Source organism: Anser brachyrhynchus (assembly GCF_964034855.1).
Source record: "Anser brachyrhynchus genome assembly, chromosome: 2".
NCBI classification, from domain to species: domain Eukaryota; kingdom Metazoa; phylum Chordata; class Aves; order Anseriformes; family Anatidae; genus Anser; species Anser brachyrhynchus.
The window spans coordinates 26,073,202-26,331,983 of record NC_137695.1 but is presented as its reverse complement, the minus strand read 5'-3'; the positions used below and the strand labels follow the sequence as shown (position 1 = coordinate 26,331,983).

At 39.9% G+C, this 258,782-nt stretch overlaps 4 protein-coding genes and 1 long non-coding RNA gene across 15 annotated transcripts; 2 read left to right on the top strand and 3 right to left on the bottom strand.

Annotated features, from left to right (window-relative positions):
• Positions 1 to 88,156: 88,156 nt before the first annotated feature.
• On the bottom strand, positions 88,157 to 107,618 carry LOC308188802. Its single transcript, XR_013945778.1, has 3 exons — positions 106,918 to 107,618; positions 90,590 to 90,733; positions 88,157 to 89,180 (listed from the first exon to the last, which is right to left on the bottom strand). It is a non-coding gene; the product is annotated as an uncharacterized lncRNA (long non-coding RNA).
• A 23,894-nt stretch (positions 107,619 to 131,512) lies between these two features.
• On the top strand, positions 131,513 to 137,866 carry BET1 (Bet1 golgi vesicular membrane trafficking protein). 2 transcript variants are annotated; one of them, XM_080579633.1, is made up of 4 exons: positions 131,513 to 132,091; positions 134,909 to 135,024; positions 135,995 to 136,051; positions 136,632 to 137,866. In XM_080579633.1, exons 1-4 carry the CDS (start codon positions 132,073 to 132,075, stop codon positions 136,641 to 136,643), a joined length of 204 nt encoding a protein of 67 aa, XP_080435759.1. In that variant the 5' UTR covers positions 131,513 to 132,072; the 3' UTR covers positions 136,644 to 137,866. The 2 variants fall into 2 exon arrangements, with proteins under 2 accessions (XP_080435759.1, XP_080435758.1); XM_080579632.1 differs by having other exon boundaries at positions 131,910 to 132,091; positions 136,610 to 137,866.
• A 1,179-nt stretch (positions 137,867 to 139,045) lies between these two features.
• LOC308189529 (putative acyl-CoA dehydrogenase 6) lies at positions 139,046 to 228,625 on the bottom strand. Of its 9 annotated transcripts, none has more exons than XR_013946427.1 (10): positions 228,308 to 228,625; positions 211,935 to 212,055; positions 174,471 to 174,600; positions 166,383 to 166,489; positions 160,260 to 160,427; positions 154,448 to 154,621; positions 147,544 to 147,705; positions 147,251 to 147,401; positions 145,700 to 145,900; positions 140,689 to 144,652 (listed from the first exon to the last, which is right to left on the bottom strand). XR_013946427.1 is itself a non-coding variant. In XM_080579624.1 (10 exons), the coding sequence occupies exons 3-10, from the start codon at positions 210,460 to 210,462 to the stop codon at positions 145,801 to 145,803; spliced, it is 1,017 nt and encodes a 338-aa protein (XP_080435750.1). In that variant the 5' UTR covers positions 210,463 to 210,508; positions 211,935 to 212,055; positions 220,475 to 221,504; the 3' UTR covers positions 140,689 to 145,800. The 9 variants fall into 9 exon arrangements, 8 of the variants coding, with proteins under 8 accessions (XP_080435747.1, XP_080435749.1, XP_080435750.1 ...); XM_080579624.1 differs by lacking the exon at positions 228,308 to 228,625 and adding exons at positions 210,438 to 210,508; positions 220,475 to 221,504 and having other exon boundaries at positions 140,689 to 145,900; XM_080579625.1 differs by lacking the exon at positions 228,308 to 228,625 and adding exons at positions 179,072 to 185,101; positions 220,475 to 221,504 and having other exon boundaries at positions 140,689 to 145,900.
• Positions 228,626 to 228,674: 49 nt separating this feature from the next.
• On the bottom strand, positions 228,675 to 231,842 carry LOC308189533 (guanine nucleotide-binding protein G(I)/G(S)/G(O) subunit gamma-11). The gene is made up of 3 exons (XM_080579634.1): positions 231,647 to 231,842; positions 231,393 to 231,496; positions 228,675 to 228,920 (listed from the first exon to the last, which is right to left on the bottom strand). The coding sequence occupies exons 2-3, from the start codon at positions 231,486 to 231,488 to the stop codon at positions 228,795 to 228,797; spliced, it is 222 nt and encodes a 73-aa protein (XP_080435760.1). The 5' UTR covers positions 231,489 to 231,496; positions 231,647 to 231,842; the 3' UTR covers positions 228,675 to 228,794.
• A 2,929-nt stretch (positions 231,843 to 234,771) lies between these two features.
• Positions 234,772 to 240,882, top strand: TFPI2 (tissue factor pathway inhibitor 2). 2 transcript variants are annotated; one of them, XM_080579631.1, is made up of 5 exons: positions 234,772 to 235,157; positions 235,250 to 235,429; positions 235,847 to 236,026; positions 237,293 to 237,466; positions 239,754 to 240,882. In XM_080579631.1, exons 1-5 carry the CDS (start codon positions 235,076 to 235,078, stop codon positions 239,852 to 239,854), a joined length of 717 nt encoding a protein of 238 aa, XP_080435757.1. In that variant the 5' UTR covers positions 234,772 to 235,075; the 3' UTR covers positions 239,855 to 240,882. The 2 variants fall into 2 exon arrangements, with proteins under 2 accessions (XP_080435757.1, XP_080435756.1); XM_080579630.1 differs by having other exon boundaries at positions 234,789 to 235,157; positions 239,751 to 240,882.
• The last annotated feature ends 17,900 nt before the right edge of the window (positions 240,883 to 258,782 follow it).

Sequence of the window (258,782 nt, the reverse complement as noted above, 5' to 3'; positions counted from 1 at the left end):
GAAAAGTCAGACAATGCTCTCCAGCTTGCTGGGTTAAGTGCCTCTATTTCTGTTTCTTTTTTTATTTTTCCCCTTTGGGGTTTAAAAAACATTCCAGAGGAATAAATCAAATATTGCTGAACACTGTGGGTCAGCCGAACCAGTTTTCAACAATTATGACTGACAAAATGAGACAGGTATTTTTGAGTGGTCTTTTTCAATGTCCTGCTGTGAAGAAAATGAAAGATATGGTTTTCAGCATGTTCACAAAGATTTGCATATTCACTGCTTTTCACCTAATATTTTTTAAAGCAAAGCAGAAACAATGCAGAATGTGTCAAGAATAAAAGAATTAGAGTTCAAAAGGTCTGAAGTTTCCATTGCTGATGAATGTAATCTTCACGCCTCTCGGAGACCATCCGGCAGCGACCGTGCCCATGCTCCTCTCTACGGCCGGGTGGGAGAGTGCTCAAGGAAGGGAAAATGAGGGTGGGAAACCGGAGCTGTGGGGCAGGGTTGAGGGAGTCAAGGCTTGCTTGCCACATAGCTCAACCCCACCCACACATCTGTAATGGGAACCCTTGGCCGGGGGACAGGCTTGTGTTGCTACCCTTCCCCTCCACTTCAGGGTACCGCCTTTCTCCTCCTGCTCTCTTCTTTGAGGTCAGAAATCTGGTCCCTCAAAGGGTCAGGCTTCTGCAGAGGGATGCAGGTTTGGGGAGAATAGGATTTCTAGGAATACAGTCAGTTTTACGGTTTGATCCCAGGCAGAAGGGCAGTAGGCTCTCTTGCCGTGTTTGGACGCTACTGATTATATCCACATTTTAAAATGTCAGTGGAACAAAAGGTTTTAGTATATTGTGCTAACTTGTCAGAATCCCAGAGCTATTTCATCTCACCTTGAAAGAAAAATAATAGAGGCAGAGGGCCTTAAGGAAATCTGGGGCTTGACTGTATCTTAGTTTGCAGATAAGAAATTCCTCAAAAGAACATCTAGAGGCAATAGAGGCAGGGAGGGAGGGGAGAAGGAAAACACTCCTTTCAGATCATACTCCCTGCAAGTATGATTAATGGGAATTCTGCTGCACAGCATTTCATCTGGATAATTTTTTTTTCTCTGAAATAAGAAGCCTTAGCATGATCACAGCAGTTTATGAAATACTTTTGATTTCACCAAATGGTTCAGCCTGGTAAAAAAAAAATAAAAAAAAATAAAGGAAGAAAGAGCTGGCTAAATATCTTAAAAAGTAGAAAGAAAATCATTCGGTAAATCCAAGTGAAACATATTTCAAACTTTACATCATAATTTCCCAATTTTAAAGGAATGTTAAAAATGATGAAAACCTTGATAAAACATTTTGTTTCATATCAATCTAAACATTTGTCCAAAATCACGAGGAATTGTATGCAGTACTTTTCATCTTACACATCTACACTTCCACACCATATTGCAAGATCTGTTCATGTGTTGATTCATTGCTAGAACGAATGCCTGGACATGTCCAACTGACCCACAGATGATGGGAAGGACTAAGACTGGAAGAAATCTCTGATTTACTCTGAAAGAGTCTCTGATCCATGGACCAGGACAGCAAGGTATAACTTTGATCCTGTAGAGGATGGAACAAACATTGCAAGGAACAGTTTTAAGCAATATTTATCTAAGGGTTAAAATCTGACATCAGTATTCAAAACTACTTCTTTTCTTAGCTTAGTAAAATTGAACTTTTCTGAACCTTCACCATGCCAGGACATGCTCCTGAACTGGAAAACTTACTCTGATTAATTGAGATCAAGAGACAGCTTTCATTCCAAGACAAAATGCTTGTTTTCCATAACCAGCTTTCTAACAGGATAGTATATTGTGGTAAACTTAAAAGTAGACATGATATGATATAGTCTTACTGCAGACAGTGCCAATGTCTCCACCATATGTATTTAACAAGCCACAAATTATGTTCTTTAATTGCAGTACAAAAATGGGTGACACCTTGTTAGTGACATGCGGGCTGAGGGAAAAACTTGAGAGTTCTTTTAGTAAAAGGGTGGGAAAATTTGCATTTTTTTTAAGGTATGTTGTAAGAAAAAAAAATAAAAAAAGGAAAAGTAGGGAAAAATAAAAGCACTTTAGTAAAATATTTTGCTTTGGAATAAACACTGAATTTATTTAGAGAGTAATATTCAACACATCAGAATTATTTATCTGATGAAGTATTTTCAATGAAGTTGCTTTCTTCTTAATACTACTTTATTTTCTGACATGGTTTCAAGTTTTGTTGTTGTTGACAATGGTAGACCAAGTGCTGTTGGTCTTGCTCTGCCGTGCCTCAGCCATATTATATGAACAAATGTGAGTGCGTTCTGTTCACTTAACATGACGCACATGCCCGTCCACTTCCAGCACTAGAATAGCTCTGGCTCCATGCTGTCCATCAGGTGAGAAGCAAACCAGTCCTCGATGCATCCAGGGTTAGCTAGAATGTGCTGACCAGCCCTTCTGGTGTAACTGCCTCTATGAGGGCATTAATTCTGGCCTCCCTTCTCCCTCCAGATGTTTTCCTGGTGTTTTGAGGAACCATCTCTCTGAGATGTCCGCTGCTCCATCAGATCTGGATAAGGTTAGTTATCAGTTATAACTTATTGGTGGTGGAGGGAGAGGTACAATCTGAAAAGAAAAGGAATTGCACAAGCTCATGATTCAATGAAAACAGGGTTACTATATGATGTGGGTTATGGATGACGGTAAGCACACTGCAGACATTGAGGTGCTCAGACACCTTGTCTTGGTGATCCCATGATCACTTCTGTCTGGTGTAAATCAGCACATCGCACAACAGGGAGATCTTCCTTCACCTTCTCCCCTCTGCCGGCACTACCATGCATGTGGCTCATGTGAACTAGACCACATTGCTGAGCAAGCTGAAAATCTGGTCTGCTGGGCTGACTGCCCAAGCCTCTCTAATTAGCCTGTTTGTTGCAAAAGAGCCATTTGCCCTTCAGCTGCCTTGCTGTGACAGACTAAATATCTCTGATTCTTTAGTAACGGCATGAGGAGCAGCTCTGGGCACTGGCTGACCTCAGAGTTCAGAGGCCTCATTCACATCAAAATGTTTTAACACTCTTTTAGAAAAATCTCTGAAGTCTGGGTGCAAGAGGAGGCAGAAATGTGTGTGAAGAGTTGTGAAGCTTTGCTAAGAGGATGGTTACAGCTCCCTCTGCCTACGTATAGTTTTGCTGCAATCGTGTCTCTTGGGCTGTGACGTGTCCCTGAAGGCAACTGCTGCAGCCCCTAATTATGGTCACCATGGATGAAATGAGGGCTTTTAATTAACAGGATAATAAATACATGAAAATCCGCGCTTCAGAACTGCTGGCCCTGTACTTTCCAAATCTGCAAACTCACAAAGGCCAGATTTGAAGCAACTGGGCTAGTAGGCATTTAGTAGCAGGGCTCTGAACCAGTGTCTCCATTATTCCTCTGAATGTCATCAGGAGTTTAATGGAACTGAAATCCTAACTGCTGTGCTTTAAAATATACCTCTTTCCTGCTAGCACAGCTGCCGTGTGGATGTATGTATTTTAAGCTGGCTTTTTAAAAACAAATGCAATGTTTTGTGGCTGTGACTGCTTGTGGCTTAATGTATCTTCAAAGGCAAACAGTTTGTGTCTCCTCAAGGAGAAAAGACTGTCACACATATAATGGCCTACATTAATGTTTGTTTTTCTGCTTTTTATCAGAAATGTGGTAGTTTTCTCCTTGCTTTTCATCACGTAAAATTATGATAATTGAGAATGCAGCACATGGTTTTCCTTTTATGAGTAATATTAACAAAAATAAAGTTCAAAGCATCAGTCTCACAGGTAATACACCAGTGAAAATGATAGGGAATTAAATAGGCAACCTCATTATGAGAGAAATCATAGGTATAATGCTATCTCCAGGCATGAATAATATAGTACAAATCACTGGAGTTATTCCAGATTTTAACTCATGTAATGAAGATCCAGATGTCATCCAGCAGCAAGGTAGAAACATATGGTTATATAGATTTAGAGTAATGAAAAATAAAGGTAACATTTTCATCATAAAAATATATAGCTTTCCTCTGTGACAAGTGAGACTACTTGGCAAAACAAGAATATTGCTGCACTTTAAGCTCTTTACTAATATATCACTAGTTATAATTGCTTGTTTAGTAAATAAATGAAAACTAATAAGTTAAATTATACAGCTTCAAATCTTGTTTAGTCTTTATATAAACATTATATAAATGAATGAAAAAGGTGTGGAAATGAGTAATGCAAAAAATACTATTTTTGTGGCAACACCACACTATTCATATTTAGTATGTTAAGAAAAATGAAGTCATTAGTAAGGTAGCTAACTAATGCATCATTTGCTGAAAAATCAAGAAATCCTACATGGGATTGTGTGTGAGAGACCAAGTGCCTTGCACTTTTATGGTTTCTTCATGCTGTAGTAACTGTGAAGTTAGCTTCTTTGGCTAAGGAAGGATTCAATGTGATTTAAAGAAATCACTGGGTGATATTCTGCCAGTTTCAGAGCTTTAATATCACAGGAAAAATACATTCATGAAAAAAAATGGACTGACTGAGCAACTCTAAAGCTGCAGCCATCATTGCAAGCCCTTTTACGTACCAGGTAGTTTGTGAAACTTAGAACAACCTCAAAGCTACTCTAATTTTATGTTCCTGGCAAATACAGTGGTTCCTATCTTTGATTCACTTTCTAGTCTTGCTGGAAGGATTGAAAGATTCCCCTTCCTTACATGCAGAGATATACAGAAAATGTGCATGCACAACTTTACTAGCTTTAATCCTATTGTACTCCTAACAATGAAGTGCTGCCGGAGACCATGTAGTTATCAGAAGCTCCACATGGTGTCTGTAGTGCAAAAGAAAAGAAGTCATATGAAATAAAAAAAATTTAAAAGACTATTTTGTTGGAAACCTGACTACACACTTGCAAAGTGGGAAAGGGGGAGGAAGCATAATTATTACGAGTAAAGAAAGTAACAAGAATATTTGCTGCTTTCTATTAAGTACATTAAAAGAAAGAGTCGGGATGAGAACTTAGTCATGGGAAGATGTGTCTGGGAAGGATCTCCAAGGGTCTTCTCGTTCTTCAGCTGTCTCCATGTCAATTTTGACAAGTGCTTAAGAAAAATGCATGAGTGACAAGAAAAGAAGGTGCAGAAATAAGATTTCACTGCCTCTTCAAGCAATCTCTTTACTAGCATTATAACTGATACCTTTTTTTTTTTCCCTGAACTCAGTCTTTCTTGCTCAATGTCCTGTCGCTATGGACTTAAGCACCCAGTTCTTCCCTTGCTCTTTTGCTATGCTCCTGTGAATTTTGTCCAGCTGGTCCACATCTTCCTAGAAGAAGAATGCCCTAGGCTGAACTCAAACCTTTGAAGAAGGCCTTAACATCGCTCAGGAGCGATGGAGCGACAGGAGGTTTGATTTGCATGCTTTGCTAGCTCTCATTGCACTTTTCATCTTTGGATAGTATTTGCATTTCCTTAGTATTTTTAACTTTTATTTAGCTTGCCACTCTTTAAAAATCTTCTTTCTCTTTTGTCCATGTAACTGCCAGATCTTTTTGTCCAGTCAATTTTTCTGGACTGAATGAAGTACCACATTCTTGTCCCTGCACCATGATTCATAAGACCATATCTCCAACTTTAAAGACTTCATAGAACTCTGAACTTCAGTGTGACTGGAGATTTTCTCAAGGCGGCAATGCCTTCAGATCCAGATCGCTAATAATTATATCGAGGATATTTGGATGTAGCAGAGACGTTTGCAGAACCTCAGTGCAGTCTTCCATTTTTATAGTTAATCACTTACAGTTACAGTAAAGTTAATCACTTACTCTCTGAGAATGGCTTTCTATTCCTATAGTTTAATCTAGGGTATATTTTCCTAGTGTGGCAGTAGATTGATTAATACTGACTGCAATTTGTCTCCTATTTTTTTTTTTCTAGATAGTTACAAATAGTTTGTTGGATAATGATGGGCGTTTTTTCAGGTTAACTGAAGTTAAGCTGTTGGGTTTCCAGTTCCCCAGTTCTTCCTTTATCATTTTTTAAAGACAAGCCTCTCATATGCTTCTGAATATTTCTTTTCTCCTTAAATAACTAAAAATAATTGTTTGCAGACTTGAGAATTATTATTCAACCCATTTAGGTATTGTGGGATTACGTCATCTGATTTAAATGCACAGCTCAGTTAAATACTCAAGGATGAGGTCTTTCTTTTCTGTGACATATTACTTATGCAACCTCACTTGCTGGCACTCTTTTTTTGTGATGTTATTTTAGTGAAAATCATTGCCTTGGTCTTCCCTTTAACTACGGATGTTCTTTTATTTTGGATGTTTTCTGTTAATTACATTCTATTCTTCCCCTTTCTGAGTACTTGTGCTATACCTCAGTATTCACCCTTGGTAGCTTGGCCTTTCATTTTACTTCTGTCTTATAGCTGAACTCCATGATGATTGTTAACAATTTTGGCACAATGATTTTATAATATACTTCCCGTACCCCCTCCACAACTGGATAGTCCTTACTATTAATTAATTAATTAATTAATATTCTTACTCCCTTTAATTTTTTCCTTTAGTGCTGTCAGAAGATGTTATCAAGAAATCCACCTGAGTTTATGGGTATCTGACCTTCTGAAATCTATAATTATAGGTTTTCTTCCATTTCTTTTATCCTAATGATCTTGACCTTTGTCAGTTAATGGCCATTGTTACCCTAGTTACTGACTGCTTTGAGGCATTTTCTGCTCTGATATGCAGAAGACCGTCTCCATCTACTGTATCAGATTATCACTTATATACTGCACAGGTTTGATTGACTGTCTGTACCCTGTGTCTAGTTGGTATCTGGGTATTTCAAATCTCCAGTAATGAGAAGATGCACACTATGGATGATTCTGTAAGAGTTCACAAAAATATTCATTCGTGTTTTCTTCCTCGTGTGTCCATCAGTGTTATGAAGCGTATTTTCCTCTGTAATTATTACTGAGAAGCTTTCAGCAGAACACACTGCCATCTAAATCAAAGCATTTATATGTATCCCTGACTTAAAAGACAAAGTCTCCTTCTTTTTTGCCTTCCCTCTCCCTTCTGAACAAGTATGCCCTTTTAGAATATTCATTCCCATAGGTTGCCCCACCAAGTCTCTATCATAACAGCTCTGTCAAGCCATGGCTATGAGTAAGAAAAGGCACAAAAGGCTAAGCTCAGATGAAAGCAGGAGTGGCTAAAACTGGCTGAGGTCAGCTACAAGATGTGTATCTGAATCCTAGATTAGACTTTGACTCAGAGTTTCTTTTGAGTCATGGTTTGGCATCCAAGCATCCTGTACATTGCTGGCATGTGTTGTTACTTTAACCATGTTTACACAATTCCAGCATTTAACAGCACACTTAGTATAACTGATCTTCAGGAAGAAATTTATTCCTCGTTTCCAAACACATTTGCATTTAATGAACAAATTATTTGCATGGACAGTTTGCACATTATTTAAGATCTTTTTGAGTCTATTTGAGGCATGCAATCACTTGAACAGTAAGTAGGGGATAAAAGGGAAGTGGAACCTGATCCTGTTGTCTTTAATTTCTGTAAATAACACACGTATCCTTTCTGATCTGTGCTAAGCAATGCAGAGCAAGGTCTGCAGATTTAGAGAAGGATTTTTAGTCCTTCCTGAATAATAATTAAATGATTACTTTTGCTAGTGAGCTGGTGGTTGAATGATTTTCTTGCTGATACTTTTAAGGTATATATTTTCTTCTCTATACCATTCTGTCTTTTGGGGGTTCCTCTCTGATACTCGGAACAAAAAGATTCAATATTTCTTTATCAAAACCTTGGTAAACATGGATTATTTAATCAACCACCCACATCGCACACACAGCGGAATGCTTGATTTTGGAGTGGCATGAGGATATTAATGAGGAGAATTATAACAAGAAAAGAAATCACTGAAGATAAAGCTTAATTGAAAAAAAAAAAAACCACCACAGTCAAGCTGTCAAGATTTTCCTGTCATATTCCAATTATCTTTACAGGAAAACTTTTAGCCTTTATCATATTTTTAAGAGTTGAAAGAAAAGGGAAGGCCAAGGTCCCAGCACCACGTCCAACACAGAAAATGACAACCCATCGTCTGACTGCAGATGTTGGTGGGGGCAGAAGCTCTGTGTTGTAACTCACTTCCAAACTCTGCAGGTCTTGCAGAAGCACAGCGGTCACCTGGAGTATGTGGAACTGCATGGAACTGCATGCTGAAAACAATGGTCGTAGTCTCCGTGGTGCCCTCTGGGAAGCGAAAAACACATTCAAATTGTTCAGTGCTAAAAATTTGTCTTCTCTTCCCATGACAAATTCCTATGGGCTACCAGCAGACTAGGTATTCGAGTGGTAACTGCTGCTGGGAATGGATTACCCTGGCAGCAGCAGGGGGCAAGGAGATTACTGTAATAGTTATGGCATGAAATGAGCAGGCACTGACTACTTTAAAGCTGCTTTCAAATACTTGTTTATGTCTGAACTGAGACTCCAGAAGACTGAAGGCTCTATTGAGCAGGCACTATTATTTTATGCAGTTAAAAACTGCACTATTATTTTATGCAGTTACACCCAGCAGGGTAGCGGGGCCATTGTCAAATACTGTATTGTTAGAGCACATTTATGAAATCAACCAATCAACCAGTCACAACTATCAGTTCATGGTAGATTGGTCACCTGAATGCCGGTGCTTCAAAGCAGGAACACAAGTATTTTGAACTAAAAAAATGCAGATCAACCTTCTGAGGCTGAAATGCTCAATCTCTGTTTGGATAAGGAGTCTGAAGTACCGAACAATGGGAGTTAAAAGCCTTGATTCCAGCAGCATCAAGATACTTAAGTATCTAATCAGTTATCCGGCTTGGAAATTTTGGTCTTGCACTCTGTTTCCCGAGGCAGAACATACAAAATATGTCTATTCATATTCTCATATAAATGACAGCAATAATAATAATAAAATACCACCACCACCACCAAAATATAGCACAGTGCTCATAAAAAGCAAATGCTGCTGGTTTACATCTCCTGATTTTTCAGTACATTATATGTATTCTAGTTTTTCTTTATGCCAATAGTATCTCAGAGGTTAACATTTCAGAACTGAATTAAACTGCTGTAAATTTTTCTGTCTGGTATATCCCACACTACATTAAGAATAATAACTTTTCCATAACCTCATGTTACTTCTACGCTGTTGAATTTAATGTGTTATACAACACTGCACGGTTGTAAAATGCTAGCAGAGGATTTTTATTTTTCATTCTATTAACATTTCTCTCCCATTTCTGCTTAGATGGTATCACTTTATTTTCTAAAGGCAAATGTACAGTGTTGGAGCTTTGGTTGGGATCATCTTCACGGGGCTTGGATGGGAAGAGGGCACACCCTGCTGGCAGCAGTCTTCCCAGCAGCATAAAGTAATGCTCTGAGGAGCAAAGTACTTTGAAAATTATTAATTAGAAGATTTGTTCAAAATTCCTTGCTCACTGGTGCCACTACAGTGAGTCAAAACGTGTTTATAACTAACCATTTGTTTTTTAAATTGGACTAACTTAGAGATACAAAGTATTTCACAATTTCAGATATTTAAAATGCCTGGCTAAAGTGCATGGCTTTGCTTATAACAGCAGATCTCTCTGGACTTGGGGAAATGCAATGCAGTCGGAGGAAATACTTCAATTATTGTTACAATGCTCAAAACCATCTCACTCAAGAAATTTAACTCTACTGTGACTGGGGTGTAACTCATGTATTTTTCTGAGACTTTTAACATTTAACTGCCTTCCTGAGCCTAGGATATTTTTATTTTTTTTTCAGAGCTTTAGTTTGCCCATATAGAAGGTGCTCTGTCTGAGTCACAATAAACTAAAAATAGGGCTACTGAAGACTTAAAAATGTCTCAGAATAAAGGTTGTCTCAATTAAAAAGCAGCTAAGAGGACTAGTACAGTAGTTTAAACTTTGTAAGACAAGTTAAAAAAAACTGCATGAGGATTTAAGGTAAGGCCAGTTAGCGGAGTGGTATCATTCATAACTCATAGCTGATTCAACTTGTTTCAGCTGCATATGCAGCATGGATTCACAATGTTTTCCAGTTCCTAATAAATCTTAACTATTTTCCCAGAGAATGCTTTCTCAGCCATATGCTTCAGATCACGCTTCATCTTTCTTCTGTCTGGCCTTGCACCCAGTTGCAGGTGCATTTCAAGGATGCTCTTCTGGAAGTACCAACCCCAGCCCTTACCTAACAAGGCATGTTTTGGTTCAAGGACCTCATGCCCCTCCAGCTCCTTGCCATTGTAATCCACGTGGCCCCTGGCAAACAGCTTTATTCCAGGATGCTCTAGGAGACATCTCAAGATGTCCATCACTTTTGTACTCAGCACTCAAATCCACAGGCATCAGGAATTTAGCTATGGGTGTCTGAAAACTGAATCTTCTGCCACCATTGGCTGTGCTTTCCTGTCACCTGTGATCTCAGTCCTGGAAAGGCTGCTCTCATTGCAAAAGGGCTTGTAACCATCATCTCAGGGGAGGGGGCAAGCTCCCTCTACAGCGCTGTTTGCCTGCACTCCCTCTTGGGTCTTTCCTTCCAGAATATAACTTTGCTCCCCAGAAACCTTTGTGGTGAATGAAAGCGGTGTGGAGGGGAGGAGGCTGGGACTGATCTACGGCCCATCTTTATGTTTTATGTTTCCTGAGCAATTCTGGTTCAGTTATTCTGGCCATGAGATGCCAACTTCTCCCTCAGGTTGAAGAGCTGCCTTCTCGGTGTGCATGTGTGTTTGTCGCTTACCTACAACAACCTTAATTGCTCATGTGAGATCTGGTTCATTAACTGCAAGATCCCACCCTGGAAGTGGATTTCAAACTCCATTCTCTCCTTAGTATTTTTTAGCTGGGATCTATCACCTGTAAAACCAGTTCAGATTTGCAAAAAAAAAACACCACTTAAATTATTCTAGCTACTGTGTCATACCTTTTAAACACTCATAGCTCTCAAGTTATTACTTTTCTTCAAACTTTCTGTATTTGCAGAGGAATTTATTGAGGAGAGTTGCAGAAGCTGCAATGACTGCCAGATAAAAAAAAAAAAAAAAAAAAAAAGCCCAAACCATGATAATTAATTGCTATATGTGATATTAAATGACAAAATATTTCTCTACTATGAAGCAAATATTCAAAAGAAAGCTTCATGTTTTGAAATTAAAACTGAGATTTTACTCTTGAATTTTTAGCCTTTCCTAATTTTTTATTTTATTATTTTTCCAGTCTTCTCAGTGAAGAAGCATGAGGACATTGTCAGACTCTAGGTTGTGCTACTGAATTTAAATTCTTCTGAAGTGTTCTTTTTTTTTTTTGCTTTAGCCTGTCTTGGGTCTCATCATTTGCTCTCACCCTAAAAATATAAGAGAATAAATTCTATTCATAAATCAAATGTTAACTTTTCCTCAAGTCATCTTCAAATTTGGACCTACATTCCAAGAAATTTCATAGTTGGTATGCAATATGCATTTGAATGAACCCTTTATGTTACATGATAGCAATTCTATTCTAACCCATTTATTTGTTTAAAGATGCATAGTTGTTCTTTGAAATACTTATGCTATTTTGGATTTTTTTTCTTTTCTATAATGATTTATCTCATAAATATCACTAACATATATGCTTTCTATTGGACAATTGCCATCAGTATTGATTTGAGATTTATTGACATTTTCCACAGAAATCGTTTTTTTCTCGACACAAATCTCAGACTGTGAGAAGCACAGAGGTGTCACTGGATTGATTCTGCGAGGTGTTGAGCACTTGATTTCAATGGGAGTTGCACGTCCTTACACCTCTGGAATGGGAGGGAGAGGGGAATAAAATTGCAGATTACTTTTATCTGGCACTAGCTGAAATGCATGAGAGATTTTAATATGAAAGAAGCAAATTATTCAGATTGAGAGAAGCTAGACAAGTTAATTGCATCCTTCAGCTTGTAGCATCCATGTAGGTCCCAATTAAGCAAACAACCTTCTTTTTGGAGGTTATGTTGTGAAGGTTGCTCTCACGTGATACTTTCAGTTGACTGCCTAAATAATTTGAAGCCTTTCATATGAGTGTTTGAAGCTCATCCCTTTTTCTACTGCAGATCTTCCCACTAACTACGAGGGCCACTGAAGTATCTGAGGTGACAGCAGGTTTCACAGTGACACTCAAACACAAATATTTAATAAGGCCTTAGGGCACCTAGCAAGAATCACAGCAGAACCAGGGACATGCTGTCTTTCCAGGGCACAACAAACCCATCTAGAAGAGACCCCACACAGTGAGTGTGCCTCACCTGTGCTTTCGCCTAGCCCTGCAAGGTGGCCTTGTAAAACTGCATCTTTTCCTGCCCATTTTCAGTTGTCACTTTCGTTTCCCAGCATATTTAAGTAAAAGTAATGTGCTAAGTCTTTTCACACTGGAACTCACCGTTACTTATTTTTTTGTTACAAATGTAGTGGAAGTTGGAAGAAGTGTACATTTATTCTGTTAACATGACATCTGGACAAATCTCCTGTGGATATTATATTCGATATTCCACACCAAACTGATTTTAAGTTTCTTGAACACTTAGGTAACCCCAAAATCACAAACAGTCTACATTATTTTTATTTAAAGCAAGATATATACAGAGCATTTTCTAGGATTTTTTTTAAGGAGTGATTCATTTGGTCTTCCCGTAGGACAAGACTAAAGCAAGGTACACTAACTATGCCTGTTACTGAGAAAATTATAGGGTTTGTTAAACTGAAAGATACAATGCAGGAACCATCAGTTCTTCCTTCTGATAAGCAATGAGCAAATAAGGGTGATATATTTAATAAAATGTTTTATGTAAGAAAGAATAAATTAATCGCTATGATCATAATGATTTAAGGCAATGACTTTTGTAACGAAATTTCCTTAACTACAGCTAAAGAATAGATAGGAGTCTTGCTGCCTTTTCCTCTCTTTTCAATTTTGCTGTTCGAAGAAGACCAATACTTCAATTTGAACTATACAGTAGGGTCTCCAACAACCTTCATCCCCAACTCAGCTGTGCTACCACCCTGAACATTTTGGATTTAATTTTTTTTCTTCTTCCAGATTTTGTATTGCTTCTTCACCTGTCTTTTGTCTTCAGTTGGAACAAGACTTTTAGGAGCTGTGAGCCCAAACATTTCACTGAACTCAGATCCTGGGAATGATCATCCTGATAAAGTGTTCTCAGAGGTCAGGACTGGAAGACTTTGTGATCCAAATGACAAGTTATGAGGCTTTGGAGTTGTCATTTGTGTCTCAAGTGAGCTGAGTGCATGGAACTTAGAGCAAAAGGAACACTCCAGCTCTCCAATCCCTGCTCCAGTTCTCCAATCCCTGTTTTTTCTCCAACCCCCTTATCTGCTAAATATGCCCCTGGATTTTTGTTTTAGATTTGTAAAGCCAGAGTTAAAAAATTACCTGAAGATAAGAGCTAAATTTTATTTCTCTCAGAAAAGGAACCTTCAAATGGTCTTCATTGCTGTTACTGAATTAACATTACACGAATGACCTTTTTAATAAAGGTGAAAGGTGACCAATCTAAGCTGGCAGAACAATCTCTTCAGAACAAAACAACCTCCTCAAACATCTATGATCTTATCCTTCATGGCTTTGACTTTTTCTGTAACACAGAGAATTTGCCCTCATTTGTAAAAAGCAAATGATCAAAATGTAACATTTGCAATTTGCCACTCAGAAGAAAATTGAAGAGAAAGGAAACCAAAAAGAGAAGAACCTAAAGCTGTGATGGACTCTCTGCGACTGCCTACACTGTTAAATGGGGTCCTTGGAGGTGCTAATCTGCAGCAGAGGTAATAGAGGTATAAGACCCTTTAGGGAGTACTTGTTAGTATGGGCTACATAGGAAGACAGTGACCAGCAAATTGAAGGAAGTGATTATTCCAGTCTCCGTAGCTGGTGGGGCTACCTCTCTGCCCACTTTTGGGTGCCATACAACTACCGGGAGGGAATTTACAAAGATACTGGAGCCAAATTCCACCAGGCAGTGTCAGATGCTATAGCAGGGTACAATGGTCACATACTGAGCTTGGGAGGTTCACGCTGGGTGTTAAGAAAACGTTTTCTTTGGGTAATGCAGGGTAGGAACAGGTTGCTCATGGAGGATATGGGATCTCCATCTTTGGGAGGTTTCATGTGTGGCTAGATTAAGCCACATCTGATCTTATCCTGTGTTGGCAATAGCCCTGCTTCAAGCAGATGTTTTGTCTGATCAATACTTCTATGATTTTATACGGACATTTCCACTTGTGGTGCCCTGCCATTACTGGAGCTAGTTGGAATGATTAGTGAATGCAGAATATTTGAAGTACATGCTTTCACAATCTGGTCTTTATTGTCAGGTTTTCACATCCAAAAATCTCAAATTTTAATTCCCAAATATATTTTCTACCAAAATTCTTTTTCTGCTTTGTTCTAAATTCAATGCAGAATAAAAGGTGTTTTTGGAAAGGTGATATGGAATGCAACCAACATCCTCTGGTTAATGTTCATCCTCTTGTCTTAGAAGAAGCTCTAGAATACTAGATTTCAGCCTCTGCTTGCTGTGTTATTGCTTGTGTTTTAGCTCCCCTTTTCTTTCCGTCATCTAACTTAGCCTTCAAGGTTCCTTTACTGTAAGTAAAAAACTACTGGTTTAAAAAACATGAAGCAAAGTTATGTTGCTATGTAGATGTTTGCTATAATGGTAATAGGTTATTATGCATTAAGATAATAGAATACTATACTCCATGAGAGGAAGACACATACAAAGCTTGACAAATGAAAAGTATGGTATATAAATATTTAAACACAGGTGTAAAACACACGAAATACTCAGAAACATCTGTTTCTGAAGAATTTTATCTATATACAGTGAGACACTGAACATGAAAGAAACATATTCTTGTAGATGCTATTTCAAAATGTACATCTTATGCACATTGATGTTATGGTCATGGTGGTGTAAAAGCAAAAAGTGAGAGAGGAAAAAGAAAGAAAAGAATTCAATAAACGTATCAATAACCAGTGTCTGGGCTGGCCTCAAAATTTTGAAGAATCTCTGAGGATTTGTGAGCACCTCAGATACTGAGAAACCTGGATTTTCTGAATTGCATATCTAAGGACTTGCAATGAAATGGCACACAGATGAATGAATTCAAAGACCTGGAACAGATGTAAAAAAGGTAGATGGGGGCAGAAAATGTTAATATAAATCTGCTCCAAGACAAGCAGTTCCTTACAGCCAAGATTGTCCATGGTTCCCCCATATTTTTATTTATTTCTTTAAAACTTATTCAGCTTCAGTAGTCACCAAGTCTAGCGATCTGTTTAAAAACTCAGTGTAGAAAGTAAGGCACAGTGGCAGTGTTGGGAGGCCTTACTGAAATCATTGAACCTAAAGGTTGCACTGTTCTGCAACACTGAATTTATCAGCTCCACCCAGAGTTTACTGGAGTAAAATCTTTATGAGCTGTTTGATACTAAACTTTTCCTTTCTTTCCCTAAGGGTATGTGTGCTCATATACATGAATACAGATGGGGTGTGGAGTAGGAGGTGGAGGGCAGAGTTGGAACCTGCACATATTTGTGGAACAGACAAGCCTGTTTTTATTTACTCTTCATGCTCCACTTTTCTGGAATGCAACATTAAGAATAAAACTATATGTTACCAGATCACTATTATAGCTTTTGGGCCGTCGCTGCATATGTGAACTGTGAGGGATATTGCTCTGTTTTTGAAAGGCAGTTTTTTCACAGCACAAGACACCTATTCCAGCACTCCCAACATTAACTTCATGAGAATTGTTCCTTTCCCAAGGGGTAAAACAAAACCACCCATAATGTTTTAGGTACAAAAAGGTGCAGATAATATTTATTATAATTATGCATTTGTGTGGATGGGCCTAACCACAAAGCTACTGACTTTCTTGGTGAACACAGTCAGGAACAAAGGTCTTCATGACCTTCACCACAGGGTATCTGGTTCCTTATCATGCCTATTTGCATGCCAGCTGAATTGACTTAGCTTGGGTGCACTGGGGCAACACCACTGGGAAATTACACTGAAGTCTCCAGAGTGTGGCACTCTCCCTGTTACCAAAGCTGTATTGCCTTCCCCATTCACTAATCTAGTTCTGTTCAGTAGGTCTGCAAAAAATGCGAAGGCCATAATTTATTGGTAAAAGTCACACAGCCAGCTTGATGTTGGGACTTAAATTCTTCAAGGCAAGGGCTCAGTCCCACGATGGACTGGTGACTCTGGCTGGGGCCATGCCTTTTACTGTGGTACAAACACTGAAAATCTATAATGTACAGCGCTGCCCAGATGGAGAAGCTAAGCACAAAACAGGTGCATTTTCACTTTCCAGCCAAATGAACTGTGTCAGAGAATCAAAACTGGATAGGAATCTTGTCTTTTTTCTTGAACTTTCAGAGGTCTCCATCATATACATAGCCAATGCTACTGCATAGCACCTATTCCCTGCTTCTAGCACTGCCATTTAAAAAATAGACAGCATTGTTTAAAATAATGATCAGCTTAGGTCCTCTTCCATACAACTGCACATGAAGCAAATAGCTGAATGGCAAATTGGCTTCTGTTCAAAAGTTTCCTAGCAACAAAACAGGTAATGCATAAAACAGCAAGTCAGGCTGCATACTGTCAGCAACTGAAATGATGAGTTATACACAAAAAAAAGCACTCTTTATATAAGAGATACTTGGTCTAAGACTGAATGGTGTCTGCAGGACTACTTTGTGAAAGTGAAGTCAGAAATACAAAAGGCTATGGGCCTCAGAACTTGTTATTGCATTGTTATCCGTTCTAGTCAATAGTTTGCAATTTTCAGATAAGAAAACAGGGAAAATTCAGACAAGGAGGGATAACAGCTGCTTGGTCCTTTGTTAATGAGTTTGTTATAAAGAGAGCCAGCCATATTTTTAATGGGGCTTAAAGTACCAATAGGTGTTATGAATATCTCCTTGAAGTCTAGTTAAATGCCATGCCAAAATAGTACCCTGAAGTCATGAGCACAATTAATGCTGTGTTGTTTTGACTCAAATATTGAAAAATGTAACTGTGCTTTGGAGCTGTGGTGATTTTTGTATTTTATATATATATATATATTAAGGTACTTTGGGAGAAGGTCTGTGCTGGTTTTTGTTTGAACCGCGTGGGCACAGTGAGCCCTGTAGGCCAGGCCGAGTGTACAATCCAATTTACTCAGCCTTAGCACCCTGGTAGTGAAGTTTTTGGGTGTTTTTCCTCTGCTGTAGCTGGCCCTCCACCCTGCTGTGTGTAGCTATGTGCCAGCACACCTGCCTGGCTGGCTGCCCACCCTGGCTCTCCCTTGCAGGCCTGGTGGCCGTGTCTGCAAGGCCATGCCCTGCATCTCCTCAGGGCTGGTTGCTGCCCCAAGCAGCTTGCTGTGCATTCAGCCTCTAGGTTGTAGATCAATTCACGGCTTATGGAGAGTGCCATGGGAAAACCAGGGTGCCTCTGCTGCGAAGCAAGAAAAGAATTCCTGTGTTTATTTATTACATTTTCTGACCATTTCCTGTAACTACTTCAGGGGACTTTGTGATTGACTTTCAATATTACACAATTGTTCCTACATTTCCTTGTTTCATGTGTGAGATTAATTTTATATTGAATTTTCTGGCTTATTATTCTGACTCTAAGCCTTAGAGCCATCACGTTTCATTTTATTAATCTCCATCCAGCACGGCTCACCATCCTCATGCCTGGCATCCCTAGCTTCATAGTGATTCCACCACAAAAATCCTGTTCCTTACACTTACATGTTTTGTTTCTGTCACATTTTGCTGTGCTTTGACAAAATAGCTGCAGTTCTTCGGAGACTCATCTTTCTTGAGGAGTTTTTGCTTTTAGCACTCTTCCCTGAAGTTGTTAGGATATGTTTTAAATAACTGGAGGAGGAGATGACTTTGCAAAATACTTTAACTGCAAGGGTAAAAAACAAAACCAAACAACAACAAAAAAAAACCACAGGAGTTTCAAGGAATCAGAAAAGCCTCTGTAGGCAGGGATGGGAGTTTGGGTTATTTATAAAGCCAAAGAGATATTGAGAGAAAGGAGGGCTTTTAGGAGCTTTGCCTTTTACCACTGACTTCTGTGTGCAAACAGCACGGCTGGGAGGGAGTGCAGCTCAGGCCTCGCTGCAGGAGGTTTGTCCCATCTGGGGGCCTGCCAGTGCTGTGACTTAATGCTGCAGCTGGGTCTCAAGCCACCAGGGAACAGCAGTGACTGAAGTTTTGGGATCTGGAACATGTGCCGGATATGCTCAGGAGTCTAAGAGAAACACGCTGCCAGTGGAGATTGAGGGAGTTTCTACCCGTTTGCTACATGGGGAGGGCAGGGGCACTAAGGCAACCATCTCACCTGAGTACCTCTCTCCTTGCTGATGAAGGCATTGCCTTGGCAAATGGAGTGGTGATAATGCTTAATTGCATACAACTAAATAACACCACCCACTATTTTTGGTTTGGCAAATGGAAATGACACCTTTTCAGGACCCTAAGCATGTGGATTCAATTGGTTTGGTAATCTCTGCTTTTATCACCTGTGTACATAAGCCAGGGGCAAGTAATCAAACACAGCAGCTTTTCCATGTTCGGTATGCTGAAGAAGATCAATCTGTAAGGGATAAAAAACCTGAAACTGGTGGAAGTATCAATATATCTAGTGCCATTTGAATGCACTAGGGTAGGTACTTTCTCTGACCTCCAGTGGCTGTTTAAGAAAGGTCTTGCACGGGTCCTGGGTCACACAGCCAGACACAGGTGGGTGTCTCAGCTCCCTCAGATGGCACCAGAGCCATCTTGGTGCAAGCACAAGTTCTGTACCGCACAGCTGTTGTGATGGAGCCATGGTCACTGCAACTACACACCCATCCCGTCTCATGCTTGGGAAGACAAGAGCCTGTAGCACCACATCTCCACAAGGTCTCTTGTCTCATGGTGAGGCTCCTCATTAAAATGGGACTCCCAGTTTTCCACCTGCAGCCCAGTTCTGCATGCTGCTCACCTGCTGATCACCTTTGGGTGATCAGACGGACTTCTCTCATGCCAGTATCATAGAAAATTAAGAGTTTTGCAGTGAGTTTACAAGTAGACAAATGCATTTGCTAACTTGCAATTTCAGATGGAGAGTTTGCAGGTGGAACTACCTTTAGGCTCAATAATTTTGTGAAATTGTGTTGTAAGGCACTAGAGACCTGGCTCCAAACATCAGCAAAAACGCCAAGGTTTCTAGGTGCAGCAGAAATAGTTCTGGCCAAACGAGGCATAGAAGAACAGTCAGAAAGGTAACTGTGTTCCAAAAAAATGGATAATGAAGCCACATCATCAAGGAAAAGCCCTTTAGCTGCTTTAAATGCTGTTAAATGCTGAGATGGCAATTCCTTACTGACAGAGACACTGATTTAAACAATGGATTTTGACTATGGAATCAAGAGTCAGCTGTATCCTAATGGCATTTTGTCCTTTATTCTTCAAATCAACTAGCATTCACACATGTGCCCTCAGGAGACAGCAAGCAATTTCAGACTTCTAAGTTTCTGCAGATTTTGCACACAGCTTTTTATTGCAGGGAAAGAGGGGTCAGGCTTTAAATAGTTCATACTGAAAATGTTAAATTGAATACACATGCAGCAGCTAATAGTACAGTTATTAGCTTTAGAAAGGCTCAGCTATCACGTTGGAGAATATGGGTCTTATGAATGGCTCTGATTCTCTACTAAATTTGTTTCTTTTAAATCAAGCCACCCTAAAATATTAACCAAATGGCAATAAAAAGGCAATAGTATTTTCAAAATTCAATCCTACATGTTCAACAAGAACAGTCACAATGAGGGGCTAGATACAAGGAGACAGAGCAAAATAAATAAGTGGGTACTGTGGATTTAGGGGAAAGGTGGGAAGGGCTAGGTCAGTCTGTGATCTTTAGGTGTTTGCTGCGGAACGGACTGAAATCTGACAGACCTATAAGCCTTTGCTCAGTGTTGCAACTACTACCACCAGTCCTCCTGTTATTACTTTCACCTCCTTCCTAGTCTGAAACCTTTCCAGACAGTGTCTGTCCTGCAGGTATTTGCAGTCCAGCTGCACAGTGTGCACTAACTATAGCTCCATGCTACAGCTCAGGGGGAAAACTAGCTTTTTATCTGTGTAGTTCACGCACACATTAAGTGTTACTGGGAAGTCACAGTTGCACCTTCCAGTGATGCTCTAACTAAGGTTAGAAAGAAATAAAGGAGTCTGGGAGACCATGGGTCATTATGATCACAGCTGAGGTGAAATGAAGTGGGTTGGTGGTGGGGGGACATCAAGTCAAGCCATTAAAAATTCAGGAAGGTTCTTTAATCCAAGTGCAGGGTGGCAATGGCCAGACATGTCAGTCACACTAAGGATAGGACCAGCCTTTGCACAGTAATGAGATTTTCATAAAGGATGACATTAAACACACCAAAGAAGACTTGAAATACAAGGACGCATAATGGCTGATAAAAAAGAGGGTTCCCCATTCAGCAATCTTTGAGATTTGTCATCCATCCTCAGCTGAAACAAAAAAGCAAAATCTCAAAGATATTCTTCAGATTAATGTTTTTCAGATATAAAAAAGGTTGAATAAAACTGGATTTAAGCAAAATGGTTTGTTTAAACAGATCAAAACATCTTGATTTAATTTAATTGGTTTTAAATAATAACTTATTACTAAAATTCAACAGTGCTGTGTAAACAAGTCATTCTCAAGTGAAAAAATAATCTTTTTCTGTTGAAAAGGGGTCAGTACATTGTATTCTGACATTTTCTCCATTCTTTTAGGTTGCAAGATTCTCGTGAATGGTTTAAGTTCCAGTAAACATACATTTTGCTAGGAAAAAAATCATAGTTGATAAATTGTTAGTCACATCAAGAGACAATTATGTAACCACCATATTAAAACATGACACATTATCGTTTTATGAAAGATATTAAAAGCCAGAGGCAAGCAGACGGTACCAGATTATAATGTAGGAATATTAGTATTAAAATGCAGTGTGGGACCCTTCTCAGCATATTGACGAAGAGCAACATATGCTAATCATATATTAGATCCATAAAGAAGGAGCGTGGACTTATGTTCAAGACTATATAAGCGGTGTGTTGCAAGACTCGCTATTATCTTAGAAGACATTTCATGGCTAATTCAATTTAAGCTGCAGTGCAGAGAGTTAGCAGGTGAAGAGAACTGATGAACTGGAAGGAGAGAATGTATGAAGTTAAATGCCACAGCTTCCTACCAACCTGGAGCCTGACAGGATCAGATTTAAGATTTTGAGAATTGACATCAAGGGTGCAAAGCTGTCAATAAAATGTCCATCTGGATATTGTATAATCTATAATGATGACATGTTTGAGGGCTCAGGAGTGAATCACTTCCGTTTGATAAGACACTAAGTAAGATGTTTGCTGTATACATGCCTTAATTTACTCTACTGGAAGCTACGTAATTGAAATGAGCACTGACTTTAAAGAAGTATGTATTTGCAGTAAAACTTATATGATTTCTAAATAAACATATAGCTGAAATAAAAGGCTTAGAACATACAGTACTGGAACAAGGAGTCCTTCACATATAAAATAGAGTGAGTTATAGTAGTTCAAGCTTCTTCTTCCATCTCTGCCAATTGCCTTCACTTTATTCTGGAAGGACCAAATCTACAATGTAATTCACTTGTGCCATTTCAGTACCTGGCAACTCTGAGAAAACTAAAAATAAGAACTCCATTTATTAAGATAAATTTGGTGCAAAGCTATCTAGAAAATCAATGTGCTTGATTTATAACTTTTTTGTTTGTTTGTCTGCAGTGCAGCATAGTGTGAGTAACAAGAGTCCATTCTCCTTTGCCTCTCTTTTTGTTATCTTCCCATCTTCCCACTCCTCACTGAAAAAGACGAAAGTGAAGTAGAAGGACAAAAGCCTATCTTTCTCCCTGCAATTTCAGAGGATTTCATATTTGACCTATTTTTTTTTTAATTAGTTGTTGTTGTTTGTTTATTTTTGTCTTGCCACTAAAAACACTGGATCCAAAACAAAATGCTGTACAAAGGTTCTGGGAAAATGTTTCCTGCTGTTTTCAGTTTGAAACGAAAGGTCCAGTTTTCTTCATTCATTCATAAACTTCCTCAATTTCTTCCAGTCTAAAAAAAAAAAAACAAAAACATAATTGACATTTTGTAAATGGTGCATTTAAGGTGGATGATATTTTTATTAAATACCCCCTTGAACATCATCTGTTTTCCAGTTCATGGAATACAGCTGTCTCTAAATGTGTACGTAAATGCCTTTTGCACTTACAGGAGCTATCATGTACATCAGGCAAAAAATAAATTTTTTCTTGCATTCTTCTCTGGGCGTTAGTGCCATGTATTCTCTCATGTTGAGGAGGCAGGAGGTTATAAGACTCAAAGAGAAGTTTCTCCTACTAGAAGTGAGTAGGCCAGCTTTCAAACAATGTTTTTACCAATTTCAGTATTTCATCATCTAGTTGAGTAACTTTGTGACATTAACAGTACAGGTATCTTTGCAGTTAATTTTGCACTTTAAAACAAATGGGTTTGCATTGTTTTCAGGAACTGATTATGACAACGATACCTACATAGCTGATTACAGCAGAAATCACTGCCATAGTCAAGTAACAGATGATCTCACCAGGACAGAACTTTATATGATCATATTATCTAATCTTTGGCCTCCAAAGTGATATATGTTCAAGGTGAAGTAAGTCAACAACAACAACAAAAGATCCCAAATGGTAGTATCAACCTGGGGAAGTGATTCCCTGAATTACTTCAAAGTTTAATAAAGCAAAATGATCTTTTGAAGTAAGCTTGATTTTTCTTTTGGGAATACCTCATTCTCTGTACTCTTTTAAAAACTGCCTTTGTCTTTTTTTTTTTTTCTTTTTCTTTTTTTTTTTTCTGATGTTCTTCTACACTGGCCTCTGTCTCTGCATCCCCTTGCTGTTGCCATGTAGTCTACCTGGACCAGCTGCTGGAAGCAGTTGAACCCATTTGGCAAATTCTAGCAGATGCAGAAGATTATTGACTCCAGGGGATGCATACAACATAAGTGACCTCCAGAGTCCATGAGATTTAAGAAGCTGTGTTTCCCTTTCAGAAATATGGTGCGTACAGCAGTTTTTAACAGGAAAGCAAAGTTTGATGCAAGGAAGAGCAATAACAGAGCAAAGGGACTGGCAGAGTTGCTGAGTCTTGCAAAATTAGGAAAACACATTTAGGATACAGATGGTAAATAAATGAAACTCCCCCAAGAGACAGAACTCCTGCAGGTTCATTGAAACTAAATCAATGCAGATTTATCTCACTAATTCTTATTAGTGGCTGGTTACAGACAGTATGATTGAACAGGAAAATGTTAATGGCAACAATGACTGACTTTACACTAAACATAATTGAAAGTTGTTGCTGCTTAGGGAACTGGTTCATGCACGTAAAACCAATACTAAAGACATATAGCATTTTCAAAACAGGTGCAATAATTTCTTCTGGTAGCCTTAAGTGAATGATTCTAATTCAAAGGACATTGCTTCCTTTTGATGATGGAAATGAAGGTAAGTATTCCTTGTCTACTGACTTAATTAAGTTTGCATCCTTATTTCCCTTTGGTTGATCTGAGTGTTCTTTAGTTAGCTTGTGTGTCCAGTAGACCTCAATCTTTTTTTTTTTCTTTTTTTTTTCAGAATCTTTTAAACGTGATGGTCAATTTCAACTAATTGTGACATCAGGATTAAATATAATCAGGTTCCTAAAGGTTTTGTGAAAATTGGTGGTGTTTACACTATGATAACCATGTGAGCTCACCAGGCTTAGGCTGTATTTAGCCTAGGGCTGGCCGGTCACCTTGCTGTGCACTGCTTAGTTAGGCAGTAATGCATCATTTGGGATCAGCAATAATAGATACACTGCTTTCTCAGTTCAATAGTGAATCACCATGAGGAATCTGAGGTACTGTGAGTGGTGTAGAGTGAGCAGGAAGGGGGGAAAGCAGGGGTTGCAGTGGTAAGAGTTTTTGCAAGGACATAGGACACATACACATAATTGACTTTTTTCTATTGTATCCATAGCACATGGAAAAACCTGCTCTGCTCTGGACATAATATTGCAAATGAATTTCAAAATGTAAAATAGCATATATAAGAAAAGTATGTCTGAATATCTGCAACACATGCATAACTCATTTTCCCAGTTGTTGTTTTGTCTTCTCTTATTGCCTTTTCCAAAGCCCATTCCAGTATAGATTAATGTCACTGAGTTAGGTTATCCAAAATAAAAGTGAAATGTGCTAGAAGTATAACAGTTGGCAACAAACAAGACCAAAAGATGTTGGATTTAGGGGCTTCTTGGTGACACAGCAAAGCTATACAGAAACTCTTATGGACACTTGACAGAAATCTCCTGTAATTTCAGAGATAATGCATTGTGTTAACTATTATCTATTTAAAAAGTGTATGATATCATGAGAATAGTAAACATTTACACAGAATTTCATGATGTGGTAAAATGAGGGAACTCAATTCTTCCTTTTTAATTTGGGCAATGGTTGATGCTAAAATCTGCAGAGCTGATTTTCAGCAGTTGAGCAAAGAGCATAGAAAGTACTGATGGTCATCAGCTCTCAAAGGCTTTTTCCTTGCACAGGTAGTTAGAAATCAGAACTAGAGCCCCAGGGTCACCCTTGGATTCAGGGAGTTTCCCTTTGTCCACAACCCCTTACATTCAAGGAGTGGGTCTGAAGTTCAATTTCAAGGTCTTTTCTCTTTTTTCAAGCTTGAAAAAGATGATAGCTAAATCTAGACCCATTGGAGCACTGCATGCTCCATGATCTAATTGCCTCACATCTAATTAGTTCCTTCTGAAACAACTGTTGTTTTAAAAATAGAGTGAATGGTGTGAACCAACTCCTTATTAATAGCTAGATGAATAAAACTGTATTAACAAATTAAGTCCACTGTGTGGTAGAGCTGTGGCTTATGTACTGTTGAGGTTTGTTTCCTTTTCTCATAAGATACAATTGATTACTTTTTAATTGCATGTCATGCTTTATTTTTGGAAAAAATATATATTTATTTATTTATTTATTTATTTATTTATTTATTTATTTTTCGGTGTTGGTCATATTCTTTTGGTCTACCAGCAGAGTGTGCTGACTCACAAGAACAGTATTGTTCAGATAAAGCTAGGGCTGAAAGGGAATTTGAAACAGAAAACAAACTTTGAGGTAGTAAAAAAAGGGGAAAAATAAGCCTGTTTTTAGGACAGCATATTTTTTCCTTTTATTATTATTATTATTATTTTTTACTTCTAATGGCCTTATATTTTTATGAATCAGTCAAAGGAACTAGATGATGCTTTAACTCACAGTCGATCATAGAATCATAGAGCATTTAGGTTGGAAAAGACCTTCAAGATCATCAAGTCCAACCATCAACCTGACCTACTAAATCCCATAACAAAACCATGTCCCCCATGTCCCTTAGTGCCACCTCCACACATCTCTTAAATATCTCGAGGGATGGGGACTCTACCACTTCCCTGGGCAACCCGTTCTAATGCTTGACCACGCTCTATATAAGTTCTTCCTAGTGTCCAATCTAAACCTCCCCTGGTGCAACTTGAGACCATTTCCATGCGTTCTGTCACTTGTCACCTGCGAAACGAGACTGACACCCTCCTTGCTGCAAACCTCCTTTCAGGTAATTGTAGAGAGTGATGAGGTGTCCCCTCAGTCTCCTCTTCTCCAGATTAAACAGCCCCAGTTCCTCATAATTCTTGTTTTCTAGTGCCTTCACCAATTTCACATCTCTTGTCTGCACACACTTGAGCAACTCAATGTTCTTTTAGCGAGGGGCCCAAAACTGATCATAGTATTCAAAGTGTAGTCTCGATGGTGCTGCGTACAAGGGGACAGTCACTTCCCTAGTCCTGCTGGTCACACTATTTCTAACGCAGGCCAAGATCTCATTGGCCGAAGGGCTTACTTTCAGCCAGCTGTCAACCAGGTCCAGTAAAGGGCGTGTGTGTGTGGGGGGTGTCCTTTACTGCCAAGAACATTTCCAGCCACTCTTCCCTAAGCCTTAACCGCTGCATAGGGTTATTATGACCCAAGTGCAGAACCCAGCAGTTTCAACCCTTGTTGAAACGTCATGTGATTGGACTTGGCCCATCAATCCACTCTACCCAGATCCCTCTGCAAAGCTTGCCTACCCTCAAGCATATTGACGATACTGCCTAACAGTATTGTCTGTAGATTTACTGAGGGTGTACTTGATCCCCTCATCCAGATCATTGATAAAGACATTAAACAGCCTGACCCCAGCGCTGAGCCCTGGGGAATGCCACTGGTGACTAGTTACTAACTGGATCGAATTCCATTCACCGTGACTCTTTGAGCGTTTGTATTGTCTTTTATAATGCAAGCCAATCACTACATCATCCTAACCTAGAAATCCATATATAAATGTTAAGACAAATGGAAAAGAAAGAAGACTTAGATATTTGCAACTCACTCCAGTTATTTCTCAGGTTTTGTTCTGTGGAAGTAGTTATTTCCAAAGACTCTGAATTTTTCTCCACAGCTGCTTGGGAATATCCTGTTTGCTCTTTACTCTATGACTTAATATATGATTACGATTCAAATGCAAACCATTGATGACTTTATAATTTAATACTAATTGAAATATATTACTTCCTGCTTTCAAATAATCACCTCTTGACTAAACATCACTGTAGATAAGTGTGGTAGCTTCAGGACTGTTTGGAGTGACGAAGACCTCTTCAGGGTTCTTTTACACTCTTTCTAACCAGTGCAGAACTGAATGCAGTGGCAACCTCAGGTCGTAAAAATATCTGTGTAGAAATAAGATCTGGCTTGCGCTGAAAGCTAAGGGGTTTCTTTTCTGCTTTGTTGTGGTTCCTGTAGCACATCTTAAAAATCTGAAACTATTTCATAAGTTTGGGGCTTTCTACATGTGTACATGGAAGCTTCATATTATTTTCTGGAAACAATAAATGAGAAGAACACCTGCAGACCATTGTGTTTCTGTGGAGCTCTTTTCTCTCAGCTTTGTTTCTATCAACCTGAGTACTGGAATTGTGTTGGTCTTAAGTTAAAAAGTGTGGGCTGTCTTCTCCAGTGAAGTAGCTTCAACATTACCCACAAATGCTTTCTCCTCTCCTGCTTCTAGGCAACAGCTGACTCAAGAAAAGTAAGCACAGTTACAGCCCACACAGTGCACACACCCACACACTGAATATGAGGAGCTTGCTTGAGGGCTTTCAAAACATGGAAAAGAAAGCTAAGTGACTTGAGAAAGAATTTGAATTGCATATTATCTGAGCTTATTGACTGACTCAAGTAATTTTCTCTTCCTAAAATTCTTAATACTTGCTGGGAATAATAAATTTTATAATACCAACCCAAGGCCAATTTTTAAACTTTTAGATATCTGAAGATACAGTTGAGGTATCAAAGATGTTTTTTGCAGGCATGTATGTACAATGGTCTCATTCAGGTTCCAGACTGTCATTGGAAAAGCAGCCCTAGACATCAGCCCTTGACATTATCCATCTCTTTATGTGAGCCAGACTTTATCCATGTAACCCAGCCTTTTCATATCATAAGTCACATTCACAATGCATGTTACTCAGGGAGCACAAGCTAGGTTTTAACTTCTAAAGCAGCTTGCACTTAACCTGACAGGCCTTAAATCTGAGTCTCCTTGCCTGATTTTATATTGACCTTAGGACAGGCATTGAGTGAATACAGCTTGTGCTCAGCTGCTTTATACAAACAGACTGCATTAATGTAAGAATTGGCTAACTGTTTTCTATTTGAAGATTGTTCCTGGTGCATTCTGGACTGCTTTTGCCATTAGCTTACCTGGGTCCTTTGCACATTTGTCATTGGCAACATCTATTCCTGAATCTCCTTGAAGTACCAGTGTACTCAGAAGTTGTTACATGACTACAGAAGTAGGTATGTGTGAATTAGCAACCAGATGTTCCCTTAAGGTTAAGCAAAGGGGAAAATGTTAAGGAATACTAAAAAGGGATTGTTTGCTAGTTGTAATTCCTTAGATGTAACTGGTGATATAATCAGAACAGCTGGTATTCTTCTCTACTCATTTGTCAGGTACATTGGATGATACATCAGCAATGGTTTTGCTAACAGCCTGAATTTCTTTGTTTGAAAGTTAAGAATTTGGGTCATACAAAAGCAAGTACAAATCCACATGGAACAAGTGGCTTGGATGTGTTCTAAATGTATGGTGGGCCATCCAGGTGTTAGGTAGGTTGAAACACCCTTCAGACATGCATCTTCATCTCCATGAAATAGAGATGGATACAGCTCAAGTATACTGACCAGATGCATAAAGTTGGGGGGGATGAGGGGAGGCTGAATCAAGGCAGAATCTAGGTGGTCTTACCTTCTACATGCAAAAGGATCACTAGCATATACTGCGCAGGGCTTAGCTATAGGGATATAATCATAACCAGGAGAGTCTACCTCAAACACCACCAAAACTGGAAGTATCATTCATACATTTCTGCATGACTTTGTCTAATTTTCAGGCTAAAGACAAAAGTAACAATCAGTTGCTTCTGGTAACAGCATCTTTAATGATATGTTATGCAGAGTTGAAAATATGGATTTTTATTGGAAATGTCACACACTGCAGAATCACAGAAACTGTCAGGACCCTGAGGGCACCAATAAGCCTTAATGACCTTGGCCAGCCTCAGCTGGGACATCCACACTTCCTGCCCACTGCTCCAGAAGCTCCTCTTAGTTGCAGCTGGTGCCCTTAGATTAGGTTATCTAGGAACCTGTTAATCCAAGTATTTTGTATTTCCAGTGAGGGAGATTTCACTGATTCCCTGAGCAATCTCGTCTAATGTTTAACTGTTCTTATGATGATTTTTTTTCGTTATTTCTCACCACCAAGAACACAAGAACAGTAATACCCAAACTCTGTAAATATCTCAGCAGTTGATATTTGCTTGTTAATAGGTGTTTTCCAGTGGGCACTGTTGAGTAATTTATTTGTGGAACCAGACAAACAAATGATGAAGTCCTGACCCATGTAGGATCAATCACCTCTATTTTCCCTCTCTGCAACTGGAACTTTCAATTCCTGCAGCAAAAGATCTTGGCTGGTTCAAGGGAAGGCTGCTGGGGAAGAAGCTATCAACAAATGTCCTATTACAATTCTGTAGGAAAATACTAAAGAAACTTGTATATAATACTAAAGAAAGGCCATTGCCACCACTGCCATGGCCTTTTCCTATCATGTGATGGAAGAGACATCAAACTACCCTTCAGTCTTCCCTTCCAGGTATCAGGTATATCCAAATTTTCTTGTATAACACTTGATTTTCAGTTCTGAGAACACATCTTAAAACATTGTTGTTGCTAAGGTGACTGGGAAGGAATTTATATGTGCCACTTGTTTTGCAACTGTTTTCTTCCTTTTTTTTCTGTTTTGTTTTGTCTTTTATTTATTTTTAAATGAGTACTAATATCACACAGAAAATCCATCTCCTCCAACAGCTGGACAGTTTTCGAGGCACACTGTGCTGATTTTACATGCTTAGATGGAAAGAGCTGTAATTAGACAGACCTTAACTTTTGGCATGTTTCCTGGCAAATGAGGGTGAAAGCATCCCACTATTATGGCCTGATTCAGAAGCTTTTGGGTAATGCAGCCAGACAGTGATCTAGTGGCATCTTCCTTGTCCACATCTCCATCTATATAACCAATCTTTATGGAGTGGCTTAGAAAAGAAAAGGGATTCATATGAGATTAACCTTGTTTGCTCTTATTTACAGAATTCTATTCATTTGTTTATTTATTGCCATAGTTCTTTAGAGCCACTTGGTAGTCAGACACACATTATTTAAAGACAAACACATCTTAACAATAATAATGCTAATAAGATCTGAATAGCTACTGTCACTGAGTATGAGATGACTGATGAGCCATTTTCTCTCTTCAGATCAAAAGATAATCAAATAAAGAAAGTAACCCAAATGCAGATCTTTTCTCTACTCAACCTGGAAATGAAACAAGTAGAAATACATAAAATGACAAGAATTCACCCACTACATTTTGAGTAATGTCCTGCAGGAAGAATCAGTTCAGTCTAGAGCTCTACATTGCTGCAACTTCTGCTTCAGAAAGTATAAAATACTATTTTCATTGGAATGGAAGTCAGTTTTAGAGTAGCAGAGTTTCTTCTTCTATTCAGGTTTGGAAACTAGTCCAAAAATTTGCAATGGACTCGGTGTTGGTGGAAAGGGGGAAAAAAAAAGTAAGAACATACAAAAAGACGAATGAGAGTAACTGCTATTCTCATGCTGACATGAAAATAGAGTGGAGGATAAACGGAGCCTAGAAAGAGGGCATGTAGACACCAACACTAAGTGGACAAGAATCTTCAGGAAATGTATTTTTGAAATGGAGTGTGAGAACAATGACTGGGAAACTTCACAGCTGATAATTGAATAAGAGGTCAGGTTCAAGATGGGAGGTCTTGGAAATAAGTGCAAGGACCCTTTATGTGGTAACACCATAAAACATAAGTTACTCTGAGGCTGCGACAGAGGTTATCTCCATGAGTGAGAGACTAGGCAAAGCAAGGAGCCTCCCACTGAGAAGCTAATTCTAGGCCAGGGCTGTATCAATATGAAGTGCTCTTCTTCACAAACCTTTGTGAGATTTAGCTAATTTATTCTTCTGAGGCTGTTAAAAAATGAATACTGATCCACTGTTTACCTGGAGAGCTGGGAAAGAGGCATAATTCTAAGAAATGTAAATTAATTTCTCCTTTGTCTACCTCCTTTCTCCCAAAGTGCTAGTTTTGTGCAAAATGTTGAGTAAGTCTGTTCATTTCAACCCATAGGGAAAAGCTCTGCTCAGCTCCTCCATTCAGTCCCTCCCATTTCTTTAACCTTCTCATTCTGCTGGGCCAGCTTCATTGTTCTGTTTTTTTTTCCATTTTTCTGTCCTAATAGTTTTGCTCTCTCCCTTAGCCCTACTTTCTTCTCTGCTTAGTGTTGCTGTTTCCAAGACTATTCAAACCTCACCCCATTTTCCTGTTATTGTTTCATATGTCCATAAAAAAAAAAATACAAAACAAAACAACAACAACAACAAAAAAAAATGCTTGTGCTTATCCAGAACTTGTACGAGACAAGATTTCTCCAAGCTTGCTCTAAACATTTGACAATATCAAAAGGATAATACCAAAAATTATCAGTATTTTAAAAGGGTAACTTAAATATTACCAGCCTTTTTACTCTTCTGGTTTGGTGGCCAAAAGATCTGTCAGGTCCATTCAGAAATCCCAAAGTGCAGCATCCTAGCTTGAAGGCTTGTGGCTTCTGTGGGAAAGAATCAGCGAACCCCAAATAGGAATGTTGACATCAGAGCCATAAATTCACAGCAGGAATGTGCATGGTCTGAACACTGGGCATGCCAGCCCTTGATGTCTTAAATCAGAACTTGCTAACAATGCACCGAGGGGAAGTTAGTGATGGTTCCTCTTCCAAAGCAAAAAGATGGTTGGGAGCATTTCCCTGAGAAAGTCACTCTATGAGGCTTCTACAGCATTTTTAACGAGTGAATCATTTATCTTTGGAAGTAACCTGATTCTCAGGTGGGAAAGATTAAAAATTATGTATTTCTCTTAGGGAAAAGAGGCTATCATAAGTCTGGCAGGCAGGCAAGCCATGTTTTCCCACAAGAAAAAGCCCCCAAAAATACCGCCTCAGCCAGCACCGGATGCCCTCACTTAAAATTCATTCTCTAAAGTGGTCAAATTGCTTTAAAGCAAAGTTTCTCAACAATTGATACAACATCATACAAACTTAAAGTGCATTTTTAACTTGGCCTGTAATTAATTTGACTGAATATATACATGCAGTGTTCAACAACATACACCCCCCCACCACCAATTTTCTTAATTTTCTTTCTTTTTTTTTTTTTTCTGGAGGAAAATAGTTTCTTGGAACACAAGAGTGAATTCTGATGGGTAGAGAATAGACAGTCCTGGGAAATAAGATTTATATCCTTAAATGGAGCATTAGCGCATTAAGAACAAAATGAGAATGATGCCTTGCTTTGATGAAGGCTTTTATGGCTTTTGTGGATAATCACTTTTCCTAGCCTTCCACCAACTCCCTTTCTTTGAAATCAAAACAGGACTAAAGCTTATTCTCTCTCAATTTCTCTGCTCAGTAAGCAGGAAAAACACAAGAAGCCATGTAGATTGCTGTTCTGGGATGTGAGCTTGCCAGCGTTCAGTTTAGCTGAGGAGTGAAACAGCCCACATGTGGAACACCATAGGTCTTTACTTTCTTTAATCATTATATAAGTATTAATTCTTCTAGAAGGCATGCCTAGCATCATCTGTGCCACAGCCTCACTAATCACATGATCTCTTTTTCTCCTCATTCTTTCTGCTCTGCTAAGAACTGGCAAACTCCTGAAAAAATGAGGGTGAGAACTGCACCACTGATATGCTAGAGTTAAAGATGAACAAGGCAGCCTTTTACCTTTTGCTAGCTTATGTCCTACAGTTGTACCTCAAGGCCATTAAGGAAGTGATGGCCCAGCTTTTCTGCATATGCAGTGTGCTAACACTAAACAGTAGTCCCTAGTTTGAGGAGTTTACAAACAAAATAGCAAGATACAGGAAATGCAATTATTAACTCTATTTTGCCTTAAGGAGCCCAAATGTCTCCAAAAAATGGCACCCAGATCATCTGTATCATATGCTGGAATCAGCTAAATCTACATCTCGCCATCTTCCAGCAGATGCAAAATACACACAAGACTGATTGTAAACCTACCGAAAATGCTACAGCCCTGCCCTGGTGGTGGTTGCCAGCTGTTCCAGCACAGCATGGGAGAACAAAGCTTTGTCAGCCAAATTTAAAAGAAATTAGATTTTTCTAAAATCAGGTATCTGGCATGAAGAAAAAAATATTGTAAATAACAAAGAAATGTGTCCACTATAAACACATTACACATCTGAAAAAAGTCATGGCTTGTATTTTTCTTTACACATCTTTCTGTTACATTATCACTTCAAGCTTTGAATGTTCCTAGTGGACTTCTTCCCATTACACAACCTGTCAAGTGTCCAAACTATAATTACTGATCAATAAAATGCACCTTCTGCATCATTTGTCTTCCTGTCTAAATGTCTCCTTGAATCCCCAGGCTTCATCCAGTTTACATGAGCTCTTGCATAACTTCATGAAACACCTTAAACATTTCATCCGTTGCTCTCTTGGTCCAAGAGTTTTTTTAGTTATTTTTTCAGTAATCAGTAAGGTTAAATTCTGACAGCTTGTTGTATTTGTTTGTTTGTATTTTATTTTCATTTTCTGTAAGTTAGACCTCATCAATTTATTGTAATGCAAATTGAAAAATAAACATATTTCTGCCTCCTTCATAGTAAATTTATTCCAGCTACTTCATAAAAATAAAGTCTCCTGATAGGAAGGTGCCAGAACTACCACAAGTATTAGCAGTGGAAAGACATGACCTTCAGATGGTAGACACATATTTTACAGTATTCTTTCAAATAAAAATACTGAAGGTTGAAAGGGAAACTGCAGTGCTCAGATCCCTAATAGAAAATAATTTGACCATTTCTAGACTTATTTTCAGTCCACTCCCAAACAGCTGTCCTGTCTGCTGTACTGCATCCTGTTAAATTTATATAGAAGACAGTAAACATCAATTTTACATTTGGAGTACATTGGGTATTAGCTGACCTTTAGATTAAATGGCAGCAGCAGCAATATTTAAGGTAACATTGGAGGCACGGTGTAAGTTTATTGGACTGGCGTACTGGGAGTCTTTCCCCTGGATGCCCCCATCAGCCTGGTGCAATCATATTTCGGCAGTCAGACAATAAAAGCCTTAGGTCTTAATTAAAGGGATACAGGTTTTATTTCCTTCAATCTTATAAACATAGACTTTAATGAACTCTCTTGGAGGAATGAACACGCTTCTGAGAACACTTTGACTTAACTGTGTAAGGGAGGATATTCTGAGCCACCACATTTTGGCCTTCTTAATGATGGGTGAGAAAGATGCAATAACTGTACTGGTGAGACCTACATTAACATAATAATTACACATCTGAAAAGGAGCAGCACATTCTCAGTAGTTGAGAACAGATCCTCCTAATGGACACTACTCTATTTGTTATTGGAAAACTCAGGAAAAATATGAATATTACTTGAGTTTAGATGGAGCTAACCACCTTTATTAATAACATTTCTTCATATTTCTCTACCTATTCTCAGCAACTATGAAAGGTGGCTGATGTTGAATAACACTGACTAATCTGAACATACAGGCTCAATCTCAAACTGTCACGTCTATACTACTGTATTCGCGATGGAAGAGCACAAGGGAAGTTTGAGGAGACTACAGTTTCTCAGCCGTGTTAAGAGACACTTGAGAGGATATATGATATAGGTCTGTTAACCATGTGTAGTGTGATGAATGTGACTATGGAACTGTTGTGGGTTTTTTTTGTCCATCACAATATATGAGTGATATGGCCTCAAAAGTAACTGCCAGGCATCAGGCTCAAAATGTAATCCTCTATTTATTTATTTATTGACTTTAAAGAAGATAAAAGCTGTGGATCACTTTATGAATTCCAGACAAACCCTGAGTTAAAAACTAGACATATTAATGGAGGGAAAATCTATTAAGGGCTATTAAGTAAAATGATACAATCTCTACTTTAGAGTCTGTAGATGCTAGGAGACTGTGTCAGTGAAGTCTCACTGCATGGCTGCTGTTTTGACTGCCTTTCCTGAACATCAAATTTGGCCACATTCCAAGTCTTTATTTCTTTCATCTGTTTTCATTCCCATACTGAAATATTGGTAAAGAATTAATTTTCCAAGAACAGGATTAAAGAAGTCATTATCGATTTCTTTAGCTTCATTATAATTTCTAATAAGAAATAAACTTCAAATAAGTTCATCAGTTACCTCTAGTGGATTTTTACAGTTAGTTTGTGAAATAATGCAGCTCTTAGACTGAAAAAAAAAAAAAAAAACAAAAAAAACCCACCCACAATCAATTATCATGTCAAAGGCAATGTTTTCTTTGTCAGCAAACTGTTATTTTTCAAAGATCTATGAAATTGTAACATGATGTTCAAGGAATATCAACATTATTAATTCCAAATGAAAATTCTTATGATTCCTATGAATAAAGAATGAGTGTTTGTTTATTGTAATTGTGCAGTTATCTCTTTATTAGTGTTAATATCTTGGCTTAGTTGAAGGATGTAACAATAAACAAATCATCTTTTTTTTTTCTTTTTCTTTTCTTTTTTTTTTTTCCCCTATAATTGTTCTCATTGATTACTTGCAATGTGAAATCACACTTTGTATTCTTATCTGTTATTCACAGCTTAAAGTCAGGTAGCAGAAGTCAGAAATCAACCTCTATTCTGTTATTTTCATTGTATACACAATGCAAAGGTCAAAACCTATTTTTTTGATTGAATGATTCAAGAGTGCAAATGTTATAAGCAGATGCAACCTTTGGCTTAAGAATAAAAGTAAAAGCCTTTTTTAACAAGTTGAGGTAATGTAGACTGAATTAATGTCTCTCTGAAGGGTGGGAGTTTTATTCTCAATTTATCCCAATATACTAATTTGGATTGAGTTGTACATTTATTCACCTTTAGCAGAATCTTACACTGTAATCACATCCAGTAATGGCTGGAATTTCTTGTTCAGAAAGCACCATCTAAAATGGATAAAGATAAAAGAACTGAACCTTTCATAGAAAGATCTGAATTCTCCAAGGACAGCTCGATTTAAGTCCTTTTGTCTTTAACGATGTTTTAGTGGCAGTAGGTTTTTTAACTGGCTTAGACTTTATACGAAAGCCATATCATTAACAACGTAAAAAATGCAAGCTATTATTCATTAGTAATATTTCTTCAAATACTATTCCTACAACAGTGCAGCAAGATGATATGGTGTTTCATTTGCTGAATGCCATATAATTATACTATACTTTAATCTCTTTGCAGACGTTACACATTTCTATAAATCACCTGTACATTAATTACATCACATTAATGTTCAGGAAAAAAACATTTTTGGGGAGCAGAAACTTTGGGGTTATCCATTCCTTGCCATCACTCTAAAGCCCTGTCTGAGCTCTACCACAAATTTGAATAGCATCTCTGTCTGTTAGCAGACATCACTCCGTTGTAGAAACCACTTCCTTCAGATCCCATGCAAAGAAAGTGCCTCTCACAGCTGCTGCATCCACTCTTCAGTCTCTAGTTTTGCTCTCCTTTCCTGTTGATTCAGGTACCACCATTATCTGATCCTTCTTGCTTTACTATTCTCAGTTTGGTGCCTCCTCTGTCAAGGGGTGAAATTTTTCTCAGTACCCGGGTATCAAATCTATATGTCTCTGGCATTCTTGGATGGAGGATTATGGATTGTCTAGTCACCAAGTTCGAACATTCCTTCCCTTCCTTAAATCTGATAGATTAAATCTGATAGATTAAATCTGATGTTTTTCCTGCACTGACTGCTCTTTTTTAATGATGCCAGCAAATGCTTGATCTATAGTTGACATTATGCTTAGAATGAGCATTTCATTTGCATTAAGCAGAGCAGAAAGTGACGTCTTTTTCCTTTAGCTTCACTAAGACAGCAAAGAAAATAGCTTCCCTATATCTCTCTCAAGGCATAACTGTGAAAAGACAAAATGCAGGCATTAATGATATCATTATGTAGAACAGAAACATGGAAACTACATTAGCCGATTTTCAACATCAAAGTCCACCTTCTAAGAGGAATGTTTTTTAATGCTGGATGAGCAAAGTTGTAGTTGGCAGATTAGGGTATATTGTGGTTAACTATAAAAAATATTCTTCCTCTTATTTTGCCAATATGAAAAGCTAACAAAAAGGAGATTAGTCTATGTAGCCTTTATTGTTCACCTTTACCATGGACTCTTTTTCTTTTTTTTTTTTTTTCATTCAATCATGCATGAATTTTACGGCTTCAGTGCCAAGTGGCAGAGTAAATGTTATAATTCAGAGGCATTGTTCTTTCCAAAAAGCTGATCATATTTGAATAGATGATTAATGGTGACCAATATACCATGTGTGCTATGTAGCACCTACACAGCTGTGCCATCAGAATTCCTCCCTAAACAGCAATGAGCCAGCAGCACTTGGTTTCTCAAAGCCAAAGCAAAATCACCAGAGCCCCATGTGCTTGAAGAACTCCAAGTGAGGACCTTGCAGTGTGGCTCACCACCCACAAGCTGGCCAATGACTAAAAGTCAGTCTTTTTCTTGTAGGTTTTAGCTACTTCCCAACAAAATATTTGTTGCCTTCCTATTACTTCTTGTGAAGGAAAAAAGTGCCAGAAGAGTGGCTGTGATAAATATCAGAGCATAATGTTGTTGCAGGTGCTGGGCATGTTCCCATTGCTCTCTGTGTGATTCAGATTGTAGGATGTATAACAAAGGCTGCAAGCCATACTTACATCTTCTGTGATTGATGGATATTGGTGGTGCATCGGTCTATGGAATAATTTAGAGCACTTTGAGAGTTTCAGAAAGATAGGATCATTGACTGTAAAGCCTTTTCTGTTCTATTTGACTGTTTCTTTCAGTATAGTGATACGGAGAGTTTGACTGATCTTTCCATACTTTAGGTGAAACAACATACCTTTAAAGCTCAAATAAGTTAAATTTAGATCTAAAGAACTAGCTTCTGCTCTCACATCTATGTAAAAACATGTAATGCTGACAGAGTCAGAAGTGCAACCCTGAGACCAAAAAAACAACAAAAAAGGCAAAACAGATGCTAAAACATGCTAAAGAAGAAAAGGGATAGCTAAAATACTACTGGGTATACTGGGTATGTTTGAAACAGTTGCCAGAAACCACTTATCATGTGTTATTGAAGTAAGTGGATAGGTTTGACACAGAGTAATACTGCTTTTGAATGTGATCCCTAATTTGGCCACAAAGAAAGAGAGGCTCCAAGTTTCACGTTCTGGTATAACCTCATTTCTTATTCTTGAAGATTTATGAATTGTGTCTGAGTTTTATTTAACTTCCTTGAATGCATGACTTACCCTAGGAATAAGTTTGTAATTAAATGATTAAAAGAAGAAAAAAGGACATATTTTGGATATGAAATAATCACTTACTCATGTGTAGGGATCTTACTTTTACAGATTTTTTTTTTTCCATGAGGTATAACATTCTCCAGCATAATTCTAACTTTTAGCTACTGATGAATTTATTAACAACCCCCCCTTGACCTTAAAGATGTTGGTATTTGTTGTTTTTCTAAAGAAAAAAAAAAAAAAAAAGAACAGTTTCTGTCAGTATAAGAGCAATATATTGTTTGCTATTTTATACAGAGTTTTTATAATACAGTTTGATTCAATTGAAGCAATATTGCTGTGGTTTTACTAGTGCCTCCAAAAGCTGAGACATTTCTTTAATGTTATACTGTTCAGAAACCTTAAGTATGTGACCTCTTTTCCAGTCTTCGTGGTAGTATGTTGCTTGATGACTGGAATTGTGTGAAAGTGAAAAAAGAATTTTGAAAGGTTTCATTTTACACATCTAGTAAAAAATGCACTGAGCATAATTTTGCCTTAATTGCAAGTAGATTTTATTCATAAAAGCAAGGTATGTATGCCACAATAGGAGTCCTGTGAAGAAACAATATCCATGGACATGCCTTATGTAGAAATCAGATATATCCTCATCATTCAGAAAACAAAGAGAGTGCCTATATTTTAGTGTCTGTAATTAGCAAGGAGCCTAGCTTAAAGTTGTGGCCAGGTTACAAAGGAGCTTGACTTTCAATGCAATGTGTTCTCCAAAATCATCAGGTTTCACAGTACAGGTTCTAAAAAATTAATTATGTCACTGGCATAATAGTAAAAGATCTATTTCTGCTGCTTCTGTTACTTCATGGTTGAAGTATGACTTTCCCTGAATGGCCATTAAAACTGAATAGCGCACATGAGAGCTGTTTAGTGATGTCATGCATGTCACATATGATGAGTAGGAGACATTGTAATAGGGGATGTGCTTCCCACAGTTTTCCCCCATCATCCTACACGCATACACAATGAGCCTTGTTAATTTCTGCTGCTTCTAATGCAAATGAGCTTTAATATAGTACTGTGTCCACGTGGGGCCAAGTCATTTAGTCTAAAGTAAGTGATATGAAACTTGTACAGTAATACCTAATCTGTGTAAAATCTATTTCAGAATGAAAATCTAAAGTCTGAAGTAAGGCTCTTCCTGAACCTTGTTCTGTTTTTCTGGAAAGTCACCATTTCCCTGAGATTCTTTAGAAATTTCATTGCTTTCATGGCTTTCAACTTAGTGACTTAGGCTGCACCTTTTTACTTGTTCTCAACAATAGATACTGGGGGTTTGGACTTTCCAAATCAGTCATTGCTTGGAGACTGGTTGAGCCTTGGTCTGCTTCTGGAAAGTGCTATATGTTTGCCTTTGCATTACTTGTTTTTGTTTGTCTATTTTCATTTGTTTTTCTTTTTCCTCCTTCCTTCACTTATTAAACTGTCCTTATCTTGACCCACAAGTTTTCTGAATTTTGCTCTTCCTGTTCTCTCCTCCATCCTGCAGTGGCTGGATGGGTGCTTAGCTGCAGGATGTCACAACTTCCTACCTCTTCGGACCTCAGAGGCCTCAAGTCCCAGTCCTGCCTGATACTTTTAACCCTTCCACAGTTTAGTAATATCTAAAAATTAAATTCTGTGAGCTGTTTACCAAGGAGAAAAAGGGGGAAAAAAGATACATGTAGCAACTCTATAGCTTACAAATAAGACTAAGTACATATTCTAGTGATATTTTCTTATTCTGAGTTAAGGAACAGCCATGTTTCCCCTAATATATATGCAGTCATAAGCAGTGCATATGTTTAAGAAATTTACCTGTCCACTCATCTGTGGATTCTTCACATCCTATGCACGCCAGCTAATGCTAATGTCCCTGGATAATTTTACAAGGTCCTGTATGAGGGATATGGGGGGTAATGGAAATGGTTGCCTAGAGACATATGGACCTTCAGCATCGACAAGGGTGACGGGAAGTGTCTGGGCAGCCTCTCCTTGTAGGGTGACAAAAACACATCCCGCATGTAGTGGTACTACTATGTGGGAGGGTTAAGTTGCTGTAGCTTCCTACCCCAGCATGAGTTTTTCTCTGACATTTTTACAAGGACAGCGTTTGTTGTTGGATCCTGGCAGGATGAGCTGCTCTGTCCTCGCTGCGTCAGTAATGGGAACATTACGTACCCCTGCAGAGAGAATTCCCTAGCTCTGCAGAGGGCACTGTCTCGTAGCCTCGAAACATTAGAAGCTGCCAGGTTTTAAAACTGGCATTTCCAATTCTCTAACAGGCAGTGAACTAACAAATTGGAGGAAAAAGTAAAACTAAAATAATAAAAAAAGACTAATAATAAAAACAAACAAATAAACAAAACACTACCAACATCACCAACAACAAAACCAAAACAAACGACACCACATTTCCTTTAGGAACCTGATAATATTATAACTATAGGTTTGTGTTTTAAAATTGTCTTCCAAAGCCTGGTGTATGAATCTGTTTTGGTGCCTAAGAGCCACTTTGCAGAGATATTGTGCACAGAGAAGTCCCAGTGAATGACTGAGTGTAATGATAGGAGCCTTGTCAATATGTGAAATAAATCATGTGCCAGCACTCTTCTTCTATCTGTATTAGTAAGCAGAATAAAGCAACCTAATATCCTTTCCTAGACTTAAAGACAAATGTCTTTTTTCAAGCAACCTTAACAATTTGGAAGAGATTGGCTATAAGGGTACTAAATATTTCAGAACCTAATTTACAACATATATAGTAAAAAAAATACATGGAGGCTGTAATTTGCAACATTTAAAAAGTAAATTGTGAATGTGTTAATCTCTTCTTATTTCCCTGGGCATGAAAGAGTAACGCAAGCTTGGTGTAGCTGTTAGTGCTCTTATTTTTGACTTTTCTTTGGTAAACAAACATCAGATTAGACTTACAAGCCCAAATGGCAGTAGATTCTCCAGTACACAGGCATGTCTTCCGTAGGTCTGTCCACAGTAAATTCTTCTTTTAAATTCACTTTCATTTTAAAATATGATGTGGTGATCCTTGTTATTAGCACATGTTCTGCTCAGTACAACTAAATATTGCGTATGGGCACCATTTTGCAAAGGATATTGTGAGTTATAAAGGATCAAAATATCAAATCAAATTTGTCATTACAATTGGTGTTGTGTCATTTCTCAGTCTGCATACCTGCTAATCTGCTGCATAATCTGCCTTGGTTTCTTGGTGAGTACCTAGCCAGACTTTTCTTTGGGATGAATTTGAGACATTAATTATTTTTTTCAGGATAAGATGACATAGTAATTTGATTTTTTATGGATTAGTGAAGGCTATCTCAATATAGCAAGTGAGCAACAGTACAAATAAAATGGCAAGCATTTATATTAGTGTACAAAGCCTATATACAAATTGACTGCAAATAGTTAATTGCCAACTAACCATAATAATATTTATAAATTTTCTGAAACAAATAACTGCTTTTAGCAAAGTGCATTAAGATGTAATTTGTTAAATATTTTGAATTCTGGAATCACTGTGCTTTAACAGCTACAATCAACCATTCAGTTAGTCATTCAGAATTTAATAATAAGCGTATAGTTATCCGTTAATTCAATTCAGTAGTACTCTATTGATCTAATTCAGATGTCTTGGGAGCTGTTCCCTGCTTTAGAAATGTCACGAAATATTAGCTAATTTGATCCTTAATCTGATACTTGCTAAATTTCTCCATAATGTAACTCTTTCATTGTTTACATTAGAAAAATAAAAAGGCAATGATAATGAGAAGGGCCAGTCAATTATAATAATGAAGTGAAATGGTCTTTTGCCTTCTGTCTTTCTCCTGCAATGCAGTGGAACAATGATAGTTCAGCATGCAGAAAAGCAGCAGGATTTCACTTGTGAACTCCAGATATATTAGGAGAAGCTTGTTAAATATCCTTCTTGCGTATCACAACTCAGGGTTTTTCTTACAAGAATCTTGCTTTAACATCATATTATCTTTCTAATCTCATACCTTTTTTTTTCCTTTTTCACTTTGAATTTTTACCTTAAGCCTAGTTTAAAAATGTCATGAACATGAACAGACTGTAACTACCACTGACCACTTTTAAGCTTCATCATTTTGCTGAACCGGTGCTTCACTCATGCAGTTATAGCCCAGTTTGTGAGGAGTGCTGTGATAAGTGTGAGTATTATCTAGGCTCATCTGGCATGCTGGTTACCTTGTAGGTCTGCAGAATGATAGCGGTGGAGAACTGGGGCATTTTGTCATAAATGTTCTGTTGTAAACCTGTTACTATTTATTGTTGTCTTTTTATTGCCCTCACATCACAACTTGTTTGTAGGTTTCCTCGTTATGACATCTTTCAGTAGTATCGTTTTATCCTCTGTGCCATGTATGTGCAGTCAGGTGTGAGTAAGTTTTTTCATGAGATCCTAATGTTTAAATAACTAGATCCAGCACCTAAAGTCTTGTTCCAGAAGCCCAATATCTTTCATTTAGTGCCTTTGGATTTAAATAATTTGGTAGTATCTGTTTTCTAATAACCACAACAAGGCATGTGTGTGAAGAAAAAAAATATATATATATATCAGGTAAAAAAAACCTGTTTATTTAAAGCCTATGTTGGAATGAAGAACTGGATAAAAATTGCAGGAAGCAGCCAACCTTACAAAACTACTTTTCTCCTGGTACTGCTAAAGTCATTTTGAATGCTGCATCTGTGCCTATAGGCTGGCCTCTTAATGCATTCAATTTTTAATTTTTATTCCTTTTAATAATCTTTTTTGTATACACCATTTTCTATGCCTGCCTGCTACATCATTCTGTGCAACAGTCCACTAGGAGGCATTAATCAAACACTTGATTTTGAAAGTGTTTTGCGGTACTGACGTCTTCTGAAACTCATATATGCCTCACAATTTGTCTGCATAACTTATCCAGGCTCTACAGCTAAAGGAAAGATCATCATAAATCACTTGGATATATGAAGTAAAGATAAGTTCTCTAAAGCAATCATTAATAAAAGTCTTTGCTGGCAGAACAGGATGAGAAATTAATGGGATTAGAATCACTGAATCACTCCACCATTTTCTTATTAAATGTCAGAACTGGGAAACTAGGATTTCTATTGTCTGGGTTTCATTCTTCCTTCTCATAACACAAGTGAAAAGAGGGCACTGTGTCTCCCTCCCTGCTCCCTCTGCCATATGATTATCAGCGATATCCCATAGCTCCAGAACATGGAGACATGAAACCTACAATAAGTAGCTTGTGGGACTTCTGATGATAGCAGGGACTAAACTTGTCACCAGATCTTAATAACATTCTGAAAGGAATATTTTACCCATAAAATGAATGCTTTCATGATTTTTCCACCTTTCTTCCTCATATATCTGTGTAATTTTAATGTGTTCCAGTGCATTGGGCAAACAAAAAAAAAAAAGAAAAAAAAAAAAAAAGGATGCAAGATCCCTGACCTCAGCAACCTGTGTGGAGATGGACCTTGAGCACAGACGTGCACAATGAGACCTTAGCTCCTTACTTACTCCGGAGTTCCTCTCACCCCCCCATCACCTCCCACACAGGTGAGCAGAGCAGGCAGGGACACTGACTTTTGGCAGATCTCTGGGCAGGCCTCAAACCTCTGGCAAAGGCTTTCCCCCTGTGCTCATCCTCTGGGCAGTCCAGCACTGAGCACAGTTGTGCCAGCTGAGCTCCTCACCAGCCCAGCCCACGCTCACCAGGGGTGGATGCAGCAGCACAAAAGGATTTGCCTGTACTGCTCCTTCCTCATCCACTTTGTCTCTGCTTTCTCATTGCTTCAAAGTGTCTCAGAGTCCAAGGCACAGTTTATTCAACTATTTGTTTGTCTAATAAATGCTACAAAGGTTTTGAAGTATTTAAGCTATTACCTAAGAAAGTGAACATGGGCTTTTCTGAGAAAGTGGGAATTAAATCACCTCATTCAGAATTTTAACAAGAGTTTACAGTAGTATTTTCACTTGATCTTTTCTATGTGCTTTGTATGGACCTTTTCTGCTTACTGTATTCAATGCATTGTAAAATGAAAAAGCTATTTACACATGAATTATGCTACTGATGGTATTCAAACCAAACACAAGACCATTATTGTTATCAAGAGACTGAATAAATCTTTGATCATTTCAGGTTGTTCAGCTGGAATTCAATATTGTAATGCTATTATGTAATAGCTTTAAAAGAAGGATAATGATTCTTTGTGCAAATGCATGAAAAAAAATTGTTTCAGGTCTGAACTGGAAATGTTATAGTAGATTACTCTGATGATGCTCAGAGTATTCCTGACTACTGAAAAAATTACTAGTACTAAAACAGGTGATGGTTTAAATATTGATAGTAAACCTCATCCCTAGAGAAAGAAAATTAGATATATTTTTATTTCACGTCAGAGGAAACGTCTGAGAAAAGTCTCTGAAGAAATCTAGAAAGTTAATTTAATAGCAACAAAGCGAAAGGAAGCAAAATAAACTGTAATTACAGAATTGTTTTTGGTCTCACTGACATTTAGAATATTAGCTAACAGAAGTATTGCATTTGACAGCAGTTTGGCTGTCCCCCAGTTCCTATCCCAAGGACAAGTACTGTCAGATGGGAGAGGTTGTGTGCATCTTTGTGGTCGGGTGTGTGCAGTGCTGTCTCGTGGGAAGGCTCAGTGACGACCACACTGGGAGACCTCCCCTGTTGTGACTGGAAAGTCCTACTCACATCTCACCAGAAAAATGCACACAGACATTCTACATTTACAATAAAAACCTCTGGGACAGAAAAAAAAAAAAAAAAAAAGAATAAATCTATGAATTTTGATAGCATGTATAAAAAATTGAGAGGACAAGGGAAGGCTTCATCTCTCAACTCTTTTGATTGACTTACTCAAAGCATAGATTTGGCCAGTAGCAACCACCAGCTACTGTCTCTCAGAAAGAGGGAAACAGCCAGTAAAAAGGCTGGGTATTATCTATCTGGGTATTTCCAACTCTATCGTATTTCCTACACTGTTCTATTCAGTTCCTATTCTATTTTCTGTTCCTAGTCTTGCCCCCAGGAGGACCACACAGTTATAAAAAATAAAGCGGTGTTGCAGAAATCACTACACTCATTTAGATGTCAATCTGATATTTCCATTTCAATCACAGGATAATGAGTTTTGTTTTCAGTCCCCGAGACAGGAGCCTTCAGTACCCCCACCTGGTTTCTACAGCAACTTGAGAAGCTTGCTGTGCTTCAAGGATGCTCATCTTCCAGCTCCCATGCTGGTGTTGGAATCACTACGAAGCACTGGCACAAGACAAAAGAGTTACATCATGGTGCAAATGTACTGCATCAAGGTCTGTGCTCAGTGTATGCTCCATTTAACTGTGGAAAACATGCTGCTTATAACCTGGCTTCAGGCATATGTTCTGTGATTTGGGACTCACTACTTTTAGGTGAAGTAGGAATAAAGGCAGACTTCACCTCTAAGTAACTGTACTGGTATGAAATGTAGCTGGTTAAGTTGGAAACAGAAAAAACTGCAAGAAACATGAGGCTATAACATTACTATAATTTGTGTTAACCCTATTTCAATTTCACTGCTGGTAATGGTTGTCACTCTGCTGTGTGAAAGAAAGCTTTGGACTGTGCCTTCTAAATGAGCTGAAACTCCATTCCAGGCACTGGAAAGCATTTTATGGTAATTCTTTGGACTGAATGAAGCTTTAGAATGGGTAGTTAATAAAGTGCCCTGTGGCAGTACCTGAAATAAATATCTTTATCTAATCTCCCAACAGTATTTTTTTTTAACTTCAGTTTTCTCTTTTATTTTGCCATCTACTTATTAAGGCTTTAGCTATCTGCCTTCCATAAAAGCACCTATTAAAGAAATTTTACTAATAATTGGCACTGTTTAATTCTGCAGTGTCTCAGTACTTAAGAACATTTTTTTTTTTCTATCAGGGACTCTGTCCTTCCTAAGATAGCCATTTGGCATTGGCAGAACAGACATAAATGCCTCTATTGCCTACCTAATAAGGACATTTCACCTAACCCAGGAATCTCTGGAGTTACAACTGAAATGGTTTATTACTGATTTCACTGGTAATTGGCTTTTAAGTCTGTACTACAGACTTTACTGAAATACAGTAATTCCTAGTTAGAAAGGTGCTTGCTACCAGTACTCGCTTGTGCTCTGGAGGTGTCATGTTCACCAGGCCTTCTGGATCACAATGGAGCAAAAATCTTTCCTTCTGTTGCTATTCCAAGGTTGAACATAAGTCAGAAATACAGCAATATGACATAGCATTGATTTTTTCTCTTCTCAACATCCATAGTTTATGAAATATGCAGAATTGTGCCAAAATACTGGAAGGTGAGACCATGAAAATCAGATTCTCCCAATAAAAGAAAAAACCTACAAAAAAAAAGCTTGTAGCAAAAAGCTCTGTATGGCCTAGCTCATTGAAAAGGACCTTTTTCTCTGTTGGGCAGCTGTCTATAGACCACTTACAAATCACCTGCTATTGTCTGTCCGTCTTAAAAAATCTTTAGCTTTCACTTCTGCTATGGTCACAAAAAGTTTCTGACAGAGGTCTCCAAAGAACCCATCTGGTGCTTCAGGCACAAAATCTCTCTTTAGGGTCATTTAGATCAGGACAAGCTTGTGTGCATTGATATTAAACATGTTAAGGGCAACAATAAGAAAATGATGGAAACTGCTTCCTTTTCTAAAGCATAAAGCTTTGTTTTTCATGTACTGTGATGAAACAGTTGGTTCAAACTGCATTTTCCTACAGGAAAAGAAGTAATTACTCAAGCCAACAATTTTTTTTTTTTTTTTTATATACAGTATGGTTATGATTTATCAAGGATTTGTACTTCTTTCTCTCCTGGAGCAGAGACGAGGCAACCATATCACTGAAATGAGCCAGGTGGTTTCTGCTTGACTAGTGATTTTATCTCCATGGCTAAATACCAAGGGACAAATACATCAGTTTTTCTTCAAGCAAACTGTGACTAATGCCAATAGAAGGTTTGCCAGATAAAGTGTCATAGGTTTTTGCTATATACACAGGCATACATGCCCACACACACGCACAGAAACTTCTGCATATAATTTGACTGAAAGCCCACTCTGACCAGAAAACTTGTTACTGATGTCACTGGCTTTTGTTCTTGGCTCTCCAGGAAACTTTATTTTATTTTATTTTGAATTTAATCACAATGAACTAAAAGACTTCAGTTAAGCATTTGATTTCATCCTTCATTAAGCAAAAAAAGTCAATAAGCTTACAGCTCCCTTTAAACACTGTACTCAGTATTTTCTATGAAATTCTGTAGGAAATTTAACACCCATAATGAGATACTTTGTAAGTAATCATTATCACTTATGAGGCCAAAACTCTAGAAAATAAAGTAGTTTTCAATTCATTTTAATCTCTGCTGCACTTTTCAATTTTATATAATTAATTTAACCCAGAATTGGTGAAAAGAGATGCTTCAACAACTTCTGAAAGTCAATAATGACAAAGCAGTCTCTCTGTTCAAACTGATAATATGTCAGGTAGTAAAAAATAGTGTTTTAAAGTGGGATAAAGCCAGCAGCTCATTTTGTGGATGGCTATTACCTTCTAACTATGATAGCCTTGACCTCAATTTTAACCTGCAACCTAAGGGATAGTCTCTTTAACACCATGCATGTTCCTGAACTGCTGTTATTACATGTCTTAAGGAGGGTGAACATTTTTGTCAATACTACTGCATAATGACCTTCTGACCTGCAGTCAGAACAGCTAAATCTTTTACAAATCTCCAGCTGCTAACAAGCATGTGTGCACAACAACCCTTGTTGGTGGTTGCTGATAGTAGCAGTGCTCTGGATATGCTATATTTCACAGAGAAGGCACTTTGCAGGCTCTTTTCAGTAGCAGCAGATAGATTTTACTTGTTTGTGCATTCTGATAACTCTTATTTTTTGCAGCCATGGTGTTAAACAAACTGCTTACACTAAGTACATTTGCACACTATCACCCTGATGTCCTTTCCACAGCCACTAGGGATAATCTACATTACTTCATTGGAGTAGCATGGCTTTGGCTATAGGAAAATAAATTTGACAGTGGCCCATTTACCAAATGATCCATGGCATTATTTACCATTCTATCCATCTGCAATATCTACGGACTTTCCCAGCAACAATGTCATAATGTCTTCCTGATCACTGAGAAAACCTGATTAGCATTTGACCAGGAACAAGGGCACAGTATTGCCTCCATAGCAGTAGCTCATCTGAAAGCTGCCTGCAGGCAGGAAACCATTGATGCAATTAGGAAAAAAGAATGGAAAATAAAGAGACTCCCCCAAACATACCTAGTGGTGCCAATAAGAAATTCAAATAAGAAAATATGGTGTCTGAAGAAACAAATCTTCATGATCCATACGTAGCTACACACACAGCTCAAAATGAAGACTGGTATGACTGACAATGCAGCTGCATAAAATGGCAATAATTGATGAAAATCAGCTTCACCAATGCTCTCTCAGAACCCCCTTAGCAATCTGCCGAAATGTTTCCTGCCACCTGTGCCTTTCTGGGTGTAGTGATCAATGCCATCAACTTCAGAACACAAAATAAATCAAACTCAGTAAGACAATTCCCTCATTCTTATGTGCTAATTTCTCCATGTTGGTGTGGTTAGATTAAATGAGGTGATCGTCCTCCTATCCAGGTGCTACAGCTCATGCCTTAGGGAGCAAGTGCTTTCATGTTCTTTGATTAAATTGAGTATACTGTGTGGAAACACAAGGATCTACCAGGGAGAGAATCCCACTGCAATGGTAGATCTTGAGTATTTCAGAAAACAGCTCAGGTCTGTCAGCTCAGATATTTCTGCTTTCCATTTTTTGGAGTAGACATACCTTTTGGAAGAGTTGCATTGCACAGATGCAGTAAGAGTACATAGTCTGAGCTTAGCACATGAAAGCTACTTTTGCTGTCATTCACTTGCATTTTATATACAAATAAATTTTAATTCAAATAACACCCAATTCTATTTTCCTCATCAGCTCTTGTTTTGGATCTCTTTTTTTGTCATTCACCATGGAAACAGCATACTTGAAAGAAGAATGATACCTTTGCAAGAGATGGTGGCATTTAAAGTTTGTGACATTGCAACCCTTTGCTTATAACACGATAGACATGCAAGGAAACAGATAGCAAAAGATGTATGATGACAAAAATAACAAACTTACAGAAAATTTGTCAGTGAATAATTACGCTGGAGTTTTTTTCTGGAAAAGCAGGATGTTTGAAATCAAGAATTACTACCATACTGTTCCATAAAGTTGTTTTATGATGGCAAGATACTAATGCTATGATCTTAAAATATTAGCTATTTATAACAGAACGAAGCCAATAATTGTATTTTTAGCTCACAACAGTTGAAATCAAAATAATTTTGGTTTAGCCTGAACTAAGTTTGAATATTTGGGTCTCTCAACATATAAAAATTTACCAAGAATTATCTCTATATTGTGAAATAAACCTTTCCTTTCCACCCCAAATAAAATATTATAATTTGAAGGACAGGAAAGGAGTGTAACTGGATTTGAAGTTTAGGCTCAGCAAACCTGCATACAAGGGATTGTAGGATGCAGTTATTGACAGCTGATTAATCTTTATTCTCAGGGACAGATTGTTTGCATTCCAGTGTCCCCATCTTCTAGATATTTCACACGTATTTGAGCTGAACTTCCCATAGACATTAACCCCCAAATGTTAAAGTTGGCTCTCTTGCAGAAATTTATGCAACATCCAACTGCAAGAACTTGGTTTCCCATTTGTGATATCTGTGGAAAAAAAATCATGTTGCTCTGTTCCTTTTATCTGGTCTTTTCCCAGTTAAAAGAGAGAGAAACTGGATTCAGGACCTCTGAATCAGTTTTCAAAACCAAAACCTGTTTGAGCTGAGCTGACATTGTGAGAAAAACAGGAGGGGAGGGGGAGGAGGGAATAAGAATGTTATCCATAGCAATAAGAATGTTATCCATAGCAACTGAAGGGAATATCTGATAATCTATTTTTTCCATAAAACTGGTTATTTTTGAAATGTATAGATCAATAGGAATGATGAGTGGCATGCTCAAAAGATCAGTCTTAATCAATCTTCCACCCAAGGATTTTATTTACAACAGAAGGGAAGGCAGATCCTCTGTAATAGATATGGCTGATTTTTCTGAATTGCTTAGATATTGATATTCCAGAAAACCATTAGTAAAATGCAATTATTTCTACACTAATATTTCTTTCTGATTTCTGGTCTTTAGTTAAATTATAAGAGCAGGTATGTTCTTTTCAGCATATGTTCTCAATCACTTGCAGAACATTTGCAGAATGTTCTCAGTCAATGGTTGGGAAAAAGCAGTTAAAGACAAGCATATATTTTGCAGCTTGCTGACAAAATGCATAAAAAGAATTTCTCTCTCAGACATGAAGCTTCTCAGAATTTCTGAAGCAATGAGCCACTTTAGCTACCATCTTGCCTATGAATCAAAGAAACTCCGCCTATCCCAGGCTGAATTCTGGCTGCCAGAGGGTGGTTCTATGGATGGTTATGTTACCTCTCAGGAGTGGATGGATGTTTAGTGCTCCATGAGACACTCTACCAGGTACAGTGGAAGGCCTGCAATGGCAATGTAAAAGAATAAGGTGATATTCACTCTGTGACACTCAGGAGTACTTTCCAGATCCAAGGTCCAGGGAGCACCAGCCTGCATCCCTGCAGAGCAAACTGCAGAGACATGTGCAGATTCCCCTCTGTCTTCCCCCAGACTTTGTCCTCCACTAGAAGGAAACCCATGTGGTTAGAAGTGGTCCTTCATGGTCTGCTCAGGTCATGGTCTAGATAACTGGGGACCATAACTGATAGCTGCATGGTGGAATGAGTCCACAAACTGATAAGACTGTAGAAACCTGCTCTAAAAATTTTAGACAGTTGGCAAACAAGTGCTTTGTTCTATATTTCATTTAGCCATTTCTAGACTTCCTCTGTGCTTGGTAGATATTATTTTTCAGAATGTTATTGTTACAGTACTGTTGCACCTCAGCTTGGAAGCAAGCAAGCAGAAATGCATCCAGCACAAAAGTAGGATCAATAGTACAGACCATAGTGTATTCCAGATCTAAGGTAAAGAATAGGTTAAGATAAGCAAGCCCTGATTCACAGAAACTGAGTGGGATGCCCAGAGTTTTGCTGCAGACACCAGACAAAAAAGGAAGTATTCTTAGCACATGTGGCTAAGAAGGACCTGGATTTCTGGGTGATTTTCATATCCTACGAGGCTGCCCCAAATTGCCTGTAATTTAAACAAAAAATAGGAGATTGAAAGTGAAATAATAGAACAGAAAAACAGTCAAGCAAGGAGAAAAGTCCAGGCTTACTGTTTTCATGGAACTACTATAAGTTTAAAAGCAACAACAGCAACAAAAAGAAAGAAGAAAAAAAAGTGGATGGGAGAGGAGGGCAGGCAAACATACCAACATACCAGTTGCTTAATATATTAGATTATCTTATCTACACATTATTGTACACAACACAGAAGACCAACAATGCTTTTGGAGCATCTGTGTCTTTTTGGCAATTATTACTGACTGTTAATAATTTGAAATTGGAATGCTTGTGTTAGAAATTATTATTTGTTATTACAATGACTGATGAACATTTATAAACTGTGAGTAACTGGATTATCTTTTATCCTTTGCTTCCTCCCCACAGTTGTCCAAAGCTGTAGCAATCAAAATGGAACAAGTTACCTTTAGAGAAACAGCTGGATTTCCACCCCCCAATGATAATTTTTATATTCTATTATAATCCAATAGATTGTAACACGTACGCAAATCATTTCTCATTCATAGCTGAATGGAGTTAGAGCCCAAGGCAACCTATCAATTAGCCTTGTCCTGTATTCATCATTTTTATTGAAATTAGTCCTCCAAAGATATTTTTATGTCACATTTTCAGTTACATGCCTATTGTCAAGGGAACAGCACAAAACACGTTTCCAAGTACAAAAAATTTATTTTGGAGGTGACCTAATCTGTAACTACTTGTCATTAGTCTACATGCTTTCATCTGCTTTTAATGTAATAAATTTCAGGAGCCACATTTTTATTACCATAGGGCCAAATGCCAGATTGCACTGTGCATAGTCAGAAATGAGAAACACGTACCCAGGGCACTCTATGCTTTTCAGAGCAAATCGCCTTTAAAAGTCACTTGACATAAAGTTGGTTAAACCATCCAAAATAAATAAAACTCAAGAGTTTATTATTTTTATATAATGTAGAGGCTTTACTATATTTAAATATCTCTTTATTTTTACATAGTTCGCTTCATTAGCCTTATGAACTATTTTCTATTGGGATCTACGCACAGTCATGGAGTAAGAACACTCAAAGTAAGTCAGAGCAACACTGGAGATCAATCAAGTATCTCTTCATGAAAATCTACTTCCTCTTGATACAGGAGTCTTTTATTTAAAAACAACAACCAAAACCTGCCTCAAAATTTAATTTCAGCAGCTTTTCCTTTCTTTGCTGCTTTATTTTAGGTTTGATTAAATGTTGTTACTTCTGTTGCAGCTTGTGGACAGGAAAGGTAGCAAAAGGAACAAATGGAAATCCTATGTGAAATGCTTGAAAAAATGGACAAGGTGCCTTGTTCCTTGGGAGTGTGTACAAGAGAGAGCAGAAGAGATATGCACACCATGTGTTGTCTATTTGTGGTTAAAATTTCATTTTTTTAATGTTATCACCTCAGCCCCTCGTTCCTTCCTCATATGAGCATTGTGGCTTCCCAGTATGCTCCAACTCCAACTCTTTGTGCCCTCTAATTAGTCTTCCCTTTTCAAGGAAAACCCTTCCAGGATTTTAGCAATAGTTTCAACACGTTTCAATGCTGTGGTGACATAACATTTGGGATGGCCCATTGCAGGATGCCACATTGGTAGTACCTTTGCAGCTCCAGAGACATTTGGTGTGGAGATCTGTGTAGAGTGTGGTCCCCAAACACCTGGAATTATCTCTTTTGCATAGAAACTGCTTGCCTGCTCTGTAGGAGTAATAGTGATGGTTGGCTTAACTCAACTTCTACCATAGGTCAAGCAGCCTGGAAGAGGGTTTGAAAGAAGTCATAGCAAGCCTTAAACAGATTAATCAGGTGTCACAGAATCACAGAATCACAGAATCGTCTAGATTGGAAGAGATCTCCAAGATCACCGAGTCCAACCTCTGACCTAACACTAACAAGTCCTCCACTAAACCATATCACTAAGCTCTACATCTAAACGTCTTTTAAAGACCTCCAGGGATAGTGACTCAACCACTTCCCTGGGCAGCCTATTCCAATGCCTAACAACCCTTTTGGTAAAGAAGTTTTTCCTAATATCCAAACTAAACCTCCCCTGGCGTAACTTTAGCCCATTCCCCCTCATCCTGTCACCAGGCACGTGGGAGAATAGACCAATCCCCACCTCGCTACAGCCTCCTTTAAGGTACCTATAGAGAGCGATAAGGTCGCCCCTGAGCCTCCTCTTCTCCAGGCTGAACAAGCCCAGCTCCCTCAGCCGTTCCTCATAAGACTTGTTCTCCAGACCCCTCACCAGCTTCGTTGCCCTTCTCTGGACTCTCTCGAGCACCTCCATGTCCTTCTTGTAGTGAGGGGCCCAAAACTGAACACAGTACTCGAGGTGCGGCCTCACCAGAGCCGAGTACAGGGGGACAATCACTTCCCTAGACCTGCTGGCCACACTGCTTCTTATACAAGCCAGGATGCTGTTGGCCTTCTTGGCCACCTGAGCACACTGCTGGCTCATATTCAGCCGACTATCAACCAATACTCCCAGGTCCTTCTCTGCCAGGCAGCTTTCCAACCACTCATCTCCCAGCCTGTAGCTCTGCTTGGGGTTGTTGCGCCCCAGGTGCAGGACCCGGCACTTGGCCTTGTTGAACTTCATACAGTTGACCTCAGCCCATCGGTCCAGCCTATCCAGATCCTCCTGCAGAGCCTTCCTACCCTCAAGCAGATCGACACATGCACCTAACTTGGTGTCATCTGCAAACTTAAAGAGGGTGCACTCGATCCCCTCATCCAGATACCTTTGTCCTACCCAAAACATATTTTAAATAAAAATAATAAGTTTTAAGGTACCATTTGCTACTTTTAATATCATTCAATATTTTTACTGAGCTCATTTTTCATAGATCATATTTCTGGCTCGTTGTGGTGAAGAAGAAAGTTACTTATGGGAGTGATTTTTTTGAGGTTGGAATAACAGCAAAATAGCTCAGTGAAAAAGTTAGAAAAACAGTGAGGGAGATAGACAAGGAAAATCTGATAAGAATGAAACCAGGATAAAAGATCACCATTCTAAAGTAGCTGCAGTTTGTAAATGGAAATATTGTCTCTCTAACTGGTACCCACAACAGGGAGAACAGAGTATGAACATCCTGTCACGGACCAACCAGAAAACTCTCAGGTCTGTATCTTGAAGGATAATTAGGTCAGAAGCCTCCATAGATTTTCCACTTATACACCCTAAAAATCTTTGTACCTAATTGGCTAGCAGGAAAGTTAAGCATGCTGAGGAGTCTGCAGGAAATGACTCTAGTATTTGATGAAATGGTAGACCAATGCTGGGATGTTGCTTTTCTGCAGCAAGCATATCAGGTCATTCAAAATAACCATATTTGCTTTGGCAACTATTTCCAAATATTTAAAAAATATCAATACTAACACCTTTATAAAATATATCAGTTGAATCTAAAAGTCATTGTTGCAGAACAGGCAAATAATATGAGCAATCATATAACAAATACAATGGATACAATCTTTTTTTTTTGAAATAAGGTTCTTTACAGATTTTTAAATAATTTTTTAAATGTAGGAGTAGTATGTATGAGATTTCTACTAAAAATGTTGTTTCTCATAGAGTTTCGCAAAGGTAGATTTGGAAATGCTTGTATGTATTTGGATTATGAAAAAAGCATAATGAATCTACAATGTTCATGGGTCTCCTGAATCTGTTGTATGGCATTGAAAAGGATAAAGTCTTAATATTGGAAACTATTTTATTTTCATTAATAATTCAGTACAACTCTCTAATAAATTACTATCCAAGTGTAAGATTTTAAATTAAAAATAAAATTAAAAAATCCTTCCAATGTGTTAGTCCTTTGTTTATTCCATGATACCCTTCTATCTATCTTTTCAACCATCTGTTTGGCCATATGAACAATTCAAACAATCTGGAAGGTACCAGTTTGCAGGCCTTTAAATGGCTTCTTGACATTGACTTGACATGGTTCATGACAGCATCCTTTCAGTCCCTCTTACTCTGGCATAAAATCAACTTAATTTCTGAAGGTAACACTGAACTCGATGGTAGCAACATGCATTCACAGCTCCTGTAAGCAGCAAAGACTGAGGGAATGGGACCATAGTATGTGACCGAAAAAGCACGTGGATGTGATGGATATCCAAGTCCACAGAGGTAGGCCCTGAGGAACATGGATCCCTCCCTTTCTGTCCTGAAATTCTTCCTCTCTCTGAGGAGAGTGGCTACAGATAACAGACACTGCATTGACTCTGTGACGTTTTGCTGAAATATTTGAGTTTGTTTTCAACTTTTCTGTACTCAACAAGGTAGGGCTTGTATTGTGCATTTTACAAAATATATATATATATATATTTAATTGGAATGAATTTTTAGATGATTGAAATGTTCTATGGGAGGACATGAATGCCTTGAAGTTTAGCTTGTCCTATCCTTTGGTCAGTCTGTTTTAAAATGGAGAACGCTTCCTCCTGGAGCTTTTATGTATTACTTCAAAGCCCTATATAAATGCACTTTTTTTAAGTACACTTTTAATAGGACTCTTTGCAGGGAGTGCATTTCCAGTCTGCCTAAACAATCCCACTCAGGTCTTCTGTTCCATATCCAAATCCCTTATCTGAAGCAATTTTACTTCTTGGTATTTTTTGTGCAGTGAAGGAAGGCTTCTTTGTCATCTACAGATCTCCTCCATCAGTACGCATATCTCTGTGGCCTCAGCCTCCTGCATCCATATGGCAGGTGCCTCCAAATGCTCCTTCCCAGGGACACTTGTGAATCAGGCCCCACCAGCTGAGCTCACAGCTGAGAGTTTTGGATCTGGCACGTCAGCATAACCCAACATAAAAATGTTCCCAGGAGGTTCCTCCCTGGCTCTAATCAACATGAGTGCTTTCAAAGAAATTCTTTGACAATATTCCAAAGTAGAAAGGTCATAGTACTCACCAGGAGGCTGTGTATCTGGAGAAGCTGAAAGAGAAAGTAACTCTAATCTTTAGATTTAATAGTGAAAAATACTAAGTGCCTAATGTTTCTCTCCTTCTTCCCTTTTTCCCCTTCCTTCCTTCCTTCCTTCCTTCCTTCCTTCCTTCCTTCCTTCCTTCCTTCCTTCCTTCCTTCCTTCCTTCCTTCCTTCCTTCCTTCCTTCCTTCCTTCCTTCCTTCCTTCCTTCCTTCCTTCCTTCCTTCCTTCTGTCTTTCTTTCTTTCGTTCATTCGTTCATTCGTTCTCTCTTTCTTTCTCTCTTTCTCTCTTTCTCTCTTTACATTTTCTCAACATTTTATTATTTGAGTATGATAAACAATGTGCTTCTGTGAAGACATGTATAAAGTTCCACTGAGACACAGAAACCTAGAATCATAGAATCATTAAGGTTGGAAAAGACCTCCGAGATCATCTAGTCCAACTGTCCCCCTGCCAACAATATTACCCAAATGTGTCTGACAGAAATGCTCCTAAAGTTCAAATGGACCTAAAATCTTTCCTATAAACAAAGGAATTAAATCCATGGAGGTAAGACCAACATGGAAAGATTGCAGCATGGAAAATGTGGGAGGAAAGATCTAATGTCAGGCTGTGCACCTTGTCAGAAAGGTAGATTCAGCAACAGAAGCTCTGTCTTTTGTAAATGGTCACATTACCTCAAAATATGTGTGAACTTGTTTTACTTCCAGCCCAGGAAGACATTTTATTCTGTATTGGAATGCTAAGAATTAGAGTTTCACCTGCAGCTCCTGGTTCATAAGTGCTGAGTAACAGATATTTAGAAGTTGCTTTTTATTCATACCTATAATTTGATTGTTTTGTTGGTGGCAAAGGAGGTTTATTATATGGAGCACAAGAGACACTTGTCTTCAGGCAGGATTATGTGAAGATGTGTGTCTTGGCAGAGACCCACACAGCAGAGGCAGCTAGCTGGCCTCACACAGCGTCCTTATCCAGAGAAGCTCCTTGAAGTGGGACATGTCTCTGCTGCAGCCCCTCACACAGCTCCAGCCAGGCACGTAACCAGAAGCTGTGAGAGGAAGTCATTTTAAAAGTCTTCATTTGGAATTTAGACTCATGAAGGAATCTTTAGAAATAGCTCTGAGGTTAGATTATCATTCAGTTTTAAGAGCTAAGCTACTTCATTTTCTTCCATTTTAGGATGCAGTTGACATTGATTTAAGTTGAAACATAACAAAATGGGTGGTGATGTTTTTAGAATGTATCAGTTGATTGTTCTAATGACTACTTAATGATTCAACTACATTTGATACTTTAATTGCAGGACCAAGACTAATTGGCTGATTTGATGGTCTAAAATGGATATTAAATCAGTCAACCTAAGATATTCAGCAGCTCCTGCAATATTGTTACCTGGAACTGTGGACTTTTTCGCATATTACTTATAAGAATTAAGATAAATCCCCTGTGGAATAGCCAACAATTCTCAACTCATAAAGGAGAAAATGATTTTTTATTTGTTTGTTATTTTTACTGCCAGTTCAGCTATTGATTCCTCCAGTGTCTATCTCATGTATACTGTTATCATTTTTCTGTCAAGAGGACTAGAGAGGCTCATTTAAAGTAGGAATGACAATTGCAATTAGCCTGCTGTTTGTATTGAGCAGAGAAGACCTTACCAAACCAGGAGAAGCTCTACACTGTTATTCCCTTTGCTGATCTGCTCCCTGCTCTCCTACATCCAAAAACTTCCACCAGCATTTCCACAGTTGTCCTGCCAATGGATTCTTTCTGCCTTTTAAAATACCTGTTCAAACAATGTTTTTGCCCTTTTTTGGTTTTGATTTAAATTATTGAACCATGTGGCCTGCTTGGCTTTCCTTGTATTCTTATTTTTTGCTTTTGATATGTTCTGTTATTTGCTGTTCACCTGGGAGATTTAACATACAAACAACAGCTTTCACTCATGACAACAGTAATGTTCCTACCAAAAGCATTAACATCTTCACTGATGAATCCATAGATTTTCTTTTGTATCGGAAAACCCTCCATGTGTTACTGTATTATTACTCCATGTACTATATCTCATAAACATTTCAAAACATTTTTTTTTCTAAGTGATATTCTTGTGATGAGATGAGCATTTTTTCCAATGTTAAGGTCAGGAAACTGAAAAATAGATTATCCAAGACCATTGTATCTGTGCTAGAGACTCAAAATATTTTCCCCTCACTTTCATATACCCAGAGGGCATCACCAACTCCTACTGATGATGAATTACATTTTAAAAGCAGTGGTTTCTATTTACACAGCCTGCATAAAACAAGAACAAAAACATTTAACTGAGCTAAGTCCCAAAATACTTCTGAGAGAAAGGAGTGGCTAGTTTACATGCATAGCAATGAATACGTGTCTACATTTACTTTCCATTTGGAGTAGAATTTTCCAAATGCTGCAACAAAAGCACATCTAATGGTCTTACTCCTTTTGCTTATTGATGCAGTTTACCTGAGAGACCTCTGCCTTTATAATAACTAATTAATCTCTGTAATATTCCCTGTATATTTTCAGTTACCTGCCTTGCAAAGGCAAATAGGCCTTTGCAAACTACCAGTTTTTAGAGCTTGTAAAACTTACACAACACTGATTTCAGCTTTAAAATCTTTGAACAAAATTCAAAACTGTCCTGAAAGCAGAGAGAAATATCAAAGCCTTGCTGTTCCTGGTTTTGTGCTCTAACTAGAGTTAAGGTCCTCACTTTTTTTCTGGCCTCCTGAAATTGTTCTTTACCAACCTTAAAACAAATCTACGGTAAAAAGCTCATCTTCAGGTTTTGCTAACTTTAAAATTCCAAGAAACCTCTGGCAACAGGCTTATACTGGAGGCATACTTATAGGGAACAGAAAGAAATGTCATGGTATGACAGAGCCAAAGAACAGGTCTTTCTTCTACTGATCTTTTTGTTTACCAGGCTCCTTAGACTCCCGCCTTCATAGGAACATAGGATATGGAAAAAAACAGACTGTTGTTTCCCCTGTGTGTATGTGGTGATAAATTCTGTCCCCTGTAATGATAACAGCAACAGAAGCTTTGTGGGATCCTGGAAAAATTTCAGCTTGGAGGTTGTGTAGGAAGCATGAATAATTGCATGGTCACCACATGGGCTTTCTCCTTCCAGGCAGTGACTGGGCCCTGTTTATTAATCTGTACTGCTGCAGTAACACGTTTCATTGGGTATCTACGGACTTGTAAGCTGTACCCATGAGTGCAATATTTTAAAGCTGCTGGAAGTATAAATGTCAGCCTTCCATTAGCACAGAAAGACCCGTTCACTTAGTACAAATGGCTACAACTGGCCCCAAGGCACAACAGAAATCAGGAAAATAATTTTTTTTAGTGTGTTTAGTGAAAGTTCACACAGATCAATGACATATTTTGTACTGTCCCCTGTTGTAGGTCCATGATACATTGCAAATGCTTAACCAAACATTTCTCAGGTTAATAATTTTTCAGGTTTTACTGTCGCTGCATTCAAATTTGCATCAGGCAATATTACAATATCAGTGTGACCTAGGGCAGGACACCTATACAAATACTTCCTGAGATGTACCTTTATCACTTTTATTTCATAGTTATGTAACGTATTTCCACAGCAGCTGAGATTTGCTCAACTGCCATGGGTCTGGACGGCTCTGCCCTGCTGAGGGGAATGAACATGCAGTTTCAGAGCACATTTCCACCTACCCAAGCCCTACACAATTCTCTTCTCTCCTCCTCAGGTATTTCCAGATTCCTGGAGTCTGGAGCTATTGAGAAATCTCCTTTGTGCTCTGTAAAACACAGAGGAGTGATAGTGACCCTTCTACATTAATTCTACATAAATTAATAAACAAAACAAAAAAACAAACAAACAAATGAGAAGGAAAGAAAGAAGGAAGGGAGGAAGGGAGGAAGGGAGGAAGGGAGGAAGGGAGGAAGGAAGGAAGGAAGGAAGAGAGAAAGAGAGAAAGAGAGAGAGAAAGAGAGAAAGAGAGAAAGAGAGAAAGAGAGAAAGAGAGAAAGAGAGAAAGAGAGAAAGATGTTGTTTACAAATTTTGTTCGTCAACTAAACGGTGATATGCCAACACTGCCAACAGTCCTTGGCAATTGGCATCCCCCACAAGGTTTTGGTTAGATAGCAAATATCCCTGCTATGAGCTAAGAAAAAAGTGCTCAGATAGAGAAAGCATGTTCTTTATCATCAAGCTGAAAAAGGGAAAGAATAATGAGCTGGGATGAATTAAGAGGAATTCTCTACTGTGTTTCTCTGAGTCAATCATGGAGTAAATTAAGAGAAAAAAATACTCAGAGTAATAGAAGAGACTATGTAGCCAAATATTCTTGAATACACTGTTTCTTGTATCCAAAGGATGAATGCTGACAGCAGACTATTTCCTATGATCCCTAAATGCTCAGGTACAAACCAACTTACAGGCTCTTTTGATAGAAGCCTCCCTTTCAGAGCTGTTTGTGTGAGAAGTAAAGTAAAATTTATATATCCAATTTCCTTCTTTTTTTTTTTTTTTTTGGCAGCAGAGAGCTCAGCCTGTGAACAGGTAAAAGACAAGAATAGCTAGGGCAAGAAGAACTCTTGTATCCCTCTTTGCTCCTTTATTTCTGATTAATAAGTTTCAAAGTGTACAAAATTCTCCCTAGGGAAAAGGTTTACATAGAAATAGGTTTTAAATTTTCCTGATGAAAAGTTAGGGAAAGCTCATATAATGACATTTAGCTACTTTTTTTTTTTTTATTTTATTTTTCTCAAAGATGAAATATTAATATGTAAATCTCTCTCTCTTCTTTAAATTCACAGCAAGGAAAGGAAATAGTATATTTATATATATATATGTATATTGCTTATTTCCAATTCAAATATGTTTACTAGGAGAACATTAGAATATTGAGGTATTCAGTTGGCAAAACAGCCCTTCTTATATCTATTGATTTAGTTCTCTAACATTTTCACTAATCTAGCAGAAAATAAATTGGTGAAGAAAATTGAATTGGGTGAATAAACTGAAACTCATTTACTTTACAGATTATATGCCTTAAAAGTTTATGCAGGCATGCATTTTAAATATGTGATTGATAAACTGCAGACAAAATGTTCTATATTTTCAGTAGTTTGATGTCATTATTAGTTCAAAATTAAGGCTAACAGAACTAAGGGGTCTGTTAATTCTGGAAACAAGTAGTATGCCACAGGAAACTTAGCGTTGGGATCAGTTTTTGTTTCTAAAGATCAAACCGGAGAATGATTTTATAATGATGAAAAGAGCCATATAAAATCCCTAAAAGTATATCTAGAGGAGTGAATGGAGGACTTGCATCGATTCCCAATAACAAAAATCTCTAGTGTGTCAAATCATGAAATGTTTCTCTTTTCTGTCAGGATGCTAAAATTCTGGGTATGAATACAGCTAGCTGTCGTAGAATCATAGAATGTTTTGCATCGAAAGAGACATTAAAGATCACCCAGTTCCAACCCCCTGCCATGGGCAGGGACACCTCCCACCAGACCAGGTTGCTCAAAGCCCCATCCAGCCTGGCCTTGAACACTGCCAGGGATGGGGCATCCACAGCTTCTCTGGGCAGCCTGTGCCAGTGCCTCACCACCCCCACAGTAAAGAATTGCTTCCTTATATCTAATCTAAATCTCTCTTCTTTTAGTTTAAAACCATCACCCCTTGTCCTATCACTGCACTCCCTGACAAAGAGTCCTTCCCCAGCTTTCCTGTAGGCCCCTTCAGGTACTGGAAAGCCGCTATAAGGTCTCCCCAGAGCCTTTTCTTCTCCAGGCTGAACAACCCCAACCCTTCTAATACTTCTAATGTGAAACCTTTATTTATTTATTTATTTATTTATTTATTTATTTTATTTTATTTTAATAGGTGCAATACCTTTGGTGCCTGTAAAGTTTAAGAGCAGTATAACATGTAGTGACAATTGAAATTTAGTAATATTTGCTTAATTCATATTTTCTGCTGTATACTTCTCAAACAAACAAAAATAACGTTTTTTTTTTGACCTGCTTTTAAGAAGTTATTTAATGATGCTGAATATTCATTTTGGTGCCAAAAGCAAAATGCAAGAAAAATCAGATTTTCATTAGGGTGAAGGTTAACTTGTTGTATTGAATACACATTTAATAAGCTTGTTTTCTTTCTGCTGTTCTTTAACAGCAACTAAGTCAAATATCAAAAGAAATGAAAATATGAGAGACAATACTTGTCTTTGGGAAGAACAGAGGAATGCTATCTGTCATGGAAAGAAGGAAAAATCTCTCCAAATATCAGTGCTGCAGAATGGAATTGTAGTGAAGATGAAAGAGAAACATTGGAGTCATCTTAATTGACACCAGGTGTTTCTGTCTTCATTCCCCATAGATGTCCCTTCTCCAAAAAGTTATTTTGAAGATAGCTTCTGTATTTCCATAGCATACTTGCGTCTAAGAATCTCTTATCACAAGCTCAACATAAAAGTCTGCAATCTTCTAAATTGGTTCAAGAGATTTGACATGAATTAACAAATAATACTACTTTTTTTCATGTGCTATAACCCCTCAGTGTAAAACTGTAAAACTTCTTCATTCACTTTAATTTATGTGGTGTCAGGTGTGATCATTCCTTCTATGTAACAGCAATATAAGACCAGTTCTGACTATTTTTTCATGAGTTACTTAAATACTAGGAAACAGAAATAGATACTGAAGAGCAATCAATTTGAAAACGCATTTCTGCATGCAGAAAATTAGTAAAAAATCGGACTGTTCCTGCCCCTATTGCTAATGTTTATAGAAATGAACAGGCTATGCCTGTATCACATGTAGAAATAGTGTCAATATTATTTTTAATAAGTAGGCTAACCAGAAGGTCAACGTTTAGCTTAATTAAAGCCAGTTAATTACAGGTATGTAGTTCTTCATTTGGTAGTATTTGAGCATTCAGGTGACCTCATCAAAACTCAGCTCATTCAATGACACCATAGTATTTCCTTCAATTTGGAGCCTTAGTAGAAGTTTGAAAAGGAAAATAATTACTCTCACATGATGGCTCTGTTTGGTCATCTGAATGTAGGCAACTACTTACTACTTTGAGGCATGGCAAGGAATCTGAGACATAAGCATAGGGCTGGCAGATAGGACAGAGGACATACAGGACACCTCCTGCAGCAGTTGCTGGAGGTCAGGTGCAAGCATTTCAAGCATCTCTAGATCCCGCTGTAGGTTTAAACAAGTGATTCCTAACCTTTCTCTTTCCTTTCCATTCTTTATCTCAAAGTCTGCCTACTGATGCCCAAGGAACATGTGAGACTGTGCTTGAGCTGGAACTGCTGAACTGCCCAGAACTGCTGAACTGCCAGACTGTCTCTACACGAATCCTTTGGCATTTGGGGGAAAAAAATATTTAAAAAAATGCTTTTGTAAAGAAGTTATTGATGGCCTCTGAAGATTGGGAAGAACTCACTGTTAGTCAGTTACTGCCTATAAACAGTACAAAGGCACTTCCAGACTCTGCAGATTGCACTAGCTCTGGCCAACCAGCAGGCTAAAAATGTTAGCCAGAGAACACAAAAGGAGCCAGAGCATCAGAAGCTGTTACTGACCAAAAAAATGAAGGATGTGGCAAAGAAGCAGAGGTACAGAAGAGGCAGATATGGGGAACACTGGGAATGACAGGAAGGGATATCCTGTGGGAAGAACCACAGCTATTTCGATGATATAGAAGGGACATAAGGCTTTTATCAGTTTTATGGTTTGTAGTGAAACTGTTTTTACAATGTCAGCAGTACAACATAATGCGAAATCTCTGTGCTATTCTGTTCTAGATATGACATGCTATTGTTCATGATCAGTAAGACTAAACTGTTGTGAATGAATGTTACACACATCAGGACAAATGACTCTAACCACTAGATACCCACTTGAGTACATCAAGAATAATTACACATTTTGGCATAAACATACTTATGGACACTCAGATAATGAATTAGTGCGGTAAGAGATTTGTGGATATTCACACATGTGGAGGCATTCACAAGAAGAGCTCAGTGGGCTAACTCCACCTGATTAGGAGGAATTTTTTTTAATTATTTTTTTTTCTGAACTGAAGGCTGGCACAACTGCCTTCATGAGTTTTAAACAAGGACAAGATGAATGTGAAAGACTCAGATAATCTCTTAGCTTATTTTTATAATACAGAAAAAAAATCTTCAGTGAAAGAAGATAAAGGAAAAATAGACAAAGGAACTCTACAACATGAAAGCACAAGAAAGAAACTAATAGTGGAAAAAACAGTTGGATAAACAATATTTATGGAGATAGGACTGTACCACAATCTGGCAAGGAAGCTGAATGAGATCAGTAAGAATCAGCTGAGAAATTAAAACATAAATTTGAAGAACATAGATAATAGCTGGAGGACTGAAGAACATGAAAGTGGATATTGTAAAGTATAAAAGAGATGGAGGAAGAATAATAATGAAAGGAATAGATATTGCAGAGAGCAGACTTCAGAAAATAATGGTAAAAGTGGATTAGCATTGTATATTACTTCTATAATAGACCATATTTAGAAAAAGTTATTACATAGATATAACATTTTTTTTGTGTGTGTAAAAATTAGTTTAGGGAAGTATTATTAAGAGAAGATCTCCTGGGAACATATGAGGTATTTGGTCCTAAATATAGGTAGATCCAGCTATAATGCTTATAGAAAAATAACTGCCACTGAAAAGTATTTCATTATAGGAAGCTCTAATCTTTCAGACACAACTGAAGAAAAAAGTTGTACGAATAATGCTAGGTTCTAGATATATCCTGGACATTACATTCAACAGATTTCATGTTCATACAATTACTGTGTCAATGTTCAGTGATAGTACTGTAAACTACATTTTACGAAGTGATGGAGATAATAAACAGTCATAGAACCACAGGAATATGATGGGAGCTGCCAAACATCAAGCTATACTAGATTTGTGAATAGAATTATAACAAGTAGCAAACAGGTTCTTTAGCAATCTAGATTAAAAAGGAATGGAGAAGTGAAGAAAAAGAGAAATTGCTCGGCGTGTAGAACAGTATAAGATATACAATGGTCTAAATATGAATCCAGAATAAGTGAATGCATTGCCTCAGTTTCAGAGAGCAGAAGGGCCAAGGGTGGGATGCAGGCTAGGACTAAGAAAGGGAATGAAAATTTACGGGATGGAAGAAAAAGTCCTGTAAGTGCATGTGCCTATGCCAGTGTGACTGGATGAACTCCAGCCTAGAATTTGGAAGACTACAGTGAAAATGCAGCTTTTGAAATAAAAATTTTACAGAAATCTATCAAGTCAGACCTCTAGCACGTATCCAGTGAAGAACAAATGCAATAGCTATTTTTAAGAAGGGAATAAAGAAACTTTATCTAGTTCCAATACCATACATTGCTTTAGAACACCATTTGAGAGCAAGACTAGTTGAAGACATGGAGTTAAGGTGAAAAAGCATTAAAATCCAAGATAATTACATCAGTGAAATAGTAACTTAGATTCTAAATTAAATTTGACATCTTCTCTTTCTGAGGGAAGTTTTTGATAAGGTGTTCAGATGGAGTGCCTGCTTGGGTAAGCTGGAGAAATTTAGATAGGCAGTAGTTCAAGAAATGGCAGATGGGAAGGAACTGGCTTTCTAGGGGCTTATAGATGGCAAAATTGACTGCATCAGAATCATGTTCCCCCCCCCCCCCAAAAAAAAAAATAAATTCATCCATCTCTATACTTAATGGTAGATTTCCTGCCAACTTAATGGGAGAAGAATTGAATTCTCCAGAGCATAATTGTATCTATTTATAGCTAGGATGATCACAGAATAATTGAGGTTGGAACAGACCTCTGGAGGTCATCTGTTCCAACCTCCCGTGTTCAAGCAGGGACACCTGGGGCCCTGAATAAAATTGATGAATTGAAAAAGACAAAATTCTGAGAGCAGTGATAGCAATAAACAATGACAAGTCATTTATTCAATATATTTTTCCTGTATTTCCTTTAGTTATATACACGCTTGGCATTTCTTTGTTCAGTTCAGCCTGGCAAATTTGCAGCAGAATACTATAACCGCATTAGCAAAACAAATTCTATTATAAAAATAATTGTATTGCAGATATGGGAGGTCTCAGGACTATCTGCTACAGATGTTCCTGTACTGGCCCTACCCACACACCCAGCTCCTTGAGAACCACTTAGACCCAGGTCTCAAAGCTAGCTGAACATGTTTGCACACAATTATAATTATCTACTAAATTAGGTCTTTCAGATGGACACAATCTAAGAATTGTATGGCCACAGGATATCTACACCATGACTTGCTCATGGAACAGTCCATGGCTGCCCATGCTTGTGCATGTGAATAGGCCCAGGACTGGTGACTGATCTCAGGTATATTCCTTTGGCTTCTGGGAAAGCCATTCTGAAAGCTGCAGGTGAGGAAGGCTGTCTTTAAACCGGGTGTGGGTGTTCAGTACTTCTTCCAATTAGCAGAGGAAGTAGCAAGAAAACTTGTTGTTAGTGGGAGACTTCACATTTCTGAAGTTGATGAGTGATGTCTAGATATATCACCTTCGCAAACAACCTTCTACCACCATTTTGTCAATTTTCTAGTTGAAAAGTCTGTGACTCATCACCAGAGCCACGTGACTATTTTCTCTGAGGTTGAATAATATTTCTTCTTCCCTCAACCTCCCAAGAACTTTCAAGACAGTGGCATATAGACAAATGAATATTCATGACTCCTTTAGGAAACATTTATGCAAATAGATATCCACTGGTACGAATGCATTTGAAAATGAGAACAAAGAGTTCTAAGTATGAAATCAAATTTGCATTTTGGTTGAATAAATAGGTGTGGAATATATATATATTTTTTGAGTATTCAATCAAATTTGGCAAAGTGGGACTAAGAAGAGCCCTGTCTCCTAAATACAATGTAGACAGAGATTTGCATACTCAGGTTTGTGTTTCACTGGTAGACCATAGCAAAGGTAAACAGTGAATTGTGAAATTATCATTTCATTGTAGTGATTTCAGTCAAAAAGCCTGAAAATGGTTCACATAGGTTTGTGAGGAAATTTGGAGGGAGAACATCTATCACACTTGGAATACCCTGGCAAGATGGAAACTGGAAAAGGGGAAATGTTGAGTGTTTCCAGAAAAAAAACTTCAGTGACCCCTTTGCAATTCCTGAGACCCAGAGACTGACTGAGGTTACACTATGCAGCTTCCTACCTGTCCTTAAAGGTGACCTCTGTTTTTTGTATAGAAGCTTTTATGGAAAGTCGTTAGACTTTCTCCTTTGGGCTTTTCATATCCAAGCTGCAGTGTAAAGCCCTGTGTCAGGGACACACATAACCCCATTGTCTGTGGCCCCTTGTCTACCTGGAAATGCATTGTGTTGGTGTTTTAGATTTAAAGTAGGAAATCAAATCTTTGGTAAACAGCAGGCACATAGACTATTCTAAGCTTCTTTCTTTTCCCTAGGCAGCTTCAGAATACAGGAAAGATTTATGCCAGTTGACCATGCTTTTATTATCTGAAAAAAGCAATAGTTAAATTGTGGTCTTCAATCCATAAAATGTCTTTGAGCCACATGCCTTAATAAATTCATTTCTTAAAAACTGTTTTAAAAGCACTCATTTTAAATATTCATGACTAATATTTAATGTTTAACTTTTGACTCTTCTGCTGTAAATACCACCCTAGAGTCTAGTCTCACTTGGAAATCACATTAATTTGACAGAGGGGGAGAAAATTACTGTGAAAATGTCAGATCTTCTAAAATGTGACAGAACTTAAGCAACACTTGGCATTTAATACCTAATAAATGTCAACAGAAGCATAGACTATTGTGGGAGTGTGTTAACACCATACTAGCCTAAGACTTACCCATTTTCTTTCAAGTGATGCAAAGGGACCATATTAGTTTCCTCTAATTCACTTACATCAAAATGTTTGCTTCAATATTATAGAACTGATATCATATCATGCTTTGTGAAATGCACCCTTCTCTTTATATCATATCTAGCAGGTTTTTGATCTCATGGTTGTGCCATCCTTCATGTCACTCTTTCACATTTTAGCAATCTAATCTATTTTATTAGAAAACTAGGATAATGACTATACATTTCTGCACTAGATATAAATAAAAATAAAAAAAAAAACACACCACACCTCAGTGATATATTCAGAAGGGTTGTTTTTCAGAAGCATGATTTCACTGAGGTTAGGGACGAAGGCTGCACTTCCCTATTAGTATCACCACACATAGCAAAAGTAGAATTCAGAATAATTCAGTATATTGTGACTGCACACACTCCTTTTAAAATAACATTGAATCGAATCTTTGTTTTACGTAGAGACTAAGTCACATATGGCAGCAGGGATGTTCAGACTCTCTATTCTGGAAGAAATATGTCTTTGAATGTGAGTTTTCAAATAGAAGTGGGTTAGGCAAGAGCTCTCATCTTGATACAAGATGCCAGGATATGAAAACATGTCTGTGCTGCAGAACAGACCGAGTGATCTAATTTTGAATGTGTTCATGGCAGAACCAGAAAGTACTCTTAAGACAAAGTCAGACATGATGCCATAAAAACAAGGCTAAAATTCTTTGAAGACCCAACACAGTATTTCTAGCTTCACTAGGCCATAAGAATGTGAGTTCTATACCAAACAGGCTTCTTACATTAAAGACTGACTTTTTTGAGGTGAATAGTTGGACACGTTCACAGACCCCTCCATGACTAGATGTAATCTACAATTGAAGGTGTTGAACAGTGTTGCTCAGATGAAAAGTAAAACCAACTCTCAATTAAAATCCTTTTTTTTTTTTTTCAGAGCCTTCCCAACCCAAGAGTCGTATTAGTGCCCCGGGTTCATACTAAAACAAAAGACATTTTGGAATCTAAAAGATCATAAATATGTCTATCTTCATATATATATATATATATATATTTTACATTGGTATAGGAACAGATTTGCTTCTTCAGTAAGAGCTGCACATGTTTGAGGCATTTGACAAATGAACAAATCCATTCCCATCCAGTTCATGTCTGTTATGTCTTGCAGATTTTTGGCTGATCTGATCTTTGCATGATGATATTTTGTGCTAGGTTACAGTTCAAAAAATAAGGGGACAGTACAAACTTCTTATCAGAAATAAGTACAGAAAGATAGTCCTAGTGATATTTTTTATACCTTTATTTTACTCTGGGCTGACATAATGAATCCTTTGCATGGTAAGAAGTGTTCAGGTGCTGTGGGAAACTGTAAAAGAATCTTTAAAGAGCTATAGGGCTATTCAAGTATCGTTTTATATTAGGAACTTGATCTTACTAGCATTATAAATGTCACATTTGTGAAATGATTGAATTTATTCATGTGAATGATACCTATTTAAAGATATCAGTATTTAGTTCTAAGTGATTTAAAGCATAGACAAGTAAACTAAAATAGAGTAATAAGCACTGCTACTGAGAAAGAAGTTTAAAGAAATTTATCTTAGAGCTCAGAAATGAACCATAAGGATGTGCAGGAAGAATGGGAATTTTGGCAGAAGGTTTGTTTGGTTGACCATGAAGTTTTGTAGGATGTAAAATACCAAAAGAGAGTATGTGAGAAATAGAAACAAGGACAGGCAAGAAAGGAGAAATATAAAAACACTGAATGTGCATTTAAGGATGAAATCAAGAAAGCCAAAGCCCACTGGAGCTAAAATTAATTAGAGTCATACAGAATAACAAGAAAGGAGACTATGAATTATACAAATATACAAGCTTCAAAAAGAATTTCAGAGAAAATATGGGTTTATGGATGAATGGTGAGACAACATACTGTGGACAACACTGAAAAGGCTGAAGTACTCAGTGTCTTTTTCACCTTTCCTTTTTCCCAGTGAAAGCCTACTTCCATGCATGTAGTGGCATGGCTTGGAAACAACACCCTACAACCTTCAGTAGAGTGTAGCAGGTCTGAGACACTTAAAAATGTTAGATTTGTTCAGATCCATAGGGTTGGGTAGAATATAACTACAGATGCTGAGGACATTAGCTGTTGTGACCGAAGGAGGTATCATCCATGAAAATTCATGGTGACTGAAGAAGGAAGAAGAAAGACAAGCATGACACCTTTGTCAATGTAGGCCAGTAAGCCTCACCTTGATCCCAGGAAAGAACATGGACTATGTCCTCTTTGAACAGTTTTCCAAACATTTGAAGGAGATATGAGGAGTCAACATCGGTTTATTATGGGAAAATTGCAGTTGACAGGCAAGATCACCTTTACAGTTAAATGACTGGCAAAGTGTGCTTACTTACCAGGGGCAGAATAGCCTCATACATCACAGGCCTGAAACAGACTGGCCAAGTATTAGCTCTTCCAAAAGAACCTGGGGTTGGAAGAGTGATGGCTGTATGGGCTAAACCGAATAAGAAGCAACAGTATGTCCAACATGTGAACAAGGCAAACTGCATCCTGATGTACAATAGATAAAAATATGCTTGCATACAAGATAGAGCATCCAGTTTTGTTCCCCAGTTTAAGAAGAAAATGAAGAAAATACACAGAAAATGAAGAGGGACCAGAAGAGTTTTACCGAGATGAATAGATGCTACAGTACTTGCTTTATGAGGAGACGTAGAGGAGGACGTCTTCATTTAACCTGGCAAAGTGGAGCTGAAGAGGTGAGCTAATAACTACCTACCACTGCCTGAAGGGCAGTTACAAAGATCAATGGAACCAAAATCTTCTCAATAGTGGTAGGTGGCATAGCAAGGGGCAGCAGACAAAAATTTTGGCTTGGGAGGTTCAGGCTGCCCATAGGGAAAAAAATTGTTGCTAAGGGGGTAGTGCAGCATCAAACCACCTTCTTCTGAGTAGTTCATCCTTGGAAGTTTTCTAGACTTAACTAGACAAAGCCACAGCTGACTCGATCTGGTTATCAAGTCTCCAAGTGAGAGGTCAGATTATAGGTCTCCAGAGGCCATTTATGTGATTCCACAGCCATCCTTTCTGTGATTCACACACCTTTTTCACTTTGAATAAATACTGCAATGATTCTTCTTGGATTTTTGCATTATTAAAGCCTTTACAGGCTAATCATTAATTATTGACCCTTCATTAAAATGAACTTACATGCATTGGAAGCATTGATGCATAGGCAGTTCATTAAATGTTGTTTTCAAGACCTTCTGTTTTCAAAATAAAGTAACTACAGCCAATTTACTTTCTTTGAACATTTCCTAAGGTCCAGAAAATTTTCAGAAGAATCTCGTCAGCCTTTGCCAGCCCTTTTTCCATTTCAGTGCCACCTGGAAAGAACCTGGGCTATTTTAATGCTGTTAATCTTTTTTAAGATCTTTCTTGCAAACTGGAACAGTTTCAAAAAACTACGTTTTTATAATCCAGAGTGACAGATTTTTATAATCAAAAGTCACAAAACATGTGTTTTAAAATAGATTCAAACAAATCATTGTTTACTAAATGTTGCAGTTTTAAGAACAGTAAATGCTGACTGATGTAGTGTGGTTAGATGGAATAAATTTACTGATAATCCAGCTTGTCAGTAAAACGTAAAAAGAAAGAGGTGGTCAAGCTGCATAGTATTGATTTTTTTTGGTGATCAGTTATAGACTGGCAAGTAGGATTTGGCATAGAGTTGTGTCCAATGAGACCTATTTGCCTCATAGTAATGCTATTACTTTAGTTTCATGCAAATCAAGTGCCACCAAAATGAGGTCTTAAATAATTAGGCACACCCTAAAGTGGTTTGTTCAAATGTAGTTGTTGATACACAGAGGCAAAGAAATAGAGTTATTTCCCGTTGGTGTTATTGATCTGTGGTGGTGTTTTCAGTGGCATTCCTCAAAACCAGAGTCATGTGGTGATCACCTCTGCTTTCAACATAGTTTGTTATTTCCTATACAACTTGTCATACTGCCAGTAAGTCCAGAAAGACAATATTGCTTTCTATGCTTACACAAATCGACAGCAGTCCTTTATTTCTCAGTAAGATGGCTCCTGAAGTTGCTCTTATTTGAAGTTCTTCCATGACAGCTGACAGCTTCCTCAGATTCTTCAGTTGAAATTCTACTGAAATTCTACTGTAATGAATGTGGATGATACCTGACAGTAAAAGCTGCTTTTTTTTTTTTCTTTCTTTCTTTTAATAAACTTGTCTAGAAATCAATTGCCTCACCTCATAGAGGGCTTGTGCAAATGTTTTCTTTGGATTTATTCTAGAAGGGCTAGCTCATTCCCCTGACTCCTGCCTTCAGCAGTGTAGGAAAGTCTATAAACCTTAAATCAAAATGCTGAGTGGAATTTCAGAAGTATCACTCTGAGGCACCAGAATCTTCTGCAACTACAGAAAACAGCTTGTATACCTTTTGCAGAAGCTGTTCTCAGTTTAGTGCCAGAGATTGTGTAGACTTAAGAAGCTGCAATCTTTACTATTGTACTTGGCTCTTATTTGGAAAACACTTTTGCTCTTATCCAGGAATAAAGACTTGATTGAATAAAAAAATATAAATGAGACCTGTCAGGTTGTCTGGTATCTGTTCTAGATGTCTAACTGTGTGGATATCTTCTTACAAATAAGTCGTTTCTTTTTCTATGCAAAAATCTTCCACAGATTCCTATCCAACAGATTTATTTTTCCCGTTCAAAACATAAGGCTTTTTTTTGCCTATGCCACTATAATCCTTGACCTATTTATCTTGACTTTTGCAGTCCCAGTGTTATGCTTTGGCATAAAACAGCTCCTTCTCATGTGAAAACTTTCAAGCTGTTACTGTGAAAATCAAAATGGTCACTTGAATTACATGGCTACATCTCCTGTTTTCTATTACCTTCATGGAGACTTAGTCCCATCTGGCCTGTCATCTCTTAGAAACTGAGTAAATCATCTCCTCCCTAAACCGCTTCTACTTTCACTTTGCCAAAAATTCTGAACTTAATTGTCCTGCCTTCCAAGTTTTACCACAAAATGCTTTGATCATTTTTCTGTGTTGTCTTTTAAGTATGGGAGGGCTCCTTAACAAAAGTTTGGGAGGACTCTTCATTTTTCACATTTAAATCTCCCTTTCAGCTTCTAACACAGTGCTTTAACATAACCGCAACAAACAAACAAAAAGAGAGGTTTTGCCCAAATTCTTCCTGCCTGCCTTTGGATACTTATTATTTAAATTAGTAGACTAGTCACACTGGGTTGTCTTTATCTGTCAAGAAACAGCCCATAGAAGAGAATTTGCTTTAATGTTGTCACAGGCAATAATAACATGAGCCTAGGGCAAGTGGGAATCTCACTTCAGTTCCTTGGTGATTCCAGACCTTAACAAGCAGCTGGCACATGGTGGCTACTCATAATATTGCCATGAGCATTCAGCTCCAGCTTGTTCTAACTCTTCTAACTCTGTCCTAACTCATCTTTCTGAATCACATTTGATGATTGTCCTTATTAAAACTGGGTCTTATTTGGGCTTGTCTTTGGAACTCTTCTGAGGAAGGGGCTGGGTGTTGCTCTTGAAGTTGTCTGAGTGCAGGAGATCTACAGAGTTTTGGCTCTGAGTGTACAACTTAAATGCCTTCTACTTTCTTGTTTGCAAATGTAATCCCTTTAAACACATTGAAACCTTCAAAAAGTCGTTTTTTCTTTTTTAATCTTGCATAACTCAGAAATGACTGACCCTTTGAAAGACAATGTTAAAAGGATTATTTTTTATTTATGGAAATATCTAATTTTTGCTCAAATATGGAAAGAAAAAGGAAATGAATATCTCCAAGTCTCCACTATGCTTTCAAGCTTCTATTAATTCCAGACCATTTATGCCCTGGATGTTTGGATGAGATCTTTGCCTGGAATTTATATTGACTCGACAGAAGAACAAGACTAAATTATTATTCCTGTTATTTTGATGCATTATATGGAGATGTGATTAAACGTTTCTTATGCTTCTGATTAGATATAGAAGGAAAGAGTGTGGATGTTGCCTCAAAGAGAGACATTAAATGTGTATTTGTATGTGATAATGTAAAAAAGTTATCATGCCTGGAATGAAAAAATGAATTTTATTGTCTGGGGAGGAGTCGAGATGAAAGAGGAAAATGCTATGGAAGCACCTGGAGTTACTACTATGTAAATGTGCAGTTCATCATCAAATATTTAGTACTCTATCGCTTTACTGGAAAAAACCTTTCTGATCAGTTTACTAAATCCTCATGCTCTACATTTATCCATTGTCTTTGTTTTTCAATTTGTTACTAACAGATTAATTCAAGGAACAAACGAAGAAAAGTCAGGGCCGAGTCTGGCTCTAGACCTCACTAGCTATTTTTATTGTTATTACTTCCCTGTGGTAACTTTTTCCCATTTTTCAGTCTTGTTGGATGAAATCTACTTGATGACTAAGTATCAAGATAACTTGAAGATCAAAACTGGAAATCAAGAAATCATTATACACTGGGAGTTTTTTCACAAATAGATGGTGTTGAATTTACCACTATGTCAAGGATTTTTTTTGTTATGGCCAAATGAATCAGGATTCTTCAAGTTCATAGTAAAATATTCCAGCAGATAATTGTTTCCCCCCTTAGTGAGACATTGAAGTATTTAATCAGACTCTGAAACTACAGTGGCATAGTAATAATACCTTCTCTCAGCAAGTTTTTGAGGTGTGCTGTACACACTGCATTGGAAATTTCTATACATGTGCGTACCTTTAGGTTCCTGAAGCACTTAGCAACCCAACCAATGGATGGGGGGTGGTGTAGATCAGTTCGTTCACTCAATGGCAATAAGAAACAGGGGCTTTCAGTCAATATTAATTGTGTATTCCACAGTCCTTTGATTTCTGATGTAGCCACTTGCTGCAGCTTTACAAACACTTGTGTTTTGGAGGGCATTTTCTAGCACTATTCCTATCTCTCTAAAAGTGTCTGAGCTTAGTCAGCCAAAAGGAAAGTCCAAAACTGATTAAATAATCTATTAGTTTTAAATCTACTTGTTTTTTCTCTAGAGGGCCAACAAGTTACATGCAGACAGCACTAACGGAGACATCAATTGCTCTGAGACCTCAGATTGTCAGTATTTTAATGTGGGGTAATAAGTTTTAAAGCTAGGCAAGTTACACAAACATCTTCAAATTCTACCAGTGTCTTTTTCTTGTTTTTCCTTTGTAATCTGGTATCTGAGTAAGGCCTCTTTCAGTGAGGCCTTTGCCTGTTTCTTCTGTCTGTTGTTTATAAGGTTGTTTCTGGTGAGATGCAGTACTTCAAGGGTGTGTTCTGTGTTGATGACCACTGCCTTCTGTTATGAGGGCAAGAACAAGGAAAAAGTATCTGAATGTGCATAAAAATCATGAGTACCCCATAAGCATAGCAGCCCTTATGCATCAGAGGAAAGCTGGGAAAGTGTCTTATCTGCTATAAGTTAAACTATGTCATGCAAGTAGTTTTTGTGAAGAGCTAAATTTCTGCAAGGGCAGTCATGGCCACTGTGTTGCTGTGGTAGGGTACCATTTTATTATGTATGTGTACTCCAGCACATGGCTTTGTGGAAAATAAATCTTAAAAATGCAGTCAACAACCTGTTCACCAGTCTTTAATTATAATGAAGTAGAACATGAAATAGATTTATGAAGTTAGACTAAAAAAGCCTGACAATGCACAGGCCAAAAATAATTGATTTATCAGACTGCATTCTTTCATCTGTACTGAGGGAAAGTCTCCAAGAAATACACTTTTTGAGAGATCTTCCCTGTTTCTGGCTGTGTCAGAAGAGCAACAGAAATGACCTTTCTGATGGCTTCTTCCCAGTCTCAAACTGTGCAGACAAAATCATTTAATGATGTCTACACTCGTAGTCCCCTTTGTAGCTGAAGGACTTCTACTGTTGTTTTTCACTCTTTGAACTCTGAAAAGAGAACATTGTTCAGAGTCATCTACTACATGTGATATGCACATATTTTTTTATCTAATCAATTTCCTGTATTTCTGAACATATAATGAACTTTTTATATCTTCTGGGTGAAGATGAAAATATTGCAGAAACATTTGAGCCTTGATATTGCATCCTGTCTTTACCCAAAGGAAACACAAATGGTAGGACCTCAAAAAAGATCATTTTAATTACTTTTGCTTTGTGGAGCCTGATTCATAAGTATGTAACATTGATGATCTTACTGCTATTATTTTAGACATCTTGCTTTCCCATTAAAAATATCTCTTCGCAGTTTGTTTCAGTTCATTTATTTTGTGGTGCTGGTAATGATGTTGATCAGACCCTGGAAGGGAGTGGGAGAATAACAGGTCCTACATCAGATGGTTACAGGGGAGAATACAGCTTCTGTCTACTGAGAAATCAGTCCCATTTCTAGGACAAAGGTGGCTTCACCTTAACCTTCTGTTCTGTTCTTCTCTTGAGCCCAATATAATTACTCTGAACATTTCCACAGCTTCCAGAACATTGAAAAGGCAATTGCCAATAACTAATGTTTGAACTCAATGAGTTTTGAACTACCTAAGTGCATGAAGTAAAAAGGTATAAATCTCAGAAGATTCAGTATTAACTTTGAATGTTTCCAAAGTTAAATCCATTAATTAATGTAATTTAAATTGAATTAGGAAGTTGTGCTGCAGCAGTACGATTTCCATCATTCCAAAAAAAATTTAGTGGGATTACTTGTTTTAATTAGATGTCACTCTATGACATGGTATTTATAGTAATAATGTTGTATGGCTAGGTTGAAAGAGCAGTCTGTCTATATGAAGGACAGGACTTTTTTATTCCTTTCAGAATGATCTCTTTCGAGAAAAGTTCCTTCCCCTTTTGATGTACTAAGTCTCACAGCCCCAGTAGACCTCTCTCTCCTTGTGTTTAGGTCCTCTAATGCACCAAAAAATCTTGCAATAGTCTTTTATTGCATCTTATTGATATAACACCTAATTCAAAAATGGTAATTATAGATGAATGAAAATGCATGAGCAATTTTAAACTGTGATTAGCAGCATTTATATGCCAGCAAAAATACAATATGCCAAAGCAAATGAAGCTTATCTGGCCTTTCCCCTTGCCTTGCAAGTCATCTATAAATTAATAACCACTAACTATTTTATGAAACAGTGTCAGTCTTCATGATGACTGGCTGTTGTTCAAAGAAGAGTGAGAGATGAGAGGATAAGAAGATTTTATAGGAATTACCTATGATAAAGCAAGCCCAGAAGGAGGGAAAGGTGAGACAAAACAATGAAAAACACCAGCTTTTATTTAATTGACAAAACTATCGTTTAGCTTATAGTACTAACAGAATTCAGCTAAGTAAAAATGAAAATCAATATAATAGTTAGAAATTTATCTTGTGAAAAGGGAACTGGCTAATATCAAACATGGTGGGTCTCCTTAACAGGATCACAGAATCCCAGAGGTCATCAAAAACTGATGTGGTTTTTAAAAGTCCCTGTGAAATTAAATTTAAATTTTTCTTCTCATCACTTTCCTTCCAGTAAACGTGGCAGCTTTGGGAGCTGTTATATCCTGTAAGTCTTATGGTTTTCTATTGCTAAGAGCTTTTTTAAATTACAGAGTTTATAAATCAAGGTGATGACTGAAGATATTTTGTCTAGAATAAACATTAGAAAGACTGTCCAGTTTTCATCAATGCATCAGCAAATCATTACTTACAAAGGGGAAACAAATCCTTCTGGCACTTGATAAAGATTTTGGGAGAGAAGTACTTATACGGCCACTACAATAATTATCTATGTAATGAAATGTTCTCCCTTCCATTATGATGACTTCTTTATCTTTCTATTCTCAGCCATTTAATCCTTTCATTCAATTTCATTCTAACAGGTCTTTAGTACACTTAAGCACATATCTGAGACTATTAGGAAACATTTCCAGTACAGTCACCATACTTTTAATGGAGAGCTGGAAAAGAGCAGTTTCTAGTTGAAAAGGGAATGCTTGACAACAGTTCTTTCATGTATAATGATTTGTTATGCTGAACTTAATCACTCCCTCAGAGTGTTATTATTTCACGTAGCTCTGTGGGAGAACTATAGCATGTGTTACAATTTTGAAAAGACTCTAGAGTTATATATTGCACGTTACTGCATGCTAGATTTTCCCAGCAATTTCAGCCAGCACAGTGTGTATGGAAATGTCAGCACACATACCGCCTACCTGAAATGATGCAGTGCTATTTTTGGTAGCGACTTTATAGTGATGTTTGTGTTGGCATGTAAGTTTATGTATAGGAACCATCTCTGATGATTCTAAATTACTTTCATTAACATTTGATTCATTTATGAAATCTACTGATTATTATGATGAAATATCCTGAAAATTCAGATAGATTTCTGACTCTTTAACAGATAACCCAGGTCTGCCTAGGTCAGATACATCTCCCCCTAACCTCAAGCCTCTGCTTCTGAACTAGACCCCTTGGAATCCTTTTAAAGCCAACACAGATTGAACCAGTGTGGTTGAAATTGTGTAAAATTTATGCTTCCAATAGGTACTGTGCCTATGGATCACACTTGGGACACACTGCTGCCATGTGACAGTTCTGGGCACAAAGCAGCAGTAACTGCTGCTGTGAAGAAGTAACAAATTCTGGTCATTCACAATTGTAAGAAGTGTCAAAGAAGGAACAAACTTTGAACTTACTAATATTCAAATGTTGAGTAACACATTTTGGCATTTATATCATCACTTTCCATGACACCTGCAACTGAAGGAACGTCAATAAAAAATAAACCCACCACCACCACCACAAAAAAACAAGCACTGGAAATATTAAAAATCACTGGAAAAAGGACTGCCAATTATTATTTTTTTAAATTTCTTTCTTTTCTTTTTTTCTTTACAGCAATTATCAGGCAGAGAAAGAGAAAAAACTGTTGCCATTCCAACAAGTATAACAAAAGAAATTAGCACCAGATGAGATGTTTAACTTAGAGTCTCTCATAGATTCAGTCAAAACTGAACAAACGAAACACTGGAAGGTTATCAAACACAGGCTGTGCACCTCATTCTTCACAGAGAACAAGTGTTTTACTGTTGCTTCCTTCATTTGGAGAAATATCAAGTATTGTACACACGTGTGTGTCCAAGTGATCAAGCATCAGCTTCTTTTAACACTGGCAGCCCTTAGCCAGTCTGTGTAGCCAGCTGAGCAGGCTGGATGGGTCATATTTTCCTGGTTTCAGAGGACTAGCACAGATCCATGCATCTGGTTGTACCATTTGCTGATTTTAATTACATTCTGTTTTCAGTGCAGTACTTCGCATATTTCATCTAGCTGTTTTCAGGCCATGTCTTGTCATGTGGATTTTGAGCCTGTTCTCCAAGACTTTCTCAGGGCTTAGCATCAGCTAAAATCATCGTAAAAAAATACTCTGCATTCTGTTATCCAATTTGCTGGTGAAAATATCAACCGGTTGTGATGCCTTTTTGGACCTTTGTGGAGCAACACATGAGATAGTCTTCCAGTCTGACATCAAACTCAACAGTGTTTGTTTTTTACAAACACATTTAAGCTCTTGATTTATCATCTTATTATCTTCTAAGTGCTCATAACTTGATTGTTTAACAATCCCATTTAATCAGATGACTAGCTGACAGAGAATATTTTGCTCTCAAAGGTTTTCAAGGTGGCACCTAATTATGCCAGCAGAGTGTTATCATAAGTACATCACTGTCTGCATGGATTGCAGGACAGGGGTCCCCCAAGTCATACTGGAACTGGACGGACATTAACCGAACAACAAGCTGCTCTGGAGGTGACCCCGATACAGACCAACAAGATGACATGGCAGTTCTGACCGCAGGACAGCTGCTGATGGCTCTGCTGGATGCCCTGCTGCAGCGTGCAGATATTCCCATTTTCTGGAAGCTAGTTCAGTGATCTCCAACTTCAGTTGTCGTGTACCTGAGAATCTGCCCCCCCAGAGCCCAGCCAAAGCACTGGCCCAAAGCCCTGACTGTGCAAAGAGGCCACACTGAGAAGCACACAAAAATCAGAAAATGGAAAATACAGTGGAATATACAGTGGAAATACATGAGCCAACCAGTGCAAGAGCAGACACAGTTGCTCCTCCTTAGTCTTTATGAACCCAGAAGAAAGTGTTTGCAGAATTCGTGACTTTGTTCATGATCTGTCCATCCTTAATTCAAACAACCAACGTGACAGAAATCTTGAATCCATTCCCAGACTTTTTTTCTCAGGGATGCACTCACAGTTCAGCACAGCTGTCAGCACACGGTACGCTATGCAGGCAGCCCAGTAAGGTGGCAACAGAGTTCTCTTGTGGTTAGGAAATTCACAGATCTCAGAGGAAGCAGGACAGATAACTGTGTTAACAGAAACATTTTCAAGATTTCCTTAGGTGGTGATAGGACTGACAGTTGCTGCTGTACCATCCCAAACACAAACAACTGAAACATTATCTTGGTTATCTGCTAAGGCCTGAAAATAGTGTCTCAGGTGCCGTGACACATTCCCCAGCAAGGTTAGCAAGATCATCCCCACGGCTGACTGATTTTTAACAGAAAATGTCAGTCTCAGAACACAGCTAACTTCTGCATCCCAGAGAAAGGTTATAAAAGACCTGTGTCTTTTCCCTACAGACAGTATTCTTACTAGTATTTTATTACAAGCCTTGCTAAAATAAGTTATGTATCTCATAGAGGATTTTCTTTTTTCTTTGTTGCTAAAGAACTTGTATAGCTTTGCAGGTATGCAACTGACAAGTAAAGTTCTAATCGCTTGTGTTTAGCATGTACATAGTAGATACACAAGGTTTCATTTCACACACTTATTTTGCTTGTATTTCTGAATATTATCTACAGAAGAAGTACAATTTCATAGGTTTTAGAAGAGAAACATGTTTTAAAGATATTTGTAAATAGTGTTTAAAACATCTTTTAAACGTTTTAAAAATATCTGTGAAGTATTGCAGACCTTCATGCTACTATGGCAATCTTGACAATGGATCTCATATGATCCTCTCTTGTCGTTAGATGGCACTGTAGAGCAATTCTCATTTACATTTTTAAGACTTCCTGCGCCTCAAAAGGGACCCTTCTGATTATCAAATCCGACTTCCCACATATTGTAGGGTATAAAAATACAACAAGGAGTTCCCGTCTCATTCCAAAACTGCTTCAATAAAAGCATATTTTAGATATAGGTTTTGAAGACAAGGAAAATTAAAACAAACATATAATATGGTAGTAGGTCCTTAATTTGCCTTTCTGATAATGTAAAAGAAGTTGGGGTGTCAGATTTTAATCTCTTTATTAAGTAATTCTGACCATTTGAACATATCTACACTGAAATTCCCAGTTAAATTGAGAGTAAGCAAAAGGATGAAGTTTCTTAGCAGAGCAGTAAACCAGACCAGCACAGAATTCAATGTTTCCTCTTGTGAAGTGTCTCCTTATGGCAGCATCAGTCTCAGAAAGAACCATTTGCCTTTTATGAATGCTGATGCTGTGATGCCCATACACTTCAATTCCACCTAAACCGCTTCGACTTTTGACTGACTTTATCATCTCCAGCCTGTTCTTTCTGCTAACAGCCTATTTTCTACTGGAAGCGTAGAAGGCTGCAGCACGTCAATTTTTAATTTAATTTCTCCAAGTGTGACTGTACACAATTTCCACTATTCGCAGTGGCATCAGGCAGTGACTTTGTGCTTTGCACTGAGAGCTCTGAGGCTTTATGCTGAAGGGTGGATGAAGTTGTATACATGCTTTTATTAGTTGGTGTTTAGACCCTGGACTGCATTACAAAGGGAGATGTGCTAAACCCTCTTCACTTCTGTGATTAATTCACATTTTTCTGTCTTTACTGTCATTCTTCAAACAGGCACTGCTTGTGGAGCCAGGTTAGGGACTGCTTATGGATGCAGTTGTAGTAGGAGATCTGAAGAGCTGGTTCTTTGCATGGCAGGTGGCGAGGCAGCAGGAGACCACAGACTCCAAAGATCAGTAGCAGCCAAAGCTACCTCCAGCCCCAGCCTCAGGCAAGAGCCATAGCCAGTTTTGGGTGCAGGGGCCTCAGAGATGCTTCAGAAAATAGCCTTCAGGTGGAAGGATGACTGAAAGACTCTTGGTGTGAGCAGAAAAACAGACTCTGCCTTGTCTGCCCCTCCTGTACACAAAAAAAGAGAGATTTGGTACATAGCTGTAAGTAAAAAAGATTAATCAATGAATTCATTATAAATCAATTCTTCCTAAATTGAAGTAAGATGCAAAAACAGTTAAAATAATTAGTTAATATTTTATGATATACATTAAAAAAAAAATCTGTTTCGAAGTGGAAAGAACAAGGTATTGCATTCTGGAATGGTAAAACCTAGAACATTTCAGGAGTATTTATTTTCTTTTCTTTTCAGCCAGAAATTAATTTAGTCAAAACTGACATGTTTCTAAACATAATTATAATTTTCATTTTGAAGTGCTTTATTAAGCCTCCCACACAGTCTTATTTTAACTTTAGAGCTTCTATGTTGGGTTAATCATCTTTTATGACCTTCTCATATATGAAGTGAAGAATGGCCTTGATTCTCCATCCAGAAGAGATGAGAGGGGTTCCCACCCCTGGAGATTAGCAAGTGAAATCAAAACACCTTGAGTTAGACTTTTCATTTCTTCCCATGCAATTTCCAGAGCCATGGTCTATTTCTGCATGAAGTCCCTGTGGGCATCTATGAGCTAAGCAAATACACACGCAGAGCTTGTTCATCATCAGTAATGAAGTAAAGGTCAATCTTTATATGAAGCCAGTGCTTGTGACTGTCAGAAAGAAAAAAGGCTTGTATCATTTAGCATCAGAAGTAAGGGGTAGCAAATAAACACGTATGCTAGGAAAAAACACACTTTCTTTTGCTTGAATTAAAAATTTAGAACTTGTGAGAGCTAGATCAAACTGACCATTTTGTCCTGCAAGAACTATATGGACCCAGAGGACAAAAATAATAGAAATTGATGTAGCAATTCTACATGCAATACCGTGAAATGAAGAACTTAAGATTTTTGTTTTAAGTGGGAGAAGCTCATTAGTTGGAAGCAGCAAATATAGATGAAGATCAGTTTATCACAAGATGATCAGCAGTTGTAAATTTGTTATGTTATGAAGAAAGCAAATGATATTAGGATGCATCAAGAGAGGGGTTTCTAGTTCTAGTTGAGCCAGAGAAATGATGACATACTATTTTAAAAGCAGAAGGATGGATGTGAAAAAAGGCAGAGGAAAATTTGAATATGGAAAACTAGAAGCTAACAAGGAAATCTGGTCTGCAAGTAATGTAGAGTTAAAACCACTATGTAAATACGAGTCATTCTGTTGAACACAATGGAGAATGGATGGGTCTCCAGACTCATAGATGTGGCCTGGAATGGAAAAAAATCAGCCTTGTGTTTTAACCAAAACCAGGTGTTTGCATTATTTTAATCCAAAGGACACTTAAGTCACAGTATTCTGATTGGACGCGTAGGTGGCTGGCTTAGTCTTTCTATTAACCTGATTCAAAAAGTTTATGAAAATGATGTCCTGGAATGCATCATAGTATTTATAATGGCTCCTGTTCTTTGTTTTAGTACCTGTATAGCAATACTAAAAAAAATAAAAGATCACTGAATTTTCCCAGTGTGTGGACTGGCCATTATGCCTACTTTTGCTGTTTTTACTTTACTACCTACTTTAACAGTGAAGTATGTACAATAACAGTAGGCAGGAAAACTTGATTTTTAAGAAAATGCTTCTAAAAATTGTGATTTTATTGAAGTCACATTCTACCTTATTTCTTCAACTACCTAGAAATTTCCTGTTTCTAAATCTAGAAATTTTGTGCTTTTTGTGTGGTTTTCATTTTGCTACTCATTGCTTTATTGGTAAACAGCTGCTATGCTGAAAGACAAAATTATTGGAAGTTTTATTTCCCTGAAGCAGAACAGAGCACAGTACATTCCTTTCAAGCAAAGTGTAATGCAATAAGCTAGGAAAGTGTAAAGAAATTCAAAATCATTATTCCATTTGTTATGCCCTACTTGCTCTCCACAAAGGTATAAATCACAAAGTCAGAAATCAGAAAAATCAGAAGACAGAAAGTTCATTATTTTACTCATACTATTTATTTGCTACTAGTATGACTAAAACTTTTAATTAATCGCTAGGTGACTAAGGCCATCATGGCTTTTATCTAAATAACTTGTGTTTCACTGTAAGTTTTAGCCAGTGATACTAAATAGCAATTGTGGCTTCATTTAGGAAAATTTCAGAGTGAACATCTCCCTAAGTTTCATTTCCCCTTTCTGCTATTTTTGCATGCACTCTATCACTTCTAAGCTGTTGGTATTTGCTTGTGAAAAATGATTTCTGTGGTACACACCTTTTTCTTTTATTTCTTGCTTCTTCCACAGCAGATCAATCTCTTCATTGCAGTGAATAATTTGTGCGCTGCAATGGTACTGTGAAACAGAGCCCACTGAATTCTGCCACGTTATGGCTTTAGCTATATAAACAGTAAGGGAAAAGGGGGTGCCTCCAGAGGCTGGAGATTTTTAAGTGTAAGTAAATGTTGAGTGTCAAAAGCAGACTAGAAACCAGGTAAGCAGGGCAAAGACTGACTGAATTAATTTAATGAACACCTAGGATAATAGGGAGTAAGCAGATAAGGTATAAGGATGGATGATGAGGAGAGGAAGAACAAAAGGAAATTATATCTCTTCATACATACCTTTAAGAAATGTGTTAGTCCTCTCTTAATGTTATCTTGCCTTATGTAGAACTACTGTAAAATTAGCAGGGGTGGATAAAGAAAAGGCCCCTACTTCATCACATGAGAGAGGATGTCCTACACGGGACAATCAACTTTAGGATATGTGATGTACAAATAGAAACTCTGAAGTAAAACTTGCTGCACTCTCAGCAAGCCAGTATGTTCTTATTCCTACAGGGTGTTAACATTTAGCCTTGAAATGTGTCTGAGCGGCTCATAGTTTAATTGATCTAATTTACACATTTAATTCTTTCAGAATTATTCATTTTAAATCTATGTCTCTAGGGCCGTCAGTCCAGCCTTTCCATTTAATGAATATACAATATTAATATAGCTGCAACTTTCTCTGCTCTCACGAGATTTAAATAGATTATATAAGTGTTTTTGTGTGAATTTCCTTTTATAAGCGGTTCTAAACCACCGCTCTGGAGATCTGGCTAAATAATACACAATAAGTCATTTAGTGCGCAATGTAATCCATGCATATGGGTAGAAGGCTGAAATTTTCTCAGGCATTCACTTACAAAAATAGTCATGCAGTAGTTCACATGAATGTATATATTTTTGGGCCTCTATCAGATATCCAAAATACCGCTTTGTGTCTAAGCTACAATCCATTCAAGCTTCCAGTTTTTTTCTGGATAAATGTCAGGTTTCTGGTATGAATGTTTATAGGTTTGAAGCTCATTTTCCTTGTATGTGCTCCAGCCAGATCTTGTGAGCAGATCTTGGTCAGCAGATCTTGGTCACCCTTTCAGTACAGGAAGCCGTAAAAGCTTGTTTTATTTTGTGTAAAACAATACTCAGATCTCGAATGTGAACAGGTCAATGTTTTGGTTGCTATAAGCTGTACTGCACCCCAAAGCTTTTATTTGTTTTTTTTTTTTTTTTTTATATTACTTTGTTTATTTATTTTAACAAACTAACCAAGAAATCTGTCCTGTTCTGGGTGGCTGTGACATGGGCTAACAGTAGTAACTTCTTCAGAGGCTGCAGGTCAGAAATGAGACAACTACACCAAATGTCAGCTGGAGACCTGGTTATTACAGGAAGATGTGAAGTTTTTTTTCTTCACACAGACTATAATACGGTTTTCCTTCCCCTGAGCAGTTCTTTCGCTTTTGCTGGACTTAGATCTTAAAAGGCTGTGACCCAGCAAGGGTACTGTGTGAAAAGGGAAATTTCAAGAAGAAATAACTGTTTGAAGTTCACCCACTTTACACTTAGATTTAGAGCCTAAGGGTCCCATAAAAAATGGGATCGGGAAAAAGCTATGAAATACAAAGGAGCTGTAATACCACAAAGAAACATAAATTAAGTCTCCATATCTGTTCTAAATTGAATCCATATGGTGACAAAGCTTGTTCACAATAGTAAAAAAAAAAAAAACAACAAAACAAAACAACAAAAAAAACCTTTAATATGACAAGAAGGGGAATTCTCAACTGCTGAATAAAGCATCCTGTTTATCAGCTGTCATCAGAGCCTCCTGAACAAAACACTAAGAAAACATTTTTGCTTGAGACTCAAAATCAGGAAGGATGTTTAAAAGCTACATTAGTGTGCCATTGGTATCAATGAAGAATGAGAAATGTATATTTATTATTTTTTTCTCTTTCTCCTCCCCAGTCACTCTGTCCACAATCACAATGTACACCTCTAAAATTCAGGTCCCTCTGAAGCGAAGGCTAGTACAGTGTCTGCCCAGGTTCTTGTTCAGCTGGTGTTGACAAACGAATGCCTTCCATAAACTGCTGGCAAAGCAGTAAGAGAAAGAATATGAAACTCTTGTCAGATGCTGCATTTCCAAATCAGCTGGATGTTTCAGTATTTCACTAAGACTAATTTGCCTGCATAGCATCATCCTCAGAAAAGCCTGAGGACATTCTTTGAGACTCAGCTCTGCAACATGCTGGGGGGTTTAAAAGTTAATTTCTAAAAATGCTGTCATACAGCATGCATCACGTGCCCTTGGTCCTCAGCCAGGATTTGTCAAAGTCTGAAGCAGGCAGAGCAGCACCACCACAGGTGTGTTCACCAGATTTACACAATAGACACGAGATCTGTCATCCTGATCACTTTTTAACTGTTGGAGATCATATCAGAGTTTTAAAAACAGCTTCCCTAAAGAGTTTTCTGGTTGGTTATGTAGTGTCTGCTGAAAAGAACTGTGAGCACATCATCTTTCATATGTTGCTGATTTTTCTGGAATGTCCATTTTCTGTTTGCAGCAAATGTATGTCTACATGTTGTGCTGAAACGTGAGGAGTACCCTAAATGAGCTTCAGTATTTCAAGTGTTGCTGTCAGTTTAGCAGTGTGTGTTATCTAAATATTGAGTGCAGAGCAGGCACCCCTATGCTGTTATGCCACACAGGTAATGCATAAGTACTAACAAAGCTATGTGAAACCTCAAATCATTTTATCTACAAAATATAGGCATTGCTTATATTTGTTTCTCTTTAGGGGTGACGAGGACCCACAGCTAACACTGTGCACTAAATAGAGGCAGGTAGTTATTTTTGTCATTCAGAATAATAACTATGTTACTTGCTGCAGTTCGGTAGAAGCCAAACTGGCTGCACACTCACTGCACTGTAATGAGAGTTGGCTGAAACAATGAAAGCTAAATAAGGTAGGAATACTAATCAATAATGTAAATGGGAACTGCGTTCAGCTATTTTGAAAGTAAAATTAATCAGAACTGTGAAAATTTTGGCGAAATTCTTCGTAACCAAATCTTTGATTATAAAAACAGAGTTCACTGACATTTACCTTAGGAAGGTTTCTCAGTTCTAAGATAAAGCTTGTAGTATGAGCCAGATACACACACCTAAAAATAGGCAGAATGAGGCATACTCTGGTTGGAAGAAGTGATTTGAATAGGGAACTATTCCACATGAACACACTGACCACTGGTGAGATGGACAGGCTTGCTCCAGTTCTTGCAATTTCTGAAAGATTTCGCTTGAAATCTAAGGAGAGGAGGGTCTGGTTTTATGCTTTAAATCTTTACGTGTTTCATTAAAAGGAATTACTTATTCAGACGATATGTATGAAATTTGATATTATATATTTTTTAAAATTCTCTGAGGTTTTTCTGCCATCAGAGGCTCAGAAATGTGCATGATTGTGTTGTACCATCAGAAAGTGCTTTCAGGATCACAGGTTCATTTCAGGAGATCAGATCAATACTGTTACATCCATCTTGTCTCTTGTCCTTATGCAAGTACGTGTCAAAAGGAAGCAAAGCATTTTTAATACCGGTTTTGATGTTATTTATACTGAAGTCTTTGCTGTTTGTCCTTGTACAGAAAGATGGGTATTACTCTTCTGTCCCTGTAGGGCAACCATAGCAGAGCTCCCAAATCCAAGCGCGTCACTCGCTGCTGGATAACCAGCCAGTCCCACTGATGTCTGCCAGCCAGTCCCCTCTGCTGTGCGGACAGCAGGCCTGGAACTATACGGCCTGCAGTCCCCAACAGAAAGGGCAAGGCATACATGGAAATGATATTTATTTTCAACTCAGACCTGAACATACACCATCTCCAAGAGCAACCTGTGATGCAGAAAGAAAAAGAATTAATTTTTTTCACTCAATATATCACACAAAATTGATTTCAAGGGAGCACTAAATCCTAGCTCCACGAGAGATACATACCAATATCGACTAACGTATAGCCATATATCTGTAAAAACCTAGCATTTATCTAGTCACTCAGCAAGGAACTCCTCCTATCACAGGAGGCTGTTACCCTTGGCAGCTCTGAGGACTGTATCAGCACTTCTGTAATAACATTTGCATTCGTTATGGAAGAAATGAACCGTTTATTCTCGAAAAGGAGAAATATGCTTTGGTACGTCCAGTGAAAATTGAAGTTACATAATCTGTTACAATGCAGAAGTGAGACTGCCTCCAGGCACCAGTGAAACATGACCGGTAAATATACAACAAACATGCTGATAAGGCTATCTGTCATGGTCATGTGTGCAGCAACTGAAGAAAGAATACAGATGGTATTCACTTCTGTTTTATTTTACTGTAGCCAGGTAAAAGAAATACACTTAATATTCTGTAACGTTTTACATAAACAGATGAATATTTCGCTTATGAATATTAGACTTATTATGTCAAATATATTTGCCAATTACAGTGAAATGGCCAGAAATATAATTCATAGAAATACATATTTATTTCAAGTTATTATTCAAAGCATTCAGATTCCCATCCATAATACAACTTTAATATTTCCTGAATATCTGAGGTTTTAGTATCCTCCTCAAAGTTTACTGAACTCAAGGAGATAGTTGTGATCTCCAGAAAAGATCTGTAGTGGATATAAAAGGTTACTGATGTTCATAAAACTACATACAGAACAAGGAAGAAAAATCTAATGCAGCAACTCTTTTTTTTTTTTTTCCCTTTTTTTTTTGGGGGGGGGGGGGGAAGAATTTTAGCTGGCACTAAAGTTACCCTGTAATATTTTTTCTTCTTGTTGTTGAAAGGAAAAAAAAAATTGTTTTTATCAAAGAATAAAGACTTTATGTGGAAAAGTAGATACCAGTTTTGACTATATTTTATAATTAGAGTACTCATCTTTGCATAACTAAATCAAGAGATTACAAGAAACTGAGTGGTGAGACAATCCCTCACCCCTCAATTTTAGGAAGATGGAGAAAATTATTGCTAGGGACACTGATTTGGCTTAGTGATACAATTAATTCACGTTTAAAGGAAAAATGGAAATAATATCATAGCAGGATGAAAGGATTTTATAATGTCTGGCTATCAGTTTTGATATCTGAGCAAAATACAACCCATAGAAAATAAGAGCTTGAAGAAATACTTAAAAACTTCAAACATTAACAATTTTTAATAACTGATTTCGTTTAGAAATCTTGTGTATTTGATAGTGACAAAGGTACACTGATATTGCCTTGCACTAATACTGTCTGGAGGTATCTCACCAGGAGAAATGACTGCTGGGCTGCTTTGATGTCTCTCTACACAGGTACATCTTCATTGTTTTGTCTCACCTCCTGCAACATGTTTTGGTTTGTTTCCTTCTGCCAATCTGAAGACCTCAGATTAAGCTGAGGAGAAATGGAGAGCTGGGAACAGAAACAGAATTATGCGTAACAGGAATTCCCTACTGAGAACTCAGGGCATAGCGTGCAGCCCTGCTACTTGCCTCACAGACAGCTTGTTAGATATAAAAGTGATAAAACTCATTTGAAGGATGGCTGTAGTCAACCATGCACATATATAACACAGTACAAAGAGCAACTGAAAACAAGCCAAAACCTGTGTTTGTAGGTAGGACCTTGACATGACATTTTAATAAATGAATTGTCTATGTATAAAAATAGACTTTCTTCAGGAATTTTAACTAAGAACCAAGGAAGCGTATCACTCTTCTCAATGTATTAAGTGAAGGGTCTAATTATTAGTTATGGACATTATATGAAACCCTTTTTGGTTCTTTTCACAATGACTGACAATCCATATTTCTCCCAACTTGTAATGGGTTTCTGAATTGTATATGCAGGCAATTTAAGCCACTGGGTGGCTCTTGAACCCCACCCACGTATTTCTAACATATGCTAACATAACATATGCTTCACTGTTTACTTTGTCTTACAATTCAAATCTTTGCAGTAAGTCTGCACACAGTTTCCCTGCCCAGCAAGCACTGACACATGCAATTTAAATTCTTAAAATATGTTCTGCTTTTGATTACAGCATACTTTAAACCCACTGTTATTGATAACCCAGCAACTGTATTCTTTAAAGATGAGGGGTTGGGTTACTAATTTGACAGTCAAGTATGGCACATCTTTCTCTTAGTTTATCCCTAAAAAGTCTCTTGAAACAATTTTTTAAACATCTGGCATCTGCACATCCTCTAATTTTTTTGACATAAGGTAACCAGAATGGCATTGTCTTCCCATCCTTACTTAATCCTTACAAGGATTTTCTTCTTCAAGCAACAATATTTAGCCCCACGGTAATCAAAACTATTATTTCTTCTATAATCCATATACATTCTTATGCTGCACTCATATCAGTATTTAAGAACTGTGGCACTTGAGGTCCTGCAGTACTTAAATCAGCCTGTATCAAATATTTGCCTTTTCATTATCTCCTCAAAGGGACAAGCATTCATTTTTCTTTTTTCTTCTCTGTTAATTATTCACATTTTCTTATTTTGATAGAGAAGGGAATGAGAAGTCTGTAGTGGTCCCAAGATGTCTGGGAACAACATTCAATCTTAAACCAGATCAATTCTGTTAGACATTTTTCCAGAAGATATGCTAGTATAGTGAGTTAATCCTGATTAAGTTCTACAGGTGAGGTTATACAGAAAATTGTAATGTTCTGCTGTGATCTTATAATATAACAAACTTTCAAAGTGACATACCAAGATTGCTGAACATATTTAACCCATCATGTATCTCACCATGTTATATTCCAAGTTTTCTTCACTGTCTCAACAAATGCTGAACACAATGAATATTTAAAACCAGTAAAAACTGTCCTCCTAAAAAAAAAAGTAGATGCAGTAGAAGTCCTTACCAGAAGAAGGTAATGACAAAGGAGTCATAAAAATACATTTTAAAAGGCACCACAGTAAAATAAAGCTGAATTAAATAATAATCAAAGCATGTCAAAGCTGCCTGACATGTCTCATGGGGAAAGAGAATGGCTCAGAGCTTAAACATTTCAGTCAAGAGCACAGAAGTACACTTCTAGAATGCCTTTGACTGTTGTCAGAGCCTTCATCCTTGGTCCAATGAGCCTCCTGACATCTGGTTGATATGCTCAGACTATGACCTGGGTACATGTCTCAGAAAGATGGCACTGCACTTTTTGTGTGTAGCTCATCAGCCTCACAGAAAATATCAGGGAATACAAACCAACCTGTCTTTATCCCTTATCACTCCTGTCCCAGCAGAGTGGGCTATTTTCTCATACGCTGTCCTCAAGAAACACAGCGATGGTCCTAGAATCACAGAATATCCTGAGTTGAAAGGGACCCACAAGAATCATGGAGTCCAACTCCTGGCTCCACACAGGACCACCCAAAAAACAAATGATATGTCTGAGAGCATTGTTCCTGGGGAACCTGTTTCAGTGCCTGGCCACCCTCTTGGTGAAGAACCTTTTCCTAACATCCAGCCTGACCCTACCCTGTCCCAGCTCCATGCTATTCCCTTGGGTCCTGTCACTGTCCCCAGAGAGCAGAGCTCAGCGCCTGCCCCTCCGCTCCCCTCGTGAGGGAGCTGCAGGCCGCCATGAGGCCTTCCCTCAGCCTGCTCTGCTCTGGTCTGAACAAACCCAGGGACCTCAGCTGCTCCTCATACATCTTGCCCTTCAGACCCTTCACCACCCTTGTAGCCCTCCTTTGGACACTCTCTAATAGTTATGTCTTTCATAGAATCATAAGGGTTGGAAAAGACTTCCAAGATCATCTGGTCCAACCATTACCCTACTACCAACGTCACCTGCTACACAATGTCCCTAAGTACCATGTCCAACCTTTCCTTGAACACCCCCAGGGACAGTGATGCCACCACCTCCCTGGGTAACCTGTTCCAATGCCTGACTGCTCTTTCTGAGAAGAAATGTCTCCTCATTTCCAAGCCAAACCTCCCCTGGTGCAACTGGAGGTCATTCCCTCTGGTCCTATCAGTAGTCACCTGTGAGAAGAGGCCGACCCCCAGCTCCTCACACCTTCCTTTCAGGCAGTTGCAGAGAGCAATAAGGTCTCCCCTGGGCCTCCTCTTCTCCAGACTAAACAACCCCAGTTCCCTCAGCTGCCCCTCACAGGACTTGTGCTCCAGGCCCGTCACCAGCTTCGTAGCCCTTCTCTGGACATGCTCCAGGGCCTCGATGTCCTTCTTGTAGTGAGGGGCCCAAAGCTGAACACAGTACTCAAGGTGTGGCCTCACCAGAGCAGAGTACAGGGGGACGATCACCTCCCTGGTCCTGCTGGTTACCAAAACTGCACACAGTACTCAAGGTGAGGCCGCACCAACACAGAGCAGATCAGGACAATCACTTCCCTTGACCAGCTCATAATGCTATGCTTGATGTATCCCAGGATATGCTTGGCTCTTTCGGCTGCCAGGGCACTCATATTCAATTTGTTTTCAACCAAAACCCCCAGATCACTTACCATAGATGCCCTCCATAGTCTTCTAGGACTTCTCATCAGACGGAGACAAGAGGATCAGCTATTTTAATGACTTATTAATTAAAGCTTTAACATAGACATGAGGACAGGTCTACCTGTTCTTGGTAACAAAATGAGGTTGAGAGTCATCTGTCTATACGCGAATGACCTGAATAGCCAACAGATATCAGGAAGCAGAGTGCAACCTCCTCACTTGAGTGGAAGGCTCAACTTCTCCCGTTTCACAGCAGAAGCCAGAAGAATGGTGTTGTAACATATCTCAGTTATGCCTGGCTCTCCCCCGATTATAAATTGAGTTTAAAAAAACTAGCTCAGTGTTCAAGCACTATATCTGAAGTTAAGCAGACAAATACAACTGCTATTTTCAGAGCTCAAGGAGCCTGATAATAGATCCTATGCTTAAGATCATACTGTTTGTTCAATCCCATATGCCTTTCCCTTCTCTTTAATTGTGTGCAGTTAGCATGATTTATTGAAAGGAGCTCGTCAGCTCTACCTGAGTTCTCATACCATGTTGTAAACTAACTTTCTGGGAGGCACCCAAACCACTCTGGTTACATTTCATGATAAAAAAATCAAACAAAATACAGGGTGGAAATTATGTCCTTAGCAGTTCAAACAGCAGGAAAGAAAAACAAACAAACAAAAAACAAAACAAAACAACAAAAACAACCAACAAAACAAACAAACAAAAAAAATGAATGGATCTAGTAGCTCAGATGTGTTAAAAACAGAATAGACAAGGAGGTACTTTTAGTGTAAGAAAGCATGAGTTTACAATTCTGCACATTGTAGAATTATGCTACACATATAGAAGAAATTATTAAAGATTCTACAACTTGATAAGGTAATATCTTCCAAACATCTAAGCTGAATATACTGATATCCAAAAAATTCCCTCCTGAACACTTGTCAGTGAATAAACTGCAATTTACTTTGTTATATTAAGTGTCTCTTCGCATAAGCTTCCATTTAAGATGACTGAGAATGTCATTCTAGCAATTTACTACTCATTCCTCTTACATATATTGCTATTTAACAGCCAATCATCTTTTTTTTAAGTTCATTTCACCTTTAACTTATCAGTCTAATCCTAATATATTACTGTAGCAATGCTGCAGTCATTACTGCAAAGTATATTTTAATAAGAAAACCTGTTCACTGAACATTCATTGTTAAAGGTAATTAGGTTACTTCTTGGATCAGTGGACACAAGACTGCATGATGATATACTTCACCAGATTTTTAAAATGATTTATACTATTAAGCATGCTTTGCACTTCTGATTCCTTTTGTTCACTGCTCCTAATTTCCACTGCAACTTCTTGAGCAGTTTTCAGAGTTTTGTGGAAACTTGAAAAAAAAAAAGTATGTTCTATATCCCTCGTGGTGGAGGACTTTTAATGTTCTGTGCCAGATAATGCCCAGAGGGGAAAGTTCTGCCAGTGTTTTCTTTTCCATACCTGGTTTATGTAGAATTGTGTTATGATTTCTTTTACAGTACAAACATTATGAAGAGGTTAAGAATTCCTTTGTTCATTCCAAGCTCACTCCATGCACCATACCATGATCCAGTTAATTTAACTGCTTAAAATTCAGCATATATTTAAGAATGATTGCTACATTCGGATGAGTTTTACTATTATCTCTATCATTCTGTATAGTAATTCCCACATTTGTAAAATATATATATATATTTATTTTTGGTGAATCTTTTCTCAGATGCAAGGCTGGAGAAGTGTTCTTATGATGGCATAAAAGCCTTTAAAGAAAATATCATGAGAAAGAGGATTCAGTCACAAATATTTTGTTTCCTAAGCTACAAAAAAATATAAAAAAATAAAAATATGTTGCCTGTTTTAAAGGTTGTTTGGGCATCTGCTCCTTACAGAAGTAGCATTAAAAATATATTTCCAAATATTGACTTCAGCTCAGCCATATACAGTACAATATACTCATGAGTCTACCTTATTATTTCAGCAGCAAATTATGCTTCCATAGCTAGTGTTAAAAGCATCAATTCTCAAAGTCATAATTCTTTATTATTCTGCATTTATTTAGAATTGATATCTATAAATAGAACTTATTGCTCTGGTTCCCTACAATTATTGGAGCTCCTCCCAGACACCTGCAAATAGTCAGCTATAGCTTTGGCTTGCTCTCAGTCTTACATAAAAATACGATGATTAGTATTTTTAAACTTAAGTGAGATTCCAATGTTGAAAAACATGAATATAGAGCATAGTTAATGCACGTCCAGGCTCAGTGGTTTTCAAATGCATGAACGTTCCTTGCTTCTAGTAGAAATTCATGGGTTTACAAGTTGCAATTAGTATTAATGTTATCAGTTACAGCAGAGTAGCACAATACATTCTGAGGTCAAAAAGAAAAAAGAATATGTTAGAGTTGACGTAAGGTCATGAGTGACTATTGAGGCCAAAGAAAGCTAAGATTATACAGTGTCTCTTTGGAGAAGATTCTTTATACTTGAGCACATTATGATTCCATACTCTTGGACTCTCAAGTTAAAAAAAGTTGTTTTTTTAGTCACCTATTAGCAAATTAAAAATCCCCTGTCCTACCGCAAATCCCAGTGGGAAAGAGTAAGTCATTTGTTAGTCCGTAGACAATTCAGTTCAAGAATCATTACTGACAAATCTTATCCATTTACTAAAAGAAGATTTCTAAGCACATCATAGAAGGGAGGTGGCCTTTTAAAAAAGAAAGTGCCATGGATTGTGTTCTCATCACAACAGAAAGTAATATCAGCTGATAGTTTTTGTTGCTGGCTATATCTCGTTTCCCACGAGATTTTGGAAAAGTTAAAGACATCGGTGATGCTTCCATCCCTCTGTATATGAGAGGAGAGGAGGAGGGTAGACTGGAATGGTCAAATCCACAGCAATGGTAGTAGACACAGTAATTTATTGGTAATGGTAGAACTCCACTTATGCTGAAGAGTGGAAAGAAAAGTGATAAATTGGACATTTCTAGAAAGTATTGCTTGGAAACTAACACTTACAGCACAAATGTGGAAATGAGAACACCTACATGCTCCGTGGAGGTGCTTACTACCATGCACGCCTCCCAAAGAATTTTCAAATAATAAGTGCTTCAATTAAATTAAACACCTGAATGCTGTAGAGAAAGACAGACAGGAAGAAACAGTGAATTGGTAGGCAAAACAGGAAAACCAGCAACCAGGCCAAAATATTAGCTGTATGGAGGGAAAGAAACATTTCTCCATTTTAACTTGTGTTGGGTTCCTGTTGCCAGGTTAGGGGGTCATGCAGTACTATGGAGAGATGGGGAACAAAACAACAGATATAATGCACATTTTAAACCAGGTTCTTCCAGACCAACCTTAAAACATAGGACCTCAGAATAGCCCTCTCTATTGATTTTGATTCTTTGGCTGCAGGCTTATGTAGCCTCTGGGGAAACACAGAGATTGCATTAAATATAATTAAATGAAACATAGCAGAGAAAGTACTGCAGCAAGGTCCTGATCCAGAACTATGATAAACTAATTAAGGTTGGAAACAATATTCATAATCTGATTATTACATTTTAAATTTGAAAGGGAAGACTGCATCATGGGGAAGGGAATGTAGCACCAATGCTGGATGCAGTCAGGTTCAAGGCAAACCCACCATATAGTCACATTACATCCAAACCTACCACCTGAGAGGCCATGGGATGTGCTGAATTGTCTTTGTTAACTCCATACGTAACATCCATATTTTCAATAAAAACACAAGGCAATATTTGACACAGTAGGCCAAGATCCAAGGGTTAGCTTTTGCAGGCAGCCTGAACACATTTAGATTAGGTATATGGAAGAAATTCTTTACTGTGAGGGTGTTGAGGCAGTAGAACAGGTTCCCCAGAGAAGCTGTGGATGCCCCATCCCTGGAAGTGTTCAAGGCCAGGCTGGATGGGGCTTTGAGCAGCCTGGTGTAGTGGAAGGTGTCCCTGCCCATGGTAGGAGGCTTGGAACTGGGTGATCTTTAAGGACCCTTCAAACCAAAACTATTCTGTGGTTCAATGATTTACAACCATGTTTTGTTTCAGTGTTGGAGGGGTGCTGTTGTTTGGGGATGGAGCATTCAATTCCCTGTGAGACCTGTCCAGTGGGTTCCACTCTTTGTCTGGCTGATTAGACTGGCATATGGTCTTAATTAACTACAAATTCATATTTTGCAAGCATACTCCAGAAGTTGGTCTGAAAACATGGATTTTCTAAGCAAAGTAAAAGACAATCTAATTAATTTTGCATGACCTGGTTCAAGGCTGAATCAGGTCCAGCTATTTATTCATTTTGAGTCACAGTCTCCTGTGTCAGTTACAATAAGAAATTGCTTTCTCTTACTCAGACTGACAATAGCAGGCAAAACTCTTCCAACACTCAACTGCCTGCAAGATTAGAGAAAGCCAGGATGATGGTGAGGTGTTTACTGTCTTGCTGGAGAACCAAAAGCAAAACTTCCATTCTAAGCTGTGCCCCAGCTGGTAAAAAAAAATAAAAAAAATTGAGCAGTGGGTAATTGCTGAGCACAACATTGCATCACATTTAACAGGAATTGTAGTCTTGCTCAGGTTTCACCACAGCACATTGGCATTTAATAAGAATTAGATAACAAATAGCTATTGTAGCAGCTAATATTCCAATTTTCATTGCAGAAAGATTTTTCTATGTTATTTGCCTAGTTTAACAAAGCTCTGATATTAAACAGATGATTAGAACTTAAAGCATCCTCTGCCAGCTACTGGAAAAGTCAAAACTTTACTATATAAAGACTAGACTAACACAGCTTGTGGTTCTATTAACAGAAAGGAAAAATCAGACACCACCTTCATTTTTCACTAGGAAGTAAATTGTTCTGTTCAGTTAAACTTTAAATAAATGCTGATGTCACAAGTCACACTTTGCAAAGGTCTAAGTGGGAGGTTTTGCTTGCAGTCAAGGTTATCAGTATCGGATTTTCAATTCAAATAAAAATGAGTACTCGATTTCATTTTTCTGGAGGAGAAAATACAAAAAAAAAATCAGAAAACCAGCACAACTATTTCTTGTTTATTTCATCACATAGCACAATTTTAGATGTTGAGGAAAACAAATAATCTAAATCAGGTGTAGGCAAATTTCTGAATTCAATTGTGTTCAAGTTACAATTTTATCAGTAGCAGATGTACCCCTGGCCAAAGTCAGCAGCTGTACAGGCACAATATTATGATCAGACAAATTCATACACATTATCTGCTCCTAATAGGCAATAGTAGGCCCAGCCACAAACAAATGCACAGGACTGATTTACTTGAAATATGGATGGGTGAAAGCTACTCTTCCAGCAGGGCAAAGCCAATAGCAAGAGGTATGTGGAGTAGTTTAGGTCATATTTTAGTCCCTTTCACCAGTTGTTACTTGTTTGTTTGGCATGTTTCAATTCAACCCAAACCCAGGCAAATAAAGCAGGAGTCTAATATTCAAGGTAATATTTCACTATTATTATAACAAACTTATTTTAAGGCAGTTTTATAGTTCAAGAAAAAATTCCAAATACTGAGTTTTTTGAAAGGCGTTGATGTAATATATCAAAAGTTTTTTTGTTTTCCATCAAAACAGTGGCAACAGCAGATAGTTTTAAGGTTATCTCTGCATACATAAAACCCATTTTTTCCCCTATGTGGTAAGCAATATCAACTTTTTATTGCGCTGCTTACTGGTAGAAGTCAGGAAAATGAAATATCCAAATCAAGCACAGGAATACTTCATTTCACTGACACACACACAAAAAACACACACACACACACAAGAAAGAAACACACACAAAGAAAGTGCTAATCTTTGGTATTTTAGTAGTATTAATATGGTGCATTAAAGCTAAGTATTTGAAAGAGAGAGAGGGATTTTAGTTTTCTATTAATTACTTTGTCTCAGGTATCCATCAATTTGCAAGCGAATAATTCAGACTGCAAACCCAAGGTTTCCAGTGTGCCTAGGTCACACTGGATGCAAAGCGGGCTGTTGAGCAGCAGGCAACAGCTTCCCTGGCTCCTTCTTCTACCTCCATATGTTTAAGTATATGGAAGAAATGTTCACATTCCAGCTGTGCACTGATTCTAGGCTTGCTCTAATGATTTAGGATTTGATCTTCAGTTGTTATAAACAAATGTTTTCCAGTGGAAGGTGACTTTCACTTGACAGCAATGAAACATTAACATAAAAGTTAAAAAAAAAATATATCAATAGAATTTTTTGTGCTATTAACTTCATTTTAGGCAGAATAGATTTCACTGGCAATACAGACAACACCGAGGAAACATGTTTAAAGTAAGTCACAGTAAAAATCAAGTGCAGTGTCTAAAATAAAGATAAGTTCAACTCACATATTTTTCTCCATTAAATCCATGTTATTCCATCTTCCTAGTTTGTTAGCTTTACAACCAAGAAATTCTTGGCATTGTAGAAAGGCCAGCATTTTTGTACTCCCTAGTGTTGCACAGAATCTGGCTGGGTACAGCAGAAGCAATATAGTTCAAAATAACACACTCATGCTTCCTAAGATTGAATTGTTTGGTACCTCTGTGGGAGCATAAGCATTAATTTCTCTGAATTTATTGTAAGCTGTCAGAAGTAGTATCTCAAGCACAAAAAAACACCTTTCACATAGCCTTAGTCCTTACGCAAATAACTGCTACTAAGATAATATGGTAGTTTTATTATCATTGCAAATGGACAAAAATTGCATTTCAGATTTCCGAGTATTTTTAGAATCATTTGGAAAATCAGGCAAAAGAAGAATCTGTCCCATGGAAGGCAGTTATCTTCAAGTTATTCTGCTTCAGAGCAAAAAGGAGATCCTTTTAGAATGCTCCTCCTCTCCCCCATACAAAGTGGCATCAAGCATTGCTCCACTTTAGTAGCCCAAAACAAACTTAGCCTAGATAGGGCAGAAATTGGGTCATTTACCTAGGAAATGTAAAAAGAACTCAAGTCACCAAGGCTCTTCAGATACAGAATTAAACCTGGATTTCCTATGTCATTGTGAACACCATGCTCTGGGTTGCTGTATAGGAAGTAGTTTCTCACTCAAGCCACATGGTAGCATCTTACATAAATGGAAAAGAACTCCAGTTTAACTGTTACTACACTCATTTTGAAACATGAGGTTAAGATATACCTACTTAAAATATAGCTGGCAATTACTTTTGCAGATATTACATAATTAATCACTCAATGTAGCAGTTCTTTCAGATAAATACTCCTAAAAACATTCCTGAAAATACAAATATATAACTGTTCCGATTAAGCATGTACAACATGCATACCACCATGAGGTTTCTCTGGATGGCTAAAATGATAGAAGTTGCCAAGTATTCTTTATTCTGAGGCTGTTCACTCTGCTGCTGGTACTGTGAAACGTCTGTGCAGATAAAACATTGCAAAAGAACCAGGTGAATGGACCTCGGTTACATTTCTCTTCAAATGGATGCTGGAAGGAAATAGTTCCTGTGGTGGGAGCAGCCTTACCCTCCTTGGAGAAGCATGTCTTGAAATACTCTAAGGGACTAGAGAGCCAGCCTCCAAGATTTCATTGTACTAATTAGTTTATCTTCACTTCCACCTTTCTTCAAACGATCCAGTGGGAAGAAGAAGCCAGAGCAATTTCATACAGCTAAGGCCATTTTTTTATACTTCATTGCATTGCAACACAGCTTGATGCACTAGCAACAAGCCACAGTCATCATTCAAGTTAAAGAGAATTTCTCTGTGAGAATGAAGAATCCCTTTTACACAGACTCATTTCCTTTAGTTCAGCTTCTACGGAAAAACTGAGGTGAGTGTGGAAACATTAATATGCCAGTATGAATTCTACCTAAAAGATCTCACATACATGCTTTCTGATAATGTCTTCCTAGAGATTATGCTGAACCACAGGAAGTATTGCGATAACATAGTGATACGTGACCAGAAGACACACTTGATTCAGAGTTTTCTCACAAAGTTTACAAGACTAGTGGCCTGCATTTTATTTTCTGCAAGAGATACGCTGTGTGGACTACCAGTTTTCAGAGAAATTGAATTAATTTGTATTATAATGCTAGAACTCTTCAAGCAAAATATATGTTGAAGTTTTCATTACCCAGAAACAACAGGCTCCAGCAGGCTGGTGAAGGGTATTTAATAAAGTATGCCTGGGAGGGTAATGCAGTTCTGAGTGCAGACAAGAGGTCCTTACAGACAGACCAGACTCCTCAGTGCTTTGTAGAACCTGTTCCTGTGATTCTTCCTTCTCCATTTTTGTCAATGCCTAATAACACTAGAAATTAACCTCTTTTAAAAACTACTACAGAAAGTATTAAAAATGGAAACTTCACTATCTGATTCATAAAACGCTATTGAAAAATCTAGTCTTTAAAGAATAGGCAAATCCAGTCAAATGGGCTAAAGCTGCAGAGGGGCACGCAGCACCCAAAGAAATAAGCTGAATTAACTTTCTCCCATGAGCTGAGAGAAGATGAAGAAAAAGGCCCTAGGCAGAGATTATACAAATGTCTTCCTACACAAGAAGCACTTAGGCATACAAGATGCATGATTTGCTAAATAAGAACAAGACATTACCCTCTATACTTAACTTCCACTCTACTCTGGTATGGCCTCACCTTGATCACTGTGTGCAATTTTGGACACCACAGTATAAGAAGGACATAAAACTATTAGAGAATGTCCAAAGGAGGGCTACAAAGATGTTGAAGGGGCTGGAAGGCAAGACATATGAGGAGCAGCTGAGGTCCTTGGATTTGTTCAGCCCAGAGCAGAGCAGGCTGAGGGGAGGCCTAATGGCGGCCTGCAGCTCCCTCACGAGGGGAGCGGAGGGGCAGGCGCTGAGCTCTGCTCTCTGGGGATAGCGACAGGACCTGCTTCATTGCTTCAAGTTTTCTTTATTTCACAGCTGCTAGAATCAACTTGAGAGTAATCTTTGGGAAAGTACAGTTCATATGAGATAGCTGTTGAAAACACAATCAACCCAACACTTCTGATCAAGGAATACATGTATTAAAAAATAGTAAGCAGAAATGGGAAAAAAAAAATCCTTCATCTAAATTTTGAGCAATGCACCTTTAGAAAGCTAGAAGATCCAGATGACTTGCAACTATCCATGCTTCAGAACTGAAGGGGAAGCATAGGAAAAAAACATGTTACATGACAACCCATGATGACAAGCAAAGAAGTCATTTTCCCAAGTAGGGAGTTATGTCCCCTGGAGGTAATAAGGAGTAGACAAGAACAGATGAAGCTCTAGCTCTAACATGGACCTATTGGAAGACCTGAATTAGGATTTATTGTTTGTTTCTTGATCTGTCCAATTTATATTCAGAAAGACACTATCTTTTGTGTCTGAAAAGCATGCCTTCAGACAAAATAGTGCTGTTATTTCCCCACTGCTTTGAGCTGGTAGGGCATCTGAAAGAAGGTCTGCGTGTTACTGAGCAGTCATTTCTGGCCCAGCACAAGTTTTCAGTAAGACGTACTGTTATGCAAGCTGGTTAAAAGATAATAGCTAGTATGAAAAAAGACAGCTTTAACTTAGATCCATTTGTCTGCTCGGTTCATTGCACAGTCAACATGAAGGTACATATTAGCACTAAAAAGAACAACAAGCTGAGAGCAGTCATGACTGCTTTGAAACAACAAGAGGGCAGAAACAGTAATGATAGCTTAAGTCATAAAGCTATGCTGAGAAGGCCATTTCATTTAAATAAAGGTAGACTGGACAAATTTAGAGAAGTAGATGGATGTTTAACAGAGATGCAGATGAACTATAGAGATTGGACACCAAATTTAAACAAGATTAGACTGGAAATAACGCATGACAAACAGTATCAAAAACACATGAAAATAACTTACAGACAAGAGGATTCTCCATTACTTACAGATATTAAATGCAAATGGGTTCACTTTCTCAGAGATGGGATCAAGTTCAAAAAAAGTCATAGACTTAACACATACATTGCTGAAGCATGTTCCAGAAACAACACCAGCCCAGGTCACCAGACCAGTCCCTGGCAGGGGAGCTAAGGGAGAGCTTTGCTTGTGAGGAGACATCAGCGCTCACCCTGAAAGGGTTGCGCATCCTACAATTACGTATAGCTTCCAGAACCTCACAGCGGAAAATCCTCCTTTCCCTCAAAGATAAAGATGTTCCTCTTCAGATTGGTTCTAGTGCAAGGAAAACATTCCTTTATACTGAGCAGGCTGTATATGCATCAGTATGCCACTGAAATTGATAACTAAAGATATTATTTATCTGATTCTGGCTGGACTGAATTGTAAATTACAAAGATAACCATCTTAATAGTAAAAGTCTTCATGGTGAGACTTTTCCATTTCCACAGATCCCAAAATATTATGAAAATTAACACCTTGCAGTAGGAAGTCTTACATTATTTTCACTTCACTACTTGTGAGAAGAAATTACAACAGAAGAAACAAAGTCTTTTGCATTTACAGTTAAAAGAAATACTAGTAAAGACTGACTGTGGAGACACAAAAAGTTGTCTTAATATGAGCACAGTAGGTTCATATATACCATTATTCCGTAAAATAAATAAATCATTCCAGTTATCAACTCCGCATGACAATACTGTCCGACACTGATGCACACATCAGCTTTGTAACTACAAAAATATGTTGAGGATGCTAAAACACAGTTAGTTCTCAGCAAAATAGACAAGTCTGCTGATCTAAATGCATTCTGACTTCAAGTAGTATGATTTGAGCATTAGCATATGTATATCATATCTTGATTTAAAAATAACATCTTTGTTGTTACTTCTATAGTAAAAAGACACATGGTCCTTCATACATGGAACATACTCTAACATGTTTAGAGATCTTTAAAAAATACCAATTTATTTCTAATTTTAAGTATTATTTTTCTAATGGAAAATGTATCCATCAAAGCTGATATATTTTGCAGAAAATCTTTGATTCCAGTAACATAAATTGAAGAAAAGTTTTTGAGATCGGATACATGAATTTTGACATTTCCAAAACCAAAAATTGAGCTCTTTTCCAAATAGTTATTTGATTATAAGTAATACTATAATTACAGCTATGTCAAAACAAGCTAGAAAGGTCAAGTGTTACAACATGTACATAACAGTTGTTTGAGCCCAACCCATTCTTTTCCTGTTTCTCTATTCTGCAAAGCCCTAAGCAACTCTGTTCCCCAAATGAAAAAGGCAATCATAAAGTTGTCCCTCTTCATGATCAAGTCTTTTCTGCTTTTTTGAACATCGCTATGGGAATATTTACCCTATGCAGATCTGTATTCAAGGACTTCTTATGAACAGGTCAGTGGTTCTTCTCCCCTAGAACATCCCTTCCTCAAACCTGGCTTCCAGTCAACATAAGATTTGCCACACGTCGGGCTTCTGCTAGCCCTGTTACCTTTGACTTGGTTCCTTTTGCATAACCAAATTAACCTGCTCATTATAATTGCTCCCTGCTTGAACAAGAGAGTGGAAGCTCTTGGTGCTGAGTCAGAATCTATGCATTTGCTATCTCACAGCTGACTGTCAGGGTAAGCACAGAGGAGAAGTTGAAGATGAGGAGAAAGGTCAAAGAAAAATCTCAGTCTACCAGGAACAGCAAACCACAGTGTTGTAAGACCATGTTTATTGCTGTGTCTCAGCTAGCGACAGAGGAAATCACTTTCCTCTTGAGTACTCCAGAATAATTCATCAGCTTCTTGCTTTGCTAATGGGTTTATCGATATTACATAAAGCTGAGTCAGCCTTGGTCCCACTGCTGATCTTGAGGATGAGTCATGCTTTTTTTTTTTTTTTTTTTAAAATCAGCAACAAAATTTTCTCTTACTAACTTTTCCTCAACACATGAAGACATTAACAACTCCCCTACTGGGCCCCAAACCACAGGGGATTCACAAGTAGTGTTGATCAGAGCAAAGGAAATTTGTTCTCTTCAACTTGTTTGCTGAAGAGTTTGAACACAGAACACCTCTGCATACTTGAAATTTAATGCTGTGTATATTTCTAAGATATCTTATTTTTTATTAATATTTACTCAAGAAAATTAAAGGAAGGCTCTGACCTAAGTAGTTAAAAAAAAAAAACACAAACATTTAGCAAGACTTTAGGAATAAAGACAGGTAACAGAATACTCCAAGTTAAGCCATATTAGCAAACTCTCAATTGAACTACTTCACCTTTACTGTCTTTGCTGAGATCTCTTGTTTAAATCAAATAATGCTCAAGAAATTTGGAAAAACATTTGTTTTGAGAGTTCCTCAACTTTCTGTCTTTAATACGGACAATTCACTTTATCTGATAAATAATTGTATTTATGTATTTATGTATTTATGTATTTATGTGTACTTAGTATTTCTGGGTTCAATTCTATTTTTCCCTATATCATTTTAAATGGGTCTGAACAAGTAATTCAAGCATTACGTACCTTCACTTACCGTATCCACAGAACACATACTAGATAATGCCAGTACTATTCCACTAACACACTACTCAGGCATGCAATAAACGTTCATCATGTTATAAAGTCATAAACCAACCCCGCACATCAGGGAACAATATAACTTTGTGAGTACTAAAAATGTGGGTACAGATTTTGTATCTTTGGTTACAGTGGTCTCTAAAGCCAAAACTGAGAGGAAATTGTAGTCAGCTGAATATAGTCCAGAACATATTATGAAATTTGGCAGCAACTCATTGGACCCATATTGTTTTCTACTAGTATTAATGGAAGCCGTACATCCAGGAAGAAAAAAAAAGAAAAAAAAAAGTCTGTATTCAGCTTCCCCCCCCAGCCCTGAAAATCCCCACCTAAAAACAGCTGTATCAGTGCTAGACACTAAGAAAAACTCTGCAGACTAACCACTTAACTTTGCATACATCCCTGTTGCAAAAGAAACACGATCACAGTATAGTCATCAGATAATCACAGCATAGCTACCTATGATACATCACTATTCAGAACTGTTGAGGAAACCCAACCAGAAGTTTGGCAATATAGCAAACTCCATACTTCCAGCATTACACAAAATGACTTATTACCAGTGCTTCTTCAAGCCTTGCACTTTTCCCCTGCAGAGATCCTATTCCAAGCAAACAAGGAACCATGTGGCTCTTTACATCTGTTTAATTTATTTGCTGCTAGCTCATAATGACTTGCTAATAGCCTCCATCTTGGAAGTGATTAGCACAATGATTAGAAAGTAAATAAACTCAGTAATAATAAACATGGACTATAATAAAGGAAAAGCACTGGCTACTTTATAGGTTCATAAAACACATACTCACCCACCCCACTCCAAGCTCCCAACAGCTAGAATATAGAATCATAGAATCATAGAATATCCCGAGTTGGAAGGGACCCATAAGGATCATCGAGTCCAACTCCTGGCACCACACAGGTCTACCCAAAATTTTAGACCATGTGACTAAGTGCACAGTCCAAACACTTCTTAAATTCAGACAGGCTCAGTGCAGTGACTACTTCCCTGGGGAGCCTGTTCCAGTGTGCGACCACCCTCTCAGTGAAGAACCTCTTCCTGATGTCTAGCCTAAACCTCCCCTGCCTCAGCTTGACACCATTCCCGCGGGTCCTATCACTGGTGACTAAAGAGAATAGATCGGCGCCTGCCCCTCCACTCCCGCTCACGAGGAAGCTGTAGACCGCCATGAGGTCTCCCCTCAGCCTCCTCTTTTCCAGGCTCAACAGGCCCAGTGACCTCAGCCGCTCCTCATACGTCTTCCCCTCTAAGCCATTCACCATCTTTGTAGCCCAGTATCTTACTGACTTGAAGAAAGAGGCTTTAATCTATCCTGGTTTGTTTACTAATGAAGGAGTGTGAAAGAGACACATGTCCTTGTCTCTGAAGAGGAGGTGAAAGAACAGCTAGTGCAAGGAACAGAAAAATCAGTTGCACCAGACTAATATGTGGTTGTATCTGAGCTTGGAGACTGCAACCCTCTTCAAACTTCCAGATCTAGAGGAACACTTTGGCTGCAGCCTAAAAGCCGTGTGTACATAAACTCCCCCAAGCCAGCCAATGTGCTTCCCATGACCTGCCAGGAAACAGCAATGTAGGCATGTAACCAAATTAAAGCCCAAACCTTCAGCCCAGTCCTTGACCTGAATAGTGAGTGAGGATCCGGGTCCTGGCATTTATACGTGATGGTTTACACGCAGCCAAAGTAAATAGTGTAGTCAGAGGTCACAGGGCTAGATTTTGAAAAGTCCTACATAAAGAAGAGATCTCAGAAAAGCAAATTTAAATAACATTCATGTCAAGAAAAGTAATTCTGATTGCTTTATTTATTCTTTATCTGTCGTGACTAGACAGATGAAAATCTATGATAGCAATTTTGCCTTTAAGGTCATTTTCTTTTTTCTTTTATTTCTTTTATTTTATTTATTTATTTATTTATTTATGTATGTATTTATGTATGTATTCATTTATCTTAACAGGCTCTGTACTAATTTTCCTCACAGAATGACTAACAGAAATATGACCCTTGTGCACCTTTTGTAGTTAACTCATTAGGTCAACTCTAAACACTAACCCCTTGTCAGCTTATTTCTATTGGTGATAAGGAGCAATTGACCTGGTCCCCAGATCTGGTCTCCAGATCTTGTCTCCAGGAAAAAGTCTGGATGAAGGCAGTGTGACTTAGCACACAACACGGGGAATATTTTGGAGCAACTTTAAAAGTCAGGTCACCAGAGACCACGTAATTCCTAAACAAAGCATCTTGTGGGGACCGAGTTCTATGGTGCACAGCATCTCCTAAGCCACAGTTGGGATCTCAAGCTGTCATCTCAGCTTGACTGGCTCCTAAAGCTTGAAGTATGCAGAAAAAATTCAACAATGCGCTCCACCCTTTTTCGCCCTAATGTCCAATCTGTGGTGGTTTGCAAAGGATTTTTTGCCCTGGCAGGAATACATTAAAGTAGTTTTGTGGCAATGCAATGTATTTTGGGAGGTTGTCTTGCCCTTGTATACATCTGCAACCTCCTCCCTTCATTGAGAGGAGACTTTATGAAGTTTGAAGCTACAAATCTCTTATGCAGAATATGAGCCCCACAAAGTAAAGGTAGCTGTTCATCTTGGAGGGGATACATTTGAATACAAAACTCATCTTTAGGACCGATGCAAGACATTAAGCTCTTTATGCTAATAGGAACATGAGTTTTTCCACCTGGAACACGATTCAAAAGAACAGTCAACCATTTCTTTAGCTTTGAAGATGCTGAAATGGACCCTGGCTTAAAAAGAACCAGTTCGCAGTCTGTCTCTAAAAACAGTAGCTTAGGGCTAAAATCTGAGTTTCCTTTCTGTTACATGAAGGTCCGAAGAGACTCATCCTTCCTTCTCAGTTGAGTTCGGTGCTGCCTAGTCTTAAGATTTTCAGTACTCAGTAGTGGACCTCAGACCCTCATATTTTGAGAGGGATTGCACTCCCCTTAAGTAATACAGGAATCCCGATTTTCTGTCTCAAGGGTGAATATTTTAATGGCTTCTCATTTGAATTACATGCAAGTATGTTTTTGTCCTTTAAAGATAAAAATCAGTTCCTATTTCCTCCTGGTGTTTCTGCAACAGTTAGATCTACAGGAGGATGTTTCTATAATAGCATCATCCATTTAGATACTGTCATCTGACAGAAAACAAAAGCACTGCCTAAATGGTCTTCCAATACCTTTTATTCTCTGTGTCTGAAACTTCAAGACATTTGATCTGAAAGTGAACATATACCATATATCCCTACAGTAGCCTAGTCAGCAGATATTTTTAACGTATAGCTACTGCTAATAGCCATGAAGAATGATTTTTGGTAGCTATTTTCCTTACTTGTTCTTCATAAATATTATACCTTCAGAGCTTCTCTTAACTAGAAATATAACCATTTATCATAGAAAAAAATGTCTGAGTCAGACTTGACTTAAAATTCATCAACTGCCAACAAATTTTTGGAAGGCTTTCAAAATCGTAATATATAAGCTGTCAAATTTGAAACAAATGATTTTTTTAGAAGGATGTGGGAAGAACTGCAAAATGGGTGCATTTGAACAAATTTGTGAAATATTAGTCTCCTCCAGTGTATGACAGAAATATGCATTAATTTTGCTGAGTATAATATTTCTGACTTTGTGAGAAGATATATTTTCCTTGATCCTTACTGGGAAAGTTTTTTCATTAAAACTTTGAAATTTGATAGTATACCTAGTAATCCTATATAGCTTTCTTGGTACCATTATATATACAATGCAGAGCATGTATATCAACAAAACCTGAGTTCTCAAGCATTTAGACATCCAAGACAGAAAACCCAATCTTTGGTCATACTCGTCCGTCTAGCTGTCAGGACAGAAAGTTATTGGTACATAACCCAAATTGCAATGAGGTCTATATATGAGGGTTTTATGTCTTATTTTATTTTTCATACCCAATTGGAAACCTCAAGACAAGATGGATATTTGCAAGTAACTGGGACACTGTAGTTTACTGATTGTCAGCTAAGCCATGGCAACCCTTTAGGAGTACAACTAAAGGAATGATGCTGGAGAAGGTAACCCTGCCCTTATTCCCCTAACTTTGTCCCAACTCTGGTATTTTGGTAAGCTATTGGCTATACCAACAGACTTCCCTTTCTCTGGTTTGGGTGTATGAGACAGCAGCTAAGGAGACATTCTTAGGGTTGCAGTTTGGGATTTGAAGACTTAATGCTGCCTAAAGTCCTCTTTCTGAGATACACTTTTTTTTTTTTTCTTCCTGAAATTCTGCTAATCAACCATTAAGTTTTTTATTTTCCACCTGCAAACTAGAGATATCAATGTCATTTGTTTTACTCTCTCACTGTGTATGAGAACGTGAAGGACTGCAAGATGATTCAGACACACTGCAACAGGGCCTGTGCAAGCACTTAGAGGAACTGATTCACCCCATAGCAGCTCCAACCTTACAAGTGTCTGAAGACTTGGACACTCTTTATGTTTGATATATAAGCAATCCTGTGTGTCTCCAGACAAATTAATTGCCCTTGTGTGTGGAAGACTGACACTAAGAAGCATAATGCAGCGGTTCTGGTGAGAGAGACTTGCAGCTTGGACCTTACACAGAAACAAGCAACAAACCACCTATGTGTTTTGAATCTATTGGACAGACACTGAATGGACATTTAAAAGCCAGACAAAGGAAATGAACACAGAAACCCAATCTAGCTGACTTTAATAATGCATCTGTTCATATCTCTGATATGTACAATATATTAAATGTTCACAGACAAAATCTTTGCTTTTTGAGCAAGTAGCAGTAAAAAAAATCCGTATTCAGCAAAGACAGAAAGATTAGCTTTTACTTTTGTCTGTCTAAGCTACTTCTTCCATCTAGGTTTCTACTTGCTTTCTCTGTAGGTTTGCAGCACTTTGTAGTTCTACACCTTCTTAACTGTCTACTTTGGATTTGTCTCCATAGGCAAATGTACCTTCTTTGAGGTGTTCATCTTCATAGACATAATTATTATTGCCTTGCTCTTATGCAATACTGCTCTCAAAAAGGTTGTTTTATAGTTTTTGTTAATTCTCTCTTAATTATTTATAAAACCACAGCAGAATATGAACAACAGAACCTAATCACTTATGCAACTGCAAGTTTGATTTTTCTCCTCTCTTTAAATTGGATTGGAGAATTAAATTACATCCCTTAGTTTGTTGTGAGTGACCCAACAATATGAGAAATACTTTCAAATTGCTGCACATACAGCCACGTGTATGCCAGCTTACATACTGCTGAATGTGTAGGGCACAGGTGCACGTATATAACCAGTCTTATTAAGAAATGTGCACAGGAATTACTCCCAGAGCCTTGTTGTTGCACTCCCATTGCTGATGATGGGTCTAGCACTGCTATGGTGAACTTCCTATATGTCAGACTGTAGTGCTTAGCTAACAATTTCTAATTGTGCATGATGGTACAGGGGGACACAGCGTTACAGTTGTGCAAATTCAAAGACCTGCATGCACATAGCTCACTGTGAATGTATTCCTTACTGAGTGTGATTAAATGCTCAGTGCCAACACAGCTGCAGGATACTTTAGTTCATCCCTTGATCCTTGGTGTGGCATCAGAGCTGACAGTTTCTTTAATAGGAAACACATGAAAAAAAAATGATTGTTAGTTTTCAGCATGTTTTTTACTAACACCTCCACTGACTACATGGACCTCTGTAGTTAGCAAATGGGAATTGAACAATTGTTTATGTGAGGTATAAAAAGACACATCCCTACAAGGATACTATATCTGTTGTATGAAAGGTCTAAATTTGTCAATTGAAAGAAAAGGTGCTCTAATTTTGTGCTATATGACAAATGAACAATGTAAGAGTCTGATTTGCTCTAATAATGTGCCTTTATTCAGTGATAAACACAGCAGATATAGTTTAATAAAAGCATACATTAGAATTGCCTATATTTGTTAGCACTGTATGTTAAGGATTATTCATTTACTCACTGCAAAGAAATCTGCTGTCTTAAAATCAGTGTTGTTTCATGACGTTATAAGAATTTGCTGCTGAATAAGTTTTTAATTTACAGATTTGTCTGGTGTAATAGATGGGTGCAAGCTTGTTATTTGTCACCATATTGACTTATTAATATATACTCAGTACTAAGAAAGCTGCTTGGTATTTCAGATTAAACTTTTTGTAAAAGGCAGGGAAAGCATCCAGCAGAAACCAGGTGATAAGTGGAGTGTTTGAACTGAAGCAGTGAATGCTGTCAGCAAACTGTTGTGTGTTTAATAAAGAGGCTAGACGGGAAATATAATTTGAAAACTCATAAAAAAGCTATAACTGCTTATGAAACTGTCCCCAACAGATTTCTCCCAGTGACACAAATGAAACGCAATAGGAGGCAAATATTAAACTTAAGACGTAACTGGACCATTCCAGTATGTTCAGGAAAATACTAACCTCAACCCAGACTCGCAGGTAAACCCTCTGGATGTATAGCTGTGTAATCATTATCGTGTATTTCACAGCTCTGAAGTAGTCAAAATTGTCTTGTGGGCCTCTCAAAAATGCCCACTCTGCTTTCGGATCTTTTCAAGAAACAATAAGAGTCATGAGGTAGTCGATACACAGTGTTCATCCTTGGGGACATTCAAAAGCCGTCTGGATGTGGTCCTGGGCAGCCTGCTCCAGGTGGCCCTGCCTGAGTAGAGTTGGATCAAACGACCTCCAGAGGTCTATGTTTCTCGCAATTCTGTGAATAATTTTTACAAGGAATTTAAAAGTTCAAGCTGAAGTGATTCACTTTTATCATCTCCACAAAACAATCTATTTTTTTTTCAGATTCATAGAAACAAATGCAAAGTGAATTAAATGGTCGGTGCATTGAATTTACAAGGTAGCACGTATAGCAGTAGGATTTCATTAGGCCCCTAACTTCTATTTACATTGTCAAATAAAGGCATCTTATTCTGCTTTTCAAGTCTCAATTAACTTACCCCATGTTGTGGAATAGCTTTCAGCACTGATTGTCCTTTCTGCCAATAGTTGTACCTCATCTAGTTTGCATGGCTATAGTTTCAGTTTCCAATCTGCTATTTGCCACATCTACTTAAGGCCTACCAATGTCTAGAACTTTCTCCCAGAAACTGAATGTAGACCATGACCTAAAACATAGTTGGCATGTCCCTTACTACACAATGATTTCACTGTATTTCTCCTTCAGTAAATTCATTTTTTTCTGGTCAGTCATTGCTATGAAGCATGAAGCACAGACTGAAATGTTACATTTTATGTTGTCTCAGTTCTGTCATGATTGTGGCTTGTGTACCACCTGAAATTTTTAAAACTTATGTCGTAAACTTTGAGTCTTAGACCACTCAGAAAGGCTCTCTGATTCTGTATATCAGTAGAATATTAAATATAATGCTCTCATCTTCAGAAATTTAACAGATGGTTTTGTATGTTAAAGCATAAATCAGAAATATTTCAGTATAATGTGGAGACTGAAGTTATTCCAGACTCTTAGAAATAAAAGTCAATAGTCCAGAGATGGCCTGATTTGCAAGGGGGAAAAAGTTATTTTGGAAAGGAAAGAGTGGGTTATAATAGAAACTGAGGTTATACAATCACAGAATCACAGAATGGTTTAGGTTGGAAGGGATGTTAAAGACCACCCATTTCCAACCCCCTGCCATGGGCAGGGATGTTGTCGACGGAGGGAAGACACAAACGCTCAATATGAGTGTTAAGTATGCTTCAGCTTTAATGGATAGCTCAATTGTCTTTTATCGTGTACAGAATAATTAGCTCATACATATTGCAAAAGCCAAGCTCCTTATTGGTAAGCGTCATCTACTGCCCTATCTGTTAGTTCCGCATTCTTCTATCCGCTAGTTCCCATTTCTAATCTAACTATAACTCCCAGGGCAGTATGCCCTCTACTATCATTATTGCCTGGGATTTCTCACAAGAGTTCCCAGACAAGCCTTGCGTACGTGTCTTTGCTCTTGTTTCTCTAGACCAGCTGGGTGCGGTAATCCGCCATTTCCTTATCTTGCAGCTGCATGATATCAATGTGATTACGCGCAGCGAGCCAGTCCTCAACAATTCCCCCGTTTTTATTTTGAACCAAAAGCTTTCTATAGATTTTTCTATCAATCACCGCACACACTGCAATAAGCAAGGTACAATAAGCAACAGGGTCAAAAATCTCATGCAGAACTACGATTGTAAAGTAGTGTGCCTACTAGAATCTACATCAGTCAACAAGCCACTAAGCGCTAGGAATGTTGCTTCGCAGCGATACTGCTTCTTACTCACACAGCACAATCACACAATCACACAATCACGCAGAGAGGCCTCTTGCACTTCTCATTCATACCACAAGACAATATCACTTAAAATAATTTGTGTGCAGCTTCAGGAGGTCCTTGTCTGCTCCCGTGGTGAGCGGCTGAGAGTGGAGACCCCTCCGAGGAAAAAATGCTCGGGGTGCACCTAGGGGCGTCCGTTCCACAGTCGATCCCACAGCCGAGCAGAGCGGCTCCTGGCGCAAGGAAGGATGCTATTATAGTTTGTATAATGACAGCAAAGAGATGCATTGCAATAAGGAGCACGTGTGGCATTGACCCCCTTTACACATGCTATTACTGTTGCTAGAAAAACCCTACTAGTTAACTGCTCGAGCCTTTTTATTAGGCAACTAAATACTACTCGCGCCGCTACTATAATTAGGACAATTATTAGTAGTAAGCGTAGCCCTTCTTTTATCAGACCCAATATCCAACCCCCCATGTTCCCAAACCAATTTGCAAACAGTCTATCAAGCCAATTATCTTGGACCACTATCTTCTTGGTGTGGTCTCTCAGCCATTTCAGTTGCTCGTGGATTGACTCGCCATGGTCCGAGAGATTAAAACAGCACATTCCTTCGAGCTCTTCACACCCGTGGCCCTGTGCCAGCAGTAGAAAATCAATCGCCGCTCTGTTCTGTAATACAGCGTGTCGCAGGCTGTCCAGGTCCTGGGCCATTTCTGTGAGTATCTGCGTAGTCACATTTAATGTTTTCACCACTGTACTTCAAATCTACATTTTACAAAGTGACCAGCAAGTGTGCCACATTAACTGACCAACCTCTGAGATTTTACCTTTCATACCAGTGTCTTCTTGGGCTCTTTTAATTAAACACGTTTCTCATTCAAGTGAATTGAAATGCTTCAGTTGGTTTTATTCTCAGGAGCCTCATAAAAAACAAAGATATTGCACCCTCTTTGTTCAGTTATTCAATGTTTGTCTCTTTCACAGCAAATAATTACTTCATTGAAGTTAAAACTTCCAAACATAACTTACTAATAGTCTCCAATTTCAGCTCAGATCACTCGTTGAAAATACTCTGCTAAATACAGATAACTTACAATAACTTTAACAGTTAATTGTCCATAACAAACACCATGGTTTTTCTCCAGACCAATGCTCAAATTTTAAGACCACCCTTTAATATTTCTTTGTACAGGTGAAAAACAGTCTTCAATTTTCTAGTCTTGTTTTAAATATAAAAGTTGGAAGGGACATTCAAGTTTCAAGTCTCCACCCTTTTTTTTTTTTTTTTTTTTTTTTTTTTTTTTTTTTTTTTTTTTCTCTCTCAACTGTCCAGTGCAGGAAAAAATTCTCACAAAATTTCACAGACCTAAAATGTGCAAGCTAGTTTCTCTCCCCTCTTTTTTTTTTCAAATGTCACATTTGCTTGTTTTACAGCCCAACAAGCTAGTTTCCCTAGACTAGCCATAGCATGAGCCACAGCCACTCCAGGCACAAGTGCCGCTGAAAAGAACCTTTCAGCAGGACCCCAGAGTTCGACCTGGTCATCGCAGTCACTCCCCAAAGTTTTTGAGACTGCGTCTCGTCCGTCGTTTCCATTGTTGAGTAATGTTTCGCAATTCTTGACTGTGTAGGTCAGGGGCAAACAAAGTCAAGCGTCCCAAATAGCATGGCCCACCGTGTGCATTTGCTGGAATCCCCTGCCAGGCTCGATCTCCACAGATCAGGAATATACCAGGTGGTAAGGCCTTAGCAGTTTGCCTTGGCCATGTGCTTGACTCGTTCCCGTATGCCCCCATGGTGGTGTTGGTGGTGTCGTTGTACCCGCAATAGCTGCTATTAGCTTCGAACCCCCTTGTGTGAGAGGTCACATTCTGTCTCAATCCCATTGTCAACATCGCCATTCCTCCCGTCGATCCAAACGCTCTCGATCCTCGTGATTGATTATGTAGTGGGGGAACATTTTCAGTCAAGTGTGGCAAAGGCACCAATTGAGCCAATCGAGTTCCCTTCGGTATATGTAGCGGAGGGAACATGGCTGATACCATAATTTGTATCTCCCCAGTAAAGTCCTTATCAATAAGTCCTGTTAACACTAAAGCCCCATTTAATGTCGCCGATGACCTTCCAATCAGAAGTGCTCCAACAGGCTCATTATTAATTTTTACAGGTCCCATAACGCCTGTTTTCACCCCAACAGGCTTATTGTCCATCAAAGTCACATTTACTGCGGTTGCCAAGTCCAATCCCCAGGCTCCCTCTGGTGGCTGGTTGGAGGTGAAAGGATTCGTCTCGGTTGGAGTCTCCGCAGCTGCCGCCGCTGTTGAGGGAAAAGCCGCTTTTTGTGTCATCGCGGGGCGGCGGTTCCCGCTGGTCTTCCCGTTTCCCTGGGTCTTCCGCCGGCAAGCGGTTTCATTATGCGTATTAGATCGGCAAGAGGGACACCACACATTAGCCGTCCCACATTGCCTCTTCATATGACCCGCGATGCCACACCGATAGCAGCGTAGTGCAGGTCTTCTCGACGAGTGAGGTCCTTTTCCACTTTGCAGGGGGGCAAGGGCGGCGAATACCTGCGACTGACTAGCCTGCAGTCCCTGAGTAATCCTTTCCCCTACCCCCAAAAGCTCATGCAGCGTGACCCCGTATAATGGATCTCCGGGCTGACGTTGCACCGCAACTTCCTCCTGACAAGCTGATTGCCAATGGGCATTAAACAGCAGGATCTGATGCTGCGTCAGTATTAGTTTCATGATATTACGAATGTCGCCGGGGAGCAACACGTTAGTGGACCACAGATAGTCTAACATCTGTTTCGTTGGCTCCCCACGTATTCCTGACTCATTTACCGTGGCACGCAATTGGGTCAGTATTTTCCAGTCCAGATTTGTCATAGTAACAGTTATCTGGCCCTGGGCGTCTGGTGGAGAATACACCACGGGGAAGGCGCCTACAAGCTCTGTCGCTGCCCCCACATCACCTTCACGTAACGCCTCCCCTGCTATTTTCGCCCAGAGTCCTGCTCTCTCCGACCCCCCTGATTCAAGTCGCATATCTTTCAAAAATGGATTCTTATGTCTCCCCTCGCCTGCCGCCTCTCCCTCGGGAGTTTCCAGGGGTAGAGGAGGCGCACTGGGTTGTGCTCCCTCCTCCCCTCCCCCGGGGGCCGGGGGTAGAGGAGGCACACTGGGTTGTGCTCCCTCCTCCCCTCCCCCGGGGGCCTTCATAGTGAATTGCCGGACTGATGGAGGGAGGGGGTACGGATTGGTCTCTTCATCTGCCCTCATCGTTTTGCGCAGCCGTTGTGTCGCAGCGGCTGCCACTTTCTGCTCTACCCGATATATCGTTAAAGCGTTCGTGACGGCCCGCCAAGGCTTTGCCAATTTCTTAGCCGTCTTATTCTCACTAATCAGTTCCTCAAACAATATATCACCAAACTTACGCCACTCATCCTCCTCAAACAATGTGTCAGGGTTAACAAAGCAGCCCTTCGCCACCCCATAGGCCACTAACCCCTGTAATTCTTTATGACAATCTATATCTGGCGTCTTACGCTTTTCTAAAAAGCACTTAAGTAAATTAATTGCCGCCTGTTTCTCCATGCTTACTCACGGTGCCGTTGCCCCCGTGCAAAGCGTGTCTTACGCTTTTCTAAAAAGCACTTAAGTAAATTAATTGCCGCTTGTTTCTCCATGCTTACTCACGGTGCCGTTGCCCCCGTACAAAGCTTCCATTCGCGGCGTTCCGGCGGGACCCGCTATGGGTTCGTCCCGGGCGCTCTTCCCAAGTCGCCTTCTGCTCGCCCCAATCTTATGTTCCGCGGATTCCAGGTTACGTAGTCAGAACCGGCTTTCCCCTTGTACTCCGTCGCCTAATACCAGCTTACTCGTTCAGGGTTCTCGTCCAGCAAGGCCTGTTCGGGCGCCATTTGTTGTCGACGGAGGGAAGACACAAACGCTCAATATGAGTGTTAAGTATGCTTCAGCTTTAATGGATAGCTCAATTGTCTTTTATCGTGTACAGAATAATTAGCTCATACATATTGCAAAAGCCAAGCTCCTTATTGGTAAGCGTCATCTACTGCCCTATCTGTTAGTTCCGCATTCTTCTATCCGCTAGTTCCCATTTCTAATCTAACTATAACTCCCAGGGCAGTATGCCCTCTACTATCATTATTGCCTGGGATTTCTCACAAGAGTTCCCAGACAAGCCTTGCGTACGTGTCTTTGCTCTTGTTTCTCTAGACCAGCTGGGTGCGGTAATCCGCCATTTCCTTATCTTGCAGCTGCATGATATCAATGTGATTACGCGCAGCGAGCCAGTCCTCAACACAGGGACACCTCCCACCAGGCCAGGTTGCCCAAAGCCCCATACGGCCTGGCCTTGAACACCTCCAGGGATGGGGCATCCACAGCTTCTCTGGGCAGCCTGTGCCAGTGCCTCAGCACCCCCTGAGTGAAGAATTTCTTCCTTACACCTAATCTAAAGCTCCCCTCTTTTGGTTTAAAGCCATTACTCCTTGCCCTATCACTCTACCCCCTGACAAAGAGTCCTTCCCCAGCTTTTCTGTAAGCCCCCTTTAGGTACTGGAAGGCTGCTGTAAGGCCTCCCCAGAGCCTTCTGTTCTCCAGGCTGAACAACCCCAGCTCCCTGAGCTACTCATAGGAGAGGTGCTCTGATCATCCTTATGGCCCTCCTCTGGACTCGCTCCAACAGCTCCGTGTCATTCTCATGTTGGGGGCCCCAGAGTTGAATGCAGTACTTCAGGTGGGGTCTTACGAGAGTGGAGTGGAGAGGGGAGAGGGAGAATCACCTTCCACAACCTGCTGATCACACTTCTTTTGATGCAGCCCAGGATATGGTTGACTTTCTGGGCTTCAAGTGCATACTGCTGGCTCATGTTGAGCTTCTCATCAACCAACACAGCCAACAAGTCACAAGGAAAAAAAAAAAAGCCAACTTTCCTCATACCTATACACCATGCAGTGTGTTAGCACTTTGCCTCCACCAGGCTCCTGTACAGGCTACCTGTGTACGGCACATGGAGACTGTGAGGACACGGACCTTTGTAGGCACCATCTGAAACAGTACCTTCGGTTAGGACTAGCCCTAGATATGGAAAACAACTATCTCAGTAGCTTCTATTGATTGTTTTCATTGTGGTATGCTTTGGCAGATCTTCAAGTATAAATATTCACCAATCTTCTAGCTTAGCTGATTTGTTGGTTACTCACCCCCTTTTTTTCTTCTTCCTTTTTTTTTTTTTTTAACTGAGAGATAAGGCAACAAGATGATGATTAAAGAAAGAAAAATCTCCATGCTTATCACAGTACATGTATTCCTGTTACAGACCATAAATAGCTATTCAGCTTCACACAGCTGTTAGAAGTCAAAATTCAAATCGCAGAGTAGGGCATATCACACCACATCACCCACACAAGCCTTAATCTACAAGCTAACTATGAAGTTGATTTCTCCCGTGACGCTGTCAGTCTTTCATTTTACTTCATCTGAAAGTGGTCTGTATTTTAGTTGCACAGATTAGCTTTTAAGCCTTTCACGTGGAAGATTTTAAATCAATCGTTAACAAAGAATTTTGATAATTACAGAAAATTTAAAACTAAAAGTAAATTTGGGCACTTGGTGTAGTATCTCATTTTATCTGAGAACTTTCAAGGCTGAAGATAAAGGATGCCTCAACATGACCTACCTTTTTAACAGTGCACTGGCAATTTCATGAAAATGCAAAGAATGAAGTCAGAAAATAAACATATTAGTACAAAAAATAAGAATAGCTTATTAACTGGCATTGGCCTTACATTTTTGGGGAAGCTACTGTAATTGTCAACTTCTAAAATCACCATGGTTTGCTATTTTCATTTATCTTGACGTAAAACATAACTAAAAAACAAAAAAACAAACAACACCCCCCCAATATACTTGAATCAATCGATTTAAAAGAATCAGTAGTACCCTCAAGAAAGCAGTTAGGACAGGGTATTTGTTTTTTAAGGAAGAAAATGATGGCTATTAGAATTGAGGAAGGTGTATATTTTAGTTATATAGGTGTATATTTCAGTTACTCATTGGAACGGGTTGCCCAGGGAGGTTGGAGAGTCACCATCCCCGGGGGTGTTTAAGGAAGGCTGGACGTGGTGCTTAGGGACGTGGTTTAGTGGGTGACACCGGTGGTAGGGGGTGGTTGGACCAGATGATCTTGGAGGCCTTTTCCAACTTTAATGATTTTATGATTTTAACCTATACTAATATATATGCACATGCCAAAACTTAACACCTGAATCTGTTTTACATTAGATAGCTTTCTGGGCCTTCTGATCCTCTCTCAGCTTTTCATTCAGATTTCAGGATCGAAATTCTGCCTTGTTTAAGGTAAATATTGGCACTTCCGTTAATATCTCTTGGGTCAGGAATTCCACCCGAGTTGTATAAACACAGACAAAATAAAGACTAAGGATCAGCACTTGCGGATTCTACTGAATTAAGTCTACTAAAGACATTGATTAATAATCTCTCACATGACAATACGTGAGACATCATTAATCAATGACTAAAGCAAAGTCAGAGCAGGAGCTCATGATGAGTCTTCAATATAATGGGCAAAATACCAAATAAATTAGCAAATACTAGGGACTTGTGAAAGCATGAGATTTCTATTTCTTTTTGTCAGGCTGCCAGCATTAAAATAATTCACAGTGAATGGTTTCAATGGTACCTATATTTTTTTCCAAGCCTTTTTAAGAGCCAGCTACCATTAAAGGGTATAAAATACCAATCTTTCTATTTTAAATCTATTTCCACTTTTAGTAGAGGTGGTCAGCATATATTTAAATCACGGTTCTTTTTACATGAAAGGAAACAATCTAAGAAGGAAAAGTGACTTTTACAAGTGAGAGGGCTAGCTGGATAGATGACCTCCACCTATTGTACTTCTGAAAATGTTAGCTATGGCTCCTTTCCTCCCTCTGGTGGAACTTACAGCTGATTCTCCAAGTGACGCTCTTCCCTTCAGGTGGAATCCAACGATGCTTCCCAGCACCACTGAGTTTATTCCATCATTTCTTATACTTCTCATCTTGCAAACTGTGGCTCAGGTTAATTTGCATAAACCAATTCCATTTTCAGGACACATTTATAAAGTCATTTACATAGCTGACAACTGCATTTCAGTGAAAGATTCATAGCATGGCTTCTGGTCCCTTGCTAATTGAGGTTAGAAAGGCATTACTGATGTAAAAATAATAATGATATCCTGCAACTCAGTACAAACCTACTCATAATTCATCTCTGGGAAGAAAACAATCTTTTCATATTCCCTTCTTAAATGTCATTTACAATCCTCATTTGTATTCCATGAAATAAAACTGTATCCACCAGTGTGCTACGGTCTCCCAGTAAGTTTAAATTGTTTTGCTGACTTCACAGTACATGTAAACATTTTTTTTTTATCTCTAAGTTTGTATTCTCCAGATTTCTATGAAAACTAAGTTCTTAAAAGACAGAAGATGAACAGTTATGCCATGTTTAGAAACTTGGCTAGAACTTACTGTTATCAAAGTTTGCATGATACTCCTGAAAACCTGTGCAGTTTTATATAAAACAGTTCATTGAAGAATCTTGAAGTTAAGCTGTACCAAACCATATAATGAACATCTTAGTTTGTAGGTGGCAGAAGTGCACAACAAAGGTTTATACTCTCATTTGAAGTTGGCTGATATTCACATCCCTTATACCCTGTGAATGTCCAGCAAGGATTCAATGCTTTCTGCCAGGTTCTTTTTCAGATCTGGCAGAGAGAGAAAATTGAGTATCTCAGCTCCCTTTGCACATCTCCACACAGCATAACCTCCTTTCTTTTGTAATTGTATGGCTATAATGGCTATCTCATATACAAGGCTTTAAGTTACTTCTGCCTCTCCACATATTTTCTTCCAGCCTAAACAGGTCTCTCTCTCTTTTCTACCTCAGTTCCCCAGTGGAGGAGCCTTGCCCAGCTGTACTGGGAGAACAACTGTCTCCTAGCCAGGCTGCTCCCAAAGACAGCTGTCTTTGTCTATTTATATATATATATAAATAAATATACAGACATATACATATATATACATAAGTTGAATCTGTTGAATCTGTTAAAGGGTGGTATTTATTAAATATTTCTTCATAATATTTGATATGGAATTTTGTGCCATAAGATTATGTGATTCCTAGAATACACTCTCATTACCAGCAGTGCAAGTGTATGTAGAAAGCTAGTATTTAATCCATTATAGATCATGACATTCAACAGCCTCACATGAAAGCTCTTTACATATAGCTGTTTGCTGATATGAGTGAACAGGATTTTGCAAACCTGTCTGCATATTCTGTATTTTTTTTTCATAAAACCAGAAAATCCAAGGCAGAACCATCATAACATATAGCTTATTTGACCAAGATGTAAAATATTTCTAATCAGTTTTCTCACTTTATTCAAAAAATTGAATGTTTTATATATTAATATATTAATATATTAATATATTAATATATTAATATATTTTTATTAAGTATCTTTTTTTTTTCCTTCAAATGGCATGTTCATCAGTAAAATGTGCCAGAAACATAATGCTCAAAATGACTAATAATATACTATAGGATTCATAAGGGTTTTAAGGTATCTGGGAGAAGTATAATTGCCTTTGTATATAATTTACAAGATGGACCATCTCATACGACTCTATCGTAATGCAAAAAAAAAAGATCATTCTTCTCCCACAGATTTTGGAGGAGGTATCAAGTCTCTGCATATAATTTACATGATGGATTAGTCCGTTTGATTCTACTGTAATATAAATAGTGGACATTCTTCTTCCACTGACTTTGAATTATACTTTCTTTCCTTAAGTAACCTGCATTTCAAGATCTTAGAGTATATTAATAAAAATTATTGAATAGGCCTTTTAATATCCATGGCAAGAAATCCATGTTTTAGTGACAGAGAAACAGAGAAGCAGAGGTGTTAAAGATTTGGCTCCATTCCCTTCATTTACTTTGCAAGTTTATAATTCAATATTGTCGTTCTCCATCCTGCATACCACTTCCCAGCCACTGTTTCTGAACCAGCATCTACCAGACATAATGGGAAAAGACTGCTCTTTCTCCACGTGGTAGTGTGTGAGCCTATGCTCTCTGTGACCACGTTAGGAAGTGCAAAGGTAAAATTAGATCTAGACCTGTTCTCCCAGCAAGTCACTGAGATTCTTCTCTGGAACTTGGCTGAGGATCTCCTTCCTGTCTTTCAGGTTTCCTTTGTCTCATAAAGATAATGACTCAGATCTGACAGTGGTAGATCCAGTCTGTCAAGTGCACAGGTATGTTAAACCTGAACACACACAGCACATGCCAGGCACCTTAGACTTCTATCAGATCACCTGCACACCTGCAGTATGTCCAGTGCCTCTCCAGCTGGAGCTTTGGCACAGGAAGAGCCGATCTGCAGCTGCCAAGCACATCCCAGGCACTAGCGCCAGGTGCTTCGGACCTGCCTTGCTTGCTGTTTGTTTTTGCTGTCCTTGCCAGACTTTTTTCTTTCATTAACTTCTTATGAACTAGAATGTCTAGAAAAATACTGAAGGAATATGCAGTCATTCACATTGTAATTGGTCACGAGTTGTACAGATACAGAAAATTTCGTTTCCTAAAACAGAATCATATGTCCAGGATCATCCTTGCCCTTACTGTTGTCAGTGATGACCCACAAAGGAGGAATATGGTCTGAAGTTTATACCACTGACTGGTCTACACTACAGGCAGTGGTCTACACTTTTCAGCAGGGAGCTATCAGAGGAACTCTTGAAACTAGATCCATAACTGTGTATCCTGTTAAGAAATGGCCATGCTCTCTGAAGCATTTGGAGAATACCTCATTTATATGGAGGAGGGAGACCTGGAGTATGCCTGGCCATGGGCACACTGACCTGTATTCTACAGTGTCCTTTCCTGGAACACCACTGCTCAATAGCATGAGCACCCCACCAAGCCTGTAATATTTCCCCTTAATGCTGGCCTTGTGCCACAACCTGCATGCCTCGTCAAAAGAAACACCTTAGGGAAGAAAGTACTCCCTGTCTTCTTACCTGCGGCTCTGCTCATGCCACCCATGCGGAGCCAGAAAGCCTGCCAGCAAGCCTGCTACTTCAAGTCATTCTTCTGTAAAACTAGTAGACATACAGGTGTATATACTCACCCAAGCACCTGAATCTGCTTCATCACTACGGATCTGGACAGAGATGCCTGGAAGACCCAGCACATGTAGAGGACCCCTCTGCCCCCACTTTCCTGGCTTACAGAAAAGGCCTGCTCCCTGTCAGTGCTTAGAAATGACTGTGAATATGCATGTAACCACAGAAGCTGAGAAGTCTGATGCAAATGATGCTCTTACGAAGGCAGCGAGTTGAGTTATGGAGTTGGCACGATGCAGTCAAAGTGACAGGCAGAGGTTGTTGGATATATCCTGGGTTTGACCATTTAAAGAACCTGCAGTGTAAATACACATACAGAGTACTCCAGGCTGCAGTGTCCTAATTGAGAAAGCCTCTGGAGAACCCCAAAATGAAAGTGTACATACAGCTTCTGAGATTACAGACGATTATTTTATGCAGACATTTCTTGAGTTTCCGTAACCAAATGCAGGATATCCTGATCTTCTTAGAGTATCTTCCTCCAGGGAATGCCACCCATCCCCAAACATATTTTGCCATGAGAGGACACTAAAGTAGTCAAACTAAGCAGTAAAAAACAGTAACATTTGTCTATACTGGAATATACTATTTAAATTTTGGTGTGAAATTTTCTCTTTGACAGATACTAAAACAGAGTGCTCTAGGGAAATATAATAAATGTCACCAGAGATCATGAAGACAGATAACATGATTACTAAAGCATAGCCTTTAAATATATACGTAATGCATCACTTCAGTGACAACCTTATTGAATAACAGCTTTTATTTTTAATAAATGAGATTAGCCTAATAATCTTATTTAAAGAAACTGTTCCTTGTAAATGAAGATTCATGAACATGAAATTCAGACGTGCAAAATGCCTACATTTTCTTTTATACCAGTGGGGTATATGGACACTTAGTATTCCTGTAATAAACTAATTTTAACTTTGAGTTAAAGCATCTTAACTTTGAGTTTCCAAGTAAAGTATAATTAATTTGAATTATCACGTAGCATATGAAGTCATCTCAAGAGCATCACTCTGGGAAGAGTTAGCTTGCATATAATGTTCCATCTTTCCCAAACCATTCTGGGGAAAGTTACTCTGTAGAAACCATCAACCTGAGCCTTTCTCCTCATTTGGGATCTCAGAAACGAGTTGGAATTGGGTAAGAGGATTCAACTGAAACATTAGATTTCCTTGGCAAAAGGACTCAAAAATACCAACCCATCTTTACTGGTTGTGCAGAACTAAAGATGGCAATTATTTAAGGCGATGGTGGCCATCTGAGCATCAGGATAAGCTGAAAAAAAAGCCTCTTCGGCAATGCACAAAAGGGAAAGAAAATGTGTTAAATAAGATTACTGCTTAATTTGTCACAAGTCAAACAGTATGGCAGAGTGTTCCAGCAGGTCAAGGCCAGCACTCGGAGAGAAAAGATGTAAAGGCAGCCTGGCAGACTTTGAGCAATAAGCCGGGATGCACTCTGCAAGAGCACTGCTGGTGGGCCTTGAACCAAGGAGCAGCTCATCATTGGGTCTGACCTGTTGGACCTCAAGACATCCACAACAGGATGCAGGCTTGGTGAACTTGAACTGTGGGTAAATGGGGTAGAAACCTTTTTTATCCTGCAGCCAGTTCTCCAGACTTTTTGCCTAACATGACCCCCAAAGGGACAAAAGATTTTGGCTATTGTTCAATTATGGGGTTTAGGGTTATGGCTTGTGTCTATACAGTGAACAACATTTGTAGACTGTCATTTAATTCTAGCTCATATACCACTTTTTTTTTTTTCTTATACAAGTGAACTACTGATTTTTCTTGTCATTTTCAAGCAAATAATGTTTCTTCTGTTGGTGAATGTGCTGTGAGAGCGGAAATCTTTCTTCATGGTGTACCATAAAACATAGTCTAAGTTTGCTTTCAACTATATTTACAAGAAGCCATGAAAAGAACTTACAGCTTTTAATTCTGAAATATAATGATCTTTTCTACCCTGTAATTAATGCTCCTTCCTGCACTGTAGTTACTTCAGTTTTTGATCCTATGCCATAAAAATTGAAGATTTTTTTTTTTTTGCTGACTTCATTAAGAACTAGATCAGGCCCTCAAGTTTTCTATAAATTAAAAGAGCTTTTTCTTAGAAGTGCATAATGCTTCTTTATAGATTACTATGTTAGACCTTCTTCCCAGTTGTTACACTGTATCTGAGAAATAATAGAAACATAGAAATTTTTCAGTATACGTTCTTGTGGCATAACATAATGCTATACAGAAATACACAAGGAAACTCTGAAAGAGCCATTGCAGTACAGGAAGCCAGAAAGTCCTGTTAGCACCATGCTCCAGTACATGTAAGCAGCCCTGCTGTTGTGATCCATGCAACAATCTAAGAAAATGACCGTTAAAAAGGGGCTTTGAATGTCTCATTTCTTTGTGACGGTCTTTCTGGAAAACAACGGACTTACAAGAGCTTTTGCAGATTTATGTTCAGGCATTAATTCCTCTAATTAGTCATCAAACAAATCGTTTTGTGCATGATTTTTTGACCTATGAGGAAACTAAAGAGAATTAAGGGAGTACACGATGTTTTTATTTTTTTTCAAGTATCTCTCTGGTGGCCAAGCACAAAGCTAGCACAAAGCTAGCTCAGAATCCATGAATCTTGATTCACATTCTCATTTTTGCCTTTCTGAACAAGGAAAAAACTATGATGCCTACCTCATTTATCTTCAGAAGTGTGCTGTAGGAAAATGCTCTGCCTAGATACAGGTCTGCAAAATAGCTCTCCCCTCCCAGAAATTTGTTGTGCTTAAACTCTCTGTTTTCATTGAATTCTCTGTTTTGACTGGTGAAAGCCTTTGCCACATGTCTGAAAGGTCAAAACAAACAGAACTCTAATCATCAAATTACTGTTTAATTGCATCTTATGAAGCATTGGAACTGTATGCTCCAGTCATCCCACACATTTGTTTTACTGAAATGAAAAATTACTTTGACTTCCACTTTTTATTTTAAATGTATTAGTCCTCCTCTTTAGACATTACGGTTATTAATGTTCAGACTACTGCAATGGCTCTGAATTCTTATCACTCATTCAGCTGATATTATTACCCAGTCAAAGCTGACATCAGAAATGGTACCTTAATATGAGAGAAAGAAATCATGACTAGAATTATTCATAGATTACACATATGCTACTTGGAAGACAAAGAATCAGTGGAGTTGTTATTTTAATAAAAATTTATAGCCTGATCCAAAGTCAATACAAAAATTCTCTATGACCTCAGTAAATTTTGATTCTTGCCCTCACTAATGAAATTCAGGAGGGAGACCAGCAGTTGGGTCCATAGCCTTCCTTCTCTGTTCTGATGCAATTGAACAGCACTGACAAGAAATCTATAAAAATGCAGCAGAGATATGTGAGTGTGTTCCCTGCTGAATCAAAGAAGAGATCGAGAGCTTGTGCTACTAAGAAGTAACTAAAGGAAAGAATAAACAGAATCACGCTATTTAGCAACAATTAAGTAAACAATAATCATATTTAAATGTTATTACCCATGAGCAAATATAAAGCTCAATACTTCCCAAACATAGCTTATATCAAAATGAGGAGAAAGAAGCCCTCACTGTTAGTCAAAAAAAAAAATTGGGTCGTAAAGAATAAAAAGACTACATTTTCTTCCTTTAAATATTTTCTTCAATCACAGATATTTTCTGCTGATGCTACCCAGGATGATGGATATTGCCTCTCCTTCCCTCAGCTGGTGATTTGCTGCTGAGCCGTGCATGGCCAGCCATCTCCCTGAGGCTTCCCTGAGGATAACATTTCACTATGACTGGAAAAAATGAGACAATACTGAAATCATGAACAAAAAAAATAATGTGATACACATTATGGCCACGAATATATATAAATGCACATTGTAAATTTTGTTCTAAGCATATTTAGTGAGTTGTAAAATCTTATCATGAGTTTAGATGGCTTGTCAACATGTAATGATATACATGTACAAAGCTATGAGACAGAAGTTCTTTATGGGTACAAAGTCTTAATGGTCTTTTGAACCTTTGTATGGAAAGGCCCAGGCATGGATGAGTACAGTTCTGTATGTTCAAGAAGCTCCCCTGATTCCCAGCAATGCAGTTTTATCAAAGATAACAGGAGTTCCCAAAGGCTAAATCTTGTCCTTTTAATATCTTGTAAAAGCAATAAAAGGCTATTTTGGCAGACACTTGGTAAAGGTTGTCATGTAAAGACCCTAGAACACAGTTTGAAAACACAACGAGAAAAGGTGACTCCAGAGCTTAAACCAGAAAGAAGTTGCTGCCTTTGATGGAAGTGCATTAAGACCAGAAACAGACATAGTTTTCTTTGACAGCATTTAATAAAGTTTTGAATCATTGTGATGGATGAAACTGAGAGGTTTGTCTGTATTTGCAGTGATTTACTTATGTTCTCATCATTAAAGAGCTTCAATAACAATTGCACATACTATTCTAATTGTGATTTACATGATTAATTCTTTGCTTGACATTCTAGGCAGCAACAGCAACAGTTCTGATAAGCCTCCTGCAAACATTTAAGGTCTTAAGAAAGGTGTGGTTTCACCCGACATCTTCTTTATTCATGATGGCAGTATTTGAAGACTACAACCAGGAAGAATACAGCTGATGATATCCCAGGTTCAATGCTGGTTTTACAGGAGGAGACACCTGACTGATTGAACCAAGTTTGTTTTAACAGAAGCATTTTGAGGGCTCTCAGTTCCTAAATACCATTAGAATAACTCAGGATATGACGTGAAAAAGGATACTGATGAAAAATGCTCTTTACTCCTTTCTGAAGACACTGAATCCTAATTATTTTGTGATCTAGTTTTGTTACCACATGGTTAATACAATAGTTTTATTCAGAAATGTCTCATCACTTATTACTTAATTGCATAATGGATCAAGCTGTAAGTAGCAGATTTTAAAAAAATAATTACAGCTTACAACTTAACAAAACAGTCATTGAAATATTTGATACTAACATAATATAGTGCAATATCAGCTTTTCAACTCTCTAATGATGACTAACTTGTTAGGTTGTTTTCACAACCTGTAACTGTTGAAAGTAGAGTGTTAATTATGATGACTGTGCAAACCTGTTTATCAAACATGTAAGAACACTGACATTTTGGTTACTTATTTAATAATTCAATGATAATATTGTCATTATTATTATCATGTTAATAAGATTCCCAGGCTTTCACCTGTGTATTGGAAGTTTGACTATACAAGATCTTTTCAGACAGCTTCCTTCTTTTTTTTTTTATTTTTTATTTTTATTGCTTTTGTGATAGAGCCACAGAGTAATCTACTAATAAAATATATGGGCTATTTGCTTTGTAAATGTGTGCATCTGGTTTAATCAGAGAGAGTAAAGAGAACCAACAAATGGGAGCACTAAGAAAAGGTTCCAGTTGGTAGGACATGTGGGACACCCCATGCAGTTTGGGGTAGCCCTCTGGTTCTGAATGATTACTGCAAATACTGTCACCATAACAATAAATCAATAATTGTGTTTGAAGAGGATATTGTTCCTAAGAGAGCCCTAGTTCAAATTTGTAGCATTCATGAAGAAACTCTTATCAGAATTTGCTCAGTTTCCATAAGTTTTACAACATCTCAATTTTGCTGTTTTAAACATTTAATTCTTCAAGCGATCTCTTTGTCCTGGCAAAGTTAGGAAATGAGCCCATTTGTGAACTTCAGGTGGTTTTATCATGAAAAGAATCTTTAATCTAGTGACAGTACTTTTCCCTTTCTTCAGACAACTGATGTATTTCCATGAGCTGAAGTAAACCGAGTCTCAATTCATAAGTGACAGCAGTTTGCAAACTCCAGTAAGAACTGCTGAGCTCCAGACAAAAATCGGTAGATATTTGCTTCATGCTGTGGAACATGAAGGACAGGTTTGCAGTTTGTTACTTCTCCTTTGCCTTTTCTTCAACTTCGTACATGCAACTAATGCCTTAGCTGAAGTTTTTGATAAACTATTTAGATTAACAAGTATTAACACTCATTTTACTCTTTACAGTGCTGTTTGAGATGTGGGCATCCAAATGTGCCTAAAGAGCACATAAATGAACAGCTTCTCAACAATTATTTTAAAGTTGGGCTGATACTGATTAACGTCTTAATTCACATTGACAAGTGGAGAGAAAAGAAACGGTGTAATTAGCTCTGTTTCTGTCCTCTGCAAAAGGATGCATGGGCTGTCTTATGGCAATTACAAAGGCATCAGCAGAAGGGCATAAGGCTTCATATCGACAAGTGTAATTTTATTCTTCCTTCTGCAGCTCTACTCGCCTACAGACCCCTGTTACATCGCAATCTCATTGAAGCAGGAGCTTTGGGACGAGTTTATACAGCTTGTACAATACAAACAGGTCTTGGTCCAATACCAGGCTTCCCAAGTCCTACGAGCACACAAACAGCCCAAATCAATGCGTGAGCTGATGGTATGGTAGCTTGTTGTAATTGGCAATGTAATTCAGTAATAACAGGATCTGCAGCTTCCCAGTTTGAGCTGCTGTATGGCTGTACACTGCAGTAGCACGCCTGTGTGGTAAACAAAATAAGTAAACAGAACTCCATTCAGCATTGAAATTTATTTTTGTGACTGTTTCACAAGCCCATCAGTACGTTATCGTTTTATTGAAGACAGTGATAATGTTGCAGCAGGCAAAGGCCCACATTTGTTCGTTTTCCTCTTCAAGTCCAACGCCTGCTTTAATAGGTGAATGCATTTACAGCAGGCAACATGTTTGTTTTTCCCTTCAACACCAAAGCATGCTTTAATAGGTGGCGCACTGAATACATTCACGGCAGGCTGTATTTAACACGCTTTATTCTTTCGAAGCTGTGAGTGCTGCCAGGCTCTGAGGGGAGCCGGTTGTGCTGGGGCCGGGCCTCCCCTCAGCGGCACGACGAGGACTCCATTTCCCAGCGGCCCCCGCGGCGCCCAGCGGGCCGCGCGGCTCCGGGCGCTGTCGTGGCGCTGCCCGGGTGAATGAGGCGGGCGGCGGCCGCCGCGCCGAGACCCGGCTGCTCCCCGTCCTCCTCCTCCTCCTCCTCCTCCTCCTCCTCCTCCTCCCTCGGCAGCTCCGGGCGCAGCCATGAGGCGCGCGGGGCTGGGTAAGAGCGGCCGGCCCGGGCGGCGGCGGGGGGGGCCGAGGCCCCTGCGGGCCGCGACAACCCTCGACATGTCGCGACATAGCGCGATATGCCGCGGCCCGGTGGCGGCATCTGGGTGTTTGTTGGGCCGGGTCTCCGTGGGCGGGCGGGTTTGTCGCTCCTCACGCAAGCCCTTTCCGAATTCTTGGTGGTTTGATTTAGTTTTGGTCCTTCTCTATATTTTCCCGATATGTTTGGGTCAAAAAACCCCAACCAACCGAAAAAAAATGGATGTCAGTTTACCCCAAAATATAGCCAGGTGGGAAGGTGGAGGGGGTCCCTGCAGAGCTCCTGCCGGGTGTTGGTGGAAGCTGAGGCCTCGCTCCCCGGCCGGCAGCCCCGTTGGTGGCTGGAGGGGAGGGTTGGGCTCCTGCGGGGCGTTTGAAGGGCTTGCAGGTGCTGGGCCCACACGGTGAAGCTTAGGTCGTGTCGTGTGTTCGTGCCTGGGAAGCTTCTGGCTGAGATCTGGCCCTAGAAGGGGGTGTGTTCAGTGAATATTTAGGGGCTGACAAATGCCATATACCTAAAGCAGGTGTGTCTGTAGTGCTACTCTAGATTTACTTTCCATTTCCTATTTGTGTTGTCTGATAGTATCTTTACAAAGTAAAGCAAATCTTGGGTACGCTTCTTAGTAGATCAAGAGAGTGTTGGGGTGTTTACCGTAAGAAGGTGGGTGTTTGCGAACACTCGGGCCTTCAGATCTTGCACCGCTCTTGTTAAACTAACAGCTCGTTCTTGGGTGTGAACTGGGGCTGAAGGCCGTCCAGCTTGTGAGGGTGTTTCTGAAAGAGTGAAGCCATGGAAGGTTTTGGAAAGAGCTTGAGGGAAAGAATGCACCTTCTTCTAGCAGGTCTCTGGCAATCAGTGCCTTAAGGGGTATCCCAAAAGTACTTCTTCAAAAATCTGTTGGAAGGTCAAGCAGAAGACTTAAACGTCTGTGCAGTAAGATCTGCTGCTTTGCCCTGACACTTCAACTGTCAGTCTGCAGTTACCTTTTATTTTAGTTAATGAGCTGGAAGTAGAATTTGGGCACGAGTACTTCTGCCTTTGACTCCAGCTACCTGGTACTTCTATTTTTTTAGCCTGAGATTATATTACAGTGCATGAACTATCAATGCGTGGTACTGCAAGACAGTCCGCAGAGCTGCCATGTCGGAGTTTCTGTCCTTCCTTTAGGCAGTAGTAGCCAGCCTTCTACACAGTCCTTTTATTTCATATACAGAAGTAGCCGTGCCTGTTCGAAAGCTTTGGGACAAGTAGTTCACATCTGCTATGTTGCCATCTATGTCAGAACCATCCAATTACAGTATTGTGGCCTGAAGCTACATGGTATATTAACTTAAAAATGTATTCAGAATTGCTTATCACTTGGTAGGAAGTACTGTATTAGATGCATTTGTAAAACAAAACAGTGGGAACAACCCTGGCCATATTAAATGATGTAATTTTAGCCAACTTTCTGTAACTGACATCAGTACTTACGACTTAGGGGGCAAAAGCCCTCAGCTCTCACTGTGATTGATGATGTATAAACGCACATTTTGCCGAGCCTTACTGTACGTTTGTCATTAGCTTAACTTACAGAATAAAATTTAAAAAACTCTTTACAAGTGCAAGCTAAAAAAAATGTAATTGTGAGCGGCTTTATGGCTTGATATAAAATGATATCTGTTATCAAAAATTCTTTCTTTTACAAATTTTAATACCATGTATGCAAAGCACACAGTGAAACCAATTGAGACATAGCTTTATCTGTGAATGTCATTCGTGTGTCTCTTTTCTCTCGTTTTTTCTCTAAAAGAAAATCAGCATCCAAACACAAAAATCCTTAAAGTGCATCGAAGAGGAATTAACCGCAGGTTCTCAGACACATACTGTGGCTTTCTGACTTCGTGCGTAAATACCAATTAGTTATAACCGGACTGCTGGTGGAATTAATCTAGTAGGATCTTTATGATAAAGCTTTTACTAGTTCTTTTCTGTTTGCTTGTCTGTTCTGTGGTTTCAGATCTTATATTTGGGCTGATCTTTGTCTGGCTTGAACACAGCCTTTTAGCTGCTGTCCCAGTGCTGCTGTCCAGCTGGTGCCTGTCAGAGGCCTTCAGGAGAGGCTGGAGGAATGGAGTACGTGGAGCTGAGGAGACTGATCTCAGTTCCATTCTGCTCTGCTTTCTCTGCAGAGTCTGATGTCTGGATAACTGTCCTGAAGCTCCAGAAAGCAAAGGCAGGAGTGAGAGAATTGCAGACTGCTGACAGAAGTGGCAGTGTGCTCCTCTGCTTAGAGGCCTGGCCTCTGGTCTAAGGTCTTGTTTGTAGAGAAACACGTGTAAGGTTCAGAGTATGCTCTGTCCTTCAGCGGCAGGTGTGATCAAATGTTGTCTTTGTTATTCTTTGTTAGAGAACGATCTCAACTTTCTTATTTTGAATTAGGCTTACCGCTCTATGTAGTGACCTCAGCGCTGCTTTTCACATCTCCATGTAACACCTAGATTGATTTCCATAAAAGCCATCTGAAAACATTTTCTCAGGAAAAAAATTATGGTACTAAAGTGCAGTTGTTCCTCAGTCTTCCCTAGTTTGATTTGCATATTGGAAAGATGACTTCTGTGCTTGAAAAAGGTTGAATCTATTTCTCGGGAGCATGCAGCGCCTCTTCCTGATTGCTTCATTTTGATTAAGGAAATGCATTGTTAAATGCCAAGAGTGCTTTTTCACATGTGAAGGGCACTTGCTGCAGTGGTGTTTTCTGTCTGTAACTGCTGGCTGTTGTATTTATAGGTGATGGAGCACCGTCGGGTAATTACGGCTATACCAACAGTGGATACAGCGTGTACGAAGAAGAAAATGAAAGGTTAACGGAAAGTCTGCGTACTAAAGTCAGTGCCATTAAATCAGTAAGTATTTAATTACAGTCATATTGTCACGCTGAATTAAATTAGGTGGACTGGTGACTTGATTATAGGTGGCAGTGAAAAGTGGCAGTAAGAAATCATGGGATTGCGGTTGTGCCACAAAAACACGCGGGGTTTGGCTAATCCAAGGCACTGGGGCCTGAGGAGGGCTACCCCTGCTTCACTGGGGAGCTGCTGCGAGCTGAGGTTCTGCTGTCTGGCCCCCGTCTTTGCTACAGCAACAGCTGTGCTGCAGCTCTGTCCGTGCCTGGTCTTGTACCTCCCTGGTTCTGACCCTGACCTGCAGACTTGACTTTTTGGCTTGACCTTGGACCTGTGTCGTTGTTGTCAACTTGCCGGGTGATCACCAGCCCTTGCTGACCATGGCTACAGTCTGTGGACAGACTGACTTGCTGCCTTCTTGTGCTGCTGTGCCATCGTTGCTTCGTGGCACAAACGGAGAAGGAATAGACATTTTCACGGAAGAAAATTGCAATTACAGTATAGCAGCTTATCAAAAGAGATGCATCAGCAGGTTACAGGTTCAATTCCAGCAACACTGTCGAAGAGAGTGCTGTTGGTCCTCTGTGCCAAGAGTTGTAACAGTTGTTCCAGGATGTGGATAATTGCTACTCACTTGACTGGATCTCAAGTTTTTGCAAGTCGATACAGTAATTCTGATAAGGAATTCCCTGTTAAAGGAGAAAAGGGGAGGAGATGCATTGAGTACTTTCTGTGACCCTCTAAACTCACTTAGTCAAATGATAAATATTTACTTTCCTGAGGATTATTGATGGATTGCTGTTCTTGTTATTTTTATAACTTGTGTTTGTTTTTCAAAAGCACCAGGTATTTCTTTCACATTTTACCTGGGAAAACATTAGTGATATCACCTATTTTAGAGTAGCTTCTCTAATTTATGTATAACCGTTTACTCATATTTAACACCCCCCCCCCCCCTTTTTTTTAATAGCTTTCTATTGAAATTGGAACAGAAGTTAAAAACCAAAACAAAATGTTATCAGAAATGGTAAGTGTTTAGTCACTAACTGTCTTTAAAAATGGGGCGGGATTGAGAAGTTAGTAGCATATAAATGTTCATACTACATACAAGAACATTCTATGGAAATGTTGACAGCTTATTGCTGGCTGTAAAACGTGACCAATTCAGCAGCGATATTGTTGTTCATATAGTTGCGCGAGTGCAGTATTTCCAAAGAACATCCAAGGTTTTCATACTTCAGATACAACTATTTGTTTTGAATCAGCAAATGTACAGTATTATCAAAAAGGCAGTCCTATGTTTAATTGTGTTTTAGAAGAAGGAAGCGAGAAATAAGTCAGAAATGCTTTGTTTTTTCCACATGTAAAAGCAATCTTTAAGCAAAAAAAAAAATATCTCTGGATAAATTAATCAGCAGGTTTTTTCCTGGTTAATTTTCAGAAACTACCTATGAAATAATTTTAGTTTTGGAAGATTTGAGAGAAGAAAAAAATATATATACTTAAGCTTTGTGGTCAATCTGCTTTCTCAGAGTAACATTTTTTTCTTTTTTTTCTCTCTTTTTTTGTTGTTGTTTAAACGTAGGATAATGATTTTGACTCTACAGGTGGGCTGCTAGGTGCAACTATGGGCAGACTGAGAACACTCTCCAGAGGGAGCCAGACAAAACTCTTATGCTACATGATGCTCTTTTCATTGTTTGTTTTTTTTGTAATATACTGGATTATTAAACTGAGGTGATGCATGTTATCTTCAGTTTAAATTGTGTAATTTCAACCATAGAAGTCTTAATTAATGAAGACGTTGATCTGAACTGGCACATTCTGTTGATAAAACACAATGAAATTGTTGTAAACTGCATTAATACTTAATGCAATGTTATATATAATTTTCTTAATGTATCAGAATTTCTCCCACTATCCCCTGTTTTTGGGGAATTATTTGTAAACACGCAGAAACTGCTAGCATTCTGTGTTGCGTTTTTAGGAAAAAAGTTTTTACAATTGATTTAAAAACAAAATAAATGAAAGAATCCCCCCAAACAAGGACTATTCAGATGTGAAGTATTTGCAGAATTACTAGGCTTTCTCTTACATTTTGTTTTTCATTCTGGACCATGCTCTAAATTAGAGCTCCAGTTTCAGGCATGTACTAATTTTTAGGTTGCAAAAGCGTGAACAATACATGGATCTTTCTGAATTGGTTCTATCTGTGTTTTTTTTTAAAAGGCTGGCCTGAGGTAACAAAAATAATAGTGATACCCTCCTCAAATTATTTTTGCGATGCCCAGATGGATAGGTTTATTAGTCTACATGTTTGAATAGCTTAAACTTTTCATTTTGCAGAGAACTTACTTAAAACTGGATTTTTCATTTAAATGTGACCAATAATGCTTGCACATCTGTTCTTTTAAGCAGATATGGACACAGTACAAGTGCTTCCTTTTATATTTAAAATATCCAAAACGTAACGATTCCATTGAATCACTAGAACTTTTACCATTAGTTTCTTTACTTTTCAGTCAGTGATGAGTCCCTAATCTACACTGCATGTCTGAAATATGAGGTTGAGTATTTTTAATTTTGTATTGAAGTATATTATGATGCACCTGTTGGAGGTGCTGTCATATTAAGTTTTTTTTTACTTTTAACACTTAGCTTTAGCTCACCACATGGTTTCTAATAGTTGAAGCTATTACATTGCTGAGTTCAGAGTTCAAAAAAAATTGTTTTCTAGATATGAAAACTCTAATTTTGAATGACTTTTCTAGAAATACTGTATAACGTTGCGACTAATAACTTAATTATGTTCTAACAAATAAAATGCCCTGGAGTATTCTCATTGTTGTTGTTTGTATACATACTTTTCTGCTGTAGAATACCAGTGTTCTTTGGAGATGGTACTGCATTAAAGGGGCTAGACTTGTGTGTTGTGTGCTATTAAAATAAATGGAGGTGTATGCTACGTTTTTTTTCATGTTAGTTTTCATATTGAACAGAAGTATTACATCTAAATCACACAATCTGAATATTTATATAAAAGTAACTAAAATGCAACTGTTCCTAACCAGGTAAAAAGGAAATTCATATAAAATAGGGTTTCTCTTCCTCCTTTCCTTCCTCTCTTGCTTCTTTCTTCAGTGGTGGGGTGGGGCTGAGGGAGGAGGAATAGGGAAAAATTGTAAACCTATGCCTTTCTTTGTTTCTTCATTTAAAGACTGTGACATCTATATTGTTACATTATTTTACTTTTAGAGCAAATACAGGTTGTAGTGGTTTTCCCTTCTCTTCCTAAAAGGTCAATTTTCAGTTTAAAATCTGAACTGAAATCCTGCTATGAGAGTATTTCATGAAGAGAAGAGGCATGGCGGTTGGTGGGAACCATGCACTGCAGCCTTAGAATTTTCCTCTGGAGCTGTCTTTTCTGGTACAAGAGTATTATGCTGAAAGTCTTTGGAATTCGCAAATAGTTGGCAAAACTTCAGGATGTCATGGCATGATCATATAGAATAAAATATAGAGTGTATACTAGAAAAGTTCTAGTAGCACTGACTGTACTTGTTGCAGTTACTAGGGGTTGAATGAGAATACTGCACTTATTTATTGGTTTTGAGATCCTCTGTATGAAATTTTTACACAATATATATTGTTTCTCAATTTAATGTAACTTAGATTCTACCTAGCAACTATATGGATTACTTCCAGGTGGAAGGAAATACAACACAATCTTCTGACTATCGGTCTATTAATCTTACAGTGTCTTGGAGATTCCCTAGAAAATGCTTACTCACACCCACTTGGTTACAAGGACAATTCCACTGAAGCTTTTTTTTTCTTAGTAAGACATAATGTCTCTTCTGACTCAAATGGCTGTTTTAGGAGAGTTACTGATGTTTTTGAAGGTATGGCTGATCAGCAAGTAAATGTAAAGAATGAGGTTTAAAGATCATATGAAGAACTGATGCTCATCATAGTAGATGTGTATTTCAGTGAGATTTTTTTGTGTAACAAATCACACAAATTTTGAAAATAGTTTTAGTTATTTTAATAGTGTAATATTCATTACACTTCAGTGTGGCATATACATTTTACAATCTTATTTAAATAAGTACACAATTTTCACAGTGTGTTTATTTTTAATATTTTTTCATTCATAATTGCACACAAAACTCTAGGTCTCAAAATTTCTGATACAATTAAACGGTTGTTTGTAGAATTCTAAAACCAAAAATCAACCCCTACTCCCACCACTGAACATGTATGCCAGAAAGTAGTACGAGTCAGTGTGAAGGTAATGAAGACGACAATTTTATGCCACCATTGGATCAGGAGGCTTGTGATTTTTGACTTGCTTTTGCTGAAGGAACTCATTTTGATATTTATGGGCTGAAACTTAAATATATGGAAGGCAGTGGTAATTGAGAACAAAATCATTGTTCCAGTACTTGAACGTGACTGGGAATATTTTTTGACTTAATTAATTGATCTTGAAAGCAAAGTTACAGTGTAATTAGATTACGCTACTACTGAAATTATAGCTGTACCCATATGGAAGTTATGTTTTTTAATTGGTGGCTTAGATGCTCTTAAATGTAGTTATACCTTGATTAAAGAAGATGAGATTCTATGATTCTGTGAAGATTTCTGGGTGCTTAGTGTGGATCACGAGAGGCTTCAAAGCCGCAATTCACCAAAACCAGAAAAAAATCTTGCAGTAGGCCACACGCTTTCAGACTGTTTCCCATCAGTGTGAATTTTGTATTGGAGAACATGTATCATGATATTGATACATGTATTTTGCTGGAAAAAGTACTGTTCCTTTTTTTATTTATTTCACCCTTGAAAAGCGTTGCCTTCAGTATGCAGTAAAATCCATGCTCTTTGATTTTTGAGGTAGAGTGAAGACGTTACTTGCTTGGAAGAGTTTCCATGAATTTGCATATAATAGAAAGCATGGTTTCATCAGTACCACCTCCTATTGACATTAATCTCAAGTCCCTGTAGAAATATAAAGAAAAAGATTTAAACATTTGCATCCTATACTGATGGAACAGGTGCAGAACTGTACATGCCCATGTATTCCTCTGCATTTATTACAAAGCTGCTTTTACTACATTGAATCCCCTTGTTTGTAGAAGTACATACACGGTGTGGACAAATGTGTCAGCACCATGAATACCCTCTGTGCACAGGGATGTTGCCAGTTCAAAATCAGGAGGCTTTAGATATCATTTAGCACGTCCAGTTTTCAGATTCTTTCAAAAGTAACCTTAACTTGGCATAACACTATATTTTCCTCTTCAAATGAGTGAAAACTTCTCCTAGCATACAACTGCCACTGCTTAAGCCCAGCCAGAGCTCATGCAGCGTCCATGCAGAAGGTGCCATCACTTTGGAATCGCAAGTAAACCATCACAAGCTCTTCCCAAGTGCGTATGTACTACGTATTTCTGCCAGTTGTTTGCAGAACACCTCATCCACTACCTCCTCCTGGTGAGCCTGTCTGTGATACTTCCTGCAACATCCCTGCTGGTCCTTTGCCAAAACTTTAACTGAATTTTAGGGATTTTTTTTGCAGGGGTAGCAGCAAAACATGTTGCAGAACTTTGCTTTGCTTGACTCTGTGGTAAAAGAAGTATTGATAAATCCAAAAGGTAGTGTAGAATTGTATGAGGATGGTACTTTTTTATACAGAAGGTTCTGCACTGAAAAAAAAAAACAAAACACTCTGGTCTCCCTAATGGCTATGTGAGAGCCAGCATGCCTTTAGTTTAAATCTTTGTTAGTATGATGCTTCTCTGTTTAAAAAATGAATAGCTGCTCTAAGCTTATTTACTTTTGATTTGATATTTCTAACTGGACTCATTTGAAAACCACCATTTATATTGCCAAGTCATCCCTGATGGTATTGCTTAAGTTCCCTTGGCTAGCCAGAATGCAAACTACTGCACTTCAAGCAATTGTCTTCACAAACTTCTGTTCCTCTTTAGGGAGAAGAAAACAAAGCATAACAAACAAAATTTTGTTATACTACCTCTTCTTATTAGTTCAATATCCTGAAAATTCCCCACCTTCCTATGGGTTTTGGTAAAGACAACAGAGCTGGAACAACAGCAGGTTAGTTGTTCTTTGTGCTGTGGTGCTATCTGTTTTTTCAGGCTGTAGAAAGCCTCTGCCAGTGCTTTGCATCTTCATAGCATCATTGCAACAGTAAGCAAGTAATCCTCAAAATTCTTCCGTGATGCAGATAAAAATCCTCCATTTGCAGTAGGAGTCCTGGACACGTGGTTTGCTTATATCAAGTTATAAATAGGCAGTAGTAAGATCTGGCTTTGGTGTTGTGCGACAGATATTTTTTATTATTAGATAGATATTATATAAATGTATTTTAAAAAAGGAACCTTTCACATGATTGCGTGTGTGTGTGTGTTTGTGTCTGTCTTTACAGAATTGCTGGTAATTATATTTTTGTCTCTGTGGGTGAGATGAGGAATATTTCCTCCTGAACTTCTCCCCCATGGAGACGGGACAGAAGGTTTTACCTAGTTTAAGAGGACCGAGATGACAAAAGATTCAAATTATGTTAATCTAGCAGCCCTCTTCTGGGAAAAAAGACACGCTCTCAATGTAAGAAAACAAAACCACAGGACTAACTACTCTGCCAGGAACCCGATGAGGAAGCTGGGAAAGATGACATGGTAATGTAAGCTTGTATGTAAGCTATTTATTGTAAGTAAATCTTTTGATTGTTAATATTGTATCAGTAATTCACTATTAATACAGCATATAAATATTTTAATAGATATAAATATTATAATTGTATTGTGTCAGGCAGGCTTCCCCTGGAATGCTTTTGTTCTGAAACTGCGATGCTTTGCTTTGAGTCCTCTGCTGCCTGTCATTGCCCCCATGGCAGAACTGCATGCCCTGAACTACCTCCAACTCTGCAGAGGTGAGCACTGACCTGCAGTGGCTTCACCCTTATCAAGGATGGTAAGGAACTAGCTCAAAACATACTCAGCAGTTACAAAAGGTGTAATTTTGAGGGATGCTGTTGAATGCCGTTCTCCTTGGAGAGCAGGAGTGGAGGATCAGAAAGCCCAAGCAGTTTGCCCCAGGAAAAGACAGCCATTGCATTCTGTGCCCCTCAATGCATCCCCTCAAAACAAACAAACAAAAACAAACAGTCCCAGCAAGGAGTTTCCTCTCAGTCAAGAAATCCCCCACACCTGACACATCAGTGAGAGACAGATTAAAAAAAAAAAAAAAAAGATTACCTCAATGCTAACTAAAAAAAAATGTACTTCAGAGGGAAGGTGAGGAGCCCTTCCCACCCACCAACCTCAGTCCATGTTACCAATAATCTCTAGTTAGGCAGCAAAGGGGACAAAAAAAGGGCCGTCCACATTGTCAAATGAAGTTTCCTGTCTCCACAGTTATCTAACACAGAATCTTCTTTGGGAATGCATCCGTAGGGGGACCCTCTGTCTTACAGCTTGAATGCGTTGCTGAGTTGTGTGTCTCAGTCCAATCTCAGTAGCATAAGTCTTACAATAGTTGAGTTTTAACTTCCCTCTTTTGGCTGTCGTTTATTCTTCTGCATCCACAGATTCAGCTGTGGTTTTGCACTACCCAAGCTGTGCCCATCACCTTGTTTATAAACTTTTTGGTGCCAGTAATCCTGGAAATCAGGGCTGGTTTTCAGGATAAGAAAATGAAGTAGGGACAGGTACCGATCTCACAGTGACCACAAATACAGCTTCTAAGCTAGTAATATGCTACACAGGTGCTATGACCACAGCTAACACCACACACTAAATCTGTCTCTAGCCCCAAACCAGTAAAACTGTAGTGTTGTACAGTTGTGCATCCTACCACCATTTGCTGCCTACAACCAAGAAGCTCTGCCTGCTCAGGAAGCCACTCTGAGTTACGTTCTCCTCTCAAAAGCCATACGGCGGTAGGATCTAAAAAGCCCTTTCTGTTTGCAAACACCCTGAGAGGAAGCTGTTGCACTACCTTCAGTGCAGATGTCTCCACATAATTTTAAAGCTCTGCAAAAATGAATGAAGTCTTTTTTTCTTCCCCTTTTCTGGTGGGCCTCTTGGAGTTGCTGGTGCCGTTTTGACATGGGGAAGAAAGTGAGCACCTGTGAGAGTGGGGGTTTTGGTTACTCCAGTTCTGTTTTTCACTATCAGCCTGACTTCATGGCAGCAGTTCCTCGGGGATGCTGCTCCCTGATTTCTTGGCAAGGAGACCATTGGTACTGCACTTCGCTAAATCCTTCTCAAGATCTATGTGCTTCAAACCATCACTGCTTCCAAGAAGGCTATTTGAATGCTGCCTCCTTTCAGCACAAATTCCACTTGATTACAGAAGGTTAACACCTCCCCCCCCCCCCCCCCCCATACTGTGTTACAATTGTATTACTGGCAAGACTTTTTTCCACAAAATGTACTGATGTATCCTCATGTGTAATATTGCGTGATCTCTTCCATCTCCAGACTCAGCTAGATCTCTTACAAGACCTCTGCAGAAAAAGCCTGAAACTATGTATTTGTTTTCACAGATCACTGAGAAACAGTTATTAAGTCTTGTCCCAACAGTTAGCTACTGACTTCAAAGCAGATTTTTGTCAGCAGACCTTGATGGGTTTTGTTTTTGTCTGGTACAATCATAAATTGTGATAACGACACAGACTGATTTAAAAACCCAATAGTCTAGACTCATTCTAGTTTAGACATGCTTTATAAAGAATGAAAGACTATACAAAATGAAACCGATTAAGATATTTTTGATATTATTGACTTTTTAAACATTTAAGGAATATAAAAATGATTTATAAGGAAATGCATTCCTTAGTCAAAAGATACTCCACTTAAAAACTATATAGAAGTTTGATTTTCAACTATTCTTAATTACAAATAAAACTTCATATTGCAATACTTAGGTGGCAGTTGGGGAAAAAAAGAATCCTTTTTCTTCTGCAGCTATGTGCACTTCATCTATTTCACATGAACAGTCCATCAAGATTTTTTATTATTGCTTTCTTTAGTCTTTCACAATGCACCGAGGAAAGAAATCTTAGTATTTTCCCCATCACACCCCCACAAGAGTAAAACCTGTAAGCACTGGCAGCAGATAGACACAGTGTTTAGTACTTTAAAAAGATCTTAAATTAAACAAACAAACAACTCCCCAACACTTTTTTAAGATCTCCAGTCAACACATTCTTCATATCTCAATAGAAGTGTATACAATTATTATTCAAATATATAGATCACTAGCTGAATTTTTTTAAAAAAAGTCATGTTATGAAGCCTGAAATAAATGCAATATACTTGCTTCTGAAAGTTTCTCTCCCTCTGGTCTCTCACAACCTGGGGCTTTCATATAGATGGTAGGTTTGTTCAATAACTGATTTTTCCCAAGTCATGATGTCTTTAAGGCATTTAATGTACGGGAGAGAAAAAGAAATGCAACTCCAGTCTGGCTCTCTCCTGCAGAACCAGGCTAGTAGGCTGAAGTCTGGAAAGTCCACTCTTACTGGTGTATATGTTTCTGTTGAACTCTTTGATATTTGAGCTCAAAACTTTTTTCAAACCCATTCTCTTCAGAATCCCTACAACTGAAAATGAAACATTTAAGTATATAAAATCAGCCCATTATAGGTACGTACATGGTGAAACAGTTATCTTCAACTACACATTCTAGAGTGTAATACTTTAGAAAAGACAGTTGTTCGACAAAGTTTAAAAGGCTAATGATTAAAATGGACTGATGTGAATAAAGTCTTTTGGCAAAGTGTTGTGCTGTGTCTGTTTAGTGTCTTCCTACTAACACCAGTAACTTAAGTTCAAAGACTTAATGCACTAACCATGCATTATGCCGTGTACTCTTTGAATAGAAACAGCCTGACGTGTCAGAGACTAACATTTCCTTGGAATCTTGGTAAGTATTATGCTGCAAAAATCTTTGTACATTGTGACTGGATATCACACTGTGCAGTTATTATAATTCCCGCATGCTACTTTACAAACACCACAGTGACGTGAATGGTTACTCAGACTGCCATACAAAAAAAAAAGAACAGCTTTAGGAAAGTCGCTGCTTTGCTTATCGTTACAGATTAACAGGATTCTAAATTGAACCTGTAATTGTTTATTTAGGTAATACTTTACTTCTCCCTTCCTGGTGCTTATGGTTACTCAATGAGGGAATTTTACTGATTCACAGAAAAATTTAGACTATATATATAACACACCACTTTTAGCCCTATTTAAAACTGTTTGTTTTAGAGGCAGAAAGAAAGGTTTCTTTAGCCAGCAGACACAGTTGATACCAATAGGAAATACTCTGGAGTTCTTCTCAGGGAAAATGTGACTGTACTGATGTGCTTAGAAACCATTCTGGAATTCACGCAGAAAAACCCTGTCCACAATTAGCAATAATATACATGTACATGTACATGGCTTAATGTCTACACATTTCTACATTGATAGCAAATGCTTCAGGACAAGTATTCACTTTATCCAAAGTGCCTACCACAATAGCTTTCAGCACCTCCATCACTGAGGACCATTAGCTGCTAATGAACAGGTGGTGAAAAAGGTAACTAAGAAAAAACATCTTATTGACAGCTGGCTTAAAACCACCACCACACAGCAGTCCCTACCTTTCAGGTATCCTTAAGTCAAAAAAGGTTAACAATCTCTCTGATTTACCACAATGGCATTCTTGTTCGTGAAATGCTATTAAAAGTGGAAAGACTGACTCCTACTTCTGATGAACCCTGTCCCACAACTCTGCCATCCAGGGCAGGGTGAACAATGCAGAGAGGCATACTGGAGAACAGAGAGCTGAGTCACTCCATTTGCTGGAAGGGAAAGTGTCTGTGTTACCTATAGTGTTATACCCTATAAACAATACTATATGGGTTGGGCATCAAGGCCTGACTTGGGTGTTTGGTGTACATGTCCCCCACCCCTATCCCATCAACCAGTAAAGGACAGGAGTCAAACATCAGAAGGTATCTCTTCCTCTGCTGTACTGGATAGAGAAGTACAGAAGAGACCTGCCGTGAAATCACTGATATGTTTACATGCCACTCTTCAACACTCTGTTTCTACTTTTTTGGGGAGAAGCTCTCATTACTCCAAACAAATCAATCTATTATAAAGAAATACGCTTTTTTCAGTATTTTTTCAACATGTTCTGTTCTCACTTTACACAGATGCCTTTGCTAAAGCTCTGAACTAACTGAACCACTAATTTTTCCAACCATTAATTAGGTATTGCGTTATGAGGGCTGAACTGAGATCTGCTCTTAGAACAAAATCTAAGTTCCATTTTGGTCCTCCAACACAATATAGGACATGAGGCCAGCACGGCTGCCAGGAAAACTATTTGCTTAGAGGGAATTTTGCTGTAGAAGTAGATACACTGCAAAATTTCAAGGCCCTGGCATGGGGCTTATTTAATTTGCAAAAAAAGGCTGTTTTAATGATCTAAAAACTTGCGGGAAGCAGCTACTTCTCTCAGATGTCTCACAAGGTACCTAGTATGACTAATCGCATGGAGATTGCTCTCAGAAACTGCTGCAGGTCCGTGGGCAGGACCAGTCCCTCTGTCTGCAGTGAAGCAGGAGCTCACCACAGGAGTCCAGTGCTGAACTCCAGTTTCAGACACACGTTTAGGGTGGAAATATGGAAAAAACCATGAAGTTGATTTTCACTGGTCCCTCAGAGTTAGGAGAAAAGCTACTGCTTTGTTTTAGTTCTGTTCCTGTAATCAAGCTTATAAGCACAGAGCAAAGGAAAAAAAATCACTTGTTGGTAGGCCTCGCCTCTTTTCATTGTCATACTGCCTAGCACATGCCTGAGGACCATCAGGGAAAACACGGAGTTTACTTTCTTTACCTGAAATTCAAGCTAACCTGTGGGTAGTTCAAACCCCACAGTTGTAGTTTGGCCAACTGTTGGCAAAGGAAGAGCCAGCCTACTTCCCGACACCAGTCACCCCCACGTCAATGGGACAGGGGGTGCCATTTTGTTGCATGGTCAAGGACTGCAGTCAGAGCTCCAACGTAAATCAGTGAAAGGCTGTGCAGTGGGACAGTCATCAGCCAGGAGCTGGTGGCCTTTCCGGTGTGTGATCTTTTAGCAGGGTATTTAAGAGGGAAAATTGCAGTGAAGAAACCTCCTACATTCACCACTCACTCGCTTACCTGTAAAACCTGCTCACCAGCACCTCACTGGTGAATCCCATTCCTCCCCAAAACTGCAGACAGCTGTCAGTCACTTCACGGGCCAGACGACCGGCCTTTAGCTTAGCCATGGAAGCAAACTTGGTCACATCATTGCCTTCCACATAGAGAGCTAAAAAATGATGAAAAAAGCACAGTTACACAAGGGCACTTATTGACCACTGCCTGGCAACCATCTCCCCATATTCCTTCAGCCTGCCAATGCTCTTTGCATTAGAAAAAACACGTCTGGGAGGGCAGATGTGGGCGCTCACCAACAGTGCGGTACAGCAGCGAGCGCAGCAGCTCCAGTTCGGTGGCCAGCTCTGCCAGGCGGAAATGCACGACTTGGTTGTGCAGCACGGACCGGTCAAACACCTTTCGCTGGCGAGTGTACTCAATGGTTTCTTGTATTATTGTTTCCAGCGGTGTCAGGACTTCACGAAGCAAAGCACAGAACAAGACATAGCTTTACCCAGATCTGTTTTTTTCCTTCCTGTTGAAAACAATTTTTTTTTCCCAATACAAACGATACATTTTTACAAACAATATATTAGGTTTCCTGAAGTAAATTATTTCATATGCTCAGTTTGGGGTGCAGAATTTCAACTCCTAAAAAAGTCTGGCATTCCCTTGTACCTTTGAAAACAGATTCCTTATCCTTATTCCACCTGAGTCCCGAACTGCCAAACTCAGAGGAGAATGAAGGGGAGTGGGAGGAATGCAGCAAAGTCACAGAGAGCAGTACATAATAACAAGCATGTAACCCTTACCCTTAATATGCCATCTGGGGCTCTACCACAAGCTTGTGGAACTCCTGCTTTCCATGCTACCTGTGTCCTGAACAGCAGAAATAATCCCAAAATAAAATCTGAAGGCAGGCAGTGTGCACATTGAGCAATGCTCTAGAAATGTAAATTCAGGGAAGCTTTCAAGGAAGAAGGCAGAAATCTATTTAGAGATCAAGGAAAGTGAATGGACTCTGATTACATTCCATGATCCAATCCCAATAAAGAAAGGAAGGAGAAAATATGAAACTTCACAGCCCCTTTTAGTGAATCCTAAGCTGTGCTTCTAATGGAAGCAGAATCAAAATAGGACACAGCTGGAAAACAGGTGAGAGAGATGGGAGAGACTGCTTTGAAGTAAGTGAACTAGTTTGCTGCATTTTTTCTTTTCTGACCAACCTTAGAGCGACCCTGTTTCAAACAAGAAAAAGGAAGAGTGTTTTCTTTCCAAGACAAACCAGCCTTGAAGTGATGGGATCGGCTTTCAGTCTGTCGCAGCTTTGCTAGGACAACAGCAGGTGCCGAATTTGTGGGGAATTTTGTTTGGCAAACGTGGGCCCATGTCATTGTGGCAAGCAGTAGGGAGAGTAGAGAGAGAGCTTACAAACCCATCTGTTTGATAAGTACCACATTTTCTCTTTTGAAAATATGCGTATCCACATCCACACACCTTTAGAAACTGAAAAACAAAAATCTGTATCTGAAATGCAAAATTCAGCCAGGCCTTGGACTACTACAAAATCCCTTTTCCCACCTGCCATGGCTCCTGGAGGTACCCACATGCAAATTCCTCACAGGAGCCCGGTGTGCTTCCATTCTTCTTTTTTGCATCAATATTGAGACCACCTCTACTTAAATTTCATCCCTATACTGCTCTCATATATCCTCATATACATCCCTATACTGTTCTCATATGCAGACTTTGCTTCCCACCATGGTCATTTACTAGCTCTTCCACAGAGCACTGCTTTTTGCATCCTGTCCCCACCACATCCCATGAGGTGAACGCCTTTTCTCATTCCCTTAATATTCTCCCCCCTTTCTTAAACAACTATCCACATTGTTTATTTCGAAAAACAAACAAACAAACAAAAACATATATAGTAAAGTCTTGTTTTCTTCTGTGTAAATTCTGTGCTGCCACTCTAATGTTGGTTTTCTGGACAGGAAAATAAATCGCTCTCTCCAGCTACATTTCTTTTACAAAAGGAACACCCCCGTTTTCCCAAAAGACCACGTAACACAATGCTGTAAGATGTATGATGCTAACAGCTTTTTTGCTTGTATACCTATGGTCTCCAGCTTGGAGAGATGCTACAGAAAAAGCAAGAAGCGTCCAGGCACCTCTTGCTCCATACCCCAAACCGGGAAGCATGGAGCTGAGGCTGTGCTGCTGGGAGGGAAACCAAACAGTACGTGCCAGTGCTAGGACAGCAGAAGAGAGGTGGGAGGAATAAGGGCATGGGATTAGGCTTGAATAGGTCTGTCAGGGCAATGTGCTCCAGCATGGCTCATTTGGTTGCCAGCATCCAGATGGGAAATGGCAAAGCAGCTGCAGGACTGGGTGGGAAGGAGCAGAACAGCACCTGCGTCAGTCCTGGCTGCAAAAGGGCTGAAGATCACGATGGGGTTTTGGTCCATCTCTGCTCAGGCTGTCACCACGCATCAGGGCTGGGAGCAGGAAGCACAGAAGGGTTGTTTTCACCATGCTTACTTCTCTGCTTCACTGCCTCCTTCCTGCCCCATGTCTCAGCTAACCCATCCTCCCTTGTTTCCTTGGCTGTCATCACTGCCCTTCTGCTTATTCCAGGAACTGCCATTTGCACACAAAAATAAAAAGAGGAGGTTTTCTCAGGACAGGTATTTAGAGCTATAAGCGTAGCTCTGAAATGGCAAAGCTTGACTGTGAAGCAAACAGCAATGAAACACAGCATGTCATGAATACCACGACTGCCAGCAGCCCATTACAACATAATAGCACAAAACACTTTGCCAGTTGCGTGATAAATATAGAGAAATGACATTATCACCAGTGAAATTCATTTTCTCTCTAAACTTTCATCCTTTTACTGTACTGGCGTGTTTGTTTCCTCTTTTGTCATACAATGTTCTTCCCATCCTCAGGCAAACCTGGCCTCAGGCTGTCTGACTGACAGCACACGCAGGAAATGTCACTCAGGGGCAGGATAGGGACCATGCTGTCTACCAGATAGCAGAGCATTGTGAAAGCTCTTGCAGTTGCCAGATGCAGAACAATCTTTTCTTCGTACTTCCATCCAACTTACATTTTCCCACTTGAAACTTCTGCTCACTGTAAACACACTTTGCCTTGCTATTTCTCCACCCAACAAAAAAAGGAAACTAAAACATTTTTCTTACGCGGTCACTGATCCCTCTCTACTGAGCTAAACAATCTGTCTCTTACGGACGTGGGTTGCCCATGCAAAAGGATCTGTCATCCTGCCGTGACTCAATGGTGCTCATAAAACTCAGGCTACAGGAGCAGATAGAAGTCATTAGAGAAGTGCCATTCTGCTCTCTCACACACATGCTGAACTCCCTCTTGGCCTCCAAGTGAAGCAATTCACAGGAAAACTGTTTGCTTTTTGCCATAGTAACATTCCCTTCCTGTGGTCAGGGCAACAGGTCCTCAAAGTGATGGTGTTTGCTGAGTGTCACAACACGGGAGAGGTTTGTGGCAGCTCTTCCCCTTTAATGAAGCAGGAAAGGCAATGACTTTTACCAACGGCTTTGGTAACATGCCACTTGGAAGAAAAGAGCACACCTGTGACCAAATTTTGCAAAGTAAAATTCTTGAAAAACATAGGCTTGATAAAAATAAAAAGCCTTCCAGGTAATTCATTTTCCATCTGTTTTAAATTTCTTTCACTGAAAAAATATTTTAAAAGGAAATAAGAAAAAAAAAAAAGAGAGAGAAGAGAGAGAAAGAGAGAAGGAAAGAGAGAGAGAAAGAGAGAAAGAGAGAAAGAAGAATGAGAAGGAAGAAAACTCCCCACACACATTCTAATACTTGGCCACAATGAAGATAACCAGTAAACAAAGAGAAGGCTAAACCACATTATATTTCATACTAAAAAAAACTTTATAAAAGGAAAAACAAAAAAACAATGCCCCCCAAAACCCACCACCAACAACAAAAGAAAAAAGGAAGGAAAGAAAGAAAAGAATTGCAGTGGCATTGAACTGCCTCTGTCAAGTTTTAGGAAGCAGCTGAAGCAAGCAAGCTAAGAGCAGTCCTTGAAGTGTTCAGAAAAAAACAAACATAATTTTCAGTGTCACATGAATGGTCGTGAATTGGGAAGGCACAAGAATGTCCTTCTGAGGGCCAGAAATGAGGACTAGGATGAACACATGCAGACCTAATCATGAAATTACTGAAGGCATGCACATAGTCTTGAATACTTGAGCCTTCAGCAAAACACTTGTGGTTGCACCAATGCAAAACTCTTTGCAGGACTGGAAGCTAGCAGTGCCTGTAACATTGTGGTGTAACAAACCACATCCATCAGGCAAACGTCTCTCTTCTGAACATCAGTTACTCTGACAAACTCTCTCATTTACTACAACTGGTTTCTTCTGAATTTTGTAATGTGACAAGAGACCTACGCCTTGTTCCTGCTTCCAGTGCTCTTCAAGCATTTTACGTCAGATCGTCAGTGGATAAAAGCAAAAATGACCCAGAGGGCACAGCATGGCCTGGTTCCTTCCTAGCAAAGACACTGTAGGATGGAGCTGCATCTCCCTTGGTGGCAGCAGGGACCGAAGATGCCCTTCCCAGATTGCTCATCGTCATTCTGGCAACAAGGCAAATTGGAACCTGGTGTCCCGCTTCCTGAACGAGTGCATGGGCTGCCAGGGTGTTGTGCAAAGCTGGAGAGCACCAAGCTGCCGGTGGTTTTGAACACAAGTGATCTCACCTGCTGGGCTTTGTGTTTTGATGCTGTCACCACGCATCACTCTCGCCCGGGGAATGACTAACACGACTCTGCTGCCCCGGGAATGTCACTGCAACCTGGCGTTTATGATCGTTTTGTTTAACACAGACTCCAAACTGAGCATACGAATGCTTAATCGAGCCCTTACGGTCTGTGTAAACTTTGGTTATGTTTCAGAAGTGGCTTTTTGCTTTGAGGAGGAAGGGACTCTCACTTGTTTGCTGCAGCAGGGCTTGTGGTGACCAGCCACGCGTATGAGGAGAGGTGAAATACAGCTCTCCTACAGCTCGAATTACCTACAGCTCGAAGGTAATTAGCACAAGGCACAGTAGATCTACATAAATTAAAACAAATCCCACAAAGATTTCAGTGGGGCAAATTCTTCTGTTCTGTTCATAAGCTCTCCTAACGTGACATGGTAACTGCTGTTTGATAGCACTGTCATTGATTAGTGAAAGACTTTATGTTGATGAAGCTCACAGAGAAATTAGAGAAATTAGATGTCTGCAGAAAAACAGCCTCCTGCCAAACTGCCTGATTTTCTGACTCCTTTAGATTAATCCCAAGCTTTGGAAAATATATGTTTGTGATAAGCAAAGAAATCTGAGGTCAGATACTTGAGGGACTTCTGATGGTGGGCACCAGAAATACAGGTCGGTCACCTTGGAGGCATAAACACTCCTACACCAAGGCTACTACTGTACTATCTACCCCCAAGGACCGAAAACTGCTTTAAACTACTCTGTTCACTGGATCTGTCACATTTCTGCCTAGGCAGGAATACTCTTTTCCTCAGGATTTTCAAAACTTGCTTGTTCGAGGCCGTGAACAAAGTGATCAAGCTTTGAAATCAGCCTTGCTTTCACCAGGAGGCACGATGAGGGGACCACCAGAGACCCCTTCAGACTGGAATCACGTGGCTCTCCATGACTGCCACCTGAACATGCACTGTGCCTGCAGTGTACGCCAGCATCCAAGGCTTGAATGGTGATGGCTTTGTGCAAGCAGCTCTTCAGCACAGGCTCCAGGCCTCCGGCACAGTGCTGCCGGCAGAGCCAAGGCCACCCGGCCTGCGGAGGCCATGGCGAACAGGCACCTGCAGCTCGCAGGCAATTACACCCTGACTGCCTGGTGCTTGGGGCCCTTGTGTAAATGAGGAGGACAGGCACAGGCTCACGGGACTATTCACCTTTTAAAAACAGGGAGAGGAGAGAGGCCAACTGCTCTCAAAACCTGGAGCCCCTGGTTACAGCACTGTCCTTGGTAAGGCAATTCCCAATTCATGCTTTTAGTATTAGGCCTAGAGACTTCATGTGGAATGATCCGAACTCATTTCATCTCCATCCCATGAATGTTGTGAACACTGCAAAAGCAGAAGCAGTACAGGGCATCTCATCCTTGCCAGAGTCTGCAGCATTATCCTGTGCAAGCCTGGCCTCCTACTCTTTGCTACAACAGCCCTCACATGTACCATTTATCTCAGACTGAACTAAAAACATTGGCTCAAACCAAAGGTGTTTTAAGCATTTGAACTCCAAAATATTTGGTCTGGGATCAACCCATAACAGGGAGTGATTTTTTTTTTTTTTTTTTAAATTTGGTCACTGAATCAGAAAATCACTCTGTACAATTCCCCATTCTCCAGCCACACCAAGACAGGAACAGGCAGTGTATGCACAGAAGTACAGGTCTGAGGAGATTATTTACACAAACCTGAAATTTAAAGAGGACCAATCTTCAATCTTCTTATAGTGAACCACATTACATTTAAGTTAAAGAATCAAATGCTATGGGGTAAGGGGAAGGTTAGAAGGCTGAAGATACACAATCCAGACTTGGATCTGGTTATCTGGAATATCCAGAATCTGTCTATCTCAAACATGTGGACTTGGGTATGGCCTGAGTTGAGAGTAACAGAAACTCTGTAGCAGCAGATCTTCAGGGAAACGAATTTGGTGTTGTATCATGTACTTCCGATGTGTATTGAGACAAAACAGATCTGTAAAAACAAAGCTATTAAATCCTGTATTTACACAGCCACTAAATTAATTATCTAAAATCTAGGATAAAGATAAACATCATTGCTTACTGCACTACAGGAAAAGTCACCATTCTTCTATTTCATGCCAGTATTTTTATACCCTTTTACTACATCTGTAGCCAGCATAACATGATGCTGTTTTTTCTTATCAGCAGAACAGACTGAAAGAAAGAAGAAAATCAAAAACAGCCTCTGTGATACCTCACAAAATATTTTCATTCTGTTTCAAGCTTTCCTACTAAAAGGGAAGGTTGTCTGTATTCAGGCTATGACAGATTTCAAAAACAGATTGTAAGAGGTCATAATTTGCAATAAAAGGAAAGTGCTATTAGTCATGCAGTAAGGGTGACCCCTGTGCTCCTGCCAGGCCCCAGCAACACGAACGATGACTTACCAGTGGCTACTCCCCACAGCCGCTCTTCTTGGAATTGCAACATCTGATATGTAAAACCCATTCCTTCCTCACCGATGAGGTTTTTGCAGGGGACTCTTACGTCTTCAAAAAAGATCTGAGCTGTGTCCGATGACCTCATGCCCAGTTTGTCTATCTTCTTAGCAATGTGAATGCCTGAAGAAAAACATGATATTAATCTGGAATTTAATAATAAAGTTGGCTCATCCCATTTTTAAGAATTTTCTCCACTTTATTTGACTAGAAAATCAGACATTGCAATTTTAAAGGTCTTAATTTTCCTTATGTTCCCAAATATTAATTGTTTACTAGTAGTAATCTTACTTCATGTACGTCTGGAAAACATACAATATTTATTCGCTTATGTTTGATTTTTAGTGCATTATAATAAAGTGTTGGAATTCAATTTAGCAGTATTTGCTGAGTGCCTGCACTACAGTGAAATAGTAAATAAATGTTTAATAATGGCAGAAAACAGAATTATATATTAAGCTGCAACTAGAGAATTTCTACTCATGGAAATTCTTTTCCTTCTCTTTCTTCCACATTTATCCCTCCCTTTCTAACCCATTCTGATCTCTTCTGGTACCTGTAGAAGAAAGGGTTTATAATCAAATCTTATCACTCTCTCCTAGTAATAAAAAGGTTAGACTCAAATTTATAAATACAAGCATCCAACAATTCTGTATCAACTCAAAATTTTGTTAAGACTATGTATTTTATGATGGCATACAAAGACTATTTAGTGCATTTAAAGAGTCACAGAAGGGTTTATAAGGGTCGTGATTCATTCCTTGAAGTTTTTATGTTGACATCCTTGTGAAGAGGGTATGCTTTCCCACTGACTTCCCTATACAGCATAGATTCTGACCCAATGTGCAGCTGTCTGTTGGAGATGACTGATTCCTGTAGGGAAATCCTGTTGCAATCTCTATCCAGATCTCAAAACTGCTTCAGGTTTGGCCACTTCAGCTATGTAATCACACCAGGAAGGAATCCTTCCTGTTTTATTTCCCAGCGAGATTTTTTTTTCCCCACAAGTTCTTCCATGTTATTGTTTAGATGCAAGCACGGCTTACCGCTGTGCCATAAGAATTAGACAGACATCAGTGATTTTTGTGTTATTTCCCTTTAAGTCTTCAGCCTTTATCTCCTTGTTTTTCTGGGTTTAACACATGAAAATTCTGCATGGAAATCAAGAATGCTTCAGAGGCAAACTGAGGCCAACAGGTAGATATGAGGACTTGTGCAAAACATGCCGATTACATCTGCCAAGTCAACATGGGTAGAAGAAACATTCTCCAAATCAGTTTCTATGGGTTTGACAGAAAAGCAAACATTTTGCTATCCACAGACATGGTATTCTAACCAATTTTGTGACAGAGTGGGATTCTGGTATTTTTTTTCCTCTTCATTCTATTTTTTACTATCCTATACTACTCTCTAACACAGCTTAATAAGAGTTGGTCACTGCACAAAATGTTGTGGTCCCTCTCTGTACTTCCTTGGCTTCCACACCTCTTTCTGAATTAAAACAGGCCTCTCAAGCTCCTGGTGACAGGAGGCCTTCAGCCATGTGAAAATTACTTTGGTTTTGGAGGCAGAAGGAGTTTGCAGTCATTTCCTTCAAATTCATCCTCTCTGGCAGCACTGAATAAGATTATGGAAAGTTTCATCTCTCAGCAAAGCAGAGATGAAATACTGACACTATTTCCAAATGCCAAGTCTGCTCTCAGAAGAATATCCACGTCGACTTCCAGACCTTCCATTCAAGACTACTCCATCGGCCAATCTATAAACAGATAATGTGTTACGAATATTTCCTTTGATAGCTGTTCAATGGAGGAAGAAAACTGGAACATCTGTATAAAAATCCTTGACTTTTGGATTGAAAACTATCCAGCAATTTGCACCCAGTCACGCCAGAAAAGCATTTGTGGTTTGTTTCTGTATTAAAATCAGAGTTAAACAAGCACACACTGAAACTATCTACAGGCCCAAATGATTTCTGGAACATCTTTTCCTGTTGGAATATCACTGCTTGGTTTCTTTGAGAGTTTCAGAGATCATGTCTTTGGTCTGCTTCCAGCTGTCTTTTATGTAATCATTGCTCCTTGCCCATGTGAAGATGCACTTTCTGCTTTTGTTACTGGGATGTTAACTAAGGACTCTGCTAGATGAAGTGCAACTACTGCAGTTCTTTGTATTGCTAAATCAGTCCTACTGAGTGCTTCCCCAGGCTCACATAAGGTAACAACTGCTGAAGAAGCTCTTACAGGTCTGGTTAGAGTTGCTAAACATGTTAAAGACTTCCATCCATACTTCTTACAGATTGGGCGGTGTGTTCAAGTTTCCTGAATCTAGCAGCATTGCCTCCTTTGTTGAGCCTTACCAGTTTCACTTGCTCTGAGATTCTTCTTTCTCATTCAGAAAGAGGCCAATCTCCGTCAGTCTCACGTAGTGTCTGTTGCTAGCATATGCTATGCTTTGCATTCTCTCTTTTTTGAAGACACTGATACATAATCATCTCTCTAAAATACGGACATCAAAATCTTCCTTTACTTCCTTTAATTATTTTAATTCTCTTCAGAAGAAGTACTATATACTTAAAATTATCAGCAGCAGTAGAAATCATTTGCCCAAATAATTCCCAGACTTTGCATTAAATAAACGACAAGCTATCTAATAACACACATATCTCAGTCTAGCAAGGCCAAGTGCCTGCCTTACTAAAAATCACTCTAGCAGAGCCCTTTGTACTACTTCTGCCAATATCACTGAGATGGATTACTCTACCTCTTCATGGGCAGTTCTTCCCAGGTGTCCTTGATTTTTCACTTTCTCCCACTCCTCCAGAACTTCTGACAATCTCTTTTTAGTTCCTTTATTCTATCTTGGGAGAAAGGGAGTCGCTCTCTCCTGCCACCATTTAGTGCCATTACAAGTGGAAAGAGACACATTTTAAATTGCAACTTGAGAAACAAGTTCTTTCTCCTTTCCTGGATGCTCTTCTCTTTATTATCTCCTCTTTGCAATTTATCCAAGTACTATCTCACGACTCACAGGACAAACCAGTGCACAACTATGTCCCAGACTGGGGCTGCAAGCCATTTGTCTATATATCTTACGCACAGACACTTTATACTGTGCTAGATTCTCTTTCATCACATGAGAAATTGACTTCTTTTTTTTTAAGACATCATTAGTACGAGGAGTCTACACCTACCTAACCACAATTATCAAAATTCCCTTTATAAGAGAGGTATTCAGAAATGTTTGTCAAATCAAGGCCATGATTTTCTTCAACCCAGAGTAGACCCTGCACAAACCTAAAATCAGAAGAAGCAAATCCCACTTTATATCTCTAATAATTACTGGTTGTTGAAGCTAATAATTCGTTTCATACTTGTCATTTTTTTCCTTACCTCACTTTCTGCATGTATGAAACAATTAGGTTTTTGTGAAAAACGCTGGACTCCCATCTCCTCCCAGCTGCTAGCAAGAAATGAGTTACCATTGCACCACGGATCTCTTCAATGCCCTGCCACACAGCCTGGAGACTGCAGCAGTTAGTCAGACATAACACACGCCTTCTCCACTGCACTTGTTCTTGAGTTTTGACATACCTACACCTATAGATGCTTGATAGTGCATCCTTCTGCGATGTCCTCTAGACACTTCCTGTACAGTCTTGGTCTGCTGCCCTGTAAAGAGTGTGATCTTTGGCAGACACACATCCTTAGGATGTAACATAGCAGCTTGAGCTTCCTGCTCACATCTGTGTCAAATGGCAGCCTTTTTCATACTTTTCCTCTTTGTTTCCCTGAAAAATTTCATTTCTGATGTGAAATTCCACCCACTGAGCACAATCAGCCATCTCAATACTTCAAAAGGCCACCAGTCAGGGTACAATGACCCTTCTGGAGGTCCATATCTGTATCTATCACACAGAAAAACACTTGGAGGTCTACAGTTTATATTTCTAGGAAGATTTCTACATATCTGTACACCAACTTCATGTGACTCTAGCAATTTTTTTTTTATTTTTCAAAATATGTCTACCACAGGTAAAGCAGGCTTGTGTATAGGTTGCGTGGCCTAACAATAACCCCCCATAAAGCTACAATGATTCACAGGTCTTTGTTGAATTAGCAAAGTACCTGAAAACCTCTGAGTCAATTTGTGAATATTTGATCCACCTGTAATAGCGGGTTGGCTGCTTTGGTATTTCTGGAGAATTGACTTCAGAGAAGCAGTATTGCATTTGCACTCTGACTTTTTCATGAAAAAGAAAACTCAAGGGAAACTTTATGCAGATGACTGATAAGTAAGGTCATCGGGAAATTCTGGGAGATTCTGGCTCTGAATTACCACATTCATTCATCACTTATTGGCCAAAATCAACAGGTGAATCAGCTGAGTCTCCTGAGAACTTCCATTCAAAGCCGGTTTTGCATGAGCAGTTGTTTAGAACCTCACAACCCACTAGCTTAATTCCCAAAGCACCTTGCTTCCTTCCTTGACTTAGTCCGTATTCAAATTCACTTGTAAGAAGCTCTAAGGTGCTCTAATCACTCTTTTGCAACACTGGAGACCTGAGATTTTGTTCTCAGTCTGAACCCTGAAGTAAACACATAGACATTCACTTCACTACCATGGTGACTTCCCTACATGTTAAATGCTGATAATGACATGTATTTCATGCAAAATATACTCCAAATTGAATGAACAAAAATGCCACACGTTTTAATATTTTCTTGTCACCCATCATCATATTTATCATGCCAGTTTAAAGATTAGAACTTCCTAAGAATCACTAGATCTTTTTAAAAGAGAAAGACTATTTTCTAGAAATTAGAAAACTCAATTAATGCAGTTAGGGATACCCTCATTTATTTTGTGTTTTTCAAGGATGTTGGAAGCCAAAAAGGTTTAAAACCTTTCAAAGGTGTTAAAGCTATTCAAATTTAAATTTCAATAGCCAGAAAATTCACTGTAAAATGTTTCTGTCAACGTAACCTTAACTTTATCCTCTTTTAATGATGTCCTTTATGCATACAATAAAATACTGCCACAGCATCTGCAGACTACTCAGGAACAGACCCCATGTGGACACTGAAACTTATACCTCTTAGGTCAGGATGTATTTCTTCACTGTCTTCACCCAAACTACAGTTTAAAACTATTTGGGAAATATAATTTGAGAACACTTTACATATCGTTCATATGTAGCAAAGATCTATGGAAATTGAATAATATGTTATTTGTTTTGAGGACTATTTGGAACTTCAAGTCTTTTCTGGACAGAAAACCAAAATAAAGGTTTTGTGGAACTTCTTCAAAACTAAAAGACATTGGATGTTGTAATTAAAAAAATGGCTCTATTTTTAATGATTTATTTAAGGCATTAATTTTCTCCTTGGCAGTGATTTAACTTGTCGATTCATTCTCACAGAAGGTTATGAAATACTCCCATGTGAATGTCTCTGAACAGGTTTTCTAAATTTATTTTGGGGAAAAATAACTCTCCACATAAAATGGCTTGGGAATCCCAAACTGAAGTCTGTGAAATGTTCGATTTCCTTCTCATTTGCTTTTTTCCCCTACTTTTTTTTCGTGGAAGTGTGGGTACAAATGCATTTCAGAATCAACTATGTATGACAATGAAACATTTAATTCAGAAGAGCATTTATGGGTGTAGTTCTTTATCTTAAACACCTTACCTTGGTGTATCATGCACACACAAAAACACCAACAAAACCAAATCAGAAGAAAAAAAGTTCTTTGTTATTACCATGTAGATCCATTGGCAGACATATGAGAGATTTATTTCGATGAGGAGGTCCTTCACTTGTATTTGCCAGCAGGCACATCCAGTCCGCTTGGCACCCAGATGTCGTCCACATCTTACCACCATTTATGACATATTCATCGCCTTTCTTCACAGCTGTTGTCTTGATATCTATTTCAAAACATAGGAAATGGTTATTCTTGTGAAGGAAGGATAAGCTGGTCCCTGCATGACTTGCTGAGTCACTCCCTTGCTCTCAGACAGACGGTCAACACTCACCCCCTTCACTTCGTGCCCTCCAAGCCCTCTAAGCCTTCCAGGCGGGAAAAGGCAGACCCACCTGGACAACTCTCTTTGAAGACAAGCCAGGGAAACCAGACCACTTCTCTCACCCTCCTTTAGGTGGAGTCTTCATCCCAGTGGATGAAAGCGGAAAGCTCTCTGTAAGTAAATTTGGTTGCCAAAAACTCAGGCCAGAACTATTTCAGTCTGAGGTGATCTATTACGCATTTCTGTCACTGCGTACGTTAGTCACCAAGGAGGCCATTAATTTCAGAGACCCAACTTAAACAAACACAAGCCTCAATATCTGTGTATGCATAAGGATATATATACATGCACTTCCTGCATGCTGTAGGTCAGAATGGCGTAATAAATTCAAAGATAGTAAGCTTTTAGAAGGCAAAGTTTAAATCTTAAGGTTGTCTGTACATGAAGGAGTTCTAAACACCTGCTACTTCTACCCCAAGGCATAAAAAAAACCAATGCTATTTTCATTCATGAGTGTTCACATCACTGCAAGCAGCCCTGGATGCAACAGACAGCAGGAATGAATCATTAGTTACTACTTACACTCCAGCAGAATTTCCAAAGAGCTGGCTTATCTCCCCTGAAATTTAATTTCTTCCACTGAAACCCCAGCTAAGAAGGCTCTCTAACAGGTATCTAGCTTTAAGTTGGTGATGGTATGAAAGAACCCAAGCACACCCCCAGTAACACTTGTAAATCTAATGACTATAAAGTGCATTACAGCCCACCTACTGAGGCAGCAGACTTGAAGGGTAGAAGTCAGACACAAAGTGGAGTGAGCAACCACAATAAAGTCAGCTGGTTATACCTTCATACACACCCACCTCAATCTGCACATGAACCTTCTTCCCAGAGCCTGTAAACTCAAAACAAATCAAAACCATAAGCCTGATCTTCATTTGCAGGATAAACCTCGTGGCTACCTGTGGATGAGGTCAGCATGGCTGAAAGATTTGTTAGTGGAGAAATGGGAAAAAATGGTGGGAGAAAATTGTGTGATAGTGTAAGAGAAGGAATTTGCAGATATAGCTATAGATAAATGAACTTACAAGAGTGTAACGATGAACAGCGAGAGCTGTTCAACAACCAATGTGAATAAAACCAGCAGCAATCTCGCTATTCATTTAATGAAAGGGGTATGCCAAATCTGTCCAAAGGACTTGACGTGGAATCTGAATAATAATGAAGGCCAACAAAGTGAAGGAATCCGAAGTACTGATGCTGTTAATATATGACACAGACTCTGGACAGTCATATACATGGAGACTAAACAATACGCGAAGGACACAAAAGAGCAGGAATAAGAAACATGGCACGACTAGCGTAAAAGGGTGGTAGCACACATAGTGATTTACATCACACATCCCTTTGTTATGGTACAGCTACTAAAAAGATTAAATTGAGGTTGCCTGGAAGGCCTGCAGAAGAACTCTGAGTACTACAACGCAATCACAAATATAAACAGTATTTGCAAGCATGGCGTCACAAGAGACTAACTTCCCAAACACAGATTAAAGAACAAATGCCTTACTAATGGGAATGTTCAAGTATTCTCAAGTGTGATGGTTGACAGTTTGCTTCAAGTACTTGAAAAATGACCATTTAAAATCAACTTATGAAGAATTTAGTATCTTCAACCTTAATTAAGGAAAGACAACCAAGTCAATAAGTAAACTTTAAATATAAAATATGACAGGCTTTGAAAACTTACTTAACAATTTACTAAAGTCAAGTGGACTCAGTCTCAGTGATATGGCTATTAAGATCCTTTGTCGTATTTGACTATAATTATTCTCCCTGATGGAGCATGGCCCCGGAAAAAGTCTACATTTCCCAGAGGGGGTGCTCCATAACTCATTTTTGGCAGGCCCACATCACTGGTCGTGTGGTGTCTACATCTCAAAAGCTTACAAAGTATGCTGTGTGGGTCCCTTCTAGGAAAGACAACAAGGTACTTGACATCATTGAAATGCTTATGAAGCAGCTAGCGCCAACTAAGCAACCAGAGCTGGTTATTTCACCATTCAAATCACACCATATTTGAGAATCAAGTTTTCTTCTCCAGTGTGCTGTTGTCTCTAGCCATGCATCTAAATAGATTTGACAAAAGGCAAGGTTGGCTTCAACTCTGAAGGTCAAACTTGTGATCACAGGTAGGCAACACATATCCTTTATGTCAAAAATGAAAACATATATCTGGAATTTACATCATCAGCACAGAAAAAAAAAGGGGGGAAAAAACTTGCACGTAATAGCTTCAAGTCTAACTGAATGAATAATTGCTTCATAAAACAGGAAAGTAAGGAGATTAATCATCAAAGTAAGCCACAATCTGGAGGTCAGAAGGTAAGAACTGCCATAGGTCAAACTGAGATAAATCTTGCAGATGAAAAACAACAAAATCCAAAAAGATTAAGGCAGTAAACAAAAAGGCTTCAGCTACAAAAGAAAAAGAGGATGAAAAATAGCATGAGGCATGCTGAGGATGCCTCAAAACTAAAGAAATATTTTGCATGCAATTACAAAAAGATTCCCAATATAGCTGACAAAGGAAGACATCTACAGGAAGGACCATACAAAATTAAAATTAATGAAAACAGATGTTGTTCATCATAGTAATCTTCACAGCCTCAGAATACACTTGGAAACAAAAGAGAATTCAATTTACAGGTGACACCTTATTTCAAACCTACCTGATACAATTATTACAAAAGTGGATTTTCTAGAGAAAATTGGAAAAGAAAACAGGTCCTGTTGGACCCAAGCAAACTAAAACATTATGTTATTAGGCAACTATGAGTTAGATTTTATGTAAAGCTGAAAATTAGGACAAAAGTGGAAATGTGGGTAAGGAAATAGGCAAAGGGGAAATTACATCAGGTTGCATTAAAGGAGGAAGTGCTGACGTGCAGGGAGGGCACTACTGGAGCTTGGATATCAGCCTTTGGATGAAACCTATTGCATGTTTCCTTTAATGACCTTTAGAAGAAGAGCAGGAATACACCAACTAAATTTGTTGGTATCGCAAACCTGGGAGACTTCACCAACACAGACAACTGAGGTATCGGGAAGAAAGAAAGGAACGACCATGAGTTTTCAAAGACAACATGGCAAGTACAAGCACTTAGGCACAAGTAATAAGAATTACTGCTGCATTTTAAAATATCTCAGTAGAAAACCAGTAATGAATATGATCTGCATAGTTAATCACAGTTCACAAGCCAGAAAATTGCTGTGTAACCGAATATATTTCTATTAGAGCTGGAAAAGCATTTGTGGCATTACAGACACCATGTACAATTCTGGCCTTTTATGCTCAAGAAAGATGACCTAAACTCAGAAAAGCTGGAACACTGAATTCCACTGAGAGGAAACGGGGCAAGATATCTATGTTGAAGAGGCAGACATGAAAGAGATTACTTGGTGCAGGTGTCTGCAAGACTTAACTCAAACACAGACAAAGTCTCTTCCATGATGTGCTCTAACATACCTGCAAAGATTATCAGCAAAACATCATATAAATTAAGGAATAACGGTGAGATAGAAAGAGACAAAGAACTGATGCATGTTTATGCTTTGTGGTACCATGAACCCTGAAATTAGAGTAAAGACTTCCTACCCTGACTGTTCTGTACTGTTCTGCTTTTCAAGCTTTGTGCTAGTTTTGTTGTATGTTGTCAATATTACGTACACAATACAATGACTACATTTGAAAGCAGGCAGTTCCTCCTTTAAATTGACTTGTAATTTATGTAAGAGTATAATACACAGTCCTTTTTATTCTGTTGAATTTTGAAAAAATTAACTGCAGGTACCTTTTGATTCTCATGTAGAGAAAAATCTTTTTCTTCTGTGTTTTCACTAGTTTCAGTAACTTTGGACCCGGCAGAAGAAACTGCGACAGATGCCTACTCTGTGCCATTCTTCAGTTTAAAATACACCAGCTCCCAGCACAGGAGCATGTCACCAAGCTTCATGTGTGAACAGTCGTTTTACTTTAGTGCTACTTTTTTTTTTATTTAAGGGAGAAAAACATCCCAATAACAACATGAGAAACCAAAGAGAATAACAAGTACAGTTTTACATGGTTTAAAGCATAGTTTTACATAGTTTAAAGCTAGGCTGCCTGGAGATGATGATCCTTGAGACATGCAAAGCAGTGCTAGTGAGAAGATAAGCTAGTGCTCCTCAGGCCTAAGTGGCCCATTTAGTTACCCTTTAGAAGCATTGCATGCTGGTTTCTGGATTTATAGCAAGGATCAGATGTTCCATGACAGCTAAAAAGCATCATCTTTTCATCCTGCAGTCTGTCTTACTGTGGCACTGACAGTATGAGTTCATCAGATAAATCCTAGTCCATTCCAAATTTTTCTTTAACTGTATTAATCCAAGTGTGTCATGCCAATTAAGCTAGATGATAAGCAACATGCAACTGAAAGAATATTTATGTTACTTATTATCTGGAACACTACGTCCAAAAATTACAATCATATTTGGAAAGTTTTGATAATCAGGTAATTAAACTAGAGAGACATTAGCTCAAATAAATGATGTTGTGTTTCCTACATCAGAAAACCTCAAACTTCAGATTACTTTAATGGAAAACAAGCCTATAAAAATGATAGAATTTTCTTACGAACAAAATCAGTTAACTAGAAAGGAAAATGATACTGGATTGTGCAAGAAATTTAGTCCCTTTATTTCATTATCCCCATTAACTCCCTTGAAAAGTGCTTGCTGCACCTTTGGTCTAATACTGAAAAATTATCTATTTGTCTTGAGAAAGAAACATGAGTTCGACTGAGGAAATGGACATAGGAATCAGTTTTGTTGATCACTCAGTGATTTTGTCTGCAGGAAGAAGACGTCTATAATTTGTAAGCATGTGGTGTGTTCAGCTTAGCCATCCTGCTTCCAAATAACAAAACCTCTGAAGTGGTTTCTTGTCATTTTCTTTTACCTCGATGCCCACAATCCACAGTTAGATGAGACTACAAAATCTGTTGTAATGCAGCTGTTCAAATTAACTACTGCCTCAGGCACTTCAGAATGGTAGTTTCATTTGTCCGTGTTTTTAAACATTCTTGTACTGAAACAAGAAAAATAATTTCATGCAAAGTATCTAAATAACTAAACTCATACATTTGACATGGCAAATTCTTCGTTAGCTCTAAATAAAATAATTGCCAATTCAGAGACATTTTCACTGCGCAGAAATGACTGAAGGGGCTGAGGTGAGGTAAGAATGAGCAGGAGGAACTTATTGCAAAAGTGTGATGCCATCATTTTCAGAAGGGACTTGCTCTGCAATTTGTCCACATTCAGTGAGGACATCTGTTTTAAGGAAGTGCAAGTTTTGTACATTTGAACAGGCCACACACCATATCACACACGTCTACAGGTTTGCACAACTGACGGTGGCTGTGCAACTGCAGGAGGTGCAGGAGTGCGCCCTGCCAAGTGGTGAGCTCAGTCAGAACAGGGGAGGTAACAGAAGCAGAAGGATGAAAACATTAGGAGAAATCTAGGGTCAGCTTGGCAGCTGCACATTAATCTGCTGTGCTCAGCCCATATCTATTTACTCACTGACATTATGTCTATGTATTCACTGAAAAACACATTCAATTTGATTGCTTTTGGAGGCATCAGATGTATGCGTTATTGCTCCTGAAATATTACTTCTTTGCCTTCACGATGCCAAACTGCCCTTTGTATTTCTTATGTGCGCTAGTGGCAAGGGGAAGGGTCAGTGAAACCAGATTCTTTCCATTAAAATGCCAGACTGTCTAAAATTGGCAATTTGCTAGGTTAACTTACTTGCAACATCTGACCCAGCTCCAGCTTCACTGATTCCCAAGCAAGCCACAAAATCTCCAGCTATAGTTGGTGCGAGGAACTGTTTTCTCAACTCATCAGAACCAAACCTGCAGCAATATAATGAAAAGATAGAATATTAAAAGGTTTTGAAGATAAAGTTCATTTACAAGATACGTATGAGTTTTGTTCTACCCAGACAGTGATTAATTTGTCCATGACTAGGTGAAATCTATCCTGAAGCCAAAGACAGAAAAGACTTTGTCTAAAGCCATGAATCAAAGTCGTCACTGGAAGCGCAGCCACAGTCATTTTAAACAAGGCTTTTCCAACTATTCCAGCATCTTACTGCCAGAGAAATGTGTGGTTCAGATGTCCTCAATCTGATTTTTACGACTGCTACTTTATGACCTATCAGATCTAAACAAACATAGGCCCTACAAGAATCACAATGCTCCCGTGCTGGCCTGCAGCCAGCCAGGATGGAGGATCTCCTCTCTGCGTATCTTCTAACTTTTGCACCATCTCTTTGCTTGGTTTTAGTGGTGGCTGAAAAGTTATGACGTGTGATAGCCACCCTCTGCAAATATCTGTACATTATATTTATATCCCACATCTGCATTTAAGTAATACAGTCAAATGCATTATTGCTTGTTCACAGCCATTCTTGTAGTCCCCACCAAAATAATAAGGGAAACAACGATCTGTTGATGACATTTTACAACAACAAAAAAAAAGACACTTGGACATATTATTAATTAATATGTGCTATGCACATTTTATTTAGACTATGATTCCAGTCAGTTTCAAAAGGAGTGAGAAATTGAGAACTACAGCGTTTCTTGTCAAAACAGTGGCCTTTCCTAGCCAAATCTGTCAGCAGATGGAAAAGGAATGCTAGGTGTATTTGATAAAACCTTTACCCAGAGGAACCTAATTTAATTATCACTAATGAACACCCACTTTTAAAACACCTAAAGCCAATGCTCAGGGCCACCAGCTGCTCGCCCAGCACATGCAGGCCACAGCGCTCCCCAGACAAGGAGGACCAGACATCTCTTCGACATGCCACAGGCCTCAGAAAAGCAGCAGTTGCTCTGAGGACTGCTATTTCTTTGGCGAGATGCCAGGGGTACCAAAAGCTCCCCTGGGGACCAGAGGGGGCTGCTGAGTCCCAGTCCCTGGGAGAAAGGAGGAGGCACCCTTGAGGGAGGAAGAGCAAGGGTAAACTGTCTGCAGAAAGACAGTTCTATCACACCATTAGAGAAGCAATGCCTGTCTTCCCTTCGTCCTTTCCCCTCCAAAAGGTAGAAGAGGCTGCTGAGGGTCAGCCTGCTCTCCCCCAGGGAAGTCCCTCCTCCCCAGAGGGATGCCAGCAAAGGAGCTCGAGGGCTACTGTGTAACAGGGTTTTATTTATTAATAAGGCTCCCAGCAACAGTGATTCCTTCCCCGAACAAGATTTTTTTCCTAAAGTTTAGCTGCCTGTGCCCATTTAAAGTGTGCTCCATCTCGTTTCATGGTTGATTTTTTCTTAATCTACTTCTACTGGTTTGGTCTTGCAGCTTGAATGGTGAGTTCATGGTCTTGTTCTTGAACCTCTCCTGTCCCAGCAAGAAGTCGTCCTTGTGTTGTGAGACCTATTTTCTATGAGCAGAAATCCATTAAAGTAAAGTTTCTCCTCAGTCCCCTCTAAGAGGCTTCTCAGGTCAGCATTTCCACTCATCTCCTTAGGCTCACCAGCTGCCTGAGCAGGCTGCAGTTAGCTGGGCTCTCTTGTTAAAATACTGTCACCCTACTTCCAAAGGAGCAATGCCACTTTACCTAAGGCTGACCCTTTCTCTCTGCTTTCACTCTGCCACAAAACAGCCAAAGAACATGAGAAGGCCAGAGACTGGCGTGGGAGCTGTCAGACATGTTCACTTTGTATACGCGGGGAACTCAGCTCCTCGCCCTGTCCCTGCTGATAACAATCAGAGCTGCAATCCCAAATAAATATAAGAAGTGAGATTGGAGTGTATACTCCTTCTTCTCCAAGCATACTGGGAAAAAATCCCCCCTGGTCTGTTATGCAGTGTATTTTTTTTTCCTTAGGATATGATCAAGTACAGCCAGCTGAACGCTCCTTAGACCACACACGCTTAAAAAAAAAAAAAAAGGCACAACAGGAAAAAAACTTAGATTCTGAGAGGAGCCAGCAGCATTGCCTATTAGGGATTTCTGGCAACGCTTACAGATGCCTAAAACTTTGCCAAACTTTAGTTATTTCAACAGAGGATTTTCATGACAAGAACTTTCCTCAGAATAATGTTTTGCGTTTGATAGCTTTGTTTGCTTGTTTTAAGTTCCAGAAAACAGTTCAGCTCTTCCCAAAAATGAGGCTGGAGAACTTATTTTGCAATTAAAAAAATAATAATCTGGCAATGCTATCTTCAGAAGCTCATGCTTTGCATGAAGGATGTGCAGCCCAGCAAATGGCTAGCTTCCGCATTAGAAATATGTTGTTTCTGTACAATTCTACCCTTTTTAAACACATCCCAGAAAGATATCACGTTTGCATAAATGCAATACCCACTTCTTTCCAGTTTAATAGCTCCAGCATTAGACGACACTGTTTGCAAAGAGACCTTGCTCTGGCTCAAGACAGACCAGATTATGCCTGCTTTACTTTCTGGGGCCATATTCCAAAGCACAGGTTCCCATGTCATTAACTCTGCAGCCTTAGCATCCCTCTAAAATACATTTTCATGAATGTGCATGCCTATAGATAAGCACACACAGAATCTATAGTCAGAGTCTACAGTCAATAAACTAGAGCTCCTTGCCGATGTTGGGTAAAAGAGAAGTCCCACGGGTGAAACGAAGAGCTGCATGGGAGTGGTCCATCCTTTCTTGCTCCTGCTCTTGCTTGGTAAGCTACATTGGTGGAATGTGATGAATACAGACACAAAAATGACAGTGATATACAACCTTGTAAATTGCGGGTAAAAGGTTAAAAAATTATGGTGAAATACAGATGTAAGAACATTTCCTTGATCCACATAGTTTTGTTTAAGTGCTCTGCGAATTAGAAAATAGCAGTCAGTTCTATTAATCTCAAATACATATAAAAATATGGTTTCTGACAGGTTATATTGCTCCATTGCATGAAAATATGAATATGAATGAAAGTATGTCTACTGCACATCACTGTTCTGACATAATTGGGCTGCTAATCATCCTGTTAAAGCTACAGATCTTACTCACTTTTGTTTCCTATGCTTCTGGGAGAAAAATGCTGAGCTGAAGTGAATTAATTAAATTAGTAAGGGAGGTTCTGAGTGGAACTGACATTATATGATACACTATTAAGTGATAATTGAAATTTTGAATATGAGCAAATGCAGGCAGTTCTAATACTGCTCTCAGCATTTGATCAACTCAGGCTTTCTTGCACTGGAGCTAACATATTCAAGAAATATAGCCTACTCCTAAATCTCATCTGGGCCTCTGGACCACTTAAAAGGGAATATAATACTATCCCTGAAGACAAGAGGTTTTCTAAATGCTCATTTCAAGAACGGCTGTGAGAGAAAACGCTGATCCTGATGCACATCAATGCAAAAGGGTTGAAGCCAGACCTTGACAGTGCAACAACTTTAAAAAAACTACTTACCAAACAAAGTTTTCAGATGATCTATGCAATGCTCTACAGTATGTCAAAGACAACACATCAATTTGATCATGGACTTCCCAGGAATATAAAGATGATTTCCTTTACCCAAAGAAGGGATTCACTCTTGCCTACCATCTCTTTCCTTCTTACATACTAGCAAGAAGTGAATTTGTCCCAATTCCCCTTCTGTTGTGCCCCCAGATTCAAACTATTAATAATGCAGTAGACATGAGCCATGTGGAATGCTTTTGCTTCAGGGTAATCCTGCACAGGCATCCTACCATTTGAGGTCTAGTCCCAGCTTAGCAGCACTCTGGGTCCTCAGTGTACATGAAAAAAAAAAAAAAAAAAAGAGAAAACAAAAGGGAAGAAATTCTTCTTAAAGGCATGGCAAAAAAAACACTTCACGAACAGCAGCAAGCACCCTTGGGTAGCATGGAAGCTTCCTTACGATCAGTAATTTGCATAACCTCGCTTTAAAAGAATCCACACTGCAATCAGCTTTCTCTCTGTGAGTCCCTGTTTCCGTCAAGATAAGAAGACATGCAAGTTTTAAAATACCACATTTAGAAAAACTTATTTACTTTTTGTGAAAGACATCAGAAGAAAAAAAAAAGCAATAAGAAAAGTGTTCTGGCTCCCCGTTTTTATCAAGCCTTTAAGCTTCAGTTATTTGAAGATTTTATGAAATAAATTGCTCAGTTTGCGGCACAGCAACATTCTGCAAAGAATACAGATGAGAAGTCCCTCTTGACTACCTGAAGGGTTCTGGTTAAGAACAATTACGTCAATCTTCTATTTATTTAAGAATGCATTTTGCACTGAAGTGCAGGTATTGTAAAACGGGAGTCAAATTAAAGATTATCCTTTTCAGACAATGCTGTTTTTAAGGGCTACCATGTGGTGCCCCCACACCAGCTCTGGAGACCTCAAGGTTGCCCACCAGACAGCATGGCCAGGCCATCATAAGGAGCTGGAGAACCCTCAAAGGTATGGTACCAGCGTGAAGCTGTTTTGAGAACAATTAGCTCAGAAGCAGCTGCTTGATACTGCCCCACTGTGCCTGTATTGATCTGGCCAGGCTAGATGTTTGAGCCCAAGTGTGGACAACTTCTGATTTTCCACCAGGCTTATCAGTGCAGGCACAGCTATGGGCACGCAGCTTCTGGCCCGTGCCAGCTCCAGAGACGGAAGGAATTTGCTTACAGTGCTGCACCCAGAAGGGCACTGGAAAAAAGACCTGGAAAAACAGAGAACAAGTGTGGGTGGTACAAATAATTCAGATCTCCTCTTTCAGGCTCCTCAGCTAACCGAACCTTTATTTGTTTCTACGCAATTCACCTGAAACAGTCTTCATTATAGCTCAGGACAAGAAGTGGCATGCTGACAGATTAAGTACCAAATGAGAGACAGGTGACACTATTTCTGAAGGAGCACAGAACTGTTGCCTTTACACTATGCCCATGGCTCTCAAATCACCTTTCTGATTTTCACTGTTTTCCCAGCTGATTAAGTGGATGATCCTGCTTTTCAAAGCTGCTGTTCTGATCATCAGCTGCAACTTGTCTCCCTTACAGCAAACAGGAAAAGAGACAGTAAAATCTTATTTTATATATATATATATATTAATTCTCAGATATGACACTGTTCAGCATGGAGAAAGAATCTGCAATGAATAAGCTGATGAAATAGAAAAGCACTTCATCAAAATATCATCGCTATTCTTAGTGTCTTCCAATAAATAAAAAGAAAGAAAAATCAAGCAAAGTTTAATGCCTACTGGTGAGATAAAAGGTCTTTATGCTGATCTGGTATCACTAGGGATCACTACAGGTCTGTTTAAAAGCACAGGAAAATGTATTTCATTCACTGCCTGAGCTGAGAGCTGCTTTCTCCACTCTACTTGTAAGCATGAAAGCAAGCAAGGTATTATATCTGGAATGCATTTGAAAGATCTGACAGAGAGTTATGTTCAGAACCAGACACATCATAGGTCAGGTCACTGTTGACAGAATATTTTGCATTTTGTTCTCAAATTTACAAGTGCTACTGCTTCACTTAGAGGAATCTGGAAAAAAAATGGAGCAGTCTGGGCATCTTTCAGCAAAGCACAACTATTTTCCTCTGTATTTGTCTGCACAATAGAAGTGCATATAAATCAAAATCTTCAGGGTTGCTTCCAAGTATGACCATGCATTTAACTTTCTGAAGGTTGTCAGAAAAAAAACACATGAAGAATGAAGTGAAAGGGGGTATGACCGTGAACAGGCAAACAGATATGAGCAACATTTTCTAAATCACTATGCTCTTTGTAGTTTATATCGTTAAAACTGTCACTACAATGTACTTCTCATTTAACTGAATATCTCAAAGATCTTTGCAATCTAAGCTTTGCAACAGCCTCTCATTGGAGCAAGAAACCCATGGAAGTAGAAGGAATAGCACCAGGAAGCATCCTAACTTTTGATATTTTAAGACTTTATTTTTCTAAAGTTTGAAAATGTAAAGAGTTGTATGTGTGTGTGCATACGCATACGTGCATCCATCCATTCAAACTACTGCACTGTCTATATACCTAATTGAGGAAACATCTGTAATTTATGTCGGCAGTGTATCTTCCTGACACATCACATTCACCGAGTCAGCTCCCAGGTGCACTCGTACGTAGTTGAAAGCTGAATAAAACACAGATTTAGGAAAGCCACCAAAGGGCTTCAGACTTCATTTTAAAGCTTTATAGGGGATGATATTTGATTCCTGTATTACTATTTACTTGATGCATCATTAATGCATCATGTATCATGATGCTTAGTTAAGATGCAGAATTTGGATTAACTCTTCAAACTTGTTTGGGACCACCAAAGTACAGAGATAGCTTTAAAGAAACCATCCAGGTGGTGAACGCAATTTAAATGCATCACCCAGGGAAAGCAATCAACCCCCTCCCTATACTGCATGAAGTGAAGCTGCACCAGTGCAAAACTTCCTGTAGCAGCCAGCATTCTCTTTTTAATACCAAGTTTCACTTTTACTTCTTACAGTAGGACGACACTGACTTAACGGTGGAGGAAATGGTGAGTTTGCTAATACAGATGGCAATTCAGTTACAAATGTCATCATGTTAATAACATTTTCACATTCACTTTCTGAGAGCATCCTCTTTAGTATTTTACTAGCACAACTGTACATAGTTTCATTGCTTTACTGAAGCAGAACTGAGCAGCATAAAGCCAAAAATTCCTGCAATGGAATAAAATTCTGTCTTTGTTTACCCACAGATTTTTTTAAAACCCTGGGAATAACAGGCTATCATGGGGGCAAGATAGTATTCTTGGAGGTCTTTTAAAACACTAGTTTTATTCTCTGTTGGACTATAAATAAGCTACTGTTGCAACAGACAAAATGATCTCCATGCTTTCAGTACGATTTTAGTGCATTACACAAAGGAGAAAAAAACTATTAGGAAGATTTCCCATGGCTGAGACCTCCAAAGTCACACATAGCCAGAACAAGAATGGATGGACGGGTGGATGTAATGGGGATGGAGTCCGAATTCCAGGCTCTACAGTTGGATTTACAGACATTTTCATTCAGAATGATAACAAACAAACAAACAAAAACAACAAACACTAAAATGCTCTTCTGTGCAAATACTCCCCTCTTGTATACTTGTTTTGTGCAGAAAAATTTCTGACTTCATCTCCATTATCTGAATGTAATCCCCACCACCACCTTCCAGAGTTTTTAGGTGTAGCCATGTCCCAGGGACAAACTGCTAGACCGGTGCGTCACCTCCCTCTAGTTTTGCAAGCTGCTGTTCTGATGCAGAATGTCTGTGAAGCTACTAAATGAATACGGAGAAGCTGTTAACTGCCACTTTTACTGAGGGAAAGAAGAAAAAAATGAAAAAAAAAAAAGAAAAATCAGCTTCAAAAGGTGTAGGAGCCTGGGTGATAGCAAGTCATAAAAGGTGAACACTGACGCAAGCAAATGAGAAAAAGAAAGATGAGTAATTGCCTGGAATGGGAGTACTTAAGCAGCATGATACAGGTGATAAAATTTTAGCAGGTCTTACACCAATCCTGATCATTATTTTTGAAAAGTCAAAGTTGGCAAGGAGCACCTTGAGAAGCTGAAAAAAAAGCCAGTAAATTATAAAACAGAATTAGACTCATCCTAATTAGTACAACTAAATGCAGCCTTAGAGGATGACTGCACGGGGATACCTGGCTAAGAAAAAAAAAAGCCACAAACATGAACAGTGGGATTCTGGAATTAAGATTGTTTTAATTGGTTGTGGCACCGCAGTTCTATGTTTGGAAACACATCATTTAATATTAAACGTGGTTTGCTTTTTATTACATAATAAAAGGACAGGTTTTAGGCTTAAACACACAAAGTGTGGTGTTTAGGTTAAACGAAACATTCTGGAAATTACCTTGTTAGAGCAGGAGTAGCCATGCCAGCTTGCACCCCGATAGCCATAGGAATACCTCCACAGCGGATACTTCCCAGCTCTTCCGCCACTGCAATGTTATACGAGAAGTCCAAGCCCATGCCGCCATATTCTGGGGAAAAAACACATCTATCACTTGGATATTATATATTCGGTGGAAAAAACAAATGAACACACTGATGTTATAAGCTGGCATAAGTGAGAAGAAAAAAAAAGTATTGCTACTGCAAGGATTTGCCAACTGCAATTTTACTGCTAACTTTTAAATATTTGATTTTATCAGCTTTCATTTCAGAAAAGTGACATCACGCTACTCTTTACAAAACCTGAATTTAAAATTACATCTGCTCTAATTACCCCTGTGCACATCAGGTCACCCCGGACATGTTAAGCAGCATCATTACTTTTACCAGAAACAGCAAGAAAAGCAAAGTGCTGCTCAGAATGGCATCAGTAGGAAAAGTCACTCTTTCTAACGGCAAGGGCACATGAACAAATCATCACAAAGTAAGACGTGCTTCTGTTTCTCCATGATAACCCCTCTCTGTGTGCTCTCATCCCTCACAGCACTCAAGTGGAACTCATCTTTCTCACACTGAGCAGTCAAGTCAGCGCCAAACAAGACTGCATGCACATGGTGTCCACACGTGAAGTTGCCCCTGTAGCTCAAAAATCAACGTTAGACAGAAGCACAATACCAAATATGCATACTTCATATCCTGGCACCTGGTCGTCGCAGTCATTAAAGCTTTTTTCATTAACGCAAGGTTGATGGCCCAGGGCCCAGGGCGTTCTTCCTCCCTACATTCCATTCCACAAATTCAATTAAAGAGGATATTATTCTTCACCTCCTTCCTAAGCCCAGCACTGATAAACCCCCACACAGCGAAACACAGAAAAGCGTTGTGTTTCTATGATGGATGAGGTAATTTCTAACTGTATTAAATAGTTTTTATTCCAGAGGAAATATGGTGAGAAATAGCCTCCTGCTTGACATCGTTAGTTGACTGAATAGTTGTGATTAGATAACGTTAGATAAGGAAGCATTTTCATATTTTTACTCATTTGAAGACCAGCTAAGAAAATGTCAAATAAATAGATATAATCTCCCTACCCCCACACCCAATACGGGGCAGATGACCATCTTCCGTCCTTGCCTGCTCACATCAAGCACTATCTGAGCTCACCCCTCTACTGACCTTTGACATTTTCCAAAAACACCATTAATTATAAATCAAAACACCACAGTGCATAAAAACAGAGGGTTTTGTATTCTATCATCTTTTTCCTAAACTCACAGACTGTCTTTGTGCCTTTTTTTTTTCTACAGAGAGAAGAGAAAGCACAAATGGAATGGACTAAGTGCTAAGTGTAGTTTTCAAGTAACGTTTCTCCCTAGGTCTGTCCAAATGGTCTGGATTGTCAGAATTACAAAATGGCTACTTTTCAACAATTTTATCTGAAAATAAAACATGTTTCTTAAAGACACAGACAACATTTAAATTCCTACTGGGAGCTGAAGCAGTACAGTCAAACGACAGTAATAGGGGAACATCTTTAGCATAATATATAATCCCAATGTAGTTTCCTCCTGAAACTACATGAAAACTTGTAACTGTGCACTACCCTCAGCACTGGAAAATGAGGGGTGGACTGGAAAACTTGGGTGTTATAAAGTACATTTTAAATATGAAAACATTCAGCAAACAGGAAAAGCATCAGAGTAATAACAGATAACCTCAGTTTTGGTACTGCACAAAAGCTTTCCACTTGATTTTATTTTTTTTTAAACAGTCTGTCTCTTTATTGCCAAACTGCAGCTGTTATTAATTTTGTCTTTTGTTTTGCCTACCAAACATTTGCACTCCTGTCTGTTAATTACATTCACAAATCAAAACTTTAGTTTCATGATTTACCCAGAACAACTTCACCAGAGGAATGTTACGCACACAACCGAACCTAAGGGGGACCACTTTGTGCAAGCGTGCACCGTACATACATCCCTTGTTTGTACCATAATGCATTATAAATAATGATATAATAGACTTAAGTTACTCTCATTTGAGAGCAGTTACTAAGTGGTACAATTTAAAAACAAAATGCTGTAAAAGAGCAGTTCTCAAAGTCATGATATTCAAGGATTTTCCTACCAGAGAGAAGAAAGAGAACAAAGCCTCAGATGCTGAGAAGCTGGAAGGGGAAGCCCTAGCAAAGAGATGGTGCACGCTCCAAATACTTTTTAATCTGGGGATAGATAACACAAGAAACAACCACAGCTGCAGACAGGCAGGAAGGAAGAAGCAAACTGTAGGAACCCTGTGGAGGAGGCAACACCGAACTTTGCGTTAGTTCTGCTCCAGAAGCCAAGCAGAAAAGGGTTTCATGGAGAAACGCAAGTGGTTTGATGGATGACTGTGGGGAACACCACTTTTGAAGCTGCTGTGGAAGGAAGGCAGGCACGATCCCTGCCACCCCGAATGTCGGCATATATCCATGCCATGATCACCAACACGGAGATGCCCAGCAGCACTCAGCTTCCTCCAGCACAAATTCACCTCAGACCAAGACAAAACCAACAGACCGTTCTCATTTCCACCTCCTGAAGATATGCCGGTGAACATTTCACAGAAAGAGTGTTTAATTCTGTAAACATAATTTGTACTGTTCGTATGCAGGAAGGTTGTGTTCGCCACTTCCATCAACAAAACACCTCCTGCAAGTATCTGCCCAATGGTGTAATGCTACTAGGTTGATCTAATTTTCATTCAGAAAAGCAAACAGCATGCCCAACATAATTTTTGGTGGAAAAACAGTTAAAGGAACCAAACCAATTTCAGATTTGATTGTTTTTGTTATATGCAAATATTCACATGTAAAACATTTCTAGGGTAAATATTTCATTTAACTTTAAATTGAGATGAGTGACGTTGAGAGAATTGTTTGGTTACATTTCCATTTTTATTTTGTGAGAAATATTGAAAGAACAAAGCCAAGCAAAACCAAGCACGAAGTCTAACGGCACTGACATGTTTATAATTCAAAACAGGTAGAAAAAGGCAGCTCTGCTATGTTCAAATTGTTGCTGTTCTGCTGACAATAGCACAACTTCCAGCTGTTAATCGGATTCATCTGCTATCTTGTCCGTTGTTTGATTTCAGGTTCTTACACAAAGAAATTGAATTATAAAACCCAAGGCAAGCACACATGAACACACAAATAAATAAAAATTCTGCACTGCAGCCCATGGGAGGGAGCTGCATTGGAGCAGGGGAGATGTATAGGGAGGAAGGAGCAGCAGACTGGGACTGGGGAGGACATAGAGGAGCTGGGATGAAGGACTGGAGCTGAGCTAGGGGAAAAGGGAGTGATGGGGGGTAAAGGTGTTATTTCACTTTGTCTTCTTTTTCCTCACGACACAAATCCTCCTTTTTAGTTGGCAATTAATTGGAATAATTTTCCCCAAGCCAGGTCTGCTTCACCCGTGATGGTAACTGGCGAGCGATCTCCCTGTCCTCCTGTCAACACCTGAGCCTTTCCTTCGGGTTTCCTCCCCTGTCCTGTTGAGGAGGGAGAAGGAGCCAGTGGCTGGGTGGGGGTCTGGCTGCTGGCCAAAGTGGACCCACCACACCATGGTCTGTGTACTACCTTGTGCTCTTCTGCTAACCAGCACCACACGTTATTTTAACCTGAGGAAAAAAAGCTCCTTATTTTATATCAAGCAGTTTATTTCTACCCTGTGAAGATCGTAACACTTCCAGTGGAGTGGGAGCCCAAAAAATAGTGAGTTTAAATAAATGTGTTTTTTAAATGATACAGATATATATTCTTCCAGTAAATCTAATAATTTAGGGTATCAGGACCTATACATATGAATGTAGGCAGACAACAAAGATAATGTCCAAAAATACAAATAAAAAAGCAGGAGTACCCGATCTTCAGCTGCACCACATGAAAAGAGAAACACTGCTGAGAAGATCAGCGGAGAAAATAGTAAAACATGAAGAACGTCTAAGAAAAAGGACCTACAAAAGCAAAGGAGAAGCTGAGGACTTCCACATGATCATTTTATTTTTGTGGAGACCAAAAGGTTTCTTGTCCCTTGTTCAGCTACAAGCTTCCTATTCAAATATGACTGTTCAACGATGAAACAGGCTTGAAGGCTCTAGTCCAAATTTTGTAAGAGCTTTCTAGTGTTTCTATTTGGAAACTGCTTCTGAACCCCACCTAGTAGCTGTCAGTTAGACTGTATCTGAGGTGAAAAGGATCTATAAGTGAGTTGAATCAAGGAGAAATGGTGGGAAGGGGAATCTTCAGAGTGTTTTAAGAATGTGAGCAAGCCTGAAAAAAAGCAAGGATGAAAACACAGTACAGTCATATGGGTAGCTGGATCTTCACTGCCAATATAATTTGTTTGCATACACAGCTTCCAAAGTTCACACAAGGTGTATCTATACCAAAGTGGATCATGCAGTATTATTTCTACTGTTGCCACCTACCTCAGTGCAAACAACTACCACCAACAGAAAAACACAACACATGCTCTTATTTCTAGCGACTAGAAAGACAAACAAAACATGAATCACCTCCCATCCCGAAGACAGGTCTGAGAGAATCCTACATCTGACACCAAGATGACAGAGTTAATTGCCAGTTTTCATCACAGCCTATGATTTTGAATCAACAGAAGAAAAATGTAAGTGTTCAAACCCTACTCACCTGTCACAAATATCGTTCAAAAATTTCAACTCCAGAATACTACGAAGAGCCCTGAGGTTACACAACTGCAAATGTAATCAGACAGTACAGTATATAAATCCTACCGTAATTCCCTTTCTCTTCTTCACATAAAGGTAATTTAAAGAATTGCCAAAGGTGTGCTCTCCATGGTGTTCAATTTCCCATGAACCCATCCTGAAAAGTCTAGGCTGATCAAGACTGGAAGATACTTTTTGAGCCTTATTTGCTTCTCCTGGATGTACTGAATAAAACCTCTTATTTCATGTAACAGAAACACTGTGAATGCATTTCAGCTTTGTCGAGATCAACACACACATTTTTTGGCTATTTCAACTGGATCAATCCATGGGGAAAAAAAAAACAGATAAAGAAACAAATAAAAAGCCTTGTAACAGATGCAAAGTTCCCCTTGGCAGATTAGCTTAGTCAGATGGGTCAAACTCCCTCAGTTTGACCAAAAAATTGTCCTAAAGGAGGACGGATTATGGTGCTCTACAATTTTGTTTGGTGATCTACCACAAAAAGTACTTGATCTCTCACAGATGCTCATTAGTTTATCCAAAAAATCCAAGGCAGATAAGGACTTGGGAGCTAAAGTTTTAGTTGGTAATGTTAGTCTTGTGATCCAATATTGCTTGGAAAAAAAAAAAAAAAAGATATGGACTGGCTTCTCATTCCTTTTCAAACACACATGGTTAGCAGCATCAGGACAGCCCCTGAGCCACTGACAATGCAAATTGTGTATTCCCACAACACTCATTAATGTGCAAGTCATCCTTGCTGCCAATTCAGAAACCAAATTCACTGAGATGGATAAGGTGATCAGATCTGCCTATTGCTGTTTTAGATAAGACAAAGCTACACTAGAAAATACAGTAGAAAATTTTCTCAGAGTGTAAATATAAGAAACCCCTTATATTAACAAGCAAACAGAACAAGCCACTGAGCAGGCCTGGGCCTAGCTGGCCTGGCCTGGGCCTAGCTAGGGGGTGTGAGCACATTTAAAGAGGGTACAAAGCTGTCTAGGACACTGCTTTGGAAAGCCAGAGCAACAGATTTTAAATCACTGCTTGACAGCTGCTGCACAAGCTAATGAGGATCTCCCTCACAAATTTATAAGCTTGCTTTATTTTCTAAATGGACATGCAGCAAGACTAACTGCTCTGTGAGCCAGCAATCACTTCTGCCTGTATCTTCAAACTCAGAAGGATACCAGAGCTCTCCAGAAATCACAAAAATCCCCCCCAGATTGTATATAAACAACATTATGAGGAAGGAAAGGCTAAGCTGCAGAATACTAATGATATGAAACATGGCAACACAAGGAACACCAACAGAGAGAGACAAAAAAGAAAATCCAAGATTGCATACTGTCCTAAACAACAGCTGTTGCATCACCTCTAACTCAGAGAAAAACTTGATGCAATCACTGCTCACAGATTCCCCAGTTGTCTTCTGCCGATTTATAAGCTGATTATTTTTCCCTCTCAGCTCCAACCCAACACCAATTCCACAAACGCCTACTTAAACCATCCTACTTTTTTTTTTAAGGTTAAAAAGTACAGATCTCAACTATTATATGTTTGAAAATGTCAGTACAACTAAACACCACAGCACAAAGAAAATTGGAAATAAACACATGGACAAATGAAATCGGGAGGTGTATTGGTTGAATACCACACTTCCTAAGCTTTGATGGCAAAGTCATGCTACTTCTCATGGGGTTTCTATTTGGGCAAGCTCATAAACAAACCATAACCTTGGTTTCAAGAATATATCACCTCCCTGCTGCTTGGGTCAGACAATCAGCAACTGCTGCCAAGCTCCTTGCACACGCTGAGCACATACACTGCTCCGACATGCTGTGTGTTCACCTAGTTTAAGCTGTTCTTGTGGATGCAAAGTTTAATTCTCTGAGTCAGGCTCATTCAGCAAGGAATATTGCTCCTCTCCAACTTGGAGGTTGACACCCTTCTGACAAACAGGCAAATGTTGCATCAACATCCTTTGACACGGTGCGTGTCCACTCCAGTCCGACTGACGCCACCGTGAATCAGCCCTCAGAGTCACTGAGATGTGCCTTCAGACTCGGTAACATACAGTAACGTACAGAAATTCAACATCCTGTAGGTGAATGGGTCAAAGAAATGGGAACAGATTTAACAACAGACAGCACACAGACCCCAAAGAACTCCAGTTCAAACCCAAAGGAGAGACAAGGGGAGTGACAGGACTGAATACAAGTACATATGGTTGTAAGAAGTTTTTAGGTGCTTGATGAAAAGCTGTCAAGATCTGAAATCAAAAGAAACAGTACTCAGTTTTGTAGCAAACCCTCTGACCACAAAAGCAGACTAACTTACTTTCACTTTTTCAAGGCAGCAGGACACACAGCCAATATTTTAAAGATCCAGAGCTCATTCTGTATTCTACATAAAAAATTAAACTGAAAAGCAATAATATATAAGCCAGGGATTAAACGGATTTACTAAATTTACTACTTATTAAAATTTCTATGCCAAGACTTAATACCAAGGTTGACTATTTAGCAGCTGAAAACTGTTTAACGTTCTTTCCTACAAAAGCTTTTATTCAAGTTCAAGCTGATAAATAGCTTGTTGGAAAGCTGTATTGGAAAACTTAGCCAGTTAGCTCATGATGTCACATCCAAAGATTTTACTAGATCACAAGTTCCAAAACTTGCAGTCTCTACAGGGGGTTATAAAATGAGAATTAGAAGGAGGGCGGAGAAAAATTTGAGAAATGCTGTTGGGTTTTTTTTCAAAATAAAAAAAAACCTCTAGCAAAACAAGGCTTTAGAAATATGTGTACCAATACAATGAAGTTCAGACATTCTCTGGAGCCAGACTAGCAAGCAAAAGTTCAGCAGCTCAGGCCTCAGAACAGAAGTACACTGCGGAGACATCCACAGGACTTCTATCAGCACAGGAGTACAGGACCAAATGGTTTTCCAGTGGCTGTTCCCCAAAATCCTCAAGAAACTGGACCAGTTATTGGAAAAAAAAAAATAATAATCCCCTGCCATCCCAAAATATGTCACATTGTAGATCAACATACTTCTAGCACTGTCACTGCGAACAAATTATTAAAGAGCCATCTACAAACTATTGCAACAGGTATAAGCGTGCTTCACTGTCATTAAGTAATTTCCTCGTTTGCAAGTATTACCAGCCAAAATTCTCTTCAGCTGGCAACATCTGCATCCACAGGGGTGACACAAATGTGGCAGAGAGCAATGGAGAACCTGTTCCCTGCTTTGTTGAGTTTGTGAAATCTGATTGGATTTAAAATTGCTTTGAGCTAGCAAAAACAAAACAATACAAGAGCACCCCTATTTCTGGGCAATAGGCTGCGGTTTGCTCTCTAAGACAAAAAGCCTGTCTTCATTTTATGAGGAAACATCACGAGTTCGACCTCAGACTGGAAAAAATATAAAAAAGTCAAAGAAAAATGACAAAGTTCAGATTTTTTTTTTATAATATGACGTTGTATTCTTATTCCTCCCCCCCCCCCACAGTTTAGTTCTTATTTCTGCCTCTGACTTTGTGTACATCTTTTCTCTTATGATGTCAGACATGTTATATCATAAACTGGATCATCCCTCTCTGTTTGTAAAAATGCTAACACAACAGGATTCTAACGTGAACTTCAGTCTCCAACGTGAAAAATGCTACATCACTATTTCCTATTATTTACCTTGAAATTGGAGGGTGTGTCTTACATGGGATACTGGCCACAAGTGCAAGGACTGCCGGTATAGTGTAGAGCATGCCAGAAATCAAGTTCTCCATCCAAGACTGTTTTCTTCAGAACTTTCTACTCAAAATATTTTATTATTTCTATGAGCATTCCATAATCCTCTGTGCTATGCTCCAAAAAATTAACATTTATTCAGATTATTGATCTCTTTTTTTTAATTTTTTACAATGAAAATAGAAAATAGGTTTAGCCCAAGGCAATTAAAGACTATAGGAAAGTGCATTTGTGCTGCTGACTGTATAAGCTCTTGCAGCGAAAGTCAAACCTCTCCTAATCGTCAATACTATCTTTAAAACTTACAAATCATTCAGGAACTAGAACAGAGATGTTCATGCATTCAGCTGCTGCTCAGGAGCTCCCAGAATGCCAGAGGATGGCTGTTCACCTCTACCGTTTTGTTTTTTTAAAAGCAGCTACACAACAAATCATATTTAAATCTGCATTCTTAAAATATCACAGTAGAGTAACAAAGCAATAGATGTATTCTTCAGGAAAACAATACCTTAAATATGTGGTCATATGGTAAACTTGCAAAGAAATTTGCAATTTTATTTTATTGCATATGCTGAATAATTCTGCTGAAATATATTAAAATCAAAACATATTGCATTGTATATACTCATAGGATGGCTCTAAAACTGAGATTTAAAGTATTCACATTCTAAAATAAAAGGAGCAAAGAGTTTACAAGCATGGAAAAAAAAAGTCCTTTTTCCCAGAAATTGGGAAATTATTGCAAGAGATATTTGAAAAACAGTCTCAGAAGTGATGCCAAATAACTGAGTTATCTTCATGGCTCAATGATCTTGCCAACAACACACCTTCCCTTCACAGCAGAAGACAATTACCACTGAGGCTGCAGCCTTCTTCTCCTCCTGAGGAGACAAATGCTCCGGAGCCATCCCTCAGCTCTCCCACACATCCACAAGCAGATGGAAACTGGCATGGATGGAGAAGGGAAAGGTAGCTTTTCATGAAGGAAAATGCACTTGTCAAGACTACATATTATTATTATTTTTTAAAGTTTGTGTTGTACCATGCACTTTCCATTAGATCCATCTAATTGAAAACAATTTTAAAAACGTGATATGTTTGGCAACCATCCATCAGATACCAAGAGCTGATTACAGTGTTGTGTGTACTGTTTCTAAATAAGTCAGTGAAACATCTGAAATAAAAAACTCCAGTCAATTTATCGGTACGTAGGTGTAAGCGTCTCCAGAAACAGAACACGCAATTATAAAATTATGTTAATACATTAAGGCTTTTTGGCATGAGAGGTACATCTCTTTCCATCTTGGAAGATCTCCATGCCAAAATTTTTGGAGGCGCTATTTTAGAAACATATCCAATGGCCTCACAAATATTTGTCTGATTTTTCAAATGTCTGCAGCCAGCCAGCATTAACACAACAGGCTTCTGTAGCCTGGAGACCCCGCTGAGCAGAACAGGGCTGTAACAGAGTGAGCCGAGCGGGATTTTATTATCACATTTTTATTGCCACATTTTAGCATGGTTGCACAGCTGACTGCGTAGCCACTGAGGTTGCTGATGCAGCCTTTGCTGGCCTCCTAGCCACTATTTCTGTCAAAAAAAAAAAAAAAAAAAGTATTTTCCTTGTAAGCCAGATCTCCAAAAAGCTGGTGATAAGCTTTCAGGTATTTCAGAGACACCGTAGTTATGTGCTGGGCTGATCTGATGTGCAGGGAGGCCACTGCTGCTGGACCTTCCAACGTGGCTTCAAGCTGAGGTGCTGGGACGGCCGCATCGCTCGCTCTACCCTATCGCTTGGTTGAGGCCACAGATGCCCAGGCAGCTGTGCTGGATTGTCTCCAGCTCACAGGCACGTTTCCACAGAACTCTTATCTCACACCCACGGGGAAACCTTCAAAATCTCCGTGCACCTTTAGCCTGGTGGAGTCTAGACTGTCTTCATAAATTGCCCAAGAGCCGTATCAAGTTGCTTGAATCTGTGAAGCAGCTTTTTCAGCAGCATTAGCATAATAAAATCCAGAGTTAGGTGCAAAAGCAGCAACATGATACATAAGCAGCCACAGGTTTTAATCGGTGATCCACTCTGAAGCTTCTGCCACGTCCTACATGGAATTATAACAAATGCATTAAAACTCGTAAGCTTCAAGATATTGAGCAAACTGCACTGTTATCATGTTTTCTCTCCTTTTAAAGACTACAACTATTTGCTAATTCATTATGCTTAACAAAAAGCCAGTTTACAGCTTTTCTCAGCATTAGGAACTCTCAAATTGAGCAACTCTAAATTAAACAGCGAGCAAAGAAGCAGTGGTTGTGCCTCCTTCCTCGCAACTACATCGTTACACTGAACCATGAAGAATGAGGAAGCCCACACCAAAACCAACAATTTACACTCAGCTCTCACTCCACATTTAAAATAGTTGAGGAAAGAACAAAAACACTGTTCTTTGGCCTCAAAATTAGCAGTAAGGTTTGAGACCATGCTATACTCCACTGAAACAATAAAAAATTACATGAGCTATTCCTCAAATGTAAAGCTGAAGCTCTCTTTCCATTCAAAATAAACAAATAAATAAAAAAATAAATAAAGGCTTTTTTTCTTTCATTTCTCGAAAAGATCAAAGTAACCCCTAGGCTACAGCCTCAGCACTTCAAGTCAGGGGACATAAAACAAGTCAAACAAGAATTATCTCATCTTCTTACTTCAGAAAATCAAGATACAAAAACCAACCAACCAACCAAGCAAACAAACAAAAAAACCAAACAGTGGCTCATTTCTTCTGTTCACATTTATGCAAACATGGTAACTGCAATGACTAAGCTACAGATTTGCTCTGCTTTTCTTACAACATCAAGTATCAGCGAAGAGTCTTTTACTGTGTTTGAAATCCCTCTCACATTGTGTCTGTACCTAATTTTAGAGTAGCTCTAAATTTCAGCATAACGTTGATAAAGGATGGACTAAACCGAGAAGTAATTAAAGCAAGACATGAAAAATGCGCCAAATACAAACTTACCTAAAGAGCAGGCTAAAACACAGACCTTAGCAATTACACTTTCAAATGAAACAAAGCCACTATCCTCTGTGTTTTAGGGAGGTTTACACAAAATAATTACATCCGTTTCCTTATTGTGCAGATTCTTCTTATGTGTTAGGAATATTGCCATAAAGAGAAAAACTAGCAAAGCAAAACAAAACCAATAAAATAAATAAATCCTAAACTGTTACCATTTTAGGGAAATTCCTGTGTTTTGGAGCTCTGCTGCTGCAGACTGAGGGTACCCTGTCTAATGTTTTACCACTAGAAAATGTCTCCCACTTGCAATTTAATTGCAATTCACTCTGCAAGGTTTGGCTTGCTCTGATTTTGTGTTGGAGTGGTTGGTACAGTTGGAGTCCTGCTTAATCCAGCCCTGCAACTTGAAAGGCTGCGTGCAGCCTGTCAGCTTCCAGAAAAATTAGTCTTAAGCCTTAATAGCTTAGAGCAAATAATAACTAAAAACTGTATTATATAGGAATGAAGAACTTTAAGAAACTGGTTAATCTTATTAGAGATCAAGTATGGATAAATCAAACATGACATCTTGACATAATTTTTATTTTTCTTTCAGTTGTTTTCCATCTCTCAGTGTGTCCTTCTATGCTGACTTCCCAGAGCTAGGATCAGTCTTCAGACAAATCCTACCCTCTGGTTTGTGTTCCCCATGCTGACCTGGAATGAAACCTCTCCCTAATTTTTCCCTTGTCAACAGGTTCCCCTCAGCGTAAACTCAGCTCGGGGCACTGTGCACCACCAACCCTGTTCCTTATGCAACTGAACATTTCTCTTTATTTTTTTTTTAATCACACTTGGGATGCTTTTTGAATGCCCTACCAAGATGAATGGACATTGCTGATCTCATTGTTTTGATTATGAACACAGAAAAGACGGGGGAAAAAAACCACACCAAACAAACTCATCCAGATTTTACAGCTGGATCAGGAGCCCCCTCTCTTCATCCCGCCAGCAACAAAGAATGTACAACAACAAGGTTATATAAAAACTAATCATACTGGAATTTTGTTATCCCTAATGTTTCCCTGTTGACTCCCCTTTTTTTTTTCTTTTTAATCTCATCTCTAGCTGAGGCCAACAAGAGCCCAGCGCTGTGCTCTGCTGAGCGAGAAGCCTTTGGCTCCCCACGCTGCCTTGCTGTTGATGGTCAGGCTCCACCTTGGAAATGCAGGTTGTTACCTGTTATCAGGTCACTCCTGCTGAGAAAACCCCGTTTGAACGAAAGGGACCAAACACCCATACCTCTTTTCCCTCATTTACACAACCACCTACCTTCATTTTTTCATTTCCTTGCATAAGAAGAGCAGCATTTTGCGTGCCTTTTAAATAAGCGGCCTGTGAGGCAATAAAGCCTTTGGAAGGTAATATACCATTGACTTTCTTTTAAAACATCTTGCTACTTAGAAAAAAGAAAAGAAAAAAAAAAAACACACAAAAAGACCTTAGTGATGATAGCATGATCCACAAAACTGATAAAAGGCATGGAAGTGGATGGCAAGGAAGGAGAAAGTAACTTAGGAAAAGGTACTTTTGCCTGCCATTTAAATTTTTGTGCAGGTTATGGTCTCTATGGCAAAGTAGATGCTGCAAATCCAACAGGAGTATAACAGGTAAGTCTCTTGATACAACAATTACAGGATTTTGCCACAATATTGAAAAAGTCACATGCTCAAAAAAAAAACAGCCGACCAAAAAAAACCCCACCAACCTGAGCCTGGGAAGAATGTCATTAATTAAGGAAAACAATGGAGGATTCATTTCAGGGAAGTGCATAGGGAAGGAAGGCAGACAGATGGGTGGAGTGATGCTCTCCATTACAAAAAACAACAGAGAAGGAAGTGTCCTGCTTTTTGTATTTTATTTTTAAACCTAATTCAAAGAAGCAAGGGGTGGAAGGAAATATGAATCCTCATGGCTGATTTGGTACATGCTCTTACTGGAGATCCCTCTTGGTAAATAAAACCTTACGCATGTATGAACCACTGCACCTTCTGCAAGCAGAAGACAGCAGGCAGACAGGTTCAGACTCCTGGAGCAATGGTGACTGTCACACCGTTCTGCTTTCAGCAGTGCTGCCACTATTTCAGCCTAAGCATAATTTAACTCCCATTATTCCCCCTTCCCTCACAGAATCACAACTGCCCGAATGCAACTGGACAAGTTAAGAAATAACTGTTACTAAAAAGTGGCAAATGACCCTACTTGGGTCTTTCAGATGACAGAATAGCAAAAGGCATGAGCAAAATCATACCAGTTTTTAGAACTTTTGGTGGTTGTTCCGTAAAGAGTACTTTAAAAGTCTTCCCATCCCGTATACTGTCCAACTTAATTGTGTCTGAACAAGCTGTCACAGAGGAGTTATGAGAAGACTGATGTTTCCTTCTTTATCTTTTTTTGCTTACAGTTGAGATTACTTTCTCATTAATGTTGTGATAAATGACTTCACATTTTCCACTATTTTCAACGATACCCTGAGACGGGTTTCTCTTACACAGAAACAGAACAATTTTTTTAAAAAACTGAAAGAGAAAAAAAAAAGAAAAAAGGAAAAAATGAAAGAAAAAAGAAAAAAGAGGACAAAGAGAAAAGAGAAAAAAATATTTTAAAGAAATTCACAAGAGATTTAACTGAGTATTTACACCTGAAGTTATATAGTTATATGGAGTTATATATGTAATTGAAATGTTTATCGCAAATAATTCAGTCATAAATTGACTTTCTGCCTGCCTGCTAATTGAGAACAGACTTCTAAATATGTATTAGAAATTGTTTAATAAACACCTTCTCTGAACAAATTTATGGAGATTCTGAAGATAAACTGTCTGTTATTAGTACCAACCTAACATTCACTTTTCATTACTTACACTGTGACACTGTTCACTGAAAAAAGACATTTGCATCTGTATGTACCAATAAAAAAGATGCTTTTGCTGATGATTAAACAAACACAAAGTTGAGGATGTGCAAATAAAGCCAAGGAACTCTACAGATGTATTAAATGCAAAAGTAGTTTGTATATATTTAGGAATATTCATTTATTGAATTTTTACTTACATACTTCATAGGTAAGTATTAACTATAGAATTGCCTGCTTTTACCGTTACTCACTGCTTTTCCTACACTAAGTTATAAAAACTGTACTTGAAATGACTCATTGCATTGTTATTTTGTTGTTATAACAAAGGCAGAACCTTTACAGTAACTTCTGAGTTTCATGGAAAAAAATATGTAGAGAATTAATTTAAATGTCATCTAAATAAAAAAAGAAAAAAAATCATAAAAAATTATAGAGCATCATAACCTAGACAGCATCGTAGATGCACTACTGAGGACAAGCAGTCCTAGCAGAAGCCAGGACTCCACAGTCACAAATTCAGCCCAGATCAGGCACGAGCACACATTGGGAAGTTAGTGCTCCACACCAGCTCCAAAAACGAATGGTGCTACCTACCTGATCTGGCCTGATACTTGCTGGTGGCGTCACTCCCTCGAATACTTGCCAACAAATTCACATCGGTATGTTACTTTCTGGTATCAGTATGGTAGTTCTTGCTCATTCCTACCTAACCCCATGACCAATATAATGATTCGGAAGAAGGCAGATAATACATGATCCTGAAAATAGAAAAACTACGCCCTGAAATAAGACACAGATTTTCATCAGTGAGAGTAATTAACCATTACAACAATCTTGCCAAAAAGCATGCCAACCATTCTTCTGTATAAACTCCAGTCTGGTGTCTTTTAAAGCATATACAGATACATACAATATCTCAACTGTCTCCCATTGCTTTTTACCCCTTCCTTCAGGGATACAACGTTTTCCAATGACTATCCAGAGAAATCTGCTGTCCTCACCAACTTTCTGCATTCATCTTGGAAGCGACCTACAGAGATCCAAAGGTCACAGGCCCAAATCTACTTCTCTAATTTATTCACAAGTACGGGAGTTGGTTATTGGATTACTGCACGGAACTTAATTACCCATATTAACATGAAGTTGGATGACATACTCAAGCAGTTTCCTAGTTGCCACTAAATTTGAATTAAAGAATTGAAGAAATTAAAGAATCCCACAAGCTCAAGAAGAGTGAGTCCCAACTGCCTGTTTAATCTCCTGCCATTTAATACAGCTGGTATGTCACCAACAGTTACAATTTTTGGCGAGTAAGTGACAATCTCACAGTTTACCCTGCTAGCAGTTTTTCCTCCTCTGTCCTAAATGGCTCCCCCTTCCCCTGTTTATGCCTGACACACACACGGTAATCACAAGCCTCTTATCACTCCCTACCTCAGCTATTGAGCTCCGTAATTGCTCCTACAAATCAGCCCTTTGATCTTTCTTCCTTTCTTCCCTGAACTCATTTTAGTTTGCCATAAACTTTCAGGCCAAGACATGCCCAAACAAGAGCTGCTATCCCAAATCCCTCTCAGTGTTGGTAAAATAGGATCCAGTTAATACGGTTGATTTTGGATTTGGGTCTGGAGCTGCAGATGAAAATTATCCGAAACTCACGAAAGGTCGATTTCCTCTTTTTTGAGTTTTCACTACTAACTATGGTGATGACTCGCAGTATGCATAGTAAAGAGCTGCAGACAGCAGCCTTATAGCATAGAGAAAAATGAAAATAAAGAGGGGATGAAATACTGCTCTCACTTGCATAAAAGCTGGTGCTACATACTGAACTTAGAGGTCTTGCTGGCAGAAGCAGTCCAGCACCACAGCAAAGTTATCCCAACAGTCAAAGAAGAACAGCTTTTGAAAATGTATCTTTTGCTCATGGAAAGATGGTTTATAAAAAAAAAAAGTTTGAAATCAAGATCACAAAGTACGTAAGAGTATTAAAAAATGAACTTGGCTCTGGCAATATGTAAAAAAAAAAAATCAGTTTTTTTTTTTTTATTTGTGAAAAACTAAAGCATAAGAAATTAAGCTGACTAAGTTAAAAGACTGAAATCAGACCCAGGTTCTTTTTATTGCCACTAGAACGTAGCATGTGCCAAAAAGCACTCCTTTGTTTCTGTGCTCTTAATCACATGAAACACAGCCTTCCTAGTCAGTAATTTATACTATATTAACTACAGATAATAAACTACAAGACACCTCACTTAGGAGTATCCTCAATTGCTACTTAGCAATTGGAGCAGCTGATGCATGGAGATCCGATAACTGATTTTACTGCAAATAAACACTCATGCTGTTTCTTCTTCTGAATCCGAAACAGAAACTGCGGTCACCCTTTCTACTGTGGACTTGAGTTCTTCAGCCACCAGCTCCTGCAAGAAACATGAAAATAGCCACCCTTATTTCTGGAGACAGTTCTGCTTCCTCCATCCTCTCCTGAGGTGGGGAAAACGTTTTGCTCTCTGGCAATGCCCCAGGGAAGAGGGGGAACGGTGAGCCAGGTGGGATTTGCACACCATGCTGCAGCAGCACCTCCCCTGCCCACAAATCCCACCTCTGAATGCTCCCTAAAGAGTAAGACTTCAGACTAACACCACATGCGAGAACCAACTATGCAGATTAAAAAAAAAAAAAAAAAGGCATTATTTTGGAAAACATATTTTTAAAAAAATCATAATTTTACTTTTTATTCTTCTAAAAGTGAGAGATCTGAGCCTCCCCTTCACACCTTTTCCTGAGCCCACAAAGAGACTCAGGTGTATGCTCTTAATATAATGCTCTTTGAGATAGCATAGGAAATGCTCGCACAAAACTGCACGAATGATAGAGCATGAGTAAACTTCCTCACTGTAACCAAGCTGGCAAGTTCTCAATTTTCAGTGACACATTTATTGCAAATTTACAGTAATGTCCAGCTGCCCAGCAGAGAGAATGCAAAATTCAAGAGCCTGTAATGCTTCACTGAAATTTCATGAGCTGATTAACTTCTTGAAGACAAAATTCTCCAACCAGCAGTACCTTCACTAGCCAAAGAAAAAGCACCCTGCTCCTGCAAGAAATAAGGCCTCCCCCACAGATCACCCACACATGTAAAACCTGTCAGGAAAGGGCATCAGGTAAAAAAGATGATGTTTCACAAGCAATGTGATTGTCTTCCCCTTTCAAATTGACATTAAAATTAAAAATGTCCAATAATGCTTATTTAAAGCTTGGAAAACGTGTACAAGTGTCTCAACATAACATTGGGATATATATATACACACACACATATATATAAACCTGTCTCGCCGCTGTGGCTGACGTTACAGAGAACATGACTGAGCACCACCACTGAGGCCTACCTCAGTTCTCCTTGTAGGACAAGCGCCAAGCCCAGCACCAAGGCTGTCATGGCACCCACATCTTCCCCTGTTGCAGATGCCAGCAAAGGGGTTCAGAGGAAGGTGGAGAGATTTGCCTGATTTTACTCAGACATACTTCAGCTTCGGCCTTGACCTGCAATGTCTCCACAAAGACTGACTTCCCACCATTCCTCCATCTGCAGGCCTGCGTAATTAACGGTCGGTGCATTAGTCCAATTAGTTTCAAATTAAGTCTTTCAAAAACTCACTGAGAATTACAGCAACTAAGCCATGATAATTAAATATTGAAGCAATAAGTGGAAATAAGTATCAGGAGAGGTTTTCTGTGCCCCATTCCCACTGCACAGAGGGTTTAAGGGCATTTACTGGAACACATTAATTGGATCTGTGGGCTCCTGCTTGACCCTTAATTTTATTTTAACATATTTGGGCTTTGTAAAATATGTATAAATGTATTAATAATATGTAAAGCACAACTACTGAAAATATCTTTATAAAGATTTCCTTAGGGGGGGGGAAAAAAAAACAAAAACAAAAACACTAACCAGTGAAACCTTTTCTAAAATATCAAAAAAGCATTGCTGCTGTGGAACCAACACAGAAAAAGCACATTTGACAATAATAACATACTGTCCCAAAGCAATATAGAAACACTGTATTAACAATGTGCACAATATACAGTAAAAAGCACTCCTCCAAAAATAACACAGTAATTCTCCCAATAACCTGAATATATGCAATATTAGAGTAGCCCACAAGCGCAGAGCGGTGAGTATATATGACGAAAAATGAATCAAACGGGTGATTTGACAGTGAGCAGTGAAACAATGAGGATAAAAACCGTCACTGAAAGTGGAAAGAGGGGATGAATTTTTTTTCCATAAATATTTATGGCATCGGCGATGATCATTACTATGCCTGGCAACACAGCAAAAGAATTAGATTGTACTATCCCCTGCCATCGTGTCAAGGGAAACCCTGTCCAAAACGCAGAGATCCAGGTGCTGTGTTCGCACCAACCTGTGGGTATCCATCCACATACGCTCAGATGCACATCAATACACTCAAGAAACCAGCTAACACAGGTATCTGGCCAAGGGAGCAGGCAACTTCAGCTCACAACATCATGTTTCTCTCACTGGGGCATTTGTTCTCACCTTGCTCCTCTCACCCATTAATGACTTCTTTGGACATTCAGGATCTGGTTATCCCTGGGACCTTGAATTAATCTGTTTAAGCTCGGTAACATCCAAAAGTATTAAAGGAAACTGAGCACTTAATAACATAAGAGCGTTTCTTAGGAAACCAAGGTAAAACACATCACAGCTTCCCGGCAGCATTTTTTGGTGACCTACTCCCTTCCAAAGACCTTCTCCAGAGCTGGCACATGCAGACGGCTCCCTCAGCTACACAAGATATGCTTCCTGCTTTTTAATCCAGGACTCATTGAAGCAAATGAGGATGCTGCCTTTAAAACCACTGTGAGCAGGATTTGCCACCTGTCTCGTCCTTCCCTTACTCTGCACTGTGGCCAGTGTGACCGTTCAGGGAGAAAGACCCCCAGCAGCTAAGCACTTAGGGCAGTCCAACTAATGTAGTTACTTGCTTTAAGGCCGTTTGAAGTAGCTGAAGGCTTTGATAGCAGCCAGCAAGGAAAGATGTGCTAAGGAAGTCACCACAGAGGAAGCACAATGTTTATCACATCGCTTCCTTCTTGCAATCACGAAGTCAATTTTCAAGAAATTAAAATTGAAAATACATGCCCAGCTCTCACTAATGTTCAACAGGAAAATGACAATACCCAGCACTCAGGCCTCTGAGAGTTTATCTTGCCCGGAGATTATTTAAACAAAGGTGATATTAACCCCTAAGCAGATAAAAAGGTACGGGCAAACAGTACAGAAGCTATCTTCCATTATCAGAGAGCTTCAGCCAGCAGCCTGAGCACTTAAAGCACTGCTGTAAGAACAAGATATGATGCTGACATACAGTCTTCCCAGAGCACCGTCTTGAAAACAAGCTTAGCAACAATCCCTCAAGCCTATGCCCCTTGCAGAGCAGGTTGCGACACACATCTCACCCACAAAAACTCAACGCTTTGATTCTGCTTTCCTATGTCGAACATGGATATTTTCATCTAGCCCTGCACTTCAGAATGACTTCATATTGTTGTTTTCTACACCCCAAATGAAGCCCCGATCAGTTACAATTCATTACTTATAAATAAAATTGCAGCTGATCATTAAAAATGCATTTGTGGTCTCCTTCAGATTCCCCAGGGTCAGATGAAATAAAAACACCACTGCCAAGTGATTTCACAGCCTGATGCCTCAGCAGTAAGAACATTTTTTAATATGTTTTGAGAACATGCCCCATCTCACTGAAATTAACCCCTCTCCCAACAACAAAATGTGACTGAAAAACACCACAGACAAAAATGGGGAGGGAGAGGGGAAGCTGAGGGGGCACACAGTGGGATACTGGAGGTAAGCACTTCTCTGCATGGTTCATCTGCTGGCATCTTTCACATCTTGGAGTACAGTAATCCCCCCAAGTTGTTCTTATCACAAACAATCCCGATCAGGAATTTTCTCTCTCCCCCACATTCATCACAGCTACGCAGACTCCTAATGCCAGGGTCCAGCTGCCTTTGCCACCTCTGCATTTCAGCTCCCCGTCACCCTGCCTCCTCCCACGGCTGGCTTGGGCCAACAACCAGCTGCAGGGGGGAATCTCCAGCCTGCCAGCACCACGAGCCCTGCTCTTAGTGGCAGCCTGTAGACATAAGCAAAAATAATCATAACCATATGAAAGTTTCCATCGCACTTTAATAACTCTCTAAGTGTAGCTCTTGGATTGTTTTTATTTTTTTTTTTTCCTTTTAAAATAAGCCAGTATTTCCCTGGCATTGATTTGTGATAAAAAGGAATCCTGTAAGGGCTTGTACATCGCAAAAGTCAGTGATAATTGCAAAACACGAGCCTTACCTCACCAGTGCTTGATTTACTGCAGGCATTTTGCAACCATGGCCTCTGAGAAATTGGTGTCTGCTATCTACATTAAGTTTCAATTTCTCTAATTTTCTATATTAATTTTTCTTCTTTCTTTTTAAACACTGTACCAACTAAATGTCAACCCAGTTTTTTTCAAACTTTTATGTTTGCATTCTCATGTCAAATGTCTTAACTACTTCACAGCTAGTAGGTATTTGGGACTGAGAAGAACCCAGGTGTTGTTCCACTTCATCTTTTCTTACTGAGCTATGTTATGACTAAAAATTACTGATTTCAATTAAGCCCTTCTTTATTATTATTCACTAGACCTTAGACTTTAAATCCTTTCCCCCAAAAAACATTAGTATGCTTTAATAACTAACTTTAAGGATATTCCCTTGTCAGAAATTAAACTGCAGAGATTTGTGGTTATTTTTGAGTGTTGTCAGATTAAACTTAATATTAAATTAAAAACTGTTTCACAATGTCAAAAAGAATGTTCTGTATAATAATCTGCCTTCTGATGGTAATTTTGTATAATTAATGTCACCTTTCCTTGTAATCTTTTGTGTTCTGAAGTTTATTCTATACTCCCACATGGAAAATGAGATCATTCAGCATGTGGAGGCATTTACATAACATAGCTCACTACAACCCATTGAACCCATAAAATACTGAAAGGAAGGGGGAATTTTATTTAAATATGAACTAATTTTCCCCTTTAAGCACTATTAGCATTTTCATTCAAAAGACAGCAAAGGGGATGTTAGAGAGTGTCAGAGACCACCACCCTTCACATGTGCTGCTACACCTACAAACCAGGACAACCCAAGTTTCCACCTTTGGTTCCCTCCATCTGGCCTCGTGGATGCTTGAAGGAGCAGCAGGCAAAGAGGCAGTGGTTGCTTTCCAAAACTAGCAGCCATGTCAATATGCCCACTCTCTATTTAGCTTCTCCTCAATAAATCCACGTGTGCAAAAAGATCCATACTACAACAAGCAACAAAAACCTACCCCAAATCCAGGCAAGACATTTTAAAGCCATGCAGGGCAGCTGCACTCACAGTGCTCATCCTGAGTCCCAGATAGCTTGGAAGTAGGACAAAAGATCTGATGCTGTCTCCTGATGCCACATCATGCAGTAACCACGTACAAAGAACTACGCTATAGTCACTGCAAAAGTAAAATCTCCAAGTCTAATCATCTCATGGGTTTAGTTTTGGAATCTCAGATTGTTTTCAAGTCACTTGAAACATGGGAACAATTAAAACCGGTTAAAGCTTTAGCAAGATCAGACGGAAGATTCTGGAATTCTATACATTTATATGTATTACACGGCAGACACCTGCTTGAAAATTATCCTTGGAGAAAGTCTGATTCACACCATTCCATTCTGTGCCATCCCCTCCTCTAACTGAAAGATTTCCCCTCCTTTCCCTAACTGAGAAGGCAGCACCATACAAACCACACAAAGGCCCAAATTCCGGTTTATCACAGACAGATGCTGCTCTGAAATACCTGGAGTTGCTTGGAGGTTACACAGTGCAGCGAGTCTATGGGTCGAGTCAGTTCTCCTGCACATCAGTTTGCACGGACATGTTCAGTGGGCATCTCTAACGCTGAGGGTTTCTTCAGTTTTAAAAGAAGTAGCCTGCAGATCTCAAAACACCTTTGCAGGCATTTTGTAATTGCAGACAAAGTTTTCAAAGACCAAAATATATACCTCTCAGACAATATTCAAGGAAAGAAGAAACTGGATTCTCAGTAGCACGGAATAAAGTCAGAAACAAAGATATAAGCATCATGATCATAGTTCCAAAGTAAGCTTGCTGGACGGAATAGGACATTTCCTGCTGAAATGACTTCTACTTTAAGTGTTTTCCTCCTGGTATTTGTTTCATCCTGCATTCTTCTTGTTTCACATCCTCCTCTGGGATTATGGAACCTGATGATATCCAACTAAAACTTGGACAGAGACAGGGGACAGGATTCCCAAAACTGTGTTTGGAAGAAGATAAGGAGACGGCATAGACAACTGCTTTTCCTTTTGAGAGTTTATGTGGTTTATCCTGACATCTCATCAGTGTGGTGACTGGAAGCCCAGGAAAGACCTGCCGAAATGTAGCATCCTGGTTTCTTTTACAGGTCCAAGTGTCCACAAGCACGAGGTTTTACAAGCACAAGACAGGACGTCCAGTTTGTACAACTACAAAATGCAGTCCACAAAGTGCTCAGAGGATGTATGAGGGTCAGCTCAAATCCAACACAGAACGCAAAGATACCAACATTTACTCCCCCCCCCTGCCTTGAGTGCTGCACTGCTACAAGCTTCAGCTGCCTTAACTATCTTTTTAGCAAGGCAGGACACATACAGAAAGGCAGATAAAAAAAAAAAACAAACATGAAAGGCTTTCAACAGCTAGACATGATCACATTTTATGCAGCTCCTTTCCGTTCTTCAAAACAACCCCATGCACAGCAACACTGGCCAACCAGCAAGGCCTCCCTAGTGCCAGAGGACTGGGCAAAACACAAAATAAAAAGCAGTCCGAGTGTGACTTTATTTATTTTTAACCACGTGCCAAGTATGACACCAGCGCTGTGTGCAGGAAGCATCTGGACACACTGGAAAGAATTTCCTGACTTGCTGCAGGCGACAGCTCAGCTAATGGCTTCTTGCTGTCCGCCACAGAAGAGCAAACTGCTCCCATGCTGCTGCCCGTTCATCTGCCTTCCTTTAAAATAAAAGGGGAAAAAAAGTCAGCATTCTACCTAAAACAAACAAACAAGAATCAAATAAAACGGAATCAGAGACTTTTTGTTTTCTTTCGTAAACATGGACTTCCATGATAGCAGGATTTAGCCTGAACTGCTCGGCTATGAGAAGAGAGACCTGGAAAGCAAATCCCTATTAGAATGCTGAATGAGTAAGATATTCTATTTATCTTCCAAAATAAAATTTCTGTAAAGGTTACTGAGCAAGAACAAACAAAAGAACAGGTGAAAAAACCACAGCGTGTTACTAGCTTGAGGAGAAAATATACAATTTAATCTTTAATAAGCTTTCCTGATGAAGCAAAGTCCATCTTTCTAAATTTCTCTGAAATGGCACTGGCTTTGCAGAGTAAATCCATACCAAGTAGATGACAAAAAAAAGATTCAATTTCCTCAGCCTTCAGGACCTTAACATTTTTAGCAATGCCAAGAATATCTGATCATAAAAAAAAAAAAACAAAACTTTTTTCCTCCACTTATGCCCAGAAATTCATCGGTTTATCACGAACAAAAAAAGAAAATTACCCTTACTCCTCCCAAAGGAAGTTAAAAAAGGAGAAATGGCAAATTGCAATTGTTAGAGCAGTAACACATGGACCCACCTGAGTCCTCTTAAGAGGGGAAAACACAGCAAGAAAGAGAGAAGAGGCTCAATGGAAAAACACAAATAGACCAAGATGGCTGAAAACTGCTGGTAGGATTTAGAAAACATGTGAATGGTAATGACCTGTAAAAAATATGATCGTAGTAATCCCAATATAAGAAAAAGGAGGGAAGCACAAAAATTAATCTTGGGCTGGGGGATGATTCTGAGAAGCTGGAATATCCACTGATTATTATTAGTACTTTAAGTACCTGCACTTTTCACTCCTGGCAAAACTGAGACTGGAGTGGATCTCATCCTTCTAGCAGTTCCCCAGAAGCTGTTTCTCTTTCTACAAATCCCCGGCCATGCCACAATCTGGTGGATGACCTGACTCCCCAGAGGCTCTGGACCAGCTTGGTGCCAACACGCCCTTCACCCTCCCCCATGCACCTTCCTCCCCGGCCACACAACGATACCCATGCTGTCCAAGCAAAGCACTAGGGATGCACCTTGCATCTCAGCTGAAAAACATCACAAGATAAAGTCCAGATCTCTGGTGTAAGACTACAATATTGCTGCTGGGACCAAAGCTCTGGTCCGCACAGTAGACAGAGAGTGTAGGAAGCTGTGAAACGGTGCTGGCACCCGCTGAGCGAGTAGCTGATGATCAGAAATACAGTTGCTCTCCCTAAAGCATCTGTGGATGGCCCCACCATCTATAAAGTGTGTAATAGCTTCTGGATTCCTATTAAACTTTGCTCTCTACAATTCTGTGGGATGAGTTTCACTAGTTATTCATAATATAAAAAGGAAAAAAAGAACAACACCACCAATTCCTTTCAGTAGTCTTATTACTCATGGAGCTTCCGCTCCACCAAAGGACCCCAGCTCTTGAATGATAAAGGGAGGGTGAGAGTAACAGTCTCATTCATTTCCTCTGACTAGGGAGCAGAAAAAATTCTCACTAAAGTCACCTTCGGAGATTTTTAAACCATTTAATGATGCTATAAAAACTCAATTATCTGCCCCTGTTATACTCACTCAAGGAAATTTTCCATTAATTCTGCCCTTTGCTTCCCTGTTCAGATGAAGCAAGCAAAGTGAATTTGTAAATGCTGGAGGTTTGGGGGGAGTGCACATTTTGTGCTAGCTTCACAGGCCAAAGGAAACTGCACAGAGACAGGTCATAGTGTTTCAAAGGTCCCATGCCAAAAAAGTCCTACCAAAAACATGTCTCCCATCACCAGAAAGATTTCTGGTACTGAAATGAAATTGATGCACTGTCAGCTGACAACAGAGTTCAGGTATTCCACCATGAAGGAACTTGAAAGACATCTGCAATAGGTTGTGAACCAATTTTCCTGTATGCTGCTCAAGGTGTTTTCCTACAGTTCTGGGTTTGTTTCCATCAGACAACGTGTAACACTGGCTCTGACACAAACAGAAGCAGTGGTTAGGAACACTAAGGAGAAAAAGCCCTTAAACACTCACTGAAACCAGAAAGTCCACATACCTTGTTGCTTCAGTTCCCTGCTGTCCCACCACCCTACCAACTGTCACCCTACCAGGAAGGTTTTCCACTTGACCTCCACCTAGCAGAGCCATGCAAAAGATGTGCTGGCCAGTGCGTGGCTGCGCTCACGGCAGCGTCCCAGGGAAAACCCCCGTCCTCCTCCAGAGCTCCTCCGTCATCGCGGCTGCTGCTTCCCAGCTCTGGAGACATTTCCCAGCTCAGACAAGACCACAGAGCAGCTTTGTGGTCTTACGGGAAACAATAGCTGTTGCATTAGAGACTCCTTCAGAAGCAGCTCTCTTAGGCTATCACAGGCAAGGCAGAAAGGTACCAGACAAGCACAGCCTCCAGCCAATACATCTATCCTGCAAGAAGTACTGTCTTTCCTAACTAGTCTCCCATATATCTGCTGGAGAGACAACACAGAAGAGACATTAGCAACAAAAGCAGAAAACATTGCAAGATAATAACCTCTGCAAAACGGCTAACCCCAGGGAAGGGCAGAGCCAACCAAGCAGTTTGGCCGGAGTTAGGAATCCCTGACTTCATTAATTTATCTGGATGCATTAGTAGGCGAGATGAAATGGACTATTTTTTGAGAAAAAGAAATAATTCCAAACTGACATTGAAGTCCAATTTCAAAACTAGTTCTGTAAAACAGGAAAGTGGTTTTCAATTTGAGCATAGAAACAACTCTGGTGTTTAGAAGAACGCTTCCCCAATCCCTGTGTCCTTTCCAGTTGGCCTGCAACTCCAACACTTAAGCAGACACTTTTTAGCAATTCTACGCATTCTAAAACTGTTCTTTTATATTACTGAAAAAAAAAAAAAAGAAGATGAAGATATTTCAAGGGTTTCTTGAGTGGACAGCTGGAAAATTTAAAATAAAAGTTTTAATTCAGCCTTCTTTTTCATTTTTTAAATCGATAAACACTTTTTCTTTTCTGTTTTTCAAACAGGGTGAAGCTGCATTGCCTCCAGATGACTGTGGCTTTGAAACAGCAACACAAAACCAAATGCGCCTAGAATAATAAAAAAAAAAAAAGTTAAATCTTCGCACCCTCTTGTGGCCTCTTCCCTTTGTTTTGTCCTAACACCCATTTATCCCTGCCCACTCCTCAACCTCTGCCCCAATAAACTTCTGACGAGTCTCCTCCCAAGGTCTCCTCCAACAAAGTCAGCAGCAAAATAACTGAAATAGCTACTCAGATTTCACAGGCACCACAAGGCAGGGGCAAGGCTGTAATAAACTCTGTCCTGCCCTGCACACACAACCCAGAAGTCCTGCTCAGTGTTCCTTTCACCCCTTAAATATTTATATTGTTCCACAGAGTCCTGGGATTATGATATTTTCCCATCTCTAGTTTTTATTGTGCACCAGTCCCCTGGGGGAGTTGCAATGACACTTGATCCAGTTTGCCCTGAAAGTTTGCTGTGCGCATTTCCATTTTGAGATCACTCTTGTGAAATAAGTAGGAGACCATATAAACACAACCCACTAATACTATTACATTAAGCTTCTGGCTTAATGTATAGACAGCATCTGTCCTAAGCAGGCCTTAAAAAAAAAAGTAAGTAAATCAAACAAACAAACAAAAAAAGAAATTAAAGTTTCAAAAAACACATTTGCTTATATTTGTTTTTTGTCCTGTGACGTGCACCAAAAATAAAATGCGACAAACTCAACAACAAATCAAATCATTTCCTCTTGCTGTTATTCAGGCTTCTGAGAAGAATAGCTATCAGCTTATCATATCTTATCACTGTCCTCTTTATATTGGATTACAGTTTGCAGGAAACATTTGTTATTGTTTTCCTTGGACGTTATAGATTATAGTAGGAAAAACAGCTAAAGTGTGAATACCTTACACCAAGTGGCAACTAGTTCACAAACGTGTCCCGTCCTGTAGGAACCCAAGCAGTAAGACCAGACAATGCACTTAAGCACGTACTTAAACAAGATAGCTAAAGGATATCTTGTGCTACAGGATCAAAGCTTTGAGGAGTAGGTGGCAGGCCAAGGACATGGTCAGCCCTGAGGCACTGCCAACCCCTCAGCTCCTGGGAAATGTTACCGAGTTGAATTCCGGCACTCAGAGCAAATTTCAGCACAATGCTAGGGAACGGGACACCGCTTCTTGCAAGGGTGGTGCAGGAGAAGCAGAGTCCATGCTACTCGTCTGCTGTACCTATGCAGCCCCAAAGCTACGGACAACACATACACACTGCTCTCAGATGTTATAGGGAAATGGTATGGGTAGCAATCACACTGGCATGGTTTTGAACACTCATCTACATCTCATTCTTCATTCAACAGCGGTATAATGTGGCAAAATTCTTCTGTAGAGAATAAAAAACAATGAAGAAAATTAATCTAGGACAGAAAAGTCGATCAGAACTGGTGAGAACTCACTGCTAAGCCCATACATTCCTGAGCACTTAAAACACTACATTCATCACTTTGTTTATACCCCTGAATGAAACAGCAACAGTCCCAGATAAAACCAAACTGCCTGAACTGACTAAATTCATATTTCTTTGTAGTTTTGTAGAGGGTTTAAAACAACAGAAAATGTAAAAAAAAAAAAAATCCTCTCTAAATAAAAATCAATGTATAAAATGCAACAAACTTTACTGCAACAAATAATATAAATGTATAACATATATACAATCATGCTTATCACTACCAAGTACAATTCAGGATGGAGTATTACTTTTCCGTATCAGGTCAGATTATAGCTGGACAGAGCATTCACTCACACATGCCTGAGCCTCCTGCTGTTTCCCCACCCTACTTACAACTCAAGCAATCCTCAAACTGAGTAGCACACAGGAGATAATGAGACACAAGTTCTGATGGCATGAAATCCCTGCTTGCCTCTCCACAAACACACCAAGTAGTTGTCCTGCACTGGTCAGACTGCCCAGTCAAAAGAACTGGTTTTGAAGTTTTAAAGCTTCACTCATTCCTGTCGTCAACGTATCTCCACTTCAAAAACAATTTGTATATTTTTAAAATGTAATTAATCAATTGAGAATATGAAGTTAAATGGATTGATTCTTTGGACCAACCACAAAGCTACAAATTGGTGTATTATTAAGGCTAAGCTTATAAAAGAACTTCAACATGATTGTGCCAATACACCAGGGCATAGGTTACAAGTATTTTTCAGGCCAATGGAATAGATTTTAGAAGTACTTCAGAAAAACAAGCAAACCTTTTTTTCATTTCCTACTTCACTTGTAGGGGGTATCATACAGCCTCTGATGTGCCTGTCAGTACTACGTGAGGGCAAACAATGAAATCAAAACAGTATTACATGAGGGTAAACAGTGAAATCAAAACAGACCTCACAGCAGAACAAACATGAGCCCCATGTCACACAACTAGGTATGCTTCACTTCCAGGTTCGCTGTGAAATGGTGATATCTATTCCACACATTATCGCGTGATTACAAACTACTGCAACCTCAGTTCTCTGCATCTTTACCTCAAAATTCGCTTGTTCCACTCCTTCAAATGAGGAAGCTGCAAACAGGCAGCTCTAACCTTATCTATGTAGTAAGCACAAAGGAGCTAAATTATTTGTACCGGTATCCTTTTCTGACATCTTTTGATTACCATGTAGCATACGGTATTACGAAGTGCTGTGTGCATTACTTCTCCTGTATGCAAGTTGCTAGTCACATGCAGACTGTGCCTGCGTCTTGGTCTGTCCTCCTTGCTGGGATGAATGTCAAAAAGGATTAGCAGTGTCCCCACGAGTCCAGTTTACAGCAGGGGAAGTCCAACAGTTGTCTTGCAAGGGTAAGGACAGGATTCACAAAGGTGGATGCAATGTTAGCCACCTGTCAGAAAGGGAGAAAGATAATGCCAAGTCCTGTTTTTCACTTATAGGAAAAGAAAGTTTACTGGCATGTGGACCTTTGAACTTCCTTACCACTGCCAGGTATGACTAAGAGCTTACGCAGTATCTCCATGGATTAGATTATTAATGATGCCTCTGTAATAATGTAATGATGATTTTGCATCACCTGGGTCACTATGGATTAGAAAAACTAGATCAGAATAGGAAAACTAGAACTAAAGAGATATCTGGGCTTTTTGTTGGTGGTATGTGTTTTTTTTTCTTCTTATTTCTTCTATTCAGCTACACGTGTTCTGGTTTGTCCAGGCTGGACACCAGCTTATCTTGCTCAAATATTGAGCATAAAAACACCTACCTCAGAACAATGCAATCTTTCTGCAGTCTTGTTAATGTTCTCAAGCCAGCTGTCATTCAAAGTTTGTGATCTGTTTATTGACCTATGGGATCTGCAAGCGTTGACAAGTCAACAGTTCTTCAGAGATTTTCCATGTCAACCTCAGAATGACTGTCTCACAATATTTTTCCCACTTTCAGTCCCAGGAAAGAAACCAACCTTCGCTCCCAGCAGTTAGTAATGCAAAAGCAAGTGGATAAAAGTGAATCGAGCCTAGATTTCACAATGATAAGTTCCCCCCACTCAATGTACTGACGTGTCTCAATGCATTAAGGGTGTATCTAAACCTTTCAGAAAGCATTCTGGTTATTCCATCTCAGTACATGACAGATGCCAAGAATCTAGTGTCAAACTTCTGAGACTGGGAAAAGACAGTGACATGTAAATTGAAGAAACTTCTAAGATGAAGGTTATTTTAATGTAAGCACGTTCATTGGCCCAAGCTTTGTCAAGTGACAGTTTTGCCATTTGATCCACTGAAATACAGGGATAAACTCAATTCTTTTAATGGGAACTCCCAAACGGTATCTCTTACTTGATACTGTCTCAATCCTTATATTCTTTTCAGGTGTTGTAATATTTCATATTTCTTTAATCTATTCAACTTCTCTCCTTGATGTACACTCTTTTGCTATTCACAATCACAAAACTAAGAACAACAGATTTTTAGCAGATTTGCCTGTTTGCTCAAAAACACCCGAGCCCAGCAATTCTCTACGGAAATCTACAAATTCAAAGCAAAGTTGCACATAGAGACCTTCAGAAGCACAGCAACAGGAGGAAATAGCTCACAAAGATAAAAAAAAAAAGTTACAAAATTTAACTGAAGCATTCAACCCAACCTAGAGTATGTTTGGTCCACAGCTTCTGAAACAGGTACATCCCCAAATAAACGATCACAAGTTACTAACAGGAATCTCGATTGCTTCTTCCACTGTTTTGTCATGATGCTAGGCTGAGAAATGCCATCTGGCTTTTGGTCCCATTCAGTACCAATTAGCCCAATTAGTCCTTCCCCACAGATTAGACTGGGCTCCTGATTCAGCACCTAGATCTCCGAGCCGTACACAGGTCCTCTTCTTACTTCTTCATTGAAATAAGAAAACTGTTATTACTATAACTTCTGCATTAGGGAGTAGAGAATTAGCTAGAGAAGAATCCTCTCTGCTGAAGGTTGAAGCATCAGCATGTAAAAAAAGACAAAACCAGCTACGTAGTAAATAAGACCATAGCTTCTGGAAAAAGATTCTTCATAGATTCTGGAAATCAAGGTTCCCACTCTAAGGTTCCTTTTCATTGTGACCTTCACACAATGTCACAGCTTTAGCTTTTAAGTCTGCGTTTCTGAACTGCACTCCCCCAAATACACATACTTGGTATTGTAGTGTTTATAGTTTCGTGCAACCCTGAAACCTCATTAACAAGCCTCATTTTCATACAACGCACTCGAGCTGGTGCACACTTAATGTAAAGTTAATGAGAAGGGAGAAGGACGGATTCTGCTGCACGTACAGCCTGGCACGCCCCAAAGCCCAGCCCGGCACGCTACGCAGAGCGGGGCAGCGTGCTGATGGCCCCTTCTCGGCTGGGAGGTGGAGAACCATACCCACGGGGAGAGCTGCTTCTCGCTGCTTCTCATACAAACGGAGACTAAGTGCTGTGAGTCAGCTTCCAGACACCACGGGGATCTGTCAGCTTGTGTGAAGCCTGTGAGACCTAGAAGCAAATCTGGCTTGCCATGGGGGAACGGAGCATCGGGAGTTCAAGCACTTAATTGCAGGGGCATAGCTGAGCATTTGATCACAGTTAGACACTTCTAGCTTCTTCCAGGAAAGAGACATTTTTTGTGTCCCCCCCGATACCATTTTGACATAGCCTGTAACCACCTGGGTACACGTACCAGGCTTCAAAAAATCCTAGTCTGCCCCTAAAGCACTGGCATGTTCATACCTGAATTGGATGAAGTATTGCTTTGTCCTGCATTCAAGCCACAAGTGTGAGGATTTGCTTTATCTCAAGTACAAAAGTAGAATCCCAGGAACTAATCTGATCTCTCTATCAACAACACACTTAAAGGAAGATTATCTCTTCCAGAAAGACTTGCTGTCCTTCAGTAAATCTGTTCTCTGCCGGGTGTTTCTGCAAAACTGCTCTTAATAGCTGAACAAGCTATTCCCAGAGGTGCTGGTGCACTCCCTAACCAGCTGCAAAGAATGAGGCACTCAGGCTTCTAAATCCTGCGGAGAGTCAGCACCCCCAACAACCACCAAAACAACAGATAAAGAAGAAAAAAAAAAAAAAGGGAATTCAGGTACCCATTCCCTTGTCTGACCAGGAACAGAGCTCAGGTAGATGCTGGTCCGTGAAGTGCAGCAAACAGTCTCCGTGCTACCATTTTCAACTGCATTTCATCCTACGCTTTTCCATTTCACAAGAGAGGGAAAATAAATAAAAGGATCACCATGTAAAATTTATATGTACACATATAACAAAGTTTTCCTTAAAATTAAGGAGGCCAGATAAGCACCTGAAATTTCTTACACTTATCTGACTAAGGTCTCCACACCACTTCCATCCATCACTAATTTTGTCAGCAATTCAATTCAAATAAAGCGGTGACTCATTTTAGTCTATTGTTTTTCAAAGGCTATTTTGAGGCTCTTTTCTGATTGCAGAACAGGTGTACCTTGTAACTGATAAATATTTCAGAGCTCTCATTTACTGGTTCACGGGCATCTTAACACGTAGCACAACGCCCTCACACTCCCAAACCTCCACAGCACGACTATTATTAACATCCAGTTGCATTTGTTTGTAGGCAAGAAAAAGATCAGATGGTCAGTTCAGCTGGCTATGCTTAAACCCACAAGCACTGTAGCTGCTCCACTCCTGAGTTTGGGGGGGGGGGGGGGGGGGGGGGCAAAGACTTCTCTTCTGGCAGCTCTATCCCTATTAGCTTCTATCCATAGATACACCTCAGAAGTTTCTTACATTTACTCTCTGTGAAATCATAAAACCCCATTTAATCAGAACTACTAAATCCCTTTCCAGTGACAGACTTCACTGTTCCTCCAAGGTCCTTCTTTTGCTAATTCCAAATAATAATAAGGCTTAGTGTTACAGGCAGGAGAAAAAGAGAGAGTGAACTCCCCCACGCACTTTGAAGGTGACTTTCCACTACCAAACTCTCGTACGGTCTCCTCTTAGAAGAGAAATGTATATTTGTGAAGAAAATAGCAGAATTAACTTCAGAGGATAGCACAGATCTATATTCCCCCATTTAACACACAAACGTGCAACAAACAGGCTTTCGTACAGCAAGACATTGCATCGTTTTCCAACTGCAAAGCAATCAATCATTCGAAATGTGTTTTGTTCCATCAGACGCTTATCTGTCTCAGGTGACAAGAACATACTGCTTATTACTTTATCCAGTCCCAGATCTGGCATATATCCCAGCAGTACGGAGAGGAGATAGTGTAAAACTATACTTTCTCCTCTGTGGGAAGTCTTACACCGTTCTATCCTGACTGATATGTTTAAGAATGTATTTCTGCAAGTGCACTGCTAATTGTTTGACAGGGATAAATGAAAACTACTATTTGGACATACTGTCATAATCATTTGTGCATACAAACACATTCTACTCAATATTCCTACAGGACTGCCAGTGAAACTGCTAGTGAAATACCCAGAGCAGGCATCATTATCGCTCACATCTCAATGTGATGCTATATGTAGAAGCAGGACAGAAGGACACAGCCCTCTCGCAAACCTCTTTCTCCTTCCCCTTTGCTTTCCCTGAGCCTTTACAGGAGGATTCCTGCACTTTTGCATCAGCTGATAAAAAAAAACTTTCAGTCATCCACATGGACATGTAGAGTTATGCAAGCACATAACAGCAAATTTTGAGCCTGTCTTTGGCAACGCATCCTAAAATTTAGTAACAGCCAAGGCGTTGATTCATAAACCATAAGATTACAAAGGACCGTGTGGATGTTTTCAGCTTTTACTCCAACATTTCATCTGATCTGCATACAAAATACTCCAAAAAATATGTCTTGCCCGCTTCCCTTAGCAAAGTCACCAATGGCCAATTACCAAGACTGTTTAAAATATTTTTGCTCCTTACCCTAATATTTTCTGTCTTGAGTTTTGGGACTGTCAGTACCTCGACGGCCCAGACACTTTATAACTTGAGGAGAAACACACAGTAAGCATAAATGAACAGTAAAAAGTATAAGGAGATGTTGGTTTTTTTTTTCCCCCTCAAACTAAATACTTCAGGCTGAACTGAGCAATTCTGTAAAACGCTTTTTGCACAGACCAAAAAGACACTTCTTATTAATAAATAACATTCACTTTTTTGCCATTTATTTCACAAGTAGGAAGAATTTCCTAATGTAGCAGGATAACACATTTTCCAAGGGGAAAAAAAAAAAAAGGTGTATGCCCTATTTTTGAGTCATGTAAATAATACTAGAGCAGAGAAATGATTCAAAGAAAATAATCTTCCTCTGGCCGAGGACTGACCAGACAGTAAGTTAAATGCACTGTTCATCCTCAGGGCTCTCCAATTATATATGTACAGCTTGGCCTTGCCTAGTGTTTACATAACCCCTGCAACTAACATCTTGAACTATTGTACTACAGCAAATATTACTCTAAGCATTAACAACTGTGAAAAGGCATACAGGAAAAACATGGACAAGTTTGTAGTCCACAACTGCATCTGGTGGGAACTGATGGAGCCCTTGCAATGCAAACCGTGCCCCAAATCAGTTCTCCACACAGAGAAAGTTTCCAACGATAAGGGACACATGCAAGGCATGTTCTTTTAGAAACCTGCCTCCCGTTTAGCAGCTCATTGTTCACGAATGGCATGGTGTTTACACGGGAACCAGTCCAGTTTCAGCAATCCGGAAGTCCAGCAGATGTTTCCTTCTATCTAAGCAAAACAAGTTTGTGAACCGTTCCTGCCCAATCAGAAAGCTTCAAAATTAATTATACAGCAAAATAAATAAATAAATAAAAAATTTACTTGACAGAAGGACCTTGGAAAATAAATTCAGAAAATGTTTTATTTCAAAAGTGCAGCTGCTACTAAATTTATTCATTTGAAAAAGTTAGGCTTCTTCACCAGTACATTATGATCTGGGTTTGGAGGGATGCAGCAGGAAAATGGTAATTTTGGTTTGTGCTGGAAAGGGAAAGTAGGGCAGGTTGTTACTCACATGGCTCAAATGCTCTCCTCCAACCAATTAATCTCCCTCCTCCAGACCTCACCTGACATCCCACCCAAACTCTCGGCTACTCTTTGCTTCCTCAAATCTCTTAAGATCTCTTAAATGGCAGAAGTGGCTGGGCAGGGTATAAAAGATCTTTTTCTTACTTTTTTTCTTTCTTTTTTTTTCCTTTTTAAATTACTGCTACTAGTACACACCGGTCATACAGCAAGCATAAGCACTTCAAAAAATGATGAAGAATTTCATGCTTTGCCAAAGTAAGTTACATTGAGACTGTGTTGTTACCCATCTGACTGTTTCACTTATCTTCCCAAGAGTTTCACGACTTTCAGGATGTGCCCAATGTTATTGTACAATTACAGAGCAAAGCTGGATCTGAGGTCATCCTGTTGCACCGCTGAACACTGCAAAAGCAGCATCTCGCAGGAGCTGGCACATTTTTTGTACGTAACAGTATCTTGCTCCAGAAGATGAAGTGAGATGGACCAAATGTCGCTGAGAAATTTATCCAGTTTTTCAAAAGTTTTGTTAAAATGCAGCTGCAGAGACCCAACAAATTTGATTAACACCTAGTGTCAAAACCAAGGATAAAATATTTTTAACCACAAGTATAACAAGTGTAGTCAGTGCAGTCAGCCTTCTGTGCCCATCTTCGCGTTTGCATGCTCCTTCTTCACTAGATTTTATTCAATTTATTTCTTGTTCTAGCTATTTTGTGAGTATTATACAAAGTTCCTACCTCTACAATGTTTTATGCACAGCATGCTTGGCAGTTGAGGTTCCTTACCCCAGAGGAGGCCTCTGCATGTCCTGAGATGCATATAACAACAAAGACAGAGCTGTAATCTGTCAGCAATGCAAGGCGGCGTTACTACAATCAACATGGATATTAGCAGTCTGAAGCAGACCCCACTGAGACATATTTCAGATCTGCCTATCAAACAATTATAGCAGAAGGTGGAGGTGTTATTCTTCTTCTTCCTCCAATAATCCTATTTGTCCTTTAAATAAATCTTAAATGTAATCTCAAACTGTCAGCATTTTTGTAGAAAAGTACCAGCTCAGACCTAATTGGATTTGTCAGATGATCACAGCTAACCAGTTCTGCGAGCTCCAGTGGCTGAACAGCTAGAGAAAAATCTTCCAAGTTGGAACGTATAAAAATATGAAAGTTCATTTCAAGAAGAAAAATTTCCTCTGAAAGTAACTGGTAAAAAGGCATAATTTTTTCCACAGTTCAAACCCTGTCCCTTAGCAACATAATGATGTGGTGTGGCATAGCTAAGGTTGTGTGAGCTGCTCTGATCAAGGCCAGGTTGGATGGGGCCTTGGCCAACCTGATCTAGTGGCTGACATCCCTGCCTATGGCAGGAGGGTTGGAACCGAATGGTCTTTAAGGTCCCTTCTAACCCAAGCCATTCTATCATTATTTGCAGTTAACTGTTCAAACATTGCCACTTCAGGATGCAAACTTGTTTTTGTTTTAGACTTTCAAACCATGAATAAAAAAGGAGGGAAAAACCAGAATTCTGACAGGCACATTTATCAGTAGTACTTGAAAAAAATATATATTGCATTGCTTGCAAATGAAAAAACTTGCAACATGTATTTTAGCTGAAGAGTTGAAATACCAACTATGCCTCTAGACTTCTTGACTTTTTCCTCACAAATATAGGAACAGCAATGTGAACCTTGCTCTTTGACGGGTTATCATCAGCTTCTTGTTCTGTACATGCTGCTGTCTGGAATAGTGCACTTCAAGGACAGTTTAGGATATAATAGTCTAAAACCCAAACAAACCTCATCTTCATGGTGAGACATAATACATTACAATGATGTAGATGTTACAAGTTAAATTTAAGTAATAGGCCAAATCTTACAGCACTTTCAATGCACTCAGACTGTGATTTCTTTCATGAAGACTGAGATTATTCCATGCGTCCTGATCCAGAAGAAAGTGAAGTCACTAGACAGCTTGTATGTTGAGAATTGAAGTGACATTTATTTCACTGGCTTTAAAATAACAATTACTAATTTTTTTAAACATTTATATTTAGGAGAATATCAACTTGAGCACTTAGCAACGTCATTTTCTGTATCTGCATAGTTGGTAAGCAGCATGCCTGTGACTTGGGAATAAAAGTACATTTTGCATTCTTTGGCAAAAGCTATCTGAGATGGTGCAATGCGCCTATCCCCGTCAGCATGAATACTCAGGAGCTGTACACTCTCCTACCTGTTGGCTTATCCACACCAAGGAATCCAGCCTGTCCCAGGGTTTTAAATACTTTATGTGCTGGGAACTGTCCTTCTTCTTCCCATTTGTCCACAAAGGGATTAATCTCCCTGTCGATGATCTAGATTTGAAAAATAAATTAAAAGTTAGACATTCCTGCTGAAACACCTTTGGCTACTTTTGTCTAAATAATTTAAAAAGCAAAAAAATGTGCAGAGAACATTTTGAAAGCACAACAATTTGTTTACTTTCTGTTGGATGCCCTTATTCTCCACCCACTCACAACAATTACCACAGATGCAATGGGGTAAATATAAGTAGTTCTTTTAGCAATTGGACCTATTGCAACAGGAAGCCATCGGGGCTGGTTTAAGCCTATCCAAGCCCTACGAAAATGACAATTGTCTCTCAACATTTGTTACCTTTTTCGGTACTGCTTCTAGAATGTGACAGGAATAGAAACCTGTATTGTCCTCAGAGGGACCCTGACACAGAGGGTTGATGGCCTTTTTCATGACAACCACACAGGGCACACAAGACAAACAATTACAACGGGCTTCGGCTCCCTTCCCTTTGCCTGAAATGCTCTCAGGGGCATTGGAGTTCTTCAAGGCCCTTGTGTCCAGTCTGCAACAGTGTCTGACAACACATACACTGGAAAAATCTGGCCTTCTTCCAGATTTTATGGCATTCTCAAGACTGGAAATTGGACAACTCTCAACACCAAGGCTGGCAACTCTCAGCTGGGCTACTGCTGCATACCTTCCATATGTCAATGCCCTAAGCTGCTGGGCTCCTGCACTTGCTCTATTCAGGCTGCTGTCTTTCCTTCCAGCTGTTGCGAACAAAACACATCTGGAGCACGGCCAGTATGTTCAGGAACACTTGGGGGTTTCAGAGCACAAGGGTTGGATGTTTTATCCCATGAAGACCCAGATTTTCATGGCCATGAAAAGGGAGCCAAATGTGTAACCTGCAGTCTTGCAGGCGAGCTCTAAGGCCTGGAAGAACTGTTGCATGGCGCTCTGTGCCTCACAGTCCCCTACGGCATGGCATGACTCCCCTTGCCCACCAACTGGTCACAAGGCAGAAGCGTTTCCAGTAGTTCTCAAAAGGTGTTAGTGGCACGGGGCCCACCTCTGCCTACCTCCACAAGCCAAGCTGGGGGTTGGCACGTGCTTCTGCTGGGCCTCTGAGTGCTCTACACACCTGGGTCAGCACGCACAAGGGCGTCCAAAAGCAGAACAAAACAGTCACCCATGTTCCCCAAACCAAACCATACACCAATCCCCAGTATGATGTCTCTAGCCCATGAACACAATTTTACTGCTATGCCGTTTTACAAAGAGAGAATTTATTATTTTAAGAACTTTTTGTCTTTTCCCCACACTAAATAAACAAGTCCTGTGGTGCTAACTATTCCTTAAGCTGGAAATAGATCCCTCTCCCTCTTGAAGTGCTGTGCTTATGAGACCCTGTGGAGTGCTCTTCTCAGCTGCCTATTTATTGCACATTCTTCGGAGAATTTCAGCCCTTATATGGCTGCTTTCTGCTTCCCAGTTGGCCGCAGAAATAAGGATACTTCACTGTTGGTAACATGAAATTACTTTTTCACTTCTCTTACCAAATTCTGAGAAGCATATACACTGAGTGTTCAACTTGTTCGGTAATTACAACCTCTCTCTCCCTCTTTTATACTGAATAACATAGGCCTCATGACCAACGCTAACAAAATACTCAGCAGGACACTACCTAGGACAGCCCACGTTCAGCCGTCTGTATTGCCATATCCTAAATGCTCAGATTTTAGTGTGCGGACCCTTCACATGGAGGGCTGTGAAGCAGCTTTTGGTTGTACTCTTTGTAATATCATCCAGTAATGCTGATTTGATAACATCCAGGGAAGTCCCTCGAAGTCGTTATGAAGCCTGTACAGAAAGTTACCCCTGTGTTTTGATGGAACTTGGCAAAAGTCTGCAGTGAATATACTAACATCATTTTGTATTTGTTATGGCTGGTACTGGGCCAAGCATTTCACAGTCTACACACAAAGCTACCTTTGAAGTTCAATGGAGTCAGAAGAATGACTAAGGCATTAGAGAAGTTCTTTTACATCATTCCTGCAGATTATAAACTGCTCGCTTCTGTGCCTTTGAGCAGAACTCAAGTTGCCTGACAGAGCCAGAGTTTAATTATTACCAGGTAAAGTTTGTCACGTCTAGTAAAACAAGATCTACCTCGCATGACACAACAAAAAGATGAAGACAACCTCGCTGCACAAATTGTAAATGGTTTGGGTCCCCTAGTTCAAGAAAAAATGAACATCACAGTCCAGATACCAACATTCACAGTCATTTCTTAGCCACTCGACCATCCACTTGTAACCGCATTTTTGAAAAGCAGTGAATCAGGTTCTGTCAAAAGCTTTTATACTCTAGACACAAATTGCTCACAAAAATTACATGTGCTATTTACAATCATAAATAAGACTTTAAACAAACTAACCTACTTTCAGGCGAGAAAACTCATTCCTTTAAAAGTATTATTCATTAAAATAAGGCTCCAGAAAACACACATCCTCAGGTAATTTACACTGAATCTGAGGGAAGGAGGAAGCCATGGGGCAATCAGAGACTGTGGATGGGATTTGGAGAACCTCTCCCGTTGTGCTACCACATACAACGTTAACCACGTTGCTGGAGAACTGCAGTGCTGGTCAGCCAGCTAATGCTTTAGTACTGATTATTGGATATTATCACCCCTTCATATACTGAAACAGAGAGAGGTTTTATAGGGTCAAATCAGGAATGACCAGAGGAACTCGTGCACTCACAGAACATGTGCTAAAAACATTGTTAAAATGGTTGTATTTGGATGTAGGTCAAACACTCTGCATACCTAGCCATTTGACTTGCCCCTTCCTTTGGATTTTGCCAAAATGTCATAGCTATGCCCTCGGAGAAATATTTCAAGCTTTAATCAATTTAAATGTTAAGCAATTAATTTTGAATTAACCTACATTTTTTCAGTGCAGACAGCTTTCAGAAGCAAGCGCTAACTGCTGCAGGCGCCTTAAACTAAATCATAAGTTATACATGCCATGTTTGACAAATACACAGAAACAAACTTTTGGCAGAAGCCAAGCAGCAGGTCTGTTTAATTTTATATGCTTTATCAGGAGAAATGTGGAAACCATGGGTGGTGACATTCAGACATGCATCACTTGGACACTGACTACAGTAAGATCTAAAACTCCTCTCTGTAGAAATATCTTGACACTGCATGCCATAAATGCTGTCCACCAGATATTACCAACCACAAAGGAAATCTTTTTACTTAATCTAGCTGGCCAAATTTTAGTGGCTTTTGGGATTTAACATCTATTTAGGAGCCATGTATCTTTTCAGCCTGCTGATAAAGTAAAGTAAACCACAACATAAATTCTGTTATTTTCCTGACTGTGAGGACATGGTAATTCTCATGTATAGGACTGGTGTTTTTTCAGGCTGCTTCATTCAACCCATAAAGACGTAGAACTAAAGAATTCAGCCTTGGTTTAGTCTGCATCACTACTATGATCACTACTGTGGGTGGAATCAACCATGATTTATTTTAGAAAACACTGGCTATTTGCCCAGTCGGAAACTGATCAAGACAACAGGTTCATTTCATGCTGAATGACAGCAAGAAAAATAAAAGTGTTTTTTATTTAATGCAGTCTTTACAAAGCTTTGTGAAAACAACACCTGTAGCTTCCTGCTCAGGAAAGGGGAAATGGAGCTGGGAGGGCTGAGGGGGAAGACAGAAATTTGGATTTTCTGGTCTTGATTATTCTGGTCTCTGTTTAAAACAGAGTAATGAAAATATCTTCCCAGAATACTGCCAGATAGTTGCATGCTTTCATTATTTACCCCTGGAAGTTACTGTACTATTTAAATGAGAAAAGAAACAAAACCACACATCTGGGGATTTTCCTTCACGTAGTGCTCAGTATTTTGTGCCGATACTGTACCAGCAGAAACATTAGCGATTGTCACTAAATTCTCCACGTGTTCTAAAACATGCTATTTCTACAAAGGTGGAAACTGTAGTTTAATTAATTTGGATACTAAGAGTGTATACAGATGTCCTTTACAGCAATTGAAGATTTTTTTCCATTATTCACCAGTGAGTTTACCTTCTATCAAGCAATTCAAATTAGAAATTAAAGACCGTAACATTTCAACACACAGTTTCTCATATCTGTCCCTTACAATACTGTACAGTGCTAGTACAATATTTCAGCACACTGTTAAACAGGATGATGTATGGCCTTAATCTTGCAAAAAAAACCAACAACCATTAATCTGAATTCTTACAAAGGGACAGAAATTTTTACTACAGTTTCATGTGATTTATACCTAAGCTGAAATTAGACTGTCTTACTAGCGAAGCACAAGTTTGAGAAAAGATACTTTTCTATCAAGAAAATTAAACGGATGTAGGGGTGTCATATCATACCAGGTTAAGAGGAGCATTTTTTCTTTTAAATCAAGCTATAGTAATTGAACTGAGCTCTATTAATATAACAACTAAAGATAACACAATTAATGGGATCTTTAAAGCAACAAAAATAACAACAAAAACAAATAAGAAACCGCTAATGACATTTCTTCCTTGATTATATCAGGACAATTAGCAAAACACTGACTTGAAAGAAAGGAGTTAACAGACTAGAGAGACCTTTGCCTTTGACACCAGCAATAATTAATGAAAATAATGAACAGCACACGATAAGACATTTCTCCTGGTAATTTTATTCATAACCTCTGGCGGCAATGACTGCACTGCAAGACAACGCAGCACGGTACAGATGCTGGTGTGAGGACAGGCAGTATTTTCCCACAACTAAGAACTCAAAGAGTTGAGGCAGCCAAATCCACCGCGGTGCCCATATGTGCTACCAGAGCAAGCCCACGTAAATTAACCACAGGATGCAACAGCAGCACCAGAATGCGCTTTCCAGTTTAATAGCTGCTGTTTGTCTTCTTCCTGAACATGGCAGGAGCTATGAGCTGCCAGGGGGCCTGGATCACCCAACCTGGACATGATGAGCCTGGGTCTGTGGTGGTCAGTGCCCAGAAGGAAGAGGCCATCACTCGGTCTCTGACAAGACCAGATGCAGAAGCAGAGGCTGGGTGGGATGTAGCAGACCACAGGAGGTTACAAATAACCCCATCACACAACAGACGACTGAACTGCACAGAGGGCAGAAATCATTCCCTGCGGTGTGAGCCTTGCCTGCTCACACCAACTTATTTAGTGCACTTTCTTCTGGTAAACAAAATCCAATATTACGAGTCTGTCTGAGGTCTGAAGTAATCTCAACAGCAAGGCTGCAACCTACCGCTTCCTCTTTCAGGATACACAACCAGTACAGGCTGATTCAGTGAAGATTTCCAGGAAGTTTTGCAGGACTTTTATCTGGGGATTTTTTTTATTTTTTTTTTAAATCACTGATTGAAATAATGGGGCTAGCCACCCAAAACTATGGGATTTCTCTCTCGGCCTCTGGCCCACACTCCCTGTCTTATAAAAATGTACATGTTTTTCTTGGTGTATCTCAGTACTTACCTAGGAGACCTACGTAAAAAGTAACCCACCACTATACAAGTGGTCCTGTCAAGGTGGTACTAGTCCTAGAGGCTGCCAAAATACTTCCCCCTCCTTGCATGTGGAAGAAGGCCAGACTCCCTTGTGCTCACATCATGGGAGACCTGGCATTCAAATACAATCTGCAGATCTTACTCTGTATTCACACTGGGCTATTCAGCTAAATGTACAATTTAACATCCAAGCAAATGACTGCCTATAGAGTTGTCACTGAAGAATTTGCCCTATTTGAGTATGGGATTTGGGACCAGGCCTCAACAGCAACATGGAAATTTCTGTACTCGGAGCTATCATCAGACTCTTGCTGGGAACAAACCAAGAAAATGTTTTCCACAATAATACAGGGTTGAACTGGAAAAGTTCAATTTAAATGCAGCCATCCATTTCATGACCCTGTGAAAAACACTTGGATTTAAAAAAAAAAAAAAAAAAAGTCCTAGAAGCAGAATAGCTAGATAATTAAAATAAAGAACAAAAATGAAGCAATTCTGACTTCAGCTTTTTTAAGCAGCATGACTCATTTTACAAACCCAAAACCAACAAGTTCTAAAATTATAATTTAGAAGGCAGTTACTTTTAAAGTCTTTCAGAATACTTTCAAACCATCATCAAGATATTAAATCATGACATAAGTGTAGCAAAGAGTATGGGGGAAAGAGAAGGAAAAAAACACAGTAATTAAGTATCCATCTAACTCAAAACTTTACAGGCACTAGCAATGAATCTAGAGGGAGTGGTTTAAACATTCACATAAATGTTTAAAAAAGAATGCTTTGATTTCTTTCTGTATTTTTCTCTATAATTCCTAAAAATATTTTTTCAGGACATTTAATTATTGTACTTAGAATTTTCAATCTTGTTTTCCCCTTGTCAAAAACAAAAATAAACGAGGAATTACCATACATATCCACATCCTTTTAAAAAGCCTTTACTGAACTTAAAGGAAAGAAATTAAGAAATTCCCCCAAGTTTCATCACTGTTTTATTTTCCTTCTCTTTTTGTTACACCTCCCCCCCCCCCGCCCCATTATAGTCGAGGATTTACACGCCTAATATGAAATGTGACTGATTTAGCCCTCGTAAACAAGCTCACTGATAAAACAACAAGCACATTCAATAAAGGAGAGATGCACAGACTGAAATTCATGACCTAAAAAGTAATCAAACAGAAACCCTGCAAAAATAAGCTGTAGTAAACAGCAGGATGGGCTGTTCTTATCAGCAGCTTTTTGAACACTAAATGAACAATTGTGAGCAAGAAATGAGTGGCTGGAGGACAACTTTGAAAGGGAAGGCAGGAAAGTTGCTCTCAAAACTTTGTACTTTATCCACCAACTTTGAAGAACGTGCCAGACATTCATACACCAGGCAGGACGTCCGCCAACAGCCACCCCCTGAAAACATCCAGACCTGGGAGGGTCTAAAGGCCCATACCATGATGTCTTGGCCTTTCAGTTCAGTTTGGTCTCCGCAGCTTTCTGCGCGTTTCATGTGCAGAACCAACCGTTCTGAATGACATCTGCAGGACAAGATGTGATCAGCCAGGCGAGAAAAAAAACGCTGGATGAAAACGACCCTTGAAACGAGCCAGAAGATACCACTGAGAAGGAAAAGGAAAGCCAAGCCATATAGACTGTGCGTATATATATTTAATTCCTTATCTAAAAAGCCTTCCATAGACATTTAAACACTTCACTGGTTTGACCCCTGCTAGTGAAACCACCCGACTTGGTGTCAGTGCACAGAGCCAAGGTTAGGCCCACACCGCAGCCCCTGCGCTGGGCCTGCGCTTCTGCTCACCGTGCTGTCTGCGGCCTGCGTTGCTTCGCTTTTATTCTGCCTGTAGATGTACCAAGTGCTTGACAGAATAAAACAGCACATCAATCACGCTCATCAGACACGTTATATATACCCCCTCCTGTGCATGTGGGTACATTTAATCATAAGTACACACACTTCAGATCATTCAGCTTTCCCCTTTTCCCCTTCCCAATGGGCAGCATTTGAGCTCGAGACATTAAAAGTTAAGGAGAAAAAGTCACTCCAGCTCATTGCTGTGAAGGTGGTTGAAAAGGGCAGATAACACGTCATTGCTAGCACCTCAGGTATGTTAGGATACTTTTACTTTTGGTCCGTTACGGCACAGTGAGGGTGAACAGGCCTGGCTCACGTTCGCCCTTCTCCTCTGCCTTTAGACATAGCTGTGGCCAGAGCTCAGCTTCCAGAGGACATCCAGCGGGTTCAAAACCAATACTCAGTAGACTCAGAGAAAAGGAAAGCAGAAAAATTTCCTGAGTGCTCGAAAATGTAAGACAGAAATGGGGAGACGTGTTTAAACTTGATTAATTATAGCACTGTAATTCCTTTTGTACCTTCAATTAAGCCATGCCACAGGCAACAAGGAATCATGCAATCTGCTACAGCACTGGGTACTAAAGACTGCAGAGATCAGCCAATACAGGAACAAATTGCTACTAAATTAAATTTTCCCTTTCCCAAAGGGAAAAAAAATCAGCAGAGGGAAAAGCCCTATAACATAAGACTTGGCAGCATTTTATTATATAATAAAACATACCTGTCCCTATCTATTTTATTTCCAGCAAAAAAAGCATGAACATTATGAGTATAATGCAATTTCTTCTGCTCTATTCATTTGGCTGTAATTGGACACACTTCTGTTTAAATCACTGCATTTCTTCGCTTTCACTGTGATACAATTCCCTACCGCATACATAATACATAAAGCAAAGCTGATTATTGTTTCAGAAATTTGAATACTGCAGATCTTTTGGTTCCACACATCTGGCTACAGTTTTTAGTTCAGGAGGCAAATAAATAAATAAATAAATCAACCCTGAAACAACCATAAAGCTTTTGCCACTGCTTACCTAAAACTTAAAAGCCTACGAGTCCTCCAGGGAGTGCAGGGCTGAGCGGTGCTATCCCTCTACCCTGTATGGAGAAGGTAGCTTTTGTAACCCTGGCACACGCTGTCACCCTGTGAAGAAATTGAAAGGTCCAGTCTAAAACCTGGGAGCCCAGCCCAGCTTAACCTCTCCTGAAGAATAAGATGCTGAAAGACCAGCTCTAGCTGGGAAGGAACCTACACGATCCTAGCTGACCCTCCTCCTTCCTTGTGTCCTCCCAACCCAAAAGGACGCGCACACTGACAAACCCCTCCTGCACACACCTGAGAGTTTTTGCAGTCCCTGCATACTCCCAACCACAACACCTCCAACAACCTTATTCAGCAATATGGTAGAAAATGGGAGGATCTCAAAATTGCCTCCCTTTCTGGACTCCAAGACCTGCAACTACCATGCTGAATCCTGTTCTCCAGCAAAAGTAGGAAAAGGAATACATCTGCAAAACCTCCTGAGATCAGGAAAGTGCTTATGTGTGTATGTTCCAGCGAATTTCTCAACTTCTTTCCTTTGAACCCATTCAGGTTTTATTTATTTATTTATTTATTTTATTCCTCTGTCTCATTTGTAGCATCTGCTCCATCCTCCATTCAACCACACCATAATGGGCAATGCAATATGCCATCAAAAGGAGCATTTCTTACCCCTGATACTCAGCATCATCGGGTTTAAGCTATGATGGACTCTGTGTTCTTCTCGGACAATAAATTCTGTTCCTTTTTACCATGACCTTTTTGCAAAAACTGTAAACTCTCCCAGGGATCTAGACAATATATTCACACTTCCAGTTCCATGATATTCATGGACATATATACCCTGTATACAAAAACATAATCATGTATAGCATCCAAGGAGAGGCATATAAAAATATAATTTCTACCTGGGCAGAGAATAATGCTTTTTCCTCATTACTGCCACAGTATTTTCCTCATGTCCGTCCACAGCCAGAGACAAGTCAGGCTTCTCTGAATCTCTGAGTTTTGAAAATGGAACTCTACTTAGCAGAAACAGAGTTTCTTGGTTATGAAACACAAGAAGATTTGAGGAGAATACTTAAAATATCAGAACTTTTATCCATACAGCTACTTGTTCCAAACCCACTGCTGTGCTATCCCTGCGACTTACATAGTTATTAATGTGAATGCATAAAGCTCATTTTTGTTCCCTCTCTTTCAGTCAGAGGGACTTTTTGTGCACATGTGGTATCATTATGGTGAAAAACTAGATCAAAGAAACTCCCTTTTCCACCTCCAAACAGCCAGCACTTGACTAGATTCAGACTCAGCCACAGTGACCACAAATGCTGTTCCTAAGAACTGTGATTATTCATATTTGGCTCTGGATTACACCCCTGCATGAACAAAACACATTATCAGGCCACCTCTCCACTGAAAAGCATTAGGACATCATGAAAATGTGGGTTTCCAACGATGGGTTCCAACCTGAAAGAGGTGTACCCCTGGATTTTATCCATCTTTGCCACCCACACTGCTCCCCATGACAGGGCCCAGAACTTAACGCTGTACCTAGGTAGAAGTGCAATGTGAAAACTGGATAGCTCTTGGAGAGACTGGTTGTTTTGAGCAACACTGTATGAAGTGCTGGCTGGGCTATACAGTTTGTCCAGACTGACGGACTTCCTTCTTCAGGAGACCTCCATTAGCAGAGCTTCCAGGTGTTCATGGTGCTTCTTCATCAGTCAGGACCAGAAGTGGTGAGCAACATCTCCTGTAGTACTTCCAGGACTTCTTAGTGCATCACTGGGCCACGTTCAGGCAGGAGTATCTGTGCTGTTACACCTGCACCCAGAGAAACAGCCCTGGGCATAACACAAGGTTTACTGACTGCACCCAGGTGACCCACATCATGAATCCTTAGATAAAAGAGAATATATTCAGAACTGATACTAACTCCCCTTTTGCCTTTACCTTGTCTTAATCTTGCATCAAAGAAGAAAAGTGTTCTGTGGAGCTATTCAAAGCATGGCTCCGCACATGCCAAATTGCAGATGGAAATAATGGAAACCCACCAGAGACTCACAACTTATGCCATTTTATAAGTGTGCTGGCACTTAAACTATGCTCATCACCATATCAGCTGAGCTGGGGTATCCTCACAGATTAAAACAGCTGACCTCACTTGAAGGACTGCTAGTTCTTAATACTGATTCATCAACAAGAGATTTGGACTGTCGTCTCAACCACAAGAAGCTTACACAGAATCTACTTACCACATTGCTCCAGCACCATGGGAAACATTTTTACTCAGCGTGTGCCTGTTCCATCTACTTTCCATTTATCATTTGCTTTGCGGCTGGGATAAAGCTAAGTTGAAATAAAACATTCCACATTTCTCTCCAGATGAGGTGATCTACAGCTTACCCTTGGGAAGGTTGGTTTCTTCTCAAGAATAAGGGAGGTGTTCCTGATTTTCACTTCTGTCTTTGAAAATGCAATCATGACATACATCCTAGTGCCCATCCCACTGCAAACTTCTACCAGCAACAGTTGTGACCCCACCAAATCTGCCTGAGAAGCTCCCCTCTCAAACACTGTAGCACTGCTCCAATCCAGCCTCCTGCCCACAGCCAGTTTTGGGGATGCTGGCAGAGGAGGAAGAGGCCTCCTGACAAAGTCCTGTTGGTTCTGCAATGTGCCGGAGACCAAAGACCAGCAGGTGTGGTCAAGGGCGCATCAGAGCACCTCTCCTACCACACTCCAGCCTTTCAGTCCTTTAGCTTTCATCAAGCTTACTCTCCCCAGGTTCCCAGGAGCAGACCATCCACCAAGAGCAGCTTCAGGTTGGACAGTTTGGCTTCCCCATTGCTTCCTTCTCCTCAAAGCCCAGCATAACTGCCTGTACCTTGTCATTTCAGATGTTTCTGGCACTTTCAGGAATACAGCATGCCACCCGTACTAGTTTGCCCAACCTCAAGTTTACATGGCATATTTTGAAGCCTGCAGTACATAAAATGGCAGATTGCAGCTAAAATGATATTTCTGGAAATACTTAAAATCATTAAGCTTGCCCTGACTTACTCTTACAGTCTAACTAAGGCTCTAATTTTTTATGAGAAGTTAAAAACTAATCACTGAAACCCTTCTGAGGGAACACAAACCTCAGGAGATGTCATCACAGCAACTGACCTGAGATCGTTTGTTCTTAAAGTAGGTTGGTAATACAACAATTGTTGACTAGATGCACAAGCCTGGCTGTAGGACAGAAAATAACTTTAAGCAGCACACCAAGTATCTTGGAAGTGTCCTCGCATAATCCATCAGTGCTCACCTATCAAACTTGATCTTCAGGGACTGGAGCCAGAGGTAGGTTTTCACACTCCCTTTGAGCCTTAACAGGAAAAAAAAATCTGCCAGAAAGTCAAAGTCCAGAACAACACAAGCTGAAAGAACAGCTTTCAGAGCACTATGATACCTGGCTGGGAGCTGCTATGTTCATCAGTGTGCCCACAGGGCAGGGGGAAGAGATTTAATCACACATTTCCACGCAAATGGGACCTAAAAAGATTTAAACAAGGTTCTACTTTCTGAATGGTCATGCCACGACCTATGTAAAACACAGACATTTGCTCAGTCATAAACTGCTTACTAAGACAGGATTTTAGTTGTCTGAAGTGCATACCTGCATTGCCTACTCCAATCTGGTGTGACAACAATACAGGAAAATAATAGCTGGAGTTGAACCACAAAAATATCCCTCAGGCCCAGTTCTCCTGCTAGAAGATGCTCATTGAGGACTAAGTATATGCAGTGGAAATTTGTTCTCACACGAATTATGTTGAGGGGGACAAAGCAACTGCAATCTCACATGAACGCACTGCTCTGGCACTGTGCAACAAGTAAACACGCTGCTTATTAAGCTGCCTTTACTGCATTTTTGCTACACAATGAAGTATTTGTATATTAAAAGACATTCTTCTGGTGATTGGAAAAAGCTTTCTTCAGGATCTGCTTGACTGTGCTGAAGCTCGTGTTTTCCTTCTCTTATTCTCCCAAACTCTGATTTAAAAGCAACTCTTTGGTATGGCACTCCTGAATGTGTCGGTGGTACCTCTTATCGCACTGGCATATCCCAGCTGCCCCTTCCGATAGCGACAAAAATCAATTGTGAAAATTTCCTCTCTGTTAAATTTCAGCCAAAAATTCTTGGCAGGAGGGAATGATATTTCTGTGTTTATTTATACCAGCAATGGATCAATCCCCAAAATATTTACAACATGTTTCTGTCCAGCACAAGATGACACAGGCTACTGCAAAGACCCCAGAATCTGGGGCTCCATATTGTTTGCCTTGGATAGAAGGGCACTCAGTGCAAAAGCTGTGAGGCTTACTAATGTCACATTTTTAACTGTCTCCTTGCTTAAACTTCTACCTCAAATGCATGATAAATAGTGTTTTAAAATTAGAGGTCCCAGTCAGGTATTTTGCAGCTTCTTTTGTGTCTTTCTTCTCTCCTTTTCTCCCTCTCAATTTAGTGAGAAAGTAATTTTAAGTGATTTATTTGTAATACCAGCAGCAAACTACCTGGCTGTTCCTTACTGTATTTTTGTGATCTGCTATAAAAGATGAACAAGCCAACTCCATCCAATACTCTTCAGTATTTTGTAGAATGTCAGAAGTAGACATATGATTTTACAAAAATTATAAAGTTTACCGCAATTTTACTAGGAAGTTATAGTGAAAATCAATATTTAATTCAGCTCTTGCATGCTCTAATATGAAGAGGCTTTAATTCCTGTAAAAATATCTGTATTAACGGACAGAACCTCATGATGCTGTTAATGACTTGGGCCAGACATACAACCCAAGTGTGGCTAATAAGGCCAATGGTGCCCTTTGGTGAAGTCTCACTTTCACATGAATCCCTCTTATCCTACAGAGATGTAACAGCGTAAATAGACCAAGCCAGCACCAGATGCAAAATGAAATCTCATTTATATTAGATGCACCTCATTCGAAATATATGCCAATCCTTTTCAAACCTATTTCCCAAAGCTTCTTACTACTAATGCCAGAGGAAAACAAAAATGGATATGTGCATGCACATATCATATACATATATGCACAGTTATGCATACACCTAAAGTAGCTTAAACCTTTTTATTTCAAGCCAGTTATACTATATTACTGCACTAAACTGTAGGATACCAGTGCACTGTAAGCATTGTTCAACAAGGTAAGGAAAAGTTACATTTTCAATTTCCAAGAGGAAGGGTGGTGACCTATAAAGTAGTAAAGGAAACCACTCACAAGGTTATTTCAATACCCTTGCTAAAAACAGCTCCCTGGAATTACAGGAGTCTCTTCCTCATCCTGCTCAGAACAATTGGAAAAGTACAGATCATTTAAAATACATTAATTCAATAGATTAAAAAATAAAATAAAATAAATTGAGACAAAAAAATAACAGTTCTCACTAATGGAATTGCACTGCTCATTTCTTTAATTTCTCTGGTAGTTGCATCTGGATTTGTCTAGTGGAAAGAGTGGCCCAAATTACATAACCATTAAATTTAAAATGCATTACAGATCCTGAGTGGTCATCCTCTCCCAAAGAGTTTACTTTTCAGTTTATCTTAAATTCACAGGGGACAGGTTTAACTTAAGCCAAAATAAACACTGATTGCTAGAAGCTTTGGGGTAAACAACATTAGCCTGGATTTGACATAAACTAGTGTGGTGTTTTTTTTCCCTATATGATCAGACAAAAACTGAAATAAGGGTTATATAACCACTTTGTAAAATACAGGACAAGGATGAAACTGGTTTTACGTTGCTGATTGTAAGTTTTTTTCCAATACGTGCATCATGGGCACGCATGCAGTGACGCAGCATCAGCTTCCCTCTCAGCCTGCTCTGCAGTTCTCTGCACTAAACCCAGAAGGGCAGGGCATACCGTTAGCTGCACCCCAAGAAACTTGTGGATAGCCATAAAATAAAAGCATGCGAAAAAAAAGTCCACGTATTTGTAGCACATGACAGAGCAGCAAACCTCGCACCAGCAGATACCAATGCTGCCACTTTTCCTCCCCGTTTTCATCCGACTGCCAAGTTGCCAACGCCTGAGATGAAAAATGTGCATCTTAATCCTTTCCTGACAAAAGAGGACCTTCCAAACCCCCCAGATCTAGACGACTGCCTTCAATAAAGCCTTGGCCTCGTTCTATTTCGGAATGCCACAGATCTGAGATAAGGCAAAGTGCAACGATGAGCGGTATTTGCTGTCCTCCCTGCACGTGCAGGAAGACCACAGCAAAAGAAGAGGTACAGCTGAGTGACACCGGTCACAGGAAGGCAGGTGACTCTGCTGACTGACAGACAGACAGACAGACAGACAGCCTCAGCACAAGCCTGACGCTGCGGTATTTGCAACACAAGCCTGTACTCGCATCCAGGTGACAGGATTCACTTGCAACATTTTTACTGATCCTTCCTCTGCCAGCTTATTCCTGCTTTGAACAAGGTCCAGGAGTTTAGATTAATGAAACTAATTTGTTAGGGAGCAGACTGGTTGTGCACCAGGTTTTTTTGTATTATACAGAAAATGAACAGACAACTGCAAAAGTTCAAGGCCGAGAGGCCTAGTTTTAGTCATAGAAAGCTTCATGAATTAAATGGCCTTTGCAATATCCTGTTTCAACACTGGAAGTATGAAAGTCAGTTCAAAAGAAAGAGAAATCTGAAGTAAGAATCGCATGAATCAGAAGTAGCCGCACTATTTTTTCTCCACAGTGCACTGGGAAAGAGGAGAAAGTTGAAAAATGATCAATTTATCCATGAAAGTGTAAGATTCTTCGTGTCATTTTTAAAAGCTTCCATCAAATTCATAACAGCACAGCTCCCAAGTCACAGGGAGCTGACATCAGGCAATCCAGCGTGCCCTGTTTTTAAAAAGCTATGGAGTAAGACCCGGCAGGAGCTGAAACTTTATCTCCAGGCACATCAAGGACAACCCCTTACACTTCATCATGCCCACCTCTGCGTGCACATCAGGCTTGCTTGCATATGGCTGTTATTATGATAATGGTGCTTACTCCTTGTGGTAGGTACTGAACTTCAGCACTTCACTCACCATAGTTCACAGGCAGATTTCTCACATACATGCAGCTCGTCCCATCCCATCCCATCCCATCCCATCCCATCTGACTTCCCCCAGCAAGCCCTCCCCGTCTGCCCCAACACAGCACTTTCTACCAAATAAATAAATAAAATAAATAAATGCAACTAATTATCTAACTTTGACAGGTGTGCTTCATTACACTTTAGCCTTCTGCAGGTGTCAGTGTCCTCACTGTTGGGAACAAACAGAGTTCACCAGTGCCACCACCACTTCCAGAGCTGCATTTGGCATTCAACTCCCATTTCCCCTTACCCAACGTGCCTCCTTTCCCCTCCATCCCTGACTTAGTTTCACAAGAAAACTAACTCTTACTCCCCTTAGCACCCCTCTAGAAACACCACCGTGGCAAACGGGCTCTGTCCCGGCACTCGGCATTCCCGAACACAGCAGTGTGCCCCAGTGTTTGGGGGCACGGAGCCTCCATGTCCCGTCCCGGGCTGCCGTTTCGTGCCCTGCCCGCTCTCCTCCCTTCCCTCCTCCCTCCCCTCCTCCCTTCCCCCCGTCCCTCCGGCGGGCGGCAGCCGGGCCCCCGGGCGCTCAGCCGAGGAAGCCTCCGCGCTGCCGCCGCCCGCCCCTGACGGCGGCCCGGGGCGAGGGGGGGGGGAAGCTCCGTCCGGAGGGGGCCGCGGCACCGGCCGTGCCCCTCGCCGCCCCCGGTACCTTCCTGAGGGCCGCCCGCAAGGCGCCGTGCTGCGGCGTGTCGGTGCCGTGCCCGCGGTGCCGCCGCCCGGAGCCGCCGCCGCGCAGGGCCGAGGCCCGGAGCGCCCAACGCCCGCAGCCCCGCAGCGCCATGGCCGCCGCCGCCTGCCCCGCTCCGCCCCGCTGAGGGCCGCTGCCTGCTCCGGGGGGCCCTGCACCGCCCCGGCACGGCTCGGCTCGGCTCGGCCCCCCGCAGGCTCCCCTGCCCGGCCGGGGCAGGCCGTCGAGGGGCAGGCAGGTTTTTTTAGTGCCGACCGGCGTGCCCCCGGTAAACAGGTGGCGAAAGCGAAAGGACCCGGCCGTGCGGAGGGAGCGAGGCGAGCTAGGCTGCTTTCAGATTTATTTATTTTTTTGTACGAAAAAGAAAGAAAAAAAAAAAAAAGAGAGAGAAGAATATCTGCTCCTGAGCGTGTAGGACAAGGAGCGGCGGAGCTGGGGACCGGCAGCCTCAGGCGATGACACAGCCTCCTTTCTCCTTGAAGGGGTTCTTGTCCTCCGGGACGCCCTTCACCAGCGGGTCCTCGCCCGACCGCTCCTCGATGTAGTTCTTGATCTCCTCGGAGCACTTGGACACCTGGAGCGGGGAACAAACACATGGCAGGGCTATGGCCAGAGCTGGTGGGGCGCATCCCAGCCGCGCCACGGTGAATTCGCATCTTTCCCTATTTACCTGCCCATTGAACAGAGGTGATCTGACCACAGAGCCAGCACTAAGCGTGTGTACTCAGCCTCCTTCCACTTTTTCACGGCTTGATACTCACTGAAGGCATGACCATCACTGGAAATGTGTATGCTGCTTGCAACAGCAGTTGCCTCGTAGTTAAACTTACATTTTTTAAATAGCCAGTATAGTTTTATTAAGCTGAGGACCACATGCTTTTCCCCCCAGCATGTCTTATAGTCAACGTGTTCAGGCACAGCAAAATCTCAGTTCTACAATGTGGTGGTATCTGTTTTCCAAGTATACGTAACTTCACATGTTTTTCTCAAACAAAACATCCAACAATGATTTTTTGGTGGCAACTCAAATCCCCACCCTGCAGTTCTATGGGAGCAACCACACATTTTAAATGGTGGTCAAGAACTAGCTAGGAAAGAATGTACTTACAGGTGACCTGGGGTTAATTGAAACAGCGGTTAATAAAATACCCTTCCGCGTTAAGAAAGGGCATAACACACGTGACACGTTGCATGCCATTCACAGCAAAGCAGCACCCAGTGGGGCAGGCCTGCACAGACACCCGCCTGTGAAGAAGGAACAGGTTTATTTTTGTTCTCGGAAGGCAGCGCATGCATCAGGTGCAGCCACAGTGGGTGTGGAGCCTGAGGGCACGCAAGCGAGTCCCACCAGCTCCAGAGGATCCCTGACCACACGCTCCTGCCATTTCCCTTCCCTGTGGCAGCAGAAACTGTCCTCAGGTGCCTGAATGTGGGACATTTCTAAGGACACGCTCCCAGATGTGCCCTGCTTCTGCCCACAGTCCCTGTGCAGACAGCAGTCAGTCAGCACTTAATTAAATTAGAATTCATTAAATTCTAATTTAAGGCCCGTTTGTTGCCTTCCTTGTAAATTGTATATTACTGCAAAGGCAAAATGATGGCAAGAGAAACGGTGAATTTACCTGCAGTATCACTGGCTCTAAGCTGTCAGAAATAACTCATGGTTAATTCCACACCAAACCATGCATGGAATAAGACCTAACTACCTCTAGCTCTCTCACGGCAGAGAAGAATGTGGACCTGCAAATCCCATTACACTTGTGCCTTGCTCTGCTGTGCCTTGCAAACCCATTCCTTTGGGTCAGGGCACCTTATGCCATGGTGTAGCTGTAAAGGTATAGGAAGAGGTCAAGAAGAATTTCGGTAAACATTTGCACTTTTGGCAACACGAAGCGTGGGTTCTGCACTTCCATGTCCCTGTAACACCTGTAACGGAGCTACCAGGGGACTGAGACAACTACTACACAAATTGCATTCTCACAGTGAAACTTTGTATAGAGCACTGGTAAAATTGAGGACATCGTCTGTGCTTTACTACAGATGGTTTGAAAATACCTATTTCCCTAAAGTCTTTTGGGTTATTTGGAATATTTAGATAGGGTTTTAAAATTGTTGTTATGAAAATCAAAATCTATATGTCCTACAGCATATATTTCAGTTGCTTGGGAACTCTCTGAGGGATAATCTAGGTGTCTGTAGTACTTGCATGTGCGGCCCTCAGCACTGCTGGAGCTGTCACCCATACCACACCTAACGTGTACACCCACTCATAGCTAACTGGCACCTAAAACGTAATTGTGGCTTTCTTGTTTTCTGGGCTAAGTACCTAGAGCTAATTCGCATGAATAATTCCACTGATCCCCTAACATAAATGCGCATTAGTCCTAAATAGAAGTGTTTACTTAGATGAGTTTGCTTCTGCTGGAATGCAGAATAAGAAAAAAAAAAAAAGTTTTATCATGGAGCGAGATCAGTTCTGCTCTTCCACGTATAGAAACCGTGCAGAAATACTACAATAACAACAAAGATCACTGGAAAACCAGTTCGCCCGTGGGAAGAAGCGTCGAGGACGGAGAAGAGCGCGGTGTTTTCCGCCGGGCACGGCAGGACGGAGCGCGGCTCTGCAGCGGCACCCCTCTGCCCTCTGCCCCTCGCTCGGGCAGGGCGAGGACGGGCTCTGCTTCTCCTGCTCCCCCCGCATTGCTGGGGGCCGTGCCGTGCCGTGCCGTGCCGTGCCGTGCCGTGCCGCACCCAAGGCCACGGGAACGGCGGGTGCCGGTCCCTCGGGGCCTCCCCCTCTCCCCGCAGCCTCCCCCTGCGAGCCCGGTGCCAGCCGCACGTCGGGGCGGCGGCCGCCTCCCGACGGCCGGGGGTCGCTGGGGGCGACACGGGGGCAGAGCGGCCCCCAGCGCCCCTGCCCCTCGCAGGACCGGGCTCTCCCGCTCCGCCCCGCCCGGCTTCGCCCCACCTGCCCCGGGCACCGCTCCCGGGGGGTGCCGGGCTCCTCGCCCCCCGGCCCCGGGGCCCCCCGCGGCCGCTGCCTCACCGGCTGCCTCTCCAGCTTGACTTCTTTCCGCAGCTGCTCCACTTCCATTTTCAGTTTGTCCTTCTCGCTCAGGTCCTCGATGTTGATGGCCGGCATGGTTTACGCTGCCGAAGCCCGGAGGGAGGACAAAAGGTTACCGCTGGGCAGCGAGGCCGGCCGGGGCCGGAGCCCCCGGGCGGGCTGCGGGGCGGCGGGGCTATGGGGCGGCGGGGCTATGGGGCGGCCGCCCCCGGCCCGCCCCCGGGCTCACTCACAGGGTGCCGCCGGGCTGTCCCGGCCCGTCCCGCTGCTCCGCGGCCGCCGCTTCCTCCCCGCCGCTCCTCGCACCCCTTCCCCGAGCCGCTCCGGCCTTTAAACCGCCGGGCTAATCCTCCCTTCACCGGATTAGGGCCAGCCGTCCGGCCCGGCCCCGCTCCCGGGGCGCCGGGGCGTTCACACCGGGGCTGCGTGCACGGGGAGGGCTCCGGGAAGGGTGTCCCCCTCCGGCCGGGGGGCTCATGCGGCCGGGTGCGCAGTCCCAGCGCTGAGCTCCCTTCCCTCCGCTCCTCCCGTCCCGCACGGTGATGCCGCCCGCATCCCTGGGCTCCTGCATCTCCTGGTCCGGGAGGCGAGGCAGCAGCAGGTGTTTTGCTTGGGCGCATTCCCCAGTATTCGTGCATTAAACCTGAGAGTGGAGTGGACTAAAAGGCTGAGAGGGGAAGGAACTGCTCTCGGGTCAGGTGTCCAGGCCAGGCCGGTAGGTTTGTCTGCAAGGCAGAGCTGCAGCTCTGCGTGAGAGGGCTGCCATGCCCGGCCTGCACAGAGCATCTCGGGTTGTGCAGCTGTGATGGATGCTGAGAACTGGGGATGCTCTGTGAGAGATCTGACGGGTTCAGAAAGCACAAGAAGGAACTGAGAAATTCTCCTGTACTTTCATATACCGATAAGGTCTAGACCCCGAACAGGGGGATTGCTCTTGAACAGGCTGGTCCCTCCACCCAGTTTGTACAGCACCTGGCATCTCTGATCCTAGCAGCCGCTTTCCTATGAAACCAGCAGAGGCTGAATCTGCACAGCCACGACCCTTCACACTGAACAAAGCTGCAGGCCTGGATGCAGCTGTTAAAATGGGGCCTGTATGAATCCTTCTGGGTTTGGGGCACTGCAAAGGCCCCTGCAGGCAGTTCTTCCTCCTTTCCACCTCTGCCTATGGCCATAGGGACACTCCTTTGTCCTCTCCCCACCCACCAGATGTAAACAGCTGCCAGCAGTGCAACATTTACCTCCTCCTCCTCCACTGCTGCTCCTATAGTACTGCCAGGGTTTGTATCTGTTTTATTTTAGCCAGTCTATTAAATCAGTTCCTCTGCCCGTCCATCCCTCTGGCTGTTATCCCCAGCTGCTGGTAGGCAATTTCTACACCCTCATAACGCCCACTGGCAGCTGCATGCCCAAAGCCCACCAGCTGCTGGTCCTCGTGCCAGCCAAAACAGCTGGAAGGAGCAGTTTGGCCTTCCCCAGCACAGCCTTTGCCCACACTGCGGGGTGGCTATACAGGGTGGTGGGCTGCAGGGGACGCAGGGGAACAGGGGCTGGCAGTGGGAACAGGAAAGTTGCAGCTTGACATCAATAACCCTGTGGTGGAAAGCCTACAGCGAGCTGTCTGCCGGCTCTGTCTACTAACTCTGCTAACTGCGATTAGTAAAGGACTTTCTACCACTCGCTACATTAACTGTTTCTCTAGTTCATATATTTTTACAAATACTTTCCTAATCTAAGTGAACCCGATTGCTGCTACAGCAAAGGAGCAACTGAGTAAATGCTACACTGTGCTGCGGTATTGATGGATAAGTGAGTTTAGTTCAAACTTTGATTTGTGTGTGTGCATTCACTGAGGAAATGGAAAACGGTATTAGCATGACAGCATTCATTTTGCTGCTATTGTTTAAAGTGGTATTTCGATGGCTTCTTTTGCAATTCCAACAGAATCCGGTGAAAGCTAAAGGATGTTAGTCTAGTCATATTAAAATCACTTGAGAGTTCCCTAATATTAGAAAGATGCCCTTTTGAGTTTCTCTGGAAATAGGAAACGTGCACTTTATTTATTTAATTTCCTACTGAAGGCACCTAAGCTTTATTACAGTCACTGTGCATAATAAGCTTAACAAAAAAAAAATGAGGACATGTTAGAACATATATATGTATGTTATATATATAAAACATGGCAGATGTGTCCTGTGGTGAAGCCTCAAAGTGTACTAGGGTTTTGTTTGTTTGTTGTGCTTTTTTGTGTTTCTTTTTGTTTTTGAGCTAAAACAGGCACTTATCCTTTGGCAACTGGAGATTTTTGAGAAAAGGAACAGTTCTGAAAGAGTACTGAGAGAGGTGCCATTTAGACCTTCCCCTTAGGTTTGGGGGGTTGAATTTGCTCCTCTTTCTTGCCTTTCTGGAAAATAAAATCTTGTCCGAAAACTAGGCGGTAATCCCGCATGATATAAGGAAAACTCTGAGAGAAAGTGAGTTCCTGAGATAAGCAGGGTGCGGTGAAGCCCTCCTCCTCACACTCCAAAGGACTGGACCTTTGTCCCCGCAGGCCGTGGATTTCCAGGGCCCCGTATCGCAACTCGGCCACGGCAGCACCCGCCTGGAGGTCCAGCACTGTGGCTGTGCGGGGAGAGGAGACTAACAGGAGATCAGATTAGCTTCTTGCTATCCACGGAGAGCACGGTGACTAATTTGCAGGCACTCTTATCTCTGATACTGTATTAAATCTGGAGTAAGCACTAATTAATGTAATGGCTCTCATAGATCAGAGAAGGAACGCGTGCTGCTCGCTGCTCGCCCCTTCCTCTGCCACATCACACCGGCTTGCCTGCTGGGGTTAAAAATCTTCAGAATAACCCCAGCTGCGATATTTCCTGAAATCCAGCTCTTTTTGACCTACCCAGGGGTTTCACCCGCTCAGCACCACGGGTTTTCCAGTACAGCGCCTCGTTTTTTGGGGGATTCACGAGTTAAAGCAGCGTTAAAAGAGCGGCACCGTGGGCGCTGTGTCCGGTGGCACCGGCTAAGCCCGTGCCCGGCCCGGCGGGGGGAGGCCCCCCCGGAGAGGGACCCCCGGGGCCCTGCCGCCCTCCGCCGGGAGCCGCCGCGGCGGGGCCGAGCGCGGACCTTGGCTGCGAGCCCCGTCCCGGATTCCGTGATTAACAGGAAATCCTCTCCCAGCATCATCCCGTAACGTGCGGGGCACGGCAGGGGGAGGGAATCGGGACACAGCCGTGGACCCCGGCCAGCTCCCCGCCGCCCCCCGACGGCGGCTGGAGCAGCCCGGGGACGGCCCCCCACACCCCCCCCACCCCCCCCCAGCCCCCTTGTTTCCTTCCCGGCCCCCCCCCGAAGGCGGGTCGGGGGGCGTCCCTGGGCGCCGGGGCTGGGGCAGGGGCGCATCGCGCCGCGCCCGGTGACGGCCGGGTGATCGGGGCCCCGCTGCCCCGCTGAATCAGCCCTTCCCCTCCCACCACACGCGCAAGGAGGGAGGCGGCCCGGGGAAGCCGTCTGGGCGCATATAAAGCGCTGCCGTCGGGCCGGGCAGCGCCGAGCGCTCGCGGGACCCCGCCGCCCTGTGTCTGTCTGTCTGTCTGTCCGTCCGCCCGCCTGTCTCTCTGTCTGTCTGCCCGTCTCTCTCCGCCGCCCGCTGTCGCGACATGGCCGCCGGCCGCCGCCTCCCGCTGCCCGCGCTGCTGCTGCCGCTGGCCTGCGCCGCCCTGGCGCCTCGCAGCCTCACAGGTAGGGGAAGGAGCGGGCCCCGGGGGCGGCTGCCGAGGGGCCGGGGTCGCCGCCGAGGTGGCCTCAGCCCCGGGCGCTCGTGTCTCCCGCAGAGAAGCAGCGAGCCTGCCTGCTGCCCCCCGACGACGGCCCCTGCCGCGCCCTGGTGCCGCGCTGGTACTACGACAGGTACACGCAGAGCTGCCAGGAGTTCACCTACGGGGGCTGCCACGGCAACGCCAACAACTTCCTCACCCTCGACGACTGCGAGAAGAGCTGCTGGACCATCAAGAGTGAGTCCGGGGGACGGCCCGACGGCACCCCGGGGGGCGGCGGGGGGCTGCGGGGCAGCGCCGGGGTGGCCGGGGGCTGGAGGGAGCGGAGCCTTCCTCCCCACACATCCACCCCTCCCGAGCCGAGTAACTGCTGCTGCTGCTGCTGAGGGGCCGGAGGGAGTTGTGTCAGAGGAGACGCGAGGGATTTACGTGTTATTTTTTTAAAATACAATTTAGTTTTATAACTAGCAGCTGATGAACGCGGCCGATTCCTCCTGCAAAGCTTGTTCCGCTTTATTAAGACTGCAGGCTTGGGGACTTGCCCACAACCAGGATAGCAGCGTCTCATCTGGTGTCAACCTGCACCCATCGCTGCTCGGGACGGGGAGCGCAAAGGGTCGGCTTTCACTGAGGGTGAAACTGTTTTCGTTGCAGAAGTGCCCAAATTATGCCGGATGGAGGCTGACGGAGGACCTTGCAGAGGTCATCTAAAAAGATACGCCTTTAACTTGAGCTCGATGAGGTGTGAGGAGTTCATCTATGGTGGCTGTTACGGGAACGGCAACAACTTCAGAGATTTGCAGTCATGTGTGGACCACTGTCTGCCAGAGAAAAGTAATGGTTGTTCCAAGTTTTTAATAAACTAGATGGTTTGAAAGCGATACGAAGACGATACTTTATTTGGTATTTTCCTCTGGATACCCGTACAGCAGTGTTTTTGAAGACTTCTGGGAAACAGATGCTTATAATTTTCTGTAGGCTTTTGTGTCACTGGTCTCGGCTGCCTGCTACTGAGAGAACAAAAATGCTGTGTTAGTGTAGTACTGTGACCTTAAATTTGCCCACAGCAACACCCAGCGGGTCTCTTTCCTTCCAGAGTGCTGTGCCTGTGTAACCTGAAGGGCAGCAAGGTTGGAGATCGGTGTTGGGCAGGTGTCTGGGACACTGTGGCTGCCATGGGCAGGGAACTGATATCCCAATATATAGGAGCAGTGCCTTTATACATTCAAGCCTGAGAGATGCTGTTAGGTGGCTTGTGATTTTTGGCACTTGCCAGTTCAACTCCTGATAGAAGTTTTTTGCCTCATCTGACCACTGTCTCTCTGTACGAACCATAAAGAGGAAAGAGAGTAGTTATCTGCAGGTGACTATAGGCAAATGTTTTCCTAATCACCAGATTAACATCTGGTTTATCTTTGACAGTATCTTTGAAGAAGAGAGAGCTACCAGAACGGATCAAAACTGTTGCTGCCTATGCTTCATCAGTGCTTGATGAGAAAGTTATTTTTGGCTGGTGACAGATTGTCACCATTTTCTTAGGTGAATGCTGAATTATTTTTGATTTCTCTGTTGAACATCTAATAAATTGGTAAAAGGACTCCAGCAACAGAAGGAAGATTTTGCTGAGGCATTATGAAACATGATTCTTGTGAGAAAGATGGTGTGTTTTTGTACTTTTTGCAGAAAGTGGGCAGGGTTTGCTGGCAAAAGCATAGCAAGGGTAGACAAAATAGTGCCTATCTCATCTACAGAGGTAATTCCACTGGAATCATTGTTATTTTCCTGTATATAGATGTGGAATCAGCCTGCTGTCTAGACTATGTGAACATCACAGCTCTCCCATGTGTAGCACTGCATGTAGGGAAAGCTGATGAATTTCACTTGTGGATTAGTAAACCTATTTTCTGGGACTGTCTGGTGCTTTCTCAAACTCACAACTCACAGGAATAAGATGCAGTAAGTCTCTGAAGTCATTGGTAATGCTTGTGTCACTTCAATGGGAGTAATAGGTGTTTAGCCAACAAATTAATTGCGGGGTAAATTTTAATATACCAGGCATAAAAGTTGCAAAATTTTATTTCTTTTTTCCCCTTTTTCAAGCTGGTCCATTGCTATGCTATAGCCCAAAGGATGAAGGATTGTGTTCTTCTTCTGTGCCTCGCTATTACTATGACACCAAGAGTAAATCATGTAAGGAGTTCAAATACACTGGCTGTGGTGGAAATGCCAATAACTTTGTTACTGAAACAGATTGCTACAATGTCTGTGGAAAAGGTAAGTTTTTTTTTTTTCTTTTTTTGTATTTTATCAGACGAAAGCAGATAAACCAATCCAGATCTCAGTAACAGGTGTCCGGAGTGTTCTTTTACTCACCTTGTTGTTTTTTTCTTTTTTTATAAATGTATGCTTTTTGGAATTTGGAATTCAGTATTTTCAAAGGAAGGGAAAACTGAGATGCAACACTAAATCCTTCTGACAAGAAAAGTATGATGTGAGGTCGTTAAACCATTGTTGAATGAGATGTGGAGAAAGGTTCTCAAAAAGACTAATTAATTTACTAGACCACACAAGGTATCAGTCTTTAAACTGGTCAGTACCAGTGAGAAAACTAAGGTCTCACTTTCTTCTGGATACTTTAAAGTAGGATTAAAATGAGATGTGAAATCAATTTACTTTTTTTTTTTTTCTTAGCATTTTCAGCAGTCACCATCCTCTCGATTCCCTGCTGCCTGTTCCCATTTCCCGTTCCCATTTCCCATTCCCATTACTAAAGATTCCTGCTTCATCACTTGTGCTGAATCAACTGTTTCTGTGTGGGGGGAAGGGCTGGGAAAGATGATTGACTTTTTTTTTTTTTTTATATTGGTTTATTCAGATCAGCTGCTGGTTGTGCTTTTAAGTCAAAACAGTTGTGCTTTTACCTGCAGTAATATGTTCATACCAGCTATTACAAGTCTTAATACTCTAGTTTAATTAATTTGATATGTAAATCAACAACAGAGAGAAAAGCATAATTATATGTTGCTTCCCAGAGCAGTCAAGCAGACAGAGCACAATATTTAAAAAATGATACTAGTGGGGAAAAAAAATTAAGGCTGTATCTAGCACATATCTAGCCTTAGAAAAAAATAAAACACCAATCCCAGCTCTTTTTTAAACATGAGATATTTACAGTGTCCAAGTATTGCTGTATTTAAGATGTGTAGAAGGCTTAAGTCAGGAGAAGATCCTCTAGTTCTGGGCTTTGAAATCCATGGCTGTTGAAGCTAGTGGCCATGGAGCTCCAGCAGGGCAGGGGTTTTACCCTGAGCACAGTCCTCAGAACTGAAAATGCTGTCTGCCAGTTACTCATGGCAGTAATATTTCTGTGGTTGACAAGTCTGAGTGTGTCTCTGCCATTCTGGCGTTACAAGGCAGGCTTTAATAGCGTGCTAGGTCTATCAGAGATGCCAGCGATTACCTAATTTGCACCTATTACTACCTGGGGAATGGCAGGGCCAGGCTCCAGCCTAAGCGTGCAAAGAGAGAGGAGGCAGGAAAATGCCTCTTCAGCATCCTGCACACACCCAGCCAGGTTTGCTCTGGGGGTTCTCCCTCGCTCCCTCTCCTTATGGAGGAAAGACATTAAAAAAATGTTATCCACCTCATTCCTGGTGCAACAGATTGCAAAGCCCAGAGGATCGGTTATAAGCTTTTTCACTAACTTGGGTATTTCAAAATTCAGGAAGGCGTGGTCACCCAAAGGTCATAGTTGAGGCCATAATTAGTACTAATTAATGCTGAGCTATACATATTAATTTGTATAGCTTGGGAGTGTACAGCAACATTAACCAAATCTTTAAGGCAACTTTATCCACTTCTCTCCTGCTCCTATAATTCCCCTCCCCAGTATCTTTCCTGTTACCTTCTTGAGTCTAAAGATGAGATCAGTTAACCTTCCTTGTGCAAATATGCAGCTGCTGTTTACATTGATCTATAGCTTTAGGAGAGAAAAACTATCTGATTAATTTCATTTTAGAAGATTATAGGAGAAAAGAAAACAGTTGCATAAGCTCTTCTGGAAATAACCCGACTGCTGCCTTTGACCGCTCCACAGCATCTGTGTGAAACGTCATTCAGTGCAGGAACCCAAATTATTTTACATTTTCACCCCCCACAAGCACTGGTTATATTTTAGACTTTGCCCTGTTTTTGCCCAAAGAAATGTAGTAATAGTTTGTTGTTGGTGGTGGTTTTTTTGTTTGTTTTATTTTATTTTATTTTTTTTTCCCCAATTTAGAAAGGTGTTTAATCCCATTCTGGTGTTACCACAGGGCAGCTAGAACAGGAAAAAGAACAGCAAAACAGGGGCCCAGTGCCAAAATGGAGGCATTCTAAACCTTGCAATGTGTGAGAATAGGGTGTTGAGAATACATTTTGCAGTTTCTGACATGGCTGTTATTATCAGGTGAACAGGTTTAACAGCACAATACAATAAATAAATAAATAAATCCAAAAAATGAACAGTAGTAACAATTTTGTCATACTGCTTCACTAACTACTTTCTTTATTTTCTTAGCAGGGAGTCAGAAACCAACCATGAAAAAGACAACAGATGTATTCCGCAGAAAGATGATGAGAAAACTGATTAAAAAGCCTCAGACACGTAACCTGAAGTCTTAAACCTAAATGCGCACTTGAATGTTTGAAACACTTTCTTGACTCCACTTTCCTCTTTTGTAACATAGTTTCCACACTGTTTTATACGTTGACATGTAGTTCTGTCTTTCAGAACTGCATTTTTTTCCAACTTACTTTTTATAAAGGACTGCATTTAATAGAAGCAGAATGAACCTAGGTTTGGTTCTTCTACTCTGTTGTATTCACAGTAATACTTTGGTAAAGCCACGTATTTAGATTTCCATGTTTTTATGGGGGAATGTTACTACTGCCTTGGGAGAATATTTCAGCAGTTACAAATTAATTAAGATTTGAAAAAATCGATTGTCTCTTAGTATAACTAAGGAGAATGCAAAGCTAAATCTCTGCAGTGGATTTTTTTTTTTTTGGCATATTCTGCTTGCTAAAGAAAAGGAATTTTTCACAAGAGTATTCAGAGGCTAGTAGCCCTGCCATTTTACATACTTTGGCACTATCATTTCAGTAGACTAGCCTTCACAGTCACTTTGGTAGTCAAAGCTTTCAGAAGCTTTCATAATGGTGGAAGTATAAACTTTAAGTCTGGTTCATCCCATGGAAGAAAATTGGGAATAGGGATACTTTGACAAGTACTCTGACAAAGGCAATGAATAAGCTACGTGGATATTAAAATGAAAACGTAGCCATTGCTTTTTCATGACATTTGAAATTTCAACTATGTTGTGCTCCAGATCCTCTTAAGGAATAAATCAGCATATTTCTATTGATTTTTTTACGGGGCCACACTGCTTACGTTATGAGGGTCTTGTTATTTGTGTTTATGTGGCGGCTGTTAAAAGAGAAAAACAGAAGCTTCTGCAAATCTCGTGCAATCCCTATTTTGAGGAACTATTGCATTTATTTTGTTACATTATGCCTGTGGTGATATTATTGCACCTTCTTGTATGTTTTATACTTGAGCCACGTCTGAATTTTGATTAATTTCACCTACAGTGTTTTCTAATATGAATCCATAAGTATTGTTAATAAAATCTTTTTTTTTGGAAAAATAAGAGCTTGTCCTGTCACATCATTCTGTTAATTACTGTGAATTAGTTGCATACACCAATAAGTGTAATGGAACCTACTATTTACTAATTATGACTAGCAGAGTTTAGTTGTCTCTGAAATCATTTCCTTACGCTGAGGTTTTCATGTGAAGGAAGCCTGCAAGTTGCACTGATGTCATTCATCCGCAGCAGTTTTTATGGCTCAGTTGGCTGCATAAGGAGCTGCTGTCAAAAGCGTGCCTAGCTGAGACAATCTGCTGCTGGGTGTCCTGTAAGACATTGCGCTACCTGAATAGCTTTTGTGAGGGTAGCAGGCTATTTGCATGAAATTACGTAGGCATTTGGTTAGAAAGTTTCAGGAGTGTGCTTTATCCCCATTTCAGAAAGGGAACATGCTGGCAAAACTAGTCAAGATTTGGTTTTCTTACTGATTTTTCTCTCAGCCCTGGACTTGCGATGGAAGCAGTCAGCTGTAGTGCTCCTACCAGTCTGTTTCTGGTTCTTGACCTCAGAAACAAACCCCACCTTACTTCAATGAATCCCTCAGCCTAACCCTGTCCTGTGACTCAGCCCTGAGGAGGAGGCAATGCCAGGGGCATGCTGGCCTAACACCGCCAGGATTTTGGCTAGGGCTAGGGCTGCTTGCTGAGCCCCAGGAGGCTGCTAAGGCTTTGGTGCTTCCTGGGGAACACAAGGCATGCTAATTGCGGACACTGCCCCCGTCCCTTCCCTCAGGCTGTGAATTTCAGTGGTGCTGACAGAGCAGCAACCCAGAGTGTCCCTCTGAAATATTTCTAGATGCTTGGCACTGTCATTTGGGAAACACCACCTGCATTTATTGGAGCTTGCGGACTGGGTTAGAAACAGCAGCCCTTTTCAGAAGTTGCAGTTCTGTTTAAACACTTTTTAGCTGAAGAGGACGACTGTCTTTTAACAGCATGACTCTGGGATACATGTTTGAGAAATGGACTAATCCTCTTTATCACTTGGAAATATCTTAAGGTCAAATGCAAAAGTGGACCTGGGATATAAAGAGGTTGTTGAGGAAAATGTGGGAACTGAAGCCCCAAAGTCGAGAACTGCTCCATCTCAGCTTATTTCTTGATGTCAGTGCCTGGTCAGATACAACATGTCCCGGACAAGGTGACACCCAGGTGGTGTCTCATCCTGGCAGGGATCCGAGAGGCTGATATTCTTCTGCTTGTGGCCAAATAAAGGGCTTAGCAAGAGCTGACTTGATGGGCTGGGCTCCATCCCCACCATGGCAGAGGCAGCTGCAGTCTTCCGTTGTGCGGCTGCTTCACACGCTCTTTCTTTTCTTGCATAAAAACATAGTTCAAAGTCTAAGGTCCCTTTTCTAGGATACTCAGTGAAATATCAGAGGCTTGGGTTTGAATCCCTTATCCAACCAGTGTCAGACAGGAATTTAACCTAAAACCTAAGGTTTTATTCTTGCAGGGTTTCCTGATGGGCAGGCTGTAGAGCATTCTGGAGGACTTGGGGAGAAGACCAGGGCAGAGGCCATAGAAGCTCCTTTCAGTCTCTTAGGAACACTATTGTGCCTTGTATAAATTGCACCTTCTTTTGAGGTAACTGCCTTAATCTCTTTATTTTCAGCCACAAAGAATTTCAGCTGCCACATTGCTGCTTTGCTTAATGTTCTTAGGTTACTCTGATATCCCGCCAGACTTCTGAGGCTTTGACTAACCTAAATAATTCTCTATTATCTACGGCCTTTTATGTGACTCATGACTTACTTCCTTCTTCAGCTTGCTGATGAAACAACACTAGCCCAAGGTTGGGTCAACTGTTAGTATTTTGCCATGTTGAAAATTAATGCAGCCCACACCATCCTGCAAATTAACTTTTATTATAGTAGCCAGTGTCCAGCAGCTACAGTGTGTCACAACACAAATTTCTACTGCAGAGGAGGGAAGCAGTGATTATAATCAGTTGGGTTCGTCTTGTCTTGCATAGGCAAACTTCCACTGAAACTCATGACTAGTGATTTACATCATACTTGCCGCTCAGCAGCAGCTGCTGAAATAAGCAGATTTGACTAAATGCCATTGCAAATAAGGTCACTGATCTTTAACTTTCCATTGCAACCCAGGATTCCAGTTCTTCTCTTACTGATATTTTGCAAAGAACTATATCAGAAACTATAAAAATGAAAATTTGCACTGATTCTTTATCTTTACCCTTTTGCAACACTCAGGGCATTGCTTTGCATAGTATTCCAGGAGGAGGAGAGTGCCTTCCTCTTTGTGTTTCACTGGAATTTCAAGTATCAAGAAGAGAAAAGAAAATAATCCATGTGGAAACATAATTCTTTTAATGATAGGTTAAATAATGGCAAGGAAGATTTCACCAAGTCTCATTTTGACAGTGACTAGCCCTAATAAATGACTTTCTCGCAATTACATGCTTCAGGAGCAAAATGACAATGAGTTTGGGTGGAACTCCCGGAGTCGCATTTCTGAGTGCCAGGAATGTCTCCATTTCTCTACTGGTCCTCATCAGCTTAGGAGGTGGAGGAAAGCATGTAATGTTTTAATGAACGATCATTCATTAGACATAATGGACCACATTAAAACAAACAAACAAAAACCCACAAAAAACAGTGAATTTGTGTCTCAATCGCAGGTGATAAATTTAGTCCCTAAACCTAAAAGTCAGCTATATGCTGAGGGCAACTCTTCGTCATCTTGTACAACATAAATTTACTCCAGCTATGGTTGTGAACACCTGGAAGAACTGCAATGTGGATGTGCCAGAATTAATAAGCATTTACACTGGTATTATTGAAAGCAAAATCTACCTCATTATCTATCTAGAAAGTTTTATATTATTATGCATAACTATCACTGTTGATAATTAGCAAAGAGATACTTGCTTCTGCTGAAGCAAGCCTAAATTTTCAGTGTATGGTGGTCCTGTAAAGTAATGTCTATCATCTGATAAATTACTTAATTGTTGAGGAGAAGGAGTATTAATCATAATACATGAAGACTAATGAACAGCAATGATGTTCAAAAATCGATGTAAACAAGAAGTACAAAAGCATGTTGTCTGAGGTATTAGGCAACTGATGTGATTGTGAGCCGTGATTTCCACACTGATGCCAGAGAAGTGAGCATCCTCAGTTAAGTCTGAACTGTATTTGAAGGAGGGAGGGGTGGTTCAGACAGGTTAAAGACCAGTTTTGAAATATAAAACATTGTGTCTATTGTGTGGGAACAAAATACATCCCTTCTAATGAAGATTCCCTTTGTACCGACAGGATTGGACGTAATTTCAGGTGACTGGATGCTCTTCCAGGCACAGCTGATTTGCTTTTGTATGCAGGGTTTCAAAAGTTTGAACTGAAAGCACATCAGATCATCTCACTTGGTGGGGCCCAGCTTCAGCCTGGTGAGCAATATTAAGCCTTATTTTTGCTCATGCTAGATCCTCAAGAAAGGCTTTATTATATTAACTACAGGTTAAATTCTCTAATATATCAGCCAGCTGAATTACAACTTTTTTGCTCAGTGAACTTTCTTGGAGGTGAATTAATACTTGCTTAGCAAACGTGCAGGATCTTTTCTAAGAGGGCAATGCAAGATGAAACTTTTTGAAGGTTAGTATGAAATGCAGTACTAGAATTCGCAGTAACTAATAAATGCATATGAACAATATTCTCTATGGAATATTTTTCTCTGTGGGTGGGAAGCCAGAAAAAATGGATAAATTATACTAATAAAAGCTACTTAAAGAGTCAAGAGAGTAAAGTGTGAAAAATATACCTCATTATCAAACAAGGATCAGGCATTCCATCATCACTGTAGTTTTCAACAAAGAGAAATCTTGATTTTTATTGATGTTAAAAAAGAATATTCTATAAAAATGCCTCCAGGAGAAAGGAGTAAGTCTAGCAAGGCTTTTTCCTTTTTCTTTCTTTTTCTTTCTTTTTCTTTCTTTTTTTTTTCTTTCTTTTTCTTTTTCTTTTTCTTTTTCTTTTTCTTTTTCTTTTTCTTTTTCTTTTTCTTTTTCTTTTTCTTTTTCTTTTTCTTTTTCTTTTTCTTTTTCTTTTTCTTTTTCTTTTTCTTTTTCTTTTTCTTTTTCTTTTTCTTTTTCTTTTTCTTTTTCTTTTTCTTTTTCTTTTTCTTTTTCTTTTTCTTTTTCTTTTTCTTTTTCTTTTTCTTTTTCTTTTTCTTTTTCTTTTTCTTTTTCTTTTTCTTTTTCTTTTTCTTTTTCTTTTTCTTTTTCTTTTTCTTTTTCTTTTTCTTTTTTTCTTCTTCTTCTTCTTCCTTTTTCTTTCCTTTTTTTTTTCCCGCAACGCCAGCAAAACTTTTTTTCCTTGTTTTTGCTCTCTAAAAGTGGGAGGGAAGTTAGATGAGAAAAACAGTGATGACAAATGGTATTTACTGCTCTCCCAGGGACACGGGCTGCCACGCTGGAGTACAAGGAGTCAGTACAGCTCCCGCTGTGCCAGCCAGAGGGACTCTCCCATGATTTCAACAAAACCTGGAGCAAGTCCAAACACTCCAACAACTGCCTTCAAACACAGGAAAGTGTCTTGCACAGAGCAGTGTTCTTCTGCAGCAGCACGTGTATCTGCCTTAACTGTGCTGACAATTCCTATCCCTGGGTGCAAGCCGATGAACAAAAATCTCAGTGAAACTATTCCCTACTTTTATTTTAGTGCCCACACAACCACTGCGTGTGCTCTGGTGAAACAATAGGTTCCTCTCAGCTGGGAAATAACCCACTAATTCATTTCTTTACACTGATATGTCTCCAGATAGGATCAGTACCAAAAATACTATGAAGCCTACTATAGAAAAACATTGGAAAATATCTGCCTTAGTATTAAAGGCATTTACTTGATGAGGTTTTATCAGGGATTGTTCTTTGCAACTTTAAAAAGAACTGTAGCTTTTACATCATTTTCAAGACACTCTTCTATTAAAATATAAAGTAATATTGAGATAAACTGATATGTATATATTAAAGGAGGAATTTTTAAATCTCCTTAGTTTAGTTTAAAGTCATTAGATAGCTTGGATGTTTTTCTTTCTGATATGTTAAATGTTATTGGACACCTCATCTAAATGTCTTTTACTGCCAATTGAAATGGGTTCCTTAGCTGATCTCCTAACAGGATTTCTGCATCCTTTTACTGTGAATTAATCTAAGCTGTGATACAAGAAGACTGTACAGTATGAATCTTAATATATTCTGATATTCACAGAACTATTTAAAGCTGCAAACAGTCAGAAAAAGGTAAATGCATTGGTGAAGTAGAACTCTTTTTTTTTTTTCAATTTTGTATTTTCTTTTTAAAACTGAGACTGAAAAAAGATTACAGACTGCACTCTGTAGTTATGCTGGTGGAAAGCTTCTCTTGATCTCCAGACATACAACAAAAGAGATCTATCCAAACCTGCTGAAATGGAGCTGACAGACAATCATCAAACTTACTGCCTCAGTTTTGAACAGACACCTGTAGTTAATACTCCTATCTCCAGCAGACAGAATTACACCTTTGAATGTGATAGCAAGCGCTTAATGGCATTTAGGATTGAAGTTCTCTCTTTCAAGAAGCTCTTTTTGTTCTATTTTCCTCACTAAAGCATGTTGAAGGCTTTCTCATTTCACCTGCTGCCACTGCAGAGGTTGTCTCTGGACCCTGGGGCAGCAAAACACCCTGGGAGAGTGTGTCACTGAAACCTTTGGCCCTGTGAAGAAACTTCCATGAAATAGCTCAGAGGGTTCCAAAAATAGGAAAGGTGTGTTTTCAACACTTGCGAAAGGTAAATCAGTGGAAAATAAAAGTCACATCTGCAGGCTGAAGAGGACACAAGAGGTATTTTTTCAAGCTGTGCGGTGATGCTTGTCCCTTTGCTAGGAAATCCTTGGCTGGAAGGAGGAGGGAGAGCCTGGGCTGACTCACCTGGCTTGCCCCTGCTTTGCCCACTGCCACAGTCTCTGCCCACACGGTGCTTGTGCAGCAGCCCTGAAACTCAATGCCTGGCTTCTTGCTCAGCGTGTGTTAGCCAGGGGTGGACCAGATGACATGTGAAGATACATTCCTCTCAGCCCACATTTTCCTAAGAGTATGAGTATATCTTCAGTGAAGAGCAACCCAGTCCTGGAAATGCAAATCAATTTTCTGAGGACACCACCGGAAAACAAAGGACCCGTGTGAGTCCACACTTCTGGGTACTCGGGGTGCTTTCCTTAACCATTTTTTGGGGAAATCCCTATTACTAGCATGAGGCACAGCCCTCAGGCTTGGTTTTGATGTCAGAGTCAGTGCTGTCTGCAGCTATGGGCAGCTCAAAGCTGGGCAGGGTGGCACAGGGGCACGCAGGTTGCGGAGCAGGAGAAGCAGGGCACGGGGAGGGAGGCAGTGCTGGTGCATCCGCTCCTGGCGGGGATGGGGACGTGGCTGTGGGGTGAGGGAGACTCCAAGCAACAAGATGGATTTACATCCTTTGAGCACTGCAATGAGAAACATGTTGGCCACGCGGCAATGTTACAGCACTACCGTACGCCAGCTAATGTACAAACAGCAAAAAGAAACAAGAAAGAGCTATCTGGGCTCTCAGGTGGAAGCACACACTATTAACAGACCTTTGAAATGCATCACTGTAGTCAGCAGCAGCTTGAAGGTAATATTTTTCAGAATATTTTTTCAGCAGACATCCAAATACATAAAATAAGGAATATATTTTTTTCTTCCAGCTGATGAAATAAGTCTCAGCAGCACTGGAGCAAATGCCTCATAAAGCACACCAAAGCACGACTTCTATATTTTTGCAGCTGCTGAATGACTGTGGCAGCTTTTTCTCCATTATATTACATTCAAACTAAGCAGATGTGAAGAGAAATTGCAATATGCAATTAAATACATACCATACCTAGCAATGGGATGCGTTATTACTAGAATCCATTCACTGCTGTAAGACCTATTCATATTTTCTTTCAGATATGTGGATAGTCACACTCCTAAACGTGATTAGGACTCAGTCTTTCTCTGTGTTTTGTCTGCTAAGTTTCCATTTAGCAGTCATTCAATTTTCAGGAAAAAATGGTTATTTTCCTAATCAACAGGTATGGAAACTCTGCCTTGCCTCAGAGAGACCCTATGGGATATGCTTAGTCTCTACAACGTCCCCTTTACTAATAATAAAGATTTTGCAGGCTATAGTTTGGTCTCTGTCATTTCCTTGGTTTTAGTGACAAAGGAGAACCAAAAGAAGGTTTCTGCGGAAGGAACTGTATGTCCTGTATCTATCTGCACAGATTGTCTGCCACACTGAAGGTGGAACCAGAAGGGATTAGGAAACAAAGACCACATTTACAAAGGTGTTTGATTAGTGGTACCTAGCTACGTAACTCCTATTGATATAGTGGGAATTTCCCAGACACTTTTAAAGAAATGCCTAGGGGACCTTATCTCTGCCCCTAGACATTTATCTCTTTCTCTATTTCTTAAGGTAAATATCTTCAAAAATCTGGCTCCACCTTTCATTTTCAAAGTGACAGAAGACCAGGTTGTTCATTGTTCATGCCAATTGTCCTGCTAAGAACTGCATGCTTTGGTATTGCCCAACATCTAAATGCTTTCCCTACTTGTGTGCCAGCTGCCAGGACCCCATAATGTTGTGCTCGGTGGGTTAGGTGACCAAGAGAAGGACATGAACAGTTTGGCCCATTATGTGAGGAGCTGTCTAAAACTGGAAAGCTGAAAACCAGGAAAATAAGTGAAAATGACCATGCACACATAAGTGCCCGACTTGGTGTGGCTGCCAGTTGGCCAGAGTGGTCTCCTGCTCTACGCAGAGTCCAGGTCCAGGTCCCAGTCTCTGCTGGCTTCTGCTGTTGAGTCAGTGAGTTTGGGTCAGTACTAACAGGAGTTGCTCAAAACTCAGCTAATTTGAATAAGGGCAAAAATATGGCAGAATTTCCATAAATGCTGTACTATGAGAAGATATCAAGATGTGAACCACCTGTGGTTTCAGTTTTGCAAAACAAACCTGTCTGGCATTTTGCGCAATCAAACCACACCCTATTCCATTCAGCTCTGATTTATTAACTAGAAAGCTCTCATATCATTCCCCTTTCCATGGTTGCTGGTACTATCTACAATTCCAGATAACATGAAAGAAAACTTGCTGTGCCAAAGATGGCAATGGTTACCACGTTCATTTTCTAACACGGTTATCATTTTCACATTTCCACTTTCCATGTTTTCCAGTTCAGAGATGAATCATAAGTAGGAGAAAAAAAAAAAAAAGCCCTCATAAGCCCTCATATTAAATTAGTGTCAGAACATTAAGAAAAAACGTCCACCGCACCCTGTGATTAATTCATTAATCCGTCTTTCAAAACAAGTAATCTAATTAGCTTGCAAACAAGAACATGACGCACACGTGGATCTTCAAATAGTGTTGACATATTGAATTGTTCAGATTCCTAAGATACACAGCCTTTCACTTGCTGCTTCCAGTTCCAGTAAAACCCAGACCAGAATGCTTCTGCTCTCGAAGGTTCCTGGTTGCACAGAATGGAATGTGCTCACGGTCCAAGGCCAGGACTCAGAGAATAGGTCTCTTCCTTTGGAGAAAAAAGAAATTGCAAGCGCTTCTTACAGGCAGCCCTAAACGCAGCTGGCTAGGTAATATGCAGGTTTTAAAAGACCTGAGAGCTATCTTTTGGCCTCTTCGTAAGCACTAAAAGTCAATCAAAAGTTCAAAAGTTCATGCATATGCATATACTTGTATATGTGAAAGAGAAGAACTGAGGAAGCAGACTGACCAGTGAAGAGTGCAAAGAGAGGTCTGTCAGCTCAGTTAGGAGAGCTAGGCCATGGGAAGAGGCCACAAAGCAGTGTAAAGTAAGGGTGATGGTTTTCGGTGGCCAGAGGCTGAATTTCATGTACACCAGTCATCCAATTGGAAAGCAATCCAGTAAAAGTGGACTACTGAAAACCCAACAGAAGCATTTCTATTCTATTCATAATGATACAGTTAGCTTTAAATATTTCAGGAAGATCAACCAGGATAAACAGGCTGTTTTTAATTTTTTATTTTAATATATATATATTTTTTTTCCTTTTTCTTCTATTTATGTCAGATTCTGTGCTGCCATGTCACATAATCACAAAAATGGGAATGAGATGAATATATAGCAACTGTCAAAGTCTCAGTCCTTTCAGCTAATGAAGATGTTGCACCAAATTCATCCTTGACATCATCCAAAAAGGAAGACTTTATTTTCTGGTAATGACTTCCTGATTTTTTGCTAACATTTTTTGGGACAAATTGTGATATTACTGTAAATTATTTCTCAATTCTCTTTCAAAGTTCAACCCAAAAGAGAATTAGATGCTAGCTATGCTGTTCATTACCGTCTTTACTTTGGAAATCTCTGGGCAATCCAGTCAGTTTCTGATAATTCAATTAATTGACTGCTGAAAAAAGGAGGAAGACATAAATGTTACGATGAATACAAGGAAGATGAAAGATCTATCGTATTCACCTGAGTCTGAAAACATGTCTACTATTTGGTTAGTGGATGGGATGGGTGGAGATTGGCATGGGAAAATGCGTATAAACCTTATGTGTTGTGCAATGATTCTTGCACTGGTTTCCTTCACACGACCTGAATCAGAAAGCCCTTACGGGGTGGCCTGGTAGCAGGTCATGGGAAAGGCCAGAGATTTAGGTTCCTATGGATCCAGTCATGCATAAAAACAGCAGGGAGGTTCACGAGCATATTGACAGTTGACAATGACCAATGCAAGAGTAAACCACGAACTGATGGAAATCTTTCTACAGAAGCCACCCTGTAAGGAAGTTCCTGAACTTCCAAGAACACAGTCTAGAAGCAATTAGAGCACTCAACAAATGTGAAATGTAGACCTTGTAAGCAACGCTCTTTGTCAAAAAAACGAAATTCCTGTCCTCTGGGTAACCCTGAAGTACCAAATATTTTCTTCTGTTGTTAGGCTGGGGAAAACAAAACAAAACAAAACAAAAGCAAAAACAACAAAAAATATTTTTTTAATGAAAGACTAGTTTTGTAAGATTGAATTACATTTCAAGTGCATCATTTTTACCAAGAGAAGTATCAGAGTAATCAAGTCCAACCAAAATATATTGAATGTAAGGAAGAAAAATGCTTTGTTCTTTTCTCTGCTGATGCTGTTGACAGAAACATGTTCTCATGAAACAGTCTGTCTCAATCAGACTGATATTTCTCAACAGAAAGGCTTTTCCTTTTGTAATTCTGTGACCAAGTCTACTCAGAGATTTCATGTATACCTGCTTCATATATAGTTCTCATATCAGTGAGAAATATTGGAAGCCTGGCAGATGAAAAATCAGTATGGTCATTTGACTGAGGAGACGATGAAAAAATACAGACAAAAACAGATGTTACCTCATTTGAAGATCTACAAAACCTAGGAGTCCATTCAGAGTGCTTATATCACTACCATTAGTGCAGTAATTAGTGATGTTTAATCTACAGATGGGTTCCTGTTATCAGGGGATTAGGGGCTGAGGTTCAGTGGATAATGGAGCAGTGCAGACAAAAAAATAAAAAAAGTGTTACAGCCACATAAATTCCTGGAGAACCAGCTCAGGCGTCTCTGCGTCGTGCCCCCAGACTTCCAGCCTGGAGGCAGCAGTTACTAGCTCAATCTCAGCCCTGCATGAACGCATGGAGGCTGCTTCTGTCCTGGACAGACTTTGAGAACAGATGTAAAGCTGGGTTTGCTTGACACTGCACATGAACTTAGAAGTTCTATTGACAAGAAAACTGGAGACATCTCTGCACCAAGCATATGGCTAGGCCTGAAGGCACAGTCTCCCAGGTGATGGGTTGTTGACTCTAATTGTGCTCCCTGATGAACAAGGGAGCTTCTTTCATGACCTTTTTGCAGGAAAGAGGACGCATCTTCCGAAGGCCAGTTGGACATGTAGCTCTCATGAAGTTAAGAAAAGTTACTTTCAAGTTACATCTTTGAGGACATAAGTGATTTGCCTGAAACAGCATAAAAAGACTGTTGTAACAGACAAACTTCACTTTGGGTGATTCAAATCCTGTGAAATCAACCTCTCCAGGCTCTGTCTGAAAGCTACAATGACCAAATCCCGGATACAGCAGTGGTTGGGAGAGGGTTCTTTCTAAAGCGCTGACCACCATGTGACCTCATTCTGGAAGGGCTGAATTCCTGTTGATGTCATCTTCATGCCTCCAGGTGCATGAAACCATCTTACCCAGAGATCGTACTTCCTGATGGTATCAGGGACATGTGGGGATTGAGATAATACCATGGCTTAAGTTGGGGGCCTCAAAACCCAACTAGGAATGGGTTCCTGTCTTGCAAACAGAGGAAAGACCTACTACTACTTCATATATATATATATGACATCTTCTGTCCACTGTGGTAGTTCCCTTTTAGCTTTGGTCAAGCAGCATCAGTTATATCTGCCTTCTCACTGGCAAATTCAGCTAGCCAAAGCTTTTGATTCTAAGCCCTCAGAGGATCTAGTAATATATATAAAGCTTTGTCTGCTTCTTCCACACAGTCCATGTCACTGTACCTCTACCTCAGATGTTTCCAACCAAGGGACTACTGAAAACAAAATAAAACAAACAAATGAACAGACCCCCCTATTTTTTTAGAGAGCCATATCATCCTCCAATAACTTATCAGTCGGATGGACAGATGCACCAAACGCCTCAAGTTACACACAGACAAGTTCCAGAATAGTTTCTTACAAACAAACAGACAAAACAACAACAACAAACCAATGCTTTTACTCTTTCAGTTACTCAGTAAAAATGAAGAATCACATCAGTTATAATTGGTAACTGCACAAGCCAGTTACCAACTTTGGTTTCTTAGCTGCTTAAGGGCACAACTCACGGTCTTGCTTATTGTTTTGAGCACACTCTTTCCATACTCTGAGCAAACAGAGCAAATGGCAGCCAATTTTATTTTATAAAAAAACAAAACAAACAAACAAACAAATTTATTTTATACTTAGTTTCTTTGCATGCATTTTCTGCTCTGTGTTGAATATTTGGATTCTTTTCCTTTGAACACAGGCTTAGAATCTGGCATAAAGGAAAGAGCAGGTATTGCAACATTATATGACATAGGCAGTTACAGGTGGAAGTCTCCTCACATATCTTTGACTCATTTCCAAACCTCAAAAATGTTTCAAAAAATAAAATCCTGCCACATTTTACAAGCTGCAGATGTAGCCACATTATTTTGCTGAAGTTGCTCAGCAGTATTTATTGCATGAGGTTATCTTCTTTATGTAGACTGACAATGTATGTGATATTTTGCAAAAGACTCAGTCCCTGAAGTTTTGTCATCTAAAAGATGGATGTATAAAACAAATTATGCAGAGAAATGTATACATATAATGAGCTCACTTAGATTCCTCTTTCTAATTATATAAAATGGGCCCAGAAAACAAAATGTAGGCAATAGGCTATTCTTGTAAAGTCATAATCTTAGGATCAGGGATTTATTTTTTTGTATTAAGGACTATTAATATGCTGAAGTGTGAAAGAAGCTATTGTCGCCCATTTAGTTTCCAACATAAACTACTGGCTAGTTAGAGGCATTTGCAAGAAATATAGACTGTTCCTTCAATTTCTAAGTCCATTTTCACCCAAAAGTTAAAATAGAAAGAGTGTTTGCAGTTCGGTTTTATTATAACCTCTGGTTTTATAGCCCACTATTATGTGATGTTCCATAAACCTAACCCAGAAGCATTCCACTATGTTCTTCTTACCAAATACCTAACCCTCCAGCCTTTTTCCAGCTAATAATCCTAGTGAAGTTTTTGGGGATTCAGTTGAGTAAAGATTAACTTCATACTATAGGATTTGGCTTTAAAACCTTCTTAGCTAATTTGACTTTTCCATTTTCATCAGCAGTTTTAATTTCAGACATGCCCTACCACAACCAAGTATGACATCTTCCAGAAAAGCACACCAGTTTTGCTCCATTTGTTTCCTTCCCCTAAGTTCCTGCTTTACACTGTTGTACCCCCATGTAACTCAGCCCGTACTTTATTGCCTTTTACTATTGATAAGCACTACTTAACAACTTTTCCCACATGTTCTTGGTAAAAAAAATGAAAACCAGCTAAGAACATCAATTAAACCAGAAAATGTTCTTAAAAAGTAGCAATCAGTAAAATACTAAAGTAATTATTTTGGTATTGAGACAAGTTTTTGTTTTTGTTTTTTTTTTTTTTTTCCTTTTTCCAAGGTCAGAGTCCTTTAAAATGTCCTGAGGACTGTCCATTTTCTCTTTTTCTTTTCATTTTTATGGCTCAAAAACATTCAATGCATGGTCTTTGAAATACAACTTTTCCTTGTGTAAAGTCATTCTCTTTCATTAATGTTTTTGAGAAACCATTTTTTATGGCTCAGAGGTGGAATAAATTCACTTTCAGAGAGATTTCAGTCAGATTTCCCAGGTCCTGCTGTCACAATGCTGTGAAGCCCAGCTCTTGTCGCGTTTTTTTCTTCCACTGGGGTTTGGCAGCAGAGTGTACTGAGGAAGTGATCACCTTATGTGTTATTAGAAACCAGGTTTGAATAAGGCTGGACTGCATTTGGACAGGCTGGTCATATAATGCTGTGGGACAACCACACAATTTCAATTTCCGCTATGGAACAGAACTTATCCTGTCCCTGATATATTTCCTCTTATTATTTCATTCCAGCTCCAATGCCACACAGAGCTGACATATCCCACAACGAAATGAGGTACCGCTTCACCAGTTACTGGAAAACAGAACAGGAAATTATACTCAATGAGCTTGATAGGGAAGTTTATAAAAATGTAAAATTGGACCCAATTTGAAAAATTGTGAAAAAAGCAGATTTATCTCATTGCTCACTGCAATCAGAGATGATTTGAGGTAAAGGTTGAACTACTCCTGCAAAGCACAAGTTTTCTCATCTTCCAGTAACACCAATTTTTAGCTCCAGCCTGTACATTATAGCACCTCAGGAGTATTCAGCCCTCCAGTTCCCCGTGACATACACACAGCTTCATGGATTGCGCCTTCCTGTCGCTGTGACTGGGCTTGGAAACCTTCCAGTGCTGTGTTGGGCTGCGGTCTTCTCTTTTCCAGATGAGGAACTCTGTGAGACACGTTGCTCCTCAACAGCCCCGGTGAGCACTGGCCATGGCTGTTGCTGTTTCCCTCCCCACCCTGGCTCTGCTTTACCATCTCCAAAATCTGAGCAGAAGACACCTTCCTTACATGCCCTACAAGTGCTCACCGTTGCTTTCTTCTGTATTGGGGAGAGGATTCTCAGCTAGATGGATCATCAACTGTCAAGTTATTAAAACTGTGCTGATTATGCCAGCTCCAGAAAAAAAGAATCAATATAGCATATGTGTGTGAGTGTCTGCTTCCTTGCATGCAGGCATATGTGCCATGCTACTGAAGCCCACATCTGGTGGGCTCCTCAGAAGGAGCAGCTTGAAAGGGGATTTAAAAACACAAAATTCAAGTTATACCACAGCAGAAATATTTTCTCTACTCTCCTTCCAGCCTGTTAAAAATACCAAGGAGTTTATATTCAGAGCTCTCAGAGACTTTGGGGCTATCTTTAAAAAGCGAATGAGATCACTCTTTTCATGTGAGGGATATTTAGCTCATATATAGGTACTCTGGATAAATTAGTATTTCATTAATTAATTAATTTCATTAATTAATATTTCTGTGAAAATATACCATAAGCCTAGATTATGACCCACTAATGTTATACAGTTGCTGACTAATTGTGCCTACCTAACAATTACCAAGGTAGACCACTGTTAGACTGCAATGAGTGCACCCAACAAAGCTTAGCTGCTTATAGATTACAGCTAAGTGTTCATGACGTCTCACATTGACTGCTGATGTTATTGCTGTGGAAAGATCCATGCCTGCTATGAATTGGCACTTGTCAGCTGGACGAGTCAGATGAAAACCTGTACAATGTCCTGGGTGAATTAGCAATACTGATCTACCTTTTAGCAAATTTTCTAAGTTTGTTGACACCTTTCATATAGGGGTTGTTTTCCAGCTAATGAGGAAATTAGTGACTTGTTGGCTTAGTAATGCAAGGAACTGTTCAACAAGGCAATGAACACTTTTAAACCATTTTGATCTCCTTTGGATTGGATGGCTTAAATATTTGGAACAGCACCTGAGCTTCCATCTGAGCCTTTTCCCAGATATAAACAACATTTGCTTTTACTTCATGAATTGACAGTTTTCTGAGATGCAGATTTTCTGCATCTAATATCTCAAGAAATACCACAAGGATAGACAGGTAACAGGACTTCTCCTTGCTTGCCCTCAGCTTCAACTTCTTCCATGTTTGTTTCAGATGAATTACAAGGAAAGGGAGGAAAACACTTCAGTAAGCTAGGCTAGAATTACTCTTTTATCTAATGCCAACTGTTAGCAGCCCACTGGAAGAGATTCTGCCGGTGGTATGCTTGCACATTGAAAAGCCTCTGCCAAGCTGCAGAATCACTAACAGTAAGAATGAGAGGATGGGGAGGCTATCAGGTTAGAAAAGGACAGAGAGTGACTGGGAAGATGCAAGAGAAATGGCACTCTCATGGTTGATGCCATTTCACCCAGAGTCATGTGGGCATGGCATTTACTTAGAGGTGTTGGCTGCACTTCTGCAAGTTACTTCAAACTCCTTTTTATCTGTAGCATTTAGCCCCAGATCTCATTGTTGTACTGAACAAATAAATATTGAAAAGGATGTTCTTCCTGAACTGGTAGAAAACATAATTTCAAGATGCAAAAAGCCCGAATAAACCCTTAAGGTTAACATTTAAGAAATATTTTTGGCCGAAAGGCCCTGTGGCAGTATCCCCTGGGAGGCTTCCTTTTATAGGCCATCCTCAGATTTCTGTTCCCTGGGCAGAAGGATTTGGGAACATTTAGAAGATGATTTAGATCATTTGTAGAGAAATGACACCAAAAGCATTGCCAACACTGACCGGGTGAGTAACAGAGCACTCTGTGGTGCCTCTGGTGGGCTCTGCATGCCCCATCCTCGTGACTGGGTGGCAGCTCATCTGGGTGGCAGTAGAAACTTTAACATGTACAGAAAAGCTTCAGCTATGTTGAAAATCCTCATTATTAGTTACTAGGTGATTCACCAAACAAAAGGAGAAATAAATTCAGACTGAGATCCACTGAGGATAACAGTCTCATCGCAGACCAAATGTAGGAAGCCATAACCTCAGATGACACTCTTAAATGTCCTAAATTGCATGCTGAAAAGGTTAGCTGCCAGCAAATTGGAGGCAGGAAAGCTAATAATTCAGGTAGCCAACAGTGTGCTGCAAGTGGGCCCAAGGGACTCTAGTGAGTCTCATCAGAATGCTAACTAATCATTTCAGCTAGGAATCTCCACTTTGAACCCTTCCTCGGAGCGAAGTCTGTACTAAATAATATTACTCCTACCGCTTCATCCCTTAGCTCAATAGTTACAGCCCTTACCCAGACGTGAAGACCCATTGTCAGCGCCTTCCTCTGGTAAAAAATTATAAATCCACACATCCCTCATAAATACTCCAGTTTCACCATACAGATTAGTTTTAGTTGTTTTTTTCCCAGTCTCTACTGTTGAAAGTATTGTGTAATTCAGTATTACAAAATTACCCAGGGAGGTGGTGGTGTTACCGTCCCTGGGGCTGTTTAAGGAAAGGTTGGACATGGTACTTAGGGACATGGTTTGGTGGGTGATATTGGTGGTAGCTGTTCAGTTGGACCAGGTGATCTTGGAGGTCTTTTCCAACCTTAATGTTTCTACGATTCTATTCGTTGGAAGTGAAAGACATCAGTAACATAATTATATTCCAATGGAATACACAAAAAAGAGAGACCTGGATGACAGAAACCAGGAGAATTTCATATGAGAAACCTAAGTATTTGCCATCTCTCCATCTGCCTCTCCAGAACAAAATGGCTTTACAGCTCCCACAACTAGAGAAAAATAAGTGTGTATCTACAGAAATTTAAATATCTGAAGTCGGCTGGAAATCTGAGGACCTAAATTTTGAATGCACACAGCTGAAGAGCAGCTACCGATAAATACACAAAGTTTCATGTATGTGTGCTTTAATCTTGCCCTTATTAACAAATTTCCAGGCTGGTTCTCCATGCTACTACTCCCCTGAAGTCAGTGCTGTTACACTGATATATTCTGCTGGTGGGATTTGTCACACTGCTTGCATGTTTTGAATGGGCTTCTGCAGTGAATGCCTTTGGCATCAGCTTCTTTTTCAAATTTTCAGTCTTTATTCTACATTGCTAATCAAGTCAAATAAGCCTTAAAAGTGCTTTCGAAGCAAAGAGCAGTTACAGACCATGGACTAGATCATACAGATGCACCGTTCCCTGTGCCAGACAAATTACTTCACCCTAAATATTTCACATGTATTTCTAAGTAACTACATGTTCCCTCCAGAGAGTATCTGACTGATTGTAGTTCTCAAATGCCATAAATCTATTAGGTGAAATAATTGCAGCTGCTAAGCAATGCTGCTTTATCCGTTCCAACAAAATGTTGCACAATACAGACAAATAGCCAGGAAAGTTGTACAGCTAATCAGTTCTTGGGGGTAAGAACACCTATGCTAGCTAGAGGACTCCTTATCAGACTTTAAAGATCTATTTTTACAGCAATATTTCCATATCAGTTGCTAGACCAATTCCCTGTCCCATGGAAAGTAAAGCGTCATCCTGCAGCGTGATTCAAATTCCTTATGCTGTCACACTGACGCCCCCTCCAGCTGTGCGTCTGCCTGCTTTGGGAGGTGGCAAACGTTTAAATAAATTGGTTTAGAA

Bases quoted from the DNA above. Each gene is read 5' to 3' on its own strand.
- TFPI2 (XM_080579630.1), top strand. From the start codon at position 235,076: ATGGCCGCCGGCCGCCGCCTCCCGCTGCCCGCGCTGCTGCTGCCGCTG. The intron at 235,158-235,249 runs GTAGGGGAAGGA...TGTCTCCCGCAG, and splicing joins GGCGCCTCGCAGCCTCACAG to AGAAGCAGCGAGCCTGCCTG. The intron at 237,467-239,750 runs GTAAGTTTTTTT...TTATTTTCTTAG, and splicing joins CTACAATGTCTGTGGAAAAG to CAGGGAGTCAGAAACCAACC.
- BET1 (XM_080579632.1), top strand. The intron at 135,025-135,994 runs GTAAGTATTTAA...TTTTTTTAATAG, and splicing joins AAGTCAGTGCCATTAAATCA to CTTTCTATTGAAATTGGAAC. The intron at 136,052-136,609 runs GTAAGTGTTTAG...GTTTAAACGTAG, and splicing joins ACAAAATGTTATCAGAAATG to GATAATGATTTTGACTCTAC.
- LOC308189529 (XM_080579620.1), bottom strand. From the start codon at position 228,439: ATGGCGCTGCGGGGCTGCGGGCGTTGGGCGCTCCGGGCCTCGGCCCTG. The intron at 174,601-211,934 runs GTAGGAGAGTGT...TTTTTTCCCCAG, and splicing joins TGGTGTGGATAAGCCAACAG to AATATGGCGGCATGGGCTTG. The intron at 154,622-160,259 runs GTAATAACAAAG...GTTTTTCTTCAG, and splicing joins TCTGCCAATGGATCTACATG to GCATTCACATTGCTAAGAAG.
- LOC308189533 (XM_080579634.1), bottom strand. From the start codon at position 231,488: ATGCCGGCCATCAACATCGAGGACCTGAGCGAGAAGGACAAACTGAAA. The intron at 228,921-231,392 runs GTGAGGCAGCGG...TCCCCGCTCCAG, and splicing joins TCAAGCTGGAGAGGCAGCCG to GTGTCCAAGTGCTCCGAGGA.